The 288,358-nt window shown below is 45.4% G+C and overlaps 2 protein-coding genes across 18 annotated transcripts; one reads left to right on the top strand and one right to left on the bottom strand.

Moving 5' to 3' along the window:
• Positions 1 to 77,220: 77,220 nt before the first annotated feature.
• On the bottom strand, positions 77,221 to 211,975 carry LRRC56 (leucine rich repeat containing 56). Of its 13 annotated transcripts, none has more exons than XM_077818202.1 (17): positions 211,782 to 211,975; positions 176,299 to 176,448; positions 175,790 to 175,888; positions 172,965 to 173,037; positions 166,203 to 166,261; positions 162,858 to 163,024; positions 132,669 to 132,756; positions 126,488 to 126,548; positions 99,450 to 99,546; positions 98,842 to 99,039; positions 89,781 to 89,958; positions 87,584 to 87,799; positions 85,860 to 85,924; positions 84,302 to 84,432; positions 82,869 to 83,065; positions 79,874 to 80,261; positions 77,221 to 78,771 (listed from the first exon to the last, which is right to left on the bottom strand). In XM_077818202.1, exons 4-17 carry the CDS (start codon positions 173,030 to 173,032, stop codon positions 78,579 to 78,581), a joined length of 2,106 nt encoding a protein of 701 aa, XP_077674328.1. In that variant the 5' UTR covers positions 173,033 to 173,037; positions 175,790 to 175,888; positions 176,299 to 176,448; positions 211,782 to 211,975; the 3' UTR covers positions 77,221 to 78,578. The 13 variants fall into 13 exon arrangements, with proteins under 13 accessions (XP_077674328.1, XP_077674335.1, XP_077674336.1 ...); XM_077818209.1 differs by lacking the exons at positions 166,203 to 166,261; positions 175,790 to 175,888 and adding exons at positions 148,743 to 148,989; positions 149,657 to 150,222; XM_077818210.1 differs by lacking the exons at positions 166,203 to 166,261; positions 175,790 to 175,888 and adding exons at positions 148,743 to 148,989; positions 149,714 to 150,222.
• Positions 211,976 to 212,140: 165 nt separating this feature from the next.
• HRAS (HRas proto-oncogene, GTPase) lies at positions 212,141 to 286,732 on the top strand. Of its 5 annotated transcripts, none has more exons than XM_077818195.1 (8): positions 212,141 to 212,575; positions 249,500 to 249,569; positions 259,988 to 260,135; positions 269,103 to 269,261; positions 276,849 to 277,027; positions 280,184 to 280,343; positions 283,347 to 283,471; positions 286,451 to 286,732. In XM_077818195.1, the coding sequence occupies exons 4-7, from the start codon at positions 269,151 to 269,153 to the stop codon at positions 283,464 to 283,466; spliced, it is 570 nt and encodes a 189-aa protein (XP_077674321.1). In that variant the 5' UTR covers positions 212,141 to 212,575; positions 249,500 to 249,569; positions 259,988 to 260,135; positions 269,103 to 269,150; the 3' UTR covers positions 283,467 to 283,471; positions 286,451 to 286,732. The 5 variants fall into 5 exon arrangements, with proteins under 5 accessions (XP_077674321.1, XP_077674324.1, XP_077674323.1 ...); XM_077818198.1 differs by lacking the exon at positions 259,988 to 260,135 and adding an exon at positions 239,217 to 239,298; XM_077818196.1 differs by lacking the exon at positions 212,141 to 212,575 and adding an exon at positions 239,237 to 239,298.
• Positions 286,733 to 288,358: the final 1,626 nt, after the last annotated feature.

The following is a 288,358-nucleotide window of genomic DNA, read 5'->3' as shown; positions in this document are numbered from 1 at the left end:
CAAACGCATACCTCAGCACAGTGTGTTACTGAGAATGATATGCTGCTCACTGGTTCCTCATTGTTAGTTACAGAATGCAGGAAAACAAAGAGCTCTGTGTCTGCTATTAAAACAATTAACAAAACAATGAGGGTGAATCATCCAGTCCAGTCAGAGAAATGGACAAATGAGTTTTACTGGCTGTTCAGAAACAGGCCTTTTCCTGCTGGACTTGTTTTCCTACCTGTACAGTACCCAATGTCCATACACCCATCCTGGCCTCTGGGCTCAGCAAAACCATGGACATTAGGGTCTACTGAAACCAACAGGGATGGATATGTTCCGGGGGTAAGAATTCATGCTCCGATTCTTTTTAATCACGCTGTTTAACTTGAGTGGGTGTGGAGCTTTGGCACAGCAACAGCTCGAGCACCCTGCAATGTCAGGCCCAGCCTTTGTTTCCCTTGTTTGTCCACCCATGAAAGGAACATTCTCTCACTGACTGATACAAAGCCCTTCTCTTGGCCTAGTGTGTTCATATACACCAGTGCATTAGTTCCCCAAAAGCCTTGTAATAAAAGTACTCTCTAATTCCCACAGTAAACATACGGGGGGGGAGGGTTTCCATTCCCATCTCCAGGGGCCTCACCTCCAAGTCACCCACCTGAGAGTCAACAGCCGCACTCTTCGTCCTCCTCTTCCCCCACCCCGTTCCTTTTGCCCCTGATGCAGGGCTCCAATTTCCAGGCTTCCCTGCCTGAGAGTGGCCAGTCTTCCCACAGCCCTTCACCCAGAGGGCTTCCTACAGTGTTCCACTCTTCTGGGTATCCCTACCTGCAAGTCCTACCCCTGCTCAGCAGGGCCCATCCTCCCACACCAGCTCTCTTGCTTCCTGGCACAGCAACCCTGAGGAGCTGGATCTTTCCCTTTTTCATAGGGGTCACTGCCCAAACTCTCCTATAATGCAGCAAGGGCTCCTCAGCTCTGGCCATGGCCAGTGCTCACCAACAATCTTCCTCTGAGCTCATCACCAGCAGCTCACATATATACTGTCCTCCTTCAGGTCTCCTGCAGCCCTTTCCCTCTGACAACTCTCTCTACTGCACCTTCTGTCTCTCCTCTGGCCTCAGGCAGCTCACCTGCCCTACTTCTCTCAGGCTCTGACTCACCCAGTCTCCAATTTATATGGCCCAGAGGCCTTCTCTTGAGCTTAACTGGGAGGCAGCTGACTAGTAGTCACAGGTGTCCTGGACCCCGCTCCTTCTTAAAGGGGCCAGTCAACCTGTCACAGGAATAAAACCACTGTAGCACCCAAGGGGAATGGTAATAATGCCAGCAGCCCCATTAGTGACCCCACAGGTGAGATGATAGCAGACCAGAGTGATAAAACAAGGGCATGTCTGAGGAACTTCCTATGGGCAGCTGAGAAGGAAACAAGGGAACTACCTTTCCATCAGATCAAGCCAGTCAGACATTAAAGAACAGCAGCAGTGTTATTATATTATATTATTACTATTATAGATATAGCTATATAAACGCCGCCTCCCAGCTTATAATTATATGGTTACATAAAATGGCACAGCAGGCTGGGCATTATTGCATAGTAACCCCACACCACAATGAGTTGCATCATTAGGTATGAATGATGAAAGATAAATCATCACCGGCCATCAATGAGGAGTGTTGGTTATTAGACCGCAACTTACACTTGGGGATGTTTTATCATTCCAGCTACTAAATGGCCACACTAATGAAGAAAATAAAATGTCCAGTGTTTCAAACACAATAGGACTAGTGCCTGTATGTGCTAAGCCACTGTTCCACTATGCCGTTTTAACCGACACTGCTTGGGCCAACAGCAGGGCTGGAATCGGAAACCTCAGCGCGAAAGCATGAACCGTTACTGTTTCAGCTAAAGCAATAGTAGCGTGGCTCATAAACCTCTTTAAACCGGAAGTAATAGTCGTAGACTCATAAACCTCGTATGTGGAGCAGCCCCTAGAGGGAGACAAATATCCACATGCTCCTTGCAGGTTACACTATCACCACAGGGGTCTCTAGAGCAGCCTGCCGAGCTCAATTCCAATCTGTCAGTGCAGCAGGTTCCAGGGATGTGGCTAATGTGACATATTTGACAACGGGGAGGGAGGGAGTATCCCACTTGGCTTTGGAGCAGCTTCCTGTGGATGAGACGGGGTGGAGCTGATGTGCTCCAGAAGGAGTTCCATTCAGCCAGAAGGATGGGGCCATCAGATGAGACATGCCTTGTAGCAGAGGATTAAATAGATCAAATGGACGGGGACCCCAGAGGACACCTCCTCGTTCCCAACAATTACAATATTACTATGCAAAAGGCCAAAGGATAATAACGAAACATTAGACAGGTTTAACGATGGGAAAATAACCCATTTAATAATCCATGTCTGAAAGTAAGTAATGTTTTCCAGGCTCTGTTGGTTTGTTTCGTGACTAGCATTGCTGCTCCTGTTCAGTATCTCCTTGGGACTGGCACAGGAAAGCCAATTATTAATATGGTGTGCTAATGCCCCATCAACATGACGGTGCAGCTTCACAATGCTTTCATGCACTGACTCAGTGCTGCAACGTGAAGATTCAACATCAAGATGCAGCATCACAATGTGATTTTCGTTAAGGGGCCAACCCCTCTGGGAACCCCCCAAAATGCGATATGAAACCACTAGTAGGGCTTGTCCACATTAGTGAGCTTACAGTGGCACAGCTGTACCGCTGCAGCTATGCCGCTGTAAGATCACTCATGTCGCTGCTCTATGCTGAAGGGAGACATAATAGATGGGAGCTTTCCCATTGACATAATAGAACCACCTCCACAAGGGGTGGGAGCTAGGTCAGTAGGAGAAACTCTCCTGCTGATGTAGTGCTGTCCACACCAGTGCTTTTGTCGGTGTAATTTATGTCGCTCAGGGAAGTGGTTTTTTCACAGCCCTGAGTGACATAAGTGATACCGACAAAAGTGGTAGTGTAGACAAGTCCTTAGAGATAGAGACAGGCTGACAGAAATAAAACCCAACCCTAAGTAGAGTGCCTTCTCTACTTCCGGATCTGGAAGAAGGCCCAGAAAGTATTGATTTAATTCTTAATTGAATGCATGTTTATGTGAAGTAATTCAGAATTATTCCATCAATTCAAACTTGTCTAATAATATTATCCACACAACCCAAGAGCTTCGTCAGCCTTTCACAAAAGATCCATTATTCTAGGCCAATTTATTACAAACAATGATAGAATCATCAGATCCCAACTGATACACCAGGAGGCTAGCACCGAGGTTGTTTTTCTGAACAACAGAACTAACTAACTACGTGGGAGCAGATAAAGGGACAAACTCACAGAGATTAAGTGACTTGCCCAAGAAAATCTGTAGCGGAGAAGGGAATTGAACTCAGATCCCCCCAAGCACCAGACTAGTAGCCTAACCACTAGACCATCTTTTCTCAAAAACACTGTGGTTTGAACCTCTACTGGTATAAATCATTATAGTCACTGGTCCTTGAACTAATCTCAGAGCCACCTACAAACTGGCTAAGAAAAGTTGAAGAAAGTTCCCCCTTGGTGTTCATCAGCACCAATCTTTGATTAGCCAGCAACACAATGTCGTGTCTCTCCCTCAGGGTCTGAGCATGCTGCTGTGGCAGCTTTACCTGCACATGGTAACCTGGGGAGGCAGGACCAGGAATCTTACTTGGGAGTCCATGGTAATGCAGAGCACTGTTACCAGGCCAACCTTTTGGTGAGCTATATGCATGTCTTCTAAGTGGGTTGTAGTTGTTTCCCTGGCACCTGCAGCTTTTCATTATTCCTTTGGTACATCCTTCTCTGCAGCACCTGAAGGAGGAACCAGGTGAGCATCAGAGAATTGGGGATCACTTTGAAGGAACGGGGAACTGCAGGTTTTGGTGCATTTCTGAAGCTGAGCTGTGCATCACTGACCCTTTCATGCCAACAATTGTCGGAGGGTTTAGCAACGGCACGCATAGAGCGAGTTCCCTGTCAGAGAGCATTGATGACCTTGTTGAATATTAATGGACGATGGTTGTGCTTTCATGGGCTCTCCATCTTTAAAGGTCTCGGTCTCTGACAGAGCTATGTCAGATCCTATATCTGCTGATGTAAAATTAGGCAGCAGAGTTTGAAATCTAAGAAGAAACATCCCTGTTTTATGGGAAGTGAGACCTTTCATTTAAGCACTGAGGGATCCAACTCATCTCCCATTCCCTTCTGTGGAGTTACTGCAGGGTTGAATTTGGTTTCCAGGGTGGAGTGAGCCAGAAGCTGAGTTTCCAAGACAGGTGTCACAATTTTTAAAACCCTATCTTTTTTGGGGTGTGTGCTAAGGACTGGCCTTCAGTCACGTAGTCCTGTGAGTGAGCCTAACCTCTAACTCTACTCCTCACTCAGGAACTTCAACCTGGATCTTTTCAGCCAGCCACAGCACTGCTTAGAAGCTCTACTGAGACCTTGCATTTCCAGGCAATGTTCAGAAGTTTCAATACAGCCTTGATCAACACATGCTGCAGGCAGAGCACAAGTAGTAGTGTTATTAGGAATTTGGAGATCTGAGGCAAGGTTAATGCTGGGGAACAACACCCTCATCCCGAGATGATAATCATCCGTATATGCAAATTGCCATGGTGCTTCCATCTTCACAGCCAAGACTCACAAGGTGATAATGGAACTTTGCAACTCATCTGTCCTTGCTGTTGTTGGGGGAAGAGGTCCAAAAAAAAAAAATGAAGTTACAAATTGGGGTATATGGACACATGACATAGAGGAGAAGGGGGAGGAGGCACCTAAAGAAGAGGCTACTGCCAGGCAGTGTGGCGGGGAAGCAAAGGGAAAGGTGGAAAAGAGGCTGGGCCACAAAGCAGAACAGCAGCCAACAATTGTGAGCCCTAGCAACGCCTGCTCCTTATCCCCTCACAAATCCGGATGGCACAAGGCAAGAGCATCAACATGCACAGTGTCTGTCCCTCTCCCAAGGAGCCAGTTTACACGTGGACCCCCAGCGTGGGAAGAAACCCAATGTGCAGTGGGTTCATAACCATGTAGCCGCTCAAGAGACCCATTTCCTCTTAAGATGCTAGTTTTGTTACATGGCAACCAGCCAAAGCCTGGGATTCTCCCTGACTCCCAATTAAATCAGAGAAGGATGAGCCTAGTATTGAGATCTGAGACCTGGAGTAAGATGAGGAAAGCATCGACTGCTGCAAGGTACGTTGCTTTATTAGGGACAGACAGCCATGCTAAACACGGACTGTCTGATACAGAGAGCACTACCAGCTATACTTGTAGTCCAAGTACCGCAGCCAATGCCTAGGGCTACACAGGACAGCAGGACCCTCTGTCAGCCCAGAATGCAGTATGCTTTCTCCTACCTATATGCCACATGTAGCATGTCTAGTGAAGAGAAAGATAGAGACACAAGGAGACAGGAGGCAGTAGGGGTTGGGTGGGCAGAGGATCCATCTATACTATAAAAGAGCGTCATTTGTAAAAGTACTTGCAGCTAACAATTTTTACCCCCAGTCTGGGTGAGGCAAGAGGTACTCTCTGTGGCCCTCTCTGCTCTGTCCTATCCAGGCTAACAGGTCAATGGGAAGGGAGAGGCTAGGAAGGGAAATAAGTTGTTGGTGAGCAAAAAATAGAATGAAGAAAACCAGTCCATTGTCAGCTGGTGATGCACCCTGTACTTCCTGGAGCGTGAATCTGACCTTCCGAGCTGGGGTACAAGCACTGGGAACCATCCACTTAGTACCAAAGGATGTGGCTGTCATCATGGCAGCAGAGCGGGCATTCACGCAGTAAAACAACCTAGGTGGGACTGTGACTGACTGTCTCGTTTTTGGAAAACAATTGTGGTCCAGGCCAGCAGCAACCTTGAGATGTGCAGCTTCCATTAAATGGAACTCAAATAACAAAAGGACTAAAGATGTCTGAGAAGAATTCCTCCTTCCATCCTCCCCAGCCATTCTTGGTAATACTCATCTCCTCAAGTTTCCTCTGTGGCAAATCATGACCCAAAAGAAGCTCCCTACAATCCACATTGATATCATATGCAAACGGACACCCAGGAAAGTGTAGGGCTGAGAGCAAGGTTTTGCAGTCATTGCTAAATGTGATCTATGGAGGGATGATGTGCAGGTCAGAACATATGACCCCCACCTATACAGACACTCCATACACATCCTTCCGCCTCCCAGGAAGCCAGTCTGGGTTTGAACATGTGCCCATCCCAGTTAAATCAAAACCATCTCTCTCTCACACACCACCAACCAGCCACCCACACTCAAATTGACCCTTTATTTTTTTGCTCATCACTCTCTTCTCCAGACTAGGCCTTCTGTGACAGCTCTTCCTCCCCCCCCCCCCCCCGCCCCCACCTGCCTCTGTAGTAGGGTCTCTTTCCCAGGGATTTTTTTCCCTAGTGTAAATAAAACTGAACAGTGGGAAAGTGCTCAGTGCAAACACACACATATATATCTCCAGTTACAGGTAAGATGTAAACACTGCTGTGAATCACAGCCTTAGCCATAGCAACACATATCAGTGCTATAGAGATAAAGGCTTTGAGATCACAAAGTAGCTGGAAAGGCACAAAAAGGAGGAGGAGATGGGCCAATCAAGGCCTAGGGAGTGGCTGGCTGGTTGCAGGAGGCAATGGCGCAGAAAGATGAAAAGCCAGGCATAGTAAGAAATGGATCACGTGTCTCTGGATTTGAACACTGGTACGTCTGACTCTTTCTCCCCGTGTTTCACACTCACTCTGGCTGTTCAGTGAGACAAGGGCTTGTGTTCCGACTTAAACTGCTACCACCAGCACCCCTCTGAATATAAACATGCTGCCTTGGCCAACACACAGAATAAAGCATGCTTATCATTCCATGGTGCCCGAATAAAGACATGCCACAAACAAAGAACCAGATTGTCTAAAAATAATGGTGCTGCGTCAGTGTGGGGGCTGTGAAACAAAATGATATGAAGTGTTTGTCTCAGCTGCTTTATCCCTCTATTGTAAGGCAGGCTGGGTGATTAGAGCACCGGGAACCAATGGTCATTCATCCAATGGCTGGATTTCCACATTCCTTCCAAGTGAGACTGTATTCCATTAACAGGCTCTCTGGGCTGGGGGCAGCAAGACAGATACCACAGGTGCCACATCATCGCCAGTTCTGCAGCACACGGAGTACAGACAACTTGGGCCATAACCTCAGCTGGTGTAAGTCAGCCTGGCTCCACTGATTGCCACGGAGCGACACTGATTTACACTAACGGAGGATCTGGCCCCTCATTTATCACTGTACAGTTAGCCCTGAGATGGTGCTGAAGGGACAGCCCTGCGAACTGAACTCTTGCTTTATCCAGAGAAGAGATACTGCACGTTACAGCAGTGCCATGAGGCCCCAACTGAGATCAGGACCCCATCCCACCACGTGCTAAACAAACGCACTGTCAGTCCCTGTCAGGACTCAGGGGAGCTGGGTTCTATCTAGTCTCAGCTTGGCCACTGGCCTACTGAGTGCCCTTGGGTAAGTCCCATCCCTGCTCCGTGCCTCAGTTTTCCTATCTGTAAAATGAGGATAAGTCTACTGATCTCCTTTGTAAAACGTTTTTAGATCTATGAATGACAAGTGCTATATAAGAGCTGGGTATTACTATCATACATACAGTATTATTATTTTACAGAGAGGGAACTAAGGCACAGTGAGACTTGCCTCAATGCAGAGGCAGGATTGGAACCCAGACTGCTCTGTAATTTTCCGTTTGACTAAAATCAATTATTTTTTTCTTGGTGTAAAGGTTCAGTTCCAGACTTTTAAGGATGACCTGGATGTCTAGCAATTAACAATCTGTAATGCACCCCAGGAAATTAGGGATTGGTTTCTGGTCTTGGTTGTTTGCTCTCTCACCCAGCCTGGGGCATGGATCCCAACACAGGACAAAACAGAGGGATAGCTTTTAATTGCTCAAAGCCAAGATTTTCAAAAGCAACTAGTGATTTTGGGTGCCTCTGTTTTTAGGTGCTCAACTTGAGATACCTAAAAGGGGCCCAGTTTTCAGAAACTGCATCGCATTTGTCCTCTGAAAATCAGACCTCTTTAAGGTGCCTCCCACTGGACACCCAAAAATCAGTAGGCACCACTGGAAATCTTGGCCCAAACCTGACTCCTCTTGCAGATCACACTGTCTGGTGCAGAAGGGATTTCTGGCTAGTGCTCATAAGCTCAGAGTGGCTGCAAGATGGGGCAATACAAGGGTGGAAAAACAGAGAGAGGCTGAGGAATTCTTAGAGTTCCTGTAAGAAATCAGATCACCCCAAGTCCTCTATAGGGAAAAAAGAAAGAGTCTCAGCTTTCTTAACCTCTTTCCAAAATCTCTCCAGGAGCATTGTGACCCTTTTGGCTCTTGCAGAGAACTAAAATCTCTGGGCAATGTCCTCTTGAAAAATGTGGGGTTTTTTAAACCAATTTGATCTTTGTCATGCTGCACCACCCAAAAATAGAAAAAGAGATTACAATAAACCACCCATCGTGTACAAAGAGAATGAGATTAGAGACGGTGATACAGGTTCAGAAGCCTTCTCTGGACAGCTTACAAAAAGGAGCCATGCAAAACAAGATCAAACCTAAGCATGATTATTTGGAGAGAAGGGAGGGAACTTGAAAGACACTGTTTGGAGCAATGCAAATTGGAGCTGTAGGCATGTGTTGAGGAGGGCACAGGAGGGTAACTAGGTTGGGAGGCAGAGATGAAAGGGTGTTGAAGGGTTAAAGGGCTATATTGAGCACACAGAGGAGACTAAATAGATTGGAGGGTAAAAATCCAATAAGGAGATCTAACAGTAGGGAGCCAGGCCCTGAAACAAGGAGGATGATAATGTTAGCAGCCAAGGAAAGGATTAGAGTGGAGAGGTAAAAGCAGATTTACAGCTGGGCAAGAGGAAGATGCCAAGATTTTAATGAAAAATAAATAAAAGAGGAGTTTTACCTGGAGAGGAGTTCAAACTAAAACGTTAGCTTTGGCAACGTTCAAAATCCAAATATCGCAGCTGGCCCCTAGCTCTTTAGTAGCCCAAATAGCTTCAAACTTCAGGGAAGTTTGAAACTAGATCCAAACTTTCCAGAATGGGTCCCCTCTCCTCTAGTATAATGAAAAGGAATAAACCAGGAAAGAATGTGTTATTATGTTGGGGTTTTCCCCCCTATCTTTTAAATATCAACCCACGGTAAAATAAAAACGGAAAAGGAAAGGACCTGTTATGTCATCTAGTCTATTCCCCTCAACTCCCAGTCAAAGCAGGATTGGGCTCTAGAGTCAATTCTCTAGTGTTTGCAGTGGAATGTCTATAGAGAAAAACAAAATGGATTTAATGATGGGAAAAGTGTGTTACTGCAGTCAGGACATGGCAAAACACCTAGACAGCTCACAAAAACAGGCTACATAATTATCTCTTTAGAAGAGAAAGGGAGAACTGTATACAAATTATGAAGAGAAAAAAATAAGCCGATTACCCACGGTATGCAGTGCCAATTACTTAAGCAAACAGGATCAGGAAAGCTGGCACAGCTAGAGGCTGTGAAACAGAGAGTCTGGGCAGAGGGGAAGGCTACAAGGCCGGTAATCTGATCGACTGACCACAGTTGTCAGTGCCCCGAATACAACCCTTCCCCATGGCATCAAAAGATAGTTAGTTGCATGTAGCTAATCGAAAACAACTTACCCAAAAGTAAAGATGGGCAAGAGAGGCAAAGTGTGGGTCTGAATCCAAACAGATTACAGGTTTTCATTCAGACCCATTAGAGAGACCTGGATTAGAACTTCCCCAAAGCTCTGCAGCGGAGGAGGGAGTCTCTATACATGGGTTTCTGGTGCAGGCCCATTTCTCTATGTGATGATTGTTCTGACGCGAGAGTGTTAGAAAGCCGCATTCTAGTGTCTTTGATCCTGCATGAAGCTGGGATCACAATGATCCAGGCACACAATCCTGGCATCACTAAACTGTTAGTGTGTGTCAAGGGGGTGTAACAGCCTCCTTAACTAGATGTTACGATACAATGCATATGGTTCATCCTCAGAGCCAGAATGGCATGGGAAACGGCAGAATAAGATTGTCCTCATACTGTCCCACCACGCCTGGCAGACACACCTGGCAGACAGGGACCACCCCTACGGCCAAAGGAGTGTTCAGTCTTCATGCTCATTCAGTCTTCTTCTTCTGTGTTTACCAACAAGGAGGCCATGTAATGCTCCTTTGGGGAAGGTAGACACTTGTCCACTGGGAACCAAACCAACAGCATCAAGCTCATTTCATGCCATTCAGTGGTCATCAGATCGAAACAACTTTTAGTCGCTACGAGTTCTTGAATCTCCAGCTGAAAGGTAAAATAGTCTATAACCCTTTACCAAGCTCCTGGGGCATCCAGTCTCCCTGCCAAGAATTAAAGCTCACTAGCTCTAGTGGGGAAGGGTACAGTGATCACAAGGCGGAATTATGTGGCCGCAGCTTTAACTCCACTATAAAGTGACTTATAAGAGCACTCCATCCCTAGGGCCAAGTTCACCCTCGGCTATTCCCATGTCACTAAGGCGTACATGTACCCAGCATAAATGAGAGCAAAATTTGCTTCCTAGACATCAAAAAGCTATAGAGAGGCCAGCATCTTGTCTCCCTCTCCTCCCACTGTCTTCCCTTGTCTCCCTCTCCTTCCACTTCATTTCTACTGGCTGAGTGGTTAAAGTACTCAGCTACCATCCTGAAGGGCATGAGTTGGAGTCAATCTCAGGCTGAAAGGCCACCTTCAGTTCACCCAACTGCAAAATAGGTACTTGCTCCATCAAGTTAGGGCAGTCAAAGGCAGTCAAATGTGATGCTGGCCACATCAGGCCTCTGTGGACAGCTGGCTGTGAAACTGACGTGCCTTAACCTGCATCAGCCCAATGAGCCATTGGCTTGAGGGAACTTTGTCTAAATTTCCTTCCCTCCTTCTAGGTCAGCCTATAGTGAGACCACCAATGGCCAGTCAGATACTATGGCCTCATTTGTAAAGCTGCTCAGGATCCATAACTCCAACTGAAGTCAGTGGGAATTGCAGCTGTCCAGCACCTCTGGAAATCAGGCCCTATCAGTCCATCTCTCATCTACATCATCGTGGGAAACTATCCTGTTTTGGCCAAAAGATGGAGCATACAGCCTCAGAGGTCTTTTCCAGCTTTCTTTCCTATAAGATCTACCCTTCTCTCCCCTCACCCCTCCCCTCCCCCCAATGACCAACACTTGGCTTTTATTTTGCTACTAAATAATCTGACAGATATACAGCTCAGTAGCATTACATTTTGTATGTGTTATTGGCTAGGAATTAGATATACTGGCTAGGACATAATGAAGGCCAGTGACAGCCCAGGCTAGAACACGAGCAAGCGAAAGCACCATTTAAATTTCAGTTGCTGCAAACACAAAGAAGGATAAAATCTTGCCCAAGCCTAATGTTAATTAGATGGCACAGTCCCTGGGTAGGCTTTGTACCTTCTCCCTTTGGGATTAAGGAGAGGGGTGTGAGGATCAGCAAACTGAATGGCTGACAGTTGAAGGTTAACATTGGGTCAACAAGCTCTTTTCTCTGCCTTTCAGTTCTGAGACCTGGCAGGGGGTATAACCAAGGGCTTGCAGGGACCACATTTAACAAAGGGAATTCTCCTTTCTTTTCAGCCTCTTCTCCTCCATCGGAGATGAACGGTCTTTCCCTCCTCATTTTTAGAGTTGGGCAAAACTCCCCCAGTCTGCCAAATTGATTCTAATTTATAATGGCTCTGCTGATTTATCAGCCTGATGCATTTGCTTTCCAGACCCAGCTAACACCTGGGTCTGGCCTGGGAACCCAGCCCAGATCCCTTGGATGAAGGATGCAAGAGGAAAAAGCCAAGCGATTATTTTCCTCCCATTCAAAGCTGACTAGTCTCTCTTATGGAATAGCATAGCCTCTCCTTTGCATCTCTGACTGGTGATGTAGCCAATCTGCTTGTATGTTGACATTATAATTTGCGTGGACTCAAACTTCTGGAAGGGTTTATCACTGGATTAGGACTCAGAGCACTGGGTACAATTCCTGGCTGCAACACAGGCTTCCTATCCTATGTGACTTTAGGCAAGCCTGATTCTCAGTTACACTAATACCCCTTTACACAACAAGAGTGGTGGAAAGAGGGCACTGTATAATTATACTGGATTCATAATGCCTGTAAATGTCCCTGTGTAGACAAGCCTTAAGACAGCCTCCAACCTTGGAAAGAAATCCTTGAAAGTTTGGAAGAGATGTTTGGATCGGGGGTTTTGGTTTATGCCCATGCCTATGATTGCCCATGTCTATTAAAAACATGTAGAGGGCTTCACCTAAACAAAGGAAGAGAGCTGCAAAAACTAAAAGGTTCTGAGAACCGTTGTCCTAAAATAAATGAAAATAAACTGAAGCCTGAGCACTTAAGATCCATCCAGGAAATAGAAATTGTTTGTCCGGCTTTGGAGCCATTGATCTCAGAGCTGCACGCCCCAGTCACTGTCGTAACCAACCATGAATTAGAAAGCATCACCCACCTCCCTCTGTATTTTTAAGTGAAAGGACCTTGCAAAGTCTCATTGCCAGAGTGTTACCTGGGTGAGACAGTCGTGAATTCTGACTCCCAGAAAATAAATGCTTCCTAGATTTTGTCCAGTCCTGGGTAAATCTGCTCCTTTAACTGAAGACGGCCAGTAGAGCCAACATTTTCAAAGGTCCAAGGTGGACACAGTAGTTCTCTCACTATGGTCTACCAGAATAGACAGACTGCCCTGTGGAAGGTACGGGGGGGTTGTGAGAGGAAGTGACCCAGGATAGGAGCTTTTTGTTATGAGACGATCGGCATGAGATAAAAAATAAGAGAGAACCAACAACACAAGTGAAACACTCTGCATGCAGCATTCAGTACTTACGGTCTTTCTCCTGCATCTCTTTTCTCCTGCCAGCTTATCCAAGTCTGCCGGTTCCAGGGCCTGCTGGATTTTTCTGGAAGATAGAGATTTTGTCTGTTTATGATGTTATTCCGCGGCCTATTAAGTTCTTTCCCTCCCCAGGTTTGTTTAGCCATCATCATGTTTAGCCTGTGATATCAGGAGCCAATGCAGCCATGTCACAATGTCCCACTGCAGTGTACTATGAGATGGCTGCGACTCCAGATATTATGGACATGGATGCCAGCTCCCTTGGCATGTGCTGCTACAAAGCTGGCATAACAGCAGCCACTGGATTAACCCACCCCATCACCTTCAGCTGAAAGAGAAACCTGGGTCCAGTCCAGTCACCTTGCCACTCCCAGGACTAGTTCCTCCACTGATCTCTCTCCAGCACACAGGGAAAGCGGATCACCCACGCCTGCCCCATCTGACCTAGACTGACTTTGCTTTACACTCTCCAAACATGGCTCTTTCCTGCTACTCTGCCTCTCAGCAACAGGTTTCAGTGGTCTGCCCCTCCCTTTAGCACGGTTACTATGGTGACATCAACAGAGACCTAAGTAGGCCCCAGGGACAGAGACATGCAGCCAGTATGATTATGATCACAAAACCCACAGAGGAGCAGGAGCTGGCAGCTGGTGAGTTATAGGGACATAACTGTGTGGGGCAGGCACCTGCGTAGTTCCATCTACTTGTATTGGGAACATTTACAACCCAGCCTGAGCTAGTCAAGCTGTATTCAGATGCAGCCCTTAGGGAAAAAAAATCTTACAGAATGTAATCACAATTGCTAATCTTTCTATAGACTTCTGGGCCATCCAGTGCCATTTAATTGTATCCCTACTACAGGATAATGCAAAAAACAAAAACAAAACAAAACAAAAACCAACCCAACCCTACAGAAAAGTTACCATTTTCTCTTCACTGCTATAGTTTATTTTGGGATACAGTAATTGCTACAGAACTCCATTACATTTCCATACAACCCTCTTACATTCTATAATCTGTTTCCCTAAGGGAGTTTGCATTAGTAATGACTATGTTAATACTTAGCACTTACATAGTGCCTTCCATCCAAGGATCTCCAAGCACTTCACAAAGGTGATTAAGCATACTTATCACTGTTTTACAAATGTGGAAATTGAGGCACAGAGATTAAGGCCACTGATTTCGAATACCTCCGTTTTTGGATGTCCAACTTGAGACACTTTCATCCCAGTTTTGCCAAGTGTTGAGAACCCACAACTCCAACTGCAACCAACAGGACTTATGGGTGCAGAGCAGCTCTGTAACTTGGGCCCAGAGTGCTTTGAGATGGACACCCAGAAATTAAGGCACCCAAAAATCAGTGACTGAGCTTAAAAACATAGCTGACAATGATTTCTCCAAGACACTCAGCAAGTCTCCAGCACAGATGGAATTAGGAGCCCGGTCTCCTGTCACCCACTCCTATGCCTCCCACAATCATGCTCATAAAACCTCAAGAAGCACAGTAAATGTGGAAAAACCTTTCAACAGATCATTGTGGAGCAGACAGGTGGAGAAGAGGGCCTCCATGCAGAGCTCAGAGGAGAGACTGTGGCAGGGAAGCTGTTCAACAGGGGAGAAATCAGTGACTTCACAGAGATCTGTCTGTGACATGTGAACCAATCAAGAGCCATTCTAAGCCAAACCTCTGCCATGCAACAAGCTAAAGTAACCTGCAAGCCATCCATATACCTACCGAGAGCTTCTCCCCCTTATTATTTTCTCTAGACTCTGTTGCTTCTATTATGGTAACGCTGCTCTAGATCCATAGGTTATAAGGTCAGAAGGGACCACTACAATCTAGCACAGCGATACTCAATTAGATCTACCCGCGGGCCAATTTGAGAATGTTATGACAAGAGGCGGGCCATTTGCGCAGAAGGCTGACAAAATAATTATTAAAAAAAACCCACTTCAGCTGTCAATAAATAAAGACCTTGATTACAACATAAGTATTAGTTTCAGAGTAACAGCCGTGTTAGTCTGTATCCACAAAAAGAAAAGGAGTACTTGTGGCACCTTCGAGACTAACCAATTTATTTGAGCATAAGCTTTCGTGAGCTACAGCTCATTTCATCGGATGCATACTGTGGAAACCCACAGTTTCCACAGTATGCATCCGATGAAGTGAGCTGTAGCTCACGAAAGCTTATGCTCAAATAAATAAGTATTAGTGTTTCTATCTTTTAACAAAGTTTATAAATCAACAATATGACCTGTGTTTGTGGCAATCTCTAATGGGAGAGGTGACATTGACGATCTCTGGCAAGCTTTGTGAAGAGTGATTTATAGGGGGTGAGGGCAAGGCACATGCACTGGTAAAGATGCTCATCTGTCAGGCAGTTGCAGACTGGTGTTGGTGTTTTATAATGTTCATGGTAGAAAACCCAGATTTGCAGAGCTACGTTGATCTGAACCTCGTTAAAAGATAGATGGCTAGATTCTGGCTATTCTGAAATTGGTCAGCGCACTGAGTCCAGAAATCACAAAGTCCCACTTCTCTGAATTTTGCCTTCAAGGCATCTGAGCTCTGGGGCCTTACAATTTCTAATTGAAAGGCACTTTCATCAGTTGAGTCAAGACTGTTCTTTGCTTCAGAAGGGCATGGTCCATCAGCAGAAGAGACAACAAACGGATCATGAACAAATCAAAGCAAATCCTTTGGAATTTTAAAACTCTTAAATAGCATTTTTAAATTTTCGATCAGATTGTTTAGGAATTCTTGCATCGCTTTCATCAAACTTTATCTGTATCAGCAACACGCAATGTGGGAAAGTGCAACATCTGTCCTGTTACATCTTTCTGAAAGATGTCAAGATTCCTCTGAAAGGCACACACTTTTTCAAACAGATCCTCAGCACTGCTTGCACGGCCTTGAAGCTGCAGGTTGAAGGAATTCAAGTGACCAGTAATATCACACAGAAAAGCTACCTATGACATTGGGGGGTGACATCATTCATAAATTTCAGGAACTCACAAGCCTTGTTGGTCTTGTGGTCTGAAAGAAATTCTATTATTTCTTTTTGAAGCGCAGAAAACCTCTCTAACACATGCCCCCTACTTTACCAGCCATCCTTGTGCTGCAACAGGTCACTGTATTCCATTGACACATCTTATAAAAGAGCTTTAAAAAGACAATGCTGCAAGCTGGAAGTTGAGTGTATGCAGTTCACTAATCTCATCACAACACCTCTTGTTTTTTTTCAAGTCCCCAGAGAACTTATTGCACAGGACAGTCTGGTGAATGATGCAATGAAGTGTATTTAATGAAGGATGTATCACTGCCAAACATGAAGCAAAGTCCTTCTCTTTCCCTATCATGGAGGGACCTCTGTCTGTAACAAGCAAGCCTTTTACCATTTCAAAAATGATCTCTCCTATAGTGTAGGTTTCTAATGGAATTAAGGACAAAAATTCTTCCTTGAAAATTTCACCATCATAAACTAACAAACAACGATAGCTGGGCAGAGTTATTTAAATTGCTTGATTTGTCCATTGCAAGAGACATGTGTTTGGCGTTTTTTAAATCGGAAAGCAGTGCTGACAAACAATCCTCATATATTACCTCGTCTTCGCACTGCCATGGACTAAGACAGGGAAGCTTGCTTCATTCACATGGTTCCCAATTCCTGTATAATCGCTGATGTTGTGAGAATGACATTTGAATATTATATGAAGACGTACGATTTTCAATTTTGTCACATTGTGCAACACTGCCAGGAGAATAGTCTGCATTGAAGTTACTGTACTTTGATTCAAAGTTGTACCTCACACTGATGACCTTAAAGATGGATACAGTGGTCTGGCAGATGAAACACAATGGTTTTGTGTTTAAATGAAGTGGCATAATAAAAAGAAAATCCACTGTCCAGTTTGGTTTAAAAGCTCAGTTTTTACTGTCAACTTTGCAACATTTCCTCCGGTTCACATTCATTTTTTGGCTCCGTTTCCATCACTAATGAAAAAATGGGTGGGTTCATAGCTCCATTGCAACCGATGCTATTGCATGAACTTAAGATCCAGTAAGCAGGGCTTAATTTGTGCCGGGCTAGCTGGGGCTGAGCCCCAGCACCTCAAGGCTTGGCAGTTCATAACCCCAGCACCTCTGGGCTCCTTGCCAGCAGCCACCGCTTTCCAGGTGCCCAGCTCTGAAAGCAGCACCGCCGCCAGCAGCAGCGCAGAAGTAAGGGTGGCCATACCATTCAGCTTCTTTGCCTGTCTACACTAGGGGCTTACACTGGTGCAACTATACCAGTGGCTGCCCACTGATGGCTGTGATGGCAAAGGCAAGATCTTAGGTCAGATCTATGCTATAGACCTATATCAGCATAACTACGTTGCTTAGGGGTGTGAAAAATCCCCATCCCTGAGCAATGTAGTTATACCAACTTAGCACTGTCTACCTGGAGGGTTATGTCAAGGGGAGAACTTTTCCTGTTGACATAATCCACCCCCCAAGAGACAGTAGCTAAGTCTGCCGACAGGAGAAGCTCTCCCATCGGTGTAGTAGTGTCTTCACTAAAGTCAGAAAATACAGGGAATCATGAAATACACCCTTTCCTACTCCCACAAGTACAAGAGACAGCGTTCCTTCATTAATTAAATGAGATGTCCTAGATCTGAAAAGGAAGTTTCATCACCTCTTCCTTCAAGAGTTACCCTGACAAACCTGCAGGCCATGAACAGGCCAGGTACATTATGGGGAGAAGAGTCATCTTTTCTGAAGTAACCGGAGCAGACGGACTAATTGCCTTCTCCAATAGGGCAACTCGGCTGTTCTCAATTATCACAGCTCACTCACTTCATGCCCCTGCCCCCTTACTTTCCTGTAACTTACCAGAGTAAATTGCACCAGTTCAGCACATCTACCGTAGGCATTTGGACCAGGTTAGTAGCTACATCAGTGCAAACTTCTAGTGTAGACAGAGAATTTGCCTCCTCAAGGGTATGTCTACACAGCAACTAGATACTTGTAGCTAGCCTGTGCCAGATGACTCAGGCTCACAGGACTCGGGCTGTGGGGCTGTTTCATTGCTATGTTGACTTCCCGGCTCAGGCTGGGACCCAGGTTGTAGGACCCTGTGAGGTGGAGGGCAGCAGCCTGAGCCTAGAAGTCTACGCAGTAATGAAACAGCCCCACAACCCGAGCCCCGCAAGCCCAAGTCCAGGGCAGCCACAGGTTGTTCTTTACTGTGTAGCCATACCCCAAGAGGCTTTCAGTTGTAGGGTTTCACTTGGCAGGTCCTTCCATGATCTAATTGACTTCACTGAGGTAATATGGTTCCTACCTGCTAACAAAGATTTCTTCTCTTCTTAATTGCAGATCAACCTATAACAGTAACTCTTTGGAGCTGGTGTGAAGAGCCAGATAAAGAATGGATGGGTAAGTACAGAGGCAGAAAGTGATAACAATGGGGGGCGGAGGGGATGCAGGACAGGAAATTAACTCCTTTTCCTTGTCTCACCCCTATAGGATACACCTGTCTGCAAGGTCACACATAGACAGCAGAGGTGTTCACAGGCCACTTCACCTTGAATGGTCCCTTGAACTATGTGATAACTATTTATGTTGAATAATCTGTTCCATCTTGTAGTTAGCTGTGATACACTGAGTTCCTTTCCCAGACTGGAATAAGAGCTCTGTGTAGCTCAAAGCTTCTCCCTCTTCCACCAACAGAAGTTGGTCCAATAAAATTTTATTAAAGCTAATATTAAAAAAGTATATAATACATAGGTTGGGAAAAAAGTGTCTGTACATCTGGGTATAGGGCTTAGATTATCCACAAATACAAAGATAGGTTTTTAAAAGTCATATGATACATAGAGTACATAACCAGCAATAACCCAAATTTAGGTGGATAGATTTAACAATACGAATACTCAGGTACATCACTCATGAAAAGTTGTGCAGAGATTTGGTTGTGGAAAGCAAAATATATCAATGAGTAGAGATTGTCCCTCAGTAATTGAGAATTAGGTGGGTTGTCCATTTAGAAAATACAATCCATGAGGAAAGCATTTGTTACTTTCCTGACTGCGCTTCGCATCGGCACTCCAGCTCCTGGTATTGCCTTGTATTGTATTGTCCTTGTAGTAGTTGGAAAGGACCAACAAAAAAAATAACAGAACGCCACTAGCCATCACCTTCAGCCCCCAACTAAAACCTCTCCAACGCATCATCAAGGATCTACAACCTATCCTGAAGGACGACTCGTCACTCTCACAGATCTTGGGAGACAGGCCAGTCCTTGCTTACAGACAGCCCCCCAACCTGAAGCAAATACTCACCAGCAACCACACAACAAAAACACTAACCCAGGAACCTATCCTTGCAACAAAGCCCGTTGCCAACTATGTCCACATATCTATTCAGGGGACACCATCGTAGGGCCTAATCACATCAGCCACACTATCAGAGGGTCGTTCACCTGCACATCTACCAATGTGATATATGCCGTCATGTGCCAGCAACGCCCCTCTGCCATGTACATTGGCCAAACCAGAGAGTCTCTACGTAAAAGAATAAATGGACACAAATCAGATGTCAGGAATTATAAACATTCAAAAACCAGTTGGAGAACACTTCACTCTCTCTGGTCACTCAATTACAGACCTAAAAGTCGCAATTCTTCAACAAATAAACTTCAAAAACAGACTCCAACGAGAGACTGCTGAATTGGAATTAATTTGCAAACTGGACACCATTACATTAGACTTGAATAAAGCCTGGGAGTGGATGTGTCATTACACAAAGTAAAACTATTTCCCATGTTTATTTCCCCCCACACGCACTATTCCTCACACATTCTTGTCAACTGCTGGAAATGGCCAACCTTGATTATCACTACAAAAGGTTTTTTTTCTCTCCTGCTGGTAATAGCTCACCTTACCTGATCACTCTCCTTACAGTGTGTATGGTAACACCCATTGTTTCATGTTCTCTGTGTATATAAAATCTCCCCACTGTATTTTACACTGCATGCATCCGATGAAGTGAGCTGTAGCTCACGAAAGCTTATGCTCAAATTTGTTAGTCTCTAAGGTACCACAAGTCCTCCTTTTCTTTTTATGGTAGGGACTAATCCAATTAGTGGTAGTGGACTAATCCAATTAAAAATGCAATAGCTGATGTAATTCTGATGTTGATTTAGTGAAGCCCAGGAAAATTATCCCAAGGAAAGTGAAGAACAGGAACATCAGACACTCACAATAAGCCTTACTCCATAAGGGCCAGCAGTTAAAACTTCTCAAATTCTAAAATACAACAAAGCCACACGAAGGGGTCAAGCAACAGACACTTCTTCATCTATTTCTCTCCCATACCAAATGGCTCAAGTCTCAAGTGCTGACGTCAACAGAGCTACTCCTAATTTACACTAGTGTAAGTGCAAAGGAAATCAGACACACAGAATTAGAGACTTGGGGTCTTTTGTTGACTAACTTGCAGTGTTATTTTGCACAAGTCACCTGCCTCCAAATTTTCAGAAGTCGTCAATAATTTGAGATACCTTCAGCTTTGGGGCAAAAATCAGCGGCCCTTTAGAAAATGTTGACCTTCATGGCTCCATGCCTCAGTTTCTCCAATTGTGAAATGGGAGTAAGAACCCTTGCAACTCTTTGTAAAACATTTTTAAGATCCCAAGAATGATTATAAATCAGCGCTTCAGAGGGCATGCACAAATCTCGGAGCAATTAAGCCACTTAGCATACCCCACACCACAGTGATACAAAGAGTGGATTACACAGGGCTCTTTCAAACCTCCCTAGCTCAGTGCAATTAAATCCTTACCCTTTTCTTTAAACTAGACAATGAAATAACTATATGGGGCCAGTATCGGCACACAACAGAGGTGAGCAAACAGTGATAAAACATCAGAGAGCCCATCATGAGTTTATCTTAAGATCAGGGACTGCCTGATGGGTACATCTACACTGGCAATTTTAGGGAGATCTCCTATCTTTCCCTTAACAATGGTATTTGGGAGGGTGAGAGGGCTAGCACATGGAGCAGGGCACATTGGTGCTACCACCATACAAATAAAGAAATCAATAACAATAATAGTGTAGTCTTGATGCAGGCATTTTTATCTCCATGTTGTCTTGCACAGATCAGGTCTAGATAACATGATGGTAAAAAGGACAGTGGCTTGTCACTCTCCCACTCTTAATCCCAGTGGTAGGAGATTGCCCTAAAATTGCTGCTGTAGACAAGGCCATAAAATAATTCCCATCCTTTGATGCCAAAGGCACAGGGCGAAACATCTCATTCCTAGTTTCTACACATATCTGTCTTTTAAAGGTCAGGCTAATTGTGGTTTAGCCCCTTAATGCATGCTCCCAAGGGAAGAGATTGGAACAAAGAACCCCATTATCACCTAAGGCTTTGTCTTCACTGCTACAAAAAGGTGTGCTTTTACCACAGGTTAACTCAGGCCTGGTCTACACTGCCATTTTACCACACTGCAACTGTCTTGCTCAGGGGTGTGAAAAAACACCCCCCTGCGCGCTGCAAGTTTCAGTGCTGTAAAGGGGCAGTGTAGACAGTGCACCAGCACTGGGAGCTGCACTCCCAGCCCTGGTAGCTACACCCCTGATGGGGGTGGTTTCTCCCAGCGCTGGTGCCGCGATTACACAGTACATGCTTTAACGTTGCTAGTGAAGACATACCCTTAACAGGCAAAAACCCAGTGGGGATGAGGAACTATAGTGTTACTATGAGGTAGACGAGGTGAGGTCAACCCAGGTAGGGGTGTAGTGCTGACCTTCCTTAGCCATCTTGTGGTAAACACGACAGGTGCCTGTCTCCACTAAGATTTTACAGCAAGGAAACTGTTTATCCCACTCCAAAAAACTCACCTTTTTGGCAGTGAAAGCATAACCTTAGTCGACCAAAGATGAGTGCAGGTGCAAAGGAATCTGCAATGTGGCAAAAGCTCATGACAGCTCTGTGTGTACTTATGTATTTACGCACTAGCCCACAAAGCATGGCCCTGCCCTGGGTCAGACTGTGGAGACCGTAAAGTATTCAGCAAAAGTGGCTGATTCCATTTTTACCTTTTTTACCTTTTCAATTAAATGTTACTGACTTTAATGGGATGGCAAGGTACCCTATACCGTTTACTCTTGTATAAGCCATAAGCTAACCCTTCTACTTTGTAGGGGTAGGGCTCAGTGCCTCAAAATAGGGTCTCATGTTCTTTGTAAGGGGCTTTGTGTCTTCCAGAGGGGGAAAAAGCTGCCCACCAGCCCCTACTTCTTCCCTCCCTACACCCACAATCCTACAGGTTCCAGCTGATTGGCCGGAGCCTTTCTCCAAAAACCTCCACTAAAGCAGAGCCTGGTGGATTCTGCCAACTTGTGTGGACCCTGTTGTAATAATTACAGTCCAGCAGAGGCTCTTCACAGCTTTAATGCTAAGCAAGCAGAAGGTGCACTGCGCAGAGCATTTCGGATCCCAACCAAAGAGCAAAGGGACACAAGCCTCGAGGCTTCCCGCCCCCTCCCTGTGTCTTCTCACTGGGCAACAAACACCGTGCACATAGCACACCACGCAGCCAGGATCGTGAGCAGCGATGCTCACTCTCACCCTCCCGCACTGGCTGTGCCGACAGAGCTCCACAGCAGAACTTGTTTGATCTTCGGTCACAGGCAATGACCTGGCACGGCATTGCTTTGAACCAGTAATGAGTTCTTCCACGAACGCCCAGACTGGAAAGTGTAATGTCCCAGAAAGATCCGACCACCACCACCTGCCGCTCTGTATTCATGACCGAGAGAGACCGACTCTCCTTCCCCCTCAAGAAGAATCCATCCCAGTCTTTACACAAGATCCAGTGCACACGGGGACAAAACTTTGGGAGTGTTAGTTACTGCCACCTACACATGGAGCTGGAGAGTGGGTGTGTTTCAATTAAAATGACAGGCCGAAGAGGAAAGGCATATTGAGGGTCACATGCTGCCTGGGAGATGATGACAGCTTGATGTCGGCTCTCCTCAAGTGAAATTTGATCTTATTATTCATCAGTGTTTTCATATCTCATTAACTACAATGAGACAAACTCACCATCCCAGAGCGCCCTCTCACAGTGAGGCCCAGCATGGCAACACTTCCACCTCCCCTGGACTCCTATGGCCTAGCGTGATGATATGGCCCTCAGGCCAGGTCACGCTACCATCCAGCCCTTCCGGAGTATCAATGCCCTGCACTGCACTAGTCACCAACACAGGTTCCATCCCCTCCAGGGCTCTTTCAGAACAGGGGATTCCCAGACCACTCCCTGGGGCTCACCTGCAGAAAAGCCCCAAACAGAACCACACATGACGTAAGCCACCCTGACCATCCTACGCTTCAGCTTTCAGTCTCTCTGGCTTCTCCCCAGCTCCGTGCTCCTCTTCCAGAGCACCAACCCACAGGGCTACCTGCCTGGGGTCTTGCTCCTTGGTCAAGACCCGCCACAGGGACTCAGGCTACTCCTGTTGCTTCTCAGTGTCTCTGCCGTCCCTGGCCCTTTGGCAGAGCTCCCTTCTCCGATGAAGTGAGCTGTAGCTCACGAAAGCTTACGCTCAAATAAATTGGTTAGTCTCTAAGGTGCCACAAGTACTCCTTTTCTTCTCAGGAGAGGCTCCCAAGGCCTTCTTGCCCTCGCTGCTTTGAGTGCCTCCCTTTATGGGATGACCCAGCTCCTACCCAGCTGGGTCTGCTAAACAAACTGTACCTAATGCACCCTCCAGATGCCACCAGTGAGCTAGCTGAGCCTTTGGGCTCCCAGTAACCTTTTTGCAGTCCACGTGAGGTGTATACACCCATCAATCACAAAAATTCAAAAAGTTAAAAAAAAGCACACCAAAAAACACTGCCCAGATATTTCTTGGATTGCCACAGATGGATTCAGATGGCTAAATACATAAGAGGCCAAAGACTCACTTGCTTAAGCAATCTCCTCCTCCCTAGGACAGTGGGATGCAGAGCTTAGCACAGGAGATAGCAACTGAGAGAAAAAAACCAGGCATTTTAATAGACACACATTCCCTCAGAGATGAGGGCTCTCATGTTAAATCCCAAATGTCTTACTTAGAAAATGAGCTACTAAAAGTAGCTGGTGATACAAGTGGCATAAAGGGGGATTTGTTTTCCCTGATCTGAGGGGATGAGCAGATCTGAGGAGAAATTGGATGACCTGGAAAACAGGCCAAGGGAAACAATCTCCATATTCTGGGCATTTCAGGTTTAGAAGGGAAAGATGCCATTACATATCTTCAGAAAAGCCTCCAGGCCTCCTCTGGTTAGACGCACAGCTCTCTCGTTTTGAAAAAGAGAGGGCGCACAGTGAAAAACAGGTGGGAAAACATGAAGCCCAGGGAAGGGAAAGTCATTTATAAGCTCCTAATGTGGGATGGGACTAGGAAATGGAGAGAGTTGAGCAAAAGTTGAGAGACAAGGAGCAGGAGCTTTATATCTTTGTTGAGCTTTTCAGCAGAGCTCAGCAAGAAAAGAGCAGCATTTAATGAGTGGGTACAGATTCCCAGGTGAACTGGCTGTGAGATACGGTCTCACATGCGCTGCTATCTCCACCATGCATTTGGCTGCTTTGACCAAATTCTTTTAAGACTTCATTGAAGGGTATGGCTACACTACGAAGCTTTTAGTGACACAGGTGTCCTGCTACAGCCGTGCCGCTAAAAGCCACGCAGCGTAGCTGCTGTTTGTCAGTGGGCGAGCGCTCCGGCCGACAAAGCGCTGTTCAGACCGGCGCTTTTCGTCAGTAAAACTTTTGTCGTTCAGGGGTGTGGGTGTTTTTTAAACACCCCTAAACGACAAAAGTTTTGCCGACAAAGTGCCGGTGTAGACAAAGCCTAAGGCAAGACAAAACCTCCAGACACACAGCTCTGAACTGACTGGAAAGAGGCCTATGTATCAACGGGGTCCATTCCTCTACAAGGTCAGGATATAGATCCCCAGTAAAGGAGCATCAGCACAACTCAAGTCTTAGGTCTTGTCTGTATTAGAAAGGGTTTGGCAGTACAGCTATACTGGTACAGCTATCCAGGCAAAAACTCCTAGCGGAGATGCAGCTTATTTTAGCAAGAGTTCTTTTGCCAGTATCGCTTATCCCAGTTCCCCGAACGAAATAAGCTACACCAGCAAAAGGACTGTTTTGCTGGTATAACTGTGTCTCGACTAGGACTATGTCTACACTTACAGAGTTTTTGCGCTGTGAATTTCACCAGTGATAGAGAACCGGCGAAAGCAGAGCTCTGGTTTGTGTACCCACTCAATTCCTCAGGAGTCAGAGTGTTTTCACCAGCAGCACTTCCATCCCCGATGAGAACAGCGCTGTAGGGCAGCTATCCCACAGTGCAGCTCTCTCGATAAGTCTTGTGGGAAGGCGGGGGGTGAGAGGAAGGCATTCTGGGTCCCTGCTCAGTGCCCCATGCTGCCCTAGCATGTCCCTGCAGCCCTATTACTTCCTGGTTTCTTCCATGGCATTTTTTAAAAAACCGCCTGCTGTCTGGCTGCTTTCCCTGCCACATCTACAAGCAAACGGAAAGTAGGGTGACCAGATAGCAAGTGTTAAAAAATCGGGATAGGGGGTGGTGGGGGGTAATAGGTGCCTATATAAGAAAAAGCCCCCAAAATCGGGACTGTCCCTATAAAATCGGGACATCTGGTCACCCTAACGGAAAGGGAGTTTCAAACTTCCCGGGGCTTACAGGGGGAGGGGCGGACCTCCGTGCAGCAGAGATGCTGGCCAGAGTGGCCACTTTTGGAACTGTGGGATATCCTTCAGAGGCCAAAGGGGGTTTACGCTGGTAGAACGTGTCTTCACTTTCATAGCAGCACAAAAAGAACAGCGGTAAGAGCTATATGCCTCTCGTGAAGGTGGTTTTCTTTTTGCAATGAAACTTCTGAGTTTCACCACAAAAAGTCATTAACAAGTGTAGACACTCCCGCTGTTTTAGTGTAAAAAAGGGACTTTTTGCACTTTAAATGGTAAGCGTAGGCATACCCTAGGGCTCTTGTGGACAGGGGTGTGAGTTTTTTCACATTCCTACCCGACATAGCTATGCCAGCAAAATTTTTAAGCGTAGACCAGGTCTCGGTGTCATTAATCCCAGACTCTTAGAGGTCTGATGTACAACAGAGAGGTAATGATGATGATAATGATGATGATAATGATCACTGATGAAGTGAGCTGTAGCTCACGAAAGCTCATGCTCAAATAAATTGGTTAGTCTCTAAGGTGCCACAAGTACTCCTTTTCTTTTTGCGAATACAGACTAACACGGCTGTTACTCTGAAACAGAGAGGTAGAAAACCATAGGTTGCACCTGTTCCGTCTGCTGCCATACATGCAGGGACTGACCTATTTTAGAACACAGACCTCTCTGGAGACATTATGAGCCTGATCTAAAAACAGCCTCTATTTTTATAGGCCCAATTTTTCACCCACTATTAATTACAGGCACAAATCATAGCACTTAGACATCTAAGGCCTCACCTACATTCAGTTTATTCACTGATTAATTAAATCAGGGCAGCCCCCTAGCAGAAATGCAATTATGTCGACAGAGAAGTGTTTAATCAAAACAAGTTATACTGAAATAACCATGTTTCTATTGACATAACTGAATGCACTAGGGGACTGCATCAATTTAACTAAATTGTTTTTTCTATAGACCAGGTTCAAATGCTATGGATTGTGTCCACAAAATTGGAAGCGCTATCCACACAATAGGAGCTCTCTTCTTCCTTCTGTGTACTAGATCCACTTACCTATGTATTTTGTACTCGTCAACCATCTTTCCCTCCCATGTTTCTGACCCTCGTCTCAACCCAACCTTGCCCCTAGTTTGGGCAGTTCAATTTCTCTGTTGGGTGGCCCATATGTGAAATGAGTCTGATACTGTCAGTCCAGTTCCTAGTGGACAGGAGCCCACATCACAAACGGAAGTCAGTTAGCACCCTGGCTGGCAGTCTCAGCAGGGAGGCTGGGGACTGAATGAGCCATGGACACTTTACAAGAGGTTTCCCACATCAGAGCTGAGGCCTGTTAACAGAGCAGCGTGGGGAAGGTTTGCACTCTCATTGTCCATGCCTAGGGTGACCAGCTAGCAACTGTGAAAAAACGGGACAGGGGGTGGGGCTAATAAGTGCCTATATAAGAAAAAGTCCCCAAAAATGGGACTGTCCCTATAAAAACAGGACATCTGGTCACCCTACCCATGCCGCATCTGTTCTGTGGACAGAGGACTTCAGTCTCCAGTACCTTTCATAAGCACTTTATTTGCACACACAGTGTGTGATCCAATGCGGCATGACTTCAGCTTCACATCGGTTCTATCGGGGAAAATGCTAGTGTAAAACTGGAGTAATGCACTGTTGAATCACATGCACAATTATTGATGACATCAAACACCGCACATACAATAAGGCGGAAACGGTTAATCTTTTATTAGCCTATACAACATGTTCGTGTCTATAATTATCATTAATAGAATAAGAGAATGGGGAACGCTGCATATTCTAGTTTCTTATACTCCTGATTTTTAGTAACAAGTACAATAGAGGCAAATAAGCACCCCCCTCAGCCTTTACACTGAGGGCTGGACTGTGACTTGGGCCTGGTCTTCATTAGGAAATGAGGTTGGTATAACTACTTTGCTCAGGGCTGTGAAAAATCCACACCCCTGGATGATGTAGTTAAACCAGCCTAACCCCCCCCAGTGTAGACAGCACTAGGGCAATGGATGAATTCTCTCACCAACCTAGCTACTGCCTCTGCAGGGGGTGGAGTACCTACGCTGTGCGGCAGCGTTTTAAGTGCAGGCAAGCCCTTGGACTACAGACCCATGCAGGGGAGTAAAAAGACTAAGGTGTCCCTCTGGGGCATCTGGCACTGGCCACTGTCGGAAGACAGGATACTGGGCTAGATGGACCTTTGGTCTGACCCAGTAAGGCCATTCTTATGTTCTTAACCCTCTCCACCCCCATAAATCCTTGTGTGGGCTACATGGGTGCCCGGGAGCAAACAGGCACGCAGCTCCCACTTTACTTCACATTAGAGCCCTGCCCAGGACAAGTGTAGAGCCCTGCAGTGGGACCAGGATCCCGTGGGGCCCACAGGACCCGCTGCCATAATAGTGGGAGTGGGATGGGAGAAGAATTTAAAATAGTCCAGCACTGGGCTCTACTTCCCATCTAGAGCAAGGGAGCAGGGAGCATGCAGGAAGGAGCGAGGAATGGGAGTCCCCCCACCAAATGCACCAACTAGTGGAGCTGAGCCGGAAAGGGGGTGTTGAAGTTTGCTGCTGGTACAGCCTACTCCTCATCCCTCTTTCTCCTGGAGCAAGGAATTATGTCTCAGGCATGATGCCGCCTGGGGTTATTCTTGGTTGGGGTAGCTTATGTAGCGCTCCTTGATTGGGGCTGTGCTTAAAGGCACAATCTATCCCAGTGGAATTACTTATAAAGTCTTACTCCTCATGACTAAGGCCCTATGGTAAGCAAGTGGTAGCAGGTGGGGCTAATAATAATGTACATCAGTGGAGGTGAGAGCTGGAGGGTCATTTTCTGATGTCGGAGAGGTCCCTGATGAGAGGGAAAGAAGGAAGGGCATCATTTGGCTCGCTTGGGAGGAACAGACACTCTCTATACTCAAAAACAATGATGAGTCCTTGTGGCACCTTAGAGACATTTATTTGGGCATAAGCTTTCGTGGGCTAAAACCCACTTCATTACAATTATTTCTCCTTTCCCAGGAGGGCTCCAGAGAATTTGCCTTTGCTGCCTGAAGATGATCCTAGAGCCATGGGAGAAACACAGAAAGAGGACAACCTGCACAGACATCACTCCAATAGGAGTGAGGGTCTAGGAGAAGACACCTTCTGCAACCAGGCTCCTCCCGTAGACACTGAGAACAGCATGCAGCCTGCCAGAGAGGATGTGGGCCAGGGAGAAGATGGCACCAGCTGCTATGGGATTCTTTCTGTAGCCCCCGAGCAACAGCCCAAGTACGTATCAATGCACTCACTTTGCGGCTAAGTTTTCAAGTGTGCCATCAGCATAACACCCCCTTTGTATAGCATCCTCTGAAGAGCTGAAAGCCCTTTACATCCATCGATTAATGCAGCTTCACAAATCTTGTGTGGGAAGTAAGTATTGTCCCTATTTTAGAGGGGCTAAATTGACACACTGAGAGGTGAAAGGACATACCGAAGACCGCTCAAAACTCTGAGGCAGAGAAAAGAATAGAATCCAGATTTTCTTGAGTCCCAATACCATGTCCTACCACAAAAACCTCTCTCTTCTCATGGCTCTCATTTCCTACCACTTGCCCGTTCTGTTTAACACATGGAATACAATTTTCAAAATTGGGGCGTTACTAGGACTGGCAGTCCTGCATTCAGATACACAGCATGCAGGTAAGTCCCCTTTTTACACAGCTGGTGGCAAGCACCAATTAGAATCCTCTGATGTGGGATGTAGGTGCTCTCTCAAGCCCCTGGTGTGAAAATTGGGCCCAGGAGATTGCTATTAAAATAAATTGCTGGTCACTGTTAGCAAACTCCACCTTGTTACCTTGTAGCAAGGCATGTAAATGAGAACCAATGTAGTGGATTTACATGCCTGAGTTTATTTCCACTATTAATTTGAAGGTGTGGTTTCTGGAGGGTTTTGAAAAGCAGGCAAGCTCACTGGCATTTCCCTCCAGATGCAGAATGTTAGCAAGTCATTTGCATAAGAGTACCCATAATGTGCAGCACCTTCCGTAAGAGAGAACTCTACCTGGTCTGTGTGAAAGTAAGGAAACCTGGACATCACATGATTTCAGATGGCACCGCTACAAAGGCCCTTTATCACTTCCTGGGCCATACACCTAACACAGCTCTAGTCTAGCTGAGAGCAAGGGTGGAGTCTAAAGGGAACAATGATGCGGCCACTAATTAGCCAGCAGGAGCGTCATTGAACAATGGTTAACCCTCACAAGATATTTCTGATAGCTTTCCACTCTCAAATGGCTCAGAGAACATGTGACCCTGTCTAGCATCCATACCTGCATAGCACATGGTGCTAAAACTAAGAGAATACTACTGCTAAAAATTTACATTGTATGTTACATTCCCAAAGCACTGTACACATATCAGCCAGCTCCTCCTCTCAATACATTTGCAAAGTATTATCCCCAGAGATGTTGCGCAAATCACTTTAGACAACATAATGACTCAATGGCAGAGGCAGGGCTGGAACTCCGAAGTGCCTGGTTCTTGGTCGATGCTCGAGCCATTCAACCTTGCTACCTCTTGGATCTAGTAGCACCAAGCTGGTCTTTCTAGTTTGTACATCTATAATGTTAACTCTTAAAGGAGATCCCTTTGCATAGAAAGTGCATCAGGGTATCTCCCACACAGGTGCAAACTGCTTCAAGCCACAACATAAGCCAAATAGAGTTCATCTCCATATCATTGCAGGTTTGTACAGAAATCCTTATGCAACAATGTCCCTGTCTCCCTCTCTTTTCTCGAGGAATAGCAAAGTAGGCAGGGATCTCATTCACATTTATGCCCCAATAGCTCCTGGAACTAGAACTGCTCACATGGTTTTCTCATACCCATCTTTGAATTAGGCAAATGGACTGCTGCAAGCTTCACTCTTAAATCTGATTTTCTGTTTCAGAGTCTCTAGTAGGGCAGTTTTGTAACCTTGTGCTGGCTTAGGCTGGAGTGAGGTGGACAGCAATATGCACAAAGGGAAGTCAGCTGATGACCATTAAATAATTGATTTGTAACCCCAAATGTCATCAATAATAGTGAATTTTGTAACCACTCAGGAAGGAAAAATCAAATGCACAAATAACTGGCTAGGTAGCAAATGTTGCCAAAAAGGATCTTGGGATTAAAGTGGATCACAGATTGTACATGAGTCAGCAATGAGATGCACTTGTGAAAAAGGTTAATATAATTCTGGGGTGTATTAACAGGAGTGTTGTTAATACAGGATGTAATTATCCCACTCTACTTGGCACTGGTGAGACCTCAGCTGGAGCACTGTGTCCAGTTCTGGGCGGCACACTTTAGGAAAGATGTGGACAAATTGGAGAGAGTCCAGAGGACAGCAACAAAAATATTAAGAGGTGTAGAAAACCTGACCCATGAGGAAAGGTTAAAAATACTGGTTACGTTTAGTTCTGAGAAAAGAAGACAGGGAGGACCTGGTAACAGTTTTCAAATATTAAAGGCTGTTAGAAAGAAGACGGCAATCAATGGTTCTCCATGTCTAGGAAGGAAGGAGAAGAAGTAATCAGCTTAATCTGCAGCAAGGGAGATTTAGGTTAGATATTAGGAAAAACTACCCTTAGAGTTAAAAACTTAAGCACTGGAATAGGCTTCCAAGGAAGGTTGTGGAAACCCCATCATTGGAGGTTTTTAAGAACAGGTTGGACACCTGTCAGGGATGGTCTACATTTATTTGGTCCTGCTTCAGCACAGGGGGAAGGACTAGATGATCTCTCGAGGTCCCTTCCAGGCCTACATTTCTAAGGGCTTGTCTACACTACAGGTTATGTCAATATAATTTATGTCACTCAGAGGTGTGAACAGGCCACCCCACTGAACAACGTAAGTTACACCAACCTAAGCACCAGTGTGGACAGCGGGAGAGCTCCTCCCGCCGACATAGCTACCGCCTCTTGCAGAGGTGGTTCTATTATGCTCTCCCGTCGGCATAGAGCATCGTCACCAGCTGCGGTGCAGCTGCGCCGCTGTAGCACTTCTCATGTAGATGAGCCAAGATTCTGTGATGGCCTGGAGGGGAGTAAATGAGGGATTCTAGAAGATCCCCTCGAAAGAGAATATGTTTACCGGTGATTGTGCTCCTTTCTGTGCCACAAAAGACCAGCTCCCTGAATGTCCTTTGGGACAATGTTCCCAAGGTGGTGGATTCCTGAAATGACCCACCTACTGGTGGGAGAGTAGCTCCTGACACTTGATTCCTGGGATGGTCTTAGCATGAGTTTCTGAGAGTGGAGCAATAGCAGCTGCGTACTAGGCCAAGGTGGCTCAGGGGCTCCATGGGGGAAAGAGACTGGATAACAAAGGAATGTCATCATCTTGTCAGCAATTGTGTTTGGACTGGGTCAGTCTGGGGGCACTGATGGGGATTCCCCACTAGAATGCCAGGGGCACACGGCTTTAGACTGTTTTGACCTGCTTGTTTGAAATCTCTAACGACAGGTCAAGAAAGTGAGGTGCAAGGCCCAGGAGACAGCTCCCAATCAGAATCACTCCTGGTATCGTACACCTGTCATGGGATTATTGCTTGGCCCTCAGTTATCATCACTGACGCTGAAGGACACTGATGCCAACGGGGGAAAAAAATACCCTTCACTATCTCTTTTTGTGGCCTCCTAGCAAGGGGAGTCACATTCCTTTGCTATTTCAGTCTTTTCCATGGCAACAGATGGATGTCACAATCACAAAATCACCACTTTGCCGTATGGCGAGAGGGAGGGAGGGAGAGGGGAAGACAGATGGTGTTTGAGGAAAAGCTCCGATTCTTAGGGGTCTAAGAAATCACAGGAATCCCTGATTGCTGGAGCCAAAAAGCTGACCCAGAGCTGTGGGAGGGAGGGAAGGAAGAGGCGGGCGGCTCTGCTGAGCCCAGAATAGCCGACCAGCTGTTAACTTATCACTTGTAATTATTATAACATATGGGGAGTAAAGAATGGCTCTGAAGGGAGAAACAAGTAGATAAATAAATAAATAAGCCAACAAGTAATCCAGGCTGCTGAAAAGCTGGTTCTGTGCGGACAAGAGAGACAACCGGTACCTGCAAGTAGGGAGGGGACCTTAGCGAGGTACCATGTATATAGGCAATTCCAGCCTATCGGAAAGTGGTCTGTGGAACAGACAGAGGCACATGAGAGCAAAATGTTACAGAGCCACTGGGTGAACGGGTACTGCCAGCCAAGGGGGTCAGGGTCTGGGCAGCAGGGAGGGGACATTGCAGAGGCACTAGGTTCATAGGCACTGCCATAGGAAAAGGGCCTGTCACCAGATACATGTGCATGTTACAGAATCAGAGGGGTGAAGAGGCCTGTACAACAGGTACCTGAGTAGTAGTAGCCCCATCTGTTTACAGCAGAGTTTAAACCCAGGACCTTCGGCTCAGGCCTCTGCTCCTTGAACTAAAAGATGAATCCTCCTAGCCAGGAGCGGTGGCAGGTGGTTAAACTCTGTGGATCAGACACAGAGAGAGGACACATGACACACCCAGAGTGGTGGGTTACATCTGAATGTAGGGAGGAAACATTACAGAGGCGCCGGATGCCTGGACACCTCTAGGGGAAAGGGCCCTGTGCATCAGATACTATCAGTGAGGTGGTGACATTACAGATGCATGGGCACTGCATGCCGATGGACAAGGGGGAAGAGTGTGGGAAGTCGGGTACCACAGGAGGACGTTTTCCTGTCGTTTTTGCGGAAAGTGAGAAGCACCAGGAAAACAGAGTTTTATTGTATTGCCTGGTCAAGGTGATTCTAGGAAAATATTCCAAGAGGCAGGGAGTGAGGAGGAAAATCCACCCCACACATTACATTTTCCCCTTGCTGTTTATTACTGTTTATTTTCTGGGGCTGCCTTCGTGACCTTCAGCATCATATCCCCAGAGCTCCTGAGCCCCTTTATTTTCCAGCTGTTGCCTGTCCACCTAAAGCAGCACTGATGTGTCTCAAAAGGTTTGTCTCCTGGTAAACTGCAACAGTGAATAGTAAGAGGTAGTGATGGGCAAACTTCAGGAAGGTTCCAGGCAGCAGTGTCAGATAGACAGTCCACACGCTGTGTTTATATAGTTTGCAGGACACTCAGATAATCTAAAAAGTTTCTAGCCTTCATAGCTGCAAAGGTAATTGTGCAAGTGTATCCTGAGTGCAGGTGATGCCGGGATGGCCGCCTGAATCTGCAGATAGCCTGAAACAATGACTCAGCTGTGTGAATTCCCTAGTCACCTATTAATCTAATCGGAGTATCCGTTGTAAAACCCAAATGTTGATGTTTCAGCTTCCACACAAACTATTGAATCACTGTTAATTTTAGTGCCCTGAAATGGGAGTTGAGGGTGTGGCGGGAGGGAAGCCCACAGGAGGAAATGGGGAGTTGCTTCAAGGGAAGGAAATGCAGAGAAAAGAGCAGAGGAGGTTTAATAAGACCAGGAAGAGGGAGATAAACAGAAGGAGGAGGATGGGGAAGGAAGAGACACAAAGGACAGAAGTAGCAGTGGGAACAGATTGTCTCATTCAGTGATGAATGGGATGATAAGGCACTAAACAAATGATAAATAAGCACGAACGGTTTAGTTACTACACAGAGGCCATATTCTCTGCTTGATCACTGTGAAAAGCTCCTACTGACACCCATGGGCATGCACGCCACTGTGCACTGTGGGAAGTATACCAGTCCTGAATTTACACCCTGGCCCAATGGACTATAATGAAACATAGAATCCAGCCCTCTCACCCTTCATCCAGAGATTTCACTCAGATGTGATAGGGCACCAGACTGAAAGGAACTTGCATTCTATTTCCTGCTCTGCCACTGACTTACTGTGTGATCTTGGGCTTGTCACTTCACCTCTCTTTGCCCCCGTTTCAACCTCTATAAAACTGGGTGATAATGTTTACCCATCCCATCCTTTGTTCAATTCAATATGCATGAAAAGTACCATGGCCAAGCTTTTCAAAACCAGATGACTAAAGTTAGATTCCTAAATCCTTAATGAGCCACTTGAATAAGTGGCCCGTATTCTAGAGATGCACAGAATATTTGAACCTCCCCATGATCTGAGCATGGGTTTGGATCATTATCATTTTAATGGAATATATATCCTTTGGTTCCATTGCAGAGCCCCTCCTGTGCAGCCGAAGGTCCTGCAGAAGAAGGACGACACCCATGTCCTGCGCTTGTTGCTGCATCAGAGGGACCTGGAAATCCAGGGCCTGAGATGCGCCGCTCAGAAGGAGCCAACTTCCCGACTCTCCTTCATTTTGCAGGAGCTAGTGAGCATGAGGCAGAGAGTGAGTGCAACCCCGACGAGGTGAGCAGCAGAAAACAAGGGGTTGAGGTCAGACACTGGTGGGAAATGTGACAAAGTCCCACTGAGTGACAACACAAAGACTGGCAAAAGGAGGGGAATCTGCCTGTGTGAAAAGGCCCAACTCACCATTATGTATCTACATTGCCTCCATAAAAACGACAGTCAAACAACATTATTAAGGTTGCAAAGTCCGGTGCTTAAAAGTTAGGATACACCCCTCTTGTGTGTGTATGCGTTATACTACAATCTTCAATGCATGATCACAGACTACTTTTGCCACAGGACACCTGCCTCAAAATGTATTGGTATTATTTTACACTCATGATTTTGAAGTGAATCTCACGATTTTTTGGGCCCTGATTTACAATGGTCACAAGTGCGTTGAGGCTCACGCTCTAGGCCTGGTCTCTAGAATCAGGGCGCACACTGTAGGGTGGAGAGAGTATAAGGAAACATGAGTGATGGAGAGGGTTGCCATAGATTGCAGGGGGCTGCGGGAAAGCAGAAATGAGGGAAGAGGGTCAAAGAGAGCGGCACAGGGGAGAATTCAAGGGAGCAAATCTTTGGGGAAGGAGGGAGAACAGAGAATTTATGCAAATGATATCATGCATATTTGTCAAATTAGGACACTGCCTTATTTCCATGGCACCTCCAGATTTCAGGCCCTACCTCCTTAATTGGTGATGACACAGCTACATGGACTAGCTACTTCAGTTTCTGCAGCCCAGGAAAAGAATAAAGTCACTCTAACATAGATAGAGAGTCTCTTCCAGTGAGGATGAGAAAGCTTAGCCCAGCTTCTGTTGGCTCCCCAAGTACAGCAGCTGTCTTCGGATGATGAGCCATGGTAACATGCAGAATACGTACACCCAGGCACTGATTTTCAGAGGTGTTGAGCACCCACACCTCCTACTGAAGCCAAGTGGAGCCATAGATGCTCGGCAGCTCTGAAAGTCAAACCCTTGAAGAAAACCCAGCTGCCAGATGGATGCAAGACTCTACAAACTGGTGGTAATGTGTGTCAAGGTCTCAATTTGCTTAGACCTGATCTTGCTTTCATTAAAGTCAATAGAAGCAGGAGCAAGCTGGTGGGGACAGATTTCCAGGATGTCAGCACCCACAATTAGGGTCCAATTTTCAAAAGAGCTCAGCACCCAGCATATCCCATTGCTTGCCCTGCGTGCTGAGCCCTTTTGACAATCTGGTCCTGATTTTGGGTGCTGAGCACTTTTGAAAGTCTGGCCTTTAATGCTGAAGAGTTTAGCCAAGAATCATCTCACTGGGATATAGACCAGAGTGAAAGAAAGTGATGCGGAAAGGAACTGCGCACAGCACCAGCCCAAAACAAGACTAGAACAAAAGCAAAGGCTCTTTGCTCAAATAGACACAATCCCTAGGGGGAAAAAAGCCAGGCAGCTCTGAGATTTCTCTGCAAGATAAACACAAAATGGAACTTTGGTTTTGGTGCAGCCTGCGATGGGAAGATGAAAGATTTTTGGGAAACCCACTGAAAAGAGGATCCCGCTCCTGCTGGTGCCATTGATTTGAAAGCCTGCTTTCTGGCGCAAAGTTCATGCCACCGGGAAATCTGGTGAGCTCAGGGCACGGGAGGGAGCGTTCTACATCATGGGTCTGCCTATGAATCACAGTGCAAACAAGGCTGCGCTCCTTCTGAAAGGGAAGCAGTGGAAATATAAACAGCCATTCAAGCTCCATGATCCAGAACATGAATAAATTGTATGTGGCAGAGAACAGCCACCATGCCTATTAAAAAAAAATCCTCCCTGTATCCTAGGAACCCGTATGTATACATTATATGACACATCTATATGGGCCAGCTCCTCAGCCACTGAAATCAAGGAAGCTATGACAGTTTACATCAGCTGAGGATCTGGCCTTATATATCCTAAATCACTTAGGGCTCCAGAGAAGGGCCTATGGGATCCTTCTGGATAGGCCAGGGGAGCAATGACCATACTGCCGCGAGCAAGGAGCAATGATGGTACTGCAGTCACTGCTGTCCTTAGATCACTGCTCATCCCAGAAAAGTTCTTGCATGAATGTCCAGAATTCAACTCCACAGCATAGCTGCATGAGCTGTTCTGTGTTACAAACTGGCCTTTGACGTAAGTCACATGTGTTCCTGCTTGCCTGAAGTGGTGCTGACAAGTGATGGTTGTGGGTATAGTTCTCACGCTCTGGGGCTGCTTTTTAACTGGAGCCGCATCACCAGGTGCTCAGATACCGCAGGGATGAACACGGTACAAACACCTCAACAGAACACGGCACATTTAGGGTCAGCTTCACCTTTGTAAAGCCCCTAAGTCCTAATTCTCCCCTGTCTCGCACCTTGTGTAGTCATTGACACCTGCTCCAAGTGGGTGTGTTGTGTTACCATTCAGATTTGCTTGTGCTTTTATACCCACTTTGCACTGACTCTGAACATATGTAAATAACTGCATGGGGCAAGTTAAATCGAGTCTCTGGTGCCTGCAAAAGAAATTGAAGGGAGGGAGATTAGCACAGCCTTTCTGCTGCTGTTTGCTGTGTTATTACAATGATCTCTAAGCCTGGCTGTGGGAGACAAGAGCCTGCAAAGAGCTTCCCTCTTCAAAGCAGATTTGGTGAGCCTTTTGTGCATTCCAGTTCAGCTCCTGGAGTTGGCAAAGGCTGCGTCGGACCTGACTGGGGTCCTGTTGGCTGAACCTCAATCTGATGTACTTCCACTCACCTTTTCATCCTTGGGATCACAGCTGGCACTTGGATGGTCTGTGTTGCCAGAGTATTTCCTCAGAGGGATGTTTGCTGCTTCAACAGGCGCGTGCGTACACGCACACACAAGGGAAGACTCACACACACACACACTCTTGCGGTTTTGGCTTTGCTTCCAAATGCTGACTTGACCCCTCAGATCCTTTTGGTTTCCTCTCTCTCCTCCGACAACTCTGGGTTTCCTGCATTTAAAGAACATACCACAGAAAAACCCGTGTTGAATCACATGCGTACTGCACTCAAAGCCAAGAACGAGCACATCCTGCCTGGGAGCAATGTTCCCATTGGAAAGGCAAGCTGTCTGACCAGTCGTGACATCAACACATCAGAGGTGATGTCAAGAAGACACAAGTCACAACCAGCAAGGGGCGGAAGCCCTGTGTGGCTCCCAGCCTTCCCAGAGGAGATAGTGCTCAGGCTTCATCTCCTGTTAACACGGCAAGCTTCCTGGTACCTGATCAGAGAGCTCACAGGCAGCCCTTCCACCTCAGCTTCATGGGCCACCAGCGACAATATCTATATACCCAGGCACATCACTTACAGTAAGAGCCTATCACTTAACTGCTAATCGGGAGCCCTGATCTGGCCCCATCTGACTGCATGTGTTGATGCTCCAGTTAATTGCATACTAGTTACTTGCATAACACGGATTGGAGGTCCAGATCCTGCGTGCTCAGAATGGGATGGGGGTGGTGGTGGCAAAAAGAGCCAGTCAGAGTGCATAGCCTCTCCACGATCACTCATCTTGCTTTGAGAGGGCATCTGGATTTGAAGCTGGATCTGCAGTTAAATGCTCTGCCACTGAGGTGGTTCTCAACCTTTCCAAACTACTGTACCCCTTTCAGGAGTCTGATTTGTCTTGTGTACCCCAAGTTTTACCTCACTTAAAAACTACTAGCTTACAAAATCTGACATAAAAATACAAACGTGTCCCAGCACACTAGAACTGAAAAATGGCATACTTTGTCTGTATGAAATTTTAGTTTGTACTGACTTCACTAGTGCTTTTTCTGTAGCCTCTTGTAAAACTAGGCTAATATCTAGATGAGTTGATGTACCCCCTGGAAGACCTCTGCATACCCCAGGGGTACGCTCACCCAGGTTGAGAACCACTGTGCTATATCTCTCATCCTCCTGCTGCAATGTAACATTTTAAATGGGGAAAAGTTGAAAAGAAAATGGGTGTTCCTGTAAACGATAAACAGCAGCATAACTATAATAAAACTCCTCCCAAATCCACTATGTTAATAATTAGAGACAGACTATCCGCCTCAGCCTCTGCACACAAGTTGCCTCAGGTACATAACTTTTGAGGATTCTTGCTCCTCCCTTTCTGGGTGGCCCTTTTATGCTGGGGCCTCCTGAGCTTCTGTTATTGCTCCAGAGTTTTCAAAATAAGGACACCAGGCATTTAAATTGGCTTGGCATAACTTGGTTAATGTGTCACAAAACTAGTTAGGAGGGACGGGGGTTTCAGTCCCCAGTGATTCCACCCCCATCAGGAAAAGTTCACGTACAATTGGTACAAACTGCTTTACGGCTACGAGTGGAAGAGGATGGGGGAGCTGGAAGGGGTTCAGGAGTGTAATGAACATATTGATCATATTGCTGATGTAAAGATCATAGTACTAACCCACGAGCAATGTTGATGCATTCGAAAGGGAGTCCCTATCCAGTCTTGCCCAGGGGATGGAAAGGCAGTGTAGGTAGAAACTGAAAAGAAGACAATGATGGTAATTCTTGTGACCTCATTTCATTCATCCTCTGGCAATAAGGCAAGCAGAAACACACACACACAAACACACACGGAAACAGAGGAAATTAGGGTTAGCTGTCTGTCTAGGCATTTATAAGGCACCAAGCACTGTGGTTGTCTCTAAAATGTCTGAAACATGTCTATTGTATTGAGATATCTCTGAACATGGTTTGGAATTGGACAGAGAAGTGTAATGATCTTGTGGGTTTCTGTAGGTACCAAACCAAAAGAGACCAGCCAGAGCATCTCCAAAAGGAAATAGACAGACTGAGCTCTGAACTGCAGGCTGAAAAGGAGCTCCATATGAGGGTAAGTCACTGAAACCCAGCAAGGGGGGAGGATCTCAGACCCTGGACATCACCCAGAGCGGGAACTTCCACATTGCTATTTTTAGCCCGGGCACTCCAAACCCTGGGAGACCAGTCAGTTGACCCAGGCAGGCTCTGAGACTTGGTGCCACAGGGAATTTTTGCAGTGTAGACACACCCAGACAGACCAGGCTAGCCAGGGCTTGGGCACCCCACAAGCAATAGAGGTAGTGAAAGAACTGTGGAGCTGGATAACAGAACAAAATCGCCTGTGATTCTCAGGGCTAAGGCTATGTCTACACTAGAAACACTCTAGTGGCACAGCTGCCACACAGCAACCGTGCTGCTGTAGTATAGACACTTACTCCAGCGTGGGAGGGGTTCTTCTGTCTGTAATAAATCCACCTTGCAGTTAAGTTGATGGAAGAATTCTTCTGTTAGCCTAGCGCGGTCTACATTGGGGTTTAGGTCAGATTAACCTTGTCTGAATTTTTCACACCCCCGAGCAACGTAAATAGGTGTTGACCTAAGTTTAGGTGCAGACTCGACAGGCCTATGTAGCATGCAGACATACCTTATACAAATGTTTTATAAGTGCGAACAGAGAGATCAGTTCTGAAAGAGGCAGGCGTGGGCATTTAATGGGCAAAATGAGGTCCAGTGGCATCCGTGCCACATCTGCTGAGCGGCTGACAGGCCAATATTCACCGATAAGAACTACAAACAAATACAGAGTCAGTCCAGCAGAAACTGGCTCCGACACCCAAATACATTGAAACAACAACCACATCAGTGCACTGACTGTCCAGTGTAAGTAGCTGTTGTCATGGTTAACAACAGGGCTCATGCAATGCTCTGCTCTGAGGCCATTACAGCTATTATAGACTGAACGTAAGAAAATATGGAGGGAGCTGTGACAAGATGGACTATGCCCTGGATGTTCAGTCTAGTCCAAGACCCTCAGGTGAGTGGGATGCGGGGGTTCTTACCGGCAGCCTGGCTAGTGTGAACTGATGGATGGGTGTACTGATTACTGATTAACCTCTCAGACTGCATTGGTTAAAGATTCAGTCTCCTGAGGGCTACAACATCGGGAATATTATTAGTATTAAGAGACCCTAGGAGCGCACTGCTGCAGTCTAAGAGATTAATCAGTAATCAATACACCCATCCACCACTAAGGTTACGTGTGGAACACAGACTGTGTCTTTTGGGACTGACCTTTCATTGGCCAAACCACTTGTCCATCTCCTTTCTCCTTCTGAGTGAGCTGCAGGACCATGTGTTTGTGGTAGTGGCTCGGGCTTTGGAGGTAGTAGGTTCAACCCCTGCTGACAGCCCAGCCCGGGGGCGGGTGTCATTACAGGCCTGAGGCCAATTGGACCGCCACCATCCAGGCTCATTCCAACAGCTGGGAAACGGGGCAAATATCGATGGTGAGGGAGTGAAGTGTCCCAGGATAAAAATGAGAGTCACACAGCAGCATAGGTGCTGAAACTAGGGCTGCTGGGGGTGCTGCCAGCAGGGAATATGGCCCCAAGTGGTTGGCTTTGGCATTTACAGGTTTCCTTTTTTAAAAGGAGGTGCAAGTCTTGAAGGAGAGACTCTGCAAATCAGCGCTGTTGGTGCAGCACCTGTACAAAGAGATCGTGAGGCTGAAGAAGTCACAGCCTGGGAGACCCGCCCAGGGCCGCAGAGAGCCACAGGAAACAGAGACCAGTGTGAAGGGGGGTGAAGAGCCAGAAACAGAGAGTTTCGAGGTAGGAACGAAAGCTTTAGAGAGCCGATAGCAAGCGAGTGAGAGCAAAGAAACAGAGGGAGAAAGTGGGGGAGGGGGCTGGAAAGGCACTACGGGTCAGAGATGAAGGCTGCACAGTCTCCAAGCATCAGGACTAGAATGAGATTAAATTGCCTGCTCTACAGACAAATCCACTGGCCCGTGATTTAACCGCCCAATCAACAGGGAGAGAAGGATACTGGCACTGTCAAAGCATCCTCTCGAAATGAACACACACACCACCCCAGAGACAGAAACCCCACCCACTCTGTAAAGGGGTGGCCACTATCCTACAAGCTCTCCCCCTTCCCCCAAGCTGCTCCATCCACACACCCCCGGGCCCCGATGCTAGTCACTCACCACCCTGATATCCAGCCTTGCTTCCCTGCAAACTCTTTGCCATCCCTCAGGGCCTTGAGCACATGGCCCTCGGCTGGGATGGGGGCTACTCATCCCTCCTCCTGGATGGAGTCTTAGAGACAGGGAGGGATGGCCTGGGAAGTGCAGAGGCTCCCTTCCCAGCCACCTAATGGTGACCCCTGCCACTTCCATTCCCGGCAGGGTGAGGTCATGGTATATGAAGAGGAGTGACTGTGGTGCAGGGGTGGAAGCAAAGAAATAGCACATGCCAGGGGAGGGGGCTGCGAGCCCCACTTTGCTCCTTGCTGTCAGTGCGAGCCACGCTCACTCTAGAGCTGCCCTGTTTCCAGGAGACAGCACCAGAAGGAGCCGGGCTTAGAGGCAGCTTTGTGTGCTGCCTCGCCTCTGTGGCACTCTCTGAACGCTCTTGTTCCTCAGATAGTCGCTCTGCCCTTGCTGGGAGAGGCTTGCATGCAGACTGGCCGGCCAGAGATCTGAGTCCATGTCACTCCCATGGTGTAATTCATTAGCGGCTGGGTGTTCCATTACTCCATCTGGTGCTTGGTCACTTCCCTGCAGATTCCTCCACCCAAGAACCGTTCTCCCACAGATTCTCTTTCCAGCCACCTTTCTGTAGCATAAAAACAAGAAATGCCCTGCTGCTTTTCTGCACCACAGACAGCTAGGTCACTCCCAGAACCGACATGTTTCACTGCGGTGCCCAGTACGCCGTGCCCAAGCTGTCTGCCATGCCGGTACCCTCGGTGCTTCCCACCCTCCTGACATGAGGCTCTCAAGACACTGAAGGAGGAGAGAGGTGGCTAAAACCGAAGTCACACTGAAAGGACAGTCATTGCTGGTTCTCCCAGTGCTTTCTGTCCTCTGCATGGCTTTCCTTCACATCGCAAGCTCTTGCGGGCAGGGACTGCAACTATTGGGTGCATTGCACCGTGCCCGCGCTAAACAAGTGATACTAAGCAAGCAGCCTCAGCTGGCGACACTCCCTGCTCCCACATAACCTCTGGCTCCAAGCTGCCGCTCATCCCCCGATATTTCTGGATGTTGCTTCCTTTTCCTGTACCTGATGCTGGGGATTCAGAAGCCCTCTACTGGCTGGGCACTGAACAGATCCTTTCCCCCACAGCTCATTCGGGCCTTGATTCAATAAGGTATTTAAACACAGGCCTAACTTCAAGCTTTGATTTCAGTGGGATTCTCCCCATGTGCTTAAAAGGTAGGCCCGTGCTTAAGTACGTTGCCAAGTTTGGGCAGGGGGAAGGTAAGCAGTAAAGATCCAGCAGATTCATCCATGGTATGCACTGTGCCTACTGCTTAGCACTCAAGTGGCAGTGACATCTTGTCTTTGCAAGCCCCTAGGCAACAGAGGGCGAGAGCTTTGCAAAGCGATACACACTGGGGCTGGCCTGACCGATCCCGTCCAGTAATGGGCAGTGGTACACACCACAGGGAGTCTGACCCTCTTTATTCCCTGCCCCAGTGAGAATTAGGATGGGAACAAAGAGCCATCCGCCCCTCCTGTGAGCCAGCCAGGTCTAAATGAAGAAGGTGGCTGGGCCTGGAGTAGGGGGCAGATTTGAGAAGTCCTCTTTATTTACCCTTCTAGTCCATGCCCGCCTCCCTGGGGACGCTGAGCGGCGATCAGCTGTGAAAGCCTCTCTGGGAAAAAGGAAATGCTCTAAGCTGAGGCAGCGTCCCTCAGACAGAGATGTCAGTCACTCGAGCCTCACGGGGAGGCCTGTGTGGCTGCACTCTGGGAGTTTAGCAGGAAAGGTTAGGAAAGGTATATGGCTGAATCAGGGAAGAACAGCGCCTGTCACAAGCAATTACTTTATTATCATCAGTACATAAAGCCAGAGGAGCAGTGCAACCAAGTGGCTAATTCAAGGAAAGTGGAGAGGGAGGGGAGAAGGAAGCAGCAACATGTATCATCATGTATATTCCTCTATTGCACCCTTTTTATACAAACATATTCAGGGCCCAAGCATTTTGCATGGGACAGACAGAAAAGATGGGCCTGCGCCGAAAGCCCAGATTCAAACACCCACAGATTTTGGAGATTTCAAAATCCTGAGCCCAGAGTCAAGTTTTGCAGCTTTGGTTATAGCACAATTAGAATGGGGTGAATGTGGCTAGGAGCCAGTGTAAGTCAATCTTACAGGAGAAATGGATCTATCAAGAAAGAGCGAGTGGACAGGCCTTACATAAGTTTCTGTGCCATACATGCAGAGTCTGCCACAGGGCTGGAGGGAGTGGGTGCACTGCTTTAGGTTGCCCCTTGTAGCTCAGAGAGAACTCTTAAGAATGCAGGAGACTTGCCAAGTCTCACTCCTTTAGCGCTTGATCCAAAGGCAAGGGGAGGCTGTTCATGGACGTTAGTGCACGTTTGATGAGGCCTCTTGAGAGAGACTCGCTCAGTTGGGCTAACAATTTTTAACATCTCTAACTCTTCAGCTGAAGGAATTTTGAAGTCAGTGTCTTTTTACAGGTCTGACGGATTCAATCAGGTAGTTTAGTCCCACAAATTTAGGTCTTTTTGGAGAGGAAGGATGGTCTTGTGGTTCAGGGGTTGACTGGCCTGGGATTCGGGAGCTGTGCATTCAACTTCTGGCCCTGCCACAGACATCTTATGCAACTATGGCTGTATCACTTAGTCTCTCTGTGCCTCAGTTCCTCATCTGTTGAATGGGGATAATAATGCTCCCTTTGTCTGTCTTGTCTAATGTAGAGTGTACACATTTCAGGGGCTGTCTCTTAGTATGTGTTCATACAGCACCCAGCACAATGGGGTCCTGCTCTCAGCTGGGGCCTTTCCGCACTACAATAACAAAGAGGTTTTGCGAGATCTAACAGGCAAAGAAATGTCCCTGCCCCCAAGTTTAATGAAAAGCATGTTTAAAAACACACTTTTCAATTTGTCATTAACATACTGAAAAACAATATCAAATTATGTAGATATTTATCCTGATTAACCTTACCTAACACATTCATCCTTCTGCACCAGTACAATCAATCTTAATCATAACCATTTCCATGTATCTCTCGTCTCCTAATTCCACTTTATTTAACCTTTAACAAAAATCCACACAAGAGGCACTTAGACCTCTAGACTTTGACAAAACAAATAAAAGTTTAGTTATCCTCCCCTGCACATAGTGTCCAAATATGAATAGTTGTTCTGCCTTCCATGGAGGAGACTTTCTGGAAGTGTTCCCTTCTTCTGCTGTTTTTTCCTTTGTAAATCACATATAAGTCATAATCAGTTGCTATGTATATCCCTTCATATAGGATCATTTGACCTGTTCCTCATCTGCTTTCCCCCTCTATATCTGTCAAGTTTAAAAGTCCCATTTGCATTTGGTGAGCCTCTTATTGTTGTCTCTATTTGTTTTGTTCAAAAGTAAAAACACAGTGACCATACACTAAAATCTGCTTGATCCCAGTATAAAGCAATCTGTCATTTTTTCCATGGCATTGGTTTCCCAAGCTTTATTTCTCCATGCCATTAATCTAATGAAAAGATTTGTGTTTACATTTAAAACTCCCTGGCATTGTTTGGGAGTATTGGGCTGGTGAATGAGAACTAAGAAGGGGAAATGACTAGTCTATTTCATTCTCCAGTCTGAGTAAAGAAAAGGAAATGGTGTAACAGGTAATAAGTCAGTTATTGAGCTTGATTTTTAATTTGTTTCCAAGTCTAATAACCTACATTAGTAACACAGGGAAAGAAATGTGCTTTCTTCCACCCCTAAAAATCTAAGATTTGTGACTCAACAGCATCCTTTAAAAATCTCATTTGTCACAGGTTGGCAGCATCACCGGGGGCACTATTAGATCAGAATTTGTTCTTTGCACGGTCGCCGTGTCAATCCACTCCTTGTGGACAATATTTTGAGTAGAGTTCTTCCACCTAACAGGAAGGCTCAGTAACTGCCCGAAGCCAGGTCCTTCTTGCGGGTCTAGGATGGGTTGGTGGATCAGTAACAATCCTACATATTATTCCTAATAGGCAAAATCTTTGTTGCAAGGCTCTGTCACATCACGCCTTTGCTCTTGGTCAGCATATCAGCAGCGAATATGCCAGGTTGACACGAGTCTTTCCTGCTTCTAGGATGTTGACAAGAACCTCACGAAGGCTTATATATTAATTCTGGCCCTTTGGAGGCCACTTTCCCTTGTTCCGTCTCTGCCTCAGTTTTTGATGGTTTTGAGCTCTGGGTTTGTGGGATCCTCTACCGTAAACAATCCTTATTCACCAGTTGAGGGCCTGATCCAAAGCCCTTGATGTCAATGGAAAGACTCCCACTGACTTTGCCAGCTGTAGGTTCATAGTCATGGAACAGTTGCAGCTCCCTCTTTAGTTCAAACCCAGACCCTTGCTTCTTGCTGTGGACTTAAAAAAAAATAATAGCAGCACCCCAGTCTGCCTGCTTGGAGCTCAGCACCTTCAAGGTCAGGCTGAAAGTGTCTTCCTACAACAGGATTCCGACTGAATTGCCTCATACAACGTGAGCAGCTAGAGACGCCGAACTCAGTAAGGTCTGACAATGACCCCGGTATTGACCTGAAAGGATGTCAGGTATCACTGGGATGGGACAGGCTACAGAGATATTCAGTGTGGTTCTAAGGGTACAAGGCTGGAAAGGGTGCCCAGTCTACTAGCTTCTGGTCAAGGGCGTCACTAAGCTGCCATGGTTAACATGGCAAGGTCTGGACATTGAGGACCAGAAGAGCAATCAATGATCAAGAGGCCTCCTTGCTGTAGTGCTGCTCCTAAGAATAACTAGCACATATCTAGATGGTCTCATGGGAAGCACTAGCTCTAGGACTCATTAGGTTAGTGCTGAGTTCTGGGCTGTGCCTCAGACATACTGTGTGAATTTAGGCAAGTTGATTAATCTGTGTGCCTCAGTTTACTCATCTGTGAAATGGGGCTAATGATACTTCCCTACCTCACCGGGGAGAGGTGGGGATAAATTCATTCACATACATGCTCAGATACCAGAGAGGCGAGCAACTGGAGAGAGGGGAGGGAGCGATTTCTTATTAGCTGGAGTCATGCCTGTGCATAAAAATGTCTCTTTAGTGCAGAACTCCATTTCGTAACTTGCAGGGGAACTATGACACTCTTAATTTTATATTAAATTATTTAATGTATTAAAACACTGCCTGAAGCACTGATGGGGGATTTGCTTTTAAATTCCCCCACCTCCTCACACATACAAAACATACTTGGTTTTTAAAATAAGACTGGGTGTGCATAAATACCTGTCCCATAGGGAAACAGTTTGTTTTCCTTTGCATTTTCTCTTCTTCTCTCCCTGTTGCTCCCTCTCTTCCCTCTGCCCCTGCCTCATACCCACCTTCTCATGTGTATATTTTAACAGACACAATCATGGGCAACACAAGAACGTTGACTATTCAGAGTGGAATTTCTTAGAGGGTGCACATCATTACAGGGCTTTTAAAGCTGAATGGAAGTATGTGTGTACACTCACACATGTGCATGCATGGCCCTGTGCACACTGGGACAATAACTGCTCTAGCCACTCACGTTTAAACAAGGTTATGGCTCGCAGTATTCAGTTTCCATGCCCAGTTTTAATAGGATCTCCTTTTGTTGAATGAGACTCATGTAAGCCAAACATAAACTATGCATAGGGCCATTTGTTTTTTTATTTTCATTTAATTTTTTCCTGGGAGTTTATCAGTGTTTATTACCACAGCAACAAAAATAGGTGAAAATCAGTGGAAAAAATAAATAATATTTCTGGGTAAATATCGGGGTTTATTTTGGTGGACAGGGAAAAAGGTATTCAGTAGATTCATGCTTTGATGAATAGAATTCAACGTGGTTTGCTGCAGAACTCAAAACCCAATGCTACCTCTGAGTTTAAGAAAACAATATATTTCTAATCCCCAAATAAAACTTTTCATTTGAATAAACACTTTACTGTTGTAGACTTAGAACTATTAGCCTATAAATATTTACATATTTATAAATATATATGGGCCATACCATTTGCAGCGCATATACTCAACTTCATCCTTTTCCCCTGTTTTTTGAACACTTTTGAATATTCGGATACAGATTTTTGTTTTCTCCCCATTTTAGTGGGTCAGATTTTTAAACCATTATCTGCTAACAGCTTGAAAGGTGTACGTGGTGGGCGTGAGATTCGTCAGTACGTTCAGATGCGCACGTGCTTCAGAGCTTGTGTGTGTGCCTGTTTATTGTGTGTATCTTTTAGACTAATGCATGGCCTTACTTCAATAGGCAGCGTTGCATATACACACAGACTAATGTATTATCGTAATACATCCATCTCATGCAGCATATTGCATTTTCCTAATAAAACAGTTATTTTTTATATATTTGAATGATACAAAAGTAGGGTGAAAATCAGAAAAAACTAAACAACACTGAAGAACCCGTGATTTTTTCAGTAAAAATCAGTTTAAACTGAAAAGAAAGGCGCTGAACTATGCAGCCTATAAAAAGAAAAGGAGTACTTGTGGCATCTTAGAGACTAACAAGTTTATTTGAGCATAAGCTTTCGTGAGCTCCAGCTCACTTCATCGGCTGCACGCAGTGGAAAATGGACCCTATGTAATCCATAGCATGGTTTTATAACACAGATCTCAGACAAAACAACAACAACAACACTTGCACGCGCTGGTCAGGGAAAATGTGCTGGAGCCCTGCTAGTAATAACCTTGTTCAAGCACTATTGTAGCTATCAGTTTCTATATCAGTGTGAATAGGGGCCAAAAATACAAGGATCCTGCAGATAACTGTCTGCTAAAATGCACATAAGCCTTGGAGAGAGAGCAAGTCACAGGCAAAAGACAAGAGCAGAAAGAATAAGAAAGGTGCAAAATCAGAGTTTGGGCTGGTTCCCACTGAAGCCAATAGCAAAATTCCCATTGACTTCATTGGTATTAGAATCCAGCCTTCAGCCCCCTCCTGGACAGGTGCCCTGTTATAAGGAATAAATCCTGCTTCATGTGTGAGAGAAATTCCATCGCCAATCTAGCTAAGCACAGAGTCTCCTGTTCAGGAATTAGAACCCTAATTTGGCACAGAAACCTTGGCAGAGGGACGAGAATGTTGGAACAGGTTTGAGCCTGCAGTGCTGGGGGATCTGCAAACTGCATTACAGCAGTGGTATGTGGTATGCAGCTCCGCTCTAATCCAGAAGAGGATGGAAGCTATGCAGTGGGCAAGCGTGGCCCCAGGCCAGGGAAACTCACAGCGCTGCGTGCCCTGGATGGCTCAGTTTTGATGTAATGTGGTTACGGAGCAGGGCTTAGGCAGAAGGCATCCAGTGCGGGTGGGGATAGCGTGGGGGTGCGTGTCTGGGCAGGTCACAGCCAGGGCTGCCCTTATATCACGACAAAATACCTCCCCTGCAATTGGAACTAGATTTGTAAGGAGCAGCTAAGGCGTTCCCCCTTTGGGGCAGGTCAGCTCAGGCTGGCTCTGTCGGAAGTTACAGAGACAGGAGGTGAGGACTGGAAGGCAGAGCTAGATTAGCTGGCCCACAGGCTGCTGGAGTGGACTTCAGGCAGCAAGGGCACATGGGGAGCTGGGCACATTTTGCTGCGACTCCCCCTATATCTGGTAGCGTGGTTTATGTGGAGGGGACTCAGAAATGCTGTGGGAAGAGGAGTTAAAACCCATTCAGAGAGGAGGAGATATGTGCTGAGTCAACAAAACTCCTCTGTAGGGTTAGAGGCAGGCGCTGGGGCCTGCTCTGGTGGCACAGTTGCAGGAAAGCCCGTGGGTCTGGCCTAAGGACCACCCTGCAGAGGGGACTGCTAGGGACCCTTCACCCTCTTCGCCCCAGAACAGGATTAGAGGATCCTAGGAACTAACGGACTGGGTCGGACCAGCGCTCATCCGGCTAGTCTAGGCTCTGGGTATGGCTATTTTTAGTGTGCTGGTCCAGCAGCATTAACACACGTCTGTGTGCGCAGTATTCAGCAGTGCACATACCCCTGCTGGGGCCCGTACCCGCTTCTTCCGAAGAAGATGCAAGAAAGCCTTCAGCAGGCCGTAATGGGATAACACACCTCCCAATTTCTTGTTTGTTTAACACCCTTAGTGTTGTAACTCAGGGTGTCCTGGCTAGCCATCTAGCTCTCTTCTCCCTTTTTGCGCCCTCAACAGTATCCTGTGACAGTGAGTTCCACAGCTTAACTTCGCAGTGTGTGTGTGGAAAAAAATATTTTCTCTGAGCAGTTTCAGATTTGCCACCTTTCCGTTTCATTGTCTGTACCTTTGCTACCTGTTTATTCGCCCTTCTTGTAACACTTTCCTGATCTACCTTTTCGGTACCGTTCATTTTGCGGTATCCTTTGAGGCTGGATGGCCAGAACTGAGCACAGTATTGCAGATCAGGGCATCTCAGCAATTTAAATAATGCCAGTGACAAAAGCCAAAAAAGATAAAATTAGAAAAATAAACCCAGCATTGCCGAGCTGTCAGAATCCCCTACTGGCTGAAAGCAAGCCCATAATTGTCCTTGCTAAGGAGGGAGCTGATCCTGCAAAATTGAAGCTAATAAGAATTTGGCCATTGATTTCAATGGGAGCAGAATCAACCCCTAGATTCATTACACCATTTGGCCACTAGGGGGAGATAGCCAATAAGCCTTTGCTGCATATGGAATTCACATGTTATTGCTCCCCACATGGCTAAGCTTCCTTCTGTTTTTAAAATCAACCTTTGTGACTTTAGGCAAAACAAACGAAGTAGTGGAAAAGCAGATGGCCCTGTTTGATTATGGGCATCTTCATGCAGGCACACAAGAAAGGAGCGGGGGATCCTTTGGAATTTGAAGTCAAAATGTGACACACCCCAGTAAAATAAGCAGAACCAGAGCTAAACTAATGGGGGGAGATTATATTTCAAACCTTAAAATCAATCACGAATAAGGCAGATGGATCCCCAATATGTAAAGAGTGAAGCAACTCAGGATGACCTGCAGGACCAGCGAGGGGTATGCTCTTCAGCAGCTCTGAGGGGCTGCAAAGTGCACCCCATCCCATTAAGAGAAGGGAATAAACACGCCTGGACTCTTTACAATTCACTCCTTGAGATTCAAGAGGAAAACCAAACCTGGGGCTGGAGGGAGAGGCAGGAGAATGTTGTTAAGCAGGAATTTAAAAATAAGTTAAATGTGAAAGAGAAGCAGAGACCCAGCGGAATTCAGAACAAACACAACCAAAACAGCAAAGCCCTCTCTGTCAGCTAGTGGCTCTTAGGTGTTGCTTACACTCTCATAATTGCACCCATGGGTGCAGCTGAACAGGGTGTGGACCATGACTCAGCTGCGAGAATAGCCAAGCACAAACCAGTTTCTGAAATGATGCTAGAACATGGTGCGTGCTTGGCTACTCTTGCAGTTAAACTGGGACAACTGCACTTATTGCTGACATCCATTGGCAGTAGGGGATATTTCCTGTCCCATAGACAAGGGTTTTCAGGTCTGCAAACTTTTAAGCATTGTCACCGACTCATTGCCATCTTCTCCTGTTATCTGATACTATAGTAAGGGTTAGCTGGGGGAAGTGAGCCTGGCAAAAGCAACAGGTTTTTCTTCTGACACCAGCTAATAATATTCATGACTCCACTTGCAGAGACACCTCATCACCTGTGAGCGAATTGATTCTGAGGCACCCTCCCCACTAGCTGGCAGTACAGTTGCACCAGTGGGCATGTTACAAAATCATCCCATTACTTGGCACAAATATGGCACCTTTCCTCCAATTTATCTCCAAGCTCTTCGGGGACAGTTAGCTTTGGCCCACTCTTGGTAGGCAGGAAAGCATTGCTGTACTTTAGGGAGAGGGAATTGGAGACTTAATGAAGGAAGGTGACTTGCCCTGTGTTCTTCTACATACAGTAGCAGAGTCAAGGAGCAAGTTCTGATTCTCCTTACCCTGCTGTAACCACTAGCCCATGCACTGGTTACAGAGACTGCAAGTCTAAAACAAGACATGCATGGTGTTTTTCAGGACAGATCTTTGATTCTCAGAGATGGTATTTTCTTCTTTCACATCTGCTTCAGGTGACAACTTAAGCATGGTTAAAAAAACCTGAAAGGAAATATCCAGCTAGCACTGCGACAGAGGATAAAGAGCAGTCTGACTCTGGTACAGTGGGGTTAGAAGTCCTGTTCAGGGTCTTCTCCAGGCTCTATGCCAAGTGAATAAACACACCCTCCACCCTACAGATCAGAGTGTAGACCTGATTGGCCCAAATAGTGGCCCTCAGCGAAACACTGCACTAAATTCTGGTTTTGCTTTTTATGATCTTCCCCCAGTGCTGCGGAGTCTTGATGGTCCCTACTAGACAGATCTATAGCTGCAGGGGACATAGGGACCAGGAGACAGCACAGAGACTGCTCTGGGGGCAAAAAAAAAGCCACTTACAGAAATGTCCCAAAACCACAGAAATAAACATGCCAGCTCACAGTCATGTTAAGACCATTACTGGAGTTTGGGGGTCGAGAGGGAGGTTATTTAAAGACAGAACTGAATGCTCACCCTTGAGTAAGTGAACACGGATTGTGCTTTAGCGTGTCCACAAAGAGGGTGTGATGTTGGCCGAGGATCACTGCTTTAGCTTGTTTCATGTCAGGCCCCCTCCACCCTGGGACTCTTCCCACATCTAGCCAGGAACCTCCTCTCATCTACCAGTATAGGGAGGGTGGGTGGTCACACGCCCCTGGGGCCCCCGTTTTGATCCCCACATTGAGAATCCATGAGCTAGAGGATCAACGCGCATGCCCTGCAGTGGGGCTGCAGCACCTGAGTCCAACTGATGGCGGGGGGCTGGGGGGGATATGATAAAGGACGACCGAAGTTAGGACTCGGAAAACACTCTTGCACACAGGACAAATCACACGTGACGGAGTGACTCTGTTAACGTGCTGCTTGCATCTCTCCATGTAGCTTTGGTCAGAGATGGGAAACAACGTAGAGGCAGAGCCTAGTAACATGGTGCTGCGGAGGATCCCCAAGCACATGAGCTTCCTGGATTCATTCTTCAAGGTCAGTCCGGTGCACAGCTCCATGGAGGGCGGTAGAGTCAGGGTTAAGTGCAAGACCAGGGACTGGAAGCCCCTTCTGACAAAAGACTCCACTTCACTGCTTGATGTGCCATCGGTGTGCGATTGTATTAAACAGCTGGTGAGGGGCCAGGAGGGGAAGAGAAACGCTCCTGGGACTGGCACTGGTAGTGAGGCCCTTGTCCAACCCTTTCAGTGGACACGGCAGAGCCAGATCTTTGGGCTGTCCAAAAGCTCGTAGGGAACCCTGCAGCCTTGGGCTTAGAACAGACACAATAGTCACTCTGCCACCATTTTTGGCTGTGGCATTTGTCTCTAGAGGACACCAAAGGGGCTAGCAGTTGGCACACAGATCGCAGTCTTGGACAGCGATTGGCAGGTTCACCAGTTTCTTCCGCTTTTTTAGGATAGAGATCCAGCAACACTTGAGAGGGAAAAGGACAACGGAGGAACCCAGATGGCAGAAGTAGTTCAAGCAGAATTCAACGTCAACCCCAAGTCCTCTACAGAGTCAGAGGCCAGGTACGGCAAAGCCAGTGACTGCTCCCCACCTGCTCTCCATTACCACAGGGCTAGTAGTTAATCCCCACAATACTGATGTTCGCAGCACCACTAGCGGCTTCATATTAGAGTCAGGGGTGTCCCCATGAAGTCTATGGGGCAAATTCACAGTGACACCAGTTCTAGCCCAGTGTAACTCCACTGACATTGTTAGAGTCACTCCTGATTTACACTGGTGTGCATGAGAGAGAAACAGGCCGAATGGATTTATAGCAGGGCTGTTTGGTCTGTAACTGTTACTGTGAGCTACATGCAGAAGAAACAGGATTTCTACAGGGAGTGCAAGATTCACACCTGCCACTCCCATAGGGGGACCCTACCCCCTTCACCTCGCTCTTCTCATGCCCTTATCCGAGTGTGATGGCATGGAGGTCACCCCAGTCTACCCCTTTCGGCCAGACATGGTGCCACAGGTGAGCCCTGCCTCACTCCTCTTCACCCAAGCTATAAACCAGGCTAGACGTTTTAATCAACGAGCACCCCCCCTTTCCAAGGTCCACGTATTGACTGCAAGAGGCATAAACAGGTGCTTACCCCAATACACTGAGGGATATTTGTTGTGCCATGCTCAGTACAACCAGCAATTGAGGACTGGATTTGGGGTGAAAGGCTTGGGGGACACCAGGCTTGGGTACTGTTTTTGTTGTTAGTGACAAAAGGGAAAATAGAATGTTTGAAGTAAAATATTTCAGGTATTCCATAGGTGAATTAATTTTTCACTAACGTCCTAGAATATTCTGGACCTTTGTAGAATCTCATGGAACTTGAGAGACTTTCTGAGAACTACATTTTCCTTGAATCCCCTAGAATATTGTGGGCCGTCAGTCAATGAGATTAAGAGCGAAGTGAAGTGAGAGCCTAGTTGTGATATTGTGAACTTCATTTTATTGTGTAATTGTGAAAGTGTATGTGTGGTTGGCACGGAAATGGAGGTGGGGTGCCGAAAACACTCCTCGACTGGGGCACCATTTGGTCTAGGGCCAGCCCTGCCAGCAATCTCTGGCTCCTTCCTTCAGGACACTCTGCTTCCCCACACCTGTGAGCAGTCTGTTTCTGGGACTCTCCCTGGTTCTGTCTCTGGGTTACTCCTTTTCAGCCCTTTCTTAAGCAGGAGTCCCCCCTTCTCCCCTCTGAAGTGGAGTTGTGGATTAGCCAGCTGTAAGGTCTTCGCCAGCTTCCCCCTCAGCTGGCCCCTTTTCCCTCAAGCTTCTCAGCTAGCCTTTCTGCATTGCTGGCTGCCCTGCTATCAGGGAAGAGGCAGCATATGCGCTGCTCCCCTTCTCCTAATTCATCCCCAGTTGGCTGGGGACTTTGCCCCACCGTCTCTGTAAGGGCCCTGTCCCTTAAAGAAACAGTATTGGCATTTCCTCCCAAAACACTTCTTACTCCTAGAACCACTTCCGCTCTCCCAATATCTCCCAGGCAGGGGCGGCAGGTTTGCATAATTTTTGGTGGTGCCCAGAACAGGTCCAAGTCCTGTCCCCCCCAGCCTTGTAAGCCAACATACAGTAACTCCTCACTTAAGGTTGTCCCAATTAAAGTTGTTTAGGTAATACGTTGCTGATCTGTTAGAGAACATGCTCATTTAAAATTGCGCTATTCTCCCTTATAGTGTTGTTTGGCAGCTGCCTACTTTGTCCACTGCTTGCAGGAAGAGCAGCCCGTTGGAGCTAGTGGTGGGGGCTTGGAACCAGGGTGGACCGACACCCCCCCGTCAGCTCCCCTAAGTTCCCCGTGCGGCTGCCGCCCAGCAGACTATCAATTACTGGACAGTTCAGGTGTCTCTCCCCCCACTGCCACGTGCGGCTCCTGCCCTCTGCCTTGGAGCTGCTCCATGAACCTCCTGCTTGCTGTGCAGGGGCGGAGGGGGAAGAGGGGTGCTGATGTTAGGGTGTCCCCCTCCCCCTCCCCCGTTCCTGCCCCCCCATCTCCACAGAGCAGGGGTGGGATACGACAGGGCTCAGAATGGAGGGAGCTTGCTGGCAGCAGCTGCTGTCTCAAAGTCTCTCTCTCACACACAGGGTGTGTGTGTCTCTGTCTCTCTCTGCCATGCTGTTCTCCCCCCACCCCCATTTGTGCTGCCTTATAGAGTGTGAGGCTGCATTAACAACGTGTTAACCCTTGAGGGCTCAGGGGAGTGCTAGTTCATCATTTAGCAGTAAGGCATTCCCTGGGAAATATCCCACCCCCTGACTCCACCACCTCAACCAAGCTTCCATTGGCAAAAAAAGTTCCCTGGAACCTAATCTCGCTATTTACATTAATTCTTATGGGGAAACTGGATTCGCTTAACATCGTTTCACTTAAAGTAGCATTTTTCAGGAACATAATATTAAGCGAGGAGTTACTGTATATTTAAAATAATGTAAAACTGTGAGGGCTCTGGGGTGGGGCTGGTGATGAGGGGTTTGGGGTGTGAAAGGGCTCAGGCAGAGGGCTGGGTTGAGGTTGAGGGGTTTGGGAGGGGCTCAGGCTGGGGAAGAGGGTTGGGGTGCAGGGGGTGAGGGCTCTGGCTGGGGATGTGGGCTCTGGGGTGGGACAGGGCTGGAGATGAGGAGTTTGGGGTGCAGACAGGCTGCCCCAGGGTAAAGGGCCCAAGAGGAGGACTCCCCCCAGCCCTCTCCCCGCCAGCAGCAGTTAGCTCCAGGGGAGGGCCCCCCACCTCCCCCCTGCACCACACTCACCTTGCACCACTGTCACTGCACATGCTCCTAGGGCCCCTCTCAGGTACAGGAAGCCCCCCTGCCTCCCCTGTGGTGGGTGCTGGGGGGAGGGGAGGCTGCCATCACACATGCACCTCCTCCCCTGCTGCTGCCCCTCACTGTAGCCTCACTGGGGGTGGAGGGTGGGGCTTCCCCTTGCCCAGTGTGGGGCAGGAGCTGTGACTGCAGGTGTGGGGGACCCCTGTGCTTGTGGAGGGTCCTGCTGGAAAATGAAAGGGTCTGAGGGAGAAGGGCAGGGTCAGGGTTAGCCTGCCCTGGCACTAGGGGATGGGGGGCACTAGGACCCTGCGGGAGCAGTTGATGCAGGGAGGCAGCATGGAGCTGCAGGGGAGAGACAGGGATGCTCTGCACACAGAGACCCAGGGAAGGCGCGCCCGGGCAGCAAGTGGAGGCCAGGGGGCACTTAGGGCAGGCATGAGGGGGCGGCAGGTGGGGCCCCAGGCCCTGAATATTGCTGGAGCCCAGGCACCACGGGCCCATACAACTTGCTGCCCCTGCTCCCCGGTCCTTGTCTATACAGTCGGACATTTCAAACTCTTAAAGGCTTGCTACGTGATGGGGTGGGCTGACCATTAGGCCCCACTACTCTTAAGGAGCATGCCACCCCATCACACTGAACTACCATCTTATAATCAATCCTTTTTAACAAGGGGTCCCATGTATCCAGAGAAACCCTCACTCTACCCCAGGATGTCTCTCAGAAAGAATAGCCACAATAGCTACTATGGTCTGTTGCTTCATTGTTTTCCATTGTGGATGTATGGGGGTCTATCCCCCTTCCTACTGGGGAGTCTCCCCACAGCATCCTCCAACCTCCAGGCATTGATCATAAACTCAGATTCCCTTGAGTCAAGGCAACACAGCACTGCGGCGTGTGTGTTTTGTAGTGATTCATATTATGGAGAAACTAAACTAGAGGGGAGGAAAAATGGCCTTATATGAGTAACCCAGCAAGCAGTGGAGCAAGCCATTGGGTTTTCATGTCAGCTGATACAGCTGCAATAGGCCTGCCTTTTTCTATAGTTGTCTGGTTATTAGCTGTCTAATGTGCTAAAAAGTGCTTTTGTAATCCATTTGATTAGGTACCAGCGTTTGACTCATTATTTAAAGGGTTACTACAAACAATATTTTTGTAAGCCCAGATACATCAGTTTTATGTACTGTCTGAGGGGCACGGACCACAAAATGGGCTTAAAATTTGCCGATTTTCAAGTTCTCCTGTGTTAAGACTACCCCCCTCCAGCCCCAGCATGCACTCCGCTAATGCTATGTAAAGCGCAGAACTCCACTGGAGAGGACAGTGGCTGCAATGCAGGTCTACCTGCATTATATTATTCAGCCACTAGAAGTCTGTTTTCTGGATAGAGTTCCAGACAGAATGTGGTCCTTGGTAAACAATGAAGAGGAAGCTGGAACTCAAGCTGTGTAGAAACTAGTTTGGTGTTTTATATAATAATCACAGGTCTGTCTGTTATTCCATATAGCAAGACAGCAGCCACTTGCTCCAGCGTTGGGTTCTACACTATACTATATTTTGCAATTTTTTTAAGAAAAACCCTTGTTTTACAAAATAACGATAATCTGTAAGGGGTGGGTATGAGGTTACCAGCACAGTGCATGTTGGGGCATTATGAGGCAGGAAATGGACTTTGTAGAAAGGCACATTTAAAGTCCAATCTGTATTGAATGCCTGTCATTGCTGAGCTATCTGAAGCATCCAGTAAAACATTCTAAAGTGGTTTACTTTTAGTTTACAAGTCAACGCACCTTTAAATGTACTACGGATAGGTGATATGCTACCCCCAGGGTCTGGCCAGAACATACACAAGATATTTTTTCTACTTATCAAACTGAATAAGGATTACTTTTCCATCACCCATAGTTCATTAGTTAATTCATTCTATTTCTGGGGTAGAGACTGCCAAACATTATAAACAGTACATCAATCCAGCCAGACTTTAAACATTTTATCTTTTCCTACAGATGGAAAATAAGTGATTTTAGCAGCTTCAGTTCAAGTCTAGAGCTGGTTAGTTCACCTGCAAGAAAGGAGAGGAAACTATACTCAGAAAGTTCTTGGTGGGATGTCATCTCTTCTCCAAAATCAGATCTTGTTTCTACACCAAGCAGGTCTGAAATTACGGTATTGTTCCCCAGTCTCCCACCATCCTGGGAGAACATCCAGCCCAAACACTCTGGTTGTAAGTTTAAATTCTGCCACTTTATACGATCTGGCATTAGGGGAGTCATGCATGGGCAACACTTGCAGACACATGGCCTGGGCTCATGTAATCTAGATTAATCTGTCCAAGAGGGTGAGAATTAGTTACAGTTGACACTAAACGGCTCCTTTACAATGTGATAACTACTGTCCTGAGGGATCCAGTTACAATCCTGTGGTCCCCTGACAGTTAAAAAATGTTCTCAGTTATTCTACCAATTTCAGTACAGTCACTCTGGCATAGCTGAAATCAGGGTCCAGCTGGCAAACTACAGGAACTAAGTATATTTTAACCACACTGGGGAGTTTATTGAATTATTAATTTATTATTATGCTAGTGTCTGGATGCCCTATCCAATGTCAAGGCCCCATTGTGTTAGGTGCCGAGCATGCATATAGTAAGAGACAGCCCCTATTCCAAAGGGTTTATAGACTAAATAGACAAAGGGAGCTTTATTATGCCCATTATGTAGAGAGATTAAGTGACTTCCCCAGGACCACACAGGAAGCCTGTGGCAGAGTTGAGAATGAATGATGTCCCCTGAGGCCCAGTCCAGTGCCTGAACCACAAGATGATCTTTTCTCGCAGGATATAAATAGTTCCTGCAGCCACCTCCTGGGATCTACAGCAGCTGTAACTTGATGACAGCTTTAACTAACCTCCCAACTAACAAAGCTTAGTTCAGAAAACCCCACCCAGTCGCACCGTACTGTCACGGGAGAGAACCAGCCATCCCAGGCACCGATTGCCCTCGGTTTTCTGCAGTACCGGTCACACACCAGGCATCACCAAACACTTGACACTTACGCATATGCCTACACCTGGCACTGGGGGCATGATTCCCAGCTCGAGGAGACAAACCTATGCTAGCTCTCGTCACCACAACAGCGCACGCGGCAGGAGGAGCTAGCCACCCTGAGCTCCTGCCCAGAGATACTAGGTATGTATTCGGAGCAGGTAGTCCTCTCCCACCACTCACATCACCCTGGCTAGGCTATTTTTAGCCTGCTAGCTCACTGAGAGTGAGTGCAGCTATGTCTCCTCCAGCTGGGAATCACACCCCCAGCTCCAAGCAGAGACACCCCAAAACGGAATTGATTAGCTAGCACTGGGCCCTGCCAGTGCAGGATTGCTGCTTGCAGTGGATTCTGGGGCACTCTGGCCAGTTAGAGATTATAGGGACTGCACAGGAAGACAGGGCACCCCTGGGGCCCTGAGCCACAGCTCACTCATCGCAGCTTTGGATGTTAAAGGGCCCAGGTTGGAACCACTGACGCACAGTAAAGTTGTGCTGGGGTTTTCATTAGTAGCAGGAGGACACTAGTGCACAGGGAAATTCGTCAGAATACACGGCGTCATTCCTTACTCTTTTCCAAGAGCTTCTGGGATCTTGAATAGCTATCGGCATGGCCACCAGGGAGAGGGGCGTCACAGCCCCTTCACAGGCACCGGGTAGAAGTCTCTCCTAGGAGAGACGATGCTGGCCAGGACATCAGCGTTAGGCCTTCTCCTTTGGCGAAGCACCGTCGGGGCACTGGCATCTAACACAGCCAGGCAGGCATTTTGTGTTGAGGACAGCCCCTGTAATAGCACGGCATCAGGCACCACGCTGCCAGGTCAGCACCCAGAGCAGTGTTTGAACCTGCAGCCTGGCTGGGGCTGGGAAAAAGGTGCACGTTTAACAGGGAGGGGGATTAACCATTGAGACACCTGGACAGGAGATGTGGTTAATTTGCCATCACTTGGAGTCTTCAGATTAGGAGTGAACATCCTTCGGAAGAGGCACACTAGTTCAACCACGAGTTACCGTGAGAATCACGGAGTAGAGTCCTACGGCCTATGTTAGGCAATGGTCTAACTAACGGATCATAATGGTCCCTTCTAGCCTTAGAATCTGTGAACCCCCCCTAAAAAGCAAGAGTACATAGTAAATTGGATGTTATCTGAAACCAGTTCTACCTCTGAGGAGAACTGGGCAGACTGAGCTGCACCTCGGTTTCCCCTTTCAGAGGATTACATTAGCACATGTTAATATTCAGTAGCTGTCCCCCCACTTTGAGTTTGTGTCTCTTTCTTTTAAAAGTCCTGGATCTGAAGACAGAGCAGTCCCAGGATCTGTGCCGTCTCACTCATGCCAGTCTTGATGGGATAGGAGTTTGCAAGACATCTGCGATGCCCTCAGGTCGGAGCAAAGGCGAAGAATACGAAAGGTGAGTGCCATGACCTGGCATCCCTGAGAACGTCAGACACAGATACAGGCAGCTGCTCTCATGTAGCTGGGACTCAGGAAGAATTACAGAAGTGTAGGACTGGAAGAGACCTTGAGAGTTCATCTAATCCAGTCCCCTGCACTCAAGGCAGAACTACATAATAACTAGACCATTCCTGACAGGTGTTTATCCAACGGACTCTTAAAAATCTCCAATGATGGAGATTCCACAACCTCCCTGGGCAATTTATTCCAGTGCTTAAATTGCTGCAATTTAAGCCCATTACTTCTTGTCCTATCCTCAGATGTTAACGAGAACAATTTTTCTCCCTCCTCTTTGTAACAACCTTTATGTACTTGAAAACTGTTATCATGTCCCACTTCAGTCTTCTCTTCTCCAGACTAAAGAAACCCAATTTTTTCAATCTGCCCTCGTAGGTCATGTTTTCTAGACATTTAATAATTTTTGTTGATCACCTCTGGACTCTCCAATTTGTCCACATCTTTCCTGAAGTGTGGCACCCAGAACTGGACACAGCACTACAGTTGAGGCCTTATTAGTGCAGAGTGAAGCGGAAAAATTACTTCTCGTGCCTTGCTCACAACACTCCTGCTAATCCATCCCAGAATGATGATTGTTTTTTTTTTTGCAACAGCATTACCCTGTTGACTCCTATTTAGCTTGTGATCCACTATGAACCCCAGATCCTTTTCTGTAGTACTCCTTCCTAGGCAGTCATTTCCCATATGTATGTGTTCAATTGATTGTTCTTTCCTAAGTGGAGTAGTTTGCATTTATCCTTATTGAATTTCATCCTATTTACTTCAGAAGAAGTTTAAGCTCCGACAGTGATAGGTCTCTCTCTCTCACACACTCGCTCCTTGTCTGCTAGCAGTGGAGGAGGAAGAGAAGCTCCTATCCTCTTTCTTCCTTTGGTGCATTATTCCTTCCATTTGTCTCCCTACCCCCAGGGCTCCTGGGGACACAGGCTTCCTAAAGATCACCACCGTGAATCGCAAGGGCAAATTCGTTCGAATCCTCAACTCCTCATTGGACCAAGACATGGACCTGAGTGGTTTCATCATCCAGCAGTGGATGGGAGGGTACCCGGTGTCCATCTACCGCTTCCCCCCAGACACCACGCTGCCCGCATTGCATCACATCACGGTAAGCAGCAGGCCCATTTGTGGCACGATGCACTGCCTGCTCAGTGGCTGGAAAGGCGAGAACTGAGTGACTAAGAAAACCAGAGACTCTGGGCCCCATTCTCCATTACACTACAGCCGCTGCAGACACCTCTGGTGGCATAAAAGTGCCCTTAAAGGGGTGATAAATGGCCCCCTGAGGGTACCTCCTGTGCAGGGCTGGCGTGGAGGTGGCCCAATGGCTTGTAACAGGGTACTCACTGCTGGAGCGTCTCCTCTGCCCGATCAGACGCTCCCTTCCTTCGCTCAAGGAGTCGCAGTGCCTCTCCTTGGTGGCTTGGTCTCCAGCCAGCTCCTATACCGTTTTCCCCTGCCAGGTTAAGAAAGTGTCACCAGACCAGCAGCCGGGGTACCTTTCTAGGCAGTGCCACTGTCCCAGTGGCTGGTAGAGAAACCCAGCCCCACCCACTACTCTGCTTTCCAGTCCAGGGGCCCACAACCAGCAACCCAGGTCTGCACCATCTCAACCCTTGCTGCTATTTCCCTGGGCCTCTTCCTACTCCACAGGCTTCCTCCACCACCCCTGTGGGTAAACCCTTCCCACCAACCCCAGGGCTCGGGCTCGGAGTTGTTTCCGTTTCCGTTTCCGTTTCCGTTTCTTCTTCCTCTTCCTCTCCTCACTAGGCCCAGAGAGAGACTGCAGCCCCTTCAGCTCTCACTTCCTGGCTTTATACAAGCCCCACCTATTCCTGGCCAAATGGGCTCCATCTTCACTTCGGGCTTGTCAGTCAAGCTTATGTCTTCCCCCAGGTGCAGCCTGCTAGGTTAATTAGCCCCTTCTGAGCCACCTTAACCCCTTCAGGGGTGTGTGGGGAGAAGACCCCATCACACGGCTCTAGGCCAGCCCTGCTCCCGGCCCCCAGCATAAGGGGTATGTCAGGGCCCGTCAGGGTTGTTGAAAGAGGGGGCCGTGGTGGGGAGGGGATGTAGGGTGACCAGACAGTAAGTGTGAAAAATCGGGCCGGGGGCAGGGGGTAATAGGTGCCTATATAAGAAAAAGGCCCAAATATCGGGACTGTCCTTATAATATTGGGACATCTGGTCACCCTCAGGGGATGTGTCTAGAATGCATTGAGCTATGGCTATTCTTGCTTCCCATCGGGGGGCATGAAAAGCAGAGTGTAAATTAGAGCAGCCTTGCAGCTGCCCTAACTTTAACCAAACGCATGGAGGTAGGCCCCAGAGTATGAGAAAAGCAAAGGGGGCTTAAAGCCACCTTAACACTTTCCCCTCCCCACCCTCCCCCACACACCTCTCTTTCTCCCCCAAGCAAAGGAGGGGAGGGAAGGAGGGAGGGAAAGGGGCCCTGCCTGCTGCTGCAGGACAGACGAGAGGATGAGGGCAGGACAAAGGCTGCCTCACGCATTAGGGTTCAGCAAAGGACAGAAGGAGCCTCCTCCAGTTGAGTTCTTCATCTCACAATGTCCCGGGTGCTGTGCTGTCTCAGAGGTGCCTGACTCAGTGGGAAGGGGAAGCTGGTGAGGGAAGAGCCACAAACAACACACAGAGCTGTATAGAAGAGTCAGTTGCCAGGCTAGGCAGCATCTCCCTTCAGGGGTTCCCCCAGCATTCCTGAGGTGGGTGGGGGAAGTGGCAGAGCCCGAGCTTTGGGGGCCCCAGAGCTGTGAAGCTCACTCCCCCAACAGGATTTCGCCCAGCCCAGCCCTCCCCACTTTTAAAACAACACTTGACACTGTGTGTCTGGCAGAGGCCTTTTCTGGTTTAGCCACTCTTGGCCCCAGTGCAGCAGGCCCTGGCCTCTCATCGGTGATGGCACAGCAGCCTGGGAAGCCGCCTGGCCAAACTGTAAGGTGGATGGAAAGCTATCGCCAGCCAGAGCTACAGAGCATAGACATGGGCTACCAGAACAAGGAGTAAAGTAGGCAGTGCAGTCTAATGGCTAGAGCAGGGGCCTTGGAGGCAGGATTCCTGGGTTCCATTCCCAGCTCCACCACCGCACGCTGTGCGACCTTGGGCGAGTCATTTCTTGGGGTCTCTCTTTACCCATCTGTGAAATGGAAAGAACCGTACCTACCACACAGGGGTGTTGTGCGCCTTGGGGCCCAATCCTGCCCCTGTGCTTATGCCGAGGAGAACCTTGCTCTGCAAGCGGCCCTGCTGGCTAATGTCAGGAAAGTACTTGAAAGCCCTCAGATGACAGGCGATATAGAGAGGGATGTGCTGGCGTAAGCGATACGGCGTGAGCTCCAGGAGCTGCACAGACACGATTCCCTATCCCAGGGGCAGGACATGTTCATCCGATTGTAAGCTCTTTGGGGCAGGGGCTGTCTTTTTTTCCGTGTTTGTACAGCACTGAGTGCAATGGAGCCCTGGTCCACAACTAGAGCGCCTAGGCATGCCACTAAAACAAATAACCAGCAATAATAATCTGCTCTGGTTTTTAGGTCTGGGCTGCAGGAACTGATTGCACCCATAAAAAACCCACAGACGTGACAGTGAGGGCCCAGCAGTATTTCCGAACAGGCCCAGAATGCACCACAGTCCTCAGCAATGCAAAGGGCCAGGTGAGTTGCAGTTGGGGGCATGCCGGGGTGGGAGGGGTGCTGTATTCGTTTGTACACCTCTCTGTGTCAGGCAGAGCGGCAGTGGGCGGCTGATAGCCCCAAGGTGGGCTCACATCATGGGAACCTTACCACGGGGCTGCAAGGCAGACAGTGCGGATCTACCAGGGCATGCCTGCAGGACGATCTCCCCTGCACACACATAGCTGTGACCCTGTTACTGACCTGCTTGATATGTCAGGGCTGGGGTAATATGTAACAAGTGATTCTTCACAGGCAGCCTGAGCCGTAGGTTAAAACCCAGGCTCCTGACGCTGCTTTCAGGACCTGTGTTCCCCCATGGCCAGCACAGGCAGGAGGGATCTCCCCTCTCCTTCCCCTAGTGAGGGGCAAAACTAGCTCAGGGCTTGCTGAGAAGTGTAGTCCCCCGAGCAGCCAGGGTCATAGTCAGGGATCTTGACAAAGCCTGCTGGAAAATGGGACTGGGTTTATAACAGGCTCCTTTCAGAGCTGGTGCTCGGCATTGGCATAAGCAGACTAAGCAATTGCCTAGGGCCCCAAGCAGCTCAAGGGGGGCCTCCCATTCACTTGTTTAGTATGTGTTGTTTGTGGGCGCTGCCCCCCTAATTATTCCTGCTTAGGGCCCCCAATGGGCTAGCACCACCTCTGGCTCCTTTTGCCACAGAACAAGGAGAGACTTGGAGGAAGCTTCTGGGACTTCTCCTAGAAGAAGGGGGAAAGTCCCCCTTTTGGGGGGCTGCTCTTTACTGTGGTGTAACTGGGGTGGCCCTTTCCATTGGTTCACCTTGCCACAGTGACCCTTTCCGCTTCCAGTGCGGAAGGCAGTTCCTTGCTGGAGGCACAGCTGGATCACGCTCATCCCGCAGCGGTGGTTCCTGTCCCGCGGGGCTGGGGCTGGCTCCCGCTCCGGGCATTGTGACCTGGCACGTGGGGTCATGATGGAGGGGTGGCCTGGCCGAGCTCAAGCGGCATTCTGTGACCCCGTGCACCAGCTCCTAATGCCCGGAGCGGGGAGCCTCTGCCTCTGCAGGGTGGGCTCTCTCTCCACTCCCACCCCAGGGCCTGCCCTCTGCACTGGGCTGGGATTAGGGATGTGGTCCCATGGCGGAGGGTGGTGCTGGGGTATTGGAGCCTGCTCAGCAGCTTCATATAGTGCACCCAGTGAATCAGGAGGCCCCCTGCACAGTCCTGACTGGGGATGCATTTCAGTCCAAGGAGTCTGTATAACCAGGACAGCAAACCAGAGATTGTAAACCAGCTGGGACCATCTGGCGACTAGGGGGATCTCTCGGGTCTGGAGCACAGTGTGTCTGTTTCAGCCAGAGCTTTGTCTGCCTGCCATAGAGCTGACTCTGTGCCCTACAAGCCCCATCACGTCTTCTCCACCCAGGAGCAATTGCTTGGTGCTTCTGCAGAAGTGAGGGGACTGAGTGCTCCATAGGGCTGCCTCGCTGACTCTCCCTCATCTGTCGGGCTCATTCGCCGTCCATGGAATCAGTAATTACAGCCCAAGGCCTCTGCAGTCTTGCACAGCAGCTTATTCGCCACTTCCCCTTGTATCCAATTAGTCAAGTAAGGCATTTTGCATGCGGTAATGCTACACATTAAAATTCCCAAGCACATGTGTAACTTACATTTAAAAAGGACAGTGATTTTGATTTTGATTTAGCTGGGGCTTGGTCCTGCTTTGAGCAGGGAGTTGGACTAGATGAACCTCCTGAGGTCCCTTCCAACCCAGAGGTTCTAGGATTCTAGGATTTTTCTGTATGTTAAACAAATACCAATTATTCCAAACTGGCTGACTGAGCATGCACATTAGTGTCCGAGATTATAGCCACTGCTGGTGTTGAGGTTGAGACGCAGTGACTGGTTAACAGCTCCTTTTTCTAATGCACATGCTGACTCAGATGATCTCTAGAATGGCTGGACAGCATGGGGAATCTGGAGTAGAGCCGGTCAGAAAACCATTGGCAGAATCGTTTTCGGTGGGAGAACACTGTTCTCTCAAAGTCAAAACACTTTGGTTCAGAGAAAAACCGGGACCAAAGCTTCGACAATGTCCCATTCTGACATTTTCAGATCACAGCATTCTGATCTTTTGTTTTGAAATTACTTTTCGTTTCAAATGGTTTTGGTTTTATATTATATTGTAATCTAAAATGTAAAAAGTCACTTGAAACATCATTTCAATAAACCCCAAACTTTTCTTTTTTTTTTTGCCATTTTCTTTCATGGAGAACTTTGCAATGTGCAGATTTTGTTCTTAAGTGGGACAAAGGCAAATCTCGAAAGCTTTTGCTCAAGGGAATTTCTGTCTTCAAAACAGTTCTAATCAGTGGTCCAAATTTGAGAGCATTTGAGTTAACAGTTCCTGAGATACAGCCTCCTCTCCTCCCCAAAAAATCACTTGATAGCAACATTTTACAGTTCTTATAATGTTTTGTGCACACCTGGGGCTCAACTATAAATCTAATCCTCCCCAAACTGAAGTCACCTGCTGAGAATTGATCTCTGCTAATGCCCAGCACCCTTTGCCCCTTCAGGGAAGCAATATTTAAAAGTTAGCCAGTGTAAAAATTGGATCTACAATGTGGTTTGAGCCAAGTTGACAAATCAGTGAAGGTCTTTTGTGTATGTGCAGCAAGTCTGGGGCTCTACTGCAAGCTAGAGGGCTTGCAGGCAGCCTGCTATATAAGAGTAAGGTGATGGCTGAGGGTGTTATGTGGTGACCCTTGATCGGCCACAGAAGTACTTGTGTGCTGTGAGATTAACTCCCAGCCCTTGGTGGCGCTCCAAGAATGTGTGCTCTGCGCAATTGGCAGATATGCCTTTGGAAAGTTTTGCTTCTGGTTCAAGAGCAGTTATTTCAAAGTGTTCTAAAATCCACATGCACACTCAGCTGGGTTTGAAAATGGCTATGCCATATCAGGGCCAGGGATAGAGTTAGTGATCTAAGTGTGGGGTCATTGTCCTCTAGTTCCTCAGATAATCCCCCCGCCCCCCCCCAGGAGCTGCTTTTAATAGACACATTACTCTAAAACTCACATGCACAAGGCGATTGTTTTGAAAACTGGTATGCTGCAAAATGGTGTGGGGTAAAGTAAATGGTGAAAATTTGAGATCATTTGGTCAAAATTTGAGATCATTTGATATATTGCTGAAATATAGCCCCAGCCCCCCCAATATAACATTTTCAGCTTCTAATAGCGTTTTTTGGTGCAGATCTAAGGAAAAATCTAAGACTCTGCCCCTCATTAAATGCATAGCATGGACTGGCCTTGAGCTCACCTATTGAACAGTACAATATTTGTACTTCCCGGTTTTCATAGGTTTAAGTATAGGTGCACATTCTGGAAGGGGATTAGGCAGCGCTGGGCAACCTTCATTACGTATTAACAAAGTTTTTGAGCAGTTATTAAAGATCTATGGTACAGCACAACCTCAGAGAAGGAATGTTTTACACCTAGTACTGAGCCAGCCGGTCACTCTCCTTAGACTGCTTCCTCACTCCCAACACAGCAGATATGTCAGGCAAAGCATGTCTGCAGTTCTGCCCCGTGGCCCTCACCGCCGTCCATTGGGACTTCCCCAGAGCATCAAAGGAGCCCACCAAGGCGCATCACTGCAGCTGGGCTGGGGGACCTGCGATGAAGCAAGTAGTTCAGCGTTAGGTGCAGTAGGTGGAGACGTTATCCTCCCGCGTAGTGAGGGGGGACGGAAGGGTAGCACAGAGGATGGCTCCTGCTCAGGGAAGCTCAGCAGCACACAAGCACCGTTCCCCATTTCCTCCCGTGGATGTTTTCCCTCCACACACTGTCACCAGCTCTCTTGGAGTACGGGCGAGTGAAAGCCAAAAGAACTAGGTTCTATTCCCCGCCCTTCCACTGCCTCAGTTTCCCATCAGTACAGTGGGGTCAGGAGAGCTGACTCACACCTTTGAAGATCCTTAGCTGAAAGGTGCTGTGTAAGCATTGCACGGGCTTCTGGGGAGCTTCCAGGCAGAGTTCAAGGTGCTGACTTTAATCTGTAACGACTGAAATGGTTTGGGTCCCGGTGAGCTGAGAATCCATCTCTCCCCACCTATGCTGCAGCGGCAGCCGACAGAGGCCTTGGAGCTGCAGTTCCTGGAATTAAATTAGAGGGATCCGTTAGCAGAGTGTCCCCCTGGAGGCCCCTCTAAAATCGACTCCCCTCCTTGCTATACCGCAGATGAGTTTGTGAAGCTTGTGGGGGAGGAGTGGGCTTACAAGTGGTCAGGCAGGTTTGCCTGTGTTGGTGTATTTCTGTAGGGGAGCTTGTTAATTAGAGGACTGTGCAAGTGAACATGGTTCTGTGGTTGAGATGCCTGGAGCCGTGGCCCAGTGTCCAACAAATGGAGCTAGATACTGGCGACCTAGAGTAGCAAAGCATTACGGAGGAGGAGGATGAAGATCGGGAGTACAGGGAGCAGCCTCCTCAGTGGGATTCTCTGGCCCGTTACACTGAGTTTTCAGGAGACATGCACTCAGCTCTCTCTGTCACAGCTGCCACTGGGGGCGATGGACACAGGCCCCGGCTGTGTGACAGCAGCCAGGAAGTAAAGCTGTCTCTAACCAGCATGCTGGCGTGTCTCCGCTTTGCTTCCCCTTGGCTGCAGGGGGGGAGCACCAGGTGTGCAGCACACAAGCAGGTATCCTTCCCACGAGCAAAAGGTTTTGATTTTCAACTTCCCAGCTTTCATCTCTCTGGTGAAGGCTTTCCTGCTGCACCTCTGCAGCTCCAGGTACACTGCCCAGCAGCTGCCAGTGGAATCATCTTCCCAACAAAGCTGCCTCCTTGTGTCCGAGTACAGGAAGCACAGGGATCTGAGCTGAGATGGATGCTGGAAGCAGGACTAATTGCAGCCCTGAGCTTGGCAACAGCCTTTTTGCACTCATGTCGCCTTGTGGCCTTGTTGCTGTCCCCTGGCCCGGAGCCTCTCCTGGGAGCTATGTCTGGGTTAGACAGCATCCCTCTGATTCCACGAGGGGGAAAGATAGACAGTGAAATCTGCAGGTGTTCTCAATATTCTAAGGCTTTCCCCAGCGTGTCCCGAACCCCAGCTTTCTCCTAGGGGCTGCTCCCACCCACAGGCTTTCCCATCACAGCAAAACATCAGCCACTTCCCTGTCGGTCACCACACCGCCCCAAGGCCACAGCTGCTGCGCTGGTCATTCCTCTGCAGTTGTCCTTTGCCTCCCTACAGAGCCAAGCCCAGCCTCAGAAGCAGCGTTTTCTTCCCTCCCCAGAGTCTGCCATGTGGTGGTCGGTTTATTGCTCCCACCCGGGTCAGAGTTTCAGTAACAGGCTGTGGGGGGGCCATGACAAGCACCGAGCAGGAATAAATCCAGCCAGTGGAGCAGTTGGAATGTGAAGAGGGAGAACCAAGGGATAGAGGGGCCTGGAGAATAATCCTCTCTCTTTCCTTTCCTCCCCTCACTCCCTTGGCCTGTCCGAGACTCTCTCCAGGTACACGGCCCCTCACAGATTCACAGCAGCCGCAGACGCCTACAGTGATAACACGGACCTTTCGGTGGACAAGTTCCCACTCGCTGGAGAAGGAGAGGAAGCAGAAGAACCTCTGCCCCAGAAGGATCAGCAATGGGTCCCTGCAGCGCCATGCAGAGGGAGGACAGGCAGGCCACCGGCTGTACTGCAGGAGGCCAGGTAAAAACCCTGGCTGGAGTGAAACACTCAGCAGAGCTCCTCTCCTGGGCCTGGCACAAGGGGCCTGATGCCCAGTCACACAAAGGCTCCTTTGCCCCATCCCTGCAGGGGGCCTCGCTGCTGGTGTGGAGCTGCTGTGAGAGCTCTGCCCCAGCCCTGCTCCCAGGCCCCAGTGGAGAGGGCAGGTTGGAGGTAGGCCGGGCAGGGGAATGGGAGGCTGGGAGTGGAGACTGGCTGGCTGGAATGTGCTGTGCTCGGGCTAGTCTCTTCTTCCTAACACCCACTCAAGGCCATGGGAGGCAGAGCATATGCTGGAGCTGCTCTAACTTACTCCCGGAGGTGGGGAGTCCACCACCTGGCTCCAGACCATGGAAAGACCAAAAGGTGCCTTGAAACTGGCTTTGCCAAGCTCTCCCCTTCCTGCCACAAGGGGAGGGGCAGAAGAACTGAAAATCAGGGCCAAGGGGTGCAATGTCTGATCCTCTAGGGTTTTTCTGGCTCAACTAGGCCTTTAGCACTGATATAGCTGCTACATTATGAGTCAGGGGCAGGGAGAATCATACAGCAGCAGCAGATAGCGTGAAGGAAGTTGAAGTTGGGAAATCAGAGAAGAGGCAGAGGCTAAGCCAAGTTTGGCCAACACGTAGCAGGGAGTTTATTGAGCCAAGAGTGTGAGGCACCCCCAAATGGCCAGGATATAAGAGCTGAGCTGTAACAGTGATCGTATTTGTGCTGAGAGCGGGTGTAACGGAAATTCATACTTCAGGGGCTCAGCTGGGTGCTGCTGCTGGGGTGAGGCAGGAAAGTTCTCTCCCAGGGACAGCATTGCATAACTGGCCCGGTGCATTACGGGCTTTTCACGGGCGAGATGTAGGACGCCAAAGCAGACAGAATATTGATCGGAGCTGATATTGCACATTTCAGAAAGGCTGGTGGTTCCCTGCAAATGAGATTCCATACCAGTAGCTGATGGTTTGAAACATTCCCAGCAGTAAAATGAAGCCCCTGAATTGACTGAGACTGATGAAAAGTGTTGGTAACAGATTACTAACACTCAGCCAGCTTACGTGGTGCATCGTGAATGGGTCCTGTTTCTCTTCACAGGGACAGGAAGCACTTTCCTGTTGGCTCTTCAAACAGGAACCATCTGGGAGACCCTTCAAACGGCGGTAAGAGGAAAATCCAGCCTGGACCCAGAGAGACAGTTCACAAGACTGTCTCTTTCTCAGTCGAGAACTTACCTTCCGTATCAGGTGCGTTGGTGCAAAGCAGCACAGTGCTACATACCCTACAAAATAGTTTGGTACTAAACCAGTTCAGCCAATCCAGCACTGACTTGCATAGTGGCGCTCACCCTCGGTGTCAGGCAACCTGCATTCAGATGATTTTGAACAAAACAGTTTCATGTCAGTGGATACACTACGTGAACCAAGTAGCCGTGAAAATGCTCCCCAACCCCCAGGACTGTCTGGAAAGCACCTGTTCCCTACTTTCAGCCTGTGTTTCCTCTGCCCAGAATGCCAGGCCCTCGCCCAGGTCTGGAATGTATAATCACCCCTTACCCACAACCCCACAGCAGGTTCCAGAAAGAAGGCACACCTCAGACTGGCAATTGTAACGTTCTCTTTACTATCAACATCAAGAAGATCCTCCCATGGCGTAAAGCGCCCTAGTGTCGCTGACTTCCCCAGAACCCCGCCAGCTTACAGCAGCTGAGGGGCTGGCTCACATTGGCAACGTGAATGTACTCTCCTTAGAGCACCGAGCGTGTTCCACCAACCACCCAGCATAACCCTCCTGTGCCCTCCCACAGATCTCCAGCCCTCCACCTCGCTGCACCTCCCCTGCCAGCGTCGGGACTCTCCCACAGTCCCCGTGTGATGACATGGTGGTCACTCCTGTGCAGCCCCGGTTGGCTGAGCATGGCCCAGCTGGTGAGCCCTGCCTCACTTCTCTTCGTCTGGGTTATAAACGAGTCCAGACAGACCTATTACATCAAAGCCCACCCCCTTTTTCAAGGGTCTCAGTTATTAACAAGAGCCAAAAGCACAAGCAGGAGCTTACTCAGATACACCTGGGGACATTCATTGTCTCAGGTTCAGTCCAACCAGCAATCTCTGGCTCCTTCCTTCAGAAGACTCTGCATCCCCACACCCCTGAGCAGTGTTTCTGGAACCCTTCCTGGTGTCTTCTCTGGGTGGCTCCTTTTCAGGCCATCCTTAGGCAGGAGTCTCCCCAGCTCTCCTCTTGGGAGCTGAGCGAGTTCTGGGTTAGCATTGCCCTGCTCTGCCCCTTCAGCAAGGCCCTGATCTCTTAAAGCTACAGGGATGGGATTTCCTTCCGGACACCCCTCAATCCCAGCACTGCTTCCTCTCCATCCGTATCCCCCATTAGGGCCTTCTGTAGTCTACTGGACTTCTCAGATCCTTAAGGGCTATGCCACCTGGTGCGGTGGGCTGACCACGAGGCATTATTGCCCTTAAAGAGAAGACTACCCCATCACACGCCCCCGAAACAAACCTTCAACCCAGCTCCCCATTCTGGTACACAGAAAGAATGTCAGGGTTTTATTCACCCAGCAGTGAGATGCAGCCACCTCTGGGGCTACGTAGGGCACTCATTTTGGACCACATTTCCAAACCTATGTATAGCCCTGGGGGAACAATGGGTGGAACTGTCAGGGGCCCCTGGCTCTTCCCACCTAGGACAGGCTGAAATGTTTGGCTGAGATTTACTGCTCCTGCTTCCTGGGTGTGCACTCCGTGCGTAGCACACTGAGGCCCTGGCTTTGGTGGAGGCTTTTGGCACTACCTAATCCAAACAGCAAGTTAGGAAACTTCCCCGAGTCTCCTCACGATTCAAATGTGTTTTCATGAGAGAGTGCCTCTCCCATTGAAGTCTCTGGGGTTCTCTCTTCAGTGGCAGTCAAGGAGAAACGCTTTTCACCCAGCAAGGAGAAGGAGGATGAAGAGGAGGATTTTGCTCCTCATGGAAGGCAGCCTCCAACTGCGGAGCCAAAACCCAGAGTAAGTAACTCTCTGGCAGCGCTGGACACAGAGGGAGGGGAGCTGTGTGAGAGGAGATGGGTTGTTTAAGGCGTACATTATGTCAGACAGAGCTGAAAAGGGGAGGCAGGGCCCAGCTAGCCATTTGATATCTACACCCTCAGCTGGCTAGTCTATTGTTCTCCCTTAATCAGCGTATCCGTCAGCTCCCTGTGGCAGGGTCAGGGGCTGTAGAACTGGACAGACGCTTGGCAGAAGTCCCAGGATATTCATTGCTCCCTGGTGGCAAGCGTTGCCTGGGGCATTAAGAAAGATCCTGCAGCTGTTAATACATTGCAGCAAGGTGCGGAGGAAGGTGCAATATGTCTGTTATCTGGGACAGCGCCAGAGCATGACCTAGTCCCAGAACACGCAGGCTTTGCCAGCAGCAGATAAGCAGCCAGCACAGAGCAGCCTGTAATGAAGGCATCACAGCGAGGCAAGAGGAAAGAGGTGGCAGGAGGGAAGGGGTTGCAGTTGCTGTGCTCAGGAGGAAGCACTGTAGGGAAATGAACAGACTCACAATGAGCAGCTTGTGTCCTGAGGAGCCTCGGCCGTCTGGCAGAAAATTCCTCCCCTTGGTCCTGATTTATTAACAGCTGGGGGGAGGGAGGGTGGTTCTTTCCCCCTGTCTCCTGCTTAGACTGTAAATATCAATTTGGCAGCAAAGAGCAAATCCCATTAATTCTGAAAGATTCTTGAAGGCATCAGCAGTTCCTGTCCCGTTACAAGACTGAAGAGACCTGTCTGCGATTCCTAGCATCCTAAACTGGGACGCTGCAGAGATTCAGATGAAAAGAATGGGATAGGCCCCTTAGATCCCTGGGGGCCAAGGCAGGATTCTAATCAGGGAAACATACACAGAGAAATCCACAGCTAATCTCATTTCCCATTTCATCCAAATGAACCCCCCTCACAGGCATCCCATCACACTCGGCATTTCTTAGTAGATTGATAAAACAAGGGCCTAGATTTTTTTTTATTTTTTGTGTGTGTGTGGCAGTTATAAAGGTGGAGGGTGTATTACACTAGCTAAAACCAGTGTCAGCTTCTCACCCCACAGCTCTGCCAGGACAGCTCAGCCCTGATGTGCAACAGCCTGTTCCCTGTGCCAGCCCTGGAATCAGGGACTGATAATTGTGCAGTGGTTCTCTGCCGCTTTGATGTGGCATCCGCTAGCAATAGAGATGAGACCACCAATCTTCTTCCTTTGTATGTCAGGCTGTGATGACAAGTTTCCTCTCTCTAACCAGCCTTCCTGCTGTTACATTCTCACTGGTGTTATGCTGCTCTGCATGTCGTATTACACATTAAACCCCATTGTACATATGCTTGCATGTAGTAGTCAGGAGGTCAGGCCGCCGGGGAAGGATGTATTGAAGGCTGAGTGTGGAGTTCAGACCAGTAATAGAAAATTGTCCACTAAGCCCCAACAACCATTAATTGGATCTGCTCTCATCTGAGCTCCCCTTACCCCGTTCTAGAACAAATCAGCATTTTCCCAGAGAGTGAAAAGTTAACTATGCCACATATGGAAGGAGGCAGTGTGGGCCCCTGGGAGTCAGCAGCTCTGCCACTGGTTTGCTGTGAGACTTTGGGTAAGTCATGTCAACTACCTCAGTTTCCCCATCTGTAAAATGGGGATAACAATGCTCACCCTCCTTTGTAAAGTACTCTGAGATCTGCGACTGCAAAGCGATGTATGAGAGCTGGGTGTTATTTATGGAAAAGTGGGAGGATAGTTCATTTGTCTCCTGTGACACTGACTGGGAACGTAGCCATTCGTGGGTCCAGTCAGACGAAGTGTGTCAGCCCCGTGAAGCACAACCCCCCTCTCCTACACTTCAGAGTGTTTGCTGTGCCTACCTCCACTTTCCTGTAAGGTGATTGTAGCAGCAGGCTGAGAAAAGGGAAGCACAGGTAAGATGGGCAACTACTTGTTTGTGTGTCCCTGAAGTTAAAATAATGACTCTGTGTCATCAGGATGCGGGATCATGCATGTTTGGAGAGCCTCCTGGTGTGTCCACATGGCATAATCTGTCCTTGTGCCATGCTGCATCATGAGCCTCTATCACAGCATTATTTGTGCAGATGCATCATCGTGATGCAGCAAGGTGACATAGTGAGACCCATAGTAAATTCATACGCCTGTCATGTCCTCTAAGAGCAGCTTTCAAGCTGCAGGCAGACCCATCACAATGGACTAGGCTCTGAATGTCAGAGGAGAGGGGGCAACCCTAGGGCTCCTGGGAATAAAAAATCCCTCCCATTAGAGAACATTAGACATGGATGAACTCCATCGTGGTGTTCTCTGGAGCTTGAAAGGCAAACACCAGCCAGGTACCCAGTGGCACTCCCCATCTGCTACAACATGCCTATTACTTATGATAACTTTGCTTTTCAGGTCTTCAAGACAGCTCTGGATACAACAATTCCTACGGTGGGGCTGACAGGACAGAAGAGTGCTCGATCTAAATACGGCTTCAAGCACATGGCTTACCTACCTACCACTACTGACATGCAGCTTAGGAGATACTGTCCTGCTAGATGATGCACGGATTAATAGGTGACACAGGAAGCTTGCACAGGTTCTTAAATACACGCCATGCTGCTCCAGTGAACGTGCTGCCATCTGGCTTATTTCAACCAGGGGAGAAGAGTCAGTCAGTAATAGGTAGGGTGGCTGTTTTGAAAGGATGTGCTGCCTGCAAGGCTGTTATTTATCACTTGAGAACTCCACCAAGAGCAAAGTCAGGACACTGTAGGCAAGATCATCATGGAGCGGCCGTTGGTGGCTGCAGTTCCCACCCTTCCAGTCAGGAGGCCCATGGTGAAGGCTGGGAGTAAGGTCTGCTGGTGATGTGTTCCTCATCTGATGACAGTAGAATTACTGGGGCAAGAGAGAAGGTCTCTATAACTGAGATGAATGATGACAAAGGTCAGAAATGGAAGGGATTGCTCCCACTGAGCCCACAAAGGTCTTCCCAAAAGTCTCTTACTCTGCTCCTGTACCATGGTCCCTGTTAACTTGCTAGTCCATAGACAAAAACACTACTGATCATTTCTCCCTGTCCCCCACCACAGGAATACAGTGGAGAGGCCCCTTGCCTGATAATGGTACAGAGCCAAGCCTGTGTTTTCCTGGAAAGATCCCATAGCCATTTCCAGAAGTAGCTTCTATATCTGTGCCCAGTTTGTGTGCAGATCAGGCAGACAAACCCAACTGCCTGATTTGCAAGCCGAAACCCCATTTATGCATGAGAATTTAGGATTCTGTACATACGAAGTCACAAGCACAAATTGAGAGAGTAGCTAGGGGCCATTTGCAGCAGATGGTCCTAAATACCACTCACTTTTACACTAGCTTTTATACGCAGGGCCTGCCTTTCACAAGTGTTGAGCATCTGCAACGCCTATTGACTTCACCCCGGAGTGTGGGCACTCAGCACTTCTGAAAATCAGGCCCTAACATTCTTCTCTTTTCTATCCTATTGAGCCAGACTGTCCCTTTATTTTGTTCATGATCAGTGACACTGGCATAGAATCAATTTGAGATGCCAGTTTAACTACACAAGCACTTTGTTGGGCGATGAGTGACTGGAAATCCCTCCAACACTCATGATTTTGGGGAACTGCTTGCCACTCAATACTTAATGTATCTGATTGATGATTCTTTCTTATGCCCGCTGAGAGAATATGAACTTGACTTCTGCTCACAACTATTTTATAAGAAGAATGGGTAGCAGGGCAGTGGGACCAAGCTGAAGGATTTGGGTCTATGGTACATCGTATTCCTTTAGTTTATATTAGCAGTGAGGTTCAGGCAACAAACTATACAAGGGATAATTGCATAATTTAATGTATTATCAACTGTTTCCCAGAAAATATCTGTAACGTATTAATTTGAAGGTAGAAAAAAAAAAAGATTTTCTGATGCTTGGTTTGAGAACACCTGACATTGTTCAGATCATACACCGCAGTCACTCTTACCGATATCACAGTATGCAATCATTTAGATCAGCTCATAGCACTTTACATCTTACCCCAACATAGAATAAATACCCTGTGGAAAACAAGAACTGCTCCTTCCCTACCCACTTCACTGTTACTGATGAATCACTTAAAATAATGAAGTCACATTAATTTGGAAAATGTAACTGATCTGAAAGAATAAACAGGGAATGTTTGATTCTGCATGTCTGTTTGCTTGTCACTCATTTGCTCTGAAATGTCAGGGTGACAAAGAGAGTTTTCTGGGGAGCCAGCTGGACCCAATGAAACTTATTTACAAAGGTCGCTGGGTGAAATTCAGACCTGGGATGTCTAGCCATAGAACAGCAGTTCTGGGGAAGTGCTGAGAGTTCCTTCAGAGCAGAGAGCCGGCAGGCTGACACACTGATTTTCCAATGAGTTGCATCTTCAGTATTCCTTCCCTTAGCCATATAGCTGAGGGGAACAATTAAAGATTACAAACAGATCAAAGTGGTAAATGTCAGTGGGAGAATGGAAATTAGTGCTAAAATCAGACAGACTTCCTGCATGCTGGACTTCAGCTATCCCAGGTGAGTAGGGAACATGCACACTCATCTGCAATATAATCACTTTAAACTGGTCTTTGCAGCAATCCCCCCTCCACTCAGAGTTGTTTCACTTGTGTGTTGAACATATAGGATCCAAGGAGTGTACGCAATGCGCCTGTTTAGATGACAGCAGGCTGACACATGCATGAGTATTCTGCAGGCTGAATGCAAGAGGGAAAACTGAGGGCCCTCAGATGCCAGCTGCCCAGCACTGAGTCTAGGGGACTGCAACTTTCCCTTTCCTGTGGGGCATCACTGCAGGCTCCCTAGTAACATAGCTGGGGATTAATGCAGAGAAGCCAAGTGTGCCAAGTCTTGTCCCTTTCAGCACACAAAGACTATACAAATAGCTGCTTTTTATTTAATAAGAGGTTGATCAACTGTTGAGTTGATTAGAAGGTGCTTTTTCAAGCAAGCATTTCTGACCAGCTGTAGCTTTAACTGAGACCAATCAAGCTGTTAGTTCTGCTTGTGCAGCTCCATCAATGTATTCAGCTCTCATAAGAAGTCAGAATACAGCATTCGTGCTGCTGGTGTTAAGTGTGGGGAACGCAGACTCCAACTGAGCACTGTGGGCTTGTCCGACTCGGCTCCAACGTACATGGCTACTTGGGGTATTTTCTATGACTTTGGCATTTTGCTCTGAGTAGCTGTTGAGACACTGGGCCTGCTTGGCAACCTCTGCAGAGCAGCCTTGGCCGTCAGAGGACGGACCACATTCCTCAGCGCAAACCTCTCTGGGGTTTTTGTGGATGAGCGGACAACTGGCTGGTGATGGTTGATCACTTTGGGGGGACTCCTATCCACAGTGGCTCTGAAAGGAAGAAAAAATTGCTATTGTGAGATGGCGCAAGTTGTTATGGGGAACTGAGTGAGCCCCGTGGATTCACCCGAGAACTGCACCAAGCACTTCCAGCACTGGACACCACAGGAAGGTTGGCACAACAGGACTCTCTGAGGAGTCCACACTGCTACTTCAGTTAGTTTGGCAAACACTAGACTGCTCGCCAGTCTCTGTAGATGTGCAGAGTCTCCATATGGATGAAGGACTGATAGAAAGGCTGATATTGGAGTTCTACCCTGAGAAGACAGATCGGGACACAATATGAAAATGTATTTCACTGGGTCTTTGGTTTTTTGGGTTATTTTTAACTCTTTCACTGCAAGGGCCCCCCTCATATCTGCTGTGTCATCATTGTCCACCAGCATTTCATAGGTAGGAATCCTACCTTGGCACACAGCAGATGTCTTTTACCTGGGTATAGCTGGAACACGGAGTAGCATGCAGGCAATTGAAGAGTTAGATTGTAAAGGGAAACTTTTCTCTGTTTTAGAAAGTAGCTAACCCTCATTTGGAGTGACCCGAACAAACAGTACAAGGGACAGCTCCTGTGTTGATCCTATATTATAACTATTATGTTACCTGGAAATCAAAATGTCCACATTCTGGGCAGCTCCAACTTTCAAATGAGCAAATAAGATGCTGATATTACAATAGAAGGGTCCAATCACAACCAGATTTGCTTTACGTAACACCTATCTACTTTACATCCACTTTTATCTTTAGAAAGGCCTTTCCCCCTGAATTTCCTTTTCGAGTGAATTACTGTAAATTTCAAGGAAAAACTGCGTATCTGATATGACTAATATCGAGACTGAATGTTAGACGTAACCAAGGTATGAGTAATGTAAGATCGTACTAGTTTAGTTTTGGAAGGACTAAATGATGCATAGGTCACCAAGATACCAAGCAGTGCTTTCTACAGAATATACGGTAGATACCATCTAGCTAAGAGTTTGGACTCTGTGGTGTAGTAAACATCAGAGTCAACAGGGCTTCACCTTTTCTCCCCCAGTGAAGTCCCTTCTATGCTTACCAGAATTGCATAGAAAAGTTGCCTAACTAGCGAGCATACCTGACACTTGTTGATCCAATAGCTGCTGGTCCTGAAATAGGCCTCCTGGTTTGCCTGCCAACATTCTCACTGGTCCAAGTCCTCCCTGCAGCTCTCAATGGTGATGCTTCATATGCAGCAGGTGTGTTGTGCAGACTCAGACTAGCAATCTCTTCACCCACAAGATGGGCTGCCATTTCTGTGCTAACTCTTGATTGGGGATATTCCTTCAGTTGAGCTGCTTCTCTCTGGTTGGGCACTTTCAGACGTCTGACCCTGATGTCTCTCACTTTCGAAGGTCTAGCTGCAACACCCTGCATGGACGAGGGTGAGGGGCACTTTGGAGGAGAAGGTACCAGGGAATGATTCAGACTGGTGAGCACCACACTTTCTTGGGCATGCGATGAATCTGAAACACAACAAGGAAGCACACTGATTTCCTGGCATGGCTCATTCACCTAACTTTTAATGGGCCAATCTAATGTTTACTGAAGTCATTGGAAAGGCTGTTTTTCACTTCAATTGGCATTGGATCAAGTGATGAGTCCCCTCAACTCCGGTTACTTCCAATAAGGGTGGAGGGCTCAGAGCACTTCAGAGGAGTGCATCCCAACTCACTGAAGTTTAAGGCACAAGAAAATTGCAGATCAAGGGATACTGAGTTTTAGCAAATACAGAAGTGCAAACACGGCTCTCACATTAGCATTAGAATAAGGGAAAGCACCTAAATGTTAAAAATATTTTTGTATATTCTTTATACTGTTTATAGTTCAGCTCATATGATCCCTAGCTGTAACACACACGGAAGGAGAAGAATCCTGATGATGATGTATGACTGAGCCCATTGGTTTTCAGTTTAAACTGATTTTTACCGAAAAATTCCCGGGTTTTACAAAAAGTATTATTCTGTTTTTTTCAAAAAAAGAAAAGGAGTACTCGTGGCACCTTAGAGACTAACCAATTTATTTGAGCATAAGCTTTTGTGAGCTACAGCTCACTTCATCAGATGCATCCGATGAAGTGACCTGTAGCTCACGAAAGCTTATGCTCAAATAAATTGGTTAGTCTCTAAGGTGCCACAAGTACTCCTTTTCTTTTTGCGTATACAGACTAACACGGCTGTTACTCTGAAATCTGTTTTTTTCTGATTTCCACCCTACTTTTGTATCATTCAAATATATAAAAATAACTTGTTTTATTAGGAAAATACAATACATTGCATGAGATGGATGTATTACGATAATACATTAGTCTGTGTGTATATGCAAAGCTGCCTGTTGAAGTAAGGCCATGTATTAGTCTAGAAGATACACACTACAAACAAACAGGCACACACACAAGCTCTGAAGTACGTGCGCATCTGAACGTACTGATGAATCTCACGCCCACCACGTACACCTTTCAAGCTGTTAGCAGATAATGGTTTAAAAGTCTGACACACTAAAATGGGAAGATACCGAAAATCTGTATCAAAATATGTTTCAGAACACAAGGAAGAATTCAAAAGTGTTCAGAAAACAAAAACAGGAGAAAAAGATGAAGTTGAGTGTATGTGCTGCAAATGGTGTGGCCCAGTTATTAAATGAAAATATTTATAGGCTAATAGTTCTAAGTCTACAACAGTAAACTGTTTATTCAAATGAAAAGTTTTATTTGGGGATTACAGATATATTGTTTTCTTAAACTCACAGGTGGCATTGGGTTCCGAGTTCTGTTTTAGTTCTACAGCAAACCACACTGATGAACGGAATTCAAAGCATTAATCTACTGAATACTTTTTTTCCCATCTTTCTGTCCACCAGAATGAACCCAAATATTTACCCAGAAAAATTATTAATAGTTTTTTGCACTGGTTTTTGCACGATTTTTGTTGTTGTGGTAATAAACACTGATAAATTCCTGGGAAAAATTAAATAAAATAAAAACTGAAAACGAAGAGCCCTATGTATGACACAGCAATGTTGTGTATGTTTATCCTTAGCAAGATTCTATATATAGTAGAGATCCATTTGCTGCTGGCCATAAAAAGATTGAACAGTACCTAATTGACTGATGTACAGAATTTAGGCTAAGGACACAATCAAAAGAATGGCCTTTGAGTAGTTCACAAAAAGAAAAGGAGTACTTGTGGCACCTTAGAGACTAACCAATTTATTTGAGCATAAGCTTTCGTGAGCTACAGCGATGAAGTGAGCAGTAGCTCACGAAAGCTCATGCTCAAATAAATTGGTTAGTCTCTAAGGTGCCACAAGTCCTCCTTTTCTTTTTGCGAATACAGACTAACACGGCTGTTACTCTGAAACCTTTGAGTAGTTGTGTCACTAAACCTCTAGGAGAGAAATACAGCCTTATATGTCCTAACTGAATGCAATTTATTATACTGCTTGGGTGACAAGAAAACACATTCCAATGTACTGCATCTCCAGTATTTCTTCTCATAGCCACGTAGCTGAGAGGAACAATGAATGATTATATTCTTTCTTCGGCTATCCTTCGATGTGAGGATGATGTTTGCCAAGGGGGTTCACTGGTGGGTTTTAAAGTGGCTGTGGAGCCCAATTCATGCATAAGAACATAAGAATGGCCATACTGGGTCAGACCAAAGGTCCATCCAGCCCTGTATCCTGTCTACTGAGAGTGGCCATGCCAGGTGCCCCAGAGGGAGTGAACCTAGCAGGTAATGATCAGTGATCTCTCTCCTGCCATCCATCTCCACCCTCTGACAAACAGAGGCTAAGGACACCATTCCTTACCCATCCTGGCTAATAGCCATTAATGGACTTAGCCTCCATGAATTTATCAGGTTCTCTTTTAAACCCTGTTATAGTCCTATAGCTTTCACAGCCTCCTCAGGCAAGGAGTTCCACAGGTTCACTGTGCACTGTGTGAAGAAGAACTTTGCACCCTCCAGATTTTCCTACAGAAGTGACAGGTGTAGTCTTGGAGAAGAAACAGACAAAAAGTAATACATGTCAACCCTTCCCTAGAAAGTGAGAAGGCTAACCGAGAACAGTACCTGAGGAGGCCTGGGAAAGACAGGACTGGCAGGAGGAATCTGGTGAAATCCTTTCAATTAGGTCCTCGTCGTAAGTCTCTGTCAGCTCATCCTCACAGCTGTCACTCAGGCTGCATTCTTCATCCTCCTCCTCCTCCTCATCACTGTGTATCTTCAGCACCTGGGGGGCCTTCTCCATCTGAATGATTTGCAGACACCTGACAAATGTTAAGCTCTACAGTTTTAGCTGGCCCCCACATGCTATCTTAGAGGAGTGTACACATGCATGTACAGTACTAGAAGAGTTCAGGTGGGGTCGCGGCTGTTTAGAGACAAATATAGGTAACGTGGATTTACATTCACCTGGATTGGCTTACCTTTCACATGCAAAAATGGGCTATGAATTAGGTACCTAAACTGCCTGTGTTTTATTGTTTCAGATTCAGCCAACCTTTAATTAGCCAAGTGAAACATGACAGATTTCAAGGAAGGGCATCAGAGTTGAAAAAAAGGCATTTTTATCTCTAATAGTCACCGCTCAGATCCATGGAGGAAGCTCAGCTCAATATTATTTTCTCCTGTGATGCATAGAATATCGGGGCAGAGATCTGCCAGGCAGACCAGAGAAGAATTTTGCCCATAAAGTGGCCTGATCCAAAGCACACTGAAGTCGGTGAGAAAACTCCTATTTAGTTAGGCAAATGCCAAGTGCTTTTGAAAATCCTGCCCTTACTGTCTAAAGGAGAACACTGCTAGGATCAGTAATAACCTACATACTGGTAAAAGAAAACACTTTAACTGCACCCTTTATTGCAGGTATCGCCCTTCCTGTGTAGAAGGAGAGCCCAGTTAACTACAGGGCAACAATTTCCCACTGATCCCACACACACTTCACAACTTGCCACCAGCCACACAGAGGGCACTCCAGAGGTCTGAGATCTGCAAGTGGTGAGGAGATGGGAAGTAATTGCTGGCCTGGGGGAGGAGTAGGAGAGCTAGGCATGGGTAGTGGCTGTGGAAGGAGAAGTCCATCTTTCCCTTTCTGCTTTATGGAATTTTGCCAGTCTGTATTAATTTTCCTCTGCCCACCCGTCCCTCTACAATAGGGATGTCCCTTTAAGGAGGCTGCCAGGAAGTGGGCTGAGGGAGGGCTCACAGACCCAGAACCAGCATGGACATCTTGGCCTCCCCTTGGATCAACATGGACAATGCCCCAGAGATTTCCTCCCCCTTTGTCCCTCCCATAAGGTTTCCAGCAGAAGGGGCAACTAAGCCTGGAGTTTGCAAATAGATTCCACTGTGTTGTCTCTGCCTGCCTAGATATGAATTTACAAAATTAAAGGCAATTCCCCAAAACTGCCAACAGGTGGCTGAAGAGTTTGCCTTATTACAGAGGCGGAACACTGAGTCCCTGCTTTATTGTAAGATAATTTAGAATCATCCCAAACTCTTACTGGTTATGCTGCTCTCTCCATGCCCTCAGTTCAGCAAAGACATCTTCCCGGCTTAGGTCTTCAGCTTCTTCAGAGTCGTAGGTGTGCTCCATCTTGGGACCAGGCATTTGGAAAGGGTTCATTGCTACAGACTAAAAAATAAAACTAAAAAGAGTTACCACCGATAACTTGATGTTTACTTTACCGCTCACCTCGTTTTGCCAACAACTCTTCCTCTAGCTCAATTTCCAAACTCTGGGCATCAGAATTTTGATGCAACTTTTGATGTAACGGTTGGGTTTTCAGTTTACCCATGACTGTGTTCTTTATTTTGACTTTTTTTTAAAATTGTACTGAATATGGAAGAGTAATGACACGTTTGATTCTGGCCCCACGGATATGTAGCTCTGGGTACACTGACCCGAACCTGTAATAGCTGCACCGACAGGCATTTCAGGCACATATCGTAAAATGTGACTGTGTCGCATATGATTATGGTCCCCTTATACTATTATTAATTCTCATTGTTTTAACTAATTTCAAAAAGCTTCATTGATTGGGCAGGGCAGGGCAGAGAAAAGGGACACTTCAATCCCCCCCCCCCAATGATTTTTCTAATATCTGTTGTCAGGGATGACATGTAAAAATTATATACATTGTAGTGATCTATATTTCATGTAAGTGACATGGCCCCAATGCAGCAAAGCACATCTAAAGTTACGCACATGCTTACATGACTTGCTGAATCAGGGCCCACAAGGGTACGACTATACTGTAATTAAATACCCGTGCCTGGTCCATGCCAGCTCACTCAGGTTCATGGGGCTCAGGCTATGGGCCTGTTTCTTTGTGGTGTAGATGTTCATGCACAGGTTGGAAGCCAGGATCTGCGACCTTTCCCCCTCCCGGGGTCCCAGAGCCTGGGCTCCAGCGTAAGCCAGAACCAAATCCTGTGGTCCTTACCTGTGCTTTGCTCAGGTCCCAGGGAAGTTGATGCAAGTTTTGTGAGTGAGGAATGCCAGATGTGACATGTAATTTTCATGCGTTCTTTTACAGTCCATTGTTTTTAATGTCCTCTAGTGAAAGTAACGGTTCTCCCTACTGGTTGTTTCTCTCCTCTGTTTCTTATATATGATCACAGCTGATATCTGAATACATTCTTATTAAATGACACAATTGGTTTGTTTTGGGTTGACACTTCCCTCCCAGCTCTCTCCAATCTCTCCCAGAACAGGAAGTCTGGAATTCTCAGATTCATGACCCCCTCACCATTCTCTATTTATCCATTGATCTTCCAGCTCTCCAAGTGTCCTCTCCTGCCCTTCTCCATGCCTTATTTGGCCTTCCATATCTCCTGACTCAGCAGGACACTTAAGCACATGCTTATGTGCTTTGCTGAATCAGGGCATTTAGACCTCTGCCTTCTCCAACACACATTGCTTTTGTATATAGATTTCTGGACTATAGACTGGAGTGGAAATCCATAAAATACATTAGGGGCCTCAGCTTATCTCAGCAGAACTCATCTGATTTGGGTGTGTCAGGCAGGACTGGAAAGCATATAGGAAAGAAAACGTACACCTAGCTTTTGTCTCCGTGCATGAAGGGCTTTGATAGGGTTCCCACATATAACTCGGCTGATTCCTAGCAAAAAGAAACAAAACAAAGCATTTCTCACTAGTTTTTAACACTTCGTACAGTTCTTAAATCAGTTTACAGTCCCAATGAGATTCTGTTCTCGAGGATATAACATATTTCATTCATCGACTGTCTGGAACTGGTCTCCATTTCCTTTGCTAAATGTGGAGTATCCAGTTTCCTTTGCTAAATGTGGAGTATCCAGTTCTAGCAAGGTGCTGCTTCATGGCTCTGGATGGCTTCACTGGCTCAGCTGGTACTGCTGAGCATTTGAACTACCTGCCTCAGAGAGCTGAGAAGGAACTGGTGTTTACTGGAAAGACAGGCTCAAAATACTGGGGCAAATAAACACAAGCTGACACACCTAATCGGCATCCAAAGAGCTGATTAGATTGCAGCACTCTGGCCTTCTCAGTGACAACTGACCAAGAAATCCTAGGCGGCCTTCAAAACTGGATCAAAACAGGACTCTGCCAGACATTTCCCATTCAGCCATCCTTGGGCATCCTGCCAGTGGTCCTCAGGGGCTTGTTTGTCTTCCCCTTTAAGGTTTAAGATCTGATAGAATATCAGAGTTGGAAGGGACCTCAGTCATCTAGTCCAACCCCCTGCTCAAAGCAGGAGCTATCCCCAATTTTTGCCCCAGATCCCTAAATGGGCCCCTCAAGGATTGAACTTACAACCCTGGGTTTAGGAGGCCAATGCTCAAACCACTGAGCTATCCCACCCTCTCCTTGCTCTTCAGCTCTTTTGGCATATCTACACTGTTGTCTGCTCTGAGAGGGGTCTTGGATGTAGCTATATCCAAATCTCAGTCATCAGCAGTGAGGCTGAATTAGCCAGAAAAATTGCTGCAGAGTGACAGAAGGTCCTCCACTTCCTTCTGAGGGGCTGTGCTGACTCTGCAGTATTCTCAGGAGGGAAGAGGCAGCCACCAGGTCGCTGAGTACTGTGCTACAAATAGAACCCTGGGCTGGCCAGCAGGCCAGAAATTTTAAATCAGTGACATGATCCCTGACACTGGGAGACTGAAGCCCTGGAAACTGATGATACAGTCACGTACAGCAATGATCCCTACAGGAATATAAGTATTGAGCTTGGATACCATGTACTCTGACCTTATGACCCATTTGTGAAGGGGGCATGCAACACAGCTTCTGAACTCCAGACAGTTTATCTTAGGACATTACTCCAGTGTTTTAACACAATTATATGTCCAAATAGTTCTGAATGTTTTCATATAAACTAGATCTAAGTGACCCCAGCAAATTTGGGGTCTATAGATAAGGGCTAATGAGAACAGGTTTGAATAAAAGTAGGGGGACAAACCCTACCTGAGAGCAGACTGCTTAACAAATAGCAGGCAGGGAGACATAGCCAGCCTTTCATTAGGGCACTTTGTAGCAATGTACAATTTATGAAGGGGGATTAAAGAGTAAAATGGGAAGGTGGCCCCAAAGGACTTTCACCTTCTGCCTCAGGAGAAAATGAAAAAGCACCCCAACCTCACTGTGCGGGCTTCACACTTGGAAACCTATGGACAAGCCAATGTGCCATCAGTACCGGTGTGTGCCCTTGAGAGCACATGTATAAAGCAGGAAGAACTTTGAGAGGGGGTCGAAAGAGGGGTGGGTGGGGGAAGAACAGACAAAGAAAATTCATCACCATGCGTCAAGTCACTTGCATCATCTTCTAGGAATATCTCATCAGAGACAGTGGATTCTGGAAGGGTGCTACCACTGGATAGCAAATGGACATTGCTAGATATCCCTGCACTCGCAGGTCTCTGAGCAGTCCATGGTCTGGAAGCCGACATGAAGTGAGCTGCAGTAGGTCTCAGACCGGAGCCAGGTCTTCTTCTGGTTGCCTCTGGATGAGTATCTGAGAGATTTCAGTAAGATATAACTAAGAATGCAACATTAAAAATATCCTATCATTGGCAGAGTCATGATAAAGCAATGGCAACATGCTTGGTGCTAGAGAGAACAGAAGAAAATGCAGTTCCTGCTTCAAGAAACTTAAATGGAAACACTACACCCAGCACAGCCACACAGTGTCTGCCATTTCCTCATGTTGGGACACTTATCTGGCCACCCTCCAGCATGAACACCTGCACTCTTCACACAGTGTCTAAACCACTTAAATATTAAGCAATAGGCTGGCAAAGGAAGAACAGTCCAGCAGTACTGGGTGCTCAACGCTTTTAATAATCAGGCCATTTATTTAGGAGCTTAATTTTAGGCACCTATTTATTAAAAATATCTTGGCCTTTGTTATTAATGCAAAACTGTAAAACACATAGCATGTGCAAAGCAGCTAAGTTAACACTGCTAAAGAAGAGAAAATGTTTGGAATTTCCTAACCTTTGTGCTTAATGTCAAAGGCAAAAATACAAACATGAATAGAATATAAAGTAATATGAATGCCCTATTCTGCGTTCCATTCTGTGCTCTTTCTGCTTCCCAACTTTACTATTTTTCTGTAATTCAACCTTATGTAGCCAACGGAGGGATCACCAAAGGATCAGATTTTTACAGACTTTTCCTACAATACCTATTACTACAACTAATGATTTGGACCCACTGGGATTAAAACAAATGACAACCGTGTGCACTTATTCCAAAATAAACTATATTTTTAATGGCGCACAGTTAGCAAGCATACCACAATAGTGGGGGTCAGGAAGCCAACAGTATTGCCCACACTAATGGGAAGCAATAGAAGCAGTGATAGGAAATACTTTGTAATATTTAACTGACCATGGTAAAGCATATGTCATGCAATATATAAAAGCATAACACATGAACCAGGGGTGACCAAGGAAATTAATAGGCAGCAGGTTTAAAACAAAGATAAGGAAGTACTTCTTCACACAACACACAGTCAACCTGCGGAACTCATTACCTGGGGATGTTGTGAAGGCCAAAACTATAATTAGGTTCAAAAAAGAATTAGATAAAGTTCATGGAAGATAGGTCCATCAATGGCTGTTGGCCAAGATGACTGGGGTGTTCCTAAACCTCTGACTGCCAGAAGCTGGGACTGGATGACAGAAGATGGATCGCTCCATAGTTGCCTTTTCTATTCATTCCCTCTGACGCATCTGGCACTCGCCACTGTCAGAAGACAGGATACTGGGATAGATGGACCATTGGTCTGATGCAGTATGGTCATTCTTATGAACCAGTTTTGCCAAATAATGTACTGTCATGTAGTTACATGGGTCACTATTTATGAGCCATCACACTGTTTACCACATTCATTTCCAAGATTTCATTTGAATTGCTCAGTTCAAAGCATACATACAAGAAGAATACTAAGGGCTAGAACCTCAGCTGCAGATGAGACATGCTGGGTGGTTTAAGCCACTTTTACATTTCTCTGATCCTGGGGCTAGCATCAGGGCTGCTCTAAATTACTCTAAATTACATTGTTTCATAGCCACATTTGGACAATCACTGGAGAGCAGAGGCATTCTAGCCATTCTCCATTTCTCCTAGCCATTCACCAGACTCAATGGCATAGCAGCCAATATGGCATCCTTAGAGTACCAAAGGATTCCCCAATGCAGGAGGGAAGAATCTTCCACTGGCTGGTTAAGAGTAGCACAAAGCAGCCTCAAAGGGGTGGAGGTTCTGGCCATAAGTTTGAAATTTCAAAGAATGACCATGAAAATGGCACGGGGAAGTTCCATCTTTATTGTCCCACAGTGAATTCCATAGCCAATCTGCTCAGTTTCCAAGTGAAGAGATTGAGTTTCCTTCCTCCCAGCCCTGAAAGCTCAACTTGGGATCTTAGAGTCCAGCTGCACTCTTTCTTTCTTACACATCAGCACCAATAAATGGTGAGAAATTTGACATACCAAACTGAGAAATGTCTTTGGCTAAACTGCCCTCCTTAATGGACTCCTTGACAATTAGCCAGTCCTTGTTCATCTTCCTAGAGGGAGGGATGGTGATTTGATTTGCTAGTATTTCATCCAAATACTTTAAGTGAGGGATGTGTTTTTTCACTTCAGCTCTGTAGTTATAATCTGGCACCTGAAAGAATTGAGAATGTGGTCATTTTAACAGATTGTTCAAGAGAAACTGGACTACTACGAGCAATGCGGAGCTGTTCACTTTGTATGAATGCTGGATAGTTTGAAGAATGCTTTGAAGGGGCAAACCAACCCACCTCAAAGAATAAACAGAAATGTAACCATACTTTTCAAATCTCACTATGCTTCTCTCTGAGGGAATTGCTGCTCAAGCTGCTGATGTATTGACAACACAAGCTGCACAAAAAAAAAGGCGAATTTGCAATGTATTTAGTCAATTACCTCAGCACCTATTACCATAGCATCTGGGTGCTGTACAAAACTGCAAACAATACACTGCTCTCCATGGGAAGATTGGACACACTCAACCCAGAGGCCTCCCCCTGCTACTTTTGGACGTCTCTGGTTGCAGCATCAACTTCAGGCCATAGTGTGACTAAAAAGATATGCCTGGGCCGGAAGGCTGCCAAACCCAGTGTCTGATGGACCAATAAGGAGCAAACCTCTCAGAGCTAGATTGGGACATTCGGCAGAACTGTAAGCCAGGTGCATATGCAGCCCGGGGAGGCACTGTGAGTGCTTCTGTATATGAGAGGAGATGACTCAATTTAAACCTAAGCCCTTTTTCTGCAAGAGGACGCATGCCAAGGACAGATGCACAAAGGCTAAAAGGAACTGTATCGAGGTTTCTTTTCTGACTCTTTGGAATGTTCCCTCCCATGCGCACATGCTGGTTATGACACATGTTGAGGGGCGCATCTTCTTCTGGAGTAATACATCAGCATTTTGGATTATATCTGAAATGGTCCATGTGCACATCGCAATGATGAAGGAATTACGAATCGTAGAAGAGAGGAGTTTAGGGTTACATACAGTGGTTATTTCACTATGGTTCTGAATCTCCTGGTGAATATTGGGCATTTCTAATAGATTAGGACACCACACAGACGTCTGTACATGGCATCTCAGCTTTGGGAAAATGTAGTGAGGTGTACAGGTGGGTTGGAACATGCATTTTGCAACACTGGTTAAAAAAAATTAGGTTCAAGAAGGCAGCAGACAATGTTTGACTGTCTCAAATACACTAGCAGTTTAAAGAGAGCAAAAAGCAAGATTGTCCTGGTGATGGAGTGTGAGGGGATGGCTCATCTGAATGTTAACATCGATCTATAAGTGAGGCTGTGAGTTTGTCATGGAGGTCACGGAAGTCATGGATTCCGTGACTTTACATGACCTCTGTGACTTCTGCAGCAGCCGGTGTGCCTGGCCTGAGGGCAGCTCAGACAGCCCCTGCGCAAGTCGCACCAGCTGCTGCTGGGGCAGTCTCGGGCCACGGGGAGCTGCGGGGGTGGTACCCTGGGTGGAGGCAGCGCACAGAGCTGCCTGGCCACACCTCCGACTAGCAGCTGATCGAGGAGGATGTGGCTGCTTCCGGGGAGCCCCCAGGTAAGCGCCGCCCAGAGCCCATCTCACCCTGTCCTGTGCCACCAACCCCCTGCACCCTCCCACACCCAAACTCTGCCGCTGCTGCGGGGTGTGTGTGTGTGCGTGGCATTGAACCAGGTAGGGAGCCTGCCGACCCCACCAACCCCTCCCCAGCACCAGCGGGGGTCGCAGGCTGCATGCCGCCGCCCACTCTCCCTCCCCAGCTCCCGGGGCACCCCCAGGCAGCCCCCTCAAGTTTTAGTCAGGGGTATATAGTAAAAGTCATGGACAGGTCACAGGCCGTGAATTTTTGTTTAGTGCCCGTGACCTGTCCATGACTTTTACTAAAAATACCCATGACTAAAACGTAGCCTTACCTGTAAGTCACTCATTTGGTCCTGATAGAGTTTTTGTCTTTCACAATGTTACATGTTATACCACCAATTCCCAGTCAGCCAAGTCCTTGCCCACCAGTAATGTTGTCACCCAAAGAAATCTTTCTGTAGCAGCAGTATGTATAACAACTGTCCATTCCCTTCCCACAAAACACCACACTGACCGGCAGAGGGCATTTGTCAAATAAAGCATATATTTGCTGGCTGCTGCTAAGAAGAGGCAGACACTGACCTGACTAACTGACTCTTTAATCTTAATTTAGGAACAGCCTTAACCAATCATCATCCCTTCACGTAGCACATGAACTTTGTACAGGGCGCTGGCTATAGGTTTACAATTTATAGTGCTGTCCTGTTTGAGAGATGATGCATCATATTACACTCACACGGCAATACTGCAAACAGCAGCTGTAATAGGGGCTACAGTATGTATCATCAGGTTGTTGCTTTTGGTTTAGATGACAGAGGAAGATGAGGTCATCTGAAAATCAAATTACACAAAGCAAACAGGGAGCCTGAAGAAAGAGCAGTAAATCTAGTTAATCATTTTGTAAATAAAAAAAATACACATGCTCTTACTGAGGTTGTACTATGGGGTACAGCATGCATGCAGCTTGAAAGGTTAGACTTGCCCAATCAGGGAACATAAATGTAAGTCCACCTCTATTTTTTCTATTTCCCAGCTGAATTTTCTATATCTCAGTCAGTTGGCAAAAGCATTAATAGGAACAAAGCAACTGACAGAGCCCAGGGTGAAATTCTCAGGAATGGAGGTTAGAATGGGTTTTGTGATGGCCTCAGAGCTGTGGAACTCCACACTGAGGGGTTAGAGTGAATTTGTGAGTTGCCTCTTTTAGAGCATGGTGGAAGACATGTCTCTCTGAGGAGGCCTCCCATCAGTAGAGGCAACAAATGGCTGATTAATCTGTCTTCTAGAATGACCCAAAGAAGTAAAATCCAACCAAGCGAGAGGCAGAGAAGATGGTCCATATGTGGACAGCAATGAATCTTCTTAAATTCTTATATTTTTCTTTAAATCTAGCTATCCCAGTAACTGATGCACTTGTTATGCAATGACTGACAGAAAGACATGCATGCAATAGGATCTCTGGATTGTAAAGTCTTAGCTAGCAATTACGTAAGAGATCCCATTTTGCAAAACTTGTGTGAGAATGTGTCTTGTGTGCTACATACTCTGTCTGCGTACTCTACTTCCAAAAACACATTGCACTTCAGCATATTATAATACTAATCAGTTCCTGGTTTCATCACCTAAACAGGTCAAGAGCAGTCATGGCATGACCCTATCACAAGTGGTTTTTAAGGACTGAAGACACCAAGTGATAATTATGTCTTCTGAATATGTTACTACATTTGGCGATGGGCGATATGAACTCCTTATAACTCTAGTACCTATTGTGTAGGTTCTGATAGTACTACAACTATGAAGTGACAGAAACTGCACTATCTTATTTCTATGGGAGTAAAAACAAGCAAGAAGACATGATCTTTCCACTAGAAGCAGGCACGGATTTCTTTTTGTAGAGACTTTTGATTCTGATCACGTCTTCTAATCACGTCTCCAGCAAGGAATGAAATGTCAATAACAAACATTTCAATTATAAATAGTTACAGTATCTGCCTCTGAAGTACACCTCTGAAAGTACAAAGAAGGAAAACAAATGTAGAGCAATTTGTTAAGGTACAGCCTACTGGATCTCTGAAAAGAAAAAACATGACAATTAAAACACTACACTGTGCTGGTGCCTTCAGTGACAGATGTGATCAAGCCAATAATTAAACATAAGAAAGTGATACAAATCTTCACGATTATTATATGCATGGGTTGAAATACCCACACTTGCACTACATGACTGAGCTTTTAGGGATGCTATCTAAGCTTTCAAGCTTAAATTCCTACACAAATTAATTCTGTGGACATGAACGGTTTAGAGTAAACGGGGAAGTTATATGGCACGTGATACAGAGGAACAGGGCCAGCCTTAGTGAAAATGGTGCCCTGGGCAAACTTGTAGTTTGGCGCTCCCCCTCCCCTCATCACCCCTGGCTCCTAAGGGTTCCCTGGGCTTCCCCCCACAATCACCTCCAGGCCATTACCTATACTTCATATGGAATGTCCACAGGAAAGTCCATTCAATGTAGATGGGCATCTTCCATGGTTCGTTGTGAGTTGTGTGTCCCCTGATGAGCCATTTACTTTGACTAGTTTCAGAGTGGTAGCTGTGTTAGTCTGTATCAGCAGAAAGAACGAGGAGTACCTGTGGTACCTTAGAGACTAACAAATTTATTTGCACATAAGCTTTCATGCTCAAATAAATTTGTTAGTCTCTAAAGTGCCACAAGTACTCCTCGTTCTTCCTACTTTGACTAGTCCCTTCAAGATGTGCTGGCTAACTACCTTGTGGGCATTACCCCAGAAGCAAACATTGAAATACAGGTATAGAGACAATACTCATAATTTCAAATACAAAAATGATACATGCATACAGATAGCATAAACGTATTCAGCAAATCATAACCTTTTCATAGACATCTTAATGCCACATCTTGTACAAGATCTGTTGCAAATATATAACAGTGGTTGCAAGAATGATCTACATGGTCATGTTTTACTCAGATAACATCACAATGAGTAACTGCTACAACTAGCAAATTCCTAGGCCACTGTCAGCATAAGCGCAGAAGTAAGGGTGGCAAGGTATGTGGTGTATTGCCACACTTACTTCTGTGCTGCTGCGGTGGCTTGTAGTGCCTGGCGCCTGGCCTGCAGCTCACAGCAGGCTTCGCGCTGTCACATGGGGGCTGCATCTTGCCAGAGCCCCCGGCCCTCCTGCAGCCCCTAGCCACTCCTTGCTCATCATGAGCATTTTGACAGGAAGTACCAAGCAGTAATAACAACAACAGTAATACAAGTGTGTGTGTGTGTGTGTGTGTGAGAGAGAGCCAGTGTGTGAAAGAGAGAGAGAGAGCCAGTGTGTGTGTGTGTGTGTGTGAGACTATGTGTTGGGGGATTGTGTGCCAGAGTGTGTGTTGGGGAGTGTGAGACTCTGTGTGTGTGTGACAATCTGTGTTGGGGGACTGTAAGAGCCAGTCTGTGTGTGAGAGAGACCGTGTGTGTGTGACTGTGTGTTGGGGGATTATGTGAGAGATAGTGTGTGTGTTGGGGAGTGAGAGTCTGTGTGTGTGTGTGTTAGGGAAGTTTGAGAGACACTCAGCGCATATCACTTAAAGTCTCCCCTCCCCTCTCTCACATGGAAGTTTTGCTCCTCCTGGCCCCAGCCAGGCCAGCCCCCACCAGACCCCAAGCAGCACAGGGCCAAAGGCTGGGAGGGACTCGGCTCAGCTCTGGGGAGCGAGCGGTGGGCCGCGCTGCCAGTGACTGGCCCCATCCGTGCCACTCTGGGCTCCCCGGGGCTGGGGCAGAACTGGGCGGCTGAGGAGCGAGGGAGGGAGGGGCTAGGGGGTCAGGGGCGGGGTCAGGGAGAAGCCTGCTGGTCCAGCACGGGGAAGGGGCTGGAGAAGAGAGGAGTCCAGCCACAGCCAGCCAGGAGAGGCCCAAGCCCCTTGTGGTGCCCCCCTGGTTATGGCGCCCTGGGTGCGGCACCGTTTGCCCGGCCCTAAGGCAGGCCCTGCAGAGGAATCATAGTACCATCCCTTTGTTTTCTGTCTTCCTCATGCATTACTGGTCCTCTGTAACATCAATGTGGAATGCTCCAATTCCTAGAAAATACACTATCTCCCAAAACATCTTGATTACATGTACTGTATCTTGGTTTTAGCCTACCACTAATAACTCGGGAGATTAGTGCTACAATTAACATTCAACCTAATTTGTTTGTCTCATGTTTATCTCTTGAGAATTGAAGACCTGCAATTACAGCAATCTGAAGAAAATGATAGTGGATCATTTGTTTTAACCCAGAATAACTATTCTCCATGTACACAGAAAGTTTTCAAAGAATATACATTTATTCAATTTATCAGATAAATGTTCTAGAACAGTGATTCCCAAATTGTCATCCACAAACCACCAGTGGTCTCCAGAGCGCTTGCTGATGCGCCTGAGAACTGGTTGATTGAATTATGCTGACTCCGCTGATTGTTTCAAGATGCTATAGTGCGAGGATTTAAAGTTTCCAGATTTAAAGAGTCCAGTTTTAGAGCTATTACCTGTTCCAAGGGTAGTCCCCATTTTAAGTAAAAGGAATATTGCTGGAATCAACATCTCTAAAACTGGAATTAACTTGTTAAATGCATGCACTGTACATCACATTCAGCACTTTTCTAATATCATTTTTCCATGTATACAATTACTGTAGTTGCCACTCGGATGTTATGCAATCCAAACACGAAGGGAGGAGAGATGGTTATTTTGACTGCAAAGAGGATGAGCATGTCCACAAGACAATCTCTCTATTAAGACCCTGATCTATGCTATGAAAAAGTTTGATAACTTCTTTTTGAAAGAGTCCCTCACTTTAACATGCCACTTTAAAGTTTTATTTTGGTGGTCTCCTCTCCTCTTGAAATTCCTTGAAGTCACAAAACAGATTATAAGAATGATCCAGAATCACTGTATTAACACATAAATTTAAGAGACAGGAGAAGGATCTAATATGGATGGACAGATAATCACGTGTGTGTGTTGCTAACTCTGGGTGCTTTGCCTTGCTCTTCTGCATTGGTGAGAATATGCTTTCTACCACTGTTGCCAACTTTCACGCGGTAAATAAGCACTCGACTTTCACAATAAGCCAAAAATCAAGCTAATCCCATTTCAAAACAAGGCCAAAACAAGCCAATCCCTAAAAACCCTAACACTCTATGTGACTAGATCCCCCTGGTGTGCAGTCTGGGACTGTGGTGGGCCCGCTGTGCACCCCTGACTCTCTCCTCCCTTTGCCCCTGTTTGCCCCCCCTCCTCTGCTTGCCGGAGCCGTTAAAAAAAAAAGAAGCAACAAGCTAAAACAAGCAACAAGCCAAAAACTAGCCAACAAGCAACTCACAAGCCAATTAAGCCTTAAAACAAACCCAATTTCTGTGTTTTTTTCAACGGGTTTGGCATGTCAGCTTTTTACTACTACACCCATATGAAGGTAATAATGAGAGAAAACAACCATGCAGTCTCAAACTTAAAATGGTCGTTTTGGGTTTCTCTCAAAAGCTATGAAAAGAGGGAGGTGAGGAAAGGGAGAAATGGACAGACTAATGCTGTTACACTGTATTGCTGACACCCTTCTGAAATCCCAGCACAAGAGGCTGCCGTTTTTACACACCGCAGCAGGGTTATCTGACACAGCCACATGATCTCTCATGTTTGAGAAGTTTAGTCCCCAAAGCGCAGAGATAATTTAACTGGTTTCCAGAGGCCTCTTGGGCACTGCAAGGATCCATAAGAAATGCTGAGGGTAACTGGCCCTTAATGTGAGGATACAGACCACTTGGGTGGGGCCATATTAAGCGATTAAAAAAATATTGTTTAACTAGGGCAAAATGCAAACTGGTGTCTTGGCTGAAAGACTTTGACCTCATTTCCAATAAAAACTGGGAACCAGTGGAGACAAATAACCCATTGGTACCAGAAAGGCTACAAGAGCTGACACCTTTCAGAGCAGCTGAGAACTTGCAGGTCAATCTGTTTTACCTGCAAGGCGCAGCTGATACCAGTGGGATCATTTGTCTCCACTGGCTCTACTTCACACCTTAGGGAGACATGCAGGATCTGTGCTCTGCAATGGAAGCTGTGGGAATAGGTGCCCTATGCCTAGCGGTAAAGCAGGGGACTTTGAAAATTTTCCCCCTCATTCCATGCCACTAATTCTGGCTTGGCTTCAGTAAAGGGAGCTTCAACGTGGCCTGTTCAGCTGACTCTTTGTGTAGCTTGTCCACATGTTCAGCCAGGCTTCCCTGTGGCCTGCTCATATCTCTCAGTGTGGATCTTGCCCACATGCCAACTGAAAGCTGGTTTAATTGTGGCCTGCCCAGCTCTCTCAGTGTGGGTCTGACCCATATGCCATCTGGGGGCCAGTTTCACTGCAGCCTGCTCATGCTTCTTGGTCTGGACCTTGCCCACATGCTGTCTAGGAGCTGGGTTCCTGTGGCCTGCTCAATTCTCTTGGTGTGGACCTCACTCATACGCCGACTGTGAGCTGGGTGCAGGCAGTCCGCTGTCCCTGCCATTTCTGAGTGGAGGAGAGGTGCTGTCCTTCAAACCCTCCTCAGAAAGCCACAAGAATTTTTTTTTTTTTAGTTTAGCAGTTTTGAGAAGAAACCCTCAAAGCCATAAAGAAACCTGAGAGATGGTTAATTAAAAATCTTTCAAAAATCCTCTGAAAGCTCTACTCCAAGGGGTACCCTAGAGTCTGCTTGGAGGCAGAGAATTCTGGGAAGTTCTTCTGGAGGGCTGGTCCTAAGCCCAGGCTCAGTGCAAAGATCTCGACTGCCCCACTGGCCATGGAAATGAGGAACGCCCACTGTGAAGATTGACATGGGGACTGAGAAAATATTATTTTCTTGCTAAAAGGTAATGGAGGTTTAAAAAAAAAAAAAAAAACTTAAAAGCCTGCTCCATGCTCCCTGGTGAGCAGTGAAAGGAGTTTGGGCTGGCTAGAAAGCAGGAAGAAATTAAACTCTAGCAACTCTTGGGCAGGTTCGCAGCAGATGGTAATAGATTTAATGTTGCACAAATATGTCCACTAGCATGTGGGAGAAGTGTTTATTCTTGTCAGAACAATTTGCTTGCTAGTTTATTTTACCCTACACTATGAAAGGGATTCCTACTAATATCAACACTCCCTTGAAGCCATTAGGGAAAAGGCCTTGTCAATTAATACTAATACTTCCTCTATTTTTCCCTCTGTTCATGTTTAAAGAAAAAAAAAAAACTATAGAAAAAGAGGGATAGAATAGAAAAGAGAGAAAGAAACGACCTACTATTATAACACCACCACCACCACAACGGAAGTATTTCTGTGGATATCTGATTTACCAAATCAAGATAAATGTGCAAAATTTAACACAAGAAATCTGAACAAGGTTCTTACCTCTGAAGACTCTGGGTTTGGCTTAAGGCAAATAAGATTCCCCTCCACTGTGAGACTATTCAGTTTGCCGCAGAGTCCCAGGTACTGAATCTGGTTGATGTCCTCAATATTGTTTCCTTCCAGGTCCAGAATCTCAAGATGATCCAGCAAGCTCACTTGGCTCAGGTCAGAAATATTGTTATAGGCTATATAGAGTTCCTCAACAGAAGTAAACAGAACATATAAACCACAGACTTGCCCAAATTACATTAAGCCACTTACTGACTTACTTCAAATCTTTAGGAAATTGCATACTACAAAGAGCTAGAAATATCAATTAGAATGCTCAGGTACTAGCTTGGGCAGAGTGTTTCCTATCATGGCTAATGCCATTTTAAGTGAATGAGATGATCATGGAAATAAGTAAGTGTGTTCAGGATCAGACCACAGTGCTGTAGTAAAAAATAATTGCTTTAGCATCTTCAAAGATTAATAAATACAAACTCAAGGTGCCCAATCAAAATCCTTTAAGAACTTTAAAAAAAGTGACAGTACAATTACAGAAAGAGAAATATTAACTAAAGATATCGACCGTAGGAGCATATTTGAAATGACCCAGTTTTACCTACCTTCAAAGAGATGCAGGAAGAGATTCCATCTAAATCTGTGAGCCCACAACGAGCCATCCACAATACTTGGAGATGGGACAACGTGCTTCCAAGGTCCCTTGTAAGAGAAACAATTCCCATGATTTAAATGGGAAAAGAAATTTAGAAGACATTTTGTTTCCCCCACATTGGAAAATCTGATTGTTTCCTCATAGCCTGTATCCTTAACAGGCAGGAAACATAGAGAAACAGTGCAACTCTCATAGATGAAGAAAGAGATTAAGGCTGTATAGTGAACATTTTATTCTAATCTTTTCTCCCAAATACACTTTTGATCTCCAGTGACAATACGGCTCATGGAACAGTATCTGCTCCCAATTCAAGAAATCCATTTAAAATTCTGCCAAAAGTTTATACTTTGGTGATTTTTCCATAATTCAAAGCAAATTAGATAAATGCTACAAATTCTGTAAGAATTTATTTCTGTGGTTTTCACTACATATTGTATAAGCATAATCCAAATAAATACAGCTGATTTTAACCCCCTGCTCTTGCCTTTTATCAGTTTATGCGGCACCTTTCCTCTCCTTGCACTGGAAGTGATAAACAAATAATATTGCTTGGATCAGTAGAAAATGGTAATCCACCCCATTCCATCTGTCCACCTTGTAGGCCTAGCAACAGGTGAGTAAGGGATTGATTCTGCAAGGTTCTGAGCATTATGGCCCTAATCCAGAAAAGCACTTAAGCACATTTAACTTTGTGCACGAGTTGTCCCATTGACTTTGCACAGACATAAATAGCTACATAAAGTACAAAAATAGTGGCAAATCAAGCCCAAGGTCTTTAGCACCATCAATCTTCTATATCATTGAGCTACAAGTGCATATCATTCAAATGTAAATGAGATACAATGGCTTGACAAACCCAGAAGAGACCACGGTATCCAACCCCAGACTTTCCCCACCATAGAAAAAACACTGCACCCTCTCAATATTAATGAAAAAAGTTTTCCCCACTTCCTAGTACATTGTGTTTATTTTAGATTCTTCATAGAACAAAGCAAACAACAAAACCTAAGAACCACCACAGAGCACTCTCCAGTCCAAAGCCTGTGGCTTCCGTGATAGCAGAGAAAAGTGATTCCTTTATGTCTCTATTGTTTACTGTGTCACTGCTGCTGTTAAAGGCAGATCCTCATGTATATTGGCATAGATGCCTTGACTTCACTGGAGTGGTTTCAGTTTACACCAGCTGAGAATCTGGGCCACAGCAACAACGATAAAGTAAACAATAGACACAGAAGAATCACTCTTCTCCACTATCAGTCCTTTCTGTGGACTCACTGACCAATCTCTGCTGATGTCAGCAGGTTATACAATTCCTTAACTGGCAGGATCATAAAGCTAACCTGATGAACAAACTCACTTGCTTAAATCCTGCTGGTACTGAATAAGACCCTGCAGAAGAGGCAGAATTGTTAGGTTTCTTTCCAGGAGCCAGCTTAGGTCTGTTCATCCAGAAGGGTTTGCCCCTGAACCCAAAGGGTCACAATGTGCCATCACAACCACCCAGCATTTGTAAATAGCCTCTCCAGTGAATATTTCCACTGTACATACTTTTGAATAAAACAAACTGATTTCAAGGCATCCTTGAGGCAAGAATGCACCAACTGCAATATTTACTGAAATTTATAATCATAAAAGCAAAGGGTGGAGCGGAGAAACAAAGTAAAAATGAAGCAGCTGCCACCAAGCATGGCAATGCTTACTGCCTGAGCAACACACCAATAAACTCAGACCTGTTAGTTATGACTAACATGAAGAAAATGCATTGCTCATTTCATGACCCATTTACACGCTGATCAGCCTTTGAGAAATGTGGGCGGTGTTATTTTGGTGTGAAAGTCTCCTTTTCCCTATATCATCAGACCCAGGTAAATGTAAAATGGTTACCCAGAATATTCACATTTTCACACTATTAAAGTGGAAAGCAAATTATTTCTGTTAAATTCTCCGTATGTTGCAGTGAAAGACAAGACTGAAAACAATCATAACTTCATATTTTACCAATTTTTAACAAAAAAAAATACATTTGTTTGTGTCTTGTACTTTCTCTTTTAATGTGTATCTTTCAAACCATAACTTTTGGTATTATGTTTGCCTCCTAAGAGTTCCTCCGAATGCTGAGTCAAAACAATATATTAATTTACGTGCATTTTTCACACATGACTGTTTTAGAGTGACTGCCACCACTTCATAGTTACAGCCATGATCCTGCAGTGAACTCTACACAGGAGACCCCGGCACCCTCACAAAGCTCCACTCCAGCAGTGTTATCCAGGTTAATAATAATTTTGCCTGTAGTGTGTACAAGGACAAGTCATGTTTGAAAAGTGTGTTAGCTGGTCAAGTTTAATCTCAGTCCCTTCCGAAGAGTTAATTATGACCCGCTCTCACATTTGTAAACATGAATTGCCCCTGTTTACAAATGTGAGATGCTACATTGTGTTAATTAAAACGTGTTAGTTAATCCACAAGTTCTCAAACTTTTTCTTGCTGAGGCCCCCCTCAACATGCTATAAAAACACCAGGGCCTGGGTGCAGGAGCGCGGGGTTCCGGGCCGGGGGGGATTGGGGGAAGATCCTTGGGCACAGGCACAGTTTTACTTCTATTTTGGGGGCGCAAGGGCTTGCGGGGCTCGAGCCAGCTCCGCACAGCACAGTTCAGGGAGAGAGCGCCAGCTCCACCCCCTGACTCGCTCAGCAGGCCACCCAGTCTGTCTGGGCTGTGGGGGGACACAACCCAAAAATATAACTCAAAGTGGGGGACTTGGTTCAAAAATTTTGAAAACCTCTCAAGGTACAGGGAGGGGGTAGCTAGGGGCTGTGTATTTCCTAGTTTGGACACAGCCTTAAGGGGGCACTGTAAAATAAAAATTACTTTTTAAAGTTCTTACCTATGAGCAAACTTACTTGTCAAAGTTCATGCTACATCATAAAAATACATATATCAGTTCTGCTTCTGTTTATAGTTTTTGGAACTGATTCTGATCCAGCTAGCCCTTGATGCGATCAACTCCTTTAAAGCTAACGTAGTTAGAACTGGCATGACAAAGGAATCAGAGCCTGCGTCTCAGGCTCACATGCACATGTGGAATGCTGCAATGTTTGGGATGCAAACACAAGCAAGACAATTTTTGTTACTGTTGCTGATTTACAAAAATGATTTCTTTGGCATTAAAAAACCCCGATTAAAACCTTTATCTTGGTTTTGTGTTTTATAAAAACGTATTTATACAATGCCGAAATATGGGGCTAAACTTGACTGAGAGTATCCAAAGCTGCAAAGCTGACCATTAACTCAAACCAAAGAATGCATAACAATAAAGTTCGAGAAGCTTAGTTTTATTAGATGTACAACTTGATATCAGTGGGCCTGATTCTGTGCTCGGCTTTACTAAGGGGGCCACAAAGCAAAGCTAACTGGGCCCTGGGAAATACAGAAGGGCAGCATCGGATTAAAGTAAGTGACCCAATGCCACTCCTTCCATGCAGCATCCAGTGTGGAGGGATGCCAGCAAATCTTCTAGACCAGGAGGGCGACTGGCCAGAGCACTTTGTTCTTTGTCTATCCTGGGCTTCAGAGAAGCTACTGCAAGTCGAGACAGTAATGGGGCTCCTCTAACTTATGCTGTGGGCTGTGCCAGCCATTGGAACAGCCCAGAATCCTGAGTGGTACAGCTCCAAATTTGTCCCAGGGTATTTTTATATTACTTCTATAAAAAACAATGTCAAGTCAGATTGCCTATTACAGCAAGGCACATCTGCAAATATTTTATTTCTGAACTAACACAAGAAGCATTTGGAAAGCTTTGGATCACATCTGAAAACAAAACAAAACAAAAAAAAAAAACAAAAAAAGTTCATGCTTGTAGCATCAAAAAAATTCCCAGATTAATTAACGCACAGTAATTCCCACTGAGAATGCTGTTGCTAAAAGGTTGCAAGGTAAAACAGCAGTTGAACTCAGAGTAAGCTGGCCCAAACAAGACAATTGCATGTACCTACATTTCTGAAAGTATTTCTACATTTTTGTTGGCCATTTGCAAGAAAAGTTAAGAAATTCCAAAAGATGGGCGTGCCTCATCTGGAACCAGCTCTGCTTCATTTGGAATGTACAAGTTTGAGGGGGTTAGCGAGTCTTGGGAAATATTGCACATGTATTGATCACATTTTGTGTGTATGTTCATATATTTAAGTGCAACGCTCAACTGAACCTGAACTACAGAGCCACAACTGATGCCTCCCTAATAAAAATAAAAAAGAGGAGATTTACATTCTGACCATAATTTATGATGGAAATTAGGAGGAAAAATCCATTTCCATTATATTTTTTGTGTGAGGAGGCCCAGAAAAAGATTACAATTTTTAGGGAAACGGTGTTTATGAAGATTGTTGAAGATACAAAATGATCCTTCATACCACTATGTGAGGTTAATTATTATTATTTATATTACAGTAGCATCAAAAGGCAGAAATCAGAGACCAGGGCTCCATTGTGCAGAGCTCTGGACAAACAGATAACAAGACAGTTCCTCTCCCAAAGAGTTTACCATTTAAATCAGCTCTGTGGGGCAGGGATTATCTAACTAATAAGTGATTTCTGGGTAGAGATGAAGTTCCACAAAAAGACTGAGGCGTTTCTGGCAGCTAGGAGAGGTGGCAGGTAAGAAATGTAGGGCACAGCACTAATGAATGATGAAGGTAAGTTGGACAGAAGATCATGTGCAGTATAAAACAGATCCTGGGATGATCAGTACTCCACTCTAGAGGGCACCAATCACACAAACACATATAATAAGAGACACTTCTGTTCCTAGCGGATAAGTGTCCCAATCACCACAAATCATATTAATTACCAGAAAGGCTAAGGAATGAAGGGGCATAGAGATTAAACTACCCTCTCATTCCCACAAGTGTTTCTTCCAGGTCAGCTTTGAGCCAGACTACCAAGGCTATGTGTGAGAAGCTGCCACTTCCCATGCTGCACATTCTCTTGATGAACAAAGGACTACAGTTTCCAGGGGTTTCCAAACCAGCAGCTTTCAGAAGCAATCATCATTTCACACACAGGCCTCATCTTGTGTGTGTGAGGAGCGCGAACAGAGTTCCAAAACATGCTCTTTATTATCCAAAAATATAGAAAGAAACCAATATGTACTCACACAGCCACTGCCTCTTATGTTGCCATGTTCACAGGCCATGAAGAATGCTGGAGAGTTCTATTCATGAGAGCTTAAAGCTGCACTTCACATTTATTTTGGCTTAAGAAAATGAACAAAGATAACAGTATGAAAACTATGCTCCAATTCTCTCCACATAAGTTTGTCCAGTGAATTCCTACCACTGCAGTACTATATTCCTGTCAGGGTGTTGCAACATCCTTCCAACTTGCACAGAACCATTCATGATTTCTTTTGTGAAATCCAATTCTCCAGACAGCTCATCACTCTTTGAAATGAGAGGAAAAAACAAGTTTGGTTTACAACAACTAATGACATTTTGAAAAACAAAAACTTGTTCTTCTTTTAATCCAGCAGACTGGTTCTTTGGGGATTAGTTCACTTGAGCTAAAATCCTACTGGATGGAGACCAGACTTTAAAAGCAAAATTCTGCTCTCGGTTTTGCCAGCGTAAGTATGGAGAAGCTCCACTGATGTTAATGGAGCTACTCCTCACTTACACAAATGCAGCCTTGAGCAGAATCTGGTCCTAAATGGCTATCAGTGGGAACACTGTACTGTTTAATTTGGAAGTTATTCAGAATCATTCCCTAAACCACAAAGCATCTAAGCCACTCAATTTGCAAACAATAACTATTTTCTAAACACGTATATCTTTGTTTAATGAATCCTAACATGCAATATTCTTCCAAATTCATTTTAGAGGCTATTCTTTTCATTTCTAAAGAAGGCCATCCTAAAGATGAATATGCTAGCTATCAGCCAACTTTCACCATTAAATACAGATTTTAAAATAATGACCAAGTTACTGGCTTCCTGCTTAGGAAAAAACAATCTCCTCACTGATCTATAGAGATCAAGACAGATTTATTAAGGAGTGTAACGATAACAGTGATCTGGTCCATATGTCAGTATACAATGGTTTGGTTGTACGGGTAATTCTAACATCAGAAGCAAAAATGTTTAAAGTTTGTATGTTACTTAAATCAATAACATATGCTTAAATGAAAAGTTTACATAACAGTATCATTGTTCTCTCAAATGGCTATAAAGGACGCAAAACTGTAAAATAGTGTGCACTTCTCGTTTTGTTAAGTCTGTGACACAGCCCCCAACTCAGCAAGCAGATAAGGGGATATCCTTATGTCCCTGTGGTGTCCCTTTGCAGCCAAAGGGGCTCCATGCAGGGGCAAAGACCTACCCAAGTGGATCTGATGGCAGAATTGGAGACTTACTTTGTATATTTGCTAATATAATTAGGGCATACTGATTCTCCTTTGTCTTGCACCTCGCACAGTCATCTACACTTGAATGCAGTGGGTGGAAAATGTTCCCATTCTGATATGTTAATATCTTGTACCCACTTTGCACTAGTGCAAACGATTGGCCCTGGTGCAAGGCAGTGGCAAATAAGGTCCAGACTTTTGTTGCCAAAAGCCTATTGTTACACTGAAATGCTAGGTTGTTGTAATGCCTAATATTTTATCCTCATTTCGCCTTCAGAATTGAGCAGTCTTTTCTTGACAAGTGTTCCTAACCTTGTTCTGCAACATCATCCTCAGACTCTGAAAACTAAGTGAGAATAAGGCTTCATCGAGCTATTTTTAAATTTACAGGTGGAAAACATCAGTGGAACGCAAGTGTGCTCAAGTCACATGCGTTGAATAGGAAGCCTGTATCTGTACAAGGTTTGGGTTTAATAACAGGTGTGTTATGTGAAATTCTATTTCCATTTTTTTTTTTACACACAAATGCGGACTCGCATTTCACTGTGAATGAAAAAGGTAGAGTTGGTGGGTATCTTTGCAGGCCAGTGTCTGTTGCTGAATGTTTTTTATAGGGTTTTCAGGCAACCTTCATACTAACGGAAACCTTTATTTTCCAAGTGTTGATGACAGTCAGTTTTTCTCCTAATAGAAATATTTTATGGGTTTTTCTTGTTTAAACATTCAGATTTGGAGTAGGGGCAAAAGCACTGTATAGCGCTTTTCTTCTATAGAGCTCAAAGTATCATTATCCTCCATTTTATTGATGCGGAAACTGAAGAACTGAGAAGGAAATGACTTGCCCAGACACACAGTAGTCAGTGGAAGAGTTGGGAACAGCACCCTGGTCTCCAGGCTCCCAGTCTAGCACCCTATGCACTGGGGACCTTTACATCTCCAGTCTCAGAGTTGCTCTAATTTACAGCCAACAGCAACAGCTCCTGAAGAGTTGCTGCAGCAGCCTGTGATCACTGGAGAAGAGTGCACGCTGGCCAAACCCCCTCTCCCCAACACGTCCCCTAACCTGGGGCCAGATAGGTGTATAGATGGCTACAGTACCAGGGATTCCAATTGCTGAAGCAGCCAGCCTATTCACGTCTTAGGCTGAGGATCTGGCCCAGAAGCTGTAATGACTGTACATCTTCTCTTCAAACTGTTTTTCTCCTCTGAATCTCACTGCTGCTGGTAGTTACTTGTCTTGAGTGTTTGCTGTCCAGGGTTGGAGTCAAAGATGAGTGCGTGCAACCACATTGGTAGCTTTAATCTGGAAGAATGGTTGGGCTAATCCATAGACAAATTTGCTACGAACAAGGCAGCTAGAGACACTCCATGGGTGAAATCCCAGTTTCATTGAAATCGATGGCATAACTCCCATTAACTTCAACAGGGCCTATATTTCACCCCAGGAGTCTGTCTTTCATAGGGGTGAACTCTCTGAGCATCTTTTACTTGGCTAGGATTGCTCTGCTGAAGCAGATAGGAGTGGAGGATGCCAGTAAGGATACAACCAACCCCTCCAAGTTGTGTTTTAGGGCTACGTCTATCTTCATTTTGGTGGTATATTCATGTATTATGGTTTCTTAGGCCACCATTGCATCCACTGTAGCAATCACAACATAAGACTAGCAGCACCATCTGCAAATATTTTGTTTCCCAATTCAGAGCATATCAGAGTAGAATCCCATTTTATATGAAATCGGGCTCAACTGAATTAACTGAACCTACCAAGGTAGTTTCAAATGAAATCAGGAGAGCTGATCAATACACTGGTTTTGTAAGGGTCATAATTGTGTTTTAATTAACTAAGAGTTTTTGTTCAATTTAATAAATTATAATGTACTGTGAAGGGGAAGTCTCTGAAACATAGCTTTAATTTAAAATGTTCTCATTTTCAGTTGCTGTCAAAAAACCCAGAGCAGAATAATTAGCTTGATGAAAGCTGATGTACCTGGAATGAAGAATAAAAATTCTCTAACACATGAATATATGTATGCGTGGGTGGGGTACATGTAATTTTGTGTTAATTTCCTTTCGATCTTGAAAATTGCTTGTCATTTTATCTCCGTGGTAGTCTTTTAACAGGTAACCGAGTATTAATGATGAAATATTAACAGCTTTAACTGAGTTTCCACAAATTTAAAAATAGCCAGATTTGCTCAAATGTGGCTCATAAACCAAATACAGCCCTGGAACTTCTTTCTACATTATGTTTCTACTCCTACCTTTGCCACGGAGTTGTGCCCATAAAGGCTGTACACCCCAATATGCAATGCGCCATCTTGACATCAGCATTACATATTCTGAACTGGCAACTGAACTTTCAAATGGAGGAAAATTTAGATACACTATAAATAAAACTGCATCTCAACTGTCTCCTCTTTTAGTCCCAAAGCTATCTATGCTGCACAGAAATTTGGCATTCCCTCATTTTAACTGTTGAAAATTATGTACAACGGAAAAAAAGACTAATAAAGCTAAGGTTACAGAATGAGTTATTTATACTAAAGGAATACATCCCAGCATTTTCAATTTACTGCATGGTTAATGTCTTTGTATTTTTCATTTTGGGTCTTTGTTTCACATTATCCCAGATTTGAGGTTTTGTAAGATAAGAGAGATGTGCTTCCACTTTGCTTTAATACAGTTTTGACACTTTAAAATCAAGACCCCAGAAACTTTCTATACTGGAGAGAGTAAGTAGGAAGAAAAGGAGGACTTGTGGCACCTTAGAGACTAACAAATTTATTTGAGCATAAGCTTTCGTGAGCTACAGCTGAATGTATCCGATGAAGTGAGCTGTAGCTCACGAAAGCTTATGCTCAAATAAATTTGTTAGTCTCCAAGGTGCCTCAAGTACTCCTTTTCTTTTTGCAAATACAGACTAACACGGCTGCTACTCTGAAACCAGTAAGTAGGAAGAATATCTGGTAAAAGTGCTTTGATTGTGAGTAAGTAGGAAGAATTTTTGGTAAAAGTGCCTTGATTGCATGATATCAATTGTAGAGACAGATCACTGGTGTTTTAAAAAAAACCCTTCATTTTGTTCCAACAACTTTAACACACACAAAAATCGGAAAAAATAAAATACCAGAACAACTGGACATATAAAAATTAGGAAGAAAGATGCCAGTCATTAGATTTCTATTCAACTTCTGTTCTGATGGAAGCTGGAAATAAATGTTCTCTCAGAAAACCAAAATAAATTGCTATGAGACCAGATACCTAGATGCCACAGAGATGGGTGTGATATTAAAACAGACAGAAAATGTTGAGCCATTTAAAAATGACTGAACAGACTCTCATTTTCAAGATTGTTTAAATCTAGCAGTTTCATACTATGCTAAAATGTAAAGCCCTCCATGAATTTTTAATGTCTCCCTATAATTCTCCAATGCAGCAGCACAATGATTTCCAAACTGATGTTCCTGTCAATTTTTAAGTAAACCAACTGGATTAGTTTGCACCTATGGGTGCACCTACGCTACGGGGGCTATACCTTCATAGCTATGCCACTGTAGCCATAATCTCGTAGTTTAGACACATTAGAAGGGACTTTTCTGTCAGGGTAGCCGGAACACCACCTTTCCAAATGACAATAAATCTAGGACGATTAAAGCATTCAACTGCATCTGACATATCTGTGTCTACTTTGAGGGCTAGGTCGGCATAGATTTTTCACATCCGTGATTGACATAGCTATACTGACCTAAATATTAAGTGTAGACCAGACGTTAGGAAAAATTCCCATTGAAGCCATTGCTAGAGTACAGATGGTACAAAATGAGATAATTTTCTTTAATAGATATGATTTTCTTTCAATGTATGTTAACTGCTTTAAAATGAACATTTTAAAAAATTCTGCAAGATGCAAAAATTTTGGAAACAAACAAACAAACAAACAAACAAAAAATCCTACATAAACAGGCTGTGACTGGCACTTGAGCTCTTCGGCTATAATGTAAAGAGAGAGATGGAAACCTTACTTCATCTAATTATTACACCTGTGTGTTTGTGAATTTCACAGTAAGGAGGATTTATTTCTATATCGCTAACCCCAGATTATTTATCAAATGGGAGATTTGATTGAGTAAGGACTGATGCTGAGTGAAACTTTTTGGGGGGCTAGTAACTGCATTTTTTAGTGCACTTAAACTATTCACAAATTCAGATCGAATTGCGCCAACAGTTTCAGCCACAGGAGAGAAAAAAAATGCAAAGCCATTTGTTTCAGCCATTTTGAAACAAACTGTCATGAATATAGGGGGAAGGGTAGCATAAAATCCCTCCTTGGCAGCGGTACTGGATTGCCTTCCTGGAAAGGGTTAAGCAGTTCAGATAACCTAGTTGGCACCTGACCAGAAGGACCAATGAAGAAAGAAGATACTTTCAAATCTAGGTGGGGGGGGGGAGGATTTGTTTGCTGTTCTGTGTGTTGTTTCCTCTCTGAATGGAAGAAGAAGCCAAGCAGGTACAATATCTCCTGAAACATATACCTGAAACAATCCATCTAAAAACACAGAAACTGTGAGTAGGGCAAGGAAATGTGTTAGGTTATCTCTTGTTTTGGCTTGTGAATTTCCCTATGCTACAGAGGTAGTTTCATTCCTGTTTTTGTAACTGTGAAGCTGAGCCCAGAGGGGAATCCTCTGTGTTTTAAATCTTTTTATTACCCTGTAAAGTTACCTTCCATCCTGATTTTGCAGGTGTGATTCTTTTACTTTTTTCTTTATAATAAAAGTTCTTCTTTTAAGAACCTGATTGAATTCAGTGTCCTAAGGACAAAGGGTCTGGTGGAGCTCATGTTGCTAAGGCAACTGGTTGGTATTTTAGTCTCAAGCTTCCCCAGGAAAGGGGGTGAAGGGGCTTGGGGGGATATATTGTTTGGGTTAGGGATTCCAAGTGACCCTTCCCTGAATTTTTGTGTAAATCACTTGGTGGTGGCAGCAATATACCATTCAAGGACAAGGAAAGGAATCTGTGCCTTGGAGAAGTTTTAACCTAAGCGAGTAGAATATAAGCTTAGGGGGTCTTTCATGCATCTGTACCCCAGAGTTCAGAGTAGGGTGAACAGATGTCCCGATTTTATAGGGACAGTCCCGATTTTTGGATCTTTTTCTTATATAGGCTCTTATTGCCCCCCCACCCCCTGTCCCGATTTTTCACATTTGCTGTCTGGTCACCCTAGTTCAGAGTCAGGGGATACCTTGTCACAAGCCTTTTTGACTTTTCATTTAGGAATGTTTAGTTTCAAAATGGTCAAAACGTTTTGTTTCAACACAGTGGTTCATTTAGAAATGTAGCTAAACATAAAAAAAGGGGGTGGTGGTGAAAAACATTCCAAAACAACCTGAAATGAAAAAATGAAACAAAAAACGTGGGGGACGGGGTAAACAAATCATTTTGTTTGACCCCAAACTGAATTGTGTTGGTTTTTCTCACCAAAAAGTGGGTTTTTTTTCTGGATTTTTTTGATTTGGCCCCCAATGTGTCCTAGTTTGCACAAAGCAGCTGCAGAGCATTGGAGAATCAAGCCCTTGATGCACAATAGAAATTACACAATTTATACAGTACAAAATAGTGAGCACAACATATAATTGCATGGGGCCAGATTTTCAAAGGTATTTAGGCACCTAAGCAGGTCAATAGGAGTTAGGGACCTAACTCAAAAAGGCACTTTTAAAATCCCACTAGCTGCCTATTTGCATCTTTAGGTGCCTACATACCTTTTGAAAATTTTATCCTGGCCCTCTCTACCACCAAGAAACCAGATTGCATGATCCCAGCACCTCAGCGAAGCAAATAACTCTGCCATTACTTACATTTACTATTACGAGGTGGTAATTACCAGAGCTAAATCATGTTAGGAGGACTTCCAAAATTCAAACACTAAGTTCTTGCAATCTTCCAAAAAGAGGCTACCATTATTTTAGAAAAAGTATAAACACATTGATTACCCACAATTTGTTTAGTGTATTTTTAAGGTATAGTGTCAACCAATTACAGATACCACACTAAAAACTGTGAAGCGTTACAAAGAGTCAGGAGTATGGGAACAACAAAATTAACACATGCAGATCTAAACGAAAAAAGGATCACTTCTTCCAGCAATTAAATATCTGGGGTGGTTCTAACATTGTGCCATAGCACTACATAACATTTTAAGGCAGGAAGTGAAGAATTCCTTTTCCATATGAAACTCCCGCGTGAATTTAGGTGAAAAGAATGTAATTACCCAAACTGGAATGTGGCCTGAACACCAGTGTCACAAAGAGCGCTGTGGTATCTTTAATGGCCACACGTAGTGAGGAACCTTGTTTTATGTCTCATCTAAAATATACCACTTCCATAGGCACCATAGCATCTGATACCACACAGAGAATACCGGTGGCGAATCAGAGGGAACTGTGCCAGCTCCTGAATTACCAACACCGCTTCCTATTACATGGAGGCTTTGATTAATTTCTTTTATGCAAGTACTGACTCATCCCAACCATGCCTGACTTGTGCAGTCTGTTAAGATCACAACACATGGTGGCATGGCTATCACAAACACTGAGTCCAACAGAAATAACAGACCTACAGGGAAAGAAATATATGTGCACGTGTGATTTTTTTTTGGAATAGCAACAGGTTCTCTTTGCGCTGCAATGCGCTCATGTAAGATGACAATCACTAAATCAATTGCATTCTGAATATTTTACAGAAATCAAACTCTCAGAACTGATCATATATATTATTATCTGCATCTCTTCTTCACCTCTTCACCCTCTAGTCATGTTGCATGACATTTACCAATAAGCAAATAAATCTAAATTGCTTCATTTCCCCCTTTTTGAAACCAGCAGCAACCTGGCATTCCAAGCCCGTAATTTTCGATTCAATGTTATTGCTTCAGAAAAAACAAAAGCTGCAGACAAGGGGCTCTTCTGAGGAAAGAATCAAAACAACCCACAACCCCTCATTACACTATTGTTACAGATTGTTTTCCGACCTATTTCTGTAAGGACATACCTTTCTGATGGCTGCTTAGACCACTGTTGTCATGGAGACGGTTAAGGTTGGGCAGCTCTACCAGCAGCAGTTGCATTATCATTACTCCCCAACTCTCAGGTCTTTGGGTTTCCTCTAGGGTGACCAGACAGTAAGTGTGAAAAATCAGGACGGGGGTAGGGGGTAATAGGAGCCTATATAAGAAAAAGCCCCAAATGCCAGGACTGTCTCTATAAAATAGGGACATCTGGTCACCCTAGTTTCCTCAGAGATTGACAGTAATCATTCTCTTTCATCACTGACTAAAAAGATCACTTAGGCCTAAGTTCACATAAGTGAACACTAATATGGTGGGTAGAAAAGTTGCAGATGCAAATGGTAATAGCTGGGCATCTAAATACTTGTCTCCAGATACAAAACCTTTAGTTATTACTATTATTGTTTGTGCTACAATAGTGCAGAGAGGCCCCAGCTGAGGTCAGGGCCCCATTGTGGTGGATGCTGTACACAAATAGAGCAAGAGACAGTCCCTGACCCAAAGAGCTTATAATTTAAATAGACAAGACAGGCAAAGGGAGAATTATAACAATTTTTTTTTAACAGATGGGGAAGAAAGGTGCAGAGAGAGTAAGTGACACACCTAAGATCATTGTGACTGATCAAGGTATTGAACTTGATCTTCTGAATCCCAGTCTAGTGTTTTAATCCCAAAAGCACTCTCTCGCTCAAGTGAGATACTACCATTTCTGTCTGCTGGAGGTGCAAAACTGCACCTTGCAAAATTAGAGACTGGATTCAGGCCCAGCTGAGACTGGGCCCTTCAATTTACTCATTTATTACATTGCAATGTGGCTATTTGAACTAGTTACCTACTGTAAACTATCAATGTTTGTAAGAACAAACCAAACCAATAATGATTGGCTCATTTAAAACATTTTCTTTGGAAATGATGAAGTCATCATCTATACATTTTCATGGAAGAGGAAAGGAAGGGAGAAGGGGTACCCAGAGAGTGAGAACCAGAAGAGGTTCGGGTATACAGAGTTTTTGCTTCCTGACACTAATGCAGGAGTGGGGATAGTCTCTCCCCTCAGTATGCAAAAGGGCAGGTCATGATCTCTCTATTCCCAGACCCTTCACATAGGAAGGGGCAGGCTGGGAAATTCACTTCATTGCCCTTAACTGATCCCACAGGAAACCAACTGTACAGCTGATACAGCCTAAGCACACTACATATGCTTTTGATTGAGCCACTCTGCACTGTGGAATCCCATTTAAAGAGGGGCTCCAGAGACAGCGCCACATGGAAGAGGCAGAGTGAGAGGACCTTGAATTAATACACAGGATCAGAATCTTATGCCAGTGCCCCTGGCCTCCAGTAGGTCTCAGGAAATCCATTAGTTTTGGGAGGGGGCTGATTTCCCTGCTTTTTCCATGATGAAAACACTTTCCCCTCCCTTCCATGGAAGAATGATCACAAAATGCTGAAAGGGGAATCCAGGACCTTTTCATTAGGAGAGCAGGCTCTAGTCCTACTGGGAGGTTCTCTACTAAGGGCTTGGCTACACTTGCAGATGTAGAGTGCCGGGAGTTGAACCAGCCCTTGGAGACAGCAGCAGGGAAAGCACTGCTGTGTGTTCACACTGTGCTCCTTGTGACTGTGGAGCGTGTCCACATTAGCAGCTCTTGCAATGCCACAGACAGCAGTGCATTGTGGTAGCTGTCCCAGTGTGCAAGTGGCCGCAGGGTGCTTTGGAAAGGGTTTGCAATGCCTAATGGGGCAGGCACAGCGTCACATGATGCCGATTTCCCAATCCCATTGTTCTATGGGCATCCTACTAGATTGCCAGTTGCTTGTCAAATGAGGGGGTGGGGAGTGTGACAGGGAGTGTGTTGTGTGTATGTAGGGGGAGAGACAGTGTGTTTTCGGGGGCTGAGTGTGTCAGCATGCTACCTTGTAAGTTCAGACAGCGGCAGGGGCAAGGGGGAATCCCGACATCAGCCCCCACCCTCGCCTCTCTCTCTCTCACACACACATACACACACACACACGCCTGCCTCTGCAGCAGGAGCATTCCACAGTAAAGGTTTGCTTTGTGTCCCAGAGCAGATAAGCATGCAGGCTGTCAGAAACAAAGCTTTGAAAGGGGATATCCGCAGGCCTGCATCGGAGTTCAAAACAATGACCAGAGTGGCCACTGGACTTCAGGGGATTATGGGATATTTCCGGAGGCCAATCACAGTACAGTAATGCAATACGTTGTCCATACTGACACCCTGGCGCTCCAGCTCGGGCGCAGCAAGCTCTATGCTTCTTGTGGAGGTGGATTACCAGAAGCGCTCCAGCTGCAGAGTCCAGGCGCTCTAAGTGCCTTGCCAATGTGGACACTTCAGGAGTTATGGCGCCTGGACCTGATTTAATGCGCTCTAACCTGCAAGTGTAGACAAGACCTAAAATAATTACCCAGAGTTCAGATAGTGAGATGGTGCCCTGAGGTGGCAGGGATCTAGGGTTACCAGAATCTAGTTCCCAGATGGTCCTGCCGCAGTAGAGATATCAGCCACCTGGAAAGAAATGATTCAATTAACCATTTTTTCAAATTATCTAGGGCAAGATAGCCTACCTCCCATTCACACTGTGATCAGGGATGGCAAAAATATTTATGAAATTATGGACTTGCATGAGCGAAAGCAGTGGAGAAAATAAGAGTGTTCTGGGCGTGAGCATAAAAACAGAGAACCAAAACAGTGCAACGTTCAGGCATTATTTCTTCCTCAACATACATATATTCCTTTCACCTCAAACACTCCCTGAAATAAAGTTCTCAAAGGGTATTTCTACATTGCAACGTTAGCCCAGGATTCGAACTCAAGCTCAAGCCTAACCCCCTTTCCATCTACACACAAATCACACTAACCCAGGGCTTGGACCCAGGGTTCCAGGACTCCACGGGGGTGGAGGGTCTGAGCCTGAGTCAAGCCAGGACCCAGAAGTTCAAGCCCTATGGCTCTGCAGTGTAGATGCAGCCCCACTGGACTCGTGCAGGACAGTCAAGTTTGGTGGACAGTGAAGTTTCCCCACACTCAACCCAAAACAAAAGGCTAGAGCAATCACATTTTGGGAGGGCCCTAGAACGTCTGGGATATGGGTGGTTGGACTGGGCCCACATTAAGCAGTGTAGATGCTGGCATCTCAAGATGGGACCCAGGGTTGAACAATTTCTTACCCGGGGTTACAAATGAGTGTAGTTGACCAAGCCCATAATCATATGATGATGACCCTGTTGGAAAGCTGTTTATCACAAGGAGACAGGCAGATTTGGGGAAGGGCCTGGGAGAGGGCTGTGTCCGCTGCACCTGTCAGGCAAAGAGTCTGTGCTGGAGAGTTTCAGCAAGCAGGAGTTGGCTGCAGAGATGCCTTGGCTGGGGAGGGCTGTAAGGACGGAGAAGCCCTGGAATTGTGGACTAAGACAAGACACAAAGGGGCAGTGACATTGTTCTGAGTTGCTCTGCATCTTTGCTGCTAAATTAATAAAATAAATAACTTCCATACTGCTATTGTAGCGCTCTCGTCCAAGGAAAGCTCATGAGTCTGTCTACCTGCAGTAGGACTCACACCTCTCAAAGACTACAACAATGTAAATAAATAGTAACAGTAAGATGTCAAGAATTATATTTATCTTTAATAAAAAGAGCAAACGAATGTGATTTTACCAAACAGTTTAGAATTTCACAGAATCATAGAATATTAGGGTTGGAAGAGACCTCAGGAGGTCATCTAGTCCAATCCCCTGCTCAAAGCAGGACCAACACCAACTAAATCATCCCAGCCAAGGCTATGTCAAGCTGGGCCTTAAAAACCTCTAAGCATGGAGATTCCACCACCTCCCATTCCAGTGCTTCATCACCCTCCTAGTGAAATAGTGTTCCCTATTATCCAACCTAGACCTCCCCCACTGCAACTTGAGACCATTGCTTCTTGTTCTGTCATCTGCCACCACTGAGAACAGCCTAGCTCCATCCTCTTTGGAACCACTCTTCAGGTAGCTGAAGGCTGCTATCAAATTCCCCCTCACTCTTCTTTTCTGCAGACTAAATAATCCCAGTTCCCTCAGCCTCTCCTCGTAAGTCATGTGCCCCACCCCCTAATCATTTTCGTTGCCCTCCGCTGGACTCTCTCCAGTTTGTCCACATCCCTTCTGTAGTCGGGGGACCAAAACTGGACGCAATACTCCAGGTGTGGCCTCACCACTGCCGAATAGAGGGGAATAAGCACTTCCGTCAATCTGCTGGCAATGCTCCTACTAATACAGCCCAATATGCCATTGGCCTTCTTGGCAACAAGGGCACACTGCTGTCTCATATTTTGGAACTTTCATATTCTAAAAGAATCCAGACAGATTTATTTTGAAGCCATCACTGAGAATTGTTGCTTAAGGATTACTGTATGTATGTACAGCATCTAAACTATATACCAAATGTAGTATCCCAGAACATGGAAAAGTTAAAGGTGAATGGGAAATACCGGAATAATGGAAATGAAAGATATGGGTGAAAGTTGACAGGCAGAAAACCAGACTGGGGAGAATGGTGCCCCGCATTTCAAAGGTACCTGTCCCAAATATCACTTACTGGGTGGGATTTCTATCCCCCTATGCAGTACTGCACTATCCCACTTTCACAGTACTGATACTTCAAGCTTCTGTAACTGATATGCTAGCACTTGATCTTGCAACGTACTGAGTACTCTGGACTCTCTCCAACAATGCACTTAAGCACATGGTTACCTTTAAGTACATGAGTAGTTCCACTGAAGTCGGCAGGACTATTCACGCATTTAAAAGTAAGCATGTGCTTAAATTCTTTGCTGGATTGGGGCCAGGGAAGAATACTGTCTATTCCAAGCACTGAAAAATCATGAGTCAGGCTCCCCCACCCCCAAATCATCAGATTGGCTGGCACACCATGAAATTACAAAAACAAAACTATACAAAACCAATAAAATTTAGCTTCTTTTTATTTGCCTTCTGGTTTCAGAGTGTGAAATCCTGGCTCAACTGAAACCAATGGCAAAATTCTTATTGATATCAACGGGACCAGATTTTCACCCCAAGTCTTTAGGGTGCATTCACATGACATTTTCAGGCTTTTCTACACAGCCATGAGAGCTAGGGACTTACTTTAAAAAAAAAAAATGTGGAGATTCTCATGTAATCATTTGCCTCCAGCAGCTAAGCTTTAAGATAAACACACAGTTTCACGAGACTCTTGATAAACGTGTAAGAGCAGGCAACAGTTGTAGTGCTCCAAACCTTGCAGGAATGAGCCTTTAGTTAAGGATTGCCACCTCCTCGTCTCCCTGCAACTTTTACTGGACACTAGCGCTCCAGCATGACTTTCCTCTCATTCAGCTGTGCACGGACAGCTCCAAAACTGAATGTAACACAGACTGCAGCACAGACACATTTTAAATGTATCTGTATTTGGATAACAGAGTTCTGCATTATCTTTGCTCTGTTCCTACTTCCCTCCCACACCCTCTGAGCAATACGTTGATGTGCACCCACCTTTCCCGTCTCCATGAAACCACATACATGGAGCAACATTAATTTCAGCTCCTGAGCTGCAGATGTTACTTCTCTATTGTAAGGAATTGCAAGAGTGAAGTCTGGAGAAGCCCAGCTGTCTTGTGAGCTACAGTCCCTACAGCTGAATGGGAGAGTGGGCAGTAGCTGGGAGAGCAGAGGTTTCAGTCTGGTTAACTATTACTTGTGGTATGAACTTATGGGCACAAGTTACCGAGAATTTACTTCAGTTTAAAAAAAAGCCTTCCAAGAAGGCAAATGTCTAACATTTTACACAAGTCTCTCTATTCATCCCTGAAATTAGAATGAAAGCTATTAGATAAAACATATAGGATGCTAGCCATACTAGAAGAGAGCTCATTAGTTTTGAAATATTGTTCTTTTTGCTGTAATCATTAGGAAGACAAGTAACGTGTCATCACAAAACAGTGAAAGAGAGTCTTTTAACTCACACTCTTCAGAATAGGTTCCATGTTTCTTCCTTAATTATCAGTTCATAAATCTAGAGTTTCTTGGCTGATACGAGAAGGATGGAGGTAATAAGTGAGAACCTCATAAAATCAGTGTAATTTAGCAAATTAACAAGGACCTGAAGTAATTCCTTTTCATCATATACTATATTCTCAAAAAGTATTTCCATTTTTGAAAGAGGTCTGTAGGAAAAACATTGAAACTGAAAAAATGCAGATATTTGACAAATAAACTGGGACTTATTGACCACCTATATGGTATATAATAATAGTTTGCAGTTATATAGTGCCTTCCATTCTGAGGTATCCCAAAGTAATGCAAACTTTATAAACTACCCCCACAAAAAAGACAACTCATTAACTTATGGCTAAGGCTGCTCAGTTACATTCCCTACCATTGGAATCATAAAAATTCCAGGAAATCATCTTTCAAGCCAACAATCAACCTCAACTCACGAGACATACCAATGAAATGTCAGCTTATTCAAATGATTCCTCAGCTCCACATCAAACTCCTTTTCAGTTCCAACATACTACATAACCAACCTCTATTTCCTCACAATCACACACACAACTTTAACTCCAGTGTGAGGTAGGTGACTTAAATGCCAAGATTTTTATAAATGGGTACCTACAGGTAGGTTCCTAAATTCTCATTTAAGCATCTAAATATAAGTGGTTTCATTTCCAGAAGTGGCCTTTTCTTGTTTTCAGATTTTAAAAAGTGCTTTTATTATTTTCCATCTTAAAAAAATAGGAAATTCCAGACAAAACCTACATTAAGAGAAATTTAAGGTTGCCTGGATAAGCACACAAGTTGGAAAGTGACAATATGTATCATGCCTCCTCATATGCATGAATTATGATACAGTCTTTAATTACATGACCACACACTATTTGTCATATCATACAATATAGAATCTGATATTCTTTCTATCACATTAGAGACATGTGCAACATCTGGGAAAAAAATTCCAGTCTTCAAAATGCTAAGGATTGTATTAAAGAGGACTGTGATCAATTGTTCTCCATGTCCACTGAAGGTAGGACAAGAAGGAATGAGCTTAGTCTTCAGCAAGGGAGATTTAGTTAGATATTTGAAAAAAAATTCTAATTGCAAGGATAGTTCAATTTCTAATTCCAAGGGAGGTTGTGGAATCCCCATCACTGGAGGTTTGTAAGAACAGGTGAGACAAAGACCTGTCAGGGATGGTCTAGGTTTATTTGTCCTGCCTCAGTGCTGGGGGCTGGACTGGATGACTTCTCGAGATCCCTTCCAGCCCTACACTTCTATGATAGACTCACCATATTTTCATTGTTCTAACAGTGGTCCAGTCTATCTTTAACAGCTTGGAATTTATCTCTAAAAATGCCTCTGCCAGTTTTCAGCTTCCTATTCCCAACCATTCTGGCTTTATGGCTATTCAAAAAAGTTAATAGGAATTATTTTTATAATGAGAAAAGTGCATTTCTCCCCCACTGTCCTCATACTCAAAAATATACAATCTCTTATTTGCTCTTTAAGAAAAAAAATCACCTTTTGGACAGAGACCAAGCATGGAAAATTTCAATCCCAAAAGTGAAATTTCTTTGACTATGAGTGACTAAAAACAGAGGGTTAGGATGGAAACCATTATGCAACATTAATTATCACAGTCATAGCTGCTCCCATGATAGCATCTTATTTTAGGATGTTGTAATAACAGGTATTAAACTGACAAAATACAGATGCCCAAAAATATAGTTCAAGTAGACACACTATGCTTGTGTGGGCTTTGCCCCTAAGTACTCCCAGTTTATCCCAAGGCTGGAGACTGGAAGTAATGTCTGAAAGCCACTGCTGTGTTGGGCTACCAGAGCTGCTTTTTTTAACTAAGCTGGCAGAATTCTGCTCTGGGAATGCTGCCAGGTTCTAGTCCCTCCTTTGCCTACTCCCTGTAATTTCATTTAATTGACATGTAGAAGACATGCTTATTTAAAAGAGGTGTGGGCTGGCTTCTACTGGTACTTCTGAGCCTGGCAAGTGTCATAGGTAATATTAAAGCAGATATCCATGCCAAAACAGTTCTGAATTGTATTTGATCAAATTACTGCTAAATTTAAGACTAACTCTCACTAGTTTCCAAGACCAAAAGAATGTCAGGTGTCAGGAATTATTTTGTTAAATCTTTTCATGCCAGGAGTTGGATTCCTCAAGTACAGAGACAAAAGCAAAATCTCCCTAAAGCTTCAATTCAAGTCAATGGGACTTAAGGACATACTTAAATCCTTTCTTGAACAGGGGCCTAAATGCAAAACCGATAGAGCTGGTCGAAATATTTTCATCAAAACTTTTGAGGAAAAGTTGCTTTTTGCCCAAAACAAAAAAATTCATTTTGGGCAAAATTTTCATTTTTTTCCAATGATAAAATACTTCATGTTTGGGGACAAATTCAGTTTTTAAAATCTGAAACTTTTTATCAAAAATTATTTTTAAAAACTGAACATTTTTGTTTTTTTGGTTATAAACCAAATCTTTGAGGGAAATTTAAAATAAATGCAAATATTTGTTTACATTTTACTAAAAAATGCTATGCTTTTTTGACCAGTTGTAAATACCAAACAATTGCAAAAGACAAAATAACAACAGGCAAAGGCCCAGCAGAGAGTTCACAGCAAATATGTAAACAACCTACTAGAGTGTATCCTGCAAATACACAGTGTTCATTTCAATTACTTGTGTTTCTGCTAATAGTTCCAGAGTGACAATGCCCCTGATTCTCTACTGCCCTGCAGAGAGGTCATTAATACTTGTGCCAAATACTGCTATCCAGAAATGTCAATCTAGCACTTTTCATGAGCACAAAATCCAAAGTTTTCTATTGAGGTTTGTTTCTCTTAAATTAATTACATATTTTCACCCAGGTATTTTAAAGCAGTACATCTGTGACACCTTGATGTAAACTACTAGCTTGGAAACACCTGTGCCCACAACTGTTCTCACAAATTGGGAGGCCAAACCTCTTCCAATTAATCCTCTTTAATACCTAATTTGTCCTCTCAACTCTCCAAAAGGAGCAAAAGGCACCATTCCCTGTGAAGGGCAATAGAGTAAAACACATTTTGAGTGCCTAGGCCGTCCCGGTTTTGAAACATTACAGGCAAAAAACAGAACAAAAACACCTGAATTGAAAAATGCCACATTTTTGGAACCCTGATATTACATTTATGCACTGTTCAATTTTCTTCAAACATTCCACAAAATCTCTACTATGAAATAATATCACGGAGAAGAAATTTTGGGAAGTCTGTTTTGTTTAAAAAGGGATTTTCTGACTGAGGCAAACTAGAATGCAAGTTTAATTCAAAAAGCAATATACTTTGCCATATTCCCTTGGATATTGCAAAAATGGTTTCAACAAAATCATTCCTTTCACCATATATTTTTTCCTCCTATGCAATCCTGCAGCAAAATTGTAATCCTATGCTCATGACTTAACGGCAGGTTGCTATGAAAATGATTGAAGTGATGTAGTTTCAGCATTTCAAACAAATAGGTAAAGATGGGCCAGGATGAAAACAGGCTTTATTCAAACCACAAATACTGTATCTAATAATCAATAAGGGGACAAGGAAAACTAAATACATAAAAATGAAACTCCTCACCTTTCATACTAAGTACTGCTTGTTTAACTGTTTTCCTATTGACTCATAGCCCCTATTTATAAGGACATTTGTGACTGAATGAGCATTTTGTGCCTGAAATTGATTCCAAACAAATGACATCATAGGGCTCCATGTCATCCATACTCTTAATAACTGTCTCATCAAATCTGCTCAGCTTATTAGTAAGATTTCTTTTCTTTAATTGGGAGAACCCCCAAGATGCCTGTGGTACTTCGCTGATGGGGAAAAGGCAGGGTGGGAACAACCACTACTAATGACAGGGATCCAAGGCCATAAATTTCTTAAGCATCTTTTTCAGCATCTTACTGAAGCATTCCACCAGCTCATCTGTCTGAGGGTGATAGACTGATGTCTTTAAGGCCTTGATTTTCAAGAGGTCACACAATTCCCCCATTAGCTTTGAAGTAAAGTTGATCCCCTGGTCAGTCAATATCTCCTTCATTATCCACCTGTGCAAAAACCTTCATTGATTTGGTGGTGACAGTAGCCGCAGTGGTTGTGCAAAGGGAGATGGCCTCTGGGCACCATGTGATGTAATCCATTATCACCAGAATGCACTGGTACCTGGCCGCACTCTATTCAGTGGTCCCATCAGGTCCATACTGATCCTCTCAAAGGGTACTCCAACCACTAGGAGAGGGAGTAGTGGAGCTCATGGGTGGCGGGTATCATAGGCTGGGGAAGGCTCTGCCTCCCCGAACAGCCAAGCATGGCCCCACGGCCCCTGCTTCCACTCTGCAGCCCGACTTCAGGGGCTGGGGCCACGCCGCCTGCCCTCCCGATGCTCCGGGGTTGGGGGGGCTGAGGTGACGCCAACAGCCCTCCCTCCAGGCGCTCCGGGGCTGAGGGCACTAGCCTGGAGCAGGGGTCAGTGGCTGTGTTGCTGGAGCTCTGGGCTCCAGAGGGGGCGAGGCAGGGCCTCAGGTGGAAGGGGCGAGGCTGGGCACTAGCCTCCCCCAGCCGGCGGTTCATGCGCCCGCCCATGGTGGAACTTTTGGGGCCCTGTCCATTGGCACGCCGGGCACAATGAGCAATAGTCCGTTTTTGTTCCCCTGACAATAAAATTTGAGGGCCACCCTTCTAAGAGTCTTCTCTCGCCCCATTTGTCTCCCTCAAGGTATTGCATGTGCCAGTGTAGTACTTCACAGCAGAGTTTCTTCAGGACAAGAAGTTGTACTCCTTACTTCTCTGGTTTGGGGGTCCTTCGCCACCTGATACAGTCTCCCCTCCCTGAGTTCAAATAAAAGCCACTGCTTCATCCATCTATTTATCATCTCACCAGTTTATACTGGCAAGTTGGTCATACGCCCTGCTCAGGGTTGTCTTGTCTTTCTGACTGCTACAAAAATTACATCTGCCACCAGTAAGTTTATTTCTAGGGAGTGTGAGATCCTCTGCTTCCCTTGAATACAGGGAGGGCACAGCTCCTGCCGGGAGCTCCCTTTGCTCGGATCTTCTGCCTCTCTGACTCCAGGGGGTTGTTATATTAGTTCTGGTACTTCTACCCCATTAGCCCACACAGGAACTAATATCTTGATCAGGCCTCTTTTCCTAGCCATGGTATTAGTTGTCCAAGCCTGTTCAGAGTTGCTAACCATGGCAGTATTGGCAGAAATGTCCTCACTGTCCATGTGAAAAACAACTTCTGATCGAGGGACTTGCCCTGTCCCTTGACTGCCCTAGGGGAAACTGGGTGTCTGAGGGGGGGTCTTCCCTCAGGATTGGGTTTTCCTCAGCACTTTGTTCCCAGTGAGACCAGGCTTCTGAGGTTTTGCCATAGCTGTGGATCATCCAGTGGACTAAGCTTTGTATTTGGTTCCTCGGAGCTTGCTCCCATTGCCAGTCCGAGAGATCCGTAGTCTACACAGTCTGTAGATCTTAATGAGCACCTTCAGGCCTGGGTGTTTCACTGGCTGGGCGTGCAGCTGCCATAGTTTTCTGATAGCTGTACTGTGAGGGCCAATGTCTCAGGCCTGTGCCGCAACACCCGCTCCCATCCCCCAGCCAGGAGAATTTCCGAAAATTGCTCCAGCATGACCTGCTCGGCCACCAGCGCCACCAATAACAATATTCTTTAAATCTCTGGGCTGCTGCACAAAGTCAGGTCCCCAGTGGAAATTTTTCCTGGTGAAAGCGCTGTCAGTGGGTCTCGGCATTGATATCAAAGATGTCTAAAATAGCCGCCTTGACCTGTGCATAGTCTTGTTTGTCCACAGAGCTGAGGCTCCAATACACAGCTTGAGCTGGCCCAGTAAGATAAGGTGCCAGCAAAATAGCGCAGTGTACAGATGGCCATCGAGCTGCTGTGGTGACCCTCTCAAAACTGAAGAGGAAAGCTTCCAGGATGTCCCGAAGTTCTATCTTAGTGTGTTTTATGAGAAGCCTTGGGGCTGGGGTGTGGTTCAGCATCCTAGCTGCTAGCCCCTCATGGTTGTAAAAGGGTTGCCACTTGCTGGACCAGGCATTATTGCTGCTCTTGCTGTTTCATCTCAAGCTCCCAGATGAGCTGTTGTCGTTGCTGTTGCTGTTGTGCGGCTTACTGTTGGGTGGCCATTTGTTGAAATAGCTGGTTCTGTTCCTGCTGTTGTTGGGAGGCCTGTAGTGGTTGGCTGTCTATCTGCCATTTCATCAATTTGTCTATAGCCGTGCTTCCCCTCCCCCCCACACAAGGCCTTACAGAAGACCTGGGATGAGAGACCACATTCTCCATCAAGTTGTGATGGGCAGTGCTCACTGCTGGTGTCGCCAAATGTTCAGGATATTAGGTATCTACTCACCCCGCCTCCAGTGTCTCTCACTGGCCATTTTCATGCCCCTTGGGGTCTGCCTTTTGTTGGGTGTTGACTTGACACTCTGGTCAGGTCACTAATTAGGCTCCAAGGAAGATATTGGGTCCCACGCCCTCACAACTGGGGGGAACATCAGTCTATCTGTTGACCCCCTGCAGGCATCCAGTCCCAGTTGCAGTGTTTTCAAAGTCTCTACCCCCCCTTGCTTCATCAAGGGTGAGTTTGGAAGTGAGGGTTTTCATGCTCTTCATAACAAGGGTGGTTGGTAGGGCAGCCCTGGCCCTGTCACTCCACTGGACCCTAGCGGAGGACCCAGCTCAGGACCCTGTAAGAGGCAGCATGTCTAGCACTCAGGAATGCCTTAAGCCTGCCTCCCTGGGCCACTTCCTACCGCCTACTCTCTCAACAAAGGCTTATAGTTTGACACAAGGTAGTGAAGAATGAGTAACAGAACGTTCCATCCCTCTGGGCTCAGAAGGCAGGCTCTTTTTCCCAGGGAAAGGCTTCTGGAGCATCCTTCTTTAGGAGCTCTCAGGTTAGGTCTATCTCCCTGCCCTGCCAGGCATTTGCTGAGCTGTCTGGCTCCCTTTTAAGCCCCACCTCCAGCTGTAGCACGCTCTGAAGGTGGGGTGGGCAGGGTCGCCTTGGGCCAGATTTGCTCCTTAATCTCTTCAGTCCCAGTGTGGGGCTTATATACCCCACCACAATAACCCATCTGACTACAGGCTGGGGTGAAATCCTGTCCCCATTGAAGTCCCTTCGACTTCAAAATTCCCTTTGACTTCAGTGAGGCCAGGATTTCACCCCAGACTCTCAGTTAGGGTATACCAGTGTAACACCATTGATATCACTGGAGCTATGCTGATTTATACCAGCTGAGGTTCTGGCCCTAAATCTGTAGGCTATTGGACATATATAGAATTTTCCTACACTGCTTTTAAGGGATGGCAGGGAATGAAGGCAGCAGAAATGAACATTTTACCACCCAAACAGGGAAAGGAAAGGTGTCATATTCCTCATGTTTATTCCAATTATGGTTTCTTTCTTACCTCACAGATACAAGTAAACTGTTGTTCAATTTCAGTTGTCTTAGATTAGGGAGATAAGCACCTGCAGGATCAGAATAAAGAATCATTTTGTAGAACTGGTTACAGAACATAGGAAACATATGTCCCACCTCACAAGCTCAAGCAGCCCACAGATTTTTCAGATGCACTTCTTACTCATCTCGACCACCTCTAACACACTAGACAATGTCTGAAAAGTTAATTACATTATTTCAGTTGTGCAACATTCCAGCCTCTGCATCCTCTCATTGTAAGCTTGCATGTTAGCTGCAGTGGTTTCACAGTTACAACCTTTGAAACTCCCCTCTGAAAAGCACCATGTGGCATCATTCCCGACAAGATCAAACATTAACACAAGGTTTGCTTGGAGGTGATCATGTGTTGCTTTGTCTGATTCTATATCCTTATTGACTAATAATGACTTATTCTGAAGAGTTAAGAAAGATTTACATTATCTCCATGTGTGCAACATATCCCCGTGTTTTTTATAGTTCGCTCTCGATTCTCTCTTCTACATCTCTCTCTACACTGTTACCTATTGCATAATAACTGGTGACGGAATTGCAGTATGTGTGTCTTACAGCCAAGTCATACTTCATTTGAGGAACTGAAATCCCCCTACTGTATATTCTTCTAACTGTGATTTTTGAGCCAATCAGCAAAAAGTGCCATCTTATTTGTCACAAGCCAATCATGTTATAACTAAGGCTGCAGGTTGGTCACGAAGGTCACGGATTCTGTGACTTTCTGGGACCTCCGGGACTTCCGCAGCGGCCGGTGCGGTTGGCCTGGGGGCTGCCTAAGGAGCTCGGGCATCTCCTGGGCCAGCCTCACTGGCTGCTGCTGGGGAAGTCTTGGGCTACTGCCCACCTCCTCCTCACATTTACTGCCCATGACCTGTCCATGACTTTTACTAAAAATGCTTGTGACTAAAACGTAGCCTTAGTTATCATTGCATTGACCAAGATCCCCAAAATCCTACCTTTGCTTTGTTATCTACTTTCATGTATTTTCTGCATATAATCTATTGTTTACTGCTTGGTTTTGTAAGTTTCATAATCATGAGCAACCTTTATTTAATTATTTTAAATTTTTCGCTCTCATCCCTTTGAACATTTTCCTTTTCACTTATTTCTAGAGGCAGTTCTGAACCAAAACCACAAAACCAAACTCCTCTAAACCTTGGAGCAATTTGGATACAGGTACAAATTCTGTATCTCAGCCACCATCTCTATTAATCTCTGAATAATTATAGATCTTATAATTCAGTCCAATGTATTTTGTTTTAGTTACCATAGATGAAGGAAAGACTTTAAAATGGTGTCTATGGGCATCTCGGTTTCACTATATGGTGTAGTTGTATGACATATTTTATAAAACACAGTATGCTAGAGCCCCTTTTAATTGTCAGAAACAAATGTTCTATTTAAGTGACAGACACAGAAGCTGGCAGAGTTGAGCAACAGATCTGGCATGGTTCTACCTCCACCAGTTTTCTACCAGCGGAAATTCCCCTAGATAGGGAGAATTCCCCAATACAAACCTCCAGTCACTTTGCAGACAGAACCCTTTCTCCAAACCATAAGAAAAGCATCATCAGTTTGATGCCATATGGTGCATTGTAAAGCTATATGGGGCATTTTACAACATCTCTCTCCAATACTACAGGCTCTCCCTTTAAGTTTTAATACTACATATACAATTGCTTCATTTATGTTAAGAGTTCATTGTCTAATTGTTTCAATGATCCTGACTCGTTACGCATAGATCCAAGAATGGATCCAACTTAGAATGGCTGTCAAAAGGCAACAATTGAAACAGAATGCACAGCACTGTAGGCAACTTGATTAAAATCACATAGGCAGAAGAGAAGCCACGTAATGTCTTAGATGAATGTATCCAACATTACTTTAAACAGGGATTTCTACAAGTTGGTCATGAATACAGCTCCAGATCTGTCAGCAATCAAAATTGAAGGGGTAAACCCATAGAAAAAAATATGTTTACTCTAAACTAAACACCACATGCAGATAAAGAAGAGTGCACAAGTAAATCCAAATGCTGTGGACCTTGAAAAGAGACTTGCCAGGAGAGTTCAATTTTTTGCGTGCCATTCAACAAGACACATAGAAAATAAAGCACCAGAGACTTCAGCAACAACCTGAAACAATAATGGGGCTTAATTTTCAACTGCTGACATGAAGCCCATAATTACTTTAAAACAGTCCATGTGACAGCATTTTTGCAAGGATCTATCTTGTAACACTTTTGCACACACCCTTTCTTTGAGAAATATAACCAGCTCCTCTCCACCATGATCATATCACTGTGCAGAGGGCTGGTCTGACAACTTGAGAGAAGGTCGACTGGATTATTCATTGAAGTCCTCCATTCCCCAGAACTGAACTGACCAATTTTATATAACAGGGGAGATCTTTAGGTCACCCCAGCCTTGTGCTCTGCGAGATGCGGATCTTGAGTGCTTCTGCTGGGGTCCGTACATAGCTAACAACACTTTAAAATTTTCAAGAGGAAATTCTCCACGCAAATTGTGGATTTTGGGGCTACCGGGGTTTCAGCTACTGGAGGCTTTCATGTACTGCCTGGTGACTTTATACAGCAGAGAGGTTAAGTGACCTGATTAAGGCCACAGAGAAAATCAATGTCATAGTCAGGTTTAGAATGCAGGACTAGCTTACTTAGCCTATTCTGTCTCTCAGATTAGCTACCAGAGGCCACAATAGCTGCTCAGCAGAGAAGTGGTTCAAGTGCAATTGGCTGGGCAGGTATTTGTACTGAGTCTGGCACCTTCACTGGCAGCCTAGGTGGCACTGCCCCTTCCACAAAGGCAAATTGTCTTGGGATAACCCTACAAACCCAGGCCCCGTTCCACAGGTCCAAAAAACAAACAAACAGAAAAAAAAAACAGCCTCAGATAGCTGTCAGGTGGAGAGAGATAATGAATTACCAGTGAAATTAAGAATAATCCAAGTGGCAAACTTTCCAACCTAGCCACCTATTGCCATTTTCCAGGGTGTTTTCAGAAGGAAAGTGGCTAAAAACTTACTTATGAAAAATTACAGTTCAGATTGGCTTGATATTTTGCAGTACTCAAAGTCATTGGCGACTTACAGCTATGGGATTTGTAGGATCCAAAGGCCAGCTCTCTGTATAGACTTGGACTAAACAGTGTCTGCATGCAACCCAGAGATAGTTCACTATATCCAGAGAAGTTAGCAAAAGTCTATCGGAAGGGACTGGAGAGTGACAGATTTATTCCAGTACTAGAAGGGAAAGGGAACCATGACCTGAAGGGAACACATGAGAGAGGAAAAGAGAACAGTGAGATGGTAAATAAACAGTTTTCTTTGTTCTTTCTTTCTAGCAAGAATGATTGGGAAGATCTAATAAACAGATAATTTTTTTTTGCATGAGCATAGGAGGAAGAACAGACAGCAGAGATAAAGACTGAAGCAGGCAATGGAAGGGGCTACACATTAAAATAACCAGAAAAGGCATGGAGGATGTACATCTTGTAACTGGCTTGTCATATACAATGGAAAAATATGGCAGAATGGAAGCTCAGCTTTGGGGAAGAAAAGAATGGGAAAGGCAAAAGGAAATTTCCTTAGGGAGATGACCAGTGCCTGCCGTGAGAGCAGCTGGCTTCAGCAGGTTGCTGAGCATGTTCACTCTGTGTGAGCATGTTCAATACAAGCCAAGTAGCAAATCTGGTTGGGCACATGCCCCTGCATGCCCCCGCAATGCATCATCTCCGTTAGGGAAATCTGAGTGCATTATGAACTGCAAAGGAGATGGTTTAATTATGTACTAAATTATCATGTGCATGTCATAAAAAGATCTGGGCATCAAAATTATCCAAGAAAACGGTGCAAAATGGCTGGACAAATCAACACAACTCTCGTACCACCTTACTTCTCAACCCCTATCTAAAAGTCTCTGCTAAATTAAAAGGCGTCCTTCAAAAGATCATCCTTTGCATATTAAAGGTGGCCATCCACAGACTTTGGTGGACTGCAAGTGAGAACAACTTCCTTGAGTGAAAATACCCTGCCAGTGCCATCCACTTCCTGGAGTTAGTCTCTGGGTACAGGGAGCGAGACCATCCCACTGTACCATAGTTTCTGTGTTGGAACATGGTGGAGGAGATGTTTTTGGTGATGATAAGAATCAGCATGTTGCTGAAAGAAAGGGCTAAACAAGAATTGAGGGGTGGGCGCTGACAAGCTCAATGTAAACCTTCCTATACAAGAAGTTTTCTCAAACTACCTTACTTCCTTTTTCTCAAGCCCACTGACATTCACAGGGAGAAGACCAATAAGTGACAAGTATTGACAGCATTCATCAAAATTGTGGAGCACATAGAATCTCTCTCAAGTCCATTCTCAAACATAGTTAGATGTGCTGTTTTTAACAGGACTGGATGAGATAGTTAAGTACCGTAAGCAGATACAGACTGACTCTATGCAAAAGAAACCAGGTCAGCATGAGCTGAGATCTTCCAATCTCTATAGCAGTGAGATAACAAATCTACCTTGGTCACTGGACTTGTCAATGATTACAGCTGGACAAGAGAAAATTAGTTCTGTTGCATCTGGTACCACAGATCGATTGAAGAATAAAGGGACTGACCGCCTCATCTGGCTAAGATGAGCATTTTGCAGAACTATGAATGGGGAGGCAAAGGTGGCCAAAAAAGCTTGGAACTGTGCAGCTCCTGATCTGATCAGCAGCCTCAGGATTGCACTATCTTTCACCCCATCTCATATTGCCCCAGTGGGCTGTTCCACCGGCCAGGGAACACAGAGGCCTCTATCTGTACCCCCTTTCTCCCAGACATCTCTTCTATCAGGGGCGAAAAGGATGGACCTATTGCCACTAGAAGATTTTCATTTACAAATAAAAATCTTCTACTGGGCAGTTAAGATGAGTTTAGGCTGTTTTGTCCACCTGGAATAGCATAAAGCAGCCTTAATGGACCAGAAAACCTTGCACACACTAGTTTAAAGACTATGGGTGTTGAATGCAGCTCTTCAAGATTACTGCAGTTTGTGATTTAGAAGTTGGCTCACAGGTCTCTGAACAATCATAGAATCATAGAATATCAGGGTTGGAAGGGACCTCAGGAGGTCATCTAGTCCAACCCCCTGCTCAAAGCAGGACCGATCCCCGACTAAATCATCCCAGCCAGGGCTTTGTCAAGCCTGACCTTAAAAACTTCTACGGAAGGAGATTCCACCACCTTCCTAGGTAACGCATTCCAGTGTTTCACCACCCTCCCAGTGAAAAAGTTTTTCCTAATATCCAACCTAAATCTCCCCCACTGCAACTTGAGACCATTACTCCTTGTTCTGTCATCTGGTACCACTGAGAACAGTCTAGAGCCATCCTCTTTGGAACCCCCTTTCAGGTAGTTGAAAGCAGCTATCTAATCCCCATTCATTCTTCTCTTCTGAAGACTAAACATCCCCAGTTCCCTCAGCCTCTCCTCATAAGTCATGTGTTCCAGACCCCTAATCATTTTTGTTGCCCTCCGCTGGACTCTTTTCAATTTTTCCACATCCTTCTTGTAGTGTGGGGCCCAAAACTGGACATAGTACTCCAGATGAGGCCTCACCAATGTCGAATAGAGGGGAACAATCACGTCCCTCGATCTGCTGGCGATACCCCTACTTATACATCCCAAAATGCCATTGGCCTTCTTGGCAACAAGGGCACACTGTTGACTCATCACATCCAGGAATAGTGGTAATTAATCTAGACTGGAATTTTCCTATTTGTTTTCCTTTGTGTGCAGCATTATTCATCCTAGCAGCATAAAATCAGGCATGAGACACCAGAAAAACAAAATCAGCTAAATCTTATTGCCCAGCTACAAGCAGCGCAAACTGAATGGAGCTGAAATTGAACTGGTATTGCTCATCACATTTACATATAATATTTATTGTTCTATTCAGCTCTTCACAGTAAAAAGCTGATAAGATGCTGACTGATGCCTGTGTTTTAAGAAAATCTCTAACAAGACTGTATTTCACACATTCCACTGCTTTCTGAGCCACCAGCCCCTCATGTTCAGCATGCTTCTCCTTCACGCCAAAATAAATGAGTAAGAGATTAAGTACAGGATGAAGTGTTTTCTCACCAAAGTTTCCCAAGCTGTTCTCTCTCGTGTCCACACGCATCTCTAGGGCCTTCACTTGCTGCAGATCATCTACCCCCGTCAGCGCTTTCTGTAAAGATAAGAAGAAATAGATGTGAACTCGCAGAAAGTAAGGCAGGTGACATGGTGTGGAAATGCTTCCAATCAGTACTTTGGCAACATGTTCTCCACATCACAATGGGCCTCTTCCAATATATTCTAAATGAATTTCTTCCAGTAGCTTCAGATCACTCCGGACTGCATGTAACATTTGCACTGTTTACAGTGACAAAAAAAACATCTGCACTCAGGGAGAAATTCACCCTTGCACTGAGACGCAGCCCAAGCCCTACACACTACTTAAATCTAACTGAAGCATTATTTTGTGGTCTTAACTACTAGATAAGATTTGTGCTAGGACTCTGCACAGGGATGAACTTTGTTCTTGATGCACACTGCAATCAAGGACATGTATATAGTGAGATTAATGTAACTTTTTTTTTCATAGTCATGCCGTTTACACTCTTCGGAAAAAAACTGTAAATAGAAACTAGCGATTTTAAGTGCCCAATGTCAAATGTCTTAATGCGGCCTGATTTTCAGAAAGTGCTGAGCACACACCCTCTGAAAATCAGGCTCCTTTATAAAGTTGGGCACCCAAAATATTTAGTCACTCCTGAAGATCTTGGTCATAGGGCTAAATCCTGTGAAATACTAAATAATACAAACTGAATGCATTCCATACTTTGCAAGAGGCAGTCAATACCTCACTGGATCAGGCTAAAATAACCAAAAGCTCCAACAGTAAACATGCACATGCATACTGACATTCTGCTTTATACAATCTGGGTTGTCCTTTGCCCTTGTATTAAGAAGAGGATAGGGGAGCAGAAATCAATTAGTTGGTCCCCATGTATTGGAGAAATTTTAACATTAAAAAGTTACAGCATTCTTTGTTTATTTTGTTTTAATCTGGAGAATAATATTAATGGCAGGGAAATGATTTATGGGAAGACAATATGTGTGAGTCCACCTCTATTTATGTGTTTTAGGAAAAACACAAGCATGTAGTCCCTGATCTTCAAAGGTATTTGGCCACCTAATTCCCATTGATTTCAATGGGAGTTAAGTGTCGAAATATTTTTAGACACTTAACACAGAGATGTGGGAATTACAATATTCCCACTCACTGGGTCAAATTTAGATGTGATGTAAGTGGGCACAACACGGTTTAATGGGCCATGGCTATGATTCTATGTCCACTTACAGAGAGGGGATCAAACTCAGTCTTAGTGCATCTAATCATTTTCTTCTTTAAAAGAGGACACTGTATTAATACAAAACTGAGTTTTAAGTATTTGTTAAACTGATTTTTAAAACTACAGTTTTAAGTGCACTGGGTCCAATAAAATTTATAGAATGTATTTTGTTCCCACTAGATTTTATTAGGTGAGAGGTAAAAAGGCGTAAAGCGCTAGCCTAAAGCTCCCCAAGCACATCCAGAACCTCAGTGAGTGTCCCTGCCACAACAACCACAGAGAAGCCCTCATATTCGTCTCCCACAGAAACTGCCCTGCTTCCATGGAGGTAGTTTCCTCCAAATCTGAGTGACGTTATCCTCACAATAAATCAGAAATTCTTCACTGTTGCACTCACTGTTACAGTAAGCTTTTCCAACAGATAACATGGTTTGTGCATCTACTGGTTTACTGCTAGATGCCATCCTCCCTCAAACAGTCCTGCAGAAGGGTAAAACTGGATGAGAAAACTCAGCTGTTTTAGCATTTCTGATCCTTCTCTCAGTGAGGAGGAGATTGGGGCAACTCACAGAGGAGGCCCGTAAACTCAGCAGATTCAAAGATCTGCAGAAAAGGACTCCCTACAGTCCTCTGGCATTCCCTTTGCACAGTTGCCCAGTCTCTACCTTCACCAGGACTCTCTTAGGAGTGGTGCTGCTGTTGACTCCCCTTTGTTGTGGCTATACAGTAGAATCCATCGACAGGCCTCTGCTGGAGCCGACGTTTTTAGCATCATTAACTCCTGCTCAGATTTCAGCTCAAAAAGCCCCTTGGATTTCTGCTCTGTGCAGGGCTCTGAGAGAAGCTTGCCACAGACAGCATCATCACACCTATGGCTCCAGGCCAAGTGTCTCCGTCCAGGAACATGCAAACTAAGAATCAGAGTGTGACTGAGCAGGGTTTTATTTTTTTGGGGGGGAGGGTGGAGGGGAGGTTGGAAGAGAGGAATCATGTTGTGCTCATGTGAGTCTCTATTTCTTTATTATTTAACATGCTCATGAGGCTCTTCCAAATACTTTAACTGTTTGGCTCCCGGGTCTTAACTCCATCAGCTCAGCTGAGCTTCTTTGATTTGCTGATGTTCTACTAAAATCACCATGGAACCAACCTCATGACATACCTGGTACAACAGGCAACAATGAGGAAGGAGTACCTGGCATAACAGACAGCAGCAGAGCAGGTACACCCCTTGCAAGTGACACTGCTACCACAGGACGAGTATGCACGTTTATTAAAGAGAGAATCTTCACCTGCGGGTGAAGCGATCACTTTATATCTGACCTATAAGTCCTCCTCCTCAAAGGAAACCTGCACAACACCTTCAAAAGATAAGGTTGGGAACTTAAATTCATAACTTCGCTAGACACAAATCACGGACTGAATAAAGAAACTGGATTTATGGTGTATTACAACAATCTATAACCCACTGACAACTCCCCCCCCCACAGCTGCCTTTCCCTCCCACTTCCTTTCCCTCCTGGAGGGGTGTTAACGGGTCACTTCACTTTCATCAAGACCACATTACACGATCCATTGTCTACAACCAAGCTCTAAGATACAACCGCATTTGCTCCAATCCCTCAGACAGAGACAAACACCTACAAGATCTCTATCAAGATTTCTTAAAACTACAATACCCACCTGGTGAAGTGACGAAACAGGCTGACAGAGCCAGAAGAGTACCCAGAAGTCACCTACGACAGGACAGGCCCAACAAAGAAAGTAATAGAACGCCACTAGCCATCACCTTCAGCCTCCAACTAAAACCTCTCCAGTGCATGATCAAGGATCTACAACCTATCCTGAAAGACGGTCCCTCACTCTCACAGATCTTGGGAGACAAGCCAGTCCTTGGTTACAGACAGCCCCCCAACCTGAAGCAAATACTCACCAGCAACCACACACCACATGACAAAAACACTAACCCAGAAACCTATCCTTGCAACAAAGCCCATTGCCAACTCTGTCCACATATCTATTCAAGGGACACCATCATAGGACCTAATCACATCAGACACACCATCAGAGACTCATTTACCTGCACATCTACCAATGTGATATATGCCATCATGTGCCAGCAATGCCCCTCTGCCACGTATATTGGCCAAACCGGACAATCTCTGCGCAAAAGAATAAATGGACACAAATCAGTTGTCAAGAATTATAACATTCAAAAACCAAAACCAAAAAGTTGGAGAACACTTCAATCTCCCTGGTCACTCAATTTCAGACCTAAAAGTCGCAATTCTCCAACAAAAAAACTTCAAAAACAGACTCCAATGAGAAACTGCAGAATTGGAATTAATTTGCAAACTGGACACCATTAAATTAGGCTTGAATAAAGACTGGGAGTCGATGGGTCATTATACACGAAGTAAAAACTATTTCCCCATGCTAATTTTTCTCTTACTGTTACTCAGACCTTCTTGTCAACTGTTTGAAATGGGACATCCTGATTATCACTACAAAAGTTTTTTTTCCTCCTGCTGATAATAGCTCACCTTAATTGATTAGTCTTATTACAGTTGGTATGGCAACACCCATTTTTTCATGTTCTCTGTGTATATACATCTTCCTTCTGTATTTTCCACTGCATGCATCCGATGAAGTGGGTTTTAGCCCACAAAAGCTTATGCCCAAATAAATTTGTTAGTCTCTAAGGTGCCACAAGTACTCCTTGTTTTTTTTGCTGATACAGACTAACATGGCTACCACTCTGAAACCTTTCATCTTGAATGGTTCCCTGAAATCTTATGCTAAACAATTTGTTCCACCTTGTATTTAGCTGTGACACTAGTATGTTTCCCAGACATGAAGAAGAGCTCTGAGCTTGCCTCTCTCACCAACAGAAGTTGGTCCAATTAAAGATATTCCCTCACCCACCCTGTCTCTCTAATCTTTGAACCAACATGGCTACAACAACACTGCATATAAGCTGTTTAGCAAACAGAAGGCAGAGAGGGCAGTTAAAGAGGGTGTTGAGTTGTGAAGAAGACTAGTTGGAGAAATTCCTATTCCAAAGGCATTTTTCATGGAATATTAAAGTAGTTGGAAATATGAAGTATATTTCATATCAGAATGTCACAACTAGAATTCGCAAAAAGAAAAGGAGTACTTGTGGCACCTTAGAGACTAACCAATTTATTTGAGCATGAGCTTTCGTGAGCTACAGCTCACTTCATCAGATGCATACCGTGGAAACTGCAGCAGACTTTATATATACACAGAGAATATGAAACAATACCTCCTCCCACCCCACTGTCCTGCTGGTAATAGCTTACCTAAAGTAATCATCAGGTTAGGCCATTTCCAGCACAAATCCAGGTTTTCTCACCCTCCACCCCCCACACAAATTCACTCTCCTGCTGGTGATAGCCCATCCAAAGTGACAATTCTTTACACAATGTGCATGATAATGAAGTTAGGCCATTTCCTGCACAAATCCAGGTTCTCTCACTCCCTCACCCCCCTCCAAAAACCCACCCCCATACACACACAGACTCACTCTCCTGCTGGTAATAGCTCATCCAAACTGACCACTCTCCAAGTTTAAATCCAAGTTAAACCAGAACATCTGGGGGGGGGGGTAGGAAAAAACAAGAGGAAATAGGCTACCTTGCATAATGACTTAGCCACTCCCAGTCTCTATTTAAGCCTAAATTAATAGTATCCAATTTGCAAATGAATTCCAATTCAGCAGTTTCTCGCTGGAGTCTGGATTTGAAGTTTCTTTGTTTTAAGATAGCGACCTTCATGTCTGTGATTGCGTGACAAGAGAGATTGAAGTGTTCTCCGACTGGTTTATGAATGTTATAATTACAATGGTCACATAAACACCACCCTATACCGGAAACCTACTGACCGCTGTTCCTACCTGCATGCCTCCAGCTTTCACCCTGACCACACCACACGATCCATCGTCTACAGCCAAGCTCTGCGGTACAACCGCATTTGCTCCAACCCCTCAGACAGAGACAAACACCTACAAGATCTCTGTCAAGCTTTCTTACAACTACAATACCCACCTGCGGAAGCAAAGAAACAGATTGATAGAGCCAGAAGAGTTCCCAGAAGTTACCTACTACAGGACAGGCCTAACAAAGAAAATAACAGAACACCACTAGCCGTCACCTTCAGCCCCCAACTAAAACCCCTCCAACGCATTATTAAGGATCTACAACCTATCCTAAAGGATGACCCAACACTCTCACAAATCTTGGAAGACAGGCCAGTCCTTGCCTACAGACAGCACCGCAACCTGAAGCAAATACTCACCAACAACCACATACCACACAACAGAACCACTAACCCAGGAACTTATCCTTGCAACAAAGCCCGTTGCCAATTGTGCCCACATATCTATTCAGGGGACACCATCACAGGGCCTAATAACATCAGCCACACTATCAGAGGCTCGTTCACCTGCACATCCACCAATGTGATTTATGCCATCATGTGCCAGCAATGCCCCTCTGCCATGTACATTGGTCAAACTGGACAGTCTCTACGTAAAAGAATAAATGGACACAAATCAGATGTCAAGAATTATAACATTCATAAACCAGTCGGAGAACACTTCAATCTCTCTGGTCACGCAATCACAGACATGAAGGTCGCTATCTTAAAACAAAAAAACTTCAAATCCAGACTCCAGCGAGAAACTGCTGAATTGGAATTCATTTGCAAATTGGATACTATTAATTTAGGCTTAAATAGAGACTGGGAGTGGCTAAGTCATTATGCAAGGTAGCCTATTTCCTCTTGTTTTTTCCTACCCCCCCCCCCCCAGATGTTCTGGTTTAACTTGGATTTAAACTTGGAGAGTGGTCAGTTTGGATGAGCTATTACCAGCAGGAGAGTGAGTCTGTGTGTGTATGGGGGTGGGTTTTTGGAGGGGGGTGAGGGAGTGAGAGAACCTGGATTTGTGCAGGAAATGGCCTAACTTCATTATCATGCACATTGTGTAAAGAATTGTCACTTTGGATGGACTATCACCAGCAGGAGAGTGAACTTGTGTGGGGGGGTGGAGGGTGAGAAAACCTGGATTTGTGCTGGAAATGGCCTAACCTGATGATTACTTTAGATAAGCTATTACCAGCAGGACAGTGGGGTGGGAGGAGGTATTGTTTCATATTCTCTGTGTATATATAAAGTCTGCTGCAGTTTCCACGGTATGCATCTGATGAAGTGAGCTGTAGCTCACGAAAGCTCATGCTCAAATAAATTGGTTAGTCTCTAAGGTGCCACAAGTACTCCTTTTCTTTTTGCGAATACAGACTAACACGGCTGTTACTCTGACAACTAGAATTATGGAGCCTGGAAAGGAGAAGAGTTGGGGAAGGGATTTCATGGTGACATTCAAAATTATTAAGTTCATACTGAACACTCACCAGTCTCTCTCCTTTTTAGGCTGGTCCATACTATGAGAACATGGAGACACTCAACAAAATTAACAGGGAGAAAATTTAGAACAAATAAAATGGAATGCTAAGAGCACCTCAATGCCCGCTGGCAGAGGGCCCACTATACTGTAATTCATATCAGGCCTGACACACACTGTTGTCATAATATGTGTCCAAAAGGTATCTTCTAAGGTATCATATGTAAACTGGTGACACACTGGGCAAGAATATCAATGCATGATGTATGTACAGGTTGTGTATAAAGAATACAATATGCATGCTGGAAATATATTCTTAAAATGTGTTTAGGAGACAGTGCATAAATCGAGTCTGCCCTAGATAAAGGAAAGTTGTTTCAGCTGTTTGCCTGAGTCTCCAATGTAAATTGAGCAAGGTGAGGCCAGAGACACTGGAAGTACAATGACAGGTTTCAGAGTAACAGCCGTGTTAGTCTGTATTCGCAAAAAGAAAAGGAGTACTTGTGGCACCTTAGAGACTAACCAGTTTATTTGAGCATGAGCTTTCGTGAGCTACAGCTCACTTCATCAGATACATACCGTGGAAACTGCAGCAGACTTTATATATACACAGAGAATATGAAACAATACCTCCTCCCACCCCACTGTCCTGCTGGTAATAGCTTATCTAAAGTAATCGTCAGGTTAGGCCATTTCCAGCACAAATCCAGGTTTTCTCACCCTCCACCCCCCCACACAAATTCACTCTCCTGCTGGTCTAAAGTAAACAAAGTGATTACGCCAATTGAAAATAAAGTTGACCACAGGATGAGGAAGACAGCATGGCCTTTACAACCCAGCAGGGGAGAGGAACTTTGTCTGGGTTTACTTTTTAAAGAATATTTTTCAAAATCTTACTGGACTATGAAAAGAAAGGAAGACAACCCTTTAGTTATCTATCACTCAGCACCCTCTGAGCATGTGAATGGGTGATCTTCCTGGCCTGAAGGGCAGGAGCTGCTGCTAACTTGCTGTAAGTGAGAAACTGTTTAGAGAAAAATATAGTTTGCTAAAGTTAAGACTTAGACACTGGATAGAAAGCATGTGGGGTTTTTTTTGTTTTTTTTGTAACCATTTTCTGTTTCTCTTACATCTGCTTAGTATCACTTACATTTCTATTCTATGTTAATAAACTTATTTTTAATTTTACTACAAACCCTCTTAGTGCTGTTATACTGAATTAAATGTGAGTCCTCAGTTGAACCAAATGACTGTACACACCACTGACTTCCTGAGTAAACTACAATCCATTGGTGATCTTCCAGAAAACACCATCCTAGCCACTATGGATGTAGAAACAATGAGAAGTCCTTGTCGCACCTTAGAGACTAACAAAACAACTCTCTACCCCAACATTCCACATAAAGATGGACTACAAGCCTTCAGGAACAGTATCCCCAATAATGTCACGGCAAACCTGGTAGCTGAACTTTGTGACTTTGTCCTCACCCACTATTTCAGATTTGGGGCAATTTATACCTTCCAGTCAGCAGCACTGCTATGGGTACCCGCATGGCCCCACAGTATGCCAACATTTTTATGGCGGACTTAGAACAACACTTCCTCAGCTCTTGTCCCCCAGCGCCCCTACTTTACTTGCGCTACACTGATGACATCATCATCATCTGGACCCACGGGAAGGAGGCTCTTGAGGAATTCCAGCAGGATTTCAACAATTTCCACCCCACCATCAACCTCAGCCTGGATCGCCCACACAAGAGATCCACTTCCTGGACACTACAGTGCAAATAAGTGATGGTCACATAAACACCACCCTATACCGGAAACCTACTGACCACTGTACTTACCTACATGCCTCCAGCTTTCATCCAGACCACATCACATGATCCATTGTCTACAGCTAAACTCTAAGATAAAAACATATTTGCTCCAATCCCTCAGACAGAGACAAACACCTACAGGATCTCTATCAAGTGTTCTTAAAACTACAATACCCACCTGGTGAAGCGAAGAAACAGACTGACAGAGCCAGAAGGGTACCCAGAAGTCACCTACTACAGGACAGACCCAACAAAGAAAGTAACAGAACGCCACTAGCCGTCACCTTCAGCCCCCAACTAAAACTTCTCCAGAGCATCATCAAGGATCTATAAACTATCCTGAAGGACAATCCCTCACTCTCACAGACTTTGGGAGACAGGCCAGTCCTTGCTTACAGACAGCCCCACAACCTGAAGCAAATACTCACCAGCAACCACACACCACACGACAAAAACACTAATTCAGGAACCAATCCCTGCAACAAACCCCGTTGCCAACTCTGTCCACATATTTATTCAAGGGACACCATCATAGGACCTAACCACATCAGACATACCATCAGAGGCTCGTTCACCTGCACATCTACCAATGTGATATATGCCATCATGTGCCAGCAATGCTCCTCTGCCATGTACATTGGCCAAAACGGACAGTCTCTACGCAAAAGAATAAATGGACACAAATCAGACATCAAGAATTGTAACATTCAAAAACCAGTAGGAGAACACTTCAATCTCCCTGGACACTCAATAAACAGACTTAAAAGTGGCAATTCTTCAACAAAAAAAACTTCAAAAACAGACTCCATGGAGAGACTGCTGAATTGGAATTAATTTGCAAACTGGACACCATCAAATTAGGCCTGAATAAAGACTGGGAGTGGCTGGGTCACTACAAAAAGTAATTTTCCCTCTGTTGATACTCACACCTTCTTGTCAACTGTTGGGAATGGGCGACGTCCACTTTGATTGAATTGGCCTCGTTAGCACTGACCCCCCACTTGGTAAGGCAACTCCCATCTTTTCATGTGCTGCAATATATATACTGTTTACTGTATTTTTCACTCCATACATCTGATGAAGTGGGTTTTAGCCTATGAAAGCTTATGCCCAAATAAATTTGTTAGTCTCTAAGGTGCTACAAGGACTCCTCATTGTTTTGCTGATACAGACTAACATGGCTACCACTCTGAAACCTGACTGTATACTGTTTCTCTGGAGGCAGTAAACTTAATAATTTATGTGAGTGCTCAGAGACAGGTACTGGAGAGTACAGAGAGACATCTCTGGGGAACTCACGTTCACTGATTACTACTTGCAAAGCAAGGTTTAGACTGGCAGAGTCTTGAGGACTTTGCTGGTGAAACAGACAGACTAATATGGCAGGAAGCTGACACACAGTGTAATCTCTAGCAAAGCTCACTCTTGATAAGACAGAGGGGTAACACAATGGCTTATAGTTCTGGGCTGCCCTGAGGAGAGCATCACAACACAGTACACAGACAACCTGTGGAATTTACTGCTATACATATAGTGTAAGTATAATAAGTAAAGCTCAAAAAAAAAGGAGTACTTGTGGCACCTCAGAGACTAACCAATTTATTTGAGCATAAGCTTTCGTGAGCTACAGCTCACTTCATCGGATGCATTAAGTGGAAAATACAGTGAGATTTATATACATACAGAACATGAAAAAATGGGTGTTTATCATGCACACTGTAAGGAGAGTGATCGCTTAAGATGAGCTATTACCAGCAGGAGAGTGGCGGGGAGGGGGGGTTAAAGCTCAAGCACTGGGCAGAGCTTTATCTCAGCTGGGGCAGAGAAAATGTTTGGTGCATATGGAAATGGAGAGTGGGGTAAAACTGGATCTCAGTCATTTTTGTACCTCTTTGTTCTTGGGGCCAGCCCTGGGGCCAAAACAGTTTTTGGCATAAATTAGAGATGCCTCAGGGCTGCTCAGAGTTATGCCTGGCTGTCCACAGGTCTAATGGACATTTTGGTAGCTAGGAATTGCTGGAGCACAGAGTCACTCTTGCCATATCTCTTTTCTCCAGTATTGCCTACTATGCCAAGAGCCAGGAAGGGGAAGGGCATAAAGCTAGATATGCAGGCTCTATGCCCCCTGAAGATCCCTTCACACCAGAGGAATCTTCAGTTGTTTTCAGCTGCTTTGTCCCAGCCAAAGCAGGCAGAAAAGGGTGACAACCTGGTCTAACAGCTGGTTTTGAAAGATGGCTGGATGAATTCATGATCACTCTGTGAGAGAAGATAAATTAAAGAAATCAGAACTTGCGTCTCAGGGGATAAAATGATCATCTGTTGGTATCAGGAAAGAATTCCCCATCCCACACCCACATAAAACACTGCACAAAAAAGCTAGGTATTTTATGGGCAGAGGAGGTTACTTTCTGAAGAATCAGATATTAATTACTTTCTGATGTGGGATGCTTAATTAGATGACCCAAAAGTCTGATCCAGCTGAGCAAATCCTATGGGCTGTCCTAAGTTTTCTGTACATCAGAGGTTAAACAAATGAATTTCTGAGCGTGTACTATTTATTTATTTATACGGAGAGACTTCTGTGAAAAGTACTTCGCAATTCCTTGAGTACTGATGTATTGTCAGTGTAACAGAGAGACAAAAAGTTCACTTGACATCTCTGGGCCTCTTTCCTAAAGAACAAACTGCTTAAAGCATTTTCCCATGTGAAAATGTAGGGACAATTAGTAATCTACACTGCCAGTATTTTTAGCAAAATACTCGATGGTGTCTTATGCACTACTCATATCACCAGAAGGGGCTCGCAGGGATTTAATGGTAAAGTTTGCAATAGTTTAGAAAGCTATTCTTCCTAATGACAAGTAAAGGCAATAAATATTTTACATAGAGTTCTGAGTTAAAATAAAATAACAAAAAATAAAATAAAACTTTTCTGATCTGGCAGTGCTTCACATCTGCCAGAACAGTCACGTGGGAATGCTAGGAAATAAGATTCTAGACCCTCTTGCAACCTCTCTATATTAATTCCTTAACTGGCATGTAACATTTGTTTAATACTAGTGCATATAACTAATGTTTTCGCTATTCCTCAGTTTTTTCATGCACTCCTCTAAAAGCAGATACGCGGTGCAAAGCCTTGAAGAGCACGTTGTGTACAGTTGTCACAGAAGCTTTTCCAGCTGTACATTTGTTCTGCCAGTCCTGGTTAATTTGACAAATTCAAGAATTCCTTAATGGTGAGCTTATTTTCTGACTAAATACTATATCTGTATGCAAACACTGGAGTCGTGTCCATTCATGTTTTATTTGCTTTTCACAGAGATTCCAAGCTCATGTTTCCCACTGTAGCTTAAACTCCCCCACAAAAAAATGTTAATGTTGCTATAAGGCTAATAATTTATTCCTTTTAAAATTAAATTTACTAGAACTTTATAATTGAGAATTTACACAATACAAAGTCAGGAAATTCTCAGGTTTCAGAGTAGCATCCGATGAAGTGAGCTGTAGCTCACGAAAGCTTGTGCTCAAATAAATTTGTTAGTCTCTAAGGTGCCACAAATCCTCCTTTTCTTTTTGAGGAAATTCTCAGTTAAGGTTCCATTACAAACCTTTCCTCTGTCCCCCATATGCTCCCCACGTACAGGCTGGAAACACCCAGCATCGCTACATTAACTTTCATTCTGCCACCTTGTGCATATACATTACCTACTCTCTCTTCCAGCTGATACTGAGAGGTTAAGCTAGGCCTCTAACAGATAATCAAGAGTGTGGATGGATGGAAGATGGGTGGGAATGGAGCATTTCCTGGCCTTTATGCGGAGAGTAGGAAAGGGTACTGGTGGCAGAGTTTAGGACGGGGATGGAAACTTCGGAGCAATTTGCAGGATTAGGAGTATTGTGGCACCTTAGAGACTAACCAATTTATTGTCTAACAATAGAGACTAACAATTTATTGTTAGTCTCTAAGGTGCCACAAGTACTCCTTTTCTTTTTGCGAATACAGACTAACACGGCTGTTACTCTGAAACCTGTCATTTGCAGGATTGGAGCTTCAATGCTTAACTACTGAACAACATATTTTCCATTGCTGAGAACCCTCAATGACCACTGACTTCCAAAGAAATTTATGGCATTCAGGACGTTTCAAGAGGTGCTGAGCATCTCCCAAGATCAGGTCTTACATTTTCTGTAATAAATTCTCAATTTTAATTGTATACAACATTCAAGGTTTTTGCTGGAGTGAGTAAGAGACATACATTTTTATATCAGTTTTTGTTTTTAATTTGTTTTAAAGATTCTCCCTCTCCCCATAGGTAGATACACGACAAGATATACCAAAAGATCTACTTGCTATGCAATGATTCTTTACCTTGTTTACCTACCAAGTAGTTAAGGCTAGAGTGATACAACATTGAGGCAACAAACTCATGAAATGATAAGAATTTTTAATTTGTTGTTATGGTATATTAGCTAGGCAGACACGACCATGTAAAATCAAAATCTGATTTATGAAAAAAATGAACAAGGTTTTTGTCACGATGTTCTCAGTGTGCAACGTCAGATGTTGTCTAAGCAGCCGGATAAACACTATTACAACAGATGCAAGCTTTCACTATAATTTCTAACAGTATTAAAAAAATAGGTAAAAATGCATAAAAGAAAAGACTTGGGACTAAATAGGGTCTTAATGCAGAGATTCCTTCCACATAGTTTTAGTCATGTTAACATCCATAGTGAGCTACAATAGAGCAGAGCGTCATTAGATCCCAATGAAGCTAATTCCCTCTCTCTCCTTCGTTTAGACCTTTACTGCACTTGTAATTGTTCATCATGATTTTGCACTTGTTTGCTCCATCTGTGGCTTTCATGTCAAACTTATGTTGTTTACAACTCAGAGGCTAACTTGCAGCCCAGGAAAAAAGGAAAGTATTTAGTCAGTTCAGTAAGAGTCCAATCTGTAGATGCAGGACCCTCCGATATTTTCTCTTCTCCCAAGAAAATGAGCACATAGCACATGAAATACACCCCAACCTCCTCAGCAATGGAAGTAACAACCACTTCTGAATACGTGTATATCACTTTGCAGAGCAAAACACTGCTGCAATTTATCAGGCAAGGTAGTGGAGCAAGATCAATAAAAAACAAGACAAGTAAAACGCTTCCTTTAGGCTGTAAAGATCACACACACACACACCTTGACAGTATCAGAAATGGAAATTGTGATGGGATCCCCCGGGGTGCAGCCTGGGACTGTGCCCCCTGAACTCTTCCCAGCCTGGGTTCTCTCTCACAGTGCCTTGCTAGTGACCAGCAGCAACCTCTCCAGGAGCTGTGATCACTCAGCACGACTGCATTTGGAGCTCCACACCCAGCTAGATTGCGTGAATGCTCCCAGAGCCACTCATGAATCACACAGAGAAAGGCACCAGCCAAATCCCCCCAGTGCCCAGCACTGGACCCCAGGAATATACGGTCTTGCACTGCTCAAGATGGACAGTGCAGATTTATGAATTGGTTCACCACTTCAACAATGGAAAGTGGACATACTTTGCCAACCTGAGTAGATTTGCCCCACACTTCATACAAACTCACTGGTAAAGATAAACAATTAAACACATTTATTGACTATAAAAGATAGATTTTAAATGATATTAAGTGATAGGCAAAAGTCAGAGTGGTTACCAAAATAAAATAAAATATAAGCACAGTCTAAACTCTCAACTCTATTAGACTGGGCAAAGTCTAGAGTTAGCAGTTTTTCTCACCACACTGGATATTGCAGTCCTTAATATACAGGTTTGTTCCTTAAACCTGGGCCAGTCTCCTCTGTTGGACTCTTGTCTTCCTCTCAGTGTCTTAGGGCTAGTCTACACTGGCAACACAGTGCTTTAACGTGGCTTGTGTGGTTGCAGCATAGTGCTGGGAGAGTGCTGGTGCACTGTTCACACTGGTGCTTTACAGTGCTGAAACTTGGTGAGTTCAGGGGACTGTAAACTGGCAGTGTAGACAAGCCCTTAGTTGCTTGCAGCGAAGGTAGGGGCAGGCAAAGGGCCCAGTATGAATCCACTCTGTGTGTTTTATACCCTCAGTCCATGTGCTTGGGGAGCACAAGTTCAGGCATGTCTGGGGGGCATTGCTGAGTCTCTCCAAGGGCGTGGCTACACTTGCAGATGTAGAGCGCTGTGAGTTAAACCAGCCCTCGGAGACTGCAGCAGGGAAAGCGCTGCAGTGTGTTCACACTGTCAGCTGCAAGTACACTGGGGTAACATGCATGACATTGTGGCTGGCTTTGCACAAATGGGTTTCCCTAACTGTGGAGGGGCGATAGATGGGACGCATATTCCAATTCTGGCACCAGCCCACCTAGCCTCTGAGTACGTTCATCAGAAGGGCTATTTCTCTATGGTTCACCAGGCAATTTGTGGATCACCGTGGGCGTTTCATTGACATTAACACAGGCTGGTCTGGAAAGGAGCATGACGCATGCATCTTTCAGAACACAGGCCTGTTCAGGAAGCTGCAAGCTGGGACTTCCTTCCCAGACTGAAGATCACCGTAGGGGAAGTCAAAATGCCCATTGTGATCCTTGGAGACCCTGCTTACCCTTTAATGCCATGGCTCATGAAATCCTACACAGGGAGCCTTGACAGCAGCAAGGAGCGGTTCAACAACAGGCTGAGACGGTGCAGAATGACTGTGGAGTGTGCTTTTGGCCATTTAAAGGGCACTAGTGCTATCTGTATGGGAAGCTGGACCTGGCCGATGATAACATCCCCACGGTTAAATCCGCATGCTGTACCCTCCATAACATTTGTGATGGGAAGGGTGAAAGATTCACTCAGGCATGGATCTCGGAGGTTCAACACCTGGAGGCTGAATTTGAACAGCCAGAGAGCTGTTATGGGCTATTAGAGGGGCCCAGCACAGGGCTGCAAGGATTAGAGATGTCTTGAGGGACCAATTTGAGGCTGAAAGCCACCAGTAATGTTTGGTGCCCTGCATGGGAGCGAAGTGCAGTGGTTCCAATGTTAGTAGGAATCTGTGTTTGCTGCTTATGATGCACTGATTTTCAGTGCCTGTTGCTTTCATGGGCTACGGTATCTTTTACTTAATGCAATAATAAAGAATGTTTTCAAAGCCAAAATTTTCATTTATTGAAAAGAAACACAACTGCTTGGGAAACAGAAAGGGCATGACACTTCTGTGTTGTGTGGGACGAGGGAAAGGGGTGGGGTGGGGTGGGGAACGGGACAATTACAGATTTGCCTATGTCCTGTTATCATACTCAGCCTTCCTGTCTGGAGTGCCGTGCAATGAGTGCTGCACTTCAGGCTGGCGAAAATGCATGGTGCATGGGTTGAGTGCAGTGGGTATGGGTCATAGTTTGCAGGGTGCAGGGCTGGGTGGTGAAACTACAGGTGTTGGAGGCAGCTGGTGGCAATAAGAACCCGGATGTTGGGGAAAGGGGGTTGGAGGTGACATGGGGGCACAAGGGAAAGAGTTTTGGAACAAGGGCTGCGGAGGGAGGGGAGGGGGGTGGGACGCGGCACAGAAGTGCTCCGCCTGCTACGAGCACCTGTATCGAGTCCACTTGGCGTTCCATGATGCTTAGCAGCTGCTCTGTGCTTTAGTGCCGGCGATCCGCATTCTGCTAGCGGATCCTCCTTTCACTCTCCCGCCACTCCTGCACTTTTTGATTTTCATTAAGGGACTGCTGCATGACTTCATGCAGCATGTCCTCTTTGCTTCTACATGGCCACTCCCTGATTCTTTGGAGTCTTTTGGCTGTTGATAACAGGACAGCTGGGATCTCAAGGTTGCATCTGTAAAGTCAAAATGCGACACTTAACAGAAGCAGCATTGTTCACACCAGACAGAGCAATGATTCGGCCGTACTTAAAGACAAGCACAGTGTACACAATAGCAGAAATTGCCCGTCCCAAAGCAAGTGCACATAACCCACAGGAGCCCCAAAATGGTGAGTAAGCACAGGGACAAGGGAGACTGATTGTTTCACGGCCCTACTGTCCTCTGGGGTTCTGTGCCTTGGGGAGAGCTAACAGCTGCAGGGGGCCCCTGTACTGAACACTCTCCCCACAGTTTCCACAGGAGCTTGTCCTTGAAGATATCTCGCTGCTGAGGGTGACCTGGGAAGCAAGGGAGGGTCTTTTACTACAATGCGTCTTCCGCCCTGGCCCATATGCAGCTTACCTGTGTGCAGCAATGGTCCCCCCACCCCTCACAGCACAGTGGCACAGACATGTTAGCCTTACTGGGACAAGGAGCACAGTAGCTCTGCCAAGGAACCTGTGCAAGCGGATTGCCCAGCTTCTGCATGAGACCTCTGAAGAGATCACTGAGGCCGATTACTGCGATGTGAGAGAGCACATCAACGCCCTATTCCACATCTAGGCATGCATGCAGCCCTAACCCTCCTCGTCCCAAGAGCCTGCACCGAACAACTTCCTTCCCAAAATAAAAGCCGCTTACCGAGCACCTCCTCTGGTGTTTGTCCTACCCCAAGCACCGTCCACTGCAACTGGCTACCTTCCTCCTGGCTTGAAAACAGCTCCTGGCTGCATGCATCTAGGGATGCCAGGCTGTCTCCCTCCTCCTCAGCACCCTCGCTCCCACTTTCCTCCTCCTCCTCCTCCTGCCTTGTTGAACTGGGCTCTGAAGTGTCCATGGTGGTCTTTGGAGTGGAGGTGGAGTGACCCCCAAGTCTTGCATCCAGCTCTTTGTAAAAACGGCAGGTTGTGGGGGCAGCACCGGAGCGGCGGTTTGCCTCGCGGGCTTTGTGGTAGGCATTCCGCAGCTCCTTCATTTTAACCCTGCACTGCAGTGCGTCCCGGTCATGGCCCCTTTCCATCATGTCTCTTGATATCTGCCCGAAAGTATAGTAATTCCTACAGCTGGAGCGCAGCTGGGACTGGACAGCTTCCTCCCCCCAAACACTGATGAGGTCCAGCACCTCGCCATTGCTCCATACTGAGGATCGCCTGGCACGTGGAGGCATGGTCACCTGGAAAGATTTGCTGAGAGGACTCCACGCCTTGCTGAGAAAACAGGAAGGGGATTTTCAAAATTCTCAGAGAATTTAAAGGGCAGGTCTGACAGTTGGTCACCTGAGAGCAGGGCAGTAGAGTTCAAAGTGATGACCAGAGTGGCTAGAACAGGCATTGTGGGACACTTCTGGAGGCCGATCAGAGCGCACTGATAGACCAGGGCGTCCATACTGGCGCCACGGTGCTCCAGCCGTGGTGCAGCAAGCGTTATGCCTCTCGCGGAGGTCGATTACCAGGAGCGCTCCAGTCGCGGAGTCCGGGCGCTCTACATGCCTTGCCAGTGTGGATGCGTCATGAGTTAGGGCACCTGGGGCTTTAATGCGCTCTAACTCACAAGTGTAGCCATGCCCCAACCAAGGCTGAGCTATTCCCCTGCTGTGGTCTCATGCAGGTGAGTCATTGCATTGTAGCTCCCTTGCTGGACAATGGCTGTTGATGGGTTGTAGAATACCCCGCCCAGGCGTTGGTTACTTTCCTTGTTGTTGCTTCTGGGGAGCTACTTTCTGGCTGATTCTCCCAATTTACAGCACGTTTTAGTGACCACCATGCAAAATAATTCTTACAACTTCATATGCATTAATGATACACATCTATGGATAGAGAAATGACTTTCAGCAGATCATGACTTTTCCCCTGATACCTTACAAGGCATGCTTTATACGTAAGATCACAATTATATGAAAATAAGGAATATGGGGGTTACAGTACGCTTCTCCAAGGTATAGAATGTCACAGAAATGATTATTTTTAACAACATGAAATATCTGGAAGAGCATTTGACTTTCTAAAATGGGTTTAATCTGCAAAGGAAGAAGCGAGTCTTCCTGACACTCACATAAGGTTTGTCTCTCAAAATTGAAAGTCAAAGTAGTGATTCAAGCCAGGTGCAACCATTACGTTCAATACAGAACCAAACCTAATGGGAAGTCTGGGGCAAAGACCTGACAAATTAAGCATTACACCTCAAGTATTTCCTCACAGTTAATCAGTTTGGGCCAAATTCTTCCCTTCTGTGGAAAAAAAAAACTTTTGAAGGGGCAAAGCAATAGAAATATTGCACCACTTTCAGTCTTTAGCAACAGAGCCTCTTCACCAGTTCTTAATCTGAAATCTTCATTGGGGGATTTCACAAAGTACCAGAGAACACTAATAAAAAGAATCAAAACTATACCATGAAGATTACATCAATATTTCCTTAAATCAACAGTGCTTCCATAAAACAAGAATCAGATGCAAGAGTGGAACACCCTGTAGAGCTATAAACCAAGAAGTAAGGCCCTGAGCCTGCAACATGTTCTGTGCAGCTGGATCTCTGTGCCTGCATAGAGCATCACAGATTTCAATGGGGGCTTACACAATGCTTCAAGGTGTGTGTGTGTGTGTGGGGGGGGGGAATAAGGCTCCTGATCCGGCAACTTACTGAGTCTGTACAGAGACCCATTGGTGGACCTCACTGGAGCTCAGTGCAAATGCAGAGGTCTGCCCACATGCAGCAGGTTGAAGGATCAGGTCCTAAGTGTGTTCTCACATGAATGAAAAATACAGCTCCGTGTGTGTGTATTTTATTTTAATTTCACTCTTGTATTCAATCTCTTTTTTGGAAGACTGCAGAGACTAGAACACAGCAATAACACCCAAACCCTTCACATCTAAAAGAGACAATAAGAAAGATACTGTAAATGTGCTTTTAAAAATAAAACCAAGTCTTTCACACATCTTGATAATTAATGGCATGTGGTTGTTTTAAAAACGTCCCACATGAAGATTTGTTTCAGATTAAGTGTTTGAGCAGTGGCTCTATTTTTACCTTTGAAAAAGCTGAGGAAGTGACTTTATGGAAGCAGCTGTTTCAACTTGATCAACATAAAGGTCAAAGAATAGATAAATTAGATATGTTATTAAAACAAGCTGTAAACATTGTTAATGTTTCCTTGACAATGTCATATAATTTTTCCTTTGAAGGGGAAGTGTGATCCAACAATGCCATCACAGAAGTCAGGTTCTAGGCCAAATAAGTGACCATACACAGTAGAAATCAGACAGACAAAACACGTTCATTTAATACTTGTTCTGATAAGTGGGCTTCCCTATCAGTTTGAAAACATGCAACCTTAAAGTGCTTGGATTTGATCAAATCCACTAGGATATGGACACAAAGTAAACTGCTTTAGCTTCACTGAAAAAAAGGAAGAGATTCATATTTGTAGGAGGATCTAACTGGTTGTTAATACAAGAAATAAAGAGTATAATGAAATTTCAGTTGCTAGGAATGATGGTAACATTAAAGCTTTTCTCATAATAGTTTATTATTTAATAAAAAGCAATATGGCTTTGGAAAAAGAAGGGATATATGCTGACTGAAGTAATGTCTTAAAGCCTTATCCAAAGCCCACTGAAGTCCATAGGTATCTTTTCACTGACTTCAGTGGCTTTGGATAAGGCTCTCTAAGAAAGCAAAAGGCTACTTTAGAGAGAAAGGTGGGTGAGACAATATCTTTTTTTGGACCAAATTCTGTTGGTGAGAGAGACAAGTTTTTGAACTACACAGCTCCTCCTCAGGTCTGGGAAAGGTACTTAAAAGTGTCACAGCAAAATGCAAGGTGGAACAGATCGTTTAGCATAAGTAGTTAGCCAGGGCCGTCCTTAGGATTTATGGTGCCCTAGGCGAGATTATTAAACTGGTGCGCCTATGCCTGACTTGCTCTTAGCAACACAAACGTAAGCTTACAGTATTGGAAAACTTGCCACATGCACTTTATTAAAAACATTTATTTATTAACTGAATTAAGCACACTGTAATGCTGATGGACGAGCACAAAAGAAGTAGCGCTATAGAAAAAATTCTGATTTATTGACAGAATGACGCAAATAATATAATTTTTTAAATTTGTCAACATTTTATTGGAAATTTCTATGAAGAGGTATTGAAACAAGGATCTGTTTTTAATTAAAAGCGATCTTTCTGGCTTTTTTGGCTGCAAAAATCAGTAATAATGTCATCGTATGACAAAGACAAAATGATGTCTTGTTCAATTGCAAGAATAGCAAGACCAGTCAATCATTCCTGACTCATTGTAGAACGGAGATAGTTTTTAATGAGCTTTAGTTTTGAGAAACTCCGTTCTCCTGATGCTACTGTTACAGAAATTGTCAGTAGAATACAAGTGGCAATGTACACATTAGGATATAGGTCAACAAGTTTGCTGATATGAATAAACTGTACAATGTCCATCATCGATTTTGCATGTGGCAACATTGATGACAAGGTACTCAATTCTTCATACAGTTCAAGTCCATTTAAATCAAAACTATCACCGTGCTTCAGGAGGCTCTCTAGGTTCTTGCACTTTGTCATTTGCTGCTCTTGTTTTCCTACTTCTTTGAATTTTGTTATATCATACAAAAATCCAAACTGTTCATGGTGTGCTCGTAAGGTATTAAACCTTTCATCAACGGCAGATATTGCTTTACCCATCACAACATTAAAAAATTCAACCTCAAATTTCTTTTCTGGATCATCTATGGGCTCATCTGCGCCTTCATATTCTGCTTGCTGTTTTTTCCTTGAAACTCGTGTCATGTTCGGACATGGAAATTTTGGTTCTACACCAAGTGCCTGTGCAAGCTCTCTTGCTGTAACCTGTGCTTCTTTGAATCCATTTTCTCTGTATTTCACTAAAAAGTCTCGTGTGTTGTTTAATAAGGTAAGTGTTGAATCAAGCTGCCTCACTGGACTCTGCATGATTTTGCTTACACTTGAGATTTTAACAAGAATGTCATACCAGATTACGACAGATGTTAGAAACTTGAAGCTGGATATTTCAGAGGCCAATGACTGTGCTTCACTTTTAGCTTTTGGATCTCTGGCTTCTTCTGAAATAGCAACCAGTGCTTTGTAAACTTCCACAGATTGATATCTCAATGTTTTTGCACTTTCTACTCTGCTTTCCCAGTGTGTCTCAGATAGAGGCTTAATGGTAATACCATTGACATGTGCTTTGAATATTTGCCATTGTTGAGTGGAAGCTGAAAAGAGCACGTAAATGCAGCAAACCAAAAAAAGAAATAGCTTCTACAGAAGACCTGGCCATATCACACAAAATCAAATTAAGGCTGTGGTATGAACATGGAACAAAAAAGGCTCGTGGATTTTCTGCCAGCAAACTAGCTTGCACGCCAGAAATGCATCCTCTCATATTGGCACCATTATCATAGCCTTGTCCTCTAATGTTCATTATGGACAATCCCATTCATTTTAGTTTACCAAGGAGAGCTTGAAGAAGTCCAAAACCTGTAGTGTCCTCTACTTCTAAAAATGTGATAAATAATTCCTTAACTGTAATCTGTGCTGAATCACTAATGTCAATACATCTCACTACTAACGCATCGGTTCTTGATGACTTATGTCCGGAGTGCAATCTAGAATTACGGCAAAATATTTTGCCAAAGTAACCAATGAAACAATTTTGTCTCTCACTTTATCACTCATTAGCATGATCAGTTCATTTCGAATTCTTGGTTCCAAATAGTGGTCATGTATTTTATTTTCAGTTACTCTTCGGAGATGTTCACTCATCACTGTGTCAAATTTTCCCAGTAGTTGTACAAGGCCCAAAAAATTGCCATTTTTGGGCTGGAATAATTTCTCAACGCTTCCTCTAAAAGCAAGATTGTTTGTTGATAGATATTCAACAATAGATAATAGACATTCAAGAACATGACGCCAATGCTGCTTCTCTGACTCCAGCAATCTTTGATTTTGGGCATCAAGACTTGTCTGATTTTTTAACCTTACACTCAGCACACACCATTTGTGCATACTTTCAATGTGGTGTTGTGCCTTTTCATGTTGCAGTAATATGTGACTAAGATTTTTCCAATCATTAATACCCATGGTTGCTATCTTAAAATTGCAACTATTGAAAAGCTTGCATGGGAAACAAAATATAGCATCCTTGCATTTAGAGTACCCAAGCCACCGTCTGTTGACAATTTCACCATTAGAAAGTCTTTTGTAGTAATAGTTTTCTGTGAATTTCCTACCACTAATGTCTTTAGGATATTTAAGACCTTTTATTCTCCCAGGGCCTTTCTCAAGTATAATGGCACGGAATTCGTTGTTTAAAGATTGCAGCCATGTGCCAATGTCATCTATATCCCATGCTAGTACAGTTTCAACTGTTATAATTTCTTGTTTTGTGTCTGCGTCTGTTTCAAATGATTGTTCTGTGTGTTGTTGAGTTTCTTGAGCTTCGTCGGCATAAAAATTTTCTTCAGCAGTTACTTGATGATCTTGATCAACTTCGTTGTTTTCATGACATACAAACTTAAGTATAGAATTAGCTGTACAAGCACAGAAAGGTTCTATTTCATCTTTCCGTTTTCCTACCTTACAAAAAGAAGGATTCTAGGTGGACTCCTCCTGAAGGTCGAAACAGCAGACTGGACTTCTACATAGAGTGCTTCCGCCGACGTGCACGGGCTGAAATTGTGGAAAAGCAGCATCACTTGCCCCACAACCTCAGCCGTGCAGAATACAATGCCATCCACAGCCTCAGAAACAACTCTGACATCATAATCAAAAAGGCTGACAAAGGAGGTGCTGTTGTCATCATGAATAGGTCGGAATATGAACAAGAGGCTGCTCGACAGCTCTCCAACACCACTTTCTACAAGCCATTACCCTATGATCCCACTGAGAGTTAACAAAAGCAACTACAGCATTTGCTCAAGAAACTTCCTGAAAAAGCACAAGATCAAATCCACACAGACACACCCTGGAACCCCGACCTGGGATATTCTATCTACTACCCAAGATCCATAAACCTGGAAATCCTGGGCGCCCCATCATCTCAGGCATTGGCACCCTGACAGCAGGATTGTCTGGCTATGTAGACTCCCTCCTCAGGCCCTACGCTACCAGCACTCCCAGCTACCTTCGAGACACCACTGACTTCCTGAGGAAACTTCAATCCATCGGTGATCTTCCCGATAACACCATCCTGGCCACTATGGATGTAGAAGCCCTCTACACCAACATTCCACACAAAGATGGACTACAAGCCGTCAAGAACACTATCCCCGATAATGTAACGGCTAACCTGGTGGCTGAACTTTGTGACTTTGTCCTTACCCATAACTATTTTACATTTGGGGACAATGTATACCTTCAGATCAGCGGCACTGCTATGGGTACCCGCATGGCCCCACAGTATGCCAACATTTTTATGGCTGATTTAGAACAACGCTTCCTCAGCTCTCGTCCCCTAACGCCCCTACTCTACTTGCGCTATATTGATGACATTTTCATCATCTGGACCCATGGAAAAGAAGCCCTTGAGGAATTCCACCATGATTTCAACAACTTCCATCCCACCACCAACCTCAGCCTGGTCCAGTCCACACAAGAGATCCACTTCCTGGACACTACAGTGCTAATAAACAATGGTCACATAAACACCACCCTATACCGGAAACCTATGACCGCTATTCCTACCTACATGCCTTCAGCTTTCACCCTGACCACACCACACGATCCATCGTCTACAGCCAAGCTCTGCGATACAACCGCATTTGCTCCAACCCCTCAGACAGAGACAAACACCTACAAGATCTCTATCAAGCATTCTTACAACTACAATACCCACCTGCGGAAGTGAAGAAACAGATTGATAGAGCCAGAAGAGTTCCCAGAAGTCACCTACTACAGGACAGGCCTAACAAAGAAAATAACAGAACGCCACTAGCCGTCACCTTCAGCCCCCAACTAAAACCCCTCCAACGCATTATTAAGGATCTACAACCTATCCTGAAGGATGACCCAACACTCTCACAAATCTTGGGAGACAGGCCAGTCCTTGCCTACAGACAGCCCCCCAACCTGAAGCAAATACTCACCAACAACCACATACCACACAACAGAACCACTAACCCAGGAACCTATCCTTGCAACAAAGCCCGTTGCCAACTGTGCCCACATATCTATTCAGGGGACACCATCACAGGGCCTAATAACATCAGCCACACTATCAGAGGCTCGTTCACCTGCACATCCACCAATGTGATATATGCCATCATGTGCCAGCAATGCCCCTCTGCCATGTACATTGGTCAAACTGGACAGTCTCTACGTAAAAGAATAAATGGACACAAATCAGATGTCAAGAATTATAACATTCACAAACCAGTCGGAGAACACTTCAATCTCTCTGGTCACGCAATTACAGACATGAAGGTCACTATCTTAAAATAAAAAAACTTCAAATCCAGACTCCAGCGAGATACTGCTGAATTGGAATTCATTTGGAAATTGGATACTATTAATTTAGGCTTAAATAGAGACTGGGAGTGGCTAAGTCATTACGCAAGGTAGCCTATTTCCCCTTGTTTTTTCCTACCCCCCGCCCCCAACGTTCTGGTTAAAGTGGTCACTTTGGATGGGCTATTACCAGCAGGAGAGTGAGTTTGTGGGGGGGGGGGGCGGAGGGTGAGAAAACCTGGATTTATGCTGGAAATGGCCCACCTTGATTTTCATACACATTGTAAGGAGAGTGGTCAGTTTGGATGAGCTATTACCAGCAGGAGAGTGAGTTTGTGTGTGTATGGGGTGAGAAAACCTGGCTTTGTGCTGAAAATGGCCCACCTTGATTATCATGCACATTGTAGGGAGAGTGGTCACTTTGGATAAGCTATTACCAGCAGGAGAGTGAGTTTGTGTGTGTGGTTTTTGGAAAAAGGGGGGGGTGAGAAAACCTGGATTTTTGCTGGAAATGGCCCACCTTGATTATCATACACATGGTAAAGAGAGTGGTCACTTTGGATGGGCTATTACCAGCAGGAGAGTGAGTTTGTGTGTGTGGGGAGGCAGAGGGTGAGAAAACCTGGATTTGTGCTGGAAATGGCCCAACTTGATTATCATACACATTGTAAGGAGAGTGATCACTTTAGATAAGCTATTACCAGCAGGAGAGTGGGGTGGGAGGAGGTATTGTTTCATGGTCTCTGTGTATATAATGTCTTCTGCAGTTTCCACAGTATGCATCCGATGAAGTGAGCTGTAGCTCACGAAAGCTCATGCTCAAATAAATTGGTTAGTCTCTAAGGTGCCACAAGTACTCCTTTTCTTTTTGCAAATACAGACTAACACGGCTGTTACTCTGAAACCTAATATAGGATGGTCGTGAGTCTGTGACCTTGACCTAGTGTGAAGACACCTCACAAGGCGCTCCACCCTGACTGATACACAGTCGAGCTGGAAACCCATGTCATTTTTACAAAGCCATTTTTTAGTTTTAAATGTATAGTGGGCATCAGCCTTAATGTTAGTTACAACTCTATATCAACCTTATATTGTAAATAGATCAATGGCATTATCCAGTTTAATAAGCTGGGTTTCCAAAAATATAACCCTAGTTTTACTCCTAGGTAAAGCACAAAGTGACCAAAATGACATCAGCACAGAATCATCTCCTCTCGATTAAGGCAGCACAGAAACGTGACAGGAGTCCTATTGTGTCCTATTTTTGTTTGGAAAGACGTTATCAATAGCAGCATATTTTGGGCATGGCCAGAAAGACACAATAAATCACTGCCTCTAAAGTTCCATCAAAACCTGACATTTTCACAGCTCCAGTGTGATCTGCTGCACAGATTCTTCACAAGGAAGTGTCCCTGGCCTTTTTAACTCATATGAACCGTGTATGTACTTTATGAAACTTGGACAAAACATTGTGAAAACATAAGACATTGGCTGCCCAACCTTTGGGCTTGCAAAAGCTACACTGACTCACTGGAAAAAAAAGCAAGAGACTCTTAGTACAACATGTGGTCACTCTATACACTAGTAAGGAGATGAGCATATTGCAGTTGTTGGAGGGCTCTATTTAGCAGTAACAGGGCTATAGGAAAGCCAGTCAACATTTATTGTTTCTCTGATGAAAACTGGCCCACTCCCTGCCCCAAACCAAAACTTGTCACAAATAATTGTCAACAACTTAATTTTCGTTTTTGGCTAAGATATTGATTTTTTAAAAAAAAGTATTGAAATTGGATTCAGGATTGTTAGCAAGCATTTTTGGCAAACCAAGTTGTTAAATGACAATCTAAATGGCAACACAGTACTGCTTTCCAGCTTGGCTCACTCAACCCCCAGCCTGCTGGTCCAACAGCTGCAGTACAGGAGGAGATAGGTGGAAAACTGCAGTACCCCAAAATCCACCTCTTGGGGTGCAGAGTGTCAACAGCAGCAGCAGCAAACCCTCAGGTCCGACCACACGCCAATGGGCACCACCACCAGCCCAACGGACCATGGTGAAGTTAGCACAGCATCTGATCTCAGGGACGGGGCACCCATGGAGCCACAGCAGCTCATCCTGCCCTGCGCAGCTCCCCCCGGATGAGATGGATCACTGCCAGCCCAGGGGAGAGACGCACTCCCCAGCTAGGGTGACCAGATGTCCTGATTTTATAGGGCCAGTCCTGATATTTGGGGCTTTGTCTTATATAGGCACCAATTACCCCCACCTAAGGTGACCAGACAGCAAGTGTGAAAAATCAGGACAGGGGGTGGAGGGTAATGGAGCCTATATAAGAAAAAGACCCAAAAATTGGGACTGTCCCTGTAAAAGTGGGACATCTGGTCACCCTACCTCAACCCCCATCCTAATTTTTCACTCACGCTATCTGGCCCAGCCAGCTGCGTGTGACCATTCCAATCCTGGCTGGCTGCCGACGAAGTGAGTTACTGTCACTCTCATTCCTCAGCACACAGGCAGTCACCCCCCCACTTCCCCTCACCCAACCCAGTCCTGCCGGAGGGGAGAGGGGTGCTCCGTGGAGGGCGGGGAGAAGAATGGGCGTTATGGGGGGCAACAAAGGATACTGCAGCTGCTGAGCCTGCCTCACCTCACACCGGGGGAGAGAGTCACACTCACAGGTGAGTTCCTCCTTCGCCCACCCCTACCCTCTCCCCTTCCCAGAGACCCCAGCAGCCAATCTCCTCCCACAGACTGTGCTGCATTCGGCTCTCTCTAGGACCCAGCAGCCCTGCTCTTACATGCTCCACTGCTTCCTGTCTGTCCGGACTCCCAGCAAGTGTGCCCTGGGCAGAGTGGTGCCCTACGCGGCTGCCTATTCTGCCTATGGCTAAGAACGGCCCTGTAGTTAGCACATATTCTAAGGGACCATTCAAGGTGAAGAATTCTGTGTAGCTTGAATGCTTCTCTTTTTCACCAACAGAAATTGGTCCAATAAAAGAAATTACCTCACCCACCTTGATTCTCTAATATCCCAGGACCAACATGGCTACAACAACACTGCATAAAATCCTGGGCACTTTTTAGTCCACACACACATATTATATGTATACATATTACACTGGACATAATCTATTGTCAAAGACTAACTAAGAACAAGCAGACATGCACACACATCAAAGTCATTGGGTGTAATCAAAAGAAACAGAACAAGATATACCATAAAATGTGGCAACTATTCAGAGGTTTATATTCTATATGCTCACCAAGAAATTATTTTCACACCTAAACATTTCATGAACAGGAAGAGCACCAAATATGAAGGGGGCAGTTCTCAGTGTAACTAGTTATCTAATCAACAGTGCACTGTCAAGTTCATGTCTTTCATTATCATTTGTATTACATAGCACCTAGGAGCCCTAGTCATGGACCAGCATCCCATGATGAGTCTTACATAGTAAAAAAAAAGAAAGTGTAAATTGGGAATTTGGAGAAAGAAATAAGAGAAATTAAACAGTATTTTAGTTCTTTGAAAGATATAACCTCCACGGATCAGGTCTTGGGAACTGATATTTTCTCCTATGCATAGAGCCTTATATGTGACATATTCTTCGGCACAGAGAGGAGAAACAAAACTTTTCAACCTTTTGTTTCTCTCAGCTTAGACTTAGTAACTCTTCAGAAATATGTTGCTCACACCACAGCCATTCACTTCCATAACCAATATCACCATCATCTAATCCTCTTTTGTTGCTGCTGTGCCAATCCCCACTGCCTCTCTCAAGCCGAGTCACTAAAAGGAGCCAGCTACAGGATCAGGCAATCAATCAGGTGCCCTAGGCATGCCATGACAAGGAGGCTCCTCATGACCCTGCCCTCAGGCTATGGTGTGGCCCTGGCCCCACACAGCAGAAGGAGGCCTGCCTCCCACCCTGGGAAGGCAGGGCTGGCAGCAAGTGGCCCTCTCTGCCCCTGAAAGCAATGGCAGGGGTAAAACTCGAGGCCTCTCCCACTCAGAAACAGCAGGGTTCACCTCTTACCCCAGAGAAGTGGTGGCAGCGGAGGTGCCCCCCACAACTTACCCCAGCAGATGGGTGTATCTGTATGGGTGGCCAGGCCCACTGCACTTCTTCACCTCTCAGGGCTATTGACACAGGCTGTCTGCAGACTCAAGCAAACATCACTTATTGATTACACTCAGGTCACGTGTTCAATCCTTTCTTCCCAACTGTGAGGGCTACAAAATTGCTTTTGTTTTCTTAAAATGAAAGCTCAGAACCTGAGGTAATCATGTGACTCCAAGAGCTGCTGTATACAGCCAGTTGCAGAGTACTTGTACTGCACTTTGTAGAGCAGAATGCAGAGGAGCACTTAAACTTACCGGAGTTAGACTTCTCTTCTTCCTACAGCTATGACTGAATTTTCATTTGGCTTTTTAGTTGCCATCAACTTACCCTCCCACAAAACTGGAGTTGAGGCCCAGGGGATTTAGGCAGTTCACAGATGCAATGACCATATTCCCACCACTCCCCTGGCCTGTCCAAAACACAACCTCAGCCCCATCACTCTTGTACAAAGTTCTGCCATGAAGCTCAGCTGTGTGACATGCAGGGAGGTGCAGTGTTTATTGCAACTTCTCTGTTGCTTAGCTCTCTCCACCTCAGCATTCCCCAGCTTCTCAGGACCACAAAGGTTTCTGTTCTCCACTAGTACTCAGTAAATACCATATACTGTGAAAGAAAGGGTTTCTTCACAATAGATTTCAATGCATCATTCTCTTACAAGAGGCTGCACCAAGATCATTTTCCCTTGTCAAAAAGCAGAATGGCTTTCAATTATGCTTTGACAGAAGTGGAAAACTATAGGCACTTTGATAAATATAGAACGTAATTAAAATACTTTCAGTACTTTATAATTGGCTCTCAAGACTAACATATAGGCAAGTGAGAGTGGCGTTTGGATGATTTTACTCTATTCAGGAATAAAAATTAAATGATGAATTACGCTTTCAATTTCCAGCACACAATCCATGTAGAAATCCCTCTTCTGATGTTCTGATAGAACTCAATGCACTTTAGAAAGAATTAATTAGATATGTTTTGAATTATGATTATGCTACATGCCTATTTTATGCCTACCTCACTAGTTCGATAATGAACATGGAAGGAACTACATTGGTCATATCTGTATATGAAACAGACAAATGTATATGTTAAATGATCTTAAGATAGAGGCCACTTTACATGAAATTCTAATTGTCAGCTATTCCATATTTATGCAGTCTTGATTAGAGCTGCTAACAAGCAAGGATAATGTGACTATATGCTAGCGTGCTCCTCACAGCTGCATTAAAAAAAATGAGAGGCCACTCACCAGTTTACTGGGGGAAAGGTATTCATCCATAAGTAGCTCTCCATCATCTTTAACCAATGGGCTAGGATTCAGGAGACCTTGCCACCTCAAATCAGTCACCCGGACTGTGGCTGAGCCTGGACGGAGGACTCTGCCAAGGTTCCAGTTTAGTTCCATTTCGATATGCCCTTAGCAATAAAAACAAGAACAAGAACTAGTTTTCTTTTTCAGTATTTCCTGCAAACTCTTAGCAAAGTTTAATTTGACTTATCTTGGGAGCTGGCAGGATTTCCACAAGGCGCTATAGATCAGTCGTTCTCAAAGCTGGTCCGCCGCTTGTTCAGGGAAAGCCCCTGGCGGGCCAGACCGGTTCATTTACCTGCCACGTCCGCAGGTTCAGCCGATCGTGGCTCTTACTGGCCGCGGTTCGCCACTCCAGGCCAATGGGGAATGCGGAAAGTGGCGCAGGCCAAGGGACGTGCTGGCCGCCCTTCCCGCAGCCCCCACTGGCCTGGAGCGGCAAACCGCGGCCAGTGGAAGCCGCTATCGGCCGAACCTGCGGATGTGGCAGGTAAACAAACCGGTCTGGTCCGCCAGGCGCTTTCCCTGAACAAGCGGCGGACCAGCTTTGAGAACCACTGCTATAAATGATCAAAAACAAATAGAAACTAAACTGATACATAATATGATACCCAAGCAACTTCAACCTTATTCTGTATGTTTCTTTTCTCTCTCCTCCTTTAGCCTCTCGTGATCTCCTCTCAAGTCCTGTCTTGCCATGATCAATTTAGACTGTAAGCTTTTGGGGGCAGGGACTTTGTCTTTTACTAGCTATATAAAACACAATGCTCTATATACAAACGTTCTTTAACAATAATAAACTTAGGATATTCATGTGAAAGGTTTTCCCTCCCACTCCTCTCATTACACTCATCTGCCTCTTCCAATAACACCATAGCCCACTTCCCTCTCTGCCACACTTGCACCTTACCCAACCCCTCTGAGGATTGTAAATGACACAGAAAAGAACTTATAGAAGCTCATACTGCCAGCGTAAGTACCAAAACATACAATTACTTTTCTCCAACTTCTTAAGCTTTAACCATGGACAAAATAGATTGCACTATAGGATGTTCTGTACTATGTGAAAGAGATATGGATTGTTAATGTCAGTCAGAACATGTCGACTAGTTCCTACTGCTGGAAACTGTCTTTTTTTTTTATAAACAAAATAAATCACACCTATTTCAAGGGAGGAATAAAGTAACGTTTAAGGGGATAGGATTGAAGTAGTTATCTAAATTAATTCATACTGAACCAGACCATTATTTGGTTCCCAGATCTACTACTCTGGACAAAACTTATAGCAATTGATTTTGAAATATCAAAGTCAACAGAGTGTGCGTGTGTGTGCAGGCTTACAGAGAACTCTTGTTCCAGTCATTTATCATTTTTCTGTGTGAGTTCATTTGGGAGCATAGTGATTTTCTCATTTCCCCACAGTGTTGTTATTGAGGCATTTAGTGCACGGGAGGAGGTACACCACATATTGTGATAGGCATGCATAGGACCCATGGATCTTGAAAGGTGTAGTGTGGGTGGTATTGATCATTGTAGCAGTAGAAATATTGCTGCAGATTTTGTATCTGTTGTTATGGCAGGTCTGGTGCCACTCTGAATTAGTGTCTTACACTACATTCTCAGAAGCAAACTAGGGAAATGGGGTTTAGATGAATTCACTATAAGGTGGGTGCACCACTGGTTGAAAGACTGTTCTCAAACAACAGTTTATCAATGATTCTCTGTCAGTCTGGGAGGGTGTATCTAGTGCGGTCCTGAAGCGGCGAGTCCTGGGTCAAGTTTCATTAGTGACTTGAATAATGGAGTGGAGAGTATGCATATTAAATTTACAGATGACATCAGGCTGGGAGAGGTTGACGTGCTTTGGAGACAGGATTCAAAAGGACCTTGACAAATTGGAGAATTGGTCTGAATTCAACAAGATTAAATTCAATAAAAATGGGGCAAAGTACTTCACTTAGGAAGAAAAATCAAACACAGAACTACAAAATGGGGAATGACTGGCTAGGGGGTAATACTTCTGAAAAGGATATGGGGTTTATAGTGGATCATAAAATGAATGAGAGTCAACAACATGGTGCAGTTGCAAAAAAAAAAAAAAAAAAAGGCTAATATCATTCTGGTGTTTATTAACAGGAGTGATGTATGTAAGACACGGGAAGTAATTGTCCCGCTGTACTCAGCGCAGGTGAGGCCTCAGCTGGAGTACTGTGTCCAGTTCTGAGCACCACACTTTAAGAAAGATGTGGACAAATTGGAGAGTCCAGAGGAGAGTAACAAAAATGACGTAAGCTTTAGAAAATCTGACCTATGAGGAAAGCTTAAAAAAAAATGGACAAGTTTAGTCTTAAGAAAAGAAGACCAGGCTGGGAGACCTAATAACAGTCTGCAAATATGTTAAGAGCTGTTATAAAGCGGATGGTGATCAGCTGTTCTCCATGGCCACTGAAGGTGGGACAAGAAGAAATAAGCTTAATCTGCAGCAAGGGAGATTTAGTTAGATATTAGGAAAACATTTCTAACTAGTGGGGTAGTTAAGCTCCGAAATAGGCTTCCAAGGGAGGTTGTGGAATCTCTGGCTTTGGAGGTTTTAAAGAGCAGGTTGGACAAACACCTGTCAGGGATGGTCTATGTCAGTGGTGGGCAACCTGTGGCCCGCGTCGCTTCCCACAGCTCCCATTGGCCGGGAATGGCAAACCGCAGCCCCTGGGAGCTGCGGGTGGCTATGCAAATGTAAACAAATGGTCTGGCGGCCCGCCAGCGGATTACCCTGATGGACCGTGTGCCGCCCGCAGGCCGCCCACCACTAGTCTAGGTTTACTTGGCTCTGCCTCAGAGCAGGGGGCTGGACTTGATGACTTCTTGAGGTCCCTTCCAGCTCTAAATTTCTATGATTCCATAGAAAAAAACTGCCTACTCTGTCATTTCAAATTCACTAGCTCTGAACCATAACATAGCGTAATACCTAAAAATATTAAAGAGCTGATTCCTCTGCACCCACTTATTGCTTTTTATACTTTTAACCGCTTATATGTAAGCACCATAAAACTACACTTGAGTTGAATCATGAGGCTCGTAGCTTCTAAAACACCAGAGTTGCCCATTAAATGAAGGAGTGGGTGGGGAAAGGATTTTGAAAATCCTGAGTTCCTAACCTGTATATTTTCATTACTTTGTTTTTTCCCCATAAGACCTACCATTTTATTTTTTCCATTGTAATTTCTTTCACTAACACATCATTCTTTTACAAAGTTCTGTTCAGAGGAGAGACCCTTCCCCACCCACCTCCATCCAGTGAGGGCTTGAATTTTTCAGCTAGGGCTTCAATGAATATACTTTTCTTCCTGTAAAGAAAGAGGGTTGGGTTTTTCAAAAGAGTCTGCATGACTCAAGAGTATAACCTCCAAGTCTTGGTTTTGTTATATGGTTGGCTCTTTCTTACATGTTCCTACAGAGTAGGAGAATACCAACGATCCTGAAAGGCAAGTTTTAACTTAAAACAAAGGGTCAAACTCCAGCTGGAACATAAAAACATACATAAACAGCTCCCAAATGGACATATGTCCTCTATTGGTACAGAAGGCATTAAATTAAACCCATATTATTGCCATGACCAGGTTTGCAGACCCATTGAGAATTTATTCCTAATAAGTACGAGAATAATCTATGTGAGAGTGAGACCCCACATTAGACCTGAACAGGAAGATATTAATGGTCTGTCCTTGGCCAGGGAGTATGGACATATCAGTGTGAAGCATGATCTCTGATTTCCAGGCCATGTCAGGTAACACTCCCCTGTGTTTTCTGTCATCCAAGTTTTGTGAAGTATACTTATACCACTGTTTCAGATACACCAGAAATCAATTCAATCAGCTTTGATCCTTCTTGTCACTTGTTGAGCGTGGGTTTTCCAGCATACTCCTATGCAGATTGCTGGGAAGAATTTGGTCCAATTCGTCTAGACAATGTTAGCTTTATTCAAAACTTTGGGTAATACTAGTCCCCAGTTGTTCAAAAAAGTCAGATCTTGCTGATATGAAGCAGAACAGAAGACTAAAATAAAAAGACAAAAGTAATCAAAGGAAGCCTAGTTTTGCTTGGAGAATTGATTGTCCAGTGTCTGACTGGGATTACAGTGTCCATCCACATGGATGACAGATAAATAAGTATGGCTGTTTTGTTAGATTATTTATAAAGGTTTATAGTTCCTTTTAATTCTAGCAAAGATATCACCATCAGGTGAGAGATTTGCCTACTGTATACATTCAGTGTGTGTTTCTGGAGCGGTGTAGATTGAGAGTCTTGAATTATTGATACGATCCATCAGTGCAAAATGCAACTGTTCTAACAGCAGGAGTGTGCAGACACTGGTACTAAAGAGTTAACCCACTTACATAAAAGAAATAATTTATCTCATTGTTTCAGTCCATCGCTACAACATTTCAAAATGTCCTCCCATCTCTGGCACATGCGTTGATGCAGCACTTACTTAAGGTTTGACAAGCAGATCAATTTGTGGTTTAATATCTGAAGTGATGCTCCCAATTCTGTACTTCCTGCTATTGATCTGTTACTCATAACTATTGGAGTAGTAAAGGGAACAATATTTTCATGATAAATTGTCTGTGTTGAAACAGAGTTGTTGTCTGTAAACAATATCAGTCTTCTAGGGTGCACTTTGACCATTTTAAAACTTCCTCAAGAGGAGACAGAACTTTGAGGAATAATATCCAAAATGAGAAATAGAAGACAGTGATACAGGAATCCTAAAGGTAAAGTATACTGTTCAAACAAAAATCCAGTTAATCCCAGAAATATGTGCTGGGATAGCTGGCAAAACTACTGCACCCACAGGAGATATATGCAGTATATGATAACAGAACTTCCTTTGTCCAGGTGAGAAGCAAGGGAAAAAAATTAGGCTAAAGAAAATGATGTAAAGTCATGGAATCTATGTCTTCTGTGAGCACATGCTCATGTGCTACTTTGTGTACACGTCAATTGTGGGAAGATAGTAACCACCAGCAACAGCAAAAGTCACTAAGCATCTGCCCTAGGGTACACTAAGCATAACCCTATTATCTGCACTAAGCATAACCCTATTGATATTCTAAAGCTTCCCTAGGGTTCTCCTCTACTCTCAGCACAGACTGGCTCCTGAACTCCTTACACATTGCAGGCTTTCCTTGTGTCTACCATATCCTACACAATAACATTAAATTCTGAAACAGGTAAGGTAGATCAAGTATAACCACCCTCAGCCCAATCATTAAAAAAACCCAGGAAATCCACGTTATGAGTAGTCCTACTGACCTCAGTGGGACTACTCTCCTGAATACATGCCATATTAAGAATATGCATCAGTGATTGCAGGATTGGGGACACAGGCCTTTATTCACAAGGGACTTAAGCACATGACTAGCCCCACTGAAGTCAATGGTTAGGGCATGGAGTCAGGAGTTCTAATCTCCCAGACACTTACTGCATAGCCTCAACAAATCAAATCACATTTTAAAATGGGGGTGATAATACTGACCCTACCTATATTCGCTATAGGTGTGTTGTGAAGATGACCTGTACAAAATTTTGAACATGTAAGGTTCTACAGAATATAAATGATAAGGATTATTATCAAAATTGTCCTTGGACTATTGTGTTATTAGAACTCCCTGTAGAACAGACTAATTAACTCTTCTCTGCCAATTTCTTCCTAGTAAATTGATGTGATTAGGTCCTGGCAAGCTGGTGAAGCTCCAAGACTTTGCTGTCTTTCTAAAAACATTTATATGAGAGTTAATGATGATGTAGTGCATTCTTCATTAAATATATATATATATAAATATGCATTTCAACCATGGCAGCTACAAGAAGCATATGCCTCTACATTAATTCCCACCTCCCCCAGCTTTTTTTCCTCTGAAACCTGGGAAAGACCCTTTGGACTGTGCCTGGCCCTTAGCACTTCTAAGCTCATTCATCAAAGTATTAGCAAAAGCTCTTGTCTACATAATGTAAATAGGCTGTTGTTTTTAAAAACAATATCTACACAGACTGATCCGGCTTTATGCCGGGAAAATTTATAAATCCACATATTAAAACTGTCCTAGCAAATATAAAAATAAATACAGCTGAATGCCCCAAATGTCTCAAGGGAAGAGGAGGACACAGCACACTGGGATTGGACGTTTTACCATTTGCAAGTCCCTCAATGTCACTGTTGCTATCTTCTGTTGTAACTCCTCAGTATACATTGCACTGGTGTCACCACGAGCCACCAAATGCCACTGAAATACTGAGACAGCCCTAAGTGACAAACTGAAACCTTTGGTTAGCTTTTAGTGCCTTCTGGACTAGTGATATAGTCCCTGTGGTTCTTATCTGAAGAATGGGAGCCAAAAAAACTTGGTTTCCATCTCTCTGCTGTCAGTCACATCCCTCCTTGTGCTTCCACCATTTCTTTCCCTCCCATCTCCTGATTAAGCCTCTCTTCTCACCTCTTCAGGCTCTTCCTTAGCTACCCCAGCAAGCAAAGAAATCAGTCAGCACCCCATAACAAGCACAGTCCTGCTCTCCTAGCCAGCTGCTGAAGAAGCAGCCTTTTCTGCTTTTTGGCTGCTCATGCCTTCAAAAAGTTACTCTGCACAGCAATGAGTCTAATTTCAGGTATGGCACTGGAGTTCCATATTATCTTCTTCCTATGTGCAGGTCTGAAAATTCTCTATACAAAACATACTGCTGTCTTCTCAATACATGGAATGCCCATTGGAGTATTTAATTTTTCCTGCAGTCCATGATTATGTAATTATTCATTTAACTGCAGAATCACAAGCCATGGCTGGGATCCCAGCATTACCATCGTCACTAAATGAAAACAAAGAATTCTGTGTTTACCAAGGATTCAACTCTGAGTTACGTTTAAAAGTCCTAAGGGAACTGTAAGTGCCCTTTTAAGTGTAATTCTGTGTAAGTGCACTGCAGATAACCTCTTCTGGAAAATGACTGTTTGGGCAGCTGGAATCTGCTATGATGTCATCAGGAAACTACCGTTACTTTAATCAATCCCTAAAGGGGAAAAACAATTCCCTGCAACATTTATGTAATATGCAGCATCCTACACTACTCTATTTTAGCAGGTGTAATAAAAAAAGTTAAAAATATGTTTTTTATATATAGCAGTCACCCTCAACAGCTTTTTACCTTGGATAACTAGATGTTACTGCATTAATCTTTTGTTATTCTTAAGTACGGGGAAAGAAGTGAACACTGCAGTACTGCTATCTTGTTTTCAAAGACAAAATTGTAAAGGGCTAAGAGCAATCACTGTATAAAGCATTAATAATCATTCCATTCACATATTCCCTGACACGTCTCTTGTTTTCATAAAAAATTTGGACTATCAGGCCCTGATTCTCCTCTTGCCTACAGCATTGAAAACCCAGTGGCTTTAAGGTAGTCATATCCAATTTACACTGGTGTAACTGGGATCAGAATCAGGCCCTCCTCACTCTACAACCATATGAAGGCTCGATTCAGCAAACCACTGAAGCACACACTTAACTTTAAGCACAGTCCAACTGACGTCAATGGGAATTAAGCCCATGCTTTAAATTAAGTATGTATCTAAGTGCTTTGCTGAATTGGAGTTTGAATTCGTTGGGCCAAATTCACTCATGGTAGAAAATCTGATTTGGCCCATTGTTTACATTGTTTACATTGTTTACATGCCTGAATTTACTGCTTGTGAAAGCTACCAAGGCCTCTATTTAGCCATAACAAAAGCTGCCTCACAGCTTTTAGCAGTGTGCATAAACCCTGACCTAGAGATGCCACTGGGGTGAAATTCACAAGGCCTATGCCCCACTTAAGTTCCACTTAAACTCTAAAAACAGGTAGTAAGTGGTGCATAGGCTTTATGCCAGCCCTCTGTGTAGGGGTGAATTTCACCCTGAGTGAGAGGCGTCTTCAGTCTTTATGCTTATTCAGAGTGAAATTCACTTCTGTGCAGCAGGCCCACGCCATAAACCCAGATTGGATTTGAAACAGCAACTTGGAGGTGAAAACTTCGTTTCATTTTCTTACAAAATGTAATATAGATAAATAAAAAAGCAGTGTATTTTAAAACCACAAGTTTATATTATATATAAGTATAAAACAGAAGTTTGTGGCTTTTAAGTGCATATATAATGCAAAGCCTGCACACACACACACATATTGCATGTATAAAGAGCAAGATGTATAATACTTTGCCAGATCTCTGATGAAAGTGAGAAATTTTTATCATATGTGCTGGAAATGCCTCTAAGTTAAATAATTCTGTGATTAGTTGCCAAATGTTGTTCTTTCTCCATTATATGTGCTATTAGGAATCAGTGAAACAGTAAATCAAAGTTGAATCAATTGTTACAGTCTTTATTGTTAGCAGCCTTTATTGTTAGCAGTGGAGGTAGAATACTAGTTATGCACAGCTATGTATACCACAGAGGACGTCAGTGAATATAAATCCACAAATTAATCTGTGGCTACAAACCACCAAAGGATACAGAGCTAGATTCACTGGCTCCTGTGGCACAAAGTGGCCAGAGAGTGCTGGTAGAGAATTACTCTTGCATAGGGAGACCCTCTGGTGGCAGAAATCTGGCAGAGGTGGCTCTGCTTGCTTCTGCACCAGCCTCTTCCCACACCTAACATAAGGAAAGGAGAGAGGCTTACTGGGGGCATGATGTGGACAGCAGGGGTTGTGGTGAAGCAGAGCTCTTCTACTTCTGATCCTTCACTGGTGTAAGACCTTACACTAGTGGTGGAAGTCAGCACTGCCCACCCCTTCCTGTTCTAACTTCCACCAGGCAACCAAGGATCAGGGAGCTATAATTGGCTTCCCATGGCTGCTACTCTTCACTACATCTGAGCACAGCTTGGATGTAGTAGAGAATCAGAGCCACAGTGTTTAAATTCTCCCTATCATCATGGATGATGATACAGAAATTAAGATGTCAGCTAGTTGTGTTTATCATAAACACATGGTAACCTTACATGGAGGATACCCCAGAGAGCACAATATTGGGCAAATAAATAAAATTAAGGTTCCTCCGCAACTTTAATTAAAAAAATGTTTTTTAAAGAAGTTAGTATATCTAAATTTCAATCGTACTCCTCCCACCCATCCCCAAGATATAGGTATTAATTTTAGCGTTAACTCCAATGTAATGAAGTCTTTTGCCTGGGAGTACTTAATATCCTTCTTTTTACACTCCAGCTCCAAAATCCTCTCCAAGGGATGGAGTCTACAGATAATTGTATTCTCTTGAGCTGAGTAAAGATTTGATCTACAGTTCAGTATTCTGCAAGTTCTCTCAATACACATTGGATCTTCTGTGACATCTAAGGGACAATAACCAAGTACTAATTTCTCAGTTTACCTAATATTCTCAGGCTACCCTTATGTACTGAAGTATTATTCAAGGTGCGGTAGCACCCATCGTACTAAACACTTTCCAAATACAGAAGAAGTCACAGCTCAACATTCGGTTTTAAGCTTTTGTAGGATCAGGGCCTATTCACATGTTGAACTTTACTCACATGCTTAACTTTACTTACAGTAAACAGTCCCACTACTCACTATAAGTAAAGTTAAGCATGTGAGTAAAGTTTTGCCTAAATGTGACCGTAATCATTTAGACTTTAAAAAGCCATCCCTGTGAGTTACCAATGCTTTATATTCCTTCTTCACAGTAGCTCTATCAGAAAGAAGTCTGAAGGTCTCCCTTTTCCTGATCAGCCATGCCAAGTTAGCATAAAGTCTCATAGGTCTAACTGAAGTTGAAGTTAAAGTTGTCTCTGACCTCATTTCCATGTAGACTTAGGACTTAGACTTGGTTTTGCTTAGGAGACTTAAAACACAAAATCTAAGATCTGAGACTCTAATGCTAGGACTGGACTGCAGAACTGAGACAGGATAGTGCTGAATGCACCAGAACACCATAGCACATCCCACTTCTATCCCTACTCCATGTTCAAATCTTTGTATACTGCTAAAAAGAAGTTAATTACCTCCAGGGGTCTCTCCTCTTACACAGCAGATTTAACAACTGGGAACAAAAGGGTTGCTTCCTCAGCATGTAGTCTGAAAAAATAATATACAAAAATTATGATTTGCCCATATTCTAGAAAAGAAAGTAACATTTAAGCAGCTCACGGTGGGGCCTTGGGGAAGGGGGTGGAATTGGGGCAGGACGGAGCAAAAGCGGGGTCCCCGCACTTTCCTGACACATACCACCCCTTACCCCCTGCTGTGAGCTGCTCGGGGCAGGGGTCTGGGAGCACCCCCACGACCCCAGCCCACACCCTTAGCCCCCTGCCCTGACTCCTGTACCCCCCTCACACTCCCAGCCCTGACTCCTGCACCTCTCTCACACCCCCCGAGACCCCTGCCCTCCCTGGCTCCTGCACCCTACAACACCCCTTAGCCCCCTACCCATCCTGACTCCTGCACCCCCCACATCCTCACCTGCACCCCTTGCACCAAACGGGAGCTGCCCCAGGTAAGCGCTCCACTTCCCAACCCCCTGCCCCAGCCCTGAGCCCCGTCCCCTACCCTAATTCCTGGCCAGACCCTGCATCCCAACCCTCAGCCTGCTCCTGCACTCTAACTTCCTCCCAGTCCCTGTATCCCCAACCCCGAGCCCCCTTCTGCACCCTAAGTCCTGGCCAGACCCCACATCCTAATTTTTTTTTAAATAAAGCTCTCTTATCTAACGGTACAAACAATATTTGGAAAGATCATTAAGTGGTCTGCCGAGACCCTCAGCAATTTTCAAATGGTCTGTGGAAAAATAAGTTAGACTGTAAAAAACAATCAAGGTACCTCACTTTATTTTCATTTACTTCCTATTACTTATAGGAGGAGGATGAAGAAAAAAAGAATGAAAAATGGGGGCAGAGGGAGATAAGAGAGAATGTTCTTTTTCTTGGGTGGGTCCCAAGGAGGGGCCCCAAAAATGAAGCTGAGCACAGGGCCCCACTAACTCTAAATCCACCACTGAAGAGAGGTCATATGAGCTGTGGCCATGGTCACAAAAGGAGTTACTTTCAGTGTTGAGATTAGAACATAAAATGTCCTCGCTTCCAGTGCTGTGCTCAGACCAAGTTTTCTGGTAAAGAAACCCAGGTCTAGCAGAAGTCAAAGGAAAACATCAGGGAACAGAAAACAGCTCAGGAGCACATTTCGGTACAAAATGCTCCCAAAAATTGGCAAAGAAAGACAGTTTAAATTTAAAGGAACACTGTCAAATCAATGTAGGTATTGTATACACAATAATCAAACAAAATGTTTCTCTTTTCGATCCAAACAATACAATATACTGGTATCGTTGGGGACACTGGGGCATGGCCACTAGGTAACTCGAGGGGATGGAAGACCACGAGTGTCGATGAAGCCCCCTCACACTAGGCCCAGGTGTCCTTGGCCCCCCTCCCCCGCCTGGAGGCACTCGCAGCAGCTATGCGTACTAGGCCCAAGTGTCCTTGACCCCCCCCGCCTGGAGACACTCGCAGCAGTTATGCTGAGGATCTGCAACAATATGTTGCAGAGTCAAACTGCCTGAAACTAAACAAGGCCAAACAGGGCAAATATGGAAAAACAATGCTGAATAAAGCAGCTTTATGTATGGTTTAACAGATAATACAGAGAACAAGGGAACTAGCTGGGAACTGGATTGACTGGCTATATGGATACTTAGGGCAGCTTGCTATTAAATAAATATGCTAAAAAAAAAAAAAAAATGTATAAAAGCCTGTGTAACTTCCTGCTCTGTGTGCAGGATTTGAGATTCTATTCTCCCTGTACCTTATTTGCAGCTGCAAATAAACTTTTCTGCTTTTCCACCCCGTTGTGATTATTGGGTGACGCACACCGGGTAATGAACCCCTGCTGTTGTTTTGCCTCTCAGCACTGGGTGCCGGCAACAGCATTGTATAAAAAGGAGGACATGAAATGGATTAGTAACCAACTATAAACAAAAGTGAAATGGTCTAAGATCAATGTAGTGCAAGAAGTAAATCAGATACACAGTGAAAAGTAAGTTACACTTTTAATATTCCTCCAGTGTTAGTAACCTGAGATGTTAATAGTTATACAAGTAACACCATCTGTTTTTTTAAAAATATCCAAATTTTAATCAGACAGTGCCCCTTTAAAAAACCTTAACTCCTGAGCCATGATTTTCCATTTTTAATGCAGTTCTATTAGCCTTTACACAATACCTGCCATGGCAAATCAACTTTCAACTTGTATAATGGCAACTATTTGTAGCCCATGTATATCAAATACTACTTGGTGGATTTGTTACAATATTCTGTGAACACGTAATGGTAACAAAAACACTAACCGGACTCAGTTTTACTAGCAAATTCAAGTCAGCTGAATACTTCTAAATTCATTTTGGTGAGTTGCTCAGGGATGTTCTAACTCAAGAACATCATATCTATAATTCTCAGAAGTAAAAATCAAACCTTTCACACCAATATGAAATGTAGTAACTCCAAGATGAGGAATTTTATTCATATTATTTTGTGGCATTAACAATTTTATACTATTGCAGGTTGAAAAGATTGGATGCTGTATTCTAGTTCTGTCCCAAAATACGTTTCAGTTAGACAGTGGAACAAGTAGTTACCCACCCTGGAGAAGCCAAACTCACATCTGCTCAAAAGACAGCTCACATACTGAATCTGACCCAAAGTGTCATGAAAGGCAGCTTGCTGACATCATAGACTTTTTTTTATTCTTTCCACTGACACATGAACGCTCCACTGTGGAAAGATATAGACCAAAAGATTTTGTTACAGATGAATTCAATAGGACACCAGATCCTTACACTGAAAACTGCTGTTCTTCCTTCCTGCTACAGAGAAACGTATGATCAGCAACTACTCCTCCAACATGTCAGTCTTCGGCAGCATGAATATATGCAATCCTATTGCTGAAGAATACATTTTACAGCTACCACACTTTATACCAGAGCCAGTCCTCAGGCTATTAGTTCTATGCATCATTTGCTCTTCCTCGGTGACTTGCTGGTAATAATGAATATTATCTAAAGCTCAAACATAGGAAGAGAGCACAAGCATCAGAAAAGCTTTTAGATTGCAACAATCCTGAACTCTGACATGACTGCACACTACTTTCTTATCCAGGTACTTGATTAGGCAAAACTTTCAAGGGTTGGGGAGGTTTTTGAAGGAGGGGATGGAGGATGGGAGAGAGAGCACATCTTATAGAAGAAAAGATTTTTAAAAATGCAGAAGCCTGAAACATTGTGGGTATTTTATAAAAAATTTTTAAAAACAAAGTGAAGTCGTTCACCCCCTAGCTGTTATCTTTCACCTTTTCTTCTCTATCCACCGTTGTTCTGCCTTCTTCTCATATCCATCTCCCTCTCCTCTTATGGGAATTTTCTTTTACTAGTCACATCTCCATTGGTCTTTAATAGAAAATGGGCTTCTAGTGCAGTGTCTCATGACTTTGCTCCATGTCCTATTAAAACAACATTAAGATGCTTGTCTTCAATAAAAAGAAAAGAAAAAGGAAAGTGGACTCTAAAGGCTGGAGTATTTTGTAATAAATGGGAGGAAAACTGTTGCTTCATCAGTCACAATAGCAGAGGACTGTGCTCAATATGTCCTAAAAATGTGACAGTACCTAATGGAATATAACTTAGAACTCCGTAAAGAAATAAAGACTGAAGGCAGCTTCCAGGAGTAATCAGGACAAGGTAAAGGATTTAATAAAGTACAACTGATGTGCCCGGCAACAGTTATTTACTGAACGCCAGAAACAATAGTTGTCTTTGTGGCCATAAGAAGCAAACTGACTCAATGTGGTAAGAAAAGTGTTTGTTTTAGCCTAGCATTGAATAAAAGGCTGAAGTCAACATTTACTGCATTTTCACTGCAGAAAGTATTGTCTGGAAAAAACAGTCAGAATGAGAAATGCAATAGATGTTTACATTAGAACAGTCACATTTGTTCTCATGAAGAAAACAACTAAAGTATTCAGGCGATTACTGCACAAAATAGGTACACAATATGGAGGCCTTCTGTATTACATAGAAGGTTCATGGCTGAGAGCTGGCCATGTTCCCTGGAGCATGCACTCTCTAGTTGGAAATCATGGGCATCACCTGCACAATGTACCATCTTGCCTTGAACAGCGGGCATCCCAAACACGCTCCCAATAGTGCATTGGGAACATACTGCACCTGAATAAACTATGGCTCAATCTTGTAAGGTGAGAAGCACATCCTGCATGGTGCTGAACTCCCATGAAGGTCAATGGGAGTTGAGGATGCACAGCACCTATGCAGGATCAGGCCCCTAATGCGCTACAGGACCAGCACTTCAAATACTAAATAAATGTCTTTGTCCATTTCAGAACCAGCTAAAAGCTATGAACAATAAATTATTGCCATCTCTTAAAATAATCAGGGATAATTCTCTACATTTTGGGATTAGCCTGGGTTATTTATATTTCAATATGCTTCCCCGCAAAGCTCGACACACTTGTACAATTTAAATGTGCAATTAAAAAAAAAACAAACAGATTAATTGTCAGCCCTGAAACAAGCAGAGAACAACAAACATTCTGTATAAAGGATTTTTCCCCCTCCAGTACGGTAGATGCTCTAAAACAGGAACACAAACTGTCTTTGGTCTTAAAACCTTAGAATTTATTAGACATATTCACTAAAAAAGATTTTTGCTTCTTCTGAAAGGCTTGTCTAAATCAGTGTTCCCAGTCTTTTCAGATAATTGTATGAGTTTAACTGTACCAGTCAGTGCCTGCTGCCTCTTGTTCAACTGGGCATAGATTACTAATAAATAATAATAATGAATCGTCCTTTACACTTTACAGCATTTTCTATTCTCCAAGAACTACACAAACATTAAATAATTTTCAGAACACCCCCATCAAGTAAGCAAGTATTCTCATCTGCATATTATAGATCAGGAAAAAAGAGGCACAAAAAACAGAGGGATTCGCCTAGGGTCACACAATAAGCAGAGCCAGGATTAGAACCCAGGAATTTCTGGCTCCCTGTTTTGTGTTCAAACTGCGATGTCTCAAAATCACAGGATTGGGATTTTCAGAAACACAAACTTCATAGCAAGTGGCTTGGAAAGGAGATAGCAGCCTGCACCATGTGCAGCACAGAGACATATCATTAAGATAGGGGTAGTGGAAAGCTAAGCGTACCAGCAGGGCTACCACGTCTAAGATATTTACGCAGTCCCATGGCCGGACACCACTTTGTTAGCACGTCACTAACTTTACACTGTAATGTCCTTGCGCCAGGATGCAGCACCCCAAAGGCAGAACCATGTTTGCTCAGACTGGGAAAGGACACGGAGGTCACCCCTCAAAAGTGAGGAGGATCCCACAAACACCAGGATGGGCTTCAGAGGGGTTAGCCGTGTTAGTCTGTGTCAGCAAAAACCAGGAGGAGTCCTCCTGGCACCTTAGAGACTAACACATTTATCTGGGCATAAGCTTTCGAGGGCTAAAGTGGGGGACAGCCCACGAAAGCTGAAGAAACGGGTTAGCCTCGAAGGTGCCACAAGGGCTCCTCGTGGTTTTTAAGCGGGATGGGCAGCTCCTCCTCATACCTAGGCACGAAGGGGCTGACGTGTGGCAGCCCCGATCCCAGTGCCTGCTTGGGCCGGGGGCGCGACGGGCACAGGGAAGGCCGCTCCTGCTGTTTCCCCTTTCTCACACCCCAGGGCAGCTGTGTCTCCCCCCATCCTCCGGTACAAACATGCCCCGGGGGGCAGCCCGCCTCTGGGAGGGGCGGGTGGGGGGGGCGGCGACTCCTACCTGCTGCTTATCGCCTGCTGCCAGCACAGGTGGAAGGAGCTCCGCACACCTCCCTCCCCCCACCGGGGAAAAGACTCAGCCTCTGCCCCGGCAGAAGTGAAGGAGCTGGGGGCGCCCCACGCAGGCCGGCCCGCAAAGCCTTTCCGCTTCCCTCCGGCCTTCCAGGTCGGGGTGAGCCGCCAGTAGCGTCCAGGCCGCAAGTTGCCCCGGCAACTGGCCGATTTGAATATGCTCATTAAATATTCATGACCTCTAGTCACTTGACCCACCCCTCCCTCCAGGCAGCGCGGAGAGCAGGGTCTGCCGGCGCGCGCGTTTCCCTCGGCGGGGCCCGGGACGCGCTGGCCCCTGCCAGCTCCTTGGGACATGCCGCTAGCAGCCTTCCGCCTAGAGAACATGCTCCCCGCGCTTGTCTCCTCCCCAGCCCCAGACTGGCGCTCCCCAGGGGAATAATGGACTAGCCCCCCCCCACCTTTACCTACCCATCCCTGCCCATGTACCCACCTCTCCCTCTCCTCACTTTCCAGCCCCGTCTAGGGCCCCTCCCCCCACTTCTGCCTAGCCACCTCCACACAATTCCCCACCCTCCTCCTTGTTGGTCCAGCCAGCATCTACCTCTTCAACACACCTTGCCAGCCCCCTCAGTCCTCCCCTCTCTTCTGGTCTTCTCCATCTGCGCATGCCCACTGCCCCCATCTCTGCATTATTCCCCTATCAAGTCCTTTCAGACCCAGCCTCCCCATATCCATTCCCACCCCCAGCCTTGCTAAGGCCTCCTCCAGCTCCATTCCCCACCAGACATACACACGCACATACCCAAGCTCCAGCTCCCTCTTTACCACCCCACCCAGTCCCCTTCTGCCTCTCCCTGCATCAGTTTCTGCAGGCCCTAGCCTTACTATGGTAACCTTTTGTTCCCAGCTCCCACACACCCTTCTGCTTATTGCATCATCCAGCCCCTTTGTTTCTGCCTTGACTAGCTTCCCCCTCCAATATACACTCCCCTGCTTTTGCACGCCCCGCTGTTTAGAGCCCTTTGTGTGAGGTCTCTCACAGATGTTAGAGGAGTGAGCCAGACTTTGCATGGGGCCACATTGTTTTTCCCCTCCCTCAATTCCCAGCTTCTTCCATTCCCCTCCCTGACCTGCCAACCAGTGCAGTGCTATAACAGCCCGTGCCAGCCACCATCTCTGCCAGCCAGCCGGGAGCAGCTAGACAGGAGGAGAAGCAGCTGGCCTAGCTGCTTTACAGGTACCACAGCAACTCTGAGACCACGAAGAGACTCTGCCTGGGGAATCCCTGCTGTCCCACTGCTGCCTGCTGTACTGGTGACTGACACCTCACCAGGGCTGCGGGCAGGCATGACACTTATGCATCTGGAGCCCTGTCACCCCCAATGCCTGACACTTGCAGCACTGCACATACCATACAGACCCCCAGCCTCCTCATTACAGTTGTGACTGGTCCCTACACCTACAAACATATACACACCCTCCTCACCGTGGATCTAATTCCCTCACCTCTGTGTCCCCATCCTCACACCCACATGCCTCATTAGAAACCTGTCTGATCCTGTGCCTACATGCAAAGCTTCCTCATTGTGGCTCTGTTCACCCCTCCCCATCTCTGTATCCCCATACCCACACCCAGTCGTCCTCACTACAGCCCAGTCCAGTACTCCCCACTGCCACATACCCTCCCCATCACACATGCACATATACAACCTCCTCACTGTGGCTCCATCCAGTGCCCCCACTTCTGTGTACCCACTCCACACACTTTACAAAGGACCCATCTCCTGCCCACCACCTCTGTGTATATTCTCCACACATCCAGCCCCTTCATTACAGCCCCGTCTGATTCCCCCTACTTCAGCATACTCTCGCCTCACTCATACACACCCTCCTCTCACTACAGCTGCATCTAGTCCCCTCTCCTCTGTGTACTCATCCTGTACAATCAGCCATCTCATTCCTCTCCACTTCTATATGTACACCCCTCTAAGTACTCAGATCCAGTTGCTTCAGTATGGCTTCATCTGGCCTCCCCTGCCTCCGCATACTCACTCAATTGCCTCAGTAGGATCTCACCCAGCCTCCCCTCCACTTCTTTGGACCTAACCCCACCGCTCTCCTACATGTTCCCAGCTTCAACAGGGCCCAGCACAGTTCTCCCCTCACATCTCCTTTTAACTCCACCCAGTCCTAAAATATATCACAAAAAAAGTTATGAAATATTTAAGGTTGCTATACACATAGTACGCCTGACACAAACCCATAAAAGCAAGGAAATGAAAAGTTAAGCCATATCACAGTATTTATCCTCTACTTCACTCAGAGGAAGGCACTCTACCACTGCATGCCACAGATCACTCATTACAGTCTTAACTCTGCCCCCATAGGGATGCCAGCCTTCCAGCACCCCCTTTACCAAAGCACCCCACAAACTATTCCTTAGCTTTCCCTTTTCCAGCCACCTTTGTTATTATTTGTATTACAGGACCACATAAAGTCCCCAGCCTGTTCCATTGTGCCAGGCACTGTAAAAGCGCATAAGTAAGAGACAGTCCCCACTCTGGAAAGCTTGCAATCTAAACAGACAAAATGGAAAAGAGAAGGAGGGGAAACAGAAAGGCAAATTGACTCATGTTAATAATAAAGCTAGGAATAGACCCCAGGTCTCCTGAGTCCTAGTTCAGTACCCTCCCACTTGGACTACACTACTTCGGCCTGTCCCTTGCTATCAGTTGTGGAAGTCTGGCATGCTTAAAAGGTGAAGTTTGGCAAAGGGTGTACTGGAGAGTGGGTATCCATAGTGAGGGAGAGTTAAGGTTGTGGTGTGTGACTTTTGTGTACAGTAGTTGTGGTAGTCGTATGCTTCATCAGAGAATTGTCCTTACCAGAGAGCGAGGGGAACATAATCGAATCCAATCTTTGACTCAAGATCATAAAAAATCTGCTCCTCACAATAAAACAGCACTGTTGGTGTTGGAATTAACCCTCACACTCAATATAAACAAACAAACAAACATGCAGTGCAGGCAGTGACACCTGTACTTAAGGTTGCTTGATGCTTCCCATTATAAAATCTTGTTTTCAGTTGCTTATAACTTTGCCAAATTTAAATTGCTTGAGCTGAAATTTTCCATGGCAGGTCTTTGCTTCCGACTGAGGTTTTGGGGAAAGTTTCAGCTAAACCAGTTCATCTGTTTCTCAGAACAAGGTTAGGGAAAAACAGATTATTTTGCTGATGGTAAAAAAGTGCATATAACCATTTCATTGGGAAGCTAGCACCTTCATACCTTGGAGCAAGGACTTGAAATTTGGCAGGAGGATTGCCTTTGTGTTATAGATGTGCTTATTGCTCTTCCCATGAAACTATGCCCAAATTTGGTCAAATTATAAGGTTCTGAAAAATCATAGTTCACACATGCTCAGTAGATACTTGCTACTGCTAAATTCTCCTGCCCCTCACAGCTCCTGTGTGTGACCGGACTGTGCATGCATCATCCCTACTGATCAAATGAGCATGATCCCGCTCAGGGCTACAGAGGCTGAGCAGAACTTTCCCTGCTATTGCTCCTCCAGTCTATAGAGGCCACTACGGCAACACGAACCAGAACCGGCAGCAGGGTTACTAGCTCTCCTGTGCTCCCGATTCTTGCCATGCTGGTGCCCAAGCATCCAGGAGAAGGAAAAGGAAACAAAGTGCCTGACTCAGATGCAGAGAGGTGAAGACTGAGGGAAAATGGGGGAAGGGAGAATAGGAGTCTGGGGGTGGAGGGTTAGGAGGTGGGAGTAGGAAGGGGGCAGGAGCAGAGGGAGACAGAAGAGGAGGTGCCATAAGAACAGGGTTGGAAGAAGGTTGTGGTGAGAACATTGGCAGAAGCAAGGGATAAGGGCTGGAGCAAAGGGAGGGACACAGAGGAAGGAAACAAGGAAAGCAGGCACAGGACTGGAGCAGAGTGGGGACGGGCAGGATTAGAGTGGGGAGTAATGAACAGGAGCTGGCAGGGGGTAGGTAGATAGCAGCAGAAGAGGAGAGGTTACTGGGGGACAGGGGAAGAAGTGTCCAAATAACCACTATAGATCACTCCTTTGAAGAACGTAGAATGGAACCTATTATTCCTGAGTCCCACATTCCTTTGCTGTAAGCTGTGAAACTCACTGGCAAAGTTTGTGTTTCCATACCCTTCTAGTTTTGATTTCCTCATCACTGTAGCATCTGACTGCTTCACAAACATTAATACATTTATCTTCACACTGCCCCTGGGAGGGAAAGTGGCATTATTCTGATTGTAGAGATGGGAAACTAAGGAATAATGCCATTAATGTCAAAAGTGTCCACTAATTTGGGGTACCCAATTTGAGACACTATGGCCTGATTTAAAAAAAAAAAAACCTGAGAATTTTATAGCACTTTATTTGTTCAGGGCAGAGCTCCCATTGACTTCAGTTGCTGCAGTGAGGGCTCAGCACTTCATCACCTCACGGTTTCAAATTGGGCATCCAGAAAATGAGAATCACACAGTAGTGGCCAACTGTTGAAAAGTCTGGCAGAGGTGACTTGCCCCAGCATCACAAAGGAACTCTGTGGGGGCAGAGTATCATCATTTATGTACACTCCAGTCTATTCCATGCAATGTTGCTCTGGAATACGCATATTCAGTTCTCCATCTGAAATATACACAGATGTGATCATTTTTGAATTTTTAAAATTAAATACACCTATTAAATTCTATTTAGAGCTACAAGAGCAGATTTAAAGGTGTGTTGAAGCTGCTGAGTGTCAATAACTCCATTCACTGGTTTCTTTGCATGGAATGGAAGCTAAGGTTGGTGTCAGAACTCTTTGTATAACATAACTTGTGATTTCCAGTGGTTTAAAACGATGTATCTAAAGCAACTTTTTCTTTGGAATAACAGTTACCAAGCTTGATGCTCTATTCAGAGCAAGAGAAGTAGGAGGGCCAGTAACGGGCTAGTTACTTGGAGCTCCTTGATTTTTGTGCCAGCCTGAACCCAATGTCATTTAGCACTATGCCACATCCACCATACTGCTGCAAGTGTGTTAGAGCTTAACCACTGCTGATGGCTCTTGGATACAGTATTGCAAAGAAAACACTAAAGTGCTCTTAAAAAAATAAACCTTAGACATTAGATCAGGAAATGAGGCATCTTCTGGGCCTGATGGTCAACCAGCATCAGAAAATATCACTCAGGGCCTGATCTTTCACAGTGTGGAGCACTCTCACTCCCACAGGTGTCAATGCAAGCTGTCAGTCCTCTTTCACAGGAAGGAAGGCCGTGGGAGGTAGCATGCTTCGGGAAAGTAGTATGATTCAGTGGAAACAACACTGGATTGGGCGTCTGCAGATGGGAGTATTTTCCGCAACTCTGGCAGACCTGATGTATGACTTAGGGCAAGTCACCTCTCAATGCCTCAGTTTCCAAGATGTAAATTGGGGGAAATGATACTCTCCGATAGGCTAAGTGTATGTATATGTATATGTATTTGGTAATATTAACCATTTCCCTCCTTCCGTTGGAATTAAGCTTGTTATGATTACTCCAGTCTGAACTACTTTTTTAAACAATTCAAGGAGAAAATGCATCTTTCCATAAGCAAGTAAGATGAAATCTGGCACAATCTCAGAGTAAATACAGGAGCTTTGTGCCTGAACTGCGCAGAGTTAATGTAATGGCTCTGGGGATGGAGCCAGAACAAAGCTAAGATCAGGAAGAAAACTGTAAATTAAAAACTACAGCACTGATGTGATCCCTCTCCAGGAACTATCTGATACATATAAAACCATAGAGAGGAGAAAAAGGTCTGACTTCACTCTTGAGCTACCAATTTTCTTATACTTGGAATATATAAAATAAACAGTTTATGAAATTATATGGAAATTCTAGTCCTGATTCCAATCTCACTTACACCAGTAGAACTCCACTGATTTAGAGAGAGTTACTGTGGATTCATACTGGTGGTAAATTAAGTTAACGAGAGCTGTGGGTGCTCACCCACTCTGCAAACCAAGCCTAGAATGCCTCAGATTGGACATGCTTAGCCCTTGGAGTCATGCCCTGTCTACTTATGTATTTAAATGAATATATGGCCTTCATCACCTTAGAATCTGAGCACCTCACAGTCATGAATGGATTTGATTTGATTTATTATTAATTGATTTTGTAATTTGTATTACAGTAGCTCTTAGAGCAGAGGTGGGCAAACTATGGCCCGCGGGCCACATCCAGCCCGCGGGACCGTCCTGCCTGGCCCCTGAGCTCCTGGCTGGGGAGGCTAGCCCCTGGCCCCTCCCCTGCTGTCCCCCCTCCCCCACGGATGGCTCCATCCGGGTGGCGGGGCTGCGAGTTCCTGCTGCTCTGAGTGGCATGGTAAGGGGGCAGGGGGGGAAGGGTGTTGGATAAGGGACAGAGGGTCCCGGGGGGCAGTCAGGGGACAGGGAGTGGTTGGATGGGGCAAAGGTTCTGGGGGACGTGGTCAAGGGATGGGTGGGGGGGTTGGATAGGGCGTGGGAGTCCCGGGGGGCCTGTCAGGAGGCGTGGGTGTGAATATGGGTTGCGGGGGCAGTCAGGGGACAGGGAGCGGGGGGGGGGGTTGGATGGGGGGTCCTGGGGGGGGTGGTTTGGGGCAGGGGGTCCTGGGAAGGGGAGGTCAAGGGACAAGGAGCAGGGGGGGTTGGATGCGTCGGTGGTTCTGAGGGGGGCAGTCAGGGGGCAGGAAGTGGGAGGGGATGGATAGGGGATGGGGGCCAGGCTGTTTGGAGAGGCACAGCCTTCTCTACCGAGCCCTCCATACAGTTTTGCACCCCGATGTGGCCACAAGTACTCCTTTTCTTTTTGCGGATACCGACTAACACGGCTGGTACTCTGAAAGGTAAAAGACAGTCTCTCTTCCCCACAGAGTTTATAATCTAGATCGGTGTTTTTCAAACTGTGGTCTGTGGACTCCTGGGTGTCCACAGACTATGCCTAAGGGGTCCGTGAAAGGTTCTTGTTACCATAGAAAAGTGGTTCTCAACCAGTGGTCCGTGGACCCCTGGGGGCAGACTATGTCTAAGATTTCCAAAGGGGTCTGCACCTCCATTCAAAATTTTTTAGGGGTCTGCAAATGAAAAAAGGTTGAAAACCACTGATCAAAGACAAGAAAGACAAAGAAATAACTGCAATCTTCATTTTACCGTGGGGTACTAAGGAAAGGGTAGATTGTCCAAAATCACAAAGGAAGTAAGGAATTGAACCCTAAAACCTCATTCCCAGCCCCTGAGCCACTAGATCATCCTCTGTTCTTCAGCAGTGCTTTCTTTTTTGTGTCACATAAGTGGGGTATTTGATTTCTTTTGTAATTTCTGTAGCAATGATGATTTGATCACTGTCTTGGCAGCTAATTTTGCACAGGCCCCTTTAAAGAGAAACTTGCAATTGGCCCAGAGAAAACTTTATTTCAAGTCTATGTAACTACCTCATAAACCTGTTATCTTTAATATGGTTGAAGTCATTGTGCCCAGTTGATGACATCACAATAATTTCCATAGAAACAGATGTTAAAAGCATAGGACTTCTTCACAGTCAGATAAAGTAGAAGGAGAAACTGAAGATATGAGGGAGAAAGCACTTATTGAAAGAGCTAAAGGAAGATAGGAAAACATGTGATCAATGAGTTTATTTTGTTGCAACTGTTCCTTGTTTTCAAGCTGGACCCAATGTGAGAATCCAATTTAAATCACTTTCCCTGATCCACTGAATCAGGGCATTTGTTTTAGCTTTTGAGAAGAGCATATTTGAATTTGTAAATTGTAGTATGAATGGAAAATTTTGTCAGGAAACATACAGCGTATTGTACAAAGTCTTCGCCTTTCAGGCCGAGCTGGGCCTGGGAAAACTTGCAATAAGGGTTTCAAGGATATTTTTAATCCAATTTGGAGTGGTGGAAATATTCATCTCTTCCTGTCCCTGCTCCTTCAAACAAATAAACCAAGACATTAGTTTGTTGAAGCAACCCAGAAATACTGTTCAGAGTCAAGAAGCAAACAAGTACTTTCCAGAGGCTACATTGGGGCCAGACCTACAGATTAGTTCCTGCCCTCTCACTGTTATGTAGTTTGACAAGGGAAATGTAAACCCATACTTGACTCTGTGGGAATGCAATCAGATTATCTGGGTACTAACAACAAAACAAAACAGGAAAAGATATCCACTCAAAGAGTAATGGTTCTAACAGCAAAGCTAATCTGTATGATCGGTTTAACACCTCAGGCACTGATCTGGGCAGATCTCCTTAGCTAAAGCAGGGCTGAGCCTTCTGACTACTTAGACAGGAGATCCCCAAGGAAAATCCACTCACTTCAGAAAGTGGTGTTGGTGATTCAGTAGGTGGCACTCTTCGCTCAGTCAGTTTCAACGAATGCACCAGCCTAATGTTAGGGATGCTGTGAGCTAAAGGTCCCATCTTTCAGGGAAGATGTAAAACCAAGGGCCTGTAGTCAATAAAGAATCCTTTGGCTCTTTTTGGAGTTCGGGAGTTATAGCTCAGTTGCAGATTTCACCTTAGATAATAATTCTACCTCCCTCAACTGCTCTTTAATGGGTATGATTTTGTTTTTCACTTGTATACTGTTGCTGTCTGCTGCTAAACAGCTGGTGTATTCCATCCCAGAAGTGACAGCATTTCATTGGTGGTTGAAGTGATTCTTTAGTGTGAAAGACATATTGTACAATAAAGGCAAGAAACTGTATTATGTTAAGTGTGACCCATTGATTTTGGAAAACCTTTTAATTTCTAAAGGCCTCCCTCCCATATCTGCCTTGAATTGAATTAATAGTTTCAATACCAAAATAACTTTTGCTGGGTCTTTTTCTCCCTTCCTATTTATACAGGAAGAGAGGAACAAATACATTCTATAGCTGGGAAGTTATTGAACATTGAGATCCAATGTCAGCTAGTTTAGAAGGGGAAATTTCCCTGGTTATATCTTCTCCATCTCCCAAATAAATCACTGGAATCAGGGGAAATGTCAGTACACAAACTAAGGCTTTGGAGGAAAGTCAGATTCGGTGTGGTTCCTCAGAAACTCACAGTAGATGGGAGATATCCTCTTTACCCCCTGAAAATCATCAGCTTGTGTTATTTTTCATCAGTACACCTACATTTTCAGATTCCCATTAAACTAAACCATTTCCTGTGTGCAAAGCCCAAATATGCTGTATTTGCATGAGTGCTTCCCAGGGGAATGGAATCCTCTCCCAAGCTCAGGAGCACCTCTAGAACTGCTCTGCAGCCATCATTATGATCACTGTGCCTCCCACCCCACACAGAAAGGTTTGCTAAGAGGAACTGCAGATCCTGAAACTATTTTTATTATTGTGGTAGTGCCTAGGGGTCTTAATCAGGGCCCTACCGTGCTAGGTGGTGTACAAATGTATATCAAAAGATAGTCCCTGCCCTGAAGAATTTACAGTCTAAGTAAATTGTAAGAAAATGTAACTAGTGAAGATGCAGGCATTTTTTAAAAGAACTCTTTGGTATGAACTGTAGCATAAGTCCCTGTAGGACACAGAAGTCATCGTGGTGATGCTATTTATAATTTACACCTGGTTCATGCTCTAGGTGGTCCCTTGCCCCCTTCTGGGATAAATTCTATTGTTGATGATTGAATTACAACTTTGTTTTCAACATTAACCAAGAAAAAAAGTAAATTGCTTTTGAAAGGGAGTTAGGGTCACTGACCATACCTTGTTTTCCCGTCATTTTCAGGAGAATCACTTGTTCTCTGCAATACAGAGGAACTTTATGACATCACAGCCTTTGTAGTTCTGGCATCACACTCTTTCCATAAGAACTTGTTTTGCCAAGCATGCATTAGCTGTGAAATTAACCCCCTGTCTATATGTAGGGCCTGATTCTCCAACGCTCTGACCCATGTGTCATCATTTACATCAGGGCAAAGTAAATGTAAAATGCTACCAGATCAGAAAGACAGCATTTTACATTCCCTTTTCACCAATGTAATTGACAACAGATGGAGAACAGAGCAATGGAGAATCAAGTCCTGATTTTTAGCCAACAGTGCAGACCCCTAGTGTACACCCAATTTACACCAGTGCAGCACAGTTTGCATGGATGTAGCTTACCCCACATTACACTGCACCCATATAAATCACGTTTACACTAGGGCTGTCAATTAATTGCAGTTAACTCACGTGATTAACTCAAAACAGATTAACTCGATTAAAAAAATTAATCGTGATTAATTGCAGTTTTAATCGCACTGTTAAACAATAATAGAATACCAATTTAAATTTATTACAAATATTTTTGGATCTTTTCTATATTTTCAAATATATTTCAATTACAACACAGAATACAAAGTGTACAGTGCTTACTTTATATTATTATTTTTGAATACAAATATTTGCACTGTAGAAGAGAAAAGAAATAGTATTTTTCAATTCACCTTATCCAAGTACTGTAGTGCAATCTCTTTAACATGAAAATGCAACTTACAAATGTAGATTTTTTTTTTTTACATAACCTCTCTCAAAAATGAAACAACGTAAAACTTTAGAGCCTACAAGTCCACTCAGTCCTCCTTCTTGGTCAGCCAATCACTAGGAGAAACAAGTTTGTTTACATTTATGGGAGATAATACTGCCCACTTCTTATTTACAAGCTCTCCTGAAAATGAGAACAGGCGTTCCCATGGCACTTTTGTAGCCAGCGTTCCAAGGTATTTACGTTTCAGACATGCTAAGCATTTGTATGCCCCTTCATGCTTCAACCATCATTCCAGATGACATGCTTCGATGCTGATGACACTTATTAAAAACATTTAATTACATTTGTGACTGAACTCCTTGAGGGAGAATTCTATGTCTCCTGCTCCGTGGTTTTACCTGCATTCTGCCATATATTTCATGTTATGGCAATCTTGGATGATGACCCAGCATATGTTGTTTGATTTAAGAACACTTTCATTGCAGATCTGACAAAACTCAAAGAAGGTACCAATATGAGATTTCTAGAGAAAGCTACAGCACTCGACCCAAGGTTTAAGACTCTGAAGTGCCTTCCAAAATCTGAGAGGGATGAGGTGTGGCACATACTGTCCGAAGTCTTAAAAGAGCAACACTCCGATTCAGAAACTATAGAACCCGAACCACCAAAAAAGAAAATCAACCTTGTGTTGGTGGCATCTGACTCAGATGATGAAAAATGAACATGTGTCAATGCTTTGGGTCATTATCGAGCAGAACCCGTCATTAGCATGGAAGCTTAGAGATTGGCTGAACAAGAAGTACGATTGAGGGGACTTGTAGGCTCTATTTTTTTTTTTTTTTAACATAATTGCACTGAAAAATAAAACAATCTACATTTGTATGTTGCACTTTCACAATAAAGAGATTGCACTATAGTACTTGTATGAGGTGAACTGAAAAATACTATTTCTTTTGTTTATCTTTTTACAGTCAAATATTTGTAATAAAAATAATAAAGTGAGCACTGTACATTTTGTATTCTGTGTTGTAATTGAAATCAATATATTTGAAATGTAGAAAAATCCAAAATATTTAAATAAATAATATTCTATTATTGTTTAACAGTGCGGTTAAAATTGTGATTAATCGCAATTTTTTTGATCGCTTGACAGTCCTAGTTTACACTAATGCTTTGCACCAGGGCCATCGCTATTACACTGGTTGATAAAATCCCAGTATAGACAAGGGCTGAGAGTGGGAGTTAATTTCTCAGTTAGTGTCTGTCCTCAAGCAAAGGAAATGGGCTTTATGGAAGGAATTCTGTGGCAGTTTTGGGGGAAGAAATCTATCCTCCAACTGATGGTGCATACAGTTCTGATGTTTTCTGTGGACTATCTTCCAGGACTTAGACTGGACCAGAGGCCGCATACCCTGTACACCTCTACTCAAGGGTTTGGTGGCAACTGGATCTGTGTTATTATGGTCCTAGTGACCATGTCCCCGGGACCTCAGCCTTCCCAGACTCTCTGTTCTGGGTTTTGCAGAGCTGAACAGAACCTAAATCCAACATGTGGAGTTCATAGCTCTCTGTGTGTCAGGACCATAGTGGTTCCTCTGCCTTGGAGGCTTTCCACAACTCCTGTACCCATGGGTGAATTTCACTCTACGTAAACTACTAGAAACTTCATCTGAGCTTGTTCTTTGTACCCTGGGCTGGCCTTACCATGAGGCGAACTGAGGTGGCCGCCTCAGGTGCCAGACTGTGGGGGGGCTCCACTAGGACCCAGAGTGTAGAAAACTGTGTCTGCTGCTGGTGCATATGGATTCTCTCTGCTCGAGATGCACAGAGAGGGTGGAGTGCTGTGCTGGAGCAAGGAGGGCACAAGAGACATAACAGGCAGGCAGGAGAAAAGGTGAGAGGGAATAACAGAAAGCAGCAGGAGCTACAGGGAGAGAGAGGAGAGGAGGAGGAGGAGGAGGAGGAGCCTCTTCTGTACCTCTCTAGCACCCCCAGGAGCCTGGACTGATTAACACGTGCTTTTCAGGGAGCTTCTTGTTTTCTGCTGCTTCCCTGAACCCACTTGAGGAGAACAGGCAGTCAACTGAAGTAGTAGGAGCCAGTTAGGCCCTTAAGAAGCTGATATCGTCCCTCACTCAGGCCCTGCTACCAGCCAGCTTATTTGTCCCCTTCAACTGAGTGTTGAGAGCTACTGTAGCTGGCACAGAACAGCAGTCATGAGTGAAAGAAGAAAATGCCCCTCTGGGGCAGCATTCAGAAAAAGCAAGCAAGCAAAGGAAGCATTTCTATCTAAGCAGGAAGGCGCTCTCCTCAGATACATAGACACAAATGTCCATGGTGAGCCTTCCGGCCCCAGTGAGGATGTGAGTGGTGAGGAGATGCCTGATCTTCCAGTTAGTCAAAGTGCAGGTGACCTGGCAGCTACTGCAGCATCCATATCTCCATCTCAAATGGACGTAACAATGCATATTCCTGAAGAAAAGTGTAGATCAGAGAAGAGCGTGGTGGAGGCGCAAGAAACAGCTGCTGCTGAGTTTAGTTCCTTAAGTCTAGATGATCCAGGACTGTGGACCCACTTGAGCAGTAGCCTGAGGGACTTCCTTGTACTGCATGGGCCACAGCAAGTGAAAAAGTTCATGTTCCCCAAAGACAATGAAAATAGAAGTTTCCATCCAACACATTACTGGCGTGAAATCCCCAATGGTGATAAAGTGGAGAGGCCACGGCTTATGTACTCAAAAACCCAGAATGCTGCATACTGTTTTTGTTGCAAACTCTTCCAGTCTAATGTTCCAGCCACATTGGGTTCTACAGGAACAAAGGACTGGAAAAATCTGGCTAGAAATCTGGCATGCCATGAGAAAGCAGCAAATCACCAGAGAGTATTCCATAGGTGGAAAGAGCTTGAGATGAGACTAAGGTTAAAGGCCACCATAGATGATCAGCATCAAGAGAAGATTGCATCAGAGTCTCTTTACTGATTAACTCCCATTAAGAACTCCTGGTAAATGACTGTGGAAAATATGCTTATTATTGTAGTATGCTTGGTGTAACAGGTTGCCTGGTACATGCAATGAAAATAGGATCATTAAATTTAGCAAGTGAAAAATCTCATTTGTGACTAATTCAATTCTCCTGCAAGGGCAGGAGTCTCCTAAGAGTGGATACATATCATACAAATACACCTTCATGTTTGTAATCTTATGCACAAATTACTTCCTCATCATTTACACTGTAACCATCAAGGGAATATGTTCAGTGAATATCTCTGAGTACTTGCAAACATAGCTTTGTGATATAGCAGGTTTTTGCTCATGCAGGCATCTTAACCTGCTCAGAAAACAGAAGTGGCTTGCAAACAAAGCACCCTGAGGGTTTCTGTGTTATGTTCTGAATCTCTGTTGCTGTGTGTAATATGCAGTGTGAAGAGAAATCCTAGGGATCAAAAAGTTATAAGAACATCTGCAGACACAGGAATTGTTAAACTGTGATGAAGTAGGCTGCCCCCTAGAGTAGGAAGAAAGAACAGACAGTGTTTCATGCTAGGAGTCTCAGATGGTTGAGCGAGATGGCTGGGAACTCAAGAGTTACGAAAGGCAATCTGATTGTCTGAAAAGGAGATAATGACTTGCACGAGGGATAGTGAAAGAGTCCTATATCTGGATGGCAGTAAAATGAGGGAAAGTAGATAAAAGCATGAATTAAACATAAGGAATGTTTCAACCACTGCCTCTGAAATGCCAGAGGTAAGGAAAGAGCTTAGAGTAGAAACAGACTCCGACTTGGACACGATGGAAGCCGAATACCTAAAACTCAAACTCCTTTCATCCAGGAAATGCTTAAGAGTGTTTATGCAGGAACTTTATATTATCTTACCTCCTGGAGTGTGGTATCTGCTTAAGCATGATATTTTAAAATACTTTTTGCATACTTGAGACATGCAATATATAACTGAGTGCAAACATTTAGATCTCAGTTCTGCCCTTTGATAGTTGCCTGCATATCAATGAACAGCTTGTGACATTAGCAGCTAGTAGATGCTTCTGCAAGCCTGTATATAAAGGTGTATTAAAGTGTAGTCCAGCTTCCGCAGTCATTACTTATGGCATTATGGATTATGCTGTTTGCTAGACTAAACAGTTTTCTGTCATGGCATGACTAAGAATAAAGTGGCTTTAGGATCTGGAAAAGTCAAGGATAAAATAGCTCAGAGGAACTGTAATCTTGAGATAGGGAGCTGGCTTTTCACTGCTAGATCAAGGCCAACTGAGAGTGAATGCAGTTTATTGACATGAGAGAAATTTGTATTTTCTGCTCTCAGAGCCTGATCCAGAACCCATTGTACTCAGCAGGAGCTATTCCAGGGTCAGTGGACTTTGGCTCATGTCCTTACCTCTTTGTGGTGTTAAGGTACTAGATTGCATTAAATAACTGTTCTCTTAGCCTACAGCTGATCCCTCCTGCCCAAGATTGCACTGCATGGACAGTGTGGTGTGTGGAAAGCATGTACTGCTACTGTCCATGCTGTATCTGTTCTATGGAGAGGAGTCACTGGGCCATGCTTCTTCCCAGCCCCAGAATATGCACTGCCACACCCAGTCTTTGGCAAGGAGGTTCATTTTCCTAGCCAAGGTTGGCAAGCAAACAGGAAAACTGTCTTTTAACTTCTTTCTTAGCCTCAGGCCCATCCTTCCCTGGGGTCTCTGGCACTCCTGTTCCTGGAAGCCTCCCAGTTTCAGTTAGCTCCGCTCCCTTCCTGGAGCGGCAGCTCCTGGGTGGCTTCTCTGAGCCCCTGTGCCAGGGACCCACCACAGGAGCTAACTCCACTCCAGTGTGGCTTTCCCTCTCCAGGGCACAGCCAGTCTCAGTCCATCCCCCACACTGCAGTGCTGCCCAGTGCTCTTTAATTGGCTGGATTGGACTCACCTGCTCTGGGCTGGGGCACTGGGCTTAGTCTATCCACAGGGACCAGCTACCCTGTGACAAGAGGACTTGTCTAGGTTTATCATTGTAACACCTTCTACAAATCCTAAATTTGCTTAAAACATATTCATAAAGAGAAAAGGAGTACTTGTGGCACCTTACTTGTGGCACCTTGATGCATCCGATGAAGTGAGCTGTAGCTCATGAAAGCTTATGCTCAAATAAATTGGTTAGTCTCTAAGGTGCCACAAGTACTCCTTTTCTTTTTGCGAATACAGACTAACACGGCTGCTACTCTGAAACCTGTCATATTCATAAAGATTTGTCACAAGGAGTCTTGGTGGATGGTATGTGGGTGCTAGGTGCAAGGAGAAATCTGTCAGCTGACCTATTCAGTCAGTGACTTAAGGTAAATCCTTAATTTATATCTTTATCTCTGATATACTGTGTGTGCAGCTATAAACAGATACCCAAACATGCCCTGATTATCGTAGGAGTGGGATATAAAATAAGAATCTATACAGAAGGGAAGTATAGATATACTGATATTTATATAAATGTACATAATTCCATACGGTGGAATATGTGGTAATAATATCCATGTGATCAGTTCCTGTGTTTCTGCAGCCATGTAATAAACTGCACCACCCTGGTGATAAACCAATGTGATGCTTCCCAAGGGTACCTAGGGCTGTAAGGCATCTTACCACCACCTGTCCTTAGCTTGCTTGTGCCTATTGTGGATCAGCTCCCTGAAACCACCAGCTTCCGGCAACACACGCCCTGCCTTCCAGGCCTCTGCAGGCTACCTCTCCAGTACCTCTCTGTACAGGTAGTGATAGGCACACACCACACACCAACAAATGTTCCGTTGTGTCCAGCCCCTTATCCACTGAACGCTCACAGAATTACCAGGCTTGCTGGTCCCAAAGGAACAGTCTACTGCAGTGTAATAGATATACCTTAGAACACAGCTCTGCTGAACACACAGCACTTTGATATATTTATAATGAAAATGAGAATAGGAAAACAGGGATAAGTTTATTATCAAAGAACAGAGATTCAAGTGATAGTGAATAAGAATATTGGAAATAAATGGTTACATGTACAACAAAACCATAACATGCGCTCTAAAACTTAAACTTAATTAACAGGATAACTTCTTTAGAAAGGAGGTTTTCTTCACCCAAAATATTTCCAGCATATTTCAGCCATGTTAGGCTGTGATCCTCCTTTAATGAAACAAGCCGCACTGCCGCTTGCTGCCTCCGTGAAAGATACAGCCTTAGGGCTGGTCGGCACTGCAAAGTGAGGTCAGGTTAACTACATTGCTCAGGGCTGACAAAAAATGCATGCAAAGTAATTAAGCTGACATAAGCCCCAGTGATGTAGACGCTGCTAGGTCAATGGAAGAATTCTTCCATTAACCTAGCTACTGCCGGTTGGAGGGATGGATTTACTATAGCAATGGAAGAACCCCTTCTTTCGTGGCAGTATGCATCTACGTTACAGTGGCGCAGCTGCAGCTGTGTTGTTGTAGTACTTCTGGTGAAGACGTATCCTTATGCCAGGTCTACATTATAATCTTACTTCGGTAAAACTACATCACTCAGGGGTGTGAAAAACCATACTCCTGCGCGCTGCAGTTTTCTTGACCTAACCCCCGGTGTAGACAGCACTATGTTGATGGGAGGGCTTCTCCTGTCGTCCTCATCCACCTCCTCAAGAGGCGGTAGCTAACTATGCCAACGGGAGAAGCTCTCCTGCCAGTGTAGCAATGTCTTCACAGAAGCACTACCGGGGCACAGCTGCACTGCAGTGTTTTAAGCGTAGGCCTTCCCCAAGTCTCTCTATCTATAGTTATAGCCTCAAAGTTGATTGTTTTCACTTGTAAATGGGGATCCCTCTGCTCGTTCACTTCTTCCTGTAAATTTAGTCTCTTTGGGGATATTGCAATACTTGGTTAGCGTTTGGCTCAGACTGCAAATGGTTCCCCATTCTGATCCAGACAATATGCAATTTACATGTAAACATATAGACAGATAAACATTTCTTGCCTGGAAAAAGCCTGCTTTTCACCTTTCCTGGGGACCAACCCCCTAGTTGCACACCTTTAGAACATTATTTTCAGTATGTATACATAACTCCTTACACAATATCTGTACACACATTGCACAATTATGATGATGATCAATGTGACACAGACTTTCATTAGACACCTCACGTCACCCTCTGGTGAACTATTATGTACACATCAAACTCTGGGGATCCCTGTCACCCCTATGCACCTCCTTCTGTGCCCTTTGCCAGTTGGTATTAAGAGGTTCCTGGGTCACAACCGTGTTTACCACACTCCTTTGACCTCCCCTGGGCTCTGCCCACTAATACTTCTCCACTGGGACTGCTTTAGGCATTCTGCATTGCTTAAAAACCACTGTGTTTCGTAAGTGTTTTGCAACAATCACTTTGATTGCGCTGGAAGTTTAAAGCATCCACATTTTCAAAGTGCAAGCCAAAACTTGAACTTCGATTTTCAGAAAAATGCATCATTCTTTCCCATGTCAGGGTTCAATTCAAAATGTGTTGGATCATTTCCCAGAGATAATTTTTAATAATGTACTCACTGCAGTGGTGAATGAAGCATCAGTCATTTGTTATCTGGCAGGCAACATGCTACTGAAGCGCTAGGCAATAACATGCTAACGGTGATTCAGGAATAAGTGATGAGGGAGCTTTTACACTCCCACCTGCTTGATTACTCCACACAAATGGCTGAGAACTGCATTTAGATTTACTGTGTTTTGCACCTTTGTTCTGGTGACTGTTGGATTCATTGTCTCAGATTGGTTGTGTTCATTTAGTTTCTTCAGTTGCATGCGTGAACACATGCACACAAACTGCTGCAACATGGTTTAGCCAGTCTTCCCTCTGGCTGGGCACTGTCCTCACCCTTCTGCTCTGTCTATGAAGGTTAATTTCTCTCTTGGGCTGTAGTCAACACTTCTTGGTCCAGTGGGTGGTGCAGGAGAATGGCATTCAAGGCTCTGGGATTCTACAGCCAGCTTTGCCCCAAACTTGCCTTTTTCTCCTCTGAGCCTCAGTCTACCCATCTATAAGGCAGGTATAAAGATATTTACCTTTATCATAGGGATGTGAGGAGGATTAATTCATGTTTGAGATAGATGAAAGCTGTGATAAAAATAGAGATTATTGCATTATTATTATTTTAAAAAGTGACTTAAAAACATAGACCATGCTAGCCACTTCCATGGTAATCTAGAGTGAGCCGCTCCACTCTTGCTCCTTCAAAGGTGAGGTGGGACTCAGGGAAAATCTGTTGGTGCTAGTGGCTGAAGTGCTTCAGGATGTTGTGGGTTCAGTTTCCACTTGGGTTTCATTTTTGTTTGAATGGATAGAGACTTTCGAACAGGAGAGGAGCATTGCAACAAGGCATGTGCTTCCAGGGCCTCATCCAAAGCCCATAGAAATCAATGAAAAAAATGCCATTTGTTGGATGAAGGTTCACTTACTCAGCAGATGGGTCTACCAAATATTTATTAAGGCAAAACACTCAGAGTAGTGATCAGTTACTCACAAGTAGGAAGTGCATCAGGACAATCTCATCACAGTCACCTCCAGCACCAGACAATACAGCTTCAATCTCCCTTTATCACACCAACTTACGTGATGTCTACACTGCCATCTTACTGCAGCACAGTGCCGCTGTAAGGTACGCAATATAGCCACTCTTTGTTGGCAGGAGAGTGCTCTCTTGCCGACAAAATAAAACCACCCCCAATGAGGGGCAGTAGCTTTGTCGGTGGGAGAGCATCTCCTGCAGACAAAGTGTTGTCCACACTGGTGCTTTTCGTCAGTAAAACTTTTGTTGGTCGGGGTGTGAAAAGTCAGTGGTGTGTTTTTTCACACCCTTGACCGACAAAAGTTTTAGCAATGAAAGTGCAGTGTACACACAGACTTAGTTATAACTTTTTGTTATCTTTTCTTATACATATGTATTAGTCTCTCATTTCTATATTAACTCTCTTCTCCCACCAGTATAGGTTTAGTGTTAGTTCAAATCGGTCCTTTCTAGCTTTTTAGTTATTATATCTTTTCTTGTTCTTGCAAACACGATTGCTCTGCAATTTGTTACTCGTGTTCAACACTATATATGATTATTCTGCAATTTATCACACATGCATGTCTTATTCTTCTACTTATGGTTACGCTGTTAAACGTTATCAGAATAGACTCTTAAAATCTACAGCAGGCTTCTGTCAGGCCTAAATATCACTTCGCTCCCTCCCAACACCATTGACTTCAATAAGCTTTGGATCAAACCCCCAGTGAACAGGTGGGAATGCTCCAGACAGACAGACTGGGGCAAGCTCACTGAGCATGCACATACTACTTTAGGAGAGCTGCTATCACATGTATGTTCCTCAAAGTGAACAAGTATAAGGTTAAGAGACTGGGGGGATTCACACAGCACCTTCCTAAGTTCCCCCAACCCAGAGACCAAGCATATCATACCTAAAATATCCCATGTCTATTAGCTTGGGGAACTGGTCAGTCCTGAGGTCTATCATATAGCATGACAGACAGACAGTATTTCATGATGTTTAGTTCTTTGTGATCATATAAGTCCCCCAGATCCCTTTGCCAGGAAACTTTCTGATGATTAAACAGCATACTGCAAGGAAACTATATCTAACACCTTCTTCTTTCTTTATAAGATGGGTTACTAATGAATACTGGGAAATCACTCAGCGTTAGTACAGCATCTGTAGATTAACATTAGCTTAGTCATATATTTTCATAAAGGGCCAAGGGCTGGAATTCAATCAATTACTTGAATTCATATGGCCCTCTTCATGCAGACGTCATGCTTTGCCAGTCAGAGCAAACAGAGGCAGCTCAAAAATTCATGGGCAAGATTTACACAAATGGTTAGTGGATTTTGGATGCCCCCAAGCTGAAGGGCCTGACTTTCAGAAAGCCATACTTCTTTAAAGTGTCTCAAATTGGGCATCCCAAAATAAATTAGTTACTTCTGAAAATGTGGCCCAAGCCTTTAAACTTACATTTAAATTAAGGTAATGGTGTTACAACCATGTAGACAGAAAGCGTCTTCCGGTCCCTCGTGCCCAGATCACAGTTCTGGAAGAGGGGGAAACTTTTCCTTACTGCAAGAATATGTTTTTCTATCTACAGTGAGGCTAGCTTTGGAATTAGCATCTCACACTCCCAGGTGGGGGAGCAGAAGGAGAAAGAAGGGGGATAACTGAACTGGGAACAGAAAGGGGGGAAACAATTATCTTTATTATATGGGTGTGTGGCTCTCTAGACCCTTCCTGGAAAGATCTTTGGGGCAGAGAGGGGGATGTAAACCCATGGCTACATGTATATAGCTGTCATAACCATGAGCATAGAGGAGGGATCAGAGATAGAACTCAGGACCTCTGACTCCAAAAACACATGCCCCTACCACTTGAACTAAAGGAGAATCTCTGTTTCACATACCTAGTATTGGGGTTGATATCTCCTGTTGCCTGTAACAGCTTGAGAGCAACATGAGGAAGGTAAGAGAATTCTGGAGTTCATTGAAGGGGAGGTGGAGAAGCTTGAATTTCATGTCGCAGAAGCAGGAGCACAAGCACCATCACTAAGGCTCAAGAAAGCAGATATAGCAAGAAGGTTGCAATAGCCAAAAATGGGAAATTACCAGAGCACATACTCAGGCCTGGGTAATAGGGATGGAAAAGCACAGAGGAAGGTTGGGCAGCATCCTTCATTGTATTGCATGTTGTGTAGCTTTTTACACCTTTGCCATGTAGCTATTTAAATTGTGAGTTGGTACCATATTACACCAACTGGGTGTTGTGTGTAACCATTTCCACCCAGGCAAAGTGAGAGCAATGCAGTGGAGCAGCAGGCTCCTTGTTGAGAAAGGAATGACAGGATTTTGTGAGGCACTGTCTGCGAGAAGATAAAAAAAGATGATCCTAAGATTATAAGCGTGGGTGATTGGAAGGAAGGTGGTGTGGTCAGAATTGGCAGAGAAAGGAGTGAAAGTTCAGCCACTACATTAAAAGGTGACCAAGAAAAAGAAACCAGGAGTTTAGCGGGATACATAGGAATGTCTTTAGAACTGTCTGTAGTTTTACTACCTGTGCATGAATTGATCAGACAATAAAACAGAACTTTGCAATCTTCAAGTGACACAAATTTCTCCAACAATTGTTTTCTTCAGTGTTAATTTGAGGGGTTTTGAGAAATTAGCAGAATAAAATTTTGTTGAATCAGAGGAAATGGGTGATTTAAAAAAAAATAAAAATCTTGTATTGACTCTTCCAGGGGAAAAACTGTACTGGTCAAAGGTTTAAACGTGGACTCATCTGGTGCAAAGAGGCCTTCAAGTATATAAGGATGAATCTATTTGACCACCAGATGTGGACACTGCACAAAGAAGGTTGAAAACTCAATTAGCAACTGGACCTGTTTACAAGCCTGGAATTCAGACTCCTAGCAGCTGACTGGACCTTGTAAGCAACCTTAACATTCTTTTGCATCAATATTTTCTTTACTGAGAGGCATCAATTTAGAAGTATTATATTAAACTGCATTTGCACTGAGGGCTTGTCTACACAAATGGTTCTCAACCTTTCCAGACTACTGTACCCCTTTCAGGAGTCTGATTGGTCTTGTGTACCCCCAAGTTTCATATCACTTAAAAAGAACTTGTTTACAAAATCAGACATAAAAATACAAGTGTCACAGCACACTCGTACTGAAAAATTGCTTACTTTCTCATGTTTACCATATAATAAAATTAATCGATTGGAATATAAATACTGTACTTACATTTCAGCATAGAGTATATAGAGCAGTATAAACAAGTCATTGTCTGTATGAAATTTTAGTTTGTACTGACTTCTCTAGTGCTTTTTGTGTAGCCTGTTGTAAAACTAGACAAATATCTAGATGAGTTGATGTACCTCCTGGAAGACCTCTGCATATCCCCAAAGGTATACATATCCCTGGTTGTGAACCACTGATCCAAACTACTGCTTAAGTCTATGTAACTTACATCATGCAGGGGTGTAAAAAAGCCACCCCCCTGAGTGATGCAAGTTACATCGACCTAAGCGCTGTCCACACTAGTGCTACGTTGGCAGAGGCGCTCTCTCGCCAACATAGCTTCCGCCTCTTGCTGAGGTGGAGTAATTATCCCGACGGGAGAGCACTCTTCACCAGATGCACTACGGTGGTAGCGTAGACTAACCCTGAGTTTAAAATGCAAAGTAAAGGGGACTGGATGATTCAGGGGATTGTTAATGGAATACAGAGACTTCCATCTCTGAGGGCCTGTTCTGTTGCCCATTAAAGTAAACAGAAAGCCTCCTACAGCTTTGAATCAGCCCTAAGTCAACACTTGAAATCTAGCTCAAGTTGACATTGGCTAAAAGTCCTTACCATTTGTTGGCCTATGTACTATGAACTGGTGGCATTACTGTAGCACCTAATGGACAAGTTTTCACCAAAATCCACCAATACAACTGATGTTTCTTGGCACCCTTACTGGCAGTCTCAGCAGAGAGGCCTGGGATTCAATGGACATGGAGCGGAGACAATTCTGTCAACTGCCGTGTTGGTCCCTCTTGGGGAATGTCTGCCCTTCAAGCTGGAGGTATAAGTTCCAGCTCAAGGAGACACACCTGCCCTAGCTCTGATGAAGCTAGTACGCTAAGGATAGAGGGTAGCTGCCCCAAGTACATGCCTAGCATCTAAGATGGGTACATATGCAGGGAAGCTAGCCCCTACTGCCACCACAGCTACACTCTTTAGTGCGCTAGCTCAATCAGAGCTAGTGCGGGTACATCTCCTCAAGCTGGAATTCACACTTGCAGCTTGAAGTATAGATATGCCACTGCTGCCATCACATAAGTAATGAGAAACCTGTACAATAAGCCTAACATGCAGGGATTTGAACCAAAGTCCACGAAAGCAACTGGGACAGTAGTCTTTCCATTGATTCAATGGGCCTTGCATCTCTCTACCCAATGTGAGAGCTAGGTCATTGGGTAGAGAGAAGCAACTTCTAAATACAGTTCACAAATAAAACAAACTTTCTTTCTATTTCCACATTCCATTGCCTATGGAGTTCTGCCCCCCGCCCGATTTGGTTCAATTTAACGTTAAATCCAATACATTCAGGCATCTGCCTGGGTTAGGTCGTCACACTAGAAATAGGTTTCTGTACAAAATATGCCATTGGTATGATTGTTCATTTCTAAAACAGTGGCAGGTTGGCCCATAACGAGAGGCAGTTCTGCCATCTCCTTCACTTCTCCCAAAGTTATGCTCAGTCCTTCTTCTTTGTTTTTTAAATGGGAGAGGGTTTTCTTGATCAGCGTTCATTCATATTTTAAACATTGGAATAGAAAACGTTTCTCACTTTCAGTCTTTCCTCTGCTTTACTGATTATAACGTCCTTGCTCTCTGTGTTTCCAGGGAATCTGGTCTCTCCCAGTTTCTATTTTCAGTTTATGATTGCTAAGGGCCTGATTCAAAGTCCATGGAAATCAATGGGAATCTTTCCAGTAATCTCAGTGCGGTTTTGTTTCAAGCACTAAATCCCTATGTGGGCAAGGTCTGCCTGACTTTTGCGTCTTGCATTGTAGAATGATATTTTGTTAAAGGAATCAACAGTACGTCAGCTTCTTAGTCCTGATCTGCCCTTCCAGGATGCTGTGCATTTTATTTTTAAGGGTTTGATTTAAGGGAATTTTGAGCATTATTTGTTTTTCAGTAGGATTGTTTGTATCATGGATCTTAGTGTCAAATGTTTTTTGGGTCTTGGTGCAAAGCTGCATAGGAGTGAAGCGTATAACGAATTTCAGGTGTAGGTCTTTTAGTGCTATATGATGAAGGGAACGGATGGTGCTGTAATTGAGATAGTAATAGAAACAATGTTTAATTGTTCATTAATTAGAACATGGAATCCTTCTAGTTCCGCTCAGCAACCTTTGCTGGTAGAGTCCCAAAATGACCTAGGAGCACAAGTCCTTTTGGGTTTTCTCTTGTCTCTGTGCATTTTCCTAATGGCACTTATGCTCCTAAGTCTCTTGGACACTTTTGAAAAAATCCCACTCCCTCTGAATGTGTAGTGCTTGTTTGTAGAAATTCACGCTGTTCCTCCTAGAGCTTTGTCCTTTTTGGTACAATCTGCAGCTGATCCTCAGACTTCTCTTGTGTAACAGAATGAGTTGAATTATACTATTGAATAATTTTAGTGGTGTTTTTATCAATGGGTTGCATTTATCTCGTGGTTTCTTTATGGCGTAGAAGGCTCACAGAGCTTTTCCTTATACAGTAATACTTCTACAGCCAATTACAATACAGTAATTCATTTTATGCAATCAGCTAGAGCTTGCATCTCAGTATAGATTTGCTCCACACATAAAGAACCTGCATAATAGCACCAGTTGGAAAGAAGCCTATCGTTACAGTTTGTTATCTCAGAGTTTTCTCTACAGCTTCAACAACAAATTAGGAAGGGATCTGTCATTAGCCACTATAGTTTTATCTGCAAATTCAACAAGAGTCCAAGTGACAGGAAAAGGTTGTCTGTCCTTTCTCAAGCTTTGTGAGCTTTTCCACTGCATAAACAGCCTGAACTTTAAGGGATCATTTTTCAGCAAGAGAGAGAGCTTCCACTTCATCCCGACATGCGGGAAAGGGGATCCTAATTACAGCTGGTATCAATAGCATAGGGATCATAAACCTTACCCGGTGTCTAAGAGAGATGAAAGTCTATCCACCAGTGAGAGTTTGGTTACTGCAAATTACTTCTTCCAGAGAGGTACTCATTCTGGGTATCACTGGGAACAAAGGCTTCCACATCAGAGACACCTTTATGGCTGCATAAAAACAACAGCTGCCTAAGAGGATGTGATACTCACAGCTGCAAGTATCGTGTGGGCTTATTGGTCTCCCATCTGCTTCTTTCAGGTCAAGAGTGCCCCTGGCTACTGGTACTAACTATGCACTTACGTTTTTAAGCGCACACAGAAGCAGACTCCTAGGCCACTGGCTCCTCCTATTTGCATGTCAGTCAATGATGCTGATAACCTTTCAGCCTATGAAATCAACCAGAAGAGAACATGCTTCTGTTGGCATCTTCATTTTTAATGGAAAAGAATCTTTGTATTCTGACTTCATACTGGGTCCTGTGAACAAGCAACATCCTCACCCTATTCTAGCACAGAAGAAACACACACTGGGTTAGAACTTGATTCTGCGGACACTTCCACACATGCTTAACTTTAAACATAAAGCAAGTGAGCTTGGTGTAGCTCAAAAGCTTGTCACTCACTAACAGATGTTGGTCCAATAAAAGATATTACCTTACCTACCTTGTCTCTTTCATATCCTTGGACCAACATGGCTACAACACTGCATATAACTTTAAGCATGTGAGCAGTGGGGCGGCTTGTGCTTAACTTAGTGCCCAAATTCACCCTTTTCCTAGGCTGTTTTTGTTAACTGTTGAAATAACATAATAAGATTCAGCCTAAACCCACCCCCACAGTTGAAGTGAGGAAGTTTCTGGGGTTCCCCATCCTCTCTTTCTGTCCTGAACCAGTTTCCTCTGCCCACTCTCACTTCCCAGAGTGGACTTAATGAACTGAACTTTCCACAATGAGCCAGGAGCAATCAGTATTTTCAAACAGTCCCAATATGTGCTAAGAGGGTGAGTTAATAGAACAACTATGCCTGCCTAGTCTACCTTGAGGCAACAAGAACTCTATGGCTAGCCTCATCTCTCAGATCTATTGAGAGGAGCTTTCCCATTGGACAAACTTTGGAAAAGAAGATCCTAAATATGAAACTTGATGAAGATGGTAAGTCAAATTCAGTCCTGGTGTAAGCAGATGCAGCTTCCAATGACATCAGCAGGAGTTGCACTGCATTACACTTGGACGGAATTTGGCCCTGTATTTCTAAGAAACCAGTTCTGTCCCTGCCCTTGTACGCATTTCCTTAATTCCTACTGACGACTGTGTTTCACTTTTGATCCATGTGCCAGACAATGCAATGCAAGCCCGCTACCTTACAAGCCTAACAAGGACTTTTATTGACTTGGACCCTCCTGCCTAGATGATGCATGGCCACCAATGAACAAAGAGGAAAAGGTCTCAGCTTCTCTCTTCACCATAGCAACCAAACACCTTATGCTCAACACTTTTCTGTTTCATAAGCTGGTTGCCATGGCAAATTACTTATGTCAGAGGGGAACAGGAAGCATTCTGTGTTCTTTAAAGAAAACAAAACAAATTCTTAAACTTTATTTCTTATTAGTTCACTTTTTGCCATGCTGCAAGTGACCCCTAAGCTCTGGGGAGAGCCAAGTCAGTGAAGTGGCCACAGTCTTCTAAATGTGTTAAAGGTACCCATGATTACTAAATCTGGTGCATCTGCAGGAGAGTTGGATTCAGGGAGCCTAAGTGGTGTACACTGAGGCGGGGGGGAGGGGGGAACCAATCTAAGTTACGCAACTTTAGCTACATGAATAATGTAGCTGAAGTCAACGTATTTAGATCTACTTACCGCGGTGAGACTGACACTCTCCCGTCGACTCCGCCTGCACCTCTCGCCCTGGTGGAGTACCAGAGTCAACGGGAGAGTGCTCGGCGGTCGATTTATCGCGTCTAGACTAGACGCAATAAATTGACCCCCGCTGGATCGATCGCTGCCCGTCGATCCCGCGGGTAATGTAGACAAGCCATAAGTTTTCTGGGAAGAATAGCAGCAAAATGATATTGGGGAGTCCGGCATTTTCACCAGGGAGACCAGTTTTCTCAGTATCCTCCGGAGGAGGAAGTTCTGAAACCATGTGAGGCAAGAATCTGCACAGACATTAAGAATATAACATAAGAATGGCCACACTGGGTCAGACCAAAGGTCTATCTAGCCCAGAATCCTGTCTTCCAACAGTGGCCCTTGCCAGGTGCCCCAGAGGGAATGAACAGGTAATCATCAAGTGATCCATTCCCTGTCACCCATTCCTAGCGACATTCTCCTCTCCCGCCCACCCCCGCAGATGCCCCAGGGAAGCCCTGATTTCAGTTACACAGAAGATGCTTATGCACACTATGAGAAGGGACCAAATGAACGTGTGGTAAGCAAAGGATGGAACCATGGAAATGAGCAGCAACGTTCTGCTACCTAAAACCACCAAAGCTAAGCAAAGTTACCCATGATGACCCACAGTGCACCTCAACCTTAAAATGTTCCAAGAAGACAGTAAAGGATTCAGTCCAGCTACTTGCAATCAAGATACAACTGGGACTGATAATTCTCCTCAGTGTCCAGGACAGGGGGCCAGGTTTTGATCTCCTTTACAACAGTGTAAAGTCAGCCTAACTCTATTAACTTCACTGGAATTACTCTGGATTTACATTGGTGTAACCAAGGGCAAAATCTGGACACACTCACACTTACATCCCTTTGATTCTAGCACGCTCTGGTGTTTGCTATGTCAGTGAGAAAGTTATCATGGAGAAACAACTTCTGTGATTAGCTGGAGGGGCGGGGCATGGGGGAAAGATAGTTCAGACTTCAACTTGGCTGATTCCTGGGTTTCTCTAGTGGAAATAGATAAATCAGAGTACACCCTGCAGAATTATTTCGGATGATCTTCATCTATAATGGGACTTAAAAGACCATTTTTTTAATTGTACCCTGTGTGAAGGTTTCTCTGACACAGGGTGGAAATCATGCCAAAGTACCTCAGGATACATACATGCCTGTTGGTAGAGAAGATCAGACCGGGGAGTTGTGGATCCTACAGCATAAGTGGCACTATTGCCTGAGCTAGAAGACCCACTCCTTATGACAAGAGGCTGATATCTTCTATTTTTCCAGAGAACACATACACCATGGGCAGCAAAAATGTGAATGTCCCTACGCTGCCTGGCCAGAGTACCTCAATACCAGTGTGACCACTTGTAGGAGGGTGGTTGCATTCTCATTCTGTGCTTTCCCTCTTTCTTGCCACTGGCATAACCAGCATCCATTTTGGCAATTATGGTGGTTGCTTTGTAAAGTGAACAGTTATTGACGAGGAACAGGATTGAGGTGATCAAGGCAAAAAATTAACCATGAGTTGGTAACGATTTTCACTGACTGTAGACCAGCTTCGGGTGCAAGCCAGTGACCCTGAGATAGTGAAAGAACAGCTATCGCTGGTCTGCTGATACGGGCATTGTGCACTATGCTGTGCAGTGAGACAACAGATTTGAATCTACACTGGCAAAATTCAGGACCTGTAATTCACCACCAGGGCAGCTCCACTGTTGGCAGCAACTTTTGAAGCTGTACATCAGCTAGTGTTCAGCCAATCGCTCAGACAAATAAGTTTGTTTACATTTGCAGGAGATAATGCTGCCCGCTTCTTGTTTACAATGTCACCTGAAAGTGAGAACAGGCATTCACATGGCACTGTTGTAGCCAGTGTCGCAAGATATTTATGTGCCAGATGCTCTAAAGATTCATATGTCCCTTCATGCTTCAACCACCATTCCAGGGGACATGCGTCCATGCCAATGACAGGTTCTACTTGATAACAATCCAAAGCAGTGCAGACTGACGCATGTTCATTTTCATTATTTGAGTCAGATGCAACCAGCAAAAGGTTGATTTTCTTTTTTGGTGGTTCGGGTTCTGTACTTTCCGCATTGGACTGTTGCACTTTTAAGATTTCTGAAAGCATGCTCCACATCTCGTCCCTCTCAGATTTTGGAAGGCACTTCAGATTCTTAAACCTTGGGTTGAGTGCTGTAGCGATCTTTAGAAATCTTACATTGGTACCTTCTTTGCATTTTGTCAAATCTGGAGTGAAAGTGTTCTTAAAATGAACTACATGTGCTGGGTCATCATGCGAGACTGCTATAACATGAAATACACAGCAGAATGCAGGTAAAACAGAGCAGGGAACTTACAGTTCTCTCCCAAGGAATTCAGTCACAAATTTAATTAACACATTTTTTTTTAACGAGCATCATCAGCAATGGAAGCATGTCATCTGCAATGGTGGGTGAAGCATGAAGGGGCATAAGAACGTTTAGCATATCTGGCATGTAAATATCTTGCAATGCCAGTTACAAAAGTGCCATACAAATGCCTGTCCTCACTTTCTGGTGACATTGTAAATAAGAAAGAAGGCAGCATTATCTCTTGTAAATGTAAACAAACTATTTGACTTAGCAATTGGCTGAACAAGAAGTAGGACTGAGTGGACTTGTAGGCTTTGACGTTTTACATTGTTTTGTTTTTAGTGCAGTTATGTAACAAAAAAAAAATCTACATTTGTAAGTTTCACTTTCACAACAAAGACTGCACTACAGTACTTGTATGAGGTGAACTGAAAAATACTATTTCTTTTGTTTATCATTTTTACAGTACAAATATTTGTAATAAAAAATACACTTTGATTTCAATTACAACACAGAATACAATATATATGAAAATGTAGAAAAACGTCCAAACTATTTAATACATTTCAATTGGTATTCTATTGTTTAACAGTGCGATTAAAACTGTGATTAATCGCGATTAATTTTTTTGAGTAAATCGCATGAGTTAATTGATTAATTGACAGCCCTAGTTTTTACCTCTGTCTCATGCAGCCATAATCTGAGCAGGGACAGACAGGACAACACGAAAAATGCCCAAGCTTCCACCAGCAGAGCTGCACCACTAGTGAATTTTACATTCCATTTCCCCTAGAATAGGTGATGCCGTGCTACAGAGACTAGTGGAGCTGATATGTTAAAAAGGAGACAGTCTTTCTTCTATGACTGGCAGAAGCAGTGACTACTTCCTCTTTAGACTCTTGCTCTGGCATATTAATAAAACCAAGTGAATGCCAGGATGATAGAAGCCCTTGAGTTATACCTCCCTACTGCATACATAATCACGATGGTGGTCAGGAAGGATAGGAGGTATCCAAATGAATGGGTAGACTTTGGTGTTCTCTATCCACAGTGCAAGTTCTCTTTTCTTTGTGCTCATGGGAGCACGCTGAAATGCCCCCCATTTCTCCCCCCTCATATACTTTCATATCAGTAGGCCCCACGTCTGACCAGCCTATCCTTCCAGTCCTAAGAAGGACAGCACTATACCTCATCTTCAGGTAGCCAGTGCCACTGCAGGTTTGGCTGGAAAGGTTTCTAGAGAGCTGCATACCCTGCCCTCTGCAGTCTAGGGCTCTTCCAGTGGGGTTGCTCATCAGCGAGAGCACCTCTTCTTGGCCAGACATGGTACAGCAGTCTCTTCAACTCTGGCCCCCTCTGTCAACTGTCCCTCCAAGCCTGTGGTGGTTTGCCCCTTCTCACAACTCAGCCTTCCATCCAGGTACTTATAGTCTCTGTCCCTTCCAGAGTAGTAAGGAGTCCAACAAAGAAGAAGTCTAATGACCTTACGCCAGGTTTTCAGCCCCACCCTGGACTCAATAGTTCTTGTCCCCTTGCATCAGGGGGGCTTTTACATCTTTTTTCCAGGTTGCTGGCAGGGAGAGCCTCCTGCCGTCCTCTGGGTTCCAACCCAGGCACCCTATTTGAAGCAGCTTAGCCTGTTTCTTCAGACTCATTGCTGCTTCCCTGGGCCACTTCCTACCTTCATCTGCCTCCCAGCCCCTTTCACAGAGAAACTCATTCTAGTGCTTTGTCCCTGGAGGGTCCAGCCACTTCCTGCCAGCTTACACTTGATTCAAAGCCATCCCTTCTACCTGGTCCATAAGCTTTTATCCCAGCTCTTGATGGTCCACCAGTTAGCTGCAGCTGAGGAGGTATTTACTCTGTCTCTTAACCACTTAGTGACTGTGGCAGGATAAGGTTATATACCTCATTATAGTTCTACATAGAATGTGCAAACTGCATCTGATGTCTGCTTGATGGCTAGTGAGGTTTCAGACCAGTTCATATTAGTGGACAAGCATTCACATCATAGAAACCGCCATGAAGGCATCTTTGTTGGTAGTTTCACTGTGGCCAGGTCTACACTATTACTCCTGGGGGAATTTTGCATCATTGCGCATATGCAGAATTCATGGCCCCCGGAGATTTCTTTGCTTACCTGCAGAAAATGACTTCTAATGGGGAAGTAAAGAGAAGCACAAAAAGTGGTCATACGCCCACTTCCTGGTAGTGCAGACAGGTTGGTTTGGGCATCCAGAGCAGCTGGTAGAGACATAAATCACCACCTGGGATGTGGGGGGCGGGCTGGGTAGTCATGTCCTCTGTCCCTCTTGCTAGCTATTGCAGCACGCTCAGCGTGGAGGGGCAAAGTTTGGGGGGTATTTCTGATGGGGTAGGCATGGGGCAGGCTCTGTTGCCTCAGGCAGAGGAGAATGTAGCAGCCTGCCTGCTTAGTGAATTGTTCCCATTGTTGTTAGTGAATTCCCCCAGGAGTAGAAAATAGGTATAACACTTTAAAGGCTCCTTTACATTGCCAGAGTGGTGTAAAGGAGCCTTATTGTAAAGGACAGTGTGGCTGCATAAATGCTTATGGTGCTTTAGTGATTAAAACGGGTCTACATTTTTGGGCTGAAAAAATTTCCTGTCAAAATGTGCTCCATGAATGGTCTGCTACTGACCTTTTTGGAAATGGTCAGTAGCCAGTATAAAGGCGAGTTTGAGTCCCCAGCCCTCACTTGCTCTTCAGGTGCCTATGATGTAACACTGAGCATATGACTGCATGTATTTGTTGACTAATAACTAGAAGTAAAGGGTGAATACTAGCTACATTACTATTAGACAGAGGGGGTTTGGTGATTTCCTCCAATGCTCCCCACTCCCATTCTTCATCCTTTGTATTGTAGTTTAAACTTACATCTGTATAACCCCGTTCTGAAAAATCCACACCCCTGAGCAACACTTATACTGACCCAACCCCTGGTGTAGAGAGCGCTATGGTTCTCCCATCAACATAGCTACCGCCTCTCACAGAGGTGGATTAACTATGCCAACGGGAGAAGCTCTCCTGTTGGTTTAGGAGCATCTTCACTGAAGCACTGCGGCAGTGTTTTAAGCGTCCCTTTCCCTGTGACTGGAGAAGCCCAGGAGCGTCCTAGCACAGGGACTGAACGACCCTAACTGGCACAGCAGTGTGGGAGTTGCCCAGGTCCTTTATGTTCTGTGGCTAAACAAAAGACTCCATCCTCCAGGGTCATCAAATAGGCCAGCACCTCTCACCACCACTAAATCCAAGTTACAAGGAAGTGAGAGAGGCTGGCAAGGCAGGATGCCTTGTTGCTGCGAATATAAAAGGCCAGATCCTCAGCTGGTGTAAATCAGCACAGCTCCACTGAAGTCCACGGAGCTAGGCTGCTTTCCGGCTCCTGAGGATATAGCCCCAAATGTCTGTTTTTATTTAAAAAAAATAAAGAGAGAGAGAGAGAGAGGTGGGAGGAGACCAAGACTTATTAAACAACGTCTCGGGGTCTGTCTGGACCATTCGGGTTATCAGCCAGAAGCGCGGTTCTAACTCACCATTAGCGGCTCAAGTTCTTAGTGCACCAGGCTGCAACCAAACAACCCTCCCCACGTCTCGCTCCTCCACCGGCCGGCACCACGGCTTGAGCGAGGCGCTGAAAATAAGGGCTGAGCAGCAAGTCCCCTTCGGCGGCGGCGGCGGCGCCTCCCCCCGGCCCGGCGCCTCCCCCCGGCCCAGCGCCCCGGCGGAGGGAAAGGGAGGCGCCTTTAGCGTCGGTGACTGACGCGGCCCGCAGCCCACCAGGAGGGCGGAGGAGCCGGGGCTGGGGGCCCGGGGGCCCGGGCTGGCGGGCGCCGAGCGCCTATCAGCGGCGGCGGGAGGCGGTGAGTGACTGGTGGGCGGGGAGCGGAGCCTGGGCGTGTGCCGCTCGCCGCTGCCGGGGCTCGCCGAGCCGCCGCTGGTGCACGCACACACCCCCGTACATTGTCCGAGCGAGCCGCCGCCGCCGCAGCCAGAGAGCGCCCCAGGGCTCGGTGCCAATGCGGGCTGGGCGCTGCCAGCCGGGGGCTTCTCCACCACCCCGGTGGAAAGTTCACCTTCGCCTGGGCCCGCCGCTCCATTGATCCAGAGCGGCCGCCGCCGGGCAGGGAGGCAGGATCTGCGGCTCTGGCCGGGAGGGGGGATTTTTTTTTTTTTTTGGCCTTTTCCCTCCAAACTTTGTGCGCGCGCCTCCCGCAGAAGCCCCCCCCCCCCACCACCACCACCACCACCACCGCCGCACCCGCATCTCCGCTGAGGATTTGCCTCTCTGCCGCGCAAGGATAAGCCGCCCGGGCGGGGGTGAGCGCTGGTAAGTGCCCCCGTCTCCTGCGCCGTGCGGGGCTTGGAGGTGGCGGTGCAGCCCCGGGAGTTGTTTTTGCAGGTGGTTTCCAAAGTGCGGGCGGCGGCGGGGGGGGGGGTGATGGTTCTCTGCCTGTGCGACCCCCCCCCCACCCCGCTCCCACGCAACCCCCCCGGGAATGCTCCGGGCGGCGGGCGTGCAGCAGGCACTGCAGTGGCAGGGGCAGCGTGTCCCAGGGAGCATGTGTGCGCGGTAAGGACTGGTGGCGGCAACCGGGCATTGCAGAGCAGAGCTGGCTTTGCTGAGCAGGAGGCGGCGGCGGCGGCGGCTGCTGCTGGGAGGTGGGGGGGGGGGTCGCTCGCGGGAGCTCCGTCGATCCTGCACCAGCTGGGATACTCGGCTCCAGAGTGAGCTGGGAAGGGCAACCCACCCCTCTTCGGAGTCGGAAAGCGGGTGCCTTTGAGAGAAAGTGTGTGTGTGTGTGGGGGGGGTGTCCGTGTGTGCCTGCCTGGATGCATCAGTTGGGAGGGAGCGCTTGTATAGGGAGGAGGACGGGGGGCTATGCTTGTGAGAGGGCAGCAGCAATGGGAGGGGTTACGTCTGTTAGGGGAGAAGGGAGACAACAATGGGTGTGTCTGGGTTGGGGTGGAGGAGTAGCTTTGGTCTTGCCGTGGTGGAAGAAGGTAGTGAGGGGAGAGGGGGTAGCCACCTGTTGGTGTTTGTGGGGGGTGGCTGCAGTTTTTCTTCCCATGATTCTCTGAGCATTTGCAAATTTGTTGCTCCTCCATCCTCCAAAGGCTTTCACTCTTCCTCTTGATTTTTAGACCTTCTTGGTTTGTGAAAATCAGGCCCCAGCAGCCTGCTCTGGAGGCCACTGGGGTGGTTCTCATACCTCCAGATTTAAAAGCCTCTGCGTTAGCAGAGGGAGATGGTGGCATTCACGTATGTGTCTAGGCTGTTTGGCAATGGTATAGATTTCTCCTTCTGTATGTCCCAGCCCAGCTGCCCTCTCTCAGCTGTGGCACTCCACATCCCCCTGCTGCACCTTTTGCACCTGGGAGCCAGTGGCAATAGGATCTCAAGGCAGCTGCTGATGACTTCTGCTCTTTCTTCCTCTCCACTTCTTTTCCCTCCCCAAAATGTGACAGGGCTTCCAAACAGGAAAGGAAGGGAGAGGAGAGAATCACCTGCTGGCCTGCCCTTCCAGTCTTACAATGACTCTGCTTTCTGTAAACACTTCCTGCCAGTCCAGAAAACATGGGGAAATAAATGGGAGGGGCCCTGCATCCTTCAGGAGAATACCACAGCCTGCTGTCACATTTCCCTTGCCTGTTTTTTTTCCTGCCTCTCTCGTTTTTCATCTTTCCTAGATCCCTTGGTATCGCTATACTGATGCCTACGGTGATATCACTGTCGACAGAAGCTTTAGGGCGTGGTCTATGTTGATAGCACAGCAAGACTTCTAATAGCTGAGCCTGGGTGGCCACTGTTCTTTCAGTCGTCATGTGCCATTGAATCGGTGCAGTAATAATAACGCCTCTGAGTGCCTTTCATTCCAGAGGGTCCCGCAACCCGTTACAAGGCAGGGGCTAAAACAGAAATACAGGGGGGTGGGGGGCTGAAGAGAGGAGTCTCTAGGATCCTTCCTCCTTCCAGGGTGTGTCTTGCTTTCTAGTCTCAAGCATTATACCACGGCCACACACAGGTAGAGGAGGGATGGACACAGCTCCCAGAGCAGCGTCACTTGAGAATAATGCCAGGGAAACTCTTTATCCCTTCTGTAGCTCCAGGGTGAGGCTTGCTGTCTCTGCAGTTGGAAAGCCAAATGGAAATCTGAGCTGGGATTAACAGACTCTGTGTGGCTGATGGTCAGCTTTTGAAATGCCTTGTACAACGTTGTACATCACAGTGGGGCGCACACTGGGGTACTGAGGCTGAGAGTTTCAAAGAAGCCTAAGGGAATTAGGTGCTGAACTCTTAGACCTGGCTTACACTCACAGTTATCCTAGTTTAACTACAGGTGTGCTTTTAAACTGACTTAAAGAGGTGCAAACACTTGAGTGGATACACTCTTTGCATTGGGCTGAGCTTGTCTTATATCAATTGAGCTTGCATTGGTAAATTTTACAGGTGTGAGTAAAATCGATAAAACCTGTTTTAAACAGATAGAAGCATGTCCACAAGGGGTCTGCCCTGGCATAAATAAAGAGTTATTAAAGGAGTCTGAGGCCCCTTTGAAAACCCCAGCCTAAATGCACAAAATAAGCAAGAAAATTACAGGTCCAAGGGGGGACTGGCTGGCTCCAGGGGTTGGTGTTGAGAGACACATCCTTTATATGTTTAAGACCTTGTCTACACAGGGGTTTCAGCCAATGATGTTGCACTGCTTCAACATCCCCACCTGGCAGAGATGCATTGTACTTGCGTAAACAGTGACTTGCATTGGTGCAGCATATGAGGTCATAGAGTTTAAGGCCAGAAGGGAACATTAGATCATCTAGTCTGACCTGTATACCACAGGCCACCAGCACCCACTGAAACTAGACCAAAGCATTACAGTCCATAGGACACTAGACTATTATGCGCCACAGGCAGAGAATAGGAGGAACTGAGGTGGCCAGTGCCTGAGGCCTCTACAATGGCAGGGAATTGACTAAGAGAGAGAGACCCAGTTAATCCTGGCAAATGATCTGCACCCTATACTACAGGGGAAGTGTGGGGGGAAAAGAACCCCTAAGGTCATTGCCAGTCTGACCTGGGGGGACATTCCTTCCTGACTCCATATACGGCAATGAGTTAGACCCTGAGCATGTCAGCAAGAACCAGCCCATTAAGGAGGTGACCAAGGGAATACTCAATACCACTCCAGAGTCCTGGCCCATCCAGTCGAATGTGCCGTCTCTTGATGAAGCCATCTCTGATGCCTCAGAGGAAGGAGACCAAACTGCTGCCTACTTCCAAGAATACGCGGGGCAGGGCAAACCCCTTCCTGACCAAGGTGGATTGATTTAACTCACCAAGTGGAAAGTCTCGATTTAAATTATCAATTTTAATCAACTTTTCCATTTGGATTTCATTTATGTTCTAAAGAAAAATTCATTCTCATTGGTGGATATCACTATTAAAATGTTGATTTACAACTAAATAGATCCTTTACACTAGATTTGGTACATCTTTTTGCTATCTAGAGAGGTACACTATAACTATGCTTATTTAAGCAAGTGTGTACCTTAATATTTTCAGATTCTTCATTGTACATTTTTAGTAAGTTAGAAAATGGTGAATATGTTGCTTATTTACTAGATCGTTAACTTTTTGCTCGTGATTTGTGTAGAGCTGCATTAGGATGGTCAGTGGAATTTAATTGCACACAAAACAGCATATAAAATTTATTTGTATTAAAACAACCTTAAATGTTTTGAATACATAAACTTCTGTTGTGAAAATGTGTTTCACATTTACAGCTTTTTTATTAAACAGAGGGATTGACTGTTGTCAGTGGATTAAATTGATCATTCCAGGTCAGCCTGGGAAAATTTTCAAATATGCCTACGTGAAAGTGACTGAAGCTTAAATTCCTACTCCCCTACGTCTCTTGAAAATGAGTTTCCCAAGATACTTAGGCTGTCCTTCAAACTTTAAAACTAGTAGATCTCATCTGCTCCCTCCTTTGTCTTTATTCATAGACTGGAAGAGAGAGACAAATTTTCCTTTTTCAACTGAATCAATTTCTCAACTTTGAATGAATTAGTCCAAATGAAGAAAATATTTTTCTGTGCCTGCAGAGGAAGCTACTGCTGTCAAAAGCTGGTTTAGCACTTCAAGAAACTCTGGTTCCAGGTGCTTAGCTAATAACTTCCACCAGTTCAATGGTGTGACTTTCTTTAAAACATCAGCAAGCATGACATGTACTGCTTGACTGTTTCCCTTCCAGCCCTGACATTTATTTTGGTTGGTGATTTGGTGCCCATGTCTTAGCAGCAGCATCTTCAGCAGTTAGACATCTACCCTGATACTTTGGGTTGAGAATATTGGCAAGAAAATGAAGTGCTGTAAAGTTCTCGATCCATTTGCTGCTTGCTATTTAACTTTGTTGTTGGGTAGTTTTTTCTCTGGTATCTCTTGAACTTCTTTCCAGATTTAAAAGCATCAGCAATACAGCAGCAGTCTTTCTGCAGTTTGTCCAAGGCTATGGAAATATGCTGAAACCTATCTTCTATTTAATCCTGACCCTGGCAGGTGACTGGGTGAACCATCAATCAGGAGGGACTGTCAGGGTTGCCGAGCCCTGCCCCCACCATCACAAACAATCCCATAATACTAATCCACTCATAAATATGTCCCACTCTCTTGAAACTCATTAAGTTGAGTCAGCAGGTCCAATCTAGTCTGGGTCAATGGTAAATAACCAGTCTGATGGCTTTTCATTGGTCTAGTTATCTTCGGTACTTATATAGTCCCCATTACTGCAGTGTCTCACTGTCTTTAATGTATTTATCCTCACAGCCTCTCTGTTATCCCTGTTTTACAAGTGGGGAACTGAGACAGAGTGGCTAAGGCCCAAATCCTCAAAGGTATTTTGGCTCCTAATTTCCACTGAAATACCTTAGCTCTCTAAATCTGAACCTAAGTGATATGCTCAAGGTCACACACTAAGTCTTTGGTGGATCAGGAACTTGAAGTGCAGTCTCTCCCAGGTCCAAGGGCTACTGCCTTTAATCACTAGACCGTCCTTCCCCTCTGTTCATCAAAGTTCTTCTCCATCCTGTTCCTAAAAGACAAACTTTTCTATGGCAGAAGCACCAGCACAACTGCGGCTAATTGGTACCCTTGTTCACAGTTTCATTAGAGAGGCCAAGGATTGGCTGGGCCTGGATAATGAATTTCCTTTTCCTAGAGGAAGTCCCTCCATGTCAGGGCTGAGTCACGTTTGTGCGGCACCCGCCATTGTGGCACATATCATCAGCAGGAAACGCACTTTGTTTTTAAAAGTGAAAGATGAAGGATGGAAGGAAAATCTCCTTTTAAAAAAAAAACAACCCTGCTTTTAAATTAGCGATAATTACCGAAGTGCAGGGCATCTCTGGAGTGCTAATGATCAGACAGGGCTTAGGACCCAAAGTGAACTCTTCTAGCTGGCATCCGGTCCCCAGAAATGCCCTGAGCTTGGTTCTTCAATCCTTAGCTATGGTAAATTTTTGATATTACATAGTAATAACATGAACAGCATTTGATAGCCTAACATGCTGGCAAATTGCAAAGTGCCAATTTCCCAGACTGGTGCCTTATCACTTTGAAAGGGATCTACTCTATTGTACTCTGTGATTGCGTATAAAGAGGGATGTCATCGGCTTATTATATTAGTTCTCCAAAGGAGGTCTGGAAAAAGCTAATAGTGTGTGCATCAATTTCCATATAATTTCATCTTTCTTCTAAAAAACAAATTACATTTCTACCATTATAGTTGCACAGATAATCATACAAATATGAACTGGTGCAGTGCTGGCTTCCTAAGTCTGCAGGCAGACAACTCCAGTGCCTCTTCTGCTGCTTATGCAGACGGAAGACATTGCACTGGTTCATGCCCAATTCTTCTTTGAATACTTGCAAGGACTGGAACCTTAATTGCATGTACCCAAGAAAGCTTCCAGCTTGTCTTATGCACGTATATGTTTCAGATCCTGGAGATACTACGTTATCCTGACCATAGTAAGGTGGGACTGTAGGGTTGGTTCATTCTTTGCTGCTGATGAAGATGGTGGCTATGGGCATGGCAAAATAACTTTACTGTTCTTAGTATCACTGTAGTTAGTATCTTGAGATCTATGGTCATACATGTTATGCGTGTTCCTTGAGACAGATGGCAGCAGAAGGCACATGGTTTCTGTAGTGCATGGGATCCTGCATGCCATTCCCCATGGTGAAATGGATAAAAGCCTGATGTCTGCGTGGCCCATTCTACTCTGGTGATGTCTTATGCACTTGACTGTAGAATTCCACACCTTTCCGAATTAAAGCTGAACATGGGGGAATGCCTTACTTGTAGCAACCAGTACGGTCACGCTAAACTGTTTGAAGAAACCAGCTTCATCATTGCGTGGTTCTTGTGTAGGTCTATGGGGGAAGGAAGGAGGGCCATCTAGGACTTATCCCTCTGCCATCCTAGAGGGGCCAGTGGTCAGGGCTTGAAAAGAATGACCAGATACTTACTAGCCAGGGTAAAAAATAACTGCAACCTACAGTTTAAAGGAACAAGAGTTGTGTATTACACTGTATCAACTGTATCCTATTGTCATGCGTCTTTCTACTTAATGTTTTAAAATGTAAACTTGCAACCATGTCTCATCAAATACCGACAAAAAAAAATCAGAATATATTTGAATTCCACCTGCATTATTTTAATCTGATAACTAATATACAGCTGGTCAGATTCCACGAGTATTATTTGAATACATTATTTGACAAATACTGATAAACTTAATCAAATGAATTATTTGCTTAGTGCTGTTTAACCATCCTGCCTTGCTATATTTCTCTTGGTTGTTTTTTTAGACCTTTGTTCTCTTCCTGTCTTCATTCCACTTGTTTGTATAGTAAACTGCAGTGTATCTTTTCCTGAGCTATCTTCAGTGTCTTTTTTTTCTTCCTTTCTTCCCCTATCCCTCCATTGTTCTTAACATCTTCCCATATATCTTCTTTCCTTTTTTTCTTCTCCTAAAACCTTTCTCTTTTTCTAAATTATCCCATTATTCCCACTTTTTCCCTATCCCCTCAGAGGAATTGCAAACTATATCAAATGCCTCACGGCCAGATTAACTAAATCTACTAATTGCATATGAATATGAAACCTGGGAATGACCACCAGGGCAATGCTACTCCATCTTTCTCTTGGTTTTCTGGCTGTTGCAAGGAGGGTGTTTCTGCAGTTCGATATCTCTTTCAGCATTCATATTTGATTGGAGATAAATTATATTGGAATTGGATACTTGAAAAAGGTTCAGAAAAGGGCAACAACAATGATTAGGGGTATGGAACAGCTTCCGTATGAGGAGAGATTAATAAGACTGGGACTTTTCAGCTTGGACTAAGGGGGGACATGATTGAGGTCTATAAAATCATAACTGGTGTGGAGAAAGTACATAAGGAAGTGTTATTTATTCCTTCTTCTAATACAAGAACTAGGGGTCACTCAATGAAATTAATACGCAGCAGGTTTAAAACAAAGAAAAGGAAGTATTTTTTCACATGCAGTCAGTCTGTGGAACTCTTTGCCAGAGGATGTTATGAAGGCCAAGACTATAACAGGGTTCAAAACAGAGCTAGATAAATTCATGGAGGATAGGTCCATCAGTGGCTGTTAGCCAGGATGAGCAGGGATGGTGTCCCTAGCCTCTGTTTGCCAGAAGCTGGGAATGGGCGACAGGGGATGGATCACTTGATGATTACCAGTTCTATTCATTCCCTCTGGGGCATCTGGCATTGGCCACTGTTGGAAGACAGTATACTGGGCTAGATGGACCTTTTGGTCTGATCCAGTATGGTCGTTCTTATGTTCAGTGAATATCTCCAGTGCCTCCTTTTGCTATTGCTCAGAGAGTTCCCTATCAGCTGCAGAATGAAATTGACCAGATTCTTGTAATTTTCACTGCTGCCCAGAGAGAGCTTGAAAACAAGTAGTGAAAACTGATAAATCTCCTCAGTTTTCACTCTGCTGGAGCTTGTGGGAACTCTGAGCAGCAGTCATCGCATATGACTTGTCTGCAGGCTGAGAAAGGCAGGGCTTTTATCAGTTTGTTTGGAAGTTTTCTTCACAACAATTATCTTAAATTTAAAATCTTGATTCTGCAAATGGAGACTGCATTTGTACTGGAAAGATTCCATCTTATCCTGGACTAGTGGATTTTTTTAAAGACTTACCAGTAGGTCCCCACCTTCTTCATAGGAGAGCAGGGATCCACTTCCCCCGAGAACTGGTCAACTCACAAATTACGTTTTAAGTGTCACTTTCATTTGTGTGCTTTCTTCATTGTTCTTGCTAGTATTTTTTTAAAAGCTAGGATCCTCTTTAGGAACAAAGGACTTGCCAGACTGGATCAGACCAGTGGTTAATCTGGTCCAGTATCCTGTCTCCTTTGAAGCAATCGATAGTCATTGGGAAGTGCAAAAAATCCTTCTATAAGCAGTTATGCCCTCAAGGAAAGAGTCCTCATGATTCCCATTAGTTAGAGGTTGGCTCAAGCTCTGAGATGCACAGGTACCACAATAATGGGCCACTGCATAAAAGCCTACATAGATAGACGCATGAGGGCTTCTATTACTTCCAAAGCTATTTTTATTTTAATTCTTAGTATTGTAATTCTGGATATTATTGTTACCCATGCAAATGTCCAATTACTGCTCTTGGCCACCATATATTGTGACAGTGAGTTCCACAGACTAATTCTGTTTTGTGTAGGGAAAGGAATCTTAAACTTTCTGACTTTAAATGTCATTGAATGGCCTTATATTACTACACAGAATGAATAGTAGCATATAATATGCTTTCTTTGTCTTATTCATCTGCTGTCTAAACTAAATAGTCCCAGTCTCTCTTCATTTGGAACTTCTTCTGGGCTGTGTAAAGGACTGGAAAGCTTTAATAGGCTCTTTCCCCACTCCCTTCCGTGGTTTGTCCCCTGTGTATGGTATCAGAGCTCAGAAAGATTGCTCTTGGAAGGTATAGGGAATTGTTGCTGTTTGATCTCTTGTGGTGGTAGGACTTTGAGCATCTGTGGGCTTTCTGACCTGCTGTTTTGAGAGCGCAGGTGGCGGCGGGGACAGGTTGTCATGCATGACGGAGGCAAAGACTTTGGAGGATAATAGCCCTCTTCCAAATGGTGGCCTGAATATGATGCTCTCCATCTCAGGTTAAGCTTGCCTCTTGCATTACTACTTTGATGCTTCCTATTCTCCCGTGTTGCAATATACTGGAAATGTCCTTTTTGATAGAGGTAATTAAAAAAAAAAAAAAGCTTTGTGTTTTCAATGAGGATTGTGTCTTGTCTTGGATGCTTAGCTCAGCAGGCTGAGAAGAATGAACGCAGTTTACATCACTTTATGCTTATACATCACCTTACATTATGCTTGGTTTACAGCAAAAGAACAGTGAGAGGGAAGTGTTCAGGTGATGTCTTGTGCACCAGTGCCTCTCAGCTGTTAATCACAATGTTAGCTGACTGTGAGCAGGAGGCATTATATGTTGTAGCCTTCTGGTTTCAGTACTGGGAGTTGTACAATGACCTCCTCATACCCATAAGGAGTATCTGTTTCACTTGAGGGGGGGCCTTTATGAAGTGTTGGAACAATACTCCAGTGAATAGCCCAACTTAAAAAGTCAATAGCATATATTATATGCTAAGATTTGTCCTGGGAGGATATTCCCTGTCAGTTAATCACCCATGATGGGGACAGGATGAAGCTGGCAGTAGTGGTTATAAAAATCAAAAGAAGAAAAACCTGTTTTATCATCTAGAATAGTCAGAATATGACTTGTGTGTTGTGCCATGCACATGTTCGGTTTCTAATTCAGAAGTGTCTCTAGAAACTACAGACCAGTACAATAAGAAAGCAAAACTTCATTTTCATCCTCCGGTTGGAATGAAACTTTCAACTACTGCACGTGCAGCAGAACGGTTAAGAATCCGTGGTCGAGAGAATGGGGGTGTGTACTGCGGTACTTTGGGTGGGCATCCTAATGAGACAGGACGTATGGGTGGCTCATCTGTCTAGGCCAGGAGGTGATGCATAGTTTCTGTGGGCAAGGACTGAGAATGCAGGTCTCAGGGCTCAATTTTCAGCTGTCACAGACCTGATGTGTGACCCCACTGTGTCTCATCTGTAAAATGGAAATAATACTGAGCTGCTGATCAGGGATGCCATGAGGATTAATTCATTAGCATTTGCAAAGCACTTAGGGGGCGGGGGGAGTTGGATGGAAGGTGCTATATGATTGCAAAGGGAAAAAACAGACTTGGTCCCTGGGTAATAAAGAATGGGCCTATCTAGGGGTGACTTTGGATTTTTATTTTTGCATAAGCAAAATCGGTGCAGTTCAGATGCTGGTCCCATTTTCATTTGAACCCTGGAAGTTGGGGGCATCTGGTTAAAAGACCCCAGTTTGGCCCATCCCTAGGGTAATAGCTCCAGTTAGAACTCTCACATAGGGATGTCTTCACTGCTGCCTGTACGTCTCCCTGTTGTTTAGCAGTGGTATGTCTGTAATTTAGTTTCCAACATGGGGAAAATGTTATGCCCTGTGGAACAAAGAGGACGTTTTACTGTAACTGGGAAGAGAAAAGAGCAAGAGCTGTGAGCAAGTAGCTAGGAGAGAAGGGTGAGGCTCGTGCGAAGGTGTCTGTGATGGTAACCAGTTCCAAACAGACACCGATTCTCACTCGCACCTGGGATGATCAGGAGGAACATGTCTGAGTCTGTTGCAGTAGCTCTCTGCAGGAAGTAAAGTGAAGAGCAGAGGGAAGGGACGCTCCATGGGAAATGCCATTAACCAGGCTGCTGTTGTGTAACAGGTACAGCCAGCCATCCTGCCAATCCAGATTGAATCAGTGTACAGACAGCTGAGAGCGAGAGCATTCAGTGAATGTCCCCATGAGGGAAAGCAGAATCCAGTGAAAATATTCCAAGGAGATTCTTCCCGGTTAATGGTGGAGTCTGGGGTGGGGAAGGACCTTATTTTGAGGCTTGCAGAGGTACCTGGTTCAGTAACGCTTTGTTGGAAAGACAGATTATACACATGCAAGAGAGACAGAGACCTTCTGTATTTGTCAAAGGTGGGTATATCCTGCTCAGGGGAAGATAACAGAGTGGTAGTTTTCTTTAGGAGTCAGGCCTCCTTTGTCAGCCTGACCCAAACCAAAGAGGAAAGATCAGGACAAAGGGAAGGAGGTGGGGTCTAATCTGGGGTCCTGGGTAACTTTGCCCAGGCTTTTGTACTGTGGATGACTCACTTATACTGGAAGAAGTCGCCCTTGCTCCTGCTAGCACCAAAGGAGATGCTCCTTGGATGGTCCTAGCTCACTCCTTTTTCCAAACGCTGCAGAGATTGTGGCATGCGCACACTCTCTTGCTGTACAATACACCCAGTTTAGGCAAAAAATAGAGCTGCTCGAGGTCTAGAGCAGTGTGGCATTGTTAGTCTTCATCTTCAAAAATGTGCTCTTGAAAAATCAAGGCATTCATTTCTCCCAAAACCTGCGAATTGGGTGCAAGGACAAAAATTTCTGTCTCTCTCCCTATGAAATCACCTTGCCTGGGGGAAAGTTACAAGAGCTTGTGGCAAAACATGCTAAACCAGCAACTAATTTCACATCGTGAGCCTTAGGCTGGGGCTATGATGCTGTGGCAGCTCAGGCCACCCTGTATTACAGTGTTGGACTGCCTGTGTGTTTCTAAGTTCATTTGGCACTCTTGCATCTTTAACCCTTTGAGTGCAGATGCTTTGCAGCATGCGAGTTGAGCAGATGCTGGAGGGAGTGTGTGATCTGCATGTGTGCACGCATGCACTGTGTACCGTTCATGTAATGTCTCCAAAAGGCCAATAGCATATTTCTCCCCTAACCATCCTGTTTGAGTTGTGTGCAAAGAATGGAAGTGATTTGACCCTTTCAGTATTCGTCCCACGCTCATTACCCTTGACTCTTCCTGATTTGCATGAGGAGATATGAGGCCAGCAAACTAGCTTTTTACTTGAGGGCCTGTCCCAGTTTCCAGGCAGCCAGCCCTAGGCAGTGGCCTACTTCCTGACCTGCTTGGATAGGCACTAGCTGGCTTGTTCCTCCGTTGGTGTGGGAAGAGAGGTGCAGATATCCATGTGGGACTGTGTGGGAAGGGTTTAGCTTTCGCTGTTTGCATCAGGACCTCCCATGCGTGCAGTGAGTGAGCATGCTTATTAACAAGGAGTCTGAGCAACTCCCCACTTCGGGGTTGTCTCCTTCCTTTCTGCTTCTGCTGGGGATTGTCCCAGAAGGGTGCAGTGACATTTATTTAAACACACTAGAGTGCCCACCTCCCGCTCTCCTAGTGCTCTTTACAATATGTAAAATGCTTTAGTTGCCACCACTTTCCCCTTGAAAACACCTGGTGTCCAACACAGAGGCATTGCCTGTTTCACCTAAAACGGACCCCCTGGCCTTACCAACCAAAGGGGACATGGGCCTCGTCATGCCCAGATGCCAGCGCTTCTTGACTTTCGTTGAACATTGCTGGTTGCAACTCAGGCAGAGAGGAACATCCATTTATCCCTTGGAGACGTTGCTCCAGACCAACCAACGTGGCAAGCTCTGTCAGAATCTGAGCTACTTAATATGTGGAGCAAATGGTTCATTCCTCATGGCAGCTCTACTTTCAGGTGAAGGCAGCGTGGATTAATCATGCTGAACAGGTCTGCAGTGTGCTGCTTAGTAGTTGCCATCATTGCAGTGGCTTGTAACTTCCAGCTGCATTCCCCTCTTCTTTAAACCATCACTAGTCCCCTGTAAACCACACTGGCCAGTGAGGGTGGAGCCAGGGAAAAGGGTATTTAAGAGCAACTATTAATAGTGGTGGATACCAGGTTTTCATCATATGCTGCCAGACCAATGAGAGAGGTTATTTGGTGCCAGGGCACATACCTCCAAAGCTTCCTGGACTTTCTGCCGGACTATAATACTGGACCCTTGCCTCAAGTGGAATAGTGGTGACCCAACCTCAAACCAGAGGAGATTATGCTTGGTCCGTGACACAGGTCTATTTATAACCTCACCTCGCTGCCTCCAATCCGTAGATCCAGAGTGTGGCCGGTTATGTGGGTTGCGTAGGTAACCACTTGTGATAGCTCAGTTGAGGTCACAGTAGCCGTGAACTCCTGAGTTGGTCTTAAAGAATCATCACCTGAGTGGATCTTGAGGTCACCAAACACCACCATCCACCAGGGCTGAATACCGATGCTGCTGTCTTGTCTAACCAGATCTCAGTTGTCATTTATAATCTGAGCATGAGCTACAGGAATTTTTGTTAGCTGCCAATTTTTTGCATTCCATAGCGCAAAGTGAAGACTGGGACTGGTGTGAGCCAGCTTCCCGAGATTACGTGCTTGCTGATGCTGGTGAGATCAAGACCAAAAACCTTGGCCTTGTCATGCACATAGATAATCTCTTATCCTCTGGCTCCATCCTGCTTCATCTACCCCCTACCCATCACCATGGAGATGAAGGAATCAAAGCCCATGCAACTGATTCTCTTCTTGCCACTTGCCACTACATGACTCTGGGTTTCTAACGTTGTTCTACTTTTTTGGCCACTGAAAGGATGTAGTTGGCTTCCTGCATAAGAGCCCCGGAGGCTGCAAAAGTCACCTGTGTATTCCTTCCTTACCCTGGAGTCCCTATACTCCCATCATATTGCAGTCGCCCATCTCAGCAATCTGTCACTCCATGCAGGTATAACTAAATAACCCACTGGAGACAAATATTCGTTGTGTTCTTATCCCCTTCCCCCAAACAGTCCTCTATCTGCCACTGTTGCAGGATATGAGTACAAAAGAACTAATCGAAAGGAAACCCCAAGACTGTTGCTCCTCAAAGGAATTTACTCACCTTCCTCCCTATAATGAACCCCCCCCAATTATCCCAACTGACCACAAGGGATTCTCACTTTCAAGGCCCGACAAGGCATTCCTTACTCTCTGACTTTTGCCTAGAGTCAGATAAAGGGAGCTGTAACCTTAGTTTATGGAGACAAGAAATAGAGAATACTTACTACCTATTCAGTGCATCTACCTCCCCCCATCCCTACAGACGCACCTACAGCCACTTCCCGAAATGCCCCACTCATTCCAATGTGGGAAGAGTCTGCTCCTCGGTCGTCCTCTGCTCATCTCCAGACTGAAAGCCAGTAACTCCAGGCAGGGTGAATTTGATTTAAATCATGATTTAAATCAGTAGTCAGGAAGACTTGATTTAATCATGGATTTCTACATAAACGTGCATTCTTGTTAGTTGTTATAACCTTAATACATATTCTTCACAACTCCGAGATAGATGTAGATTTCATTTTTAGAAAGTACACACTATACATTTTTTAAGTGATTTTATTTTGAAAACTTTTCAGATTAGTTTTACAGCTATATCAGAAAATGAATGATTGTTTGCTCATTTCATTTACCAAAGATAATTGAAACAAATATTTATGAAGTCACTGGGAGGTGAACTGTCTCCAGTTCAACAGGTTAATCATTAATATTTGGAGGATTTTCTTGCCATGCTGTATGAGGAGGAGAACATCACCAGACAGACACTTAAATTGTTTTATTTAACTAAAACAACAACATTATGTATTCTTATTTTTTTCTTCAACAGCAAACATATAATATAACAAAACAGGCATATGAATTTTTGAATTTAGTTAAACATTTAGGGTTTTTTAAAATCAGGTTTGTTTTTGTTAAAATTGTTTTTAACTAAAATAATTAAATGAAATATTTAAAAAACCCCACAAAAATTAAATTGACTATGTCAGCCAGGTCAACATGAGAAACTTAAAAATATTGGCTTCTGCAGCTAACCTCAGTCGTCTTCACCTTCGTTTTCCTGTTTGTTCATAAGCTGGAAAAGAAAAACAAGCTTTCCTGCTTTTTCAAGTCCCAAACGATCTCTCAATTTGGAATGAATTAGTCCAAAGGAAGAAAATATTCTTTCTACACTGGCAGAAGAAAGGTACTGCTGTTAAAAGTGAGATTATCACTTCAACAGTCTCTGACTCCAAGTGTTTAAGTGACTTCCACCAGTTCACTGGTGTGACTTTCTTTAAAACATCAGCAAACATGCATTTCTTGAATGGTTCTTATTCCCAAATTGGGTCTCTTTTACAGCCTGCTGCCATTACAGGTTTTCCCTTCTTGTGAGAGAATGATATGGTAGATCTCAAATCAGTGAAGGCTATACTCAGAAAGACCTCAAGACTTCTGGAATATGCTGCTCAAACAGTTTCACTTTTGTTTCTACTGCCTGTCCCTCCCTTCTCACATTTATCTCCAGACTTCTTCTCCTTGACAAGATCTATGCCGTCCCCAACAATCTTCTATTTATTGAACTTTTTGAAACTTTGCACTTTTAGAAAGAGGTAAAGGATTGACTCTGTGTACACAAATTTGCAGAGGGACAATAGAGTTGAGATCTGTTATTTCTCACCTCTATATATTATTTATTTAAAAACATTTTTGCAGTTAACAAGCATGTTGTTTCTGGACACACAAATCCACAGTTTGAGAACTGCAAAACTAAGCATCTTTGATGGTATCTTCTAGACTGAGCACTGAGTCCCATTGGGTAGATAGAAAGATTAACCTAAATAATCTATACAGAAGCCCCTGGAACCCTATAAGATTGGGTCCCTAATCCATGAATTATTGGAATTCATTTACAAAACTTTTCTTAAACATTACATGAATATATTGTCTCATACTATAGAATTAGAATTTATAATCCCTATTCCATGATGATTCCATGACATTTGAACTATAATATATCTTAATTAAAACTATCCTCAGATAGGTTTATTTCCTCAAAAAGCATTTTACCAAAAAATCTGATTTAAATAAAAAAAAATTAAAAATTGGTTTTTATCCACCCTGAGCAGCAGGAAGTGAGTCACGGGGCTTGTGACTCCCTCCCTCCACCGCGCAACTCATGTGAGAAACTTTGAAGTCCTTCAGGCTAACACATACGGACTTTATAAACTCCCCAGAGCATTCTTACACTTTTGAAATTAAAATATCTGTAGAAAATAACTCCAAAATGAACCATGCTCCTGTCCCCCAGATACTCCAAGGCACTCTTTACAGAGAGACTAGTTAATTAAAACAAATGTGGGGTTAATGGACCAAGCCTTTTATAAGAAATGGCTTTCCAAGGAAAAGTTAGATCTAACTTCTAGAAGTTAAGTCTTTCATTTATTCACACTCCTCTCCCAGTCACTTTGGTTGATTAAACTGGCACTTTCCAAAACAACGGTGACAGGGTCAGGCCAGATGGCTACAGGAGAGTGATAGAAGGCAGATATATTAGCCCCAGGTTAAGTAGGTCCCTTTTCCCTGGGTAAGGTAACAAGGAAGGTTCCAGAACAGTCAGGAACTTTCTGGAAACAAGGCAGACAAGCTGAGTAGAACACCTGCAAGAAGCTGCTAGAATCAATTAAGGCAGGCTAATCAGGGCACCTGGGTTTTAAAAAGGAGCTCACTTCAGCTTGTGGTGCGTGCGACGAGCTGGGAGCAAGAAGCTGAGAGTGGGAAGGCATACTACTGGAAGACTGAGAAGTACAAGCGTTATCAGACATCAGGAGGAAGGTCCTGTGGTAAGAATAAAGAAGGTGTTGGGAGGAGTCCATGGGGAAGTAGCCCAGGGAGTTGGAGCTGTCATGCAGCTGTTACAGGAGCCACTGTAGACAACGGCAATCCACAGGGCCCTGGGCTGGAACCCAGAATAGAGGGCGGGCCCGGGTTCCCCCAATCCCTCCATCTCCGTACTTGACACCGGAGGAGTTGACCTGGACTGTGGGTTCCACCAGAGGGGAAGGTCTCTGGCCTTTTCCCCGATCCACTAGGTGGATCAGCAGAGACTGCGGGGATTGTTGCTCTTCCTTTTCCCCATGCTGGCCAGTGATGAGGCTAACTGAGTGAACGGCAGATTTGAGCCACAAAAGTGGCCACACTGAGGGCTGCCAGGAACCTCTGAGGTGAACAAACCTGCCAATAAGCGCAGGACCCACCAAGGCAGAGGAGGAACTTTGTCACACAACACTCCTCCTAAGTGAAATTTTTCACATGTGAAAGCAATTTTTTGTGCAAGGTAGAGTGTATGTGACAACTTGGCTTAGAATAGAAAGCTATATATAAACTTAACTAATGAACTGCTACCATGCTTCCACAAATAAGCCTCACAGCACCTTTTTCGGTAGATAAGGGATATATAGTGATTCTTAACAGCACACAACACAGCAGTTTAGGAGACACAGTGAACAAAGGTAGCTCATCTAGATGAAACGACAGAGTGATGTTGAGCTGCACAAAAATGTAATTACCTGAGAGGGAATTCGGCTAGAATTTTGGGGTTGACATTTTTATTTCCTTTGAAAGTGTCTAGGGCAGGGGTTCCCAAACTGGGGGTACGCAAGTCATCTTGGAGGGGCATGTGGGAGAAATTGTGTAGTGGTGGATTTTATTATTTTATTTCATTTTCATAATAGGCTACTGAGGTGAAACTTTAAAACTCTATGGGAAATTGTTATATAAAAAACAGTAGTTAATTTACTTCAAGATGTACCAATGAGAACACAGACATGCTGACTTACAGAGCCCTCACCTCCAGTCACCGTACAGCGCAGGTTCAGTTGCCCAACAACTGTCCAGTGTAACATAGCTCAGAACTTAGTGTGTGGGGGGGGTTTCGGTTGTATACGTTGCACTATACATCTGTACAGAACAGTGAAATATGGGCAGATGGCTAATGATAGTTGGTGTTTAAGAAGAACACAAAGTATCAGTGATGAGAAGGGTAGGGAGATGTGGGCAGCTGGGAGATCTGGAAGGGGGTATGCAATAAGAAAGGTTTGGAAACCGTTGGTGTAGGGGGGTCTTTAATGACCACAAGTAGTGATGGCATTGGTATTCCATACATCCTCAAAGATAGCACCTCTCGCTGTATGGTGCTTCCTTGTACCTGGCTGAGTCAGCTGGTCATTGCAGACTCAGTAGTAGTTGTTCTCTAGAGGTCTCCAACCTGAGTACTGATCAGCCCCATACTGTCCAGCTTATAATATGTGATAGGTTTATAGAATAAGGTGGATGGCTATAGGCCCTTAATAAAGGCAGACTTTTTTGTTCTTAAAGACTTGTACTTTGGTCACAGAATGTCTGGATTTGTGCAGAAAATGGGCCTCTCACTGATTTGTTTTACTGGTGCCGGCAAATAAGAAATGAGGAGAAAAGACTCTCGCCTTCCCCTACTTTCGTCTCTAGTACATGCAGGTACAGTTCTGTATAATGCGGACCTGTCCCTCCAGCTCTGTCCTCTTGGGATAATGTGATTCAGATGCCAGACTCTTTAAAGAGAGTATTTGTGCTGTCGGTCCCCTTCTCACACTCTGCCATGCTCCATACTGCATTGTTACGGCAGGTAAATGACGGTGCAGTCTTTGGAAAGCTAAACTGTTCTGCATTATCAGACTTGCATCAATGGACTTTCACTCAGGGCAGCAAGGCTGGAAAAAGAAGAGGGTGTTCAGGACTTGGAGGGTTTCCTGGAGGCAACAGAGTTGCATTATTTATATGAGGTTGGCTGATGTGCCGTGCTGTACAAAACTGCCACCTGTGTGGGCTACTGATTCTCAGTGGCCAGTAGTGGCACAAGATCTTCAGTCTTAAGCAGAAGGCCAGCAGTACCTGTGGACAGTATTGGGACACGGAGAGGAAGTATACTGAGACTTAGAGGAAATTAGGTGATTTAAAGAGAAGGAAGCTTGTGGCTGTTCCTATAGCCCAGTTTAAAGTACCAGAAAAACTGAAGAGGAAGGTTGCACACAACAAATCGGTGGGAAGCATGGCACGAAGTGCATCTGGACCATTCTACAGGTGCACGGTCGTTGGTGAGACTTGGTAGTGTTGCACTGAGGTCTGATCCCCACGGTTGGGTCAGGCCAGTAGTCAGCACAGTGTCTCACTTAAGAAGTCATCCGAGGTGTCCATCTCTAGTTTCCCATTGGGATGCCAAGATCAGGTTTATTCTTTGCACAATCTAAAACAACACTACTGCAACCCTAGCATGGATCTCTGAAAGTCAAATTTTCCTGCTCGCTATCAGTGAATGCGGTGGGAATCAGTATTTGATTGGCAATTGTGTTGATGTGCTGGGCTAAATGGGTCCAACTCTCTCTTCTGCAGCTGTGTTGGCTCTGCTGGGATGATGGGAGTAAGTACTTGTTTTTTTTCAGCATGTTGAAGAGATTCAGTTTAGAGTCTGAAGAGACACAAGGGAGCCAATGAGGGCAGGAAGAGGTGGCGGTGGGAGTGGGGGGACTTTACTTGCAATAATTCACTCTTTCTAGGAGTTCATTTGAACCTGGCCCTTCCCTTTTGTTTTCCTCTGAAGTCTTCAATCCAGTTTCTCTCCAGGCAAATGTCATGCAGTCCCTAAGTTCATTTTTCCTGTTTGTAGTTGATGGCCTCTCTTAATGGTCTATTCCATATGTTTATCCCACTGTCAGAGGAAAAATTACTCTGCCTGCCCTCCCTGTTTGCTCTTAATTTCCTTATTTTCTATAACATCAGGGCTGATGGCTCAAGCATCGTTTACAATAACTCCTAAATCTCTCTCCTGGCCAGTCCAATGGCATGACATTTCTTTTTAATATGTATTCTCTGCTTTGGCTTCGTGCCCCTAGACTCATTATTTTACATTTGTCTGCATCAAAACTACAGTGTTGCCAATCCCAAAGGATCATATATCAGAAGAAGTAATGAAAGAAGAAAAAGAGAGAGACCCTGAGAGCAGTCTAAAAATCCTAGGCCTCCCCTGGAGTGTCTTTTTTTTTTTTTTTTTTTTTTTTAATTGGTATTGTCTCATCCACCCAGTATACATGTTAATTGTATCTTCCCCTTCTCCCAGCCCTATTCTTCTATGTCTGTCTCTCCTGCTCCAGTCTAGGAATTAACATCTGCAAAGTGAACCTACCAGACTCTCCAGACACCACAGTTCTTGTTACACATAGTGGCTGGAGGCCTGTAAATTTCACTTTTCCTACTGTGGGCTCAGAAGGGAGGTTACACTTGCAACACGGTCTTCCACTTACTATCTTAGGTGTCCCCCGTCTTCTCCCCGCACCCCCCAAATTGACCTAGATCCCTCTGAATCTTGTTGGGGGGGGGAATATTGCTGAATATTCTCTACAGAAAATAGGACTGTTTCCAGGCATGACCCTGTCTTTTATTGTTTGAATTACAGTCACACCTAGAGGCCCCGCTTGGGGATCAAGACTTTGGTGTTAGGCACTGTACACGCGCAATGAAAAGATAGTCCCAACCCCAAGGAGAGCTTACAGTTCAAGATGAAAGACAGTGGGTGGATTCAGCAAATAGATTCAAACAATAAACGACCAGATCTTGTATTGTTTGAATTACAGTCGCACCTAGAGGCCCAAATAGATGCAAGGTAACAGTGAGACAGTTAGGGACCTACTTAGGGACTACCTCCTCTTGTCCTTTCTGAGCTGTCTCTCTCTCTCCACCTACTCTTCTTGCCTTCCCTCCCCCCAAAGGCAGCTCCTCACCTGATGACTTGCTAGCCCTGAGCCAGTGGAATGTTGCTCCTGGAACAGCTGGAGGACTTCACTAAATATCTCCTGGGAGTTGGTGCTCTCCTCCCTGTGTATGGTACAGTGGGGAGCTCTCCCAGTATCGGAGCACGTGATTATTTTTTAAAATCTGATTTAAACTCATAAATGGCAATAAATGTAGCCTGATGAGAAACCCAAGGGCTCAGCTTCCTATTCTGGCTAAGCTATGTTCCGTGTTGTTCTGCTCCCCTTACCGCTCCTTGTATTCTGGGGTTGCCCAGCCCCTGGCATAAGTTAGGGTAGTGTCAGGGCTGCTGTAATTTACATGTTGCTGCAGTGACACCTTGAGGGCCAGTGTGGCAGGTGGGAGTAGCAGGAGCGCAGTGATGCTCTCACCATGCTCCTGGCACTGTGGGTGAGGTGGTGTGGTGGCTCAGAACCAGATATACCAGTCGTACCCCTCTCTCTTTACACAATGCAGCCATGAAGATGGTGGATCTGCTTTCTGAGCAACATTCCTAGCTTAGGGGCTTCCTTGGAGGGTGAAAAGCGTCCTTAGAGCAATGGAGACTTGGGGCTGCTGATACTGTTTATGGTGGTTTTACAACCTGTTAGATCCAAGCCATCACTTATTGCTCTGAAACCCCTGTGCTGCTGGTGCAGAGCAGCTGGCGATAGAGCAAGAAGCCTCAGGTATCAGCCCTCTGACTTCGGTGGATTTAAGTGGGTACCTCGTTGTAGCCTCTGTCCTTGCAGTGAAAGGTTGCATGGTGCTCCCTTCAGAGCTCTCTCATTCTTGCTTCTCACCTGAGACCAAGCCTGCTGCCTCACGGCACTTCCAGCACCCTCTGGTTTGGGTAGCAAGATGCCAGGAATGGAGGACTGGGATGGGGGTGTGAGATGCTGGGAAGATGCACTTGCTGTATATAGAGTTGCAAGGCATTTCCTGCGAACAACCCTGTTGTGCGAGGCGCTGTACGGACACACAGTGAGAGACAGTCTCTGTTCCCAGGGTGTTAAGTCTTGATGATAAATTACAGAAGGATGTGTGTGCTGGCAATGTAAAATTTTTTGCTAGAGCTGGATGGTGGGGCAAGACCTGATAAAATGAGTGGAATTCTCCTGGCTGGCTGAGTTTTCCCTTTGATCAAAAGCACTTGTTCCATCATGCCTGATTTCGCACAGGTTAGCCCAATGGGCATGGCGGCAGGAATGTGGCGTACCAAGCATTTTGGAAGGAGTGTTGCTAAGGAATCTGTCAGGGGAGGGAACCTGTGGAGTTCAGTAGCTAACCTCTGAAGACTTTTTCTCTACAGTGGATAATACAGCTGGCATCATCAAATTGCATCTCACACGAGGGGGTGGTGCCAGGTTGGTCATTTCACCCAGAGTGTCCTGGGTGCATCGCTAGCACTGGATATCAGAGTTGCAATAGAATCACATATCTAGGCATCCAGCCTCTCTTTGTGGTGTTAGGTAGACTTGTGCCAACCCAGGGGTGCTGAAGAGATTTCATTGTGTCACGTCTTCCTCCAGCAATCTCAGTAATACTTCCAGAAGGGGCTTTTCCAAACCTTCCCCTCTCTCCACCCCATCCACATGTGCCTACTTGCTGTCAGGGCACGGGCAAGCAGGCTCCCCTCTGCTTCCAGAATCTACTGCCATGGGACAGAGAGACCTTGTGCAATGACGAGTGAAAACATAAGACAGTCCAGGATAAGGAGCAGTTCAGGGTGGTGGTTGTGTTTGTGTCATTGCCCAGTAGTTAAAAAAGATTGTGTGCGTTTCTGCTTTGATATTTTCACTGTTTTCCTTCCCCCACTGAACTTTGGTACAATATATAGTTTGTCTTTTGATAATTCTCACAGCAAAGTGGTGTCTGGCAAAGCATCAAGTACTCTGAGACTCGCACATAGTCGCTCAAGGATGGAGAGAATCTTTGTTTTGCTTAGGTTTTAGAGTAACAGCCGTATTAGTCTGTATTCGCAAAAAGAAAAGGAGGACTTGTGGCACCTTAGAGACTAACCAATTTATTTGAGCATAAGCTTTCGTGAGCTACAGCTCACTTCATCGGATGCATACTGTGGAAACAGCAGAAGACATTATATACACAGACCATGTGTATATAATGTCTTCTGCTGTTTCCACAGTATGCATCCGATGAAGTGAGCTGTAGCTCACGAAAGCTTATGCTCAAATAAATTGGTTAGTCTCTAAGGTGCCACAAGTACTCCTTTTCTTTTTGTTTTGCTTAGTCTGTCCTCTTGCCGCTCGCGATTCCTGCTTCTTAACAGGTGGATCTGTGGGCAATGTGTATAAGCCCATGTCTTCTAGCAGTTTGTCTGTAATATCTGCTGCCATTATTTCTCCCAGTTAAATTGGGAAAACAAATAGCCAAAGCCACAAAGATACATTAATTCAGGCCTTTTGGTTTACAAGACCAGTGCTGTAACCCCTGAGCTCTCAACCTGTTGTTGTGTATGATTGCAGTCAGACACAGTACTTTGCTCTGCTCTTTTATGACTCCATGCTGATAGGCACTGTGCAAAAACTTAAGCTAGATCTGTGTAGGCAATGAGAGGAACACAGTTTCTGTAATTCTTAATGTTGGTCACGGCTGAATAGAACTCATTTTTGTTTGTAAGAAAATCATCATTGTTGGGTTTTAGCCCTTTGGCCCAATCATTGATTTCAATTTGCTTCTGTTTGGATATGCCCTCCAGAATGTGCTTGTTGAGTTATTCATTCCTATGCCTCCAATAAAAAAAGAGAACTATATGGGAAGACACTAGAAACTGGTGACTGGACAATTTGTAGGACAGTGGGAGATGCTTAGTGACATGCTTGGGATTTTAGCTCTCTTAGCTAATGGGTCAGATGCACTGACATTTGATAAATGGTTGGAATCAGCATGACCTGAACATAATTTGGATAAGAAGGTAGGTGTGGGGTGGGGGGAGGGAAGGGGGGAGAAATTTGGTTGCTACCTGAATCTTTTCCTGTGCTTGTTGAACCCCTGGTATAATTCTGGTACTACAAATAAGAGGGCAGTGCTGAATCTAGCCAGAAAAACGCCTAAGATTTCCTCTTTAGAGGTGCTGAACACCAGCAATTCCTACGGTAGGCAGTAAAAGTTGCACTTTCTGTACAAGGGCAGAACTCAACCCTTAGGAATTATATAGCACTTCGTAACTTTAAAAGAGAGGAAGGATGGTCCAGTAGTTAGTCTAGGACTCCAGAGACCTGAGTTCAGTTCTCAACTCCATCACAGACTTCCTGTGTGACCTTGAGCAGGTCACTCGGGCTCTGTCTCTAGTTCCCCCATCTGTCACAAGGGGATAATAGCATAAGTGTGCCGTGAGGATAAATGAGTTAAAGATTGTGATGTGCTCAGATACTATGGTAATGGGAGACACATGAGTACCTAGGATAGAAAGCGGTTTGCAACCATTAGCTAATGCTCCCCAAAACCATATGAGGTAGGTCAGTATAATCCCCTTTTAAATAAATAAATAAAGGACTGGAAGTGGATGGAAAGGTTAAGTAACTTGTCCAAGGTGATAGACTGAATCAGTGTCAGTCTGAACTGAATCTCTGTAGATCCTAGGGAGAGGTTCTTGCTTTAGGAGGCTTTTGGTTGATATTTTTGTCTCGCACAACTCTCTTGTCCCTGAGGTGTAGGTGGATTTTAACTTTAATTGTTTAAAGGCAGGTGTTTGTTCTCTCTCTCATGTTTACTTAACAAATGGTCTACTTTTGTTACCATTGTGCCATTGGTATTCCTCATCATTTTGCTATTTTGAACCAGGCATGCTCTGGTTGGGAGCAAGTTGTTGCTACAAGTTAACCCTCTCAGAGAGATTCTGGGAGCTTTTTTCCCCTAGTGGTTGTGGATGGGAAGCCATTTAATATACATAGCACTTACAATTGCTCTTTCTATAAGTTTTGCCAGGTGGAGTCTATGCCGGCCAATCATACTAGCATGTTCATTTACTGGTGTGTGGCTAGCAGACCAAGAGGTACCTAAACCACTCAAAGAGCAACAGGTCTAGTAGTAAAGGGTTGAGTGTCTCACTCCCTTACACCAAACGCAATTGGGAAGATAGTGTAACACAGTGGTTCTCAACCTTTCCAGAGTACTGTACCCCTTTCAGGAGTCTGAATTGTCTTGCATACCCCAAGTTTCACCTGATTTAAAAACTACTTGCTTACAAACTCAGACATAAAAATACAAAAGTGTCACGGCACACTGTTATTGAAAAATTGCTGACTTTCTCATTTTTACCATAGAATTATAATATAAATCAATTGAAATATAAATATTGTACTTACATTTCAGTGTATAGTCTATAGAGCAGTATAAACAAGTCATTGTCTGTTTGAAAGTTTACTTTGTATTGGCATTGCTAGTGCTTTTTTTGTAGCCTGTTGTAAAACTAGGTAAATATGTAGATGAGTTGATGTGCTCCCTGGAAGAACCCTGTGTACCCCTGGTTGAGAATCACTGGTGTAACAGAAGTAAAGTTATTCTAACAGGATGTTATAGCAGGATCAGTGTCTGCTGATTTGGAAATAAAAATGAAGGTCTGTGCTATCTCAGCCTTGTTCACCCTGGACATAGCATAGAGCTTTATTTTTAAAGCACCCTAACCCATCTTATCTCACTTTACAATTTTGTACAGTCCTCCACCATCGTGTCTCTCAGTGCCTTTCATGTTAACTAGATTTGCAGTTAACCAAGTCCCAAGTGCACTTCATGGAATCTCTCTCTTATCCAGGTTATCGAAAGCTCTGCTTGAAATAGTATTGCCATTTTTATTTTATTTAAAGAGTGGGGTGTGAGGAGGCAATGAAGAGCTGGTTGATGTTGCTGTGAATATTATTCTTGTTATGGTAAAAAACCAGTCTCATGAGGCAGCTTCTTTGCAGCAGCAGGAGGCCATTACTCTTTGACGCATCCTATTCTCTGTCGCAGGCTACTCCCTTTTCTGAAATGAAGCGGTCTCAGCAGAGCAGAGCTCACGGATGCTGTCTGTGTACAGTTATCTGCCTCCCCAGAAGCTGTAGGTAGCCTTGTCTCATTTAACAAATACTAAATGAATTCATTCTAATGTCTGATCATGGAATATTTCAGTAGATTAACTTGAGGGTGCTTCCCGATAAACCAGGGGTGGGCAAAGTTTTTGGCCCAAGGGCCACATCGGGGAATACAGATTGTATGGAATGCTCCCAAAATTGGGGTTGGGGTGTGGGAGGGGGGTGAGGGCTCTGGTTGCGGGTGCGGGCTCTGGGGTGGGGCTGGGGGTGAGGAGTTTGGGGTGTAAGATGGTGCTCTGAGCTGGGACTGAGGGGTTCAGAGTGTGGGAGGGGGATCAGGGCTGGGGCAGGGGTGTGGGAAGGGGTGCAGGTTCTAGTGGGGGTGTGGGCTCTGGGGTGGGGCTGGGGATGAGAGATATGGGGTGCAGGAGGGTGTGCTGTGCTGGGATCAAGGGGTTTGAGCAGGAGAGGGATTAGGGCTGGGGCAGGGGTTTGGGGCATGGGGAGAGGCTCAGGGGTGCAGGCTTTGAGCGGCACTTACCTCAGGCAGTTCCCAGAAGCAGTGGCATGTCCCTTCTCCGGATCTTAGGCGTGGAGCGGCCTATGACCCTCGGAGCGGGGCCGTTCCGCAGCTTCCGGGAGCCGTGTGGTGCAGCCCCTGAGCCGGTGCCTCGGCTGGAGCACCAGAGTGGGGCCGAGTCGCATGGTGCGGCTCCCCCACCCCGGTGCCCCAGCTGGAGCTCGCTGGCCAGCTTAAAATGGCTCGCCGGCCGTAGTTTGCCCACCTCGGTGATAAACGGTTATTGCAGCAATTTGTTTGGTCAAGACTTTGTATTGGTGGTGGGGAATATTATATACAGAGTAAGATCCATAAAAATGTTTCCATAATTAAAAAATCCAGTGAAAACAGTTGCTTCCAAAGAAATGCACTTTTCCTTGCAGTGTTTGAAATCCAGACATCGTAGCACTGAGAATTTGTGGAAGAGAGACTGGCCTTGTTTGTTTGTTTGTTTGTTTGTTTGGGGTTTTTTTGCCACTTCCTTCTCCAAGTTGGGTGTGATGTTGATAGTAATTAGAGTGACAAGCAAACTGGATTTCAAAAATTACTGCCATCTCAATAATCGAAGGTGTGACCAGTAACACAGATTTTCCACTGAATGCATCCGATGAAGTGAGCTGTAGCTCATGAAAGCTTATGCTCAAATAAATTGGTTAGGCTCTAAGGTGCCACAAGTCCTCCTTTTCTTTTTTGCAGATACAGACTAACGCGGCTGCTACTCTGAAGCAGATGAAGATGCTTGTTTTATGATTTTGAGTCGACTGTCCCTTTTAACATGGTAACAATCATAATTGTAGGCTAAAAAGTACCCAGGTTTGTACTCGGAGGGTACATCTACACTGCAGTAAAACAGCCATGTCTGGCCCCTATCAGCTGATTCGGGCTCATGGGGTGTAGGGCTATAGAATTGCAGTGTAGTCATTCAGGCTTGAGCTGTGGCCCAGTACTGCAGTGTTTGGGGATGCACGCACTGCTTATCTGGAAACAAAGCTGTGTTCACTGAATTTATTCCTGTACTTTTTAAGATCCATAAAAACGTTTCTATTAATAATATTTGGCTTTATAAAAACATTAACCACAAAACCAAACCTAGAATTTTAGGCTTGCGCCACCTGACAGTCTTAAACTCTTCTGCATGTTTATTATGAAGAAGGCAGAAGGTTTTAAATTTCCCAAAGGAAGGGAGAGGCTGCAGACCGACCTGTGAGTTTAAAAGTCAGAAGTAATTTTGCAAGTGTCAGGTTAGATTTGTCAATGTAAAACCTGCCAAAGGAAGATGATTTGACTTAAAAGGATACATCCTCAACTAATTTACACCATCTGAGAATCTGGCCTGGCATATTTTAATTCAGAGCGTTGGTCAACCTGGAGTCTTTATGCTACAGGAGGTTTTAAGAGACATTCTTACAGTTTCTTTGTTGTTGTCTATTATTTGTATTACTGTAGCATCTAGGGGCCTCATCCTAAAATAAGGCTTCATTGTGCAGGGCACTGTACAAACAGATTGAGACATCCCTGCCTTGAAAATTTTACAGTCTAAACAGCCAAGACAGCAAAAAGATGGAAGGGAAAACTGAGGCCCAGAGCGTGCCCAAGTTCCCACAGCAGGTCAGTAGCAGAGCTGCGATAAGGACCCAGGTCTTCCAGACTCCAGTCCAGGGTCCTATCTGCTAGACTAGGCTGCCTCTCTATTTTAGATTCATCTTCTCATCTTTAGTAAATAACAGCAGATGCTGGGATTTTTCAAAAGACACCAAAGACATTTTTCTAGCTTCCCATATCATGACGATATGAAGCCAGAAGGTGAAATTGAGATGCAGAGACATTGAAAGAAACCCAAAGGTAGCAAATATAAAACCAGAAAAAGGAAATAGTTTTCTGCACACTGTACAATTAAACTGTGGAACTCATTGCCACAAGATGTCATTGAGACCAAAGAGCTTAGCAGGACTGTGGAAAAAGATTTGAAGATTTTATGGACATAAGAACATCTGTAGTAAGAACATAATTTGTGAGCTCTTTGGGACAGGGACAATGTCTTTATTCTGCATTTGTACAGTGCCTGGCGCAGTGGGGTCCTGGTCTATGACTGGGGTTGCTAGGCACTACTACTAAATAATAACCTCCCTGGGTTTGGGAGGGGTAGAGACTCTCCTGCTTCAGGGCACAAGTAAACTTGTAACTAATGGGGGTTCAGGAAAAGCTTCCCCAGTAGGCCAGTTATACTGCAGGTTTGTTGCTCCTTCCTCAGAGCACCTAGTACTGGCACAGGATATTGAGGTAGTGGTCCAAAGGACTGATCCGGTATGAGACTGCCTGTGCTCTTAACCAGTTACCCTAGAGAAAGTATCTGAGTTGGGAGCTGAGTGAACTGCCATTACTCCCTCCTCCCACCCCCCAAACAAACACACACCGTAGTAGTGAAAAGTGTATTAGAGTTTGAAAATTCCTTCTGTATTTTTAATATCTGATGATCTAAGATGGTGGAATATCAGTACAAGGAGTGTGTATGTATGTGTGTAAAATTTGATCGCGTTCCTACACATCACTACCTTAGTCCTCTGGCATTGCATCTTGCCTGTACTAACACAATTAAGAGGAACATTCTGCCAAATATTTTATGGTCTCTATTAATTTCTCTCTCATTTTGCTTAATACTTGAACAACAATCTCTCTCTGGTTAGCCAACTGCTCCATTCCATTTTCTTGCTTCCAGGTTGGCTGGGATATTTAAGTCCTTTCCTGGAAAAGTGGGTATTGGCTCAGCTCACGCTGGAGATGCATGTAGCATTGGGGCTGGCTGGATCCCATAGGGCTGATGGTTGAAATGGGGTAGAGTTAGTGGGATTGCTCTTCATTTCTCTGGGTGACTGGCCTGCGCACGGCTATGGTGGGGCAGGCTCCTGGGTCAAGCATCGCTGCTGAAGGGGAAACCGTTCACAAACCAGACATTCCACAGGAAGCCTGCAACCCTGGAGCTCTGTGATCTGGTACTCTGTAAATTGGGACCATATGCAGTGTGCGTGAATGTATTGTACTGTGGCTCGTAAAGTTTCCAGTGGGGATGGGTGTGCGGAGGATGGGGGCAAGGAGTCTGTTTATAGGTTGTCTGCAGAATTTAGTTATCTGGGAGACATGTTTTGACTTGGCACCAATAGGCTTTAGGAGGAGCACTTAGCGGCGCTTCAGGTCTTCTCTGTGCTGTGGCTTCCCCCAGATAGCTGCACGGGACTTTCCTCCTCTCCAAGGAGCTCGTCGTTTAGAGGCTGAAATTCAGGCTTCTCTCAGAATGATGCCTTTGGTCTGTTCAGGTCAAAAGGGAACCGGATGAAATCAGCTGTTGTAAGTGAACTGGACTCTGAAGGTCGCCCCAGAAGCCTTATCTTGAGTGCAACTCTGACCCTGTTTCCTCTTCCTGTTCCTTTTGGCAGTGCCTGCATCCTTCTACTGGAATGGCTGGGGGATAAAATAGCTGTAGCCTGGGGAACTGAATTGCTTCAGGCAGTGCTGACCATTCGGAAAGGCCATTGCTAATTCCTGTTTGTTTGCTAGGGATTGTATCCTCCCTTGAGCTGCCGTGTCACTGCAAGGAAGGTGCTGCCATGCAGGAAATGGGGAAGTTTGTTTCCATAGGTAACTTTTGCTCTTCCCAGTAGTGGAGCAGGTGGTGGAAAAGGGGAGACCGAACATGAGAAAGAAGCCTATGTGGGGAAAAGAAGAGGAGTGAGAGATGTAGTAGGATTTCAAAAATTGGACTAGAAGCTGAAAGAAGTGGATCAGTAAAATGTCCCCAATGATCCTTTTCTAAAGCAAACTCTGAGCAAAGCTGAAATAAAAGCACTGCTTTGGGCTGCTAGGTACTGAGACATAGTGGATGAGTCTGACTCAACTCTTACCAAGTCAAGTAAGCTTTGTTGAGGCAGTGGTGGTGCTGGACTAGGAGTCAGGGAAGTGTGGGGTCTATCTGTGGCTCTGCCACTGAGCTACTGTATGACCTTGAGCAAGTCACTTATCTTCTCTGCCTCTGTTTTTTCCCTTTGTCTGTCTTGTCTATTTGGGTTGTAAGCTCTTCAGGGTAGAGACTGTGTGTTTTATAATGGGTTTGTACAGCACCTGGCACAACAAGGCCTTGATTTCAAGTGGAGTCTCTAGGTGCTACTGTAATACAAATACTAATAATCACAGATTAAGCATCTATGAGCAAAGTCCTCTCTTTAATTTTAAAAATATTCTACAGTAACCGTCCCCAAACACTGTACTAACAGTCTGTTAAACTGGTAGGTGGGTGTTGAAAAATACATATTGCTTGCACATTCTGTATATATGTCTGCTAGGACATCAGTGGCTTTTTGGGGAGGAGAGCCAGGAGCTAAGGTGAAAGATGTTTTGTCTTAGGGTAAGAGGGTGCCTTTAGATTGGCTTTGAGGCTCACTTTCCTGTTTTGCCTGGAACTTTGTTGAATGTAAGCACATGTACCACGTATGAATCTTGCATATACTGGTCAGAGAGTGCTTTCATGGAATGTTCTTTTAAATTACACCATTGCCTCATGACCTGTATCGTGTGAAGTGTCTAAGGATTAGTCTGCTGTGTCCTATGGTTTATCTAGTAGTGTGTATTACATTCGCTTTTATAAATGTGCCTACAGATGAGCACTAAGGGTTTAATTTCAGTCCTGCTGCCAGTGGACTTGAGCCCCCTTTCCTTTTTGTGTCTTCCCTTGTGCACCTCCACAGATTTCATATTGGGAATGATGGTGGGGATAGAATAGGTGGGCTTATACTTAAGGGGTGAGCATAGTTGCCTAAAGTGCACTAGATTAGCAGTACAGGTCTCCCAAGAATCATGCAGCAGGTTCACTGCTTTGTTTGAACTATCCAGCTATTTTACTCTAGAAAAGACTTGACTTATATAGGCCACGCCACCTACTTCTTCGTTTTCCCTTTGCTCCCCTTTCCAGTTTTTTTAATTAAAACTTAAAACATTGGCTAATTTTTTCTGAGGTAGAGCCTTGTTCCCTGCAGGTCTGGGGCCTTGCTTTCTGTGTGTTCTGTTCAGCTTTGATCCATCTCTGCGTGTGCTGGCTGGTGAGCCTGGCCAAGCCCTGCATGTCATCGCTGCAGCATGTTCCTAAGGAGGCTGTGAGTGGGGGGAACCCATTTTTGCTGACCATGCAGATTTATAGGCAGATGCTGGACGCTGGCTGGGGTAATGGAATGACCCTCTTTCTCACAATGCTCTTGTCTCCTGCATAACTGACCAGCACAATTGACCAGGAGGACAGTCTTGTGGTTAAAACCGGGGCTTGCATAATCAGAAATCCCCAGTTCTGCCATAGGCTTCGTTTGTGAACTTGGACAAGTCACTTAATCTCTGTACCTCAGTTGCCAATCTGTAAAATGGGGATAATATCTTTGTCTGTCCATTTATAAGCTCTTTGGGGTGGAGATAGGGATAGGAGAAATTGGACCACTTAAACTGGAATCCTCATGAAGTGTTCCCATGCCTGTCACTCCAAAACCAAGCGGCGCATCCGTCCTGTTTCAGTGCCAGCAGATTTCTGTAAGTCTAGGAGCAGGCAGCCACGCTGACAGTGGTTCAGTTCTGTGCAGAGGATGCTGAAGGTGAACTAAACGGAAGAGGGCAAGCTGGCCTTGTAGCGAGAGATGGATTCTTTGCTCCGTCCAAGCACCATTTGAATCCCAGAACAAACTCCACAGTAGTAGAAGTCAGACTACTTTATGCTTCTGTAGCACCTTATATTAGAATATCTTGAAGAACTCAGCAGATGTTAATTGAGTCTCACAAGACCCTTGTGGTTGGCTATTTTTACAGATGGGGAAACAAAGAGGTTATGGGGTGAGATTTTCAAAAGCATTCTGCGTTGGCCTAACTCTGCTCTCCCCTAAATCTATGGTAAAACTCTCATTGACTACAGTGCAGGGTGGATAGATTTTTAAATCGGAGATTTAAATCACCAATTTTAATTATGATTTATATCAAGCCGGAAACCTTGATTTAAATAATTGATTTTAATCTTGTAATTTGTACTTTTACTTTTTAGTTATTTTACAAAGAGAGGTTGATTCTCAAAGGTAGGTATAATTTGGTGGTACTTTTTGTTAAGCAGGAGGGAATACACTGTATCAGTGGTTCTCAAACTTTTTTTTCGCGGACCACTTGAAAATTGCTGAGGGTCTCGGTGAACCACTTAATGCTCTTTCCAAATGTTGTTTGCACCGCTAGCTAACTATTGTAAAGTGCTTTGGATAAAAGCACTGTATAAAAAAACAAACTTAATAGTAAGTTTTTGTTCTACACAAAAAAGCACACAGCTCATATTTTAATATCCATAGTCTTACCTTTCTTATGCGATGGATGTGCCCTCTCTCTCTTGCCACAGCACCCACATTGGTGGGGCTGGGAAGGGGGGGGATCTCTCCCCAGCAGCTGCAGCCCTGGAGCTGCGGAAAGTCACCTCTTTCTCTGACTGCTGCAGCCCTGCGCGTGTCCCAAATTCCCCCTACTCCCTATTCCCCCCAAGGCCACCACCTCACCTTACATGTGCGTCTTCTCCAGGGTCCAGGCACCTAATTAGTGGAGCTGCGCCTGGACTACTTAAATGGGTGGCCCTTCATTCTCTTGTGTGTGGCTGCCCAGGTGTGCACCTTAGAGGGAACTGTCCGTGGACCACCTGAATGGAGCTCCCAGACCGCTGGTGGTCCACTGACCACAGTTTGAGAACCTCTGCACTATATCTATACACAGTTATTTAAGCAATTATATAGCTTAAGATAATTTTATTCAGATTCTTTTTAATTTTTATTATGTTAAAAATGGTGAATGATGCATTTTGTATTTAATAAGTTTATCTTTTTATTTGTGATTTTGTGTCCAAGCTGCATTTGGGGATAATTATACTGATTTCCTTTATAAAGTGCTTTGAGATCTATGGTTGAAAGTGCAATATAAGAGCAAGGTGGCATTATTATGTCATATTTGGATGGATATTGGAATTCAGTTTAAAAATGCAAAAATCAGCATTTTAAAATTGTTTTTTAGTAGTTAAAGAAATCTGCCTTAAATGTGCTGGATATATAAGGAAAAAATTATCCAAACATGTTTTGTATTTAAAACTGACTTATTAAACAAAAGTATTCCCTGTATTTAGTGAACTGTGTGCAACAAGAAAGGAGCAATACTGGTATCAAAGCGAGGAAAAAGGGACAACGTTCTTCAGAGGGCAGCCTCTAGTGTTGAGTTCAACACTTGGGAACTGGAGCGGGGGAAAAACCTGCTATGACTGCAGGTCATAAAAAAGACCCTATTAAGTTAATTATCTAGTCAATAAGCAATATATCCCTCACCATTTTCTGACTCACTAAAAATGTACAATTAATAAGAATCAAAACATTAAGCTGTATAATTGCTTCAATAAATGTATATAGTTATCATGTCCCCTCCGAGGTGGCAAAAAGATGTACCAAATTTAGCATAAAGGCTCTAGTTGTAAATCAACATGATTTACTGGTTATATCTGCTATTGAGAGTGTACCTTTTTTAAAGAAAACAACTAGGTACAAATGGAAAATTGATTTTAAATCAGATTATTTAAATTGAGGCTTTCCATTTGATTTAAATTATGATTTTAAATCAATGACTAGTTCACGGAATGAACTGAGCTAGTTGATCAACTGAAATGAAGAAAATATTCTCTGTACCTGCGGAAGAGGTTACTGCTGTCAAAAGCTGGTGTAGCACTTCTGCAGTCTCAGGTTCCCGGTGCTTAGCCAGTGACTTCCACCAGTCTGGTATTTTGAATTTCTTTAAAACTTTAGTAGAAAACATATACTGCTTGAATATTTTTCTTTAATTTAATTGAAATTATTTTAATAGATGATAGTAAATTTAGGCCTTAACATAGGTTGCCATAATTTCAAATTTAAATAATATTTAAATAATAAAAAATTAAATAGGTTAATTTATAAAAAGATTGATATAAATGAAAACAGATTTTTTTTATTTATTAATTGATTTTTATCCACCCTGCTTAGGTGAGCGCGTATTTAGACCAACACTGAGGGACTCCAAAAATCCAGTTGTTTGATTTACCCAGGGCTACAAAGTGAGGCTGTGGTATATCTGGGAACAGCACAATCTCCTGACTCCCAGTCTTCTGCCTTAACCCTAAACCCAGCCTTCCTTCCCCTTTTGATAAAACGCTTGCTGAGGGTGGCCTCTCAGTAGTGCACACACACACTGAGTCAGTGGGCTGCGTCCAGGACCAGTTAGCATTAATTGGCTTCCTGGGCAGTGCTCTGAGCAGCATGAGTATGGAGATTTAATTGCCTCCTGACCTCTAGAAATGGTCCCCCCAGTTGCTGCTGGCTGGCGTGGCAGTGGGGTGGAGCTTACACTGCTGCTGCTGTGCCTGTTTTGGAAGAGCCAGACAGAAGACTCAGGGATGTCAGTCTGGCACCTTTCACCAACACTAGCACTGTAGAGGTGACTGGAGCTTGTGGACTCTGATGTCCCTTCCAGGCACTCTTCCCCCGTATCTTCTACTCTGTACTCAGGAAGGAGACCCTTCAGTGCATCCCTGGGCTGTTCCAGACAGCTCCTCACCCATCTTTCCCTGCTTTACACTTAGTGATGGAGTAGCTGTCTTCTCTTCCCGTCCCAATCCCTGCATTCCGCGTTAATTCACAGCACCTGTCAGTGCAGGGCAAAGAGGCCAGCGTGAGCATGTGGGGGGTGAAAAAGGGATTTGTTTAGCAATCCCACTTGGCCTGTAAATCAGCAGTGTGCATGGGATCAGCTGCTACATAATAACTGATGCATATTCATGCTTGCTAGCTGCAGCAGAGTCATTCAGCTGGGGGATCCTTGTGTCCCTGTGTTGTTAATGTACCCCAATGGGAAGGAGGGAGGGAAAGGGGGGATCCCAGCGGCAGGTGCCTGACTGCTTGTCTTTATCTCCTCTCCCAGCTGCCCATCCTTCCTCAGCGTCCTGAGATGGGGGCACCATGGTTCGCTTGCTTTTCATCTGCATTTTCCTCAGCCTTTGAGCGCACTGAGGCTGATTTGGGACTCCGCAAGGGAAATTTTGTTGTTTGCGGCTCTAAATCACTCCTGTCATACTTCCATCCTTCCTTGCATCCCTGTTGAGCTCATAACCGAGGTGATGTACCAGCGACTAAATAAAAATAGACCGATCCACCTAGTTGGCTTAGAGTTGCTAAATGAGCATGGTGGTGTTAGTGTGGAAGGGATTTGATCATGTCAGTTAGATTACTTATTTTATTTATTTTTTTTTTTTTAAAAAAGAGGAGTCTATGAACGTATCTAGAATTTGACACAGAATATGAGAGCTGCCCCCTCGCATCTCTGCCAGTGCACTTGTTCCTGGTTTCCCCTATTGCCCCTCTGCCTACACATAAATCTGCATCATAATCCCGACCTGTAGCTCTCCCTGATATTCAATGCCTCTCCCACCATCAGCTCTGACAGCGCATCTCCAACCTCGGTTGTGTCAGTCCTGGGCCTCTCCTGAATGGAGAGGCTGCTGTGATGCCATTTTTTTTCCCTAGATGGCCCATTAGAGATTGAGATGAAACACCCCCCCCACACACACACACACACATACACACACTCATTTCCGCTTGTGGCCTGGCCCCGGAACTTGAACTGTGGTCTCCAGAGTGAAAAGCCTAGTGTACCTAAGAATATTTCCAGGTCTCCCGAATCCTACTCCAGTGCCCTATCCACTAGGCCACTTTGGTGTAAAAGAATGTGTAAGACCCTGTATTGTTGAGAGGGACACAGTTTACTTCCCAGTAATTCCTCCCACAGACTGCCACAGCCAGCAATCCCAGTTGCACTTCTTCAACTTTACTCCCACTTCCTCACCCAGTGGTACTCCACTATCTCTCTAGGTATTTGTATGGCCCTCATCACTGTAGTAGCTGAGCTTCTATAACACCCTTGTAGCAGGGGTTGCAAGTAACCAGATGTGGGTGCAAACAGTGTTACCCAATTTTGAGAGGCAGTGTGGCCCAGTGGATATGGGACTTAGAACACTAGTCCCAGCTCTGGCAACTGACCTGCTGTATGATGTTGGTTGGCAAGTCACTTCACCTGCTTGTCTCTTTCCCTTTCCATCCTTTCTCTAGTCTGTTTAGCCTGTAAGTTCTTCAAAGGAGGGACTACGTGTGGTGCCTTGCACAGATGGGTCTTCTTCTCAGTTGGGGCTTCTAGGAGCAGCTATAACACAAATAATTAATAATAATAAGGCTTGGAAGGATTAGTTTTTTATTGGTATATGTAGGTAAATAAAAAAAAATTTCCACTGATGAGCAAAGTAAGGAAAATGCTGTTGGAGAACTTATTAGTTAAAATCCACTGATTTAGACTTTTGAATGAGGCTGGTTACAAACGGACTAGCGAATGGATAGTAAAAACAGATATGGTTTGTTGCCTTAAGGGTAGTTATTTTATGTATTTTTGACATGTGATGTTGACAATTTGTGTTGCAGAGATTCAGAAAGTTAAAACATTCTAAATCATTACATCGGTCACTAAATAATTGTATGACCCCCGCCCCTCTATTTCCCATAGCTGTGAAAATTTAAAATGGATAAAAATATAAAAAAATTCTTAAAAACAAACATTAAAATTATCCATGAAAATTATTTTAAAAAGTAAAAATTGAATGCTGCCAAGCCTAATTATAAACTGTGTTAAGAGACTATTTGCCAGAAGCTGAGAATGAGCAACAGGGGGTGGATCACTTGATGATGACCTGTTCTGTTCATTCCCTCTGAAGCACCTGGCATTGGCGACTGTCAGAAGACAGGATACTGGGCTAGATGGGCTTTTGGTCTGACCCAGTATGACCGCTCTTCTGTTCTTAGTGGTACCCTCTCCACAAAACCAGACCTCATTGTTTTCTCTCACTCCTTCTCTATGTTCTTTCTCAGGGGGAATTGAGCCATCCCCGACAACGAGGGGACCACCACTTTCTACAGGGCCAGAGTGGCCATCAACAGGGTGAGTGGTGCATTGGGGGATGGGGGATGAAACCGTCTTCACACTGGGGGAAAGCGGTGTGCTGAGACACTCGCCTGAAATGCTTTTGGTTTGTTCCTGACCAGCCATCCCCTTCTTCCTCCCTCCTCAAGCTTCATCCCTATAGTTAGTTGTTTGGACCTTTCTGTCATGTTGGGAACAGAGGGATATGGTACATGCTACTTGAGTTGGTTTGCTCTTTAGGGGTAGAGCTGGTCAAAATGTATGGAAGAAAAAATTTTGCATCAAAAAGTGGCCTCTTGATCCATTTTTTAATCTAACATTTTCATGGAAAAACATTTTTATGATGTTTCACAAAAAATGTCATTTTAAAAAAAAAAAAGCGCTACTAAAATGGCTACCCAGACTGTTTGGCTGCAGAAACCCAGTTTCAATAACATTTTGGATAATGTTTTTCAACACAAATTTCAAAAATATCGTAAAAATTAAAAAAAGGTTCCATTTAAAATCTCTCTGTCAGAATGGCTGAGATGTTTTCCATGAAACTAATTTTTCTTTTTCTGACCCGCTCTCATTTACAAGTTCGAATGAAGAGAACGCAGATGGAAGTCTTTTCCGTCGAGACTGGATGCCTGTCTGGGAGATATGCTGTAGTCAAGTACAAGTTAATGTGCTCAATACAGGGGTAACTGGAGGAAATTTGTGGCCAGTGCTCATGTTCCCTCTAATTTTTGATGTCCATGTGTAGAATTAATTTTATGTGCACCAATATGGAGGTGATGTGATGTAGGGGGTGGGGCCGAGGGGTTCGGCGTGTGGGAGGGGGCTCAGGGCTGGGACAGAGGGTTGGGGTGTGAGGGCTCTGGCTGGGGGTGCAGGCTCTGGGGTGGGGCCCGGCATGAGGGGTTTGGGGTGCAGGCTGCCCTGGGGTTGCGGCGAAGAGAGAGGGACACCCCCAGCCCTCTCTCGCCGCAGCAGCCTGGGGCCGGGGAGAAGCACCTCTCCCTGCCTGCGTGACCTTTGATAGCCGCTGCGTGGCCACGCAACTTAGAGGGAATTTAGGCCAGTGCTATACAGGGGTCAGATTAGCTGATTATAATGGTGCCTTCTGACCTTTTAAATCTGTTTGTCACAGTTCTTATTGAAAACCCTATCCCAACCGTTATTGAAACTGAGTTTTCACACCTGAAAAGGTTTTCAATAATGCTTTTAATCCCACCCCCAAAACACTCCGTGTTCAGTTGTGAACCCAGCAGTCATAGGGGTTCTCTGGCTGAAGAAGCCAGAAAGCAACCTCTCAACCCCTGATTTAGCCATTTAACAAATCTGTGCTGTAATACCTAGTGGCACGTTTCCTGGTGATGCATTTCGTGGCATGTAGAATGGACGGCTGGCTGCTGAGTATGGAGCTCAGTTTTTATTCTCTGATCCTGCAGGAACACTCTACAGTCATCCCAGAACAATCTGCAATCTTTCCGTGCAGATGCTTGTTCTTTGCCCCTAGGTTGGCTGTGTATTGCTGCTCTGTTTGATGCCTATTAGCTCAGGTTAGAAGATGACCTAAATCCTTCTGCAGTAAAAGCCTGCATGAATGGGAGCTCGCTGTTTATGTTAACCTCCCCCAGCCTGAAAATCAGTTTGCTTATTGAAATATCTCCATCTTCTCTGCAGTCTGCCACGTGCCAGCTGGTGGCTCTTTGTGGAATCACTTGAGAGCTGCAGGGACTGTGCCCTGGCTTGTCACTCAGGTGGGATATGCCCCAGTGTGTGGTTTCAGGGTAGATTGTGAGTGCAGATGCCTGAAGTGCGAGTATTAATGCAATTGTTCTGGAACCTCTTCCTTCAACACATGCACGGTGCGGATATCTCAGATGTGCTGTCTGACCTACACAAAGCAGGTGAAATACTGTCTGTTTTGGTTAAGTCCTGTTAGTTGCTTCAGCTTCTGTGTACAGGTCAGTTCAGTTCCCTCTTCAGCTCTTGTTGCCACACCATACTGGTGTGTTAGTGTGCCCATGCCCTGCCTGCTTGTAACATCCACCCTCATTCCCCTTATGACGCTGCTGTGATTTGATTGGAATAATTGGACAGCAGGGCCCCTTCTGGGAGCCAGCCTTACGTTCCAGCTCCGTGATTTGCTTTCCCATTAGAAGTGTCTCGGGGCGGGGGGAGCTCCTCCGCTACAGGGAGGCTGTCAGCTCCGATGAGAGGAACACAAAGACCCAGTATAAAACAAACGGTCGTTCCAGCCAGAACCTATAAATGGGGCCTTTCACCAAGCAGTTGTTGGGGCAAACTGTGCTCGCAGCATGGCCTAGTGGTTAGGACACAGAGTCGGGAGACCTGGATTACATTCGAAGCTCTGCCGCTGACTTGCTGTATGATGTTAAGGGAGACGGTTGGCTGCTCTGCCTCGATTTGCCCGTCTTTACGGGGTGGGGGAAGGATGGAATTGCCATACTGACAGTGGCCAGCACCAGAGGAAGATGTAAGAAACACAACAGGGGACAGTTTTGGAATAACCTCCTTCAAGGAGGATGTTTCTTCTCAACCTCCATCAGTTAGTGTTTGGCTTCTGCCTTGAAGCAGGAGAATTTATGTCCCTGTTAACACTGATACCTGCTGTAACTGCAGATGTTCTGATGAGCCAGATAAATGTCTGCTCACATTTTATATTCTGTTCTGTTCAGAAAGGGCTAAAAAGTGATTAATCGGTATTTAATAAACAGGCACTCACTTGTTATAGATTGTTACCAAGTCCAAGAGGTTAATAGCCTGCTTATAACCATAGCTTACAATAATCTACAATATCTTATAGCAGTGTGCTTATAATCTTCTGTGACATGCCACTCATGTCTGTAACATGCTTAGAGCATCTACAAACCACTTGCTACATAAGAGCTAAATGTTATTATTTATTATTAACCAATTTATAAATGGAACCTTAATAGTAAGTATAATTAAAAGTCTAATCCTCTCTTGAATTTTCCTAAACTCTTGGCCTCAGTGGCTGTGTGAAATGAGTAATTCATAGTAGGTTTTTCACTCCATGCATCTGAAGAAGTGGGTTTTTTACCCATGAAAGCTTATGCCCAAATAAATCTGTTAGTCTTTAAGGTGCCACCAGACTTCTCTTTGTTTTTGTGGATACAGACTAACATGGCTACCCCCTAATACTTAATTCATTAGTGTTCTCAAAGTGCTTTGAGATCCTCAGACAGAAGTAGCTACTCTTTGGGCATGTAAAGTATTGTTAAGCGTTGTAGTTGGGAGAAGGAGCTATTGTTCTGAGTCGTCTGCTTGGCCCTGATGGGCAGAAAGGGCAGGCAAAAACTGAGAGGGTGTTGAAGCTCCTTCCTGTAGCCTGGATCTGAGCAGTGAGAACTTTCTCTCCTCCTCCTCATATGATGCAGCAACAGAACCCTTAGGACTTATCTACACAGGAAAGTTCCCCCCCGCATTCAATTTAAGAGGTGAATTTAAACCTCATTTAGAGTTATGCTGTGACTTAAAGCAGTGCGAAAGGGGAGATTCTTATTTTGCTTTAAACAAGGTTTTTCAGTTTATTTTAAATTTTTTTAAACTGGTTTTAAATAAACTGCTATAAGAGTGTCCACAAAGGGGATTGCATTGGTTTAACTTAATTGGTTTTAAAACAGATTGAATTTAAACTGGTGCAACTTTCTTGTAAAGACAGGGCCTTAGAGAGGAAGAGCTGTAGTCCGAGCGATATCCCCATTTTAGATGGACTGCAGCCCCTACTGCTGACTTAGCCTTTCAGAACCTTGCAAGCCACCCCTTGCTGACAACCTGCCCAATCCTCAGTACCTTAGAGACACCCATTCCTTCTCTGCATCCCATCGCTTCCTTCATTCCCTTCCACAAATACCCAGCATGTTATTATTGCTAATTCCACTCCGTCTTAGTTCTTTACATCTGTAAGTCTCAAGGCACTTTACAAAAGAGGGTATGTAGCATTGCCTCCATTTTAGAGATGGGGGAAACTGAGACACAGGGAGCTGAAGGGCCTTGCCTAAGGTCAGATGGCAGGTCATTAGCAGAGCTAGGTCTCCTGAGTTCTAGACCAGTGCCCTATCCACTGGACCATACTACCTCCTATTTCCCCAGCTTGTCTCATGGCTCCTATGCCTAAGCCGCCAGCCACCTCAAATACCATAATCGAGGCACCCATGAACACATCATTCTTTCTTGTGGGCAGAGCCAAGTAATAATGAACAGGACACCATTGTAAACAAGGTGCATCTCTTCCCTGGAGGAGCAGTTGCTGCCACAAATCATAACTGACGGTGCTCGTTGGAAGGTTGAAATACACGTGTGTCCTGCAGGGAGGAAAGTGCCACATTCTGAGTCTTTGGTTATTTTAAATGGTTAGTCCTGCCTCTGCGCCAGTGTTCCTAGAGAATGATGTTGGCTGTCTCCCACGTGGTTGAGATGTTAAGCCATTGTGTTTGCTTTCAGGAAAGGGGAGTGTTTGTCAGCTGTGGGGCTTCTCCCTAGCAATTCAGCAAACTGATGAATACCCTTTCCCCACTCTGTGCCCAGCCCTTCCCCCCAACTTTGGTTTTGACTCTTCAATCCTTTTCCCGCTTTGCTGGCAGCTAGACCTTCAGGGAGGGAGTTCCATTTTGGCTCTAGATGTTACTTAACGACCAGCTGTTTGCCTGGCTTATTGGTGAGACCAACCCTCTGCAGAAAACACAGTGGGCCAGCCTTCTTTGATTCAGGACATGGGGATGGAGGGACTTGGACACAGGTCCCTCTGTGACTTTGGTGCATTCCTCACTGACCCCATCAGAGTCACAAGTGGGGCCCTGAGACATGGATGTCTCGATTTGTGGGAGGAAAACATTGATTACCTAGACGAATCTTGCATTTCTTTAAAAGTCATGTATAGGTGTTGCTGGACAGGATTTGACCATTGGGCCAATTAGTCCAGTATCCCACTGAGGAGAACAAACCCTGCATTGCACCTGGCCTATTGAACAATGCTGCAGGTGGAGAGGGGAAAAGGCTTTCTGCCCTGCTACAGGAATATTTCATAGACAATGACTAGATCCATGCACCTTTCTGTCCCACTCGTAGGTATGAATATGCTGAAGGAAATAAAGAACAGATCACGTGTAACTCTGTGGAGGATGCAAAAGAAAGATAGGAAGAATAATAAGAGGCCAGTGTTGCTCCATTAGGAGCTGTTTAAGGAGCTGAAAATCAAACAAGAATCCTACAAAAAAGTGGTAACCTGGACAAATTGCTGAGGAGGAGTCTAAAAGAATAGCACAGGCACATAGGGATGAAATCAGAAAGGCTAAGGCACAAAATGAGTTATATCTAGCAAGGGACTGAAAAGGCAATAAGCAGAGATTCTATAAATACATTAGGAGCAAGAGAAAGATGACAAAATATAGGTCCCCTACTTAGTGGAAAATGAGATCTAATAACTGATGACATCAAGAAGGCTGAGGTGTTTAATGCCTATTTTGCTTAAGTCTTCACTAAAAAGTTAGTGGTGACCAATACTTAACACAATTAATATTAACAAGGGGGAAGGAATGCTAGGCAAAATAGGGGAAGAACAGGTTGAAGAATATTTAGAAAAGTTAGATGTATTTAAGTCACGAGTGCCTGATGAAGTTCACCCTGGGGTACTTAAGGAAATAGCTGAAGCAATCTTGGAATTGTTAGCATTTACCTTTGAGAACTCATGGAGGATACGTGAGATCTCAGTGGACTGGAGAAGGGCAAACATAGTTCCTATCTTTAGAAAGGGGAACAAAGAGGACCCACGGGAACTGTAGACCAGTCAGTTTAACTTCAATACCTGGAAAGATACAGGAACAAATTATTAAACAATCATTTTGTAGGCACCTAGAGGATAATAGGGTAATAGGTGATAGCCAATATGGATTTGTCAAGAACAAATTTTGCCAAATCAACCCAATTTCCTGCTTTGACAGGGTTACTGGCTAGTGGATGGGGGAAGCAGTAGATGTAATACCTCTTGACTTTTAATAAGGTTTTTGACACAGTCTCACGTGACCTTCTCACAAGTAAACTAAGGAAATGTGGTCTAGGTCAGTGGCTTGCAACCTTTCCAGACTGCTGTACCCCTTTCAGGAGTTTGATTTGTCTTGCGTACCTCCAAGTTTCACCTCACTTAAAAACTACTTGCTTACAAAATCAGACACAAAAATACAAAAGTGTTATGGCACACTGTTACTGAAACACTGCTGACTTTCTCATTTTTACCACAGAATTATAAAGTAAATCAATTGGAATATAAATATTGTACTTGCATTTCAGTGTATAGCATGTAGAGCTGTATAAACAAGTCATCGATGAAATTTTAGTTTGTATTGACTTCACTAGTGCTTTTTATGTAGCCTGTTGTAAAACTAGGCAAGTATCTAGATGAGTTGATGTACCCCCAGGAAGACCTCTGTGTACCCCCATGGGTATGCGTACCCTTGTTGAAAACCACTGGTCTAGGTGAAATTATTATAATCTAGAATGAGTGCCCAACTGGTTGAAAGGCTGTACTCCAAAGAGTAGTCTTGGTCCTCTGTCAAATAAGGAGGACATAGCTAGTGGGGTCTGTCCTGGACCTGGTACTAGTTGATATTTTCATTAATACCTTGGCTAATGGAGCGAGAAGAATGTTTGTTTATAAAATGGGTGGATGACACCAAGTTAGCAGGAGTTGCTAGCACTTTGGAGGCCAGGATTAGAATTCAAAACAAGCTTGATAAATTGGAGAATTGGTATGAAATCAACAAGATGAAATTCAGTAAAGAAAAGTGCAGAGTACTACACCTAGGAAGGAAAAATCGAATGCACAACTACAAAATGGGGAATAGATGGCTAGGTGATAGTACTTCTGAAAAAGGATCTGGATCACAAATGCAATGAGTCAACAATGTGATGCAGCTAAGAAATAGGTTAATAATCTGAGGTGTATTAATATTCTGAGGTGTATTAACAGGAGTGTTGTATGTAAGACACGGGGTAATTGTTCCACTCTACTCAGCACTGGTGAGGCTTCAGCTGGAGTAGTGTCCGGTTCTGGGCACCACACTTTCAGGGAGAGGTGGACAAGTTGGAGAGAATCCAAAGGAGATCAACAAAAGTGATTAAAGGTTTAGAAAACCTGACCTATGAGGAAAGGTTTAAAAAAACAAACAAACAACTGGGCATGTATTATCCTGAGAAAAGAAGAGTGAGGTGAGGACCTGGTATGTTGTCTTTATAACCACCCTTAACATAACAGAAGATGATCAATTTTTTCTCCATGTCCGCTGAAGGTAGGACATGAAGCAATGGGCTTAATCTGCAGCAAGGGAGACTTAGGTTAGATATTAGGAAAAACTTTCTAACTATCAGGGTAGTTAAGCTCTGGAATAGGCTTCCAGGGGAGGTTGTGGAATCCCCATCATTGGAGGTTTGTAAGAGCAGGTTGGACAAACACCTGTCAGGGATGGTCTAGGTTTACTTGGTCCTGCATCAGCACAAAGGGATGGACTAGATGACTCCGCCAGTCCCTTCCAGCCCTTCAGGTCTATGATTCTGTGCTCTCCTGAGTATATTTAGAATCTAGCAAAACAATAGTTGGTATTGCTGTCTTGCCTAGAGGCCCCAACTGAGATTGGTGCTGTATATATGTGTAAGTCAGAGACAGTCCCTGGAGAGCTCAGGTTTGAACAGACAAGACAAAGGGACAGGGAAGGGGAAAGTGACTTGCCCAAGGTCACCCAGCAGCTCGGTGGCAGAGCTGGAAATAGTACCCAGGTCTGCTGATTGCTTTATGCTCTCTGACTGGCACTGTGCCTTGTAGTGAGGCCTTCTGAAGTTGTGGCTCTGGCTGACCCAGTCTGTGTGGGATGGCTGGGCTAGCTGGATATCTCCCCAATGGAGTCTTCCCTATGCTCTGGGTACTGATTCAGTGATTCCCAGCCACTGGTAGTTTGGCCTGGGTTTGTGACTCCCTCCCTTAATGATCAGCCCCTTGGCTGGGCCTTGGTGCATGGTCTCTGCCCACCCCCTGTTCAGCTGTGCACTTTCTATTCCACATTGGAGCCTGGTCTGGAGCAGGCCAAGTCCCATAGGTGGGGGGAGGGGGTACATGCATTTGAATGGGGGTGGAGGGCACAGCCAGGGTCTGATAAAATGGAATGGTTGCCTGCGTGATAGGCAGATGAAGGGTTAAAGGGGAAAGCTCTCTGCATGCCTTCCCCAACATAATCCTCTGATTTGGAAGAAGAGCGCAGGCTGGGTAAGCCTACCCCAGGTCTGGGGCAGAGAGCTCCATTCTCATGGCCCCTGTGCGTGGCTGGCAGATGTTTCTTGTTTCCTGAAGCTGTGCTGCTCGTACTGCCTGGGAAACCCACAGAGCGGGGGAGGATCTGCGGGCTACTGGACTGGGAGCGGCTGCTGCCAGGCGGAAGCGCTTAGTTAGGTTTTCCTAGACAGCTCTGAATGGGAGCCAGCAGTCCTCACGCTACGGGAGAAAATCCACGAGGTCAGGAAATCCAGCAGCAGCTCCAGATCCGTGCTAGGGCGGTCTGCTTGGCATTACTAATCCCAGCCGTTCTTTCCACCTCTTCCCCCCCCCGCAAACGATAACCTCCAATGGCTTTTGACTCGGTATCTTGCTTGGCTTCTGATGTACATCATTTGGCATCATTGTGAGGTATCTGCATGCAGGATGTTAGTTCGGTGACGAGGGCAGAGGGGGTGACTGTAGTTCGAGTCAGTCTCGCTGAACGAGCACCTGGGCTCTGGCTTTTCCGGCTCTGCCATGTGTGTGCCACGGCATCCAGCATGGAACAGAGAAGTGGAGATGTTAGTGGTTTTTTTCCTATTTCTCTTTGCTTTAAAGTCACCCCTGTTTGAGAGCTACGAACTCCTCCTCTCTTCCGCTTCCAGAGATTATTTGTTTTAGGCCAGAAGGGACCCCTGTGACCAACTAGTCTGAGCTCCTGCAGAACAGGCCCTAGAATTTTCCATCCCGTGAGTCCTGCACCGAGGGCAGGAACGAGTGGTAACTGTTACCACTCGAGCAAGTGACTGCTTTCCTTCCCTGCCCCCCCCCCCTTTTTTTTTTGACAGCCAAGAAGCCTTCTCCAAAATGACACGTCTTCGCAGGCAGGCCTCATCTGGTGCTGGGGTCTCGGTGGGCGCCCAGGGGCGGGCGGGCTAGCTAGCTAGCAGTCTGTAAGCTGTGCACACACCGGCTAGTCCGCCCACGGTATAGCTGCAGTCTCTGTGGGTAGATCTGCTGTTACATACAGCATGAGCACTGCAGCACCATGTGCGCTTACTAGACATAGGGCAAGAGGGGGATAAACAGAAACTGCCCATCCCTAAAGAAATGTGGCTGCCAGCAGCACTCCATAAAACCCAGCATGCTGTGGCCTATAGGCCTGCTGTAACCTCTGGCAGCTGCAGGACAGTGCCTTCTGCTGCTTAATAATTAATGGGAAAGTCCCCCATCTGCTTTGTGAACAGAAGAACTTGGGTACTATAATAGCAAAACTGTTTTAGTCCTCCTTGCTCCACTCCAACCCCCCAGAGAGTTCCCCTCCCAGAGGGTTGTGAGCTATCTGGAAGCCCTCAGCACCGCAGCTTGTACTGGTAAACATGACCTGCGGAAGGGGAAAATATCTTGGGCTTCTGTCTTTTTTTCCTTATGGCGATTGAGGCCCTCTGAAAGGTTTTATTAAAAAGGAGCCTGCTTATTTCATCCCTTGAGAAACCCAGGTCATGTGGACCCTGGAAGACTCCATGGCAATTGGAAGGCTAATTAGATGATGACCTCACTGGAGAAGAGACTGAAAGCTGAGCAGAGAAGGGATTTTTATGCCTTGTCAGTATCAGGCTCTTGCTCTGATTGCAGTGATGAGTGGCCTGAAAATGATGTAGCTGCACTGGGGAAAACCCAATGTGTCAGACTCCATTTGCATCTCGTGCTTTCCTTGTGTAAAGCTTAGGGTTTGCACTACTGCACCTACATCGGTGACTGCCAGAGCACTCGTGATTGGAACTGGGGCAAATTCCCAATGTCAACAAGGCCTCAGTCACTGATTAAAAAATTATTTGGTTTTTAACACCTTTATTTCCAATGTTGTATAAACTATTTGGAGAAAAGATGTCTCTGTTAAAGAGTCAATTAAGTCAATTAAACAATACACAACCTCTGAGAGGCCCAGAAATTCCTCCAATTTTACCAGCCTCAACACACCTGATATTTTTAAAGTAAAAATCAAGCAGAAATCTTGGTTTTGTGTTTTAAATTACTTTTCAGGCTTTCTCCAAGTGAGCTGTAGCTCACGAAAGCTTATGCTCTAATAAATTGGTTAGTCTCTAAGGTGCCACAAGTACTCCTTTTCTTTTTAAAAGCCCACTGTTTGACATATGCGTTGCAGGTGGTTTTTAATGGACCAGTAAGGAAAGGTGTCTGTCCAACTGGTTTCTGGAATTTGGAAGGTGCCCAGGAGGAGACTACACCAGGTGCCAGCACCTCTGCTGCTCTCACTTGAACACAGAAGTTGGCACAGAGCACACCAGTGCCTGGTATGTATATGTACTGTTAGCAGTCTGAATAAATATGATTGGATCGGTGTGTAAACCGATGGTGTGCCACATAAGGGAAGATCACAGTTGAACTGAAGGGGTATTCTAGAAGATGTCTACACACATTTGCAAACAACTCAGCTCCATGTGTGGACACTCGTTTTTGATTTGAGTGGCTAGATTAAACTGAAATAAGCGTGTCCACACAGCTTTTTGCACGAGTTCAGCTAAACTGGTTTAAAGTAATGCCTTTAGATAAGCACATGCCACTCTGTGTGTAGATAAGCCCTTGGAGCACATTTTATATTACAACTGATTAATACTGGGGGAGGGTCCTCAAAATCCAGTCACCTCTTTATTGGGGGATTATTGAAAAGAGTTAGATCGTAATTTTAGTATTAGAATTTGGTATGTAGCTACCTGCCACCCAGCAATATGTAATATGCATGGCTGGCACCATGGAAATCTCTCCTCCCCTCTTGTGCCATTCCTATGGCTGTTAGTAGTGTTCGTATTCCCTTGTAAATAATCCATCATGACAGCCTCATGTTTGGTTCTGCAGTGTTTGTAAGTACTTCTCCCTTCCTGATGCCACTGGGAAGCCATTTTCCAAGGCTGTGGTGGCAGATGGCTCTTTTCCGTTGCAAATGGCCCCAAAATTGGAAATGATCTACTCAGTACACCTCAGACTTTTTACCCCACCCTTTCTGCATGCACAGCAGGGATCATGTCAAAAGTGGGAACTTGTTCTAGACTGACTCCCTGTGCCACTAACCTACAGCACGTATAGCTCGTTAGCATGCAAATGTCCAAGCCAAAGCGTCAGTCCTCTTGCTCCCATCACATATGTGATAGGCTGTTGTCTGCCTAGGAGACAAGCGGGCATTTGTTTGACTTCCCGTTGCATACTGACATGGGGCCACGTTGGGCCCTCACCATGTCAGTCTGGAATGAGTGTGCACTGGCTTCAGTCAAGTTACTGGTGTGAATCTGGAGTGCAACAGAGAGCAGGATTTGACCATGGAATATTCATCTTCTGCCCACAATTTTCCCATACCACTTGTGCTGTGTTCTTCCCAACTTCCTGCAAAAGGGGTGCATTTAGGATGAAGACTGTTGGATGACTTTGGGAGAGGGAGGCTTCCTTGAATGTTGATTTAATATTCCTTGAATAGTCTGTAAGCTTGCATCAGAAGCTGGGCACGTAGCCTGCAACACCATCCCCTTTCCAGCTTCTCCAAACACTCTTGTAACCCTTTATAAACATCAGGTTGCATCCGCATCCTAAGGAAAATCCTAAGGGGACCTTAACTGCAGTGTCACAGAAATGCTGCTGTAAGAAGCAACCTGTCTGCACCCCAGGCAGTCTATGCTGGCATGTCTAGAACCAAGAATAAAGCCTGGAGCAGTCAGAAATGGACTTATTCACCCACATCCACCAGATCAAATTTTGTGTTACTGGCTGACTGTTAGAAAGGCCAGCCTCTTAAACTTAAATTGTAAGCTCTTTTGCGCAGGGACCATTTTGTGGCGTGTGTGTGTACACAGCATCTAGCACAATGGGGCTCTATCCCTGACTGAAGACATTGCAGATTAATAATAATGGGACATTGCCACATTCCTCCTGCTTTAAAGTTTAAAAAAAAATTTAGCATTTAGTTCTCAGTGGCAATGATCTCTTCTGCTCACCTGATTTCTTAAATCAAATGCCTCACTGTGACGTGGGCTGTAATTATTGGGCTGTTTGTCAAGTGGGAAGCTGATCTTCAGGAGACTGTATGGACTGTGTAAGTGACCTAGTCATTCAGCAGAACCAACTGAGAATTGCCACCCAAAAGTGGGAGAGGGGAAGGAAGGGAGGGAATCTCTAGCTGAAACCTTCTTTAACTTCTGGAGTAGAGCTGTCTTCAGTCTTTTCTGCACTTACCTCATGATTCTGCTGCAAAGTGGGGGCCGCTGCACCTCTGATCTAGCAGACGTGCAGTTAGGCAGGGGTGTGCACACCTTTAAATTTTCCTTTGTTTGCATTGAGCGCTAGCTTCAGAGTGGCAGTTACATCCCTGACCCTACTGTAGTCAGCTGCATTGGGATAACCAGCGTGGTTTGTACCGGTGTGGTCTGAGTATGCAACAGGGTGTTCTTAAAACTAGCTTTTGTCACTGAACCTCCTCTATAATGCCCTAGAGCAACTGGTCTAGCTGCACTCTAAAGAAGTATTAAGTATTATGCCCACCGTGCCAGCACCATCAGCAAACAAGCAAGTAGTGTGGCTGCTGTGACGGCTAGTCAGCGAGGAGGATCCGAGGGGACTACTTTGGGCACTAACGAGGAGACAACCTTTCCTTCTCCTCCAGTTACTGAGACAGCATCTGATGAAAGGGCTTGTGTTAGAGAGGTTTGTGTCTTGCTGTTCAAAGCTTTAGTGTTTGAAGTGTTAAGTCTGAGTGTTTGGTCTAGTTTATACTGGAAAATGTTTACTGCTATCACTATACCAATATAGCTATAATGGCAAACCCTCCTAGTGGAGGCGCGGCTTATACTGGCAAAAAATGGCTGTTTCTGGTATAGGTCTTACCAGTACCCTGAATGAAATGAACTACACAGGCAAAAGCATTTTTTGCCATCATAACCGTGTCTACAATAGGGTTTTTATTTGTCTAAAAATGTTGTTTAAAAAAAATTGCATCTCTAACCAACATTACTATACTTCCAAAAGTTTTAAATGTAGACATGGCCTTCCTCTTAGTGTTTGTTCACTGCCTAAAAGCCCACAGCCTTTCCAAGGGACGTTCTTTTGCAACATACAGTGCTGGTTACAATCTTCACTTGGCATCATTGCTAACCCTGACTGTTCAAAAACTCAAGTCTAAGCCCCCAGAAATCATGAGATTCACTTAAAAAAAATCTTGATTTAAAATGTATGTTAATTTGCCTTTTGGATTTTGAGCCCCTAGAGTACCTGTTTTTCAAACCTTTCTCTGCAACCATGAGTGCGAGACACTTGCTTTTCTTCTTTCTTTTTAAATGAAAGCTGAGATTCTTAATTAATCATGTGACTCCAGGAGCTGGGATTTTAAGAAAAGCACCAAATATTTAATTTGCAATAAAATTGCCAGAGTTGGGAACACTGCTGTGAAGCTATTGACTTGGCACCATGATACAAAGTATAATGTATGTGGGTGAATCTTCCTCTGCTAGGTCCCTGATTTCTGCAACAGATGGGAAATTCCTCAGCTATTTCACTTAAATTTTTAAAAACTGTTTCCACTGACTTAAATATGAAAATAAGTATCAGTGCAGTAATCCCCAAGTTATTTAATTTGATCCTAAATTCAATTTATTGTACATTGTCCCTATATTTTAAGTTTTCGGTAGACCAGTGGTTCTCAAACTTCATTGTACTGCGACCTACTTCTGACAACAAAAATTACTACATGACCCCAGTGCCCTCTGTCACTCTAGATTTTTAGAGTCTAGAATCAGGGCTGGCATTAGGGGGAGGTAAGCAGGGCAATTGCCTGAGGCCCCACATCACAGGGGCCCCTGCAAAGCTAAGTTATTCAGGCTTTGGATTCAGCCCTGGGCAGCGGGGAGTCTAATGCCGGCCCTGGTGACCCCATTAAAACAAACTTGTGACCCACAGTTCGAGAACCACGGCTCTAGATTTTTATATTGGGAGAGCCTGGGGGTGGGGAGTGGGAGTAGAAGTGAAATAGCGAAAGGTGTTACAGTTCAGGACCAAAGAGCTTTGGCAAAGCTGCAAGGGAGCTTTCCTTTTGTCTTCTCTACATGTGCTTTGAAGGAAAGGATTCAGTCCAACGTCACCGCCTGGTAACCAGGGTTTGGGTGATTGTCAGTGGGATTCCAGCCCGGGTGGTAATTAGTTTCCTCTTGGCTTCTCAATGGTGTAGGTGAAAGACTGTCACCTGTGTCTTGGTTGGGTTGGCACAAACCTGGTTCTTATTCTAATAGGTTTAAAGCAGTGGTCACCATCCGGTCGATCGCGATCTCTGGCGTGGCTGCTGCTAAGGCTTGCTCCCTGCCTGCCCCGGCCCCACGCCACTCCCAGAAGCCGCCAGCACGCCCCAGGGGTCTCCCTCTGTGCGCTGCCCCTCTCTGCAAGCACTGCCCCTGCAGCTCCCATTGGCTGGGAATGGGGATCTGTGTCCAATAGGAGCTGCAGGGACAGTGCTTGCAGAGAGGGGCCGTGCGTGGGACATGTGCTGCCTGCCCCCCTGCAAGGGTGCGTTGCCCCCTTCTGGGAGCAGTTTGGGGCCGGGGTAGCCAGGAAACCTACCTTAGTGGCAGCCACACTGCACCGCCGACTGGGAGCCGCTGCACGTAATTGCTGCCCAGCAGGAGGCCGCACCCCAGCCCTGAGCCCCCTCATGGAGCCAGCACCCTGAACCCCCTCCTGTGCCCCAGCCCTGACCCCCTCTCAGAGCCAGCACCTTGTATCCCCTCCTACACCCCTGCCCCAACCCAGAGCCCCCTCCTGCACCCAGACTCCCTCCCAGAGCCCACACCCTCTCCTTCACCCTAACTCTGCCCCAGCCTGGAGCCCCCTCCTGCACCCAAAATCCCTCCTAGAGCTTGCACCCTTCACCTCCTACTGCACCTCAAACCCTTGCCCCAGGCTCAGCCCAGAGCCTGCACCCCTTTCTGAAACCCAACCCCCTATCCCAGCCTGGGATGACAGGGATGTGTGTGGAGTGAGTGGGGTGGGGCTTTGGGGAAGGGGAGGGGCCTCAGGGAAGGGGCGGGATAGATCCTGGGTTGCCCTTAAATTCAAAAAGTGATCTTGGGCGTAAAAAGGTTGGAGACCACTGGTATAAAGTTTGCTCGATGCAAATGTCACTCTGTTCTCAACAGTGGCAAAGTCCTCCTCCTGTGATGTGACGCATAGATCACTGGTTCGTATGTAAAATGCCTATATTGCTCTGTATGGGCTGGTCATTGGTATCTATGTTGAAGAGGATTGGTGCTGACACACTGCCCCATGGGAGGCCATTTTGTCATCTCCTGTGGCTCTTTCGTTTCTGGCACAGTTCTATGTGCAGCGCTGAGGGGCCTGGGCAGAGCAATGGAAGGGGCAGGACTGGAGGAGCAGGAAGTGCCATGGCTCAGCGCTGAGGTGCACAGGCAGGGCTGAGGGGGGCAGGGCTGGAGGAGCAGGAGGGGCAATAATAGCTCAGCGCTGAGGGACATGGACAGGGCTGCGGGGACGGGCCTGGAGGAGGAGGCGTTGCAATGGCTAAGTGCAGAGGGGCAGGGCTGGAGAAGGAGGAGCAATAGCTCAGTGCTGAGGGGCATGGACAGGGCTGCGGGGACGGGCCTGGAGGAGGAGGCGTTGCAATGGCTAAGTGCAGAGGGGCAGGGCTGGAGAAGGAGGAGCAATAGCTCAGTGCTGAGGGGCATGGGCAGGCCTGGGGGGGCAGGAGGTGCAACGGCTCAGCATTGAGGGGCACAGGCAGGGCTGGGGGGGGGGGGTCAATGCTGGAGGAGCAGGAGGTGTGATGGCTCAGCGCTGAGGGGCACGGGGTGGCTGTGGAGGGAGCATCAGGTCTTGAAAGAGGCTTTCTTTTAAATTTATAAAACCCTCTCATCCAACAGACTCCAAGGGTGCGCGCACACACTGTGCAAAGTATTACTGACTATGACAAACTATAAATGGGCTGTAACTTAGCTGTCCCTCCCCACACCATTACACACACACACAAGCAAAAGCCTGAGCGAATACACAGCCTTGAAGCTTAGCAGACTGGCTGTGAGCCAGCATGGGAAGTGAATACTAGAAGCCAGGGCCTGAGCGAGCACAAGGCCTCCAATGCCTGGATCTGTAAACCCAGGGACTCATCCCAGTAGATCACAACTGTTCTGACTGCTCACAGGATCTCGGGAGTTGCAGCCCAAGATTGAGGAGCACCCAGGTCGAGCGTTGCAGGGGGTTACAGTGCGCTGCGTGGGAAGGCCTGCTTGGTAGCAGTGTCCCTGCCGCCTGGCTCCTCTCCAGGAACACTAGGTTCGATGGCAGAGCTTTAAAAACAAACAAGGAAGCTTGAGTGGCTGGTTCCGTTTGTGTGGGAGCCAGCGAGTGCCTCACTGTTCCAAAAAGAGATGCTGGGACAGTGAGCCAGGGGGAAGATGGGCTTGGGGATTGGTTGGCATTACGGCTGATATCGACATGCTGATTCCTGACCCTCGGCTGACTTCTGGCAGGCAATAGCCGTAGTCTGATGGGGGTGGATTTCCATTTAAACCGTTAGGGTTTTGTAATCTTCCTCTTGTACGTGCTGAGTCAGAGTTCCTCTTTCACAGTGGAATTGGGACAAAAATAAAGGGTGTGTATGTGGGGGGAAATAAAGGGCGCACGTCCCTGCCCCCTGCTGGTAATGGCAGTGCAGGTTTCTGCCGAAGCCGGACTTCCCAGCAATACCAATAACAAATGCCCTCTGCCAGCACCTTTCTCATTGCTAATGAGTCAGACTGGCTGAAGCTGGGGAGACGAATGCCTAATGTACGCTCAATTCCTTGGGAAAATTAATGAGCCTTTTTGAAAGATCGTCCCCAGCTCAGGAGCACAGAGGAGACGGGAGGGCTGAGGGGTTTGGGCCCTACTTCCTTGCTGTTGCTCCTCAAACAAGGCTTCAAGTAGCCAGTATAGTAATAGGGGCTTATTAGCTTAGGTGACTAGCAGGTAATGTAGGTGCCCTGCCCTCTGACGTGTGAACCTGTTGCAGAAGACTGTAAGTGTTTAACTCAGTTCTGAAGATGGTGGCATAATTTGTTAGTCCTGCCTAGTGATTAGTGCAGAGGCTGAGAGCCAGGACTCCTGGGTTGTACTCCCAGCTGTGCTGTTAACATTAACAACATAGTCTCTGATCTTAACCAAGTCATTTAGGCCAAGATTTTCAAACCCGACTAGTGATTTTGGGCACCCAACTTGAGACTTCTCTAAAAGGGCCTGATTTTCATAGGGCGGGTACTCAGCACTATCTGAGAAATCAGGTCCCTTTAAATTGGGCAAGTCAGGTGCCAGTTTTGTCTTTAATCTCTCTATCCCTCAGCTTCCCCATCTGTAAAATAATGCCCTACCTGACAGCTCAACCCATGAATGTATGCAGTCACATTGAGAGCATCAGATGGTGCTTGCTGTCGAAGTGCATGGCGTTCTGTTTAGGATAGAATTTGTGAATAGGTTTTAATTCAGACTGATTTTTCTTTAATTATTTGAAGTGACTTCGGTTACTGATGATGGATGCTAGATAATGGGTCTTACCAGTAAAGTTGTCTATTTTAGATGACTTCTCCCCCCTGCCCCTCCAGTTTTAGGCGAAGCTCACATATTTTAAGCAAGATGAATTCAGATTTAAATTCGAATGAATTTGCATTCAAATAGCAATCTGATCATTAATGCAGAATAAAGCCAGTTGACCTCCAAAGGCAGAGCATGTGTGACAGAAGGAAAAAGGTATGAATTCAGATAGTGTGAACCAGTGGATTCTAACCAGCCTCAGGGATTCTAACCAGCCTCAGGGATCACGAAGGTGAGCTGGCCCTCCAACAAAGCCCCAAATCCCACAGCCCCAAAAGGTACTCAGCCATGGCCAGGGATGATCTGACTACCACAGACATGCTGGGGGGAGAAAAGGAGGCCAGAGGGACTGCAGCAGTACTTAGCAAAGGGGTCTCTCTATATTCAGGTTATCACAGTCTACGCCCAGTCTTTAGTTCCACTTCCCCATATGTTCTCTTACATCTCAGGTAAGTCCAGAGTTTCCCAGGGAGGTGTTTCCCAGCCTGTGCCCAACTCTCCCCAAACTCTACTTTGTTCCCAATGTGTCTGCCTCTTCTCCTGCCCCTCTCTGGAGCTGTTTTTTCCCTTGGTACTCCTTCAGCCTCCAGTTGTCTTGGGTGTTACCCTCTCTCTTCTCTCTCTGCCATCAGCTGGGTCTGGGTTATATAAATTCCATGTCCCACCTATTCCCAGCAGCCTCTGAGAGGAGTGATTGATTGGAGTCAGCTGCTTGGGTGGGTTTTTTTTCTCTCCTAGTGTGATAGTTCACTGTGTCACATATGGATACATTTCCAGGGAGTTCAGTGGCACAGGAAAGCATAAAAGAGGTTATAGGTCCTTTGGGTGGTTTTTGCTTTTCTAATTTGATAGTCTTACAAGAGAATATCTGGAGGGTGGGATGGTTTGTATGTGTGTGGGGAAAGAGAGGGTAGTGCAGTCTGTGGGTAGAATTCATCCCTGCTGTAATTCCATTGACTTGGGCCAAGTTACACTAGAGATGAATCTAGGCCTGGGTCCCCCTGGTGATTAGATTTCTTCCAAAGGAAGGTCACATTGCTGCTGCTGTTATCATCATAATCATCATCATCTGAAACTCATTTTCAGAGGGGAATGGGTTGGACAACAGCATCATACATTCACCTGCCTGCCTAAGTGTAGTGTCCATGCAATGGGAAGCCTTTTAAAACACTCTAGAATGGGAGACAGCCTGGGCTTGTAAGGCCCTGGACAAGAGTCAGGAGATTTGGGTTCTGTTCCCAGCTCTGTCACTCACCTGCTGTGTGACCTTGGGCCAAACACCTCGCCCCTCGTGTTTCCCTCATACGCTTTGGCTGTCTTGCCAAATTCTCAGATTCTCTGACTCTGTTTGTACAGCCCCAGTTTCTGCTGGGGCACATAGGTGCTACTGGAATACAAATAATAAAAGTCAGCCGTAACTGGCTGGATTTTGTGGGAATGGGACACCCTCGATACTCATGCAATGAGGTTATCGTTTCACTCCCTTCTAACTGCACCTGTCCCCACTTTGTACCGGTGCCTCTTGCTGTGTCATGCTGCATAGCCACCGCTGGCTTTCTCCTGCGTGGCTCTGGTGCAGCAGTGGCAAAGCTAGGTGACAAGAAAGAAGCACTAACCTAATGCTGAGGGTGTCTGTATCTCTGTCCTTGCAGGTGGTGGTGCTGCTGGAGACGAGACCCTGAGCTGGGGTCAGCGGGAAGATGACCGAGTATAAGCTGGTGGTGGTTGGAGCAGGTGGCGTTGGGAAGAGCGCTTTGACAATACAGCTCATTCAGAACCATTTTGTTGATGAATATGACCCCACGATAGAGGTGAGCACCCTGCAGACTCTGAGATGGGAGTGAGTCTGAGAGTTTCTTATATGATCTTCAACTTTTTAACTTTGTGGTGGATTCCAAGGGCTGTTTGTTTAACCAGAGAATTCAGAGTTAAAACATGGAGAGATCAAATCTGAGAAGCCAACCCAAAGACCTGAGTTACAACTCCAGGGTTGGCTGTAGCCCTGTGGTTCTGAACCTTTTCTTTACCAGGCCTTCCCAACCAGCTGGGACACCTCTCCTAGTAGAAAGACGGGAGAGTCAGGGTATTTGCAACCTGTGCCCCCCTGCAACTCCCCTTTTAAGAACTCAAGATTCAGCCATAGGAGGTGAGGTTCAGCTTTCCTAACATTTGATTGCTTGTGCTTCCAGTACACGCATTCTCTTCTTGAAAGCACAGTTGAGCTCGAATGGATAACGGCAGAGAAGAAACACAGGCCAGATCTGGTGGAAAAACTACCAGTTGGAAGTGCATGTGAAAAAAATCCTCAATGAGAAGAAAGTGAAAATACAGGATCTTGTATCCCTCCCAGGTTTCTGCAGCTGGTGGCGGGATCAGCTTCCTTAGTGTGGCTGAGGCTCCCTTAAAATCAAGAGCTCCCTTTTCTAGGGCTGGGCAGCTAATTCTCTGACCTTCCATCCTTGGGGAGCTGAGTTCAAATCTCGCTTCAGTCCCAAATGAAAACGCCTTGAGTCTGGTCTCAGCCTGAGCCCCCGGGAGATGTTCCTCCACTTTACAAAGCTACCACATGTTGCCACAGCACCCCTAAGTGTGTTAGGGGATTGCAGTGACCTAACTTGCGGTGGGTGGCTGTGTCTGCTGAGGAAAGGCCCCGGGCTGGAATAGCGGTAGGTGCTGCAGATCAGGATGTCGCATGGGCATAGCTGTGGATGGGCTGAATGGCAGAGGGGGTTGGGAGCTAGGATTGAGGTGTGTTTGTTGGAACTTCTGGGGGGTCTTAAGGGGTTGGGTTTGTATGAGCTGCTTCAGATCAGGACTGAGATGCAATTGAAGACCTGGGGGCAGAAGGAAGTTTGCGTAAGGTCTTTAATGTCTATTTGTGTCTCTTTACTCCGGATGGTGACTTTCTCTCTTTCCTTTGGGAGGCTGATGTGACTGAGTGGACAGAACACTGAACTGGGACTCGATCTGGTTTCTATTCCCAGTTCTGCCATTGGCCTCCTGGGTGACCAAAAAAGGCACAGAGAGGCAAAGAGACTTAGTTTCCCCTTCTGTAAAATGGGAACAATGATACTGACTTCCTCTGTAAAGTGCTGTGAGATCTGCTGATGCAAAGTGCTGTATGGGTGGTGGTGGTGTTTTATTGTCGAAAGAAAGGATTAACCCTTCTGAAGTGCCCAGAGTGTGGTGAGGGATGTGGCATAATCTCCTGAACAAAACAGAACTTTGCTTCCCTTCAAATAGTAGGGAGCTACTCTGCTGTCTTTAAAATTCAGCCCCCTGCCCTTGCTGCTACCACCAGTCCAGCCCACCAGAGGCAGCAGTGGCAAGAGCACTGGTGTGGACACAGGGCTGGTGGACAGCAGCACTTCAACCACTCTGTCACCTAACCATGCTTGGAGTAAGTCCGTGCAACGTTGTGCTTGAAACCCTGGTGGACGCTGGGCCTGTCCACTCTGTGGTTGAAAGGGTGCTAGCAATTAGCCATGGAAATTCATAGCCCAGAAATGTGTCGCGTTTCTCAGACACAAACTCCCTGTCCTCACTGCTTGAGGACGTTTTGTACTGGCACCCTGTTAGCAACAGATGGATCTAAACACAGCTTTTTGCTAGTATCACCGTTATAGTGATACCTTGAGGGCCCCACTTAGGATCAGAGCCCTGCTGTGTCGGGCGCTGTATATACACAGCCGTTGTCTTAAAGAGCTTGCAACCTATATAGACAAGTTGGAAATGTTATCTCTGTTTTACAGTTAGGGAGATGAGGCAGAGAGAGATTAAGTGACTTGTCCAAGGTCACTCAGGGAGTCCGTGGCAGGTTTCCTGAGTCCTAGGCCTACACCTTAACCACAAAGCCCTCCTCCCTCCCTGGGACTTCAGCCACCTTGTGGGCAGGATCTAGAACAACTATGTGTGGTGGAGTGAAATTACAGCCCATCTCACGAGGTCCTGGAGCCTGGGCTACCGTCTGAGCCTAAACATGTACACCACAGTTAAACAGCCCCTTAGCCTGAGCCCGAATCAGCGGGGATGGGCCAGCCGTGGTTTTTAATGGCAGTGTAGACATCCCTTAGGCTTTTCTGCTCCAGCCCCTCTTCTGGGCTGTTGCTGCAGAAGCTCCCACACTTTCTTAGAAATCTACTCTCAGTCGTTTTGCAGGAAAGCACCATGACAGCGCCACGTGACAGGAGATGCCTGTGCTGGGAAGTAGAGGTTTCCACTGCTCTGTGAGGAGCAGAGCCCTGCTCTTCCATTGGACCGGGAGAGGTGGAAACGGCCCCTCCCGTCCCCTGATAATGGACAGGAGAGAGTGCCCCGAACTTTCGAGTGGCTGGTTTTCAGCCTTGTTGTCCTCTCCAGCCTCACAGTCTCTGGTGTGCCTGCCGTACCATTTCCACGTGCTGTAGAGATTCACTCCACATAAACACGGTGCTGGGAACGTAAACCCTGAGCATTGTTTAACTGAATGTCCCCTGCAACCGGCACGCTGCTACCGTCCCCTCTCTAACGTATGTCTGCACCTCCTGTGCCTCTGAAACACTTTTCCCCTCGTCTGCTTTGTGCAGGCCAGGCAGTCCCCTCCCATAGGTATCTACGGTTCCCCCTGCACCATGCCCTCTGCCACTTCATACCCTCACAGGAACCTCAAACCACTGAGGCTTTCACTGCTCTGATAAATAGAGTTTTCCTCCTTTCACTTAAATATATTTGCCTGCTGCTCCACCCCCCCCCACCCCCCGACCCCAGAGTTACACTAGCATGCTGTGCTGTGGATGGCAGGGAGGAATCTCCTTTCAGTAGCAGCCCCATCTTCCTAAAAATACACCATAATACCTTCAGCTAGGGGCTTTATGGGAGCTTTATCAACCTGTCTCTGAAGAACTGTGTAGAAGCAACAACTGGAGGCAGGATACTGGACAGGATGGTCCTGCAGTCTAAGGGGGCATAGTTCAGGGGTTAGGTACCTGGCTCCCATTATTGGAACTAACTCACTTAATGTCCCCCCATGAGTAGGGAGAATTCTTCTCACTGCACTTTACGTTCATCCTGTATCTAGGCCTTGGGTTGGACGACTATGATAACAGCAGCTCCCTCGCTGAGGAGTCCTCTGCTCCATTCCCGTGCATCAAAATGAGCCTTCCAGCTTCCTCTCTGCCATAAATCTCCTGTTATAAATGAAACTTGCTCAGGCAGATACAGCAAATCCCTCTCCTGCAGATTTGGTGCTGAGCTGAGGCTGGGGGAGAAGTGCTGTGAAATTGTGCTAGAGGGCGCGGCCCCTTCAGCTATGGGAGAACATGAGCCCAGGCACCCTCCTTCTTCAGGGAAACCATGCCTGGCATGTCTGGGGCTGATGCCCTTTTCTGGCGGTTGCATTCTTTCTGCACTTAAGAGGACTTGTACTGGGCGAGAGATGTTTGGAAAGCATGCAAGTCAGAGTCTCCCAGTGCGTTGGAATAGGTCCTACATGTCTCCGCCCGACCCTTCGCACTCTCCCGGTGGGTCTCCTGCTTAGCCTTTCTGGCTGCGGCTTCAGGAAAGCTCAGTGCTCTGAGCTGCCTGGGCCACTGTCGATGTGCATCTGGGATGCAACAAGCCGCTAAGCCGCTGTTTCTGTAGCAATGGGGTGTAGCAGTCTGCTCTGTCTTGTTGAGCTCCGCGCATATGAAGTGGGAGGAGGGTTTCAGTCACCGTTCCTCTGATGAGCTCAGCTCAACCTTAGATGAGCCTCTTTCTGTAGTGTATGGAGTGTATGTAGTGAGTGTTGTCAGGTTTAAAGGGCTCTTAGAACTGGAAAGTTTCGACATGGTGGAAACTGCAGGTGGCCAGGACTCTGGCTCCAGTGGTCTGATATGTGCCCCTGTTATGACAGTGTCTTCATAACTTGGCAGCCAGCAAAAGGAGGGGCACAAGTGATGGTGCCTGGTTTAGGGAGGGGATGAAGCAGAAAGTAACATGAGCAATGAAAGAAAACACTGTGGCATTTTTGGTTCAAGCTGGGCAGAAAACCAGGAAATTCTTCCCTTGAAATGATTTCCTGGTAATATCTCCTGGGAACCTTAGATCCCATCTTACCCTGTCAGACCTGAAAAAATGCAAAACATTCTCAACAAAACCTCAAGGAACTCACCTGTTTCCTGGTTCTGTTATGAACTTGAAACTGAACCCCAGCTTTGTTAACAGAGTTAGGAAACTTTCCACGTGACCCTGGGTTCACTTTACCCTCAGGCCAAACTCAGAAGTTTAGCTGGAGTTTCACTTTGAGTTTTTGACTCCCTGCAGCCATCCTTCCCTGGGTAGTGAATGGAACATGGATACTTGCAGCCAGAGGTTTGTCCTCCAGACACATGCCAGGGACCACTGTCTTGTCAGTTAATGAAGGATCTGGATGATAGTAAGCTGATATACACAGACTGATCTCCGCATGCTTCCTCCCTTGCTGCCAGCACCAAGAGGAGGCTTGGAATGTTTGTGAAGATGTTGTTTAATTGTAGAAGAGCTGGTGATGGTTGAATGCTGACACACTGGCCCCAAGCTCCATCACCTTCATGGGACACCTTAGTATGCAGGAGGAGATTAACGTGGCTGGGGAAAGCATGTCCCGCATCCAACCAGTAATATTGCCATAGTCTGAGGGTAAAAGGGTTTCTTCTCATCCATCATTGGGTCCCCCCAAATCTAGGCATGTAAGACTGTTTTGTCTATGTGGTGAACACCCTGGTGAATCTGGATTCTTTCCACTCAGGGACAGATCCAAGCATTTCTGACTGCAGATTCCCCATGTCTTTCCTGTATAAGACCAGCTTTGATAGGAGTTGGTTAAGCTACTTCCATGGACAAGCGAGCTGTGTTTACAGGTGGAGTTCCCCCTGTTTACACCCCCAGGGCCAGTGGAGCTGTGGGCTGTGATCTCAGAGACCAGACCCGTGCTTCTCTTGGCTAGTGAAAGACATCAGGCAGGTTTCAGATATGTTAATGGGGAATGTGAATGCCTCCCTGGAGGGCAGGATGCCATTCGCCTTTACAGTGGCTTGTATCTTGCCAAGCAGTCACTCAGCATTGGTGCTCTCTTCTATTACTGCTCTGTCTCTAGCCTTCCCTTTATGGGGAGGGGTATCGAGACGGTCACAGCTCTGAATTCTTTTGACTTCTTGGATCGCTGTGGGTCTGGTTTCAGGCCTCACTGTATGGTATGGAGTGTTTATAAGGCGTGCTTGTGGTTGATTTCCTAGCCATGAACAAAGGGAATGGGTCCATGTCAACTTCATTAGCTCAGTCTACAGCCTTCAATACGGTTGCTGACCTCTGCTTCTGCTACTCTTTGGTCGGAGAACAGTTTTTCTTGTGGCAGGGGTGAAGGGGCTATAGCCCATCTGTTTAGATTATGGTGGCTGAACCTTAGCAACTGAAAGAGCCAAACATTTAATTTTGGTTTTAAAATGAAGGCTTAGAATTTGCAAAATATCACAAAATGCAGCCAGAGCTGCAGAACGATCCTTAAATCGCAAGATCTGGAACGATGATTTTTTTCACACCTGTGATTCCCTCCCACCCTTTTTCTTGCTATGAAGGCATTTGGTTGTGAGTCTTACGCTTTTGAGGTTGGACTGGTGGGAAGAAAGAGACTAAGCTGTTTCTGTGATTTGCATGAAACATGACAGTCCCCTTTCCATGCAGATTGTCCCAGCAACGTCCCCTGTGGTTAGACTAGGCAGGGAGGAAGTGTGATGATGTCACTAAGGGGCAGAGCTTTATGAGGCCCTGCTTTTAAAACTCTTAAGATTCCCACTGAGAATCTCCAAAAGTGACTTTTTTTTTTTTTTAAACAGTTTTAACTTTTTCACACCCAAACCTACTTTCTAAACTGGAACACTCCAGAATGAGCCCCGTTTACATTACGCATCAGATTTCAAGGTTCAGCCATTTTTGCCTTCTCCATGTGAAAAATGGGTAGCAGCAATCCGTTCTACAATGGGGACAAGTATTTGGGGCTTTTGCATAACTGAACGGCTTTTCCTCCAGCTGTCCAAACTGGAACTTTGAACATAGACCAGTTGTGGGAAATGCCTGCCGCACAACAGAATTTTTTGAGATGTCTGAATGAAAACAAGGGGTTATAATTAAATCCAGTTGGCAACCTTAACTATAGAGTTTGCTACCAACCTAGTACTACAACAAACATTCAGACAAAAGGGAGAGAGATTAGTGAACTTGGATGCCCACCCTGAGGTGCTTTATATGTGCCGGATTTGCTGAGAGTTGAGCATATTAGGGTATCTAAACCCATTAGTGAAGTCTGGAAATCTTGGCAGCTCTGAACTGGCTAATGGCTGGCAGAAGTAGGCTGGATTTCGAAAAGGGAATATGAGGAAAATCTTTGCAAGGGAGGTGTCCTAGGCCTGGGAATTCCCAGGGGAATTGCTGGGAGGCCTGGCAGCTGTGCCAGTCAAGGTTAGGATGGATGAGATGTGGTAGAACATCTCCCATAGGGAGTAGCACTGTGTTTGCAAAGGCTGGACTGGATAATTTAGCAGGTCTTCTCTGTCTCTGATTTCCAGGACTGATTAGCTACAGGCTGCACTAGAAGTGGTTGGAGGTGTCAGTGACTCACATGAACTCCAGCCCCCACTCGCCCACACGCTGTTTGCATGTCCCTAGGTGTGGCCGCAGGAGGTGACTGAACCACCACTGTGCCTTGCAGCTCCCTAAGAAAAGCTGCATCAGGAAGGGAGGCATGAGGAGGGTTTAGCCTGTACTAAATAAAGTTAGAAAAATAGTTGTCTGGGCTGGGTGGCCCTAGTGTGAAAGGCGCACCTTGTCTGCCGGGAGACATCATCGTAAATAGGAGGAACAGAGGTTGTGTTAGCTGCTGCTCTGGCACAGAGGGGAAATCTGTTCTGCCGCTCCCCCCCCACCTCATTCCATGTTTAAAAGGGGTTGAGTCAATTTAAGGCTGGCTAGAGCCAGGTGTAATGTGGGCAGAGATTGTGTAAATCCCCTCTGCACAGCATAGCCAGTGTGCCATAGTCCTGGATGGCAGCACCCTCTTCTAGTCCAGTCCTGGGCCCCCACCTGCCATGCTGCCCATGCACCACAATCCTGACCTGCAGCACCCCCTGCTACGCTGGTCCTAGGTCCCTACGCACGCCTGCCAGTGTATTTCTCCCTGCCATTCCAGTCCCTGTGGAATTGAGGCTCCTAATCCTGGCAAATGGGGTGGTGGTATTTGTGGGGTGTGTGCAAACATCCACTGGGGGTGACTAGGGTGAGACAAAATTCCCTTCTGTTAGCTGCAGCACGTCAGGATTGGAACCCCAAGGCTCAAGCAGCGGAAGACCCCTATGGTAACTTCCTGCTCATTCTCTCCTAGTGACTGTCCCTTTCTGTTGGCCCTGCAGGATTCCTACAGAAAGCAGGTAGTTATTGACGGAGAGACCTGTCTGTTAGACATCTTGGACACGGCGGGTCAAGAGGAGTACAGCGCCATGCGAGACCAGTACATGCGGACGGGGGAGGGCTTCCTGTGCGTCTTTGCCATTAACAATACAAAATCCTTTGAAGATATTCACCAGTACAGGTCAGTATCCCCTCCGAACTCTTCCCCTATGGTCAGGGCTGCTGTGCTGCCTCCCATTTTAAAGGGCAGGCCCGGCTGGCGTACTGTGCCGCTTGCCAAGACCAGGCTTGTCCGCTGTGGGAGCGCTGGCTGCCAGCAAAGACAATTACCTCAAGCAGCCATTCCCCAGAGAAGGAAAGGAGCAGGCGGCTAATGTCAGTGGCTCTGATAAAATCCATCCGGGGGGGATTGCTGGTGGCCTTGGGGGACATGGTAATGTAACGTTTAAGTGTTTACAATGACTAAAGAGAGAGCTGATCCCTTCCATCTCTAATTAATGGCGTTGCACTGTGAGTGAAGCTGATCTCAGCAGCTCCTGCTGTGCAGGAAGGCTGAGAGAGGAGGGGAGAACCAGGCTCAAGGGTAAGGAGAGGCAGGGTGCCTGATAGGCAGGGCTGCTTCAGCCTTAGCTACTTATTAGAATTGCAGAGCACACAGCTAGGGAGAGGCCCTGAAGAGTATATAATGTGAACAAACAAGACAGATAAAGGCAGGGAAGGAGGGCGAGGTGACTTGCCTGCGATCACCCAGAAGATCAGTGGCAGAGCTGGGAGTAGAACCCAGGTCTCCTGGCTCCCAGACTAGTGCCCTATCCACTGCACCAGGCTGCCTCTTAAACACCACACATAATTTGGTGGTGGGAGGGACTAATGCACCCAAGGCAATAGCTGCTTTCTGGTTGCCACCCAAGGAGCAAGTGGCTGGCCCAGGTTGGACGGAGTGTGGTTTTGTGGTGTGACCCTGGCCCAGGTGTCTCACTGTAACCTAGCTGCCTTACACCTTCTCCCGAGGACTTGTCTTTGGGGGCAGGAGGGCTTTATGGATGTAGTCTGTTTGTTTGCAGTAGGAAATGCAGGAGGGGCTCTTTGTAAGCACATGTTTCACAGGCCTGGGAGCAGCTATTCCTTAGGCAGGCAGGCAAAGGAATGGGAAGCCCTGCCAGCACTGTCTGTCGCTGCTAAATAAGTGTTCTTCAGGGAGGGGTTCTGTGCTGTCTGAAGCACGAGACAAAGAGCGTGTTCAGCAAACATTCGGGGCAGTGAAAAGGTTCGTGGCTTCTTGGGCTCCCAAGGATCAGGCCCTCCGAGCAGGAAGTGCTGACTGACCATGCTCCAGCCCTGGGTGCCTAGAACAGTAGTATCTTTGACTTCTGGGAGGAGGTTTGCTCTGTAGGGTGGTTCCCAGCAGTCATTCATGCTGGCTGAGCAGGAGCTGGAGTCTGAAAGCCAATGTGATAGAGTGGAACTGTTCAGACAGTGGCTGACACACATGCACGAAGGGCTGCAGTTTGGTGCTCCTGAAGTTGGGGGAGAGGGCTAATGGTTACGTATTGGTTTATCTAAGTAAAGGGTAGGTTGACATAGTGCAGGGCCCTTAACAGCTCTGCCAACGCACCTCAGGCCTGACCTGCAGCCCCTCTGCAATCCCAGCTCTGCCAGTGCACCTCAATCCTGAACTGCAGCCGCCCCTGCTGTCCCAATCCTGAACCCCAGCCCACAGCTCTGCCAGTGCAGTCCAGATCTTGTAACACCCTTTACTATTCCACTCCAGCCAATGCACCTCAGTCCTGATTTGCTACCAAGGCCAGCCCTAGATTTTTGCCAGGGTCCTATAAGAAGTGACACTTCGCAGGCCGCTTCTAGCCCCTACCCCCCACATTCTACCAGGTTCCCCATTTCTGAGTACCATCACTCCCTCCAGTGGCGGTTTCTGTGTATCTGGAAGCCTTCCCCTCCCAGCCTTTGGTGACCATCATTATCCTTTGTACACATCTCTTCTTCTTCATATTCCGTGGGTTCTAGCAATCCCCTTCCATCTGGGGGTCGAGGGAGCTGAGGTGGCTCTTGGTCTCTGCCACAGCTCCCAGGCGATGGGATCAGACAGGAGTGTGAAAGGGGAATCTGGAGGAATGGGGTGTGTGTGTGTGCAGGAAGATCAGGATCCTGTGCACCTATATTGGCCGAAGGCAGCAACTGCCTGCAACACCCCTTGTTATTCCAGCCCAAGGTATGTCTCTTTGAGAAGACGAGGCTGGTTATAGAGGCCCTGATTTAGCACATTAAGCATGTGCTTGATTTCCATTGAAGCTGAAGAAAGTTAAGCACATACGTACATGCCTTGCTGAATTGGGTCGATAGTGCAGTACATGGTTTTGCAATATGGACAAATGGGAACTGAGATGATGAGCCTGTTCACTTGTGAACGTCAGGATTTGAAACCAGGGCTCCAGGATTGAAAGGCCAAGAGGCCAGCATGCTAATTCGCTGCTTCTCACCTCCAGGGGATTTTGAACATGTTGAATGAGTATCCAAAATGGGGTTGGAATAATGAGAGGGATTAACGACACCTTGTTTGGTGGGGGAGAGGGGGGAGAGGAGAGTGAAATGCATGTGGCTTTTTATTTAGATCATACGTCTGTTCTCCCAGCGGGGCGAATAACCAAGGGGAACAGTTGTTGCCTTGGAAAAACACCGCAGAATCCATCAGCTCATGGTCCTGAGCATTCTCTTTCTCCTTGCTCGGTTCAAACTGGCAAGCAGATCCTAGCCAATGGCTGCTGCACTTGGGCTCCATGTTCATTGCTTTGCATTTCCATATGAGCAAGTAAGACTTTGTTCCTGCCCCGGGATACGGGATGTTTCTTTGCCCCTGGACAGCTGCCTGGTGACTCTGGGATTACAGTACTGAGCCTGGCTGTAGTTTTGTTGCTGACAGAGGGAAGCTGTTCCCAGATAACCCTCAAGACCTTATGACAGGTCAAAGCTAAGCACAGCCCATGTTTATCCTGGAGCCAAAGGGGCCACTTTGGTTCTGTGTCCCCAGCCTTCCAATAACAAATATGCCCCACGTAATCATTTTTAAAATGTATGAGCTTGTCTTGGCTCCACAAAACAAATGGACAAAGAGTGGGATTTTTATAAGGCACCTAAATGACATAGAAGCACAAATTCTGTTGACTTTCACTGGGGCTTGTATTAGTGAAGCAGAATTTTGTTCCTATCCGTTACAAGTGGCACGTGCTCTGCTCCCACGAGGATCTTTCTGAAACTAGCTGCTGTTGTTGTGACAATGAAATGGCTTTTCCCCTCCTCACTTCAGCATCTCTTATCTCTGCAGAGAGCAGATCAAGAGAGTGAAGGATTCAGACGATGTCCCCATGGTGCTGGTGGGAAACAAGTGTGACCTCCCGGCCCGGACAGTGGAAACCCGGCAGGCGCAGGACCTGGCCAGGAATTACGGAATCCCCTACATAGAGACATCAGCGAAAACCAGACAGGTAGGAGGAGAGATGGTTTTAAAATGTGAACCAATAGCAGTCCTCAAAGGCCCCCTTTTTATACACCTACAAACCCCTATCTCCATGTGACCCATCTAAACATTCCAGACTCAGCACTTAGAGTAGGTCCTACTCGATTTCTCTGTGGTGACAGTCACGTTGGGTTGGATAGGTTGTGGCTGGTGGGATTTCTGTAGTAAGTTTTTTGCCCCTGAATCCAGGTAGGGATATCTCTGGTAATGCCAGAGATGGGTGTGTGGATGCAGCATATCCTGAAAGACCAGGGCTCTGGGATTGGTGCTCGGAGAGCTGCCCCAGCACTAAAGGCTACACCAGCCTGTCTAGTTACCTCCTCTTCTCAATGCTTCATTCCATTGTTGTGGCTGTAAGAAATTGCCTAGTCAACTCAGCCAGAAGGAACCTCCTCCCCTGCTCCTCCCACAGCTGCCATCTGCCCCCTCCCTGTGTTGGGTGAGGAAACAATCCCTGAGCCGGCCTCCTGCTTCCCGCAGCAGTTCTGCGTGCCCTGTGACTGACAGCAGCAGGGCTGACGCACAGCCCTGTTGACAGAGCAACATGCATTTGCTGTCAGGCAAGCAATGCTCCAACTGCTAATTACACAGTGTGCTGAGCCTCCTCTGACAGCTCTGAAGTGCCAGTGAGCAGGGGAGTGAGCATGAATTAGAGCAGGCCAGCGCTGGCAGTGATTTACCGCAGTCGGGATGCTGGGATAAAGCTGCCAGGAAACCCATCTTGGGGGAGGGCTGCCACCTGGGTGAGCTCGGAGTGATTGTTCTGGAGAGATAAATCCACAGCCGGATCTCTCCCACGCCCCAAACCCTTCAGCCCTTCCCAAGGCTGCTACTTCTGTCCTGGCCAACCATGCTGGTTTGCTTTGTGAGGATCCGATGCTGTGTCGCAGCATGAAGGCCCATGTTGCGCCAGTGCACCGGGATAGTGTATTTGTGCTGCACTCATCGCTGTATTACACGAGTGCCTTGCAGGATTAAATGTGCCCCCCAGGAATCTGATTAATGCTACCCTTGCCCTATCCACAGCAATTCCTGATGGAGCTGAGTGTCCCGGGTGCTAGGCCTGGGAGAACACATGAGGTTCAGGGTTAGTGGCTACCTCTTCTCTGCCTCCCCTCTCTAAAAAGAAGCGTCTTTTTTGTGTCTTGCCTGCTCTCCCCCTAACTTCTTGGAGCCAGTGCCTAGAGATGGCAGAAACGACCAGTGAACTATTGTGGCGGTTGCGTGCTGTGTAGATCAACGGGGAGAAATGCCAATGGTTGGAGGAGTCAGTTGCCACCTCAAGGCTGGATGTTCCAGGAGAGAATTCCTCTCCCTATCCCAGTGAGCTGGTCCAGTTCCCTGCACAGTGGGGGCTTGCCCTGTGTGTGAGCTCTGGAGGGGGTGGAATTGAATGCACAGGCCGGAAAGGCGTGGTCACAGGGTAGCCTGTGTGGAATGAGTCCGCATCTCTAGAGCACTTCCATGATTGGCACCAATAGGAGCTCTTCTTGGTAGTCTCAGCAGAGAAGCCTGGGGCTGAATAGGCCGCCTTGCTGCTAGAGGGGGTCCCCACAGGTCAGGGCTGAGACATGCCGGCAGAGGGTTGTGGGGACGCTGCTTGCCCTTTGGACAGGGAGGACTTTGTTCTTCAGGGCCCTTGATCTGGGACATTTGACCAGCACCCAACTCACCGGAGGGATTATAAAAAAGGGTTAAAAAGCCACCCACATGCTGCAGTTGGGTGCGTCTTAGGCTGGCATTGGCAGCAGATCGTTTCCAGTGCACCTTTGTGCATGTCCCTGTGTTTATCTCCTAACTCTTCATCCTTAAGTGTTTTCTCTGGTCACTGACCTCACTCTCACTCTCTCTCTCACCCTAGAGAAGCGATGTGTCCCCTTGCTGTAGGGAGGGCTACATCACAGGCTTGCACAGCTCCAAGTGGGTCATAGGGAGGGCTATGTGGTACATAACTTCCATAGAGTTAATAAATACCTGCAGCCCCATATGATTTAAAATTGCACCTTGATCTTCACTCCCCATGGTCCCGTAGCTTCTGCTGGTGGTCTCTCTTGGGGCCATGCTGCATTGCCCCATAACGCCTGTCAGGGCAGTCTGCCTGGTTGTGAGGAAAACACCCACAAGAAGTGGCTGCGGAAGGGCGAGAGGGCACCTATGACAAATGGCTCTTGATTGCAAGCCCTCATGGGCTAGCGCAGCACAAGAAGAGGATCCTCTCGGGTTTGTGGTGCAAACGAGTGCGTGCTCAGCCCCACATTTGAAACATGAGAGAATGCGTGAACCAAACCCAGTCCAAGGCTGAGTCCTGGCTTCTGGTTTAATCCAGAGGGAGGGACAGGGGTTTTTGCTCCTTGGGCCAACATGGTTTGCTCCCCAGTTTCCCAATGTGTGCACCTCGGGGGACGAGAGGTGTGTTAAGGGGCTGAATGTTCAACAGAAGGTCTTTGATGTCTGCTGTATTGAAATGAAGCTTTCTGCAGGGCTGTGGGCTAGTCCTTATGTTCACTGCATAGCTGTCTGATCCTGAGTTGTTTTGCTAACCTCCTTGTCCTGCTGTCCATGCAGACATGCAGACATTACGTATGGGTGCAGTTTCTGCGGGGAGTGCCCCTGGTTTGGAGGGTTAGAGATGGGAAAGAGGCAGTCGGCTCAGGGCTGTTAGTTAAAGTACAATTTCTAGTGGGATGTCCAGTCTCGTTTTAGGTGGCCCTAGAGATGGAGCTTCCGTGTCCTTTGGTAGCCTGGTAGTTATGTGCCACATTTTGCCAGTAGGAACCATTTCCTGGGATTCCTCTCTGATTTCTTTGCACAGTTTCATCCCTTTAACTCGAGTCAAAACCCACTTGAACTACACTATGCAGTTCTCTGCAGGGGATTTCTAGTGATCATCTAGATCCATCTGCCCTCACCTCCACCCTTTTTCCGAGCGGCTTTGGCGCTCTTTGAGCAGAATGTTATGCCTCTCTTCCAGGGTGTTGAAGATGCCTTCTATACCTTAGTGCGGGAGATCCGGCAGCACAAACTACGCAAGCTGAATCCACCGGATGAAAGTGGCCCAGGCTGCATGAATTGTAAATGTGTGATATCATGACCAAGGTGAGCCCAGTTGGAGGGAGAGGGGTGTGCCAGAGATGGGTGCAGGCTGCAGCCAGGCGTGTGCCGGAGGCAGGGATTCATTGACCGTGTATCAGGCTGCAAAAAGAGTAGGTTGAAATGATTTCATTGAACCCTTTGTTTCCCCAACAAAAAAAACCAGCTTATTGGCCAAAACAAACATTTCCTCAGAAAGCCCTTGCTTTGGTCAGCATTTTCTGGTGTTGTGTTTTTTTTGTTTGTTTGTTTTTAATGAAAACCGAACAACTTTCATTTAAAAAAGCTGGATTTTTTGGTAAAGGTGGTCAGTTTTAAATAAAAAAAACTGACAAATTTTTAAAAACGTATTTTTTCCTCTGTTTTTTATTTTTTCATTAAAAGGAAAAAAAAAAACCCAGCTCTACCTGCAAATGAAGTCAGGTTCTATTACACCCCACCACTACCCCCCTGTGGCAACAGCAGGGCAGTGAAGGAAGTGGGCAGCTCAGTGATTCCCTTATACTCGCTCTCCCTACAGGAGTCTGAATAAGCGGGGCTGGGGCTGCATTTCTGATTCAAAGTTGTTTGCAGTGCTGTTGTACCCGTGTTGAGGGAAACAAGGTGGGCGAGAGGCAATCTCTCTCTCTTATTGGACTAGATTCTTTTGGAGAAAGAGACAAGGGCTGTGAAGCTCAAGAGCTTGTCTCTGTCACCAGCGGAGGTTGGTCCAATAAAAGGAATTCCCTCACCATCGCAGCTAGGGCGGGTATGTCTCTTCGAGCTGGAATTTACCTCCCCAGCGCCACTGTAGACATGCTGCCAACAGAGTCAAGGGTGTCGTGAAAGGGCTGTTTGCCTTTATAAATCATATTAGTCAGAGCCAGAGCTGCATGTCTGGCTTTCCTTTTTTAAAAAACTTTTGATTAAGTAAAAGGGTTCTGGGGAATCCAGCCCCGGATGGCAGTGAGCAAAGGCTGCTATCAGCTCTCTGGCGGCCAGCATGGAATGAGCATGGTGGCTTTAGTTCACATCACCCAAACTACCCTGCAGCAGTGTCAGCAGAGAGAGCAAGGGCTGAATGGGTCAGGGAAATTGAAGTAGCCTCTTTCCCCGAAGGACTGGGGTTGAAGTGTGCTAGTCAGGGAAGCTTGCACGGCTGCTGCCCCGATGAGCCTTTTCCCTGGATAATAGAGGACGCCAGGCGCCAGAGCTGTTCTTCCATCTCCTTTAACAGGTACTGAATTCCCAGGGGAAAAGCTGGGGTTATCCAGTTCCAGGAACTCTGCTAAAGGGGGCTAGTTGAATGGGCGGCAGCTGTCTTCCTCCATTGCATCTCGACACACAGCCTCTGGCAAGGCTGTGAGCTCCACAGAGCTCTTCCCCAAGCTCCCCCTCTCCCCCCCACATTCTTTCTCTGTAAACAAAAACAGCGGAGCGCCCCGCCCCATGGCTCGCTGCTGAGGGGAGAGTGGATCCTGGATGGGATCTCCCAGTGGGACTGATCCTCGTGCTGGGCCGAGTGCAACTATTGTTACAGGAGGTTTCCAGATGTTCAGATAATCCAGATGTTCAGAAGCATTTCCTCCGGATGGGGATACGAGTACTGGGGCTCGTTTCCTGCTCTGGCGATGATCGTTTTCAGCTGAAAGCGCGCACACAGCTCCAAACATCTCCTTAAACTACTGTTCCCTTCTCCCTCACTAGGAGGGATTGTGCTGCCGAAGCAGGAGAGGGGCTGGCGTCTATCACTGACATGGACAATCTTTCCAAAGAGGCCTTGAAAATGTTTTGATCTAACTATTCTGTGAGTTACCCACATCCCAGTGGCAATGAAGAGCCTTTACCATTTCCCTGCAGTGACAGAAAACTGACACTTAAATGCCGAGTGGACATCAGAAATCCACACAGTGCTGCAGGGTATCAGTCCAGCTGTTTCTCTACGCGGAGGAAAGCAGAGCCTCTTTAGCCTTCTTTATTTGCAGTGCAAACCACAATACAGCTTTTAACTGGGAGAGCATCTTTCTGACACGCTATCCCAAAATGCTCCAGGGAATTGCGTAATCCAGGGCAGCCTCCGTGACCAACAGCGGAGGAGTAAAATCAGAGCCGTATTAACAGTGAGCCTTGCATTGCCCCGTGACGTAGATTGGGGCAGTACACCTATTTTTATGATGAGTAAACTGAGGTACAGAGAGGTAAAGCGACTTATTCATGGGGCCATGAGTCAATGGCCAAGGAAGGAATTAGAATCTGGGCGCTCAGCTCCCTTTTAGATGCGGTATCTGGTAAAGGGCAAGAGTAGAGGGGGAGTAAAACCAGAAGTGCGGGGAAAAGAGAGGCCAAGATGCATTGGTGGCTGGGGCCTGGGAGTCGAGATGCCTGGGTTTGATTCCTGACTCTGCTCTTGCCTCACTACGGGACCTGATTTGTCAGAGGTGCTGAGCGCTCAGAATGCCCCCTGAAGCCCAAAGGAGCTGCATGTGCTCAGCATCTCTTTGGCACCCAGTTGTGAATGTTTTAGCCAGCAACACAAAATGTTTGCCTTCCCAGCGCTGCCTATGTCCCATCTGGGAGAGGGAGATGCTGATATTTTCCCACCTTCATCCAATATGTGGAGATTTGTGGGTGGAACATGCCCTGTCAGGGTGCAACACCAGCATGCTCATCATCGACGTTAAAATGCCCCTTATCCATAAAGACTGGAGCCTTGAAAGGCACCTAAGGGAGTTAGGTACTCAAATGCCAGCATAAAGCCCCATTCAGCAAAGCGCCTGCTTGCTTTCTTAAGCGCATCTTTAAAGTCAAGCATGTACTTTGCCGAGCAGGGGCCTGAACTCTCAAAAATTAACACGTTCTCTCAACCCCCCGCTCCCCAAGCCCCGTGTAACGTTTTGAGTCCCCTCAGCAGGAGGCAGTGGGAGCAGGAGGGCTGGGTAGCGGCTAGCAGAGGGTAGGATAAGAACAGCTGCTGATTCTCGTTCCTCCTCCCCCTTTTCATTTCAGTTGACCAGACCGTGACTTGGAGGGGTTTCCACTGTGCGGCGCAGGCAGACGGCGGTGACACAAAAGAAGCAGCAAATGGATTCAGGGGAGGAGTGTGGGGGAGGAGGGAGACACAGAGGGTATCTTGAGCCCCACACGGACTGTCTCAAACTTCATCAAGGCTTGTGACAAGCAACTTTTTCCCCCCCTCCCCGTCTCCTTTTGCCTCCTCCTCCTCTCCCAGCAACTGTACAAAGCCACAGATTGAATCGCAGTAAATTATTATTTGATGGTCTCAACAAATGGTCTCTGTGGCTCTGTCCTACTTCAGAGGTGGCTGCTGCTGCTGGTTTTTGTGGGTGGAAGGTGTGGGGGTGGGGTGAACTGTTCACTTGATGGGGGTTGAGGTCCTATTTGAAGACAGCCAGGTTTGAAGATTGGGCAGCCAGCCGATTTGAAGGTGGCTCAGCTGAGCATAGCCCATCTGTTATGGAACCAGTCAGTGGTGGTCCTGGAGATATGGGGTACCTCGATTTTAGAAAAGGACGTGTGGTGTGGGGGCCAGTATGACTACCCCTTGGTCTCCAGAGAGAGAAAACCTCTTCAAAGCACCCCACCAGAAAGATCCCACCCAGGGTTACTGCCAGCCTATAGCGGGGAGAGAATAAGGATGGTCATTTTGTGCCCAAATGGGCATGGGTGATTTTCTGGAAAGATGGTTGGGATTTGAAGATTAAAATGTGGAGGTGCTCTGTTTATAGTAGGTCCTGCACTAACTGAAAGTCCCCAGTTTCCATGGGTTGGTTTGCTCTGATCATGTTTTGTGAGATGTATGCTGCTCCGGAGATGGGAAGTTGTCTTTGTAACCACCATCGCTGCTATAATGCTTCTCTCTCTTGCCCCTTCCTAGGGAGTAGGAAAAGTCCTGTGAATGTCTTCGCAGGGAGCTGAGATTTGGTCTGGCAGGAGATCACTGCATGCCTGGGTCTGCCCTCAGAGCGATGGGGGAATGATGCCTGTCAACATGTGCCATGTGGTATTTCTGTGGGGCTGAGAAAGCTTGTATATAAATCGCTGCTCTGCACCTGGTTGGTAGGGAGTGGGGTCGCATTTGATGTGAATTCTAAGCCTGGTGTTTTATTGAGCGAGCACCAGCATTTACTGTGTGTTGCTTTCTGCTGCTGCAATTTGATTTCTCCTCAGTGGGCACTTTCAAACAGTGGGAGCTGTTTCCATTCCCCAAAGTGTCATGGGGGGGGGGGGGGGGGGAAGAGTCATGGGAGAGTAATTGTATATACTGTCAGCTCATCGATTTGGCCACTTTAAACTGCTCTTGCCTGGGATGGGGCTGATTTTGTCCATGTGACTGTTTTGAGATGTTTGTAAGTTCTGGAGGCAGGAGGGGGCCCCTCTGCCATAGATGTGTCTGTGTCTGTCTGTTCCCTGGTAGCCTCTTCCTTGGCAGCAGCTGGCTAACTGTGACCCCGCTGGGCATGTACAGCTTGGATCTTGTGGCAGTCACATATATTGCACATGTATGTAAATCTGTGACTATAGCTAGTGTGGCTAATTGCAGGTGAACCAAGAGCAAAAGGAATCTACTTACTGAACTAAAGCTCCTCGTAGGACCCAAACCAGATGCTCAGTGACCACTGACAAGGTTAAAGGTCAGGAGTCCACAGGCACTTAATGTGGCTTTATGCTGCAGAGGGTGTTGTAGCTGCTCCAGTGTTGGACAACCCCAAGTGACGCATTGAGAAGTTATTAAATTTTCTCTTCCTCAAAATGCTTTTATTTAGTTTTTCTGTTCAGCTGCTTGTGTCCCATCCTCCTGGTGCGCCTGCTGGAGCTGCATCTCCTCTGTGATAAAACCGGGTGCGTGCTTCGGGCAGCTGCCGTGTGCGCCCTTTGGGACAGGACCCAGGCAGG

This window comes from Eretmochelys imbricata, chromosome 6, assembly GCF_965152235.1.
Source record: "Eretmochelys imbricata isolate rEreImb1 chromosome 6, rEreImb1.hap1, whole genome shotgun sequence".
NCBI classification, from domain to species: Eukaryota; Metazoa; Chordata; order Testudines; family Cheloniidae; genus Eretmochelys; species Eretmochelys imbricata.
This window is presented reverse-complemented; position numbering and strand designations above follow the sequence as displayed.

What these genes read in the sequence shown, in the direction of transcription:
- LRRC56 (XM_077818202.1), bottom strand. Translation starts at nt 173,032, where the DNA reads ATGCTGAGGAAGCAACCCTTTTGTTCCCAGTTGTTAAATCTGCTGTGT. An exon ending in AAGAGGAGAGACCCCTGGAG is followed by an intron (nt 166,262 to 172,964) that starts GTAATTAACTTC and finishes CTTTCTTTACAG; the next exon opens with GAAGAAAAGTATATTCATTG. An exon ending in AGTTTACTTGTATCTGTGAG is followed by an intron (nt 99,547 to 126,487) that starts GTAAGAAAGAAA and finishes TTCTCTTACAAG; the next exon opens with GGACCTTGGAAGCACGTTGT.
- HRAS (XM_077818199.1), top strand. Translation starts at nt 269,151, where the DNA reads ATGACCGAGTATAAGCTGGTGGTGGTTGGAGCAGGTGGCGTTGGGAAG. An exon ending in AATATGACCCCACGATAGAG is followed by an intron (nt 269,262 to 276,848) that starts GTGAGCACCCTG and finishes TTGGCCCTGCAG; the next exon opens with GATTCCTACAGAAAGCAGGT. An exon ending in CATCAGCGAAAACCAGACAG is followed by an intron (nt 280,344 to 283,346) that starts GTAGGAGGAGAG and finishes CCTCTCTTCCAG; the next exon opens with GGTGTTGAAGATGCCTTCTA.